The sequence below is a fragment of the Dendropsophus ebraccatus genome, chromosome 5 (genome assembly GCF_027789765.1).
Source record: "Dendropsophus ebraccatus isolate aDenEbr1 chromosome 5, aDenEbr1.pat, whole genome shotgun sequence".
NCBI lineage: Eukaryota > Metazoa > Chordata > Amphibia > Anura > Hylidae > Dendropsophus > Dendropsophus ebraccatus.
The window spans coordinates 139,940,151-140,200,677 of record NC_091458.1 but is presented as its reverse complement, the minus strand read 5'-3'; the positions used below and the strand labels follow the sequence as shown (position 1 = coordinate 140,200,677).

The following is a 260,527-nucleotide window of genomic DNA, read 5'->3' as shown; positions in this document are numbered from 1 at the left end:
CAGGTCCACGAATGGAGAAGAATCTACGAAGGGCGTTGATGAAGCAAGAGGCATCCATGCATTCAATTACTTCAAGGTGTACTGCTCGAATGCTGAGACAGGTAAACAGAACTGCCCATCGTTTGCTGTTTGCAGCTCCACCACGGGTTCTACGAGTAACTACTGACCATGGGCCAAAGACATCGACCCCGACATAAGTAAAAGGCGGATCAGTACTTAGACGGTCTGCTGGTAGGTTAGCCATTTGCTGCTGTTGCTGTCTTCCTCTTAACTTGTGACACTTAACACATTTGTGAAGTACAGAGGAAATGCATCTCTTCATGCCCACAATCCAGAAACCGGCTGACCTGATGGCACCTTCAGTAAACTGTCTGCCTTGGTGCTGTACTCGCTCATGATGGTGTCTAATCAGCAGCGTAGCAATATAATGTCCACCTGGTATGATGACAGGATTTTGTTCCTTGTTACACAGGTCAGATTTCTCTATCCGGCCGCCCACTCTCAGCAGCTGGTGGTGATCAAGCACTGGATTAAGTTTGTAGAGTGCACTACTCTTGGACAAACTGATGTTTTTTGAGATAATGTCTATCTCTTGACGATACACTTCTTGTTGAACACAACGGAAGACGACTTGTTCAGCATGTTCAAGGTCTGTAGCTGTAGGGTGTTCCATACACATATGCCACCCATGACACTTTGATGATGTGTCCTTAGCAAAGCAGCGAGAGATGTGAATCAATCTGGCAATAGCTCGCACAATGGATGACCAAGTTGAGAAATGCTCAAAGCGATGTGACTTCAGCTTGACCTTTGAAGTTACAGAGGTGTACAGCGTGGAGGCTGTGTGCCTGATTTCCTTATCAGCATCAGGATCAACTAGCTCAAAGACTTCATTGGACGGAGTCAGACAAGGTTTCTCACACAGAAACTTTGGAGGAGATAACCACATGTGATCTAAAAGATGTGCAATGGGTGCAGGTCTTGTTCCTCGATCAGCAGGATTAAGTTCTGTGGAGATATACTGCCACTGTTCAGGAGTAGAGAAACTTCTAATGCGTTCTACTCGGTTGCTGACATACATGTAAAACTGTTTGGTCTGGTTATGTATATAACCGAGCACGACTTTGCTATCAGTGTAAAATGTAAATGAATCGATTGCAATGTCTATTTCGTCTCTTATTACCTCAGCAATTTCAACTGCTAGCACGGCAGCACAAAGCTCAAGTCTTGGTATAGAGTGTGCAGGTTTTGGAGTTAGTTTTGCCTTACCTAAGACAAATCCGCAATGTGTCTCATTTCTGACTCCTGTAATCCTAAGATAGGCCACTGCAGCTATGGCTTCCACTGATGCATCAGAGAAGATGTGGACTTCCCTTCTGATGGCCGCTGAAAGGGAGCTGGGGGCATAACAACGTGGAACTTGGAGTTGCTCTAATACCTCCAGAGACCTTTTCCATTTTTCCCACCTTTGTTGTTTCTCAATAGGTAGCTGAGAGTCCCAGTCCGCATTTTCAGTGGTAAGCTGTCTTAGTAGTATCTTGCCTTGGATGGTGATGGGCGCAATGAACCCAAGAGGATCATAAATACTGTTCACAACAGATAAAACTCCTCGCTTGGTGAAAGGTTTGTCACAAGGAGACACTTGGAAAGTAAAAGTATCTTGTTCAATGTTCCACAGCAACCCTAGGCTGCGCACAGGAGGAGCGTCAGAACTGAGATCAAGGTTTCTCAAGTTGATGGCATGATCATCTGAGGGAAAGGCTTTCATTACCTCATGGCTATTGGAGATGATCTTGTGAAGTCTGAGATTCCCTGCAGACAGCATCTCTTGTGTTCTGGTAAGAAGATCAACTGCCTCTTCACTTGTTGGTAAAGATTTAAGTCCATCATCAACATAGAAATTCCTCTCAACAAACCGACGAGCATCAGAACCATACTCCTTCTCACCTTGTTGGGCTGTCCTTCTCAGTCCGTAGGTTGCTACAGCAGGAGATGGGCTGTTGCCGAAGACATGCACCTTCATTCGATAATCTATGACTTCCTTGTTGACGTTGTTGTCCTTGTGCCATAAAAACCGAAGATAGTTTCTGTTGTCTTCTTTAACAATGAAACAATGAAACATCTGTTGAATGTCGGCCATTACTGCAACAGGTTCTTGTCTGAAGCGCATTAGGACCCCTAAAAGACTGTTGTTGAGGTTAGGACCAGTGAGGAGCATATTGTTGAGAGAAACGCCTTCAAACTGTGCACTAGAATCAAACACCACTCTGATCTGGTCAGGTTTCCGAGGGTGATACACACCAAAGGATGGTAGGTACCAGCATTCTTCTCCTTCCTTTAGTGGCGGTGCAGGTTCTGCATGGTCTCTGTCAAACACCTTCTGCATGAAGTCTACAAAGTGTTTTTCCATCTCTGGCCTTCTCTTTAAGGTGCGCTTTAAAGAGGAAAATCTTGAAGCTGCTTGCTGCAGATTGTTTGGTAGCTTTGTTCTTGGAGTACGGAAGGGTAAAGGTGCTACCCAGCTGTTGGAATCATTTTGAGTGAATTCCTTATCCATTACTTTGAGAAATTCTTTATCTTCTCTAGCAGGTGCCAACTTGTTGTCATCACTTGTGATGTTGAACACTGTAGACCCAAGGTTATCATTCCATGGAAGGCAAATGTTCATGTCATCTTGCTGGTCATGCTGCCCCTTACAGTTACTCATCTTTTCTTTCACCAGGTAGTGATGTGGGCATGGCTGAAAATAAGTGCTGCGACCATTTGGCAATATATGAGTCTTAAATGAGGATATCTTGGTAGGCCATTTCATACGGTCAATGCAGACGTTGCCTATAATAACCCAGCCTAAGTCAAGGCGCTGGGCAAATGGTGCATCATGCGGTCCATTAATTTGCTGACGTATTTTGTGCACTCTGAGAATGTCCCTTCCCAGCAAAAGTAGGATCTCTGCATTATTATCCAGAGCTGGTATTTCACTGGCTATGGTCCTTAGATGAGGATGATGGAGAGCAGCTTCTGGTGTAGGGATCTCCTCCCTGTTAGATGGTATCTGGTTGCATTCAACAAGTGTAGGCAAAGGTACCTCTAGATTTCCATTTAGAGAAGCTACTACAAGTCCACTGGCTCTTCTCCCTGAAACCTCTGTAATGCCACTACAAGTGCCCAGGGTATATGGGTAAGCATCTCCCTTTAGGTTAAACAGATCAAAAAGTTCTGACCTTGCAAGTGATCGGTTGCTCTGGTCGTCCAAGATGGCGTACACCTTTACAGTCTTTTCTGGCTGACCCTTGGGGTACACGTTGACTAGGCATATCCTTGCGCAGGACTTGTCACAAAGGTCTTCTCCGCAGACTTCTGTACATGAAGAAGATACTGTGGTAGGCTTTGCTGCTTGATCTGTGTTCTCCCCGCCATGCTTTGCTAGAGGAGGGAAATCTGTAGGTGGTGTAGGGCTGGACTGAGATGGGTGAAGAGCTTGTACGTGGTTCTCACTGTCACATTCTATGCACTTTATGGCAGTTTTACAGTCCTTAGCAACATGTTCAGTGGAAGCACAACATCTGAAGCATACTCCAAACTTCTTTAGCAGTTCCTTGCGTTCTTGGAGTGGTTTCCTTCTGAAGCCAATACACTTCTTGAGAGGATGCGGCTTCTTATGAATAGGACATTGGCGATTGGGGTTCTCAATCTTTTCACCTTGGTTGTTGTTATAGCTGGGCTCCTCAGAAGCTGATGAGGTAGTGGGAAGAACATCAGTCTTTTTTACAGACACTGGACCTCTGTGTTTTCTGTACTCGGAGCGTGGGCTGTCATATTTAGAAGGAGGTGAACCAGGGCCACTGGACTCACCATAGGAAAAGCTTGGGTCATTCTTGGATTCTGCAATGTTGCTGATAAACTCACAGAAGTAGTCAAATGGAGGAAAGGAGACTTGATTCTCTCTTTTGTATCTTGAACCAACTGTAGTCCATTTTTCTTGAAAGCCATATGGCAGTTTGGCAACTATTTGGTTTACCCCACGAGCAGTATCCAGGTAGCTGAGACCAGGTAGGTGAGTGTCTGTCTTGGCTAGTTGAAGCTCTGAAAGTAGGTCACTAAGCTCTTGGAATTTCTGGTTGTCCTTACCAGATATCTTTGGGAAACCTTGCAACCGTTTGAAGAGAGCACTCTCAATTGCTTCAGGACTACCATAGGTACGCTCTAGTCTCTCCCAGGCAGCTGTGAGTCCTGCTGCTGGATTACCAATGTGGACAGATCTGAGTCTCTTAATACGTTCTGTGGACTGTGGGCCAAGCCACCGGATGAGTAAATCTAGCTCTTCAGCAGCGGTGATGCCAAGGTCACTAATTGCGGTTCTGAAGGCACATCTCCAGCCTCTGTAGTTCTCAGGCTGGTCATCAAACCTTGTAAGTCCGGTCTTAGTAAGTTCACGGCGTAACATGTATCTTGCAAACTCTGACATGTCTGTACGCTCTGAGCTTGGACAAGGAAGTGCTGGCTGAGTAGTGCTGGCCACATTGTTTCCAGAGTTCTGGCTAAGAAACACAGGCGTAAATGAGGCTGCATAGGCATTTAGCCCAGGAGGTGGCTTGCTATACATAGGCTTACCTGTGGCTTGGTAAGATGCTAGGCCATTGTTAGGGTTTGGCATCTTGGCTTGCACCTGTGTACTTCTGTGATGAGCTTGCAGAGGTGTAGGGCCATGGTTGATTATGCGGAGTGAAGTATCAGGATGATGAACAGGCAGAGTGTTGTACTGATCTTGATTTTGGGGTATTGCAGAAGGAATAATGTGTTGTTGCTGTGAAGAAATATCTGCACTGTCTTGGCTTAACACATAGTCTCTAGTACGTTTGAGAGGATCCTCTGCATCCATTCCGCTCAAGGCAACACTGTCTCTTTCACTCCCACTGGCTGCTCGTTCTAGGACCTTCAACCTTGCCATGGCTGTAGCGTGCTCACATTGTTTCTGCAGAGCTTCTATTTCTGCCTTTCTTCTTGCGGTATCTGTTTCTTTGGCTGCTTTCTTCTGCGCTGCATCTGCTTCCATTTGCGCTTTCTTCTGCGCTGCATCTGCTTCCATTTGCGCTTTCTTCTGTGCTGCATCTATCTCCATTTGCGCTTCCATTTCAGCTTTCTTCTGCACTGCAGCTGCTTCTAATTCTGCTCTCTTTTGCGCAAAAGTGGCCTGAATCTTAGTCGCTTCAGCTTCTGCACGCGCCTTTATAAGCTGCTCACTTAGTGTGGAATATTTTGAAGATCGTGACCTAGACGTGCGTTTTGAGCGTCTTGTAGACTCAGAAATACAAGATGTTGTTTCATGAGGTTGCATAATTCTTGCTTTTATTTTAGACTTAGTTTCATATATTAAGCCGTCTCGTTCAACATTAAGATGTTGGAAGTTTTGCAATTCTTCTAGACTGTCCTGAGTATTGATTCTTTTCAGAATGCAATGGTATTCTTCACATTTCAGTTTGTATTGCTCATGCATAGTGGACAGCTGCTCTAGGGCTCCCTCTAGTGGTAATACATATTCAGGCAAGCACATGGTGGAGACATGTGCCTGTAAAGTTTTCCACAGATTCATAATGTCTGATGCAAGTTCATGCTGCAGGCTTTCAAGGTTCTCTCTAACCTTCCATGTAGGCTTAACAGAGCGTTTGTCCTTATCACTGGACTGCAGACTGGGGTCCATGCTTCCCTGAACTGAGTGTCCCTCAGCCATGATGCACACAGGATGGGTTACACTGAAGGAAGATGGCTGCTGCTAGCAGGTTCTATGATGAGAGTCTGCACTATGGCTCCAGTTCACACACACTGATGATCCCTAGGACACTGCAGGTAGCTGCTATGGCTGTATCTGAAGCTGAGTCTCTGTCCCCACAGCTGTGACTGACAGTCTATGATCCTTTTCACTATTCTGACTCAACAACCTGGCTATGAGCAGGTGGGGTTATAGATAGTCTTATATCTGTGCTTCAACCAGTACTCACACCAAGTCACATATTGTCAGATAGCGTCAACTCCATTGTAGAGGCATGTAGGAAGATTCCAGCTTTATTTGGTGCAGAAACCCTGTAGAAATGCTGGTACAACGGGGTGAAAAGGATATAATATGCCAGGGGTAGCAGGAACATACAGGTACATGCACTGTCTTAACATGAAAATGGCTGCTAACATGAGGGAGAGGGGAGGAGCTACAACACTGCAGCTAGAGGACAGGAAGACAGGAGGGTCAAAAAGCAAAGCAGAATAACACATATACATGTCAATGAATAGAAACCAGTCTTGGGACATGACATATCTCCTTGGAGCACCGGAAGCTTAAGCCGGGCAGTGCATATGTTTGTACATGGCGGTGCCTCAAGCTCTCCATAGCCTTTAATGGATGCAGCACCGGATCATTGGACAGGCCATACCAAAGAACGCTGCAAGATATGTTCAAAGGTATGGTCTGTCCGGCGAACCAGCACCACTACTAGGATGCCAGATGCTTTAAACTGTCCCATTGAAATGTATGGGATCAGTTGAAAGATGCGGTTCCCTCCAGCACTTTTCTACTGCACTGGAGGAATATACCACCGGCTCAATGTAAACCCAGCCTTGGGTTCTCTTAAAAACAATAGTACATTTCAAAGTACATATAAATGAGCACATTATAAACTGAATATAACAATCGCATGGGATTACAATAGCATGGGGTTACAGCATGTAGTAAGCACAAAAAGACACAAGACAAGGTGCTATTTTGCCAATCTGTGTTGGAAAGAAAAATATATAAAGAGATAAAATAGTCATATATTTAAGTAAAAAAAAAATGATGGTATCAATAAAAACCATTACATGTTCCTGCAAAAAACGAGCCAACACCCAGCTCTATCACAAGAATAATAAAAACACTATGGAACTTGGAATTTTAATAGTTTCTATTGTACCAAAGTTGTAATACTTAAAAACACTACACAAATTTATATCACTATAATCATAGTGACCCAGAGAATATAATTATATTATTTTACCTTGTAAATGTAATATTTAAAAAAATACTTTTTTCATTATTCATCCAAAAAAAGGGTTAATAAAAATTCAGGTGAAGTTTAAACGAAATATACAAAAATCAGAACTAAAAAAAAAAAAAAAAGTAATAGCTTTCTTTAAAACACATAAGTCGTCTGGTGGGATTGCCCGCAAAACGCACAAAATATTAACAAATTAGAACAAAATTTTTTTTTTGCAGAAGCTATAAGTAACGGCTGGCTGGCAGTTATTGAAGGTCCAAGCAACATAGTCCACTACATACAGAATGGGGCTGTGTTCTTAGAAACATATCTATCCTATGTGATTTTCTATATATATACCAGGCAGGTTTACATTCAGTTATTGTAGATTTACCTACCACATCTGCTGGACGTTTATTCAAAGCATCCACTACTCACTCAGACAATTCAGAAGCATAAAAATCATGAGGTGATCACAAAATAACCAGACTAGTAAAGGCTGGGTTCACACGTGGCAGTGTTGTCCCATGCAGCCTATTACAACTAACTTTTCTTTCCCAATACATACTTAACTGGTTGAAAGCAGCTCACAGAATCACCCCCTAAGCTGCTTTCTACCTTAAGTTTGGGAACAAATGGAGTAAATGTTTTGAACGTAAACATTTATTCAGCATATCCCCCCATCCGACTGGTGGGGGAGGGGGGGGGTGGATTTTCTGTTAAACTCATAACACAGGTTATCATAAAAAAAAAAACAACCTAACAAAGACTTAAGCCCCTATTACACGGGGCGTCGGAGTGGAGCAAACGAGTGTGGTTAGCGCTTGCTTGCTTGCTCCTCACTCGCTGCCGGCGCTATTACATGTGTCGTCAAAGAGCAGCGGGCTGCAGGGAGCTGCAAGGGTGATCGCTAGATCGTCCAGACAGCCCATAGAGGGTAGCGGCGGTCTGCTGTCACCGCTTCTATTCCAAGGAGCGTCGGCAGCAGATTGCTGCTATCTTTTTCGTTTGTCTTACAACATGCTGAAAGACAATGACAGTAAACGATCAGCTGACATTGTTCATGACGGCTGATCGTTGTCTTTTACACCAGACGATTATCGTTTATTGATTATCGGCTGTAATGGCTGATAATCATTTTGTGTGATAGGGCCTTCAGTTACTAAAGATATACACAAAACATTATCTGGTCTTAAACCATACATTAATACACTGAATTTCAAAACCAAATTTAGATGTTCACCACAAGTATACATAAATTACAAAAAGATAGGGATGGCAAAAGCCAAAATATATACAGAACATAAAACAAAACAAAAAAAACAACAAATAACTGTAAACCCAAGATCAAGGAGAATCGTTCAATAAATAATTGGAAGGGTCCGAGAACTACAAATCCTAGTTTTTCAGGTAAGACAAAAGAATGAAGTAAAAGAGCATAAACAGTGCTCCATAGTGTTGATATAAACAATCACAGTGCTCCATAGCAACATATATAAACAAATAAAATAATCTCCAAAAAAGATCTGGGGGGAGATTTATCAAACTGGTGTAATGTAGAACTGGCTCAGTTGCCCCTAGCAACCAATAACATTCCACTCTTCATTCCTCACAGATTTTTTGAAAAATGAAAGGTGGAATCTGATTGGTTGCTAGGGGCAACTAAGACAATTCTACTTTACACCAGTTTGATAAATCTCCCCCCTGGTGTTTCTAAGACCTCTTCAGTCCACCGGGGAACAAGGAGGAAAGCCTTTTAGAGAATTTCTTTTAGCTTTTAGGTTTAGCAAGGACAAAATTAGGCAGAAAAGCGGAAAAGCAAGAGTAACACTTTAAAAAAAAAATCCTTCTACCCCATTTTACTATCACTTACCCAAAATTCTTAAAAAAAGACAAAAAAACTAAACAAAACATGGAAGACCTATATTTTCAGTCAACAGTCCTACCTGCGAAATCTCCCTACCTGGATCTTGTTTTACAAGAATATTTAGAAGATTTTTTTTTTTTTTTTAATAAATATAACGGTGTGATAAAACCATCAAATTTGCAGTACTGCCATGGGCACTTGGGTTATGCCAGCCTATACAAATCTCTTTATGGGTCTTTTTGAGGAAAAATTTATCAGAAGCCATCCACTATACCAGAAAAACATAAAACTATATAGAAGATACATTGACCATCTGTTTATCCTATAGGAAGGGCCTGGAGATAAAATTGAGCTATTAATGAAATATATCAATAATAACCAATAAGGTATAACACTTATTCCCCATTTCTCCAATGAACAGATTGAGTTTTTAGATCTATCGATTTATCCTGATTATTTTTTTTTTACCAGCAACATATTTTAAACCAATGGATTCTAATAGTTAATTTGCATTTAATAGCAGTCACGAGAAAAAAAAAATGGAAAACCAATGAATGATGATAGAGAAGTAAGGGAGATTCGCACTCACCTAGATACAGACAAGTTACCGTAAGGGATCGTTTTCTAATCTAAAGGATTTCTCAAAATCTTGATTGAGAAGCTGCCTCAGCCGCATCCCTGACTCAAGAGGACTGCTTCCCAGAAAAAAATGGTTAATTCAACTTATAACTTTACAGACCTCCAAAATTTACCCAATAGATCGTGTTCTTAAGTCTGCGAATAATCGTTTTTGCAATCTGGTTCATAGCGAGATGTTTTGGATCTGTAACATAATACAGAAGTCGATAATACATCCATATCCTCCCTCGGTTGACCTTGATAGGCGTGACCTCTCAGATTGTTGGGTCTTTGTATGTCAGGCAACTTGAAAGGTTAAAATGCTGCCATTTTCTGGATACATTACTGGACACATCGAGTAATTTTAGCTTTGGATGCTACGTCATCTCTCTTACAAATTTTATAGTGTCCCATCTATCTTTGCTAAGTGTACTACATTATGGTGCTTCTTATGGTAATTGTTTACTATGCCATATGATTGGGATTGGTAAGGGTCTAACCTCCAGTGCCACTGTTCCTTCAGCATTTCACCTGCAGAGCAATATGTAAATGGGGCTGAGCGGTAGCTGAATGTACAGCAGGCGGCCAGGACTATCGCTGTGCAGAGGAAAACTGTAAAGGAACAACAGCTCTTAAATAGTGTTCCTTCATTCTGAGGATAGGTGGGGGGTACGGCAATAAGACCCCCCGCTGATGATGTAATGATGGCCTATCCTAGTGATTAATACACTCCATAAAGTGCCTGGATAGAAAACCAGATAACATCCCTGGGTAAATATATGTATCCTCTTCTCTAAAAGGACAGCAATTGGAGTACTCCCCCCCCCCTTCTTTTGTTAATTAAAGGCATCATGAACGATCTACATCAAGTCTAAAATATATACATTGGGCTTTTTGGCCACAGCGTACAAAAAAAATAAAAAAGTAGTAGTGAATAAGAAAAAAAAAAAAAGGATCTTCTAATTTATACTGTAAGTAAACCACAGGTCACAAAATCATCTTTAGGCCAGGTTCACACTATGTAAAAAAAAGGGCTGTATTTCATAACAACTGCCGTTGTTGCACAAATAACGGCTGTTATTTGCACAATGGCCGCTGTTACGAAATACAAAATACAAATTCTTGAATGCTGATGAGCTGATGAAGGCCACAGGCCAAAATAAGTCCTTCTTTTGTACCTGTTTGATGTGATGTGAATAAAACAAGCATTCAAGAATTTGGTGAGTGCCGGGATACTTCTTCACAGTCTATTGGGAGCCATTCCTACCATGAGCACCTCCACCCTACAGAGTGCCGTCTCACTCCAACATTAAGGAATTACACAGGCCTCGAATCTAGTGCTCGTAGAAATCTGTGGCACCATATTGTAGCGCCATATTTTACAGAGAAAGCACATTTGTTTTTTTTTGTTTCAGAATTTTTTTTTCAATTTCTTTATTATATGCCAGTATGGAGGGGGTCTGCTGTGGACCACACAGGGACCCCATGGAACCTATGTGCATGAAAACATTTAAAGCCCAAGCATTAATATTTATAAGCTCCATAAAACAGTTAAGGTATACCTCCAGTGTTTTTTTTTTTAATGAGTGCAGCACGGTGTCTATTCTCTAATGTTACACTCAGCTCCATTCTCCCTGTGGCATATACTGTATCTTATAAGATCAGCTTCCCGCTGCGTCTTCATAGCTCCCCTCTCCAGAGTGAGACCAAGCTTGATGTAAGTCTGTGCCGCTGGGTATCACGCTGGAGTTATGGAGAGACAGTACGCCGCTCATAAGAAACTGTCATATGCATCAGGGAGAAAGGGCACTTGGGTAGAGGAATAGAAAAAAGAAAAAAAAAAAAAAAAAAAAAAGCAAAACTGTTGTACCTTGCCTAGTCTCATGCAGCTTCCTATTCGGAATCTTCTAGTCTGCCGGTCTTCATCCTGCTTGTGTAAGGGGTGTTAAGTAGCAGGACCTAGCGCCTCAATCACTGGATGCAGTGATGTCCTATGGAGGCCTAAATCCTGGCCCCAAAATGATCAGACTCATTAGAATTTTTATTATTAGTCATAATGTAATGCTAATCACCCTTTCCCTCCTTATATTTTTCAAAGAAAAAAAAATCTAAATTCCTTAAAAAAAAAACAACCCACAAAGAATACCATAATTGGTATCCCTGCATAAATATTCAGCATGGTGGGTGCCGAAACAAAAACTACGGTATATGCATTTGCTATCTATATAAGGCTAAGGAACATATTGGGCAAAGGCACCGGCCGTCTCACTATATAGACGGCCACTAATAAGGATTGTTGTATAAGGAAAATTCAAATAAAAATTTAAAAAAAAAAGAATGCTGTTAGCGGCCGTCTATATAGCGAGACTGTTGTAAAGAGTCGCACAGAAAATAATGTTTATTACTGTATAATCTGGTCTATGAATACCCACCTGCATGATGGTTGGTAATGATGATCTTTGTTGTTGCTATCTTAGTCTATGCATGGTTTGACTTTTTTGTGAATTGTTTTAAAAAAATTTTTTGGGGGAAAATTCTTATTAAAATATATTTAAAAAAATATTGTTGTTAGCGGCCGTCTATATAACAAATATAGCCTAAGGCTACATGTTCGGATGGTAGTTTTGGATCTGGGGCATGGCTATGGGCACTATACCGTATTTTACTTTCACTGTATTTTATTCTGTATTCTTAAATTTATAACTTGTTATGCTGCGATTCTGCTACCGATTCATGTAAGTAAAAGATATCAATATCAGACCAAATCCTCCTATAAACCTGTCATATGTTATCTATATAGTATAGCACCATCTACTGTGTACCATTCAAACGTCTTCCTCTATTAGGTCTTATTCACACGTTCTGTAATTGTGCCCACAATTGCGGATCTGCAATTATGTTCTTGCGTTATTACCCACTGATTTCTATAGGGCTATTCACACCATCAGTAGATTACGGGTCCGCATTCTGAACCGCAAAAAAAAAAAAGGACAGGTCCTAGTACGGATCTTTTTTTTTTTACGGATTCACCTATAGAATCCGCTATTTTTTTATGGAATGTAACCTTTTGGCATCCATATCGTCCGCAAAAAAATGCGGAATGCAATACATCCTTTTTTTTTTTTTTAAACCTTAACAACTTTATTTAAACTAGTGCAGTACAGATTTAAGGGATCCGCAAAAAAATACGGAATGCGGATGCACTACGGATTTGTATTTTTTGGCAGATTGTGAACAGAGAATGGAACGTGTGCCTTATTGTACAATGCATTAGTTGTTATTTAAATGATAAAAATCCAATAAAATGTTTAAAGAACAATAACTTCTAAAACAATGTGAAAATAAAACTTTTACAGCTAAGCTTGAAGCTTACCTCCTCCTAATATTGGCTAGTATTTTATCTAATTTCTATAAAGAATTCAGGGGATTTATAAAAGACACACTGATCGGCCACAACATATAATAACATGGCAGCCCTGGAATTTGAGGTGTAAGGGCAATATTACGGGGAGGCTTTGCATACTGATAGAATAACGTGGAATTATTTGTTTGTGATGACTGTCAGTCATTGTGAGACACGATCATCATAAAAACCATGCAAAAAAACGGTATAGCAACAAATAATAACCACAGTGGCAAAATGAAATTACTTCTGCACTTCCGTATTAGAAAATTTTCAACTTTCCAACAAACAACTTCATTTACAAGTATGTGTCTAATTAGTTGCAGAATTAGTGAAGCCGAGTTTCACCCTCAATCCCCTCCTCCCGTAGATGGGATAAAGCCTCGAGGGAGAGTGGTAGAACAAGCGGAATCGCATTTCCAATTATTTTGCTGAATTGCTAATTTAGTTATTGTGCCTGGTCTAATTGTGATGGGTATTGGGTGTGCAATTCAATTTGTTTTTAAATATTTGTTGGGAGATTGATCTGTTATGCAGCTGACCTATTTTGTGGCTCAAATTGAGAGAGTGCAGCAAAACATAAACAGCTACAAAGCTTCAAGGTTTTTTTTTTGCCATTTTTATTTTTTGATCTCCCGTCCCTTTTTTTGACTGTAATTTAACAAAAGGTTTAAATTAAAAGAAGCTACTTTGATCTTTTGCATTTGAATGCTTACAGCTTAATTCACCCTTCTTAAGCACTAGAATACGTAGATAACTAAAAATAAGTCTATAGAATGCCTGTCACTCCAATATATATGTATATATATATATTTTTTATTTTTATTTTTTTTATTAATTTATATTTAATTTTTATTATAATTTTAGTTGTTTTTTTTTTAACCGTCGTAGTGCTAGGAGAATCCACCAAGTCTCTCTTTCTGGCATACTCTTTAGTTTTTATAGACTCCAGCAGAATTCCAAATGAAATAAGTACTGATAATTAGGATTTTGGGTTTCCTAAGCATTACTTACAGCAAATAATAATGGATTAGTCTGTGGGACTTGAAAACCAGTGGAATTAGCTAAATTCATTATATTTCTGGGGAGGTAGAAACATCATGTAATTCTTGCTCAGAAGAGGACAAAAAACTGCTTAAGCTTACCATTCTCTTCAAATATGCTAATAGAAAATGGAACAAAGTCAATGTTAAAAAGCCGACCTTAGTAGGCAATGGCAATTTTAGCAGAACTCGGAAACCAGGCCCAATATGGATGCAGTTTAAAGGTAGGGGTATACTGTGACCGGTTGTGGTGCTACAAGGCAGATTTTAACTATTGTGTGACGTGAAGTACACAAGATTACGCTCAATAAAATCAATTAAACAGTAGCAGGGTAGTCCTGGCCTAAAATAGATATATTTAAATAAAAAAAAAGAAATATTCATAACATTTCCAAGAATATTTTTTTTTAATCATGCAGCAAAAATAAATGAGAGAAAAAAAAAGGCATGAACAGTTTGTGAATATAGCCATTCTATTTTCAATCCACTCCTGATTTTGTTTGCAAAATACTGAGCAAAAATATTGTGTGGGAACATAGTCTTAAAGGGGTATCTAGTGTTAGATTTTTTTTTTTTTTTTTAATATACATAACTGATTAATATTGTGGTTTATTTATCCTGACTCCTCCCTCTCTCCAAGGCAAATCGATTGCTGCATAGAGCTATGTTCTACTGCAGCCCTGGCCAGGAGTGCTGTGGAAAGGTTAGAAGGGGAATTATACTGAGCACCTGCTCAACGACAAAGTGGCCCACAACACACAAAAACAGATTTTGGGGGGGATTGCAGAACTGGGGCAGACAGGCAAGGAATGCTATATGCTCCTGCAGTATTTTTACCTGTTTAAGTGTCATCTGCAAAAATGCAAATTTTACTCTAAAGCCTGTTTACGATGTCACACAATTTTTTTTTTTTTAAATCTAAAAAATTATAAATTTTACATTTATGAACTCTAAACCCCATGTGCTGGACCAGGTCCCTGTGTGTTTCAGTAAATTCCCATCCTATTACCTTGTGGGAAGCCAGATTTTTTTGGCCTCTTTATAAAAAGTGAGCTTCCACCTCTAAAAGGATTTTCTTTAACGAAATTAAACAACACATTCCAAAGGAAATCTGTAAACTTAGTGTTATTTTAAAATTCCTTAAAATTTCTAAAATTCCTTTAAATCTACATAAGGCTATATTCACACGCTATATAAACAACGGCCGTTCTGCGTGAACTTCCATTGTTTATACAGCATGTGAACATTGCCTAAAAACCTATATACACTGTAAATTAATGTGATTCACACGATTAGCCGGAATTTATATAGGTCAAACACAAGGAATTATCTTTGAAGTTTTTTTATTTAAACTGAATAATGCAAACACAATAGGTAAACTGTCTTTTATTGTTTTTTGTTTTTCAGGTGTGTGCAAAAGGTTCAGTATAGTACTGCAGTATTGCCAGATATATAGTTACATAGTATACGGTTGAAAAATACACGTCTATCAAGTTCAACCAGGGAGGGGATGAATGAGGGAAGGGATAAATTCTACATTTTATATATGCATTTATGCTACCTACGTTATACGTTACAACATAATTTGTTCATCTCCAATTTTTTAAGCTTTTAAGTTTTCCAGATAATGGCTGCACTATAGCGATACATGATGCCAGGAGGTGCGTGAATCCGGTCCGTTGCACATCTACCGACTTGGACCATATTCACGGAGCATGCGAGTGCGGCCTTATTTACTGTTGTCTTTATACCTATACACATTAATGAACAATCACAGCACTCACCAACAGTAGATAGACAGTCAAAGCATCTTTGTTCAACAAACACCACGGTCAGGACTTACAGAGAAGAGCGACGGGCATTTCAGGTCAACTCTGCTTCTTCTGCCTAAAAAAAGTGGCAAAATGGCTGTGCCTCTGTATGGCGTGTCATGACCATGGCGTTCGCTGAATAAAAAAAGCTTTCAACGGTTCATCTGGGAATGTTTATACTGTGCATAAGTATATCCTGGAAGAATTTATACATAGTTTATTAAGCACCATTGACATCACTGGCTGCAACAACGGAATCGTAGTGCAAACTTTTAGCATATTGTTACTGTCATCTGTACTTTTCATCTAGTAAGAGAAAGGCATTAGAGGGGTGGGCCGTCATCTGGACGTATTTTTAAAATCTGTATTTGTATGATTACAGTATGGAAAAAAAATACACTTACAATGTTTACCTACTTTCGCCCCATTCTGAAACTCTGCACCCTAGATCCCTTGCCTGTCCATGTGGCGGTGTGTGGAGGGACATGTGACCTTTATGTTGATGTTGTATGGTCACATGTCCCTCCGCACACTGCCATGTTATGGACAGGATCACTGCAGGGATGGCACAAGTAGGCAAGCGGTTGACGGGGCAAAGCTTCAGAAGACAGAAGACTTCAGAAGACCTCGCTGAATACCGTAAATGTATGTCCCATGCTGTAATTATACGTATGTTTGTAAAAAGGCTTCCAGAAGGTGGCCAACCACTTTATACACTTGTATTAATCTTTATATGAGAATGGGGGGTGAGGGTACATACATAATCGAGGGACAGAAATAAATACACACTCAACATTTTATGGTATGTTCTAAATAAAATGCTCAAAATTGGAATTTTCCATCACAAGGTTCACACAGATTTTTTTTTTTTTATCGGGGAGTTCGAATATAAAGAAGCCCAATGGGCTGGGAGTGAATGGGAAAATCATTTTCTATTCACACCCAACAAAGTTTGAAATGTGTGTTATTTGGATAATTTTTGCATGTGATTTTGCACTTTTTCTGCAACATTATCCGAACCTGAACACTCGGTATTTGATTCCCCAAGGTTGCAGAAATTGGATGTCACTCTAGGGCTGCCAGGAAAACATGGACACAGCCATAAGCCATAGGCTATATCCATGTTTTCCAGAACTCTCTAGGGCAGTATCCAACTTCTATAACAACGGGGAATTAGGGAACATTGCCGAACCCAAACATTTTGATAGGTACGCTTAACACTGATTAGCAGCAGCACCAAGAGGGACACGGGATCAAAAATGTTGAAAATTTTTGTTTTGTTGAGATGAAATAAAAACTGCAAGGCATACAGAACAACTAAATATTTTTCACAGAAATCAATTTTCTCTCTAACTACTAAACATGTTAAATATATATTGACATATTTGCTAAAAAACATACTACTATTAATTGTCTACTAGTGCACCCTACCTAACATACCTAGAGCTGCTGTCACGTAACTGCGGAGTCTTCACCCTCTCAGTACAGGTTGTGATAACAACTATCAAGAAGAAAAGCTTCACACACAATAAAGCGGAGGTATTTACGGTTTTCCTCCCCATTTACAGTGATCGCCAGTGTCATCAATGCAATAATTGTTACATCAGGATATTACAAACTACCTGTGCTATCAGATAAATACAAAATTCTTAATCCTATGCCACTACATAGTTATACCATACAGTGAACTCTTCAAACAAGCCTAAAAGAAAAAAAATAACAACACAAACAGCTAAAACAGCTTAATCTATCGCACTACTCTGCCAGGAATTATAGGAACGGTCATTAGCAGAAAATTCTATATATGCCAAATAACTGTTATTATGAGCAGCTCCATGTTTAATGCTCGGGCCCGCTTCTCCCAAGTGTCAAATAATCAATATCACTCTAGAGACTCAAAATCTGCTTTGTTTCTAGCATTCATGACTTCGAGCACTTAAGGGGACATTTATCAAGGGCTTTGCGCCTATTTTAAGATGATTAATTGGATTTTTCACCCATTTTTGGTCTAAGTTCTAGTTATGAACCAGTATTCCATGGGCCAATGTTTTTCTTTTATTATTATTTGCCTGTTTTGAGTATTCACCCAAAAATTCACATAATCAAGGATTTGTGCCCAATTTATCATTTTTAAAAAGTTGCAAAAACTGGTGCAGGCCTACATCTGGTCAGTACCTGGTGAATATGTTTGTACAATTTTTTTTTTGCAAATATACTGGGAATATTCTATTCACAAATTTATGAAAGTTTGTTTTATTAGTCTTATTTGACTGGGTAAAAAACAGACAAATACTCAGTAGAAAAATTGCACATTTTAGATAAATGTCCCCCTTAGTATCGTTTCGACTTTAAGACCTCCTACTGTATTGTGTAGTCATCTTATTCTGCTGGCGGCCAATCACAGTTCTCTCCAGTGTCTGCTTACGTGTTGCTATAATCCAGTAATTATACAGTATATTACAATTAAAAAGATTCCTAAGTTGCAAATTGATCCCAAATGACTCTAAAACTTGGACACTCCAGTACATGTCACACTAGACTGAATATCAGTGCGAGTCACGTCATAACCCAGAGTAATGTGTGTGACAGGTAATATGACAGGCGAGGTCAACAAACCTCAGATCTGAGCAGCATATCCAGGACATTACAGGTCATTTACATGATGCATTTACTAGAAGTAACAACTTACGTAAAACTAAAAGACGTAAACATTAAAAAAATAGTGTCGGAATGTTTATTGTGCAGCTAATGTTCTTTGTATTGTCTGGATTAGGGATGGTCCAAACCTGCCGAGATTTGGGTTCGTACGAACCTGAACTCTCGCCAATTAATTCCCGCTGTCTTCCACCTCCGTGGAGAGGGAGGATACAGCCGGAGGACCGCCTGGAAAACTGGGATGCAGCCTATGGCTATGGCTGTATCCCAGTTTTCCAGGCGGTCCTCCGGCTGTATACCCGCTGCACGGAGGTGGAAGACAGCAGGATCTATTGCCGAGAGTTCAGGTTCGTATGAACCCGAACTTCTGCAGCTTCGGACCATCCCTAGTCTGGATGTACTGAAATATATGTGCCTTCCAGTAAGTGCTAATTCCACTGAAGATTCTAAAGAAATGCAGAGTTGTGGCCATGAACTGGAACTAAAGGGACTGTCTGACCACTTAGAATCATAGAAGAGCTATAACATTTAGTTAGTGAGTGTTCAGTTACCCTCTGCCCATGAGTTACCCTCTGCCTAACAGCCAGTTCTCTACATAATGATCCTCCAGTTACTGCAGAGAAGCCAATGGAAAAGAGCTTTTTGCCCTACTTGGCAGGGAAGGACCAGAAGCTTTGCAGAAACATGGCATTATATCTGAGAAGACTCCTTCTAAAGGGTAAGTAAAAAGTACTGTGTGTCAACTCCAAAGTATGAACACAGCTTAACAGATTAGCAGTAGTGTTGAGCGAACCTGTCAAAATGTTTGGGTTTGGCAACTTTATCTGAACCCGAATGCTCGGCATTTGATTCCCCATGGTTGCAGAAGTAGGGCGGCTAGGAAAACATGGATATAGCTGTAAGCCATAAGCTGTATCCATGTTTTCCAGAACTCTCTAGGGTGGCATCCAACTTCTGCAGCAACAGGGAGTCAGGTAACGTTGCTGAACCCAAACATTTTGACAGGTTCGGTTAACACTGATCGGCAGCAGCACCAAGGGGAACACGGGATCAAAAATGTGGAAAATGTTTCGTTTTAGAATGATTCATAGGATAACCCTTAAAAAAATAAACCCTGGCCTACAAACAAACACGTTTATACAGATCAACTGGCATGATAAGTAGAAAAAAGTATTGTGCACGATCAGAGGAATAAATGTGGAGAAGGAACAATGGAAAGCACATGGTTTAAAAAGATATAGAACTTCAACTACGACATCCCGGAAAACGACAGTAAAATTCAGTAACAAACAAAAACAATAAATAAACATCTAAAACATTAAAATATTAAAACAAAATGCACTAAAAAGTCATAAAATATAAAAATGACGGTAAGTAACTCGATTCTAAATTCCTTCGTGTGCGTCGTCTAACATTGTGTATGCGGCTCCAGTACTTTTGCAGCCATGATTGAAATCTAACAGAACCCTGTCTATAGTCACTATATCACCAACTATTGCCGCTAGGCTAAGTCCATGTCGAGGATTCAGCACAGCAACGATAACTAGAATGTATTTATTCCTTGTCATACTAGTCCTACTTTGTTCCATCTGTACCGCTGGCTTTTTATAGCAAAGAATTGTCATGCTCCACTTTATAACCAATTCATGATATATACTTTCAGAAATACAAATGTGCTGGATCCGAGGCTGCTTTCCTCTCCACACTATTAAATACAGTTTTATTTCATTGTTGCTGGGGCTACCAATACTTCTGAGTGGCAGCGAGACACAGAAACCACTGACAAGAGATGCAGTCACCTGAGCAAATGAAAATAAATTGTGTTTAATACTCCATGGAGAGATGAATTTGATACATTTTAAACATTTGAAGTGTCCTTTAATTTAGTGCTGACACGGCAGCGACAGGCACCGACACGTTTCCCACTATGCATCTGTATAATTTGATGTGGAGGAGTATTATTTTACAAAGGTCAATGAATATTACACAATTGTTATTTCTGGTAATGAGATGTTGGGACGTAAGATTCTGGGGAAGAGGAAGGATAGATCCTACTTTATGTTCACACGAAGTATAAAAAAAAAAAAAAGGAGAAAGGTGTCCGCATTTTCTTTTTAAAACGACGTCCGTTATGACCGCATTTTAATTTGACCTCAATGAACGATGGATGTCCAATGCACAGTGTGTATTAAATAATAGATGTCGCTGGACGGACATCAAAATAATTTGTGGATGTTCTTTGCAAACAACAGATGGTATTTTTTAGTTGTTCACACCAGGGGCGTAACTAGAAATGGCCGGGCCCCATAGCGAATTTTTGATTGTGCCCCCACCCAGAGCGACCAAAAACCCATGCAACTGCAAGTGCTTGTCAGGACTGCTTGCAGTTAGGGGGATATGTGCAGCACCCTGAAGGCCCGCTTAGCCGCTGGGTGTTGCAAATGATGATGGCTCCAAGGCCCAGTGTATTGCAGGTATTGCAGGTTAAGGGCCCCCTGATGGGGTGGGCCCCGTAGCAGTTGCTATGGCAGCTACCGTGGTAGTTACACCCTTGGTTCAAACACAGTTTCTTTTTCTCATTGTCCTTTTACAGTCTTTACAATAAAATTCAATGGACTTTTCTATTAAAGAGACAACCAAAGGCCAATCAGTCCACCTGAACTAGAATAACGTACCAACAGCCGTCATTGTACTGACGGGTGCCCAAAACATTAAATGACGGACTTCATTTTTAACTAAAAAATAATAAATAAATATTCGGAAAGGAAAAAAAACGTTACGCGGCTATATTCACCCATAGTATTTCTGCCAGTCTTTTTTTTTTTTTTTTACCAAAATCAGGAGTTAATTGAAAACATAGAAACTGTGCATATCTTTTTTTTTTTATTATATTTTATTATATTGCCCTGTCCATTCCTCTCCTGGTTTTGGTTGAAAAAAGACTGATGAAAATAATATGTGTGAACACAGCCTATAACTGGGATGGTTCTCAGGCTGCCAAAATTGGCTTCTCTTGGCCTTGTAGTCTTTTTCCGTTGTGGTGGGGCTGGGGGTGGGGCTATTATAATAACATACCAGTAGTTTTCTCTGAACCCTTCTGGTTAGGTACAACACTACATTTTTATTAGATGCTTTTTCTCGGCATACCTGACCTACAGCATTTAGGCCTCATTTTCTATTGCAAATGCTCCAGAATTCTGCCATAATTTGTGCTTAAATCCTGCTTTCCATGAATTGAGTTACAGTACATTTATCATGTAGCTTTTTGACAATTCTTCCCTAGGTCTGGCAAAATGGCATAATTTTGGCACTAGGGTTCTAATTTAAATTAAGCCAACTAATAGTCGGGGTAAATGTAGACTAGACAGTCTACAGAAAAGGCGATTTATCAAACACGGTCCAAGGTCTGTCCATCAAACTTTGCACTGTCTAAGGTGTGATTTACATGTTTTGTGCACGGTCCGTTTATACAGACGATGTGCAACAGAACAGAGTTAATGACATCATGTATCATTATAATGCCGGGAGCTCTGAATCTGTTAAATCTTTGCGGTAATGTACTGACATAGCTGCTTGGCTGTGTCAGTACAGTACTGTGAAGATTTAGCAGATTCAGAGCTCCCGGCATCATAATGATACATGACGCCGTGAAGTCTGTGATTCCGGTCTGCAGCACATGTTGTATTCATGGACCGTATACACAGAATGTAGCAATAAGCCCTATGAATTAGATAGTTTTGGTAAATTCCTCCTTAGTATCTTACTTTTAGAGATTTCTTGTACACCCTGGCCCAGATGTACTTTCTATGTGCAAACAAAGTAGACAGTCTTCAAGTTCACCAGATTTTATGTGGCGTGGGCTGTTTAAGAAATCTGTGCACGTGAAGGCTGTATATTCTAAGTTTAGACCAACATTACATGGATGACTTGTGCGAGACTTCTGAGGTGCACAACTGTGCAAATCAGACCACGCCCCTTTCATACTGATGTCACGCCCCCTCTTGGACTTTCCAGAAAGGTGTCTATAAATTGTCCAAAACCTACTGTATGATACAAATTTAAAGAAAAGTCTAGCGGGACACTTTTTGGGCAAATTTCTGCCGCAGACCAGTAAATCCGGGTCGTTGTTTTGAAGTAAAATGATTACAAGTTACAATTTTCTCACAATTGTCCCATTCTAGAAAATGGACACTCCAGTACCTGTCACAGGAAACTAAACATCCATGCCGAGAGTCACATCATAATCCAGTGGAACGTGTGACATGTGGTACGGGAGGTCTGAGCAGCATATCCGGGACAATGTGGTTGGTTTATATGATAAGGTAATAAGGTGGATGGATCTTGTTGGGTAACCACCATAGTGTAATAATCTGTAAAGATGGAAGTTAATAGACAGCCCCTTGAAACCCTTGGTAAATTCTCTCCTGTGATCTTTTTTCTATAACACTTAGTTACCGCTTCTATACATACATTTTTGTATTTGTCTTATAACGTTCTTTTCACTTGTATCCATGCAAAAAAATAAAAAAAGGTAAAGGCTGACATCCCTCTGTGTCCGTCAGACAGCTGTCACTATTAGATTGTGCATTCTTTGTAGTAAAGATACCTATGATATTGTAAGCATTCCTACATGGCCATAGCATACACTAATATACCTTAATAAGCATAAACTACGCTATATAATGCATAAACCATATACTAGTCCCACCCAAAGTCTGGTTTGTCAGAAGACCAGATACAGATTTGTAAGTAGTATTACATGTCTACACATCTAGTTATACCTCCATTATACTAAGCCTGGAACAGAACTACTGCATGGCAGCCCTGTATACAGGCTACAGCACATGTATCATGAAGGGGTCTGTTACCTAATGTGTATATTATAAAACTAACGGATATAAAAGACTTTTCAAGAAAAAAAAAAGTCAGTTTACAAGGTCCCCTCTATTGTCATTCATCGGGCTGTGTGTCTTTGTTCCTTAACATTATAGTATTATATGCTAAGAGTGAAGCCCGTTCAGCTGGAGCACTAGGTTGAGGTCGGAGAGTCCATGGTTGACAGAATTCGAACAATCTCAGCTCTCTGTGTTGGTGAAATGTGTTGCGTCATATGAACAATAGAATCCATAGCAACCTCTGGGTTTTCTTGCACCAAGCTGTAAGGAGAACCACAAGTATTATTAACAAATAATATAACAATTAATTCCTAAAAATTAGCAATTTATTATACAGCAAAAAAATAAACCCCTCCATTAAGCTATTTCCTCTCGGCCGAGAGGAAGCGTGCGGCCGAGAGTAGCGTGCGAGTTAAGCACGTGAAACAGGCTGTCGCCCGTTCACCTGTCTGCATCTATGTATCTGTGCTATATGTGAATAAAGCAAGCGAACTTGATTAAGAAGCTGTGGTGAGTGCCTTGACATTCGGGTCTCTTTGGACTATGCTATGTGAAGATTGTTGGGTCAATTGAGCACCACCAGCTGAATTGGGTCTGAGTACGCGGTCACACAGTGCGGTTGTCCCCTCCAACAGGTAGTGCCGTATGCCTATCTTACATTGATTTAAAAGTGTTTAAGCCTGATCCATGCATCCTCAGCCCTATTCACATCCATCAGTCTCCTAAGTACCCCTACCTGATTCTCACCCCTCAGCCTCATTTTCAACCACACCCCCTGACTAATTCATGCCCCCATTAGCTTCATACTTACACACCTTGCCTAATTCTTGCCCTCTCAGTCTTATATACATTTACCTGAGCCAGATTCAAGCCCCTCGGCCTTATATTCCCTCCCCCTGAGCCCAATCACACCTTTTTAAACCGCATATTCAAGAGTGATTCACTCCCCCTCAGCCCAATTTTCAACCCCCCTGGCCTAATAACTCCCCCTTAGCCTCTTATTCACCCCCCTGACCTAATATTAACCCCTCAAACCTGATTCACTCCCCCTCAGCCTCATATTCACTCCCCTAAAACCTGGTTCAATTCCTCTAAGCCTCATACTTACCCCCCCCCCCAAACCTGATTCACTCTGTCTAAACCTCATATTCACCCCCCTGGCCTAATATTAAGCCCCACAACCTAATTCATGCCCTCTTAGCCTGATATTTACATGCCCGTGAGCATCACACTCATTTACACCCCTTTTGAAATAATAATAATTTGAAATAGAGTTCAGGCTGACTATTTATGGAAAAGTGCAGTCAAACTATATCAGAAAGGGGGACAGGACTGCGTAACAACAAGATTTAAACATTGGAATAAGGATAAGCAGAGTTATAACATGATTTAAAATAATAATAATAATAATAATAAACAACAATAACAATACTGACCATAGGTTCCCTTTACTAAAAAGGGAAATAAAAAATCATTTAGCAACGGGCACTAAATATAAAAGTAAAAAGTCATAAAATGTAAAAAAAACAACAACGCGTTCTCGACTATTAGAATGTAATTTCCTCAATTTAAGGTCCCGGACTGTGAAGTGAGCACAGTGCTATATAATATGACGGCAGAGGATATGTGCACATTACACACTCCTCTGCATTGCCGCCATCTTCCTACACGGGGCACACAGTATATCACAAGGGTAAACCACAGGGATTGCTCAGCTATTCTAGCTGTGTATAAGCTTAACAATCCTATTATCACCTATTACCCATATTTAATTGGTATAATAATAAAAGTGCGTCCACCGCGTTACCTGCGGATCTGCTTCAGGATATAGTCTCTAGAAATGTACTTGATATTTTCATCCACAACAGATCGGGTTCCCTCATCCTCGGTCAATTGTTTCTCCAGCCATTCTACCACATCCTTATTGTTATCCCATAGGTAAGCCTGGAAATGCAAAAACATTTCGATTACATGGCGTCTGATTGCTTTAGTGGAATCTTATTGTGGCGTCTCCTTGTTCAGTCTGGTCAGCGCCATTTTTGGATGAATAGATTTTTTTGTTCTGTTTTTGGAAGTGTTGACTTTTATTTAACAAAATGGAACCCAATATGGCCCATGACATTTATCCTAGCACTTATCCCGTTTTGTGAAAAGGAAACAATATATACCGACACAACTTCTCTCCACAAGTCAATGGAAACAAATTGGTGACACTATTACACGCACTATTATTGCAGAGACCAATGATCAGACCGATCCCTGTCATATAAGAAATAAAAATACAACTGTTGCACTGCGGCTAGTGATCGGCTGAGCGGGCTGTCACCCTCAGACGAGTCTGCCTTGTAAGTGTTGGCAGGATCGTCTTGATCTGGGACCCAAAGATGCCATAGCAGAACACTGGGGGAGCGTGGAAAGGAAATAATAAGCCGTTTATTATTTTCTCACCATGGGCAGGAACATAATGCATTTGCAGCGGATTTCATGCTGCGAGTCCCCCAGGGATATGCGATACAATTATGCCCTATTGTTCTGCATTCTCCGTAACCAGTGTCGGACTGGGGTATCTGGGGCCCACCAGAGGAAATAATCTTGGGTGCCCACCAATGAAGAAACAGTGAAAAACAACATGTAAATCAGTGTTTGTGCAGGTTTTAAAGCCCGAGGCCCATTGGAGGATCGTCCGGTCCTCTGGTGGGCCAGTCTGACACTGTCCATAACTAATCATCTGCTGGGCCTTTGCGGCGAGTTCACACGTACTGGATCGCATCAAATTTCATGCTGCGTCTTCCACAGTGAAAGCCGATGCGATTCCTGATACTGTCATTTTCTATGGGTTTACATGAAAATTCCACTGCAAGTTTGTATAGTCCCTTCCAACTTACCCACGGCACTCTGGTGAATACTTTATCCGTCGGCTCTCCGGCCTGCTTCTGTGGCTCCCTGATGTTCTGCTCGGCCAATCAGTGCACTGTCCCACCGCAGCCACTGATTGGCTGAGCGGGATGTCAGGGAGCCATGTGCCACAGAAGCAAGCTAGAGCGTGGACTGGTAACGTATTACCTGGGCAGCTGTGGGTTAAGGAGGATGGGGCTTTACATGAAAATTCTGTTGCGAGTATGTAAACCTATGCAAAATAAAAGTAACGGAAATCGCAGCTGATTTCACTACAGAACTTGCAGCGTGAAATCCGATGCAATTCGATATGTATGAACCCACCCTTAAACAAGATAATATGTTACCAGCCCGCCCCGCTTGCTTTTGTGGCTCCTGGGTCCCACTCAGCCAATCAGTGTGTTGTGGCGAGACGCCAGTGACCTGGGAGCCTGAGAAGCAACTGGGAACCGGCACAGAAAGTATTAGCTTGTAAAAAGGCCCGGCAGATGATTAGTTAAGGAGGATGGGGCTACATTCTTACAGCATTTTCCATGCATAACTGTACCGCATATCGCAACAAGACTTGCAGCAACATGTGAATGCAGCCTTAGAGGGTTTTATTACACTTGGTGTAAACTATGTAACCAGTTAAAATAAAATGTCAAAACTATGGCATAAAAATACAGCATTATGGAGGGCATAGGTTAGGTTCTGTTCACACTAGCATCATGCCTTCTGTTTATAATGGAGCCATTACAGTTAAGCCAGATCCATTTTCATCCCCTAATGGAGGCCGCTGACTGTTATCTGTCCTGATCCCTGTAATTTAGGACGCCATGAACAGCACTGGAGATGCACCATTTATTTTTTGCAAAAACTACCACTTAAAACCCCCAAAGGAGGCTCCTAATGCAAATCCGAGAATACCAAAACCCCGACACGATCTCCACTTCTACATGTAATGCAGCAGGACGCAGTGTAGCAATGCCTGCAATATCTGGTTAAAACATTAAGATCATTTACATCTTCAGGCAAAAGCGTTTCTTGTAGTTATTCCTCAGTTTCCAACTTTCCATCTTGATGGATGGATGACCACATTATCATTTAAGAGTGTTTAAAACCTAATAGCTACTCTCACTCCTCATTTTCTTTACAAATCATTTAGAAATCAGTTTGTTTTGCCCACCACCACGCCAAGTTACCACCATTAGCGCTCATTCATATTTATGCTATTTGGTTTGGGTAATTAAACACAAAGCTCGGGCTCTAAAAGCAGAAGTCTCCGGTGTTTGTAAAAGCAAGCCTGGATGGCAGCGGCTAACAGTACAGTATCATCCAATAAAAAAAACATTTTTAGCAAATGTATGCCCTGCAGGAGATGACTGACAGGGAAAAGAAGATTTGTTTGTTGTTCCCTGTTATTAAATCATACAAGGGGCCTCGCTGTTACTGCGAGTGTCAACCAAATGAAATGGTGGAAATTGTTAACTAAACCGTGGCTTATTATAGAAAAAGAATCAATGACCAACATGCTCAAGCCTCACAAAAGCCTCTGTGATATACAGTTTCATGGCTGGCACTCCGACACAGATCTTGGGAAATATTAAAGAGTTCAACGACAGGCAGATGTCTCGCTACCTCTTGGTACCTTTAAGGGATCTCTTCACAAAGAAAATGCTACCTTAGCTATTGGCAACATGTTATAGACCAGGAAGAGCTGAGCGGATTGATATACATATATATAATTGAAATCTCTGATGTTTACATGCTAAAGAGTCCAGTCCATTGAGTGACCCCACCCACTGGACTCCTCAACACAGAATGGATTAGAGATTTCAAACAACATGTTACAAGTTATACTGAATCATTTCCCATAAAGATATATATCTATCTGCTCAGCTCTTCCTGCTCTATAATATGATGGTGTAGATTAGATAGCATTGTCTTGGTGACAGGTTCCCTTTAAAATAAGACTAGAATATCTGATATGCTATCATGCTACCCACTGATACTGTCCCTCCCTCAGCCACCAATCTATAAGTTGAATAGTAAGAAAAACTAAAGGCCCTATTACACAGGCCAATCTGGAGGAGCAAGCGAGTGTCTACCTGTCAGATCAGCGATCGCTTCCTCTTTGTTCCCCGCTCGCTGTCAGTGCTGCGGGAGGGGCCCATTGTAGTTAAAGGGGTTGTTTGGGATAAAATTATATTTTACTATGCTGATGGGGCTGCGGGTGAGATGTCAGGGGCATATACTTACCTGTCCTCCTCCACTGACAGGTCCCAAGCGGTCAACTTGTAAATGGAATCTCAATAAAGACTTTATACTGACTATACTAAGCTTCTATTCTTGACGGGAATGTGCGTTACCAGATGTTTGAAGTCTCTGCCAGCAGCGGAGAGTAGGCGGCTAAGGACCCAGCAGTGGTGGCGGAGTGGGATAGGCAGCCCTAGGGAGTACAGGAAAAAATGGAAAACATGGATACAGCCTAGGGCTGTGTTCACACTACGTATATTTCAGTCAGTATTGTGGTCCTCATATTGCAACCAAAACCAGAAGTGGATTAAAAACACAGAAAGGCTCTGTTCACACAATACTGAAATTGAGTGGATGGCCGCCATTTAATGGCAAATATTTGCTGTTATTTTAAAACAACGGCTGTTATATTGAAATAATGGCCGTTATTTACTGTTATATGGCAGCCATCCACTCAATTTCAACATTGTGTGAACAGATCCTTTCTGTGTTTTTAATCCACTCCTGGTTTTGGTTGCAATATGAGGACCACAATACTGACTGAAATATACGTAGTGTGAACGCAGCCTGAGACTGCATCCAAATTCTTCAGCCACTGATATTTAAATGGCGAGTTATCCGACTCCAGCATGCCCGAATCACGCTCATCTCTGTGGGGGATCTCTTTGGTACCCAGTGAGATGAAGCCAACATTAGGCATTGGGATTTACTGGAAGCATGGCTACCTTGCACAACTGGGTATTCTAAATAAGATTTTTAAAGGGATTATCAATGACCAGCTCTTCCTTTACTCGAGTCGGCACAGAGATTAACCGGCCATACATGTCCGCTAAAGCAACTGCTAAAGAAGAAATTAAGTGTTCTATGCCCAAATGTCTGTCCATGGAATACATGGATGAACTGAATTTGCCAGAATGGCACATTTCACATCAGCTTTCTATGCTGGTACGGAGAAGGGGACTAAAGCTGGGAAACCTTCCCTTACGCAGTATATATGCCCTCAGGGTAGCTTCACACGTACCGTATCGCAGTGGATGTTACTAAATGAATGAACACAGCATCAAATCCGCACTGTAAAATCTGCTGTGGATCCGCAACAGATTTGATGCTGTGTTCATTCATTTAGTAAAAATCCACTGCGATGCGGTACGTGTGAAGCTACCCTTAAGGAGCAGGAGGACAGACTGCTGTAATACAACCTGCTAAAATACATATATTTAGAATAAAGAGATTTTGCAAAAAAAAAAATTCATTAAAACAAATGCAAGTAAATGTTTTCTATGTTCTATGTTTCCCATAGCTACGATTTTAAGTTGTCAGTCAAAAACCACAAGGATTCCCAGTTAGGCCTTAAAGGGGTGTTCCGGTGAATTTTTCTTCTTTCCTTTCAAATCAACTGGTGACACATTAGTAAGTTATGTCTATTTTAAAATCTCCAGTCTTCCAGGATTTATCAGCTGCTGTATGTCTTGCGGGCAGTGTTGTATTCTTTTCAGTCTGACACAGTGCTCTCTGCTGCCACATCTGTCCATGTCAGGAACTGTCCGGGGCAGGACAAGACCTCCCCTGGCTGGTGACTGGCTGAGCGGCCTGTGATTGCAGAGATGGGGCCAGTAGCATAAGGGGGAGCAGGGAACTGGGGCAGCATGGGTAAGTATGATTTCATTATTTTTACACAGACATCTGCCGTGCACCACCACAAGTAGCGATGAACGGCCAGCGGTTGATAATTTAAACGACAATGATCAGCTGATGATAATTTCTTTGGTTGACTGCTGTCTCTATTACACAGAGCGATCGATTCAGCAGATTATTGTTCTATGTAATAGGACCCTTGCTGCATACCTGGATACGTAAGCATAGAAAAATTACAATGAGAAAATAGAAACAGGTTACAAAAACCATGTTTCAGTAACTCGCTCTGATCAGTAAAAAAAATAAATCTAGGCGATACATTCCCTTGAATACACAAGGCTGACAAAGGTTTTTCCACCATAAGCACACATGCTTGATGTTGTTTCCAGTGGGGAGAGAGCTGCTTCAAAGCCCAAACATCACTAGTATGAGGAACAGCCGACAGATGAAAATCTTTAAACTCCTTACATCATTTTAACTAAATTTGTATCTCCCATTCTTCTGTTTACTGTGTGTAGTATACTTAAAAGCATCTATAAACTATTAGGGGGCAATCCGGGCAAAAACAAACTGACAGAATTCTTTTAAAGTGTCCCTGTCATGTAAATTTTTTTTGCAGAAATCAATAGTACAAGTGATTTTAAGAAACTCTGTAATCAGTTTTATTAGACAAAAAAGTCTCTTCCTGTACTCAAAAAGCTGCTTTCAGCCTCCCCCCTCACTTCTTATCTGTGCATTATCAGGAAAAGTAGTCTACAATACAGAGGAACAAAGTGAAGATGGGTTTGCTGAGTCCATTATAACCTATAGAGGGGAGAAGGGCTAAGGGGATGAGTGAGCAGGGAGAGCAGAGAAGCAGCGGTACAGTTTAGGATTGTCTGAGCACATAAAACGCTGGATTCAGAGGTCAGAAAAGTCAGTGCTGCTCTGGGAGCTTGGTGAAAATAGATTGCAGGATGATGTGTTATGCAGGGCTGAGTTCCTCCTCTCCGTGCTCAGTTATCCCCCTCAACCCCTCCCCCCTCCATAGAGCATAATGGGTGCAGAAATCCTGCTTCTTCTGAAGTGAGGGGGAGGCTGCAAAACAGCTTTTTGACTACAGAAGGAAACTTATTTTGCTTAATAAAACCTATTACAAAGTTTTTTAAAATCACTTGTACTATTGATATTTACTGATTTCTGAAAAGTGCCATTTAAATGACAGCGATATAATATTATGTATAAAAGCAACAGCAACTTGTCAACAATTTCTAGATAATGGCAGGAAATGTACTTTTATATACACTGAAAAGAGGGGAAAAAAGAATGAAAACCACCAAAAGGGTCATGAAATTTTATGCAATTCACATCTGTTAACTAAAGATCCAATACTGATAAAATACTGACATAATTAGCAATACCAAACCTCAAAGAAATCTACAGAAACCAACCTAAACTCTTAAGTGCCAGCAACAAATTTCAATAGACATCTTCCGGCTCCTCGTATACAATGGAATTTTATCATTTCCATGAAACGACTTAAAGTTTTGAAGGTTCATTGGGAGATCGCTAGATTCATATTTTAAGGTGAAACATATGTAGAATAATTGTATGCACTATTTAAATTGCTCTGAAATTTAGAAAAAAAATTAAGTGCAAAGATCTTCTATGCAAAAAAAAGCATAAAACGTAAAAACACTGCTGAAAGCTCTTCTTTCCCTTACAAAGTATATTCATTTTATTAATACCAGAGGAATCGACTGTTTATAACAGCTTGCAAATCCACCTCAACTAAGAAAATGTTTGTGCCAAGATTTGAAAGTGATGCTTTCCCATTCATACAGTAAAATCCCATAGTGAGCTGCTATGATTAACTACATCATAAACCTATTGTAATGCAGAAAAGTGCAGCCTGGGGAGCTTTGCATACATTATCCTATGTGATATAAAACAGGACACAAGACTGCTGTAAGAGAAGAGAATGTGCTTTACTTAACACCCAATTTTAGTGTGAAATATTCTGTTTATGTGAATATATTTCAGTATGTAATCTGTAATATAAATTAGCTCGCTCAAGATATTGATATATTTCAACATGCAGGAGAGTTGTGAATATATATATATATATATATACACATATGTGTATAATATGATGGACTGACATACACTGAAGGGTAAATCTCAATACTTAAATTCTTGGTATCATGAATGATAAAGTCCGGTGATGAATGTGCCGATATGAAGATATAAACCCTACTGGTACATTTTCATAACACTCTCCAGTTCTTGAAGGTTAAAGGTCCTATAACACCAAACGATTATCGGCCGTAGTTGGCCGATTACTGGCTGTTCCGGATGATAATCGCTTTGTGTAATAGATCATGGTAAAAGACCATGATCATGGTCTTTTAACATGTTGAAACGCAAGGATCAGTACAGCTACGGTCACCCTGCGTAATAGGAGCATCGGCAGCAGGACCCCCCAGTATTAAGTATTCCTGTGCGGCATGCGAAAAGTAAATTTTAATGAAAGTAATGCTTTAAAAGGAGTTATCCAGTGCTACAAAAACATGGCCACTTTCTTTCAGAGACAACACGACTCTTCTCTCCAGTTCAGGTGCAGTTTGCAATTAAGTTCCATTCACTTCAATGGAACTGAGCAGAAAACCCCCGCCCAAGCTGGAGACAAGAGAGGGGCTGTCTCTGGAAGAAAGTGGCCATGTTTTTGTAGCGCTGGATAACCCCTTTAAAGTGAATGTACCATCCAGTAGCGGACTATTACCGCCGTTTCGGGCGGTAGCCCGTGGCCCTGATACTTTCAGTGGTGTATTGTCTTCTGGCTACATTTCTGCCATGATTTGCAAAAATTGCTGCTTTTTTACCGCAATTTTGCACAAATCAGGTAATCATGATATCTATCCTGTACTATGATAGTTACAGTGGGGTGGGGGGCCCAGGCTTTGTGAACAGCCTGGGGCCTATGGTAAAGCTAATCCGCCCCTGGTACCATCAGGTTCATCGCTTTAAGATTTTTATATCAATATACCGTCGCAGAGCTCCCAGTGCCGCGGTCTTTTCCTTGGCACCAACCTGGTCTAAAGCACTGAAGGCTGGCCCGCCCACCCCCAGTGTGACGAAACCCCCTCCTCTCTTTGACATGGCTCCATTGATTCTAACGGAAAGGAATTTAGTCACACTGGGGGTCGACGGGCCCCAACTCCAGTGCTTCAGGCGGGGCAGTTAAAAAATAAAAATAAATAAATAATAATAATAAAAAAAGACTGTGGCACGGGCATCTCTGCGCCGGTCTACTCATGGAAAAATCTTAACGCGATGAACATAATTGTACATTGGCTTTAAAAGTGAAGTGATATTTTGAACAATGACTGGCATCTAACACTGGGCGGTTTGTGCTCTATAAATGATAATAAAAATATAATAAATCATGCAAACTATATAATACTATACTATGCCTATAATATAATCATTTATCCATAACAAAGACACATCAAAAAAACACAAACTATAGGGGTAAATGTAAGCAATAGAAAGCATATCCCATAGGGCGCAGAACGATTGCATCTAACAACACCACTGGTAAAGGAGAATTTCGGGCACAGACACTTGGTGGGTGAAAAAAAACAACATATACTTATGTCCCCGGCTCCAGCACTGTGTCCGCTGTCCTCCACTCCTGTTCCCCAGACGCTTCTAGGTCTGAGTGGGGTCCTGGGATGTGACTTGTCAGGACTGATCAGCCAGTCAGTGACAGAGGTGGGACACCGCTATGGCCGCTGACTGGCTGAGCGGGCTTGGAGCCTCACATCCCAAGTCCTCTCTCTAGACCAAGAAGCGTTGGGTAAGCGGTGTGGAGGAAGGACACCGTGCTGGAGCCGGGGAGGCAAGTACATGTAGTTTTGAAAAAAAAAAAAAAATCTGTATTTAGAATTCTCCTTTAAATAAAATTCTGGTTAATGAAGACATGGGTCATGTGTTCTAACATTCAGCTACATTACAGCTTCACAGGTATTTCCATGTTGTACCCAAATGCAGTTTACGTAGGGAGAAAAAAAAACTATAAACCATTATCGCAAATGAAACCTCATTTTTCTGACCATTACTGACAATCGGGAATATAGTAATAAAAAATAAAAAAATAAATGCCGTATTAAGGAGAAAAAAAAGGAGCCCATCTTATCAGTCGAGGGACAGACAGATTAAAATATATCTTATGTAAAAGCAGTTAGACCGAAGAGATTGTAGGAGAAGAAAAAAAAACAAATAAGAAAGCTAAATATCTGGATAGAAATTACACTTGCTGTAAAATCCTGCACAAAGCAAGATTTAACCAGGAATCCCAAAGCTTTTAGTTTGGGTGAATATTTAATACTGTTATTAATCATTTTTAATCCGTTTGCTTTTAATTAAGAAACAGCATGATGCTTTCCTATCAACATATGCCAGGGAGCAGATTAATTGTAGCTTAAGATAACTTGCCGTGATTGGTGTAATGTATTAGCTAACAAGGCACAAGCTCCTAAACACAGGCGAGCGTTGCCTGTAAAAGCTCACGCACTCCCCCCTGGCAGCCGTGCCCCCTCCAGGCCAACCTTTTCAGCCACATCTATCTTAAATTGTTCAGAATGCCCAGCAAGTATTGCAGTATGAGGGTATGGCGGCAACAAAAACGTTACAGGACCCTGGACCCACGATTGTCAACTTGGTGGAATGTTCTAAAAGTAAATATCAACCAGGGCTAAACCTTAAATCCAATATTATTGAGAAAGTATTTAAGGAGAAGACGACAGCGCTGGACAAAAAAAATTATTTCAGGCTGGGGGAACATTAAAAAAAAAAAAAAAAAAAGAGGTCATATTCACCTGTCCCAGTGCCCGTGCAGTACCACATCCCGCTCCTGGACCGCAGCCGGCTGTTTTCTTAGTTCTCCTCCGGCTACGTCACGATCCGGCTGACAGACGCCCCGCTCACGCAGTGAGTAACTGGGGCGGGACACCTCTGCAGCCATTGATTGGCCTAGCCAGCTAAATCCCACCCGCTTGTGAAGTTTCAGCCAGGTTAAGACACCCGGCAGAAGAGGACACCCGGAAGGGTATGGGCGCACGGTCATGTGACACAAAGAGCCAGAGCAACAGCATCTATCCTTGACGAGAATGCAATTAGATAAATGCTCCATAACCAGCAAGGTATAAGCTATTAGCAAGTTGGTACTATGTGCCTCAAGGTGGACTCATGCCGCCTGTTCCTGTTGGCGCATTACTTCATGTGTTGGTCATGCTCTGTCCTGCAACCTTTCTGGGAGGGTGTTTATGACATTATTGTTTATAAGTTACAATATCAAGAGCCAAATACCCCAGTTTTTTTCTTACTTTACCTACCCAAAATTCCTGTAAAAAAAACAGTAAGTCTATATTGAATTTTTTGGTTAATGCTGCTATGGTCTGCATACCAGCACATTGGAAATCTACTAAGCCCTGCTAAAACAGCCACGACGGGGCTGTGTCATTACAGCGCTGCAAAGGTTCAAACACTTTCCCTGATCCCAGCATCAAATTGATACAGGATACCGGGTGGGGAAAGAGTCCGCTACAGGGCTACAGTACAGTTATAAGATATTCTTTATACCATACTGTTTGGTGTTTTCTTTAGGATTATTATATTATTAAAGTAAAAAAGAATTTAGAACAGCAGCATCTACACATACAAGAAACATTTGCTGTTCCAAAGTGCTTTTAGCTGTTTATGATAAAGCTGCTGTCCCAGTTACATTCTATTCAGTATGGTCACTGGTTGTCAGAGGAAGCCAATGCACATGCTCACCACTTCCTCCCCTAACAAGCAGAGATGCCCATGATCACAGAACAACGTCCTCATCTGCTGGCAGCAAAGGCATCTAGCCTCCTTCAAGCACAAGGTGGAAGTCGCTTGATAAGCTATAAGGCACTACAAGAATTAATTTATATAAAAAATAAAATCAACTTACCTGTTCTTTGGTATATAACATTATAAAAATTCTTTGAATCAATCCATACAGCAGAGTGGTAGCGGATAGACTGCGGATGCTCATTCATATTAGTAATAGGTGGGAGTCTCGGCACCCAGACCCACACTGACTAAACTACCGACATAATGCTATGACATATCAGAAGAAAACTACTGACATAATACTATTACCTATTAGATCAGAAGATCTTGTCCATTCTGCCTGTCAGGAGAAGGAGGAAAGGTTTTTATGGGGATTTGCTCTGCTGCTCTAGACAGTTCCTGACATGGACAGAGGTGGCAGCAATGAGCACTGTGTCAGACTAGAGACAATACACCACATCCTGCAGGACATACAGCAGCTAATAAGTACTGGAAGACTGAAGATTTTTTAATAAAATTAATTACAAATCTGTAAAAAAAAAAAAAAAAAATCTTCTCTGAAGAACCCCTTTAAGAATATTCTAACAAAAGCATTAGAGAAAACTTGTGTCTGCTGCAGACTGGGCCACTAGCCTTGTTTCCTGTAAAATTACTCATTCAATCATTTTCTTCTACCAGAAGTAGTACCGCTCCTATGAAATTCTGTGTGTCGGTGAACGAGATAACATACACACTTCAGCATTTCCTGTGAACTTTAAGGAAACCTGTCACATTGAAGAAGCAGTCTGGTCAGCATCATGTTATACAGCAAGAGGGGCTGAGCAAACCAATACATAGTGTTGTGGGAAAAGATTCAGTATAAAAGATTTTTTAATTAATTTAAAGGTCTGTTTATTCTGGGCTTAGGAGTCCAGTTAAAAGGAACCTGTCACCAAGACAATGCTATCTAATCTATCGCCATCATGTTATAGAGCAGGAGGATCTGAGAAGATTGATATATATCTTTGTGGGAAAAGATTCAGTATAACTTGTAACATGTTGATTGAAATCCCTGCTCATTCTGGGTTAAGGAGTCCAGTAGGCGGGGTCACTTAGAGGACTGGACTGGCATGGAAACATCTGAGATTGCAACCAATAAATTACAGGTTATGCAGAATCTTTTCCCATAGATACGTATATCAATCCAATCAGCTCCTTCTGCTCTATAACATGATGATAACAGCTTAGGTAGCATTTTCATGGTGACCGGTTCACTTTAAGTAGCCCTACCCAGTGACAGATACCTAGGTTCTGTATGTAGCAATATGCAGGGAAGGTTGTCATTAATTCAATGTGACAGCTCACTGGACTCCTAAGACCAGAAGAAGCACTAATATAAATTATTAAATGAATTTAATCTTCTTACACAAAACTACACATCAATCTGATGCCAACAGACTAGACAGTATTTTTAAGGTGATCTGTTCCCTTTAAATGGCAAAAGGTCTCCATGCTGTATGTAAGGTGCATGCTGTATTATCTATTGTCTTACCAATAATTTATATAAACCGTTTATAACACCTTGCTGCAGACACTATGTTACACAACACTGTGATCTAAAATGTCCTTACTACCCTGTTTGCCCGAAAATAAGGCATCCCCTTAAAAAAAAACCCTAGCAGAGGGTTTGCTGAATTGCTTAATATAAGGCCTCGCCTGAAACAAAGTTTTTGTTTGGAAGCATGCCCGCCGAACAGAACACCAGGGTACGCAGCTATGATTCTTTTTAGCCCACCGCCATTATCCCCTCTCTTCACTGTCCGTTGCAGAGCAGCTGCATGCAAGACATGAAGACAGTCACCTGCCGCCAACACCAATGTTCCCTTCAAATCTTTGGGAGCAAAAAATATTATAAGACACGGTATTATTTCAGGGAAACACAGTATGTTTTGTTGTTTAGCAATTATATTTTAATTCCTTATAAACATTATAGTATATACACACACACACACACACACACACACACATACACACACATTACCCACTTACCTTGACAGTTCCTTCAACTTCAACAAACCAGCGCCTTAGCATAGCCTGAATCTGCCCATCTGTTAACTCTGGATTTGCAGCGTGGATCCTTTTCTTTGCTGCATCTTCCAAAAGTAGTCTCCGTAACCTCCAGTAAAAAAACGACCTTGAGGTTTTCCATTCTAGAACGTCCTGCGTTAAACGAACCAATGAGAAATAATTCATAAGAAGGAAAAAAGAAAATACTAAGTGTTACAAGTGAAAACAATGAAGGGGAGGGGGGCAGTACTTACAGTTATAACTCCCTTTTCCTGCATTCTACCTGGTGTATCATGTAAATCGGCAAATTGCACGGCCACTTGGTGGTAAATGGGGATCAGAAATTCTTCTCTTTCCTTAAGTTTGTTTTCCAACTCTTTGCAGTCAGCAGGACTAAGCTCTGGAGTTCCTGAGGGAATACAATATATCCAGAAATAAATCAGAAAAACGGATCAAAACAGATTCCCATAAATGCATTGGTTTTTGCATTAGTTTTTGCATCTGTTTTAACATTGTTCACGGTTTTTCTTTTTTCACCGCCCTTATTATATAATTCAATGGACTTTTCAATTAAAGACACCCTAAAGGCCAATCAGTCCACCTAACCTAGAGTAATGTACCAACAGCCGTTATTGCTGACGGACGTCATTAAAAAATTTTTTTAAATGGACAAGAAAAAAAACCATTGTGGGAACATAGCCTAAACGTGATGTGAGAACTTTCTATACAAAGATGTGTGACATGTTCTTTATTAGAACTGTAAATTAACAACGGACTGCTCTTTATCGATAAGGTGTTCTCTATTATCCAATGTGGTATTGAAGAAATTACCATAGAATCCATCTAGAATGTAAGTTTCGCACTCTGGTTAAATACAACTTGCCCCACAAAAAAACAATTTGGATCCTGCATTATTTACTGGTTTTATACAATTTGATTCTTGCTGCGTTGTGTGGTCACGTGAGCGGAGACGCTCACTGGGGCAACGTGATTGGCTGCCCATGGTACAGGCTTCCTACCAGCATTAAATCAGTACCAGCCCTAATGATTAATGTTAGGGAAAGGATTAGGGTTACTAACTCTCAAACCAAACCCCAGTCTAGCTGTAACCCAGAGGGCTGGTGTTCCTTCTCAATTGGATTCTAACTTCTGTGATTTTAGTGTGTGTGTGTGTGTGTGTGTGTGTGTGTGTGTGGTGGGGTAACCCTAATACTAAGCTATAGGGTTGGCACTGAGGCAGACCATGATTTTATGCTGCTAGGAAGACCGCTCTGCAAGCGGCCAATCATATTGTACCATGGAGTGTCCATGCTCATACGACCACCAGATGTAAGTGCATGCCTTCCATTCTGCCTATACATTCTAGACTCTATAGCTTTGCCACCATTTTCACACAATTGTGTCAAAAATGCTGTGAATGTTTGCAAATTGCAGAAAATACATGAACAGTCCCCTTAGTGTGTGACAGAAGGAGAGCACCCCCTAGAGGATACCTTCTGGCCCTTCTGGAATTAAAGGGGTTATCCAGTGCTAGAAAAACATGGACACTTTCTTTAGAGACAGCAACACTGTAGTCTTCAGTTCAGGGGCGATTTGTAATTAAAGGGGTACTCCAGCGTGGGGGCACTTTTGCGCCGCTCCGGTGCCCGGTTCCCGCCTCCTTCACTGAGTGGCTGAGCGGACCTGAGACGTCACGTCTCGGGCCCGCGTCAGACACCCGGAAGCGGCCGGGATCCGGGCACCGGAGCGCCGCGATGCGGGACCCGCCACTGGAACCAGGGAGGTGAGTGGACGTCTTTTCCCTCAGCCACCTTGTCCCCGGTCCCAGCGCAAAAGTGCCCCCACGCTGGAGTACCCCTTTATGGTGCATTCACTTCAATGGAACTGAGCTGCAAAATTTGCACCTGAACTACAAAGTCTCTGATGGCATATGTAGAATGTTCCTGACTACTATAAGTAGTGACATGTGAATGATAGGAAAAAAACATCCTATCTAGATCCTATTAGAGTTTTGGGGAGTGCATGCATCCTTGTGATTAGAACGAAGACTGCTACCCATGTTCTCTCGATGCCATGGTCTGGGCTTTACTTCCAAGGTGAGTGTTTGTGAGTATACTTGGATGACCACATTTATTTGAAGGCAGGGAATAAAAAGAAAATTGCAGGTGCCAGAGTTCAGAGCTGTTAACTCCTATGGTCAGGTAAATGCCTGGAGGGTTGACCTCCATTAAGACATAAGGAGGTGCTCTACATAAAAAACATGCCCCCTTCCAAACGAGTTTTTATGCACCATGCACTTGCCACATGCTCTGAATTAGAAATCAGGGAGAGAAGCAGGTGCTGGAGCTGATGCAGCAGAATGAGACCAGTTACAGGAGCAGTAAACTTCTAGCAGGTTAATCATTTCTGAGCCACAGATCATATGAGCGCGCTGAAGTCTAAGATTAGCAAAGATGCCTAAGGTATAGCGGGTGATACAATGGCAATATTGTACCCCGTATAAAATGCCCTGCTAATATTTGTACCTGACTTGTATAGATTACTGGATTCTGATCCTACTATTTATTGAGAATATTTCATACTTTATTACACAAATATTAATAAAAACAGCAAATTTACGATCATTTGACTCAAACATGGCCAATTTTACCCAGAAACCGCACCTCTTCTATTTCAAATTGTAATACCACACATAACCTGAGGACAGGTGTGGCGCTGAGAAAGTAGCTGTGCTTTTTCTAATTCTTGAAAACCTCTTTATGGCTAGGTTCCAATTTCTGCTGGGACCCCATCAGAGAGTCTGGTTGGCGCCAAAGAATAGAGGCGGATGGTCCATTCAATAATGGACGTTAACCGATGCAGATGCATACCTGGCAGATCCCGCTGACTTCAATGGGGTCTGTCATGTTTCCATTTGCCGTCTGTTTATTTTGTAGCATTTCCTGTGATGTCACGTTCTCTGTCTATTTCCTGTTCCTTCCAGTGAACATGATGTCACAGGATAAGTCATGTGGGTGGGGCAAGCATCCCTCCAATGGGCTGGCCGGAAACCACATTGATTTTAGCCCTGCCCCTGATCAGAGCATAGTGGGGCCCAGTTAGGTCAGCATAATGTGGAGAAGACATGAAGCTGATAACTACTCTGTGGGAGGCACAGTGGCTCAGTTATTAGCACTTGCAACGCTGGAGACCTGGGATCAAATTCCACCAAGGCCAACATCTGCAGACTAGTTTATTTACTGAAGGGAGAAAATTGTTGAGTACCAAATGGGGCTGTGGATAATATGGTTTATTCGTCAACCTTACAGACTATGCTACTATGACTAGGGATGGACTGTTAAAGTCATAAGCTGAGATGACAAGACATCTCTGCAGAAGTCTGAACAAAAAGACTGATGGGACAGGGAAAGCAGTGCAGTGGGACCCACTGGGGATTTGTAAGGAAAGTCTTTTTTTGCCACTCTAACACAAACCTAGCTAAACTGAAAACTAAGTTTGGGTTCATGCTGAACTAAAGTTTAACAGATTGCACAAAAACAGCTAAACGGTTGCAGGTGTTTAGCTGTTTTACTGCGGTTTGTTAAGGCCGCTCATTATACTTACCTTTCCTCACTTCCCTGATGTCAGTCTTCTCTGGTGACAGCCAATCACTGGCCATGGTGCGGTCTCTTCTCACTCAGCCTGTGATTGGCTGAGTTGGTTGTCACTCTACAGATGGCTAAAGACACCGGAGAGCCACAAGAGGACACCAGAGGAGCGTGGACAGGTGAGAATATATTTTTGTGTTTGTTTTTTTTAGATGAGCAGTTGCCATTTTCCCGAACTTTGCAAAAAGTTCCAAACCAAATTTTTTTTTAAAAAAAGTTCTGAATTAATCTGGGTTAGGGAAGCTCGGCTTGCTCATCTCTACCGAAAACATTTCTGGAAAACCAATCAATCAAATTTTGGATTGTATCTGTATGTGACTATAAGAGAAACAGATCACTGTTTAAAGTTATAGTTAAAGCGCTAAATACAGTGAAATCCTAGGTGCACTGCTCCCTCGAAAACATCAATATGCAAAAAACAGGAGCCTCTGTCTCGGAAAACAAGACTAGCCAGATATCCCTCCGGGATGGGTCCAGTGAAGGGGTGGCTTCTGTAGGGAAACTACCAAAACCACTGTATTAAGTGGCCCTATAAGTCAATCTAATGACAAGGGAAAAACCTGACTAAATTATATATATTATATATACACACACACACACACACATGCACTTAAATACATACACACACAAGCATACAGAAAAATATAAAGGAACCAGTAATGTGTAAATGTGTCCCTTTATGATTGTTCAGTATGCCAAAGTCACTTATTATAAAATGTAAATCCCCAATGATTATTAGAAGAAATGTAGATTCTTCTTCTTTGGTACAAACCACCATATGTTACCTGTTCTACCATAATCACAGTATCCAGATAAATAAACCAAATACTTTCAGACAAGATAAGTAGATGAAAAATACTAAATCTCCCACTGACTTTCATAAAGATAATCTCCTAGGGTAATAGAACCTGAGGGGTTAAAGAAGGCAGTGAACCCCTGGTTAATGATAGAAATTCAGCAGGCAGCATATGATAAATGGAGCTCTCCCCATTTCTGCTGAAGTCAGCATGAACCGTGACCCCACGGCTTGTTTGTGGCAAATGGAGTGCGTGAAATATCAAGGGGCAGTGATCCAGAAGAAGACCAACTTTGACAAATTTTAAATTGGCCAGAAAGAAAAATCTGAAAAAAAAAAAAAAAATGCATTACCCTGTATTCTACAATCTTTCCTCCATTCAACTGTACTGAATAAGTAGCCGAACAATATGAGAAAACAAATGAGTTGGTAAGCAATTGTGGATGGAGAAGATGTTTATCTATGGCACAAGGCTCGTTTAATTCTCCCGTCAGTCATTCAGAAGCATACACCTTTAGGAAAATTGTTCAACATATTCTAATGTCTTTGAAGCTTATTCGATAATGAAGACGACATAGTCAAACCGTGAAGCTCACCTCACAAGCAACATAGAGGTGGGGGGAAATGGTGGATGCCACTAGGAAGCCAAAACCCAAGACAATTAAAAAAATAAAATAAAAAAAAAATATATATATATATGGGGCAGCCTTCCCCGCCGGTGGTGCTGGCCGGGTTTTGGTGGGGCTTTTTGGGTCTGGTCCTGTGACATTGGGGTTGCAGGGCCATTCCATGGCCTCCCTTCCCTGCACGTGCACGCTTTGCGGGGTTGGCGGTCGCTGACCGACACAGTGTGGAGTTAGCGTAGGGACCCGTGTGGACCAGAGGACCTGCACGGTGGTACAGGGGGCGATATGGCTTGATCAATTCATATACAGACACTCTGGTGTTGATTTTTAATATATGCCTAGCGGCATTAGTATCAGCCATAGATGGGATGTGCAGCCGTTCGATTCTCTCCAGTTCGTGTGTATATATATATATATGTATATATACAGTATATACACATATTATATATATATATATATATCTGTCAAGGCAATATTTCAGCACAAACTCTTAGTCATGTGATAGAGCAGAAGTAGCTGAGCGGATTGATATATATCTTTGTGGGAAAAGATTCAGTATAACTTGTAATCCATTGATTGATTCTCTGATGTTTTTATGCTAAAAAATCCAGTCCATTGAGTGACTCCGCCCACTGGACTCCTTAACACAGACTGATCTGAGATTTTAAACATGTTATAAGTTATACGGAATAGTTTCCCATAAACATATATATCAATCTGCTCAGTTCACTGTTTTTAAGTGAAAATATAAGCACCCACCTAATCTCTCTGCCAGGTGAATGTAAACTGGATCTACTCTCCTCATTGTCTTCACCAAATCCTTTCTCCTGAACTTTATCTCAACTGTACCTTCTGGTTCAAGAACACCCCCTCTGTATAAAAAAAGAAAAAAAAAACACTTTAATAAATACATTACGTTGTATACATACATAAATACAAATTTAAATATAAAATTTTTAAAAAAATCTGGTACAAATCTGTAGCATTGTTCTAATGTGTTACTATATTTGAGGTAGATAATCAGATGAGGATGATTATTATTATTATTATTAAAAATAATAAAAACGATAGTAGGAATAATAATATTCTATATTTATCTGTGAGAGAACAAGACTTTCCAGGTGCAGTTGCTGCTTAGAATGAATTATTATTCTCAACCCCCCCTAAGAGTGTAGCTTACAAGTGGACAATTCAAGTGGATAAATCAAGTTTTTATTAAAGTTTTTTTTTAAAGGTTTACAATAGAAAGGAAGACAAATGAACAGCCGCTATTAAGACACTATGAAAAAACAAGGCCCAAGGCCATAGCAATATCCAGAACCCAATTCAGCGTACTGAGGGCCAGTGTAGGGTCCAGTTCTGAATCTCTGAATCAGGCATCAGATACAAGTGGACAAGTAGATATCCTTGTTTATAAAGAACAAAGTTCCTTGCTGCCAAGAGGTAACGGAGCTGATAAAGGACTAAAATACCAGCGTGATGTGACCATCATTCAGAATTGCTTTATGACTACTGAACACACAAATATCTATTCTTGGAGAAGGAAAGCAGCTGGAGGTAGAAAGATGACAAACTAGTACGAGAAGATAAATTCCTAAACTAATCGCAGCAGTTTAGATGATGAAATGAAGGTGTTACCTGCTCTCTTTATCAGCATACATCTCCATGTGCCTGGGATTAATTGTGGGGTCAATGACTACCCAGGACCCTCCTCTCAGTTCGGCTTGAGGTGGTATGTACACCAGCACAGGCTGCTGGTATTCCCGTAAGCCATCCACAATGTATGCTCCAAACTTCAGCACCTGGTCGTACATATCTGTAGATATACAAAGTCATCAAGGTAAAACATATAAGTTCAGATTTTAGCCAGAATGATCCTTAAAGTGTTAGAGATTCATATATAATGTTCATTAAAACGGACAAGGATATCAAGAGAAAGAACCATTTGAAGGGACAAAGTGGTCCTTTACACACAGCTCCGGAGTTCTTGCTAATACATAGCACTATGGGATCATATATCCATTAATTCTCTCCTCTCTGTTCCCACCATTTTATTTATCCTTCATATACTACATACATACACTTCTATAATATTAAAGTATGAGCTAGTGTCCTACACATACAAGGGATCCTTTCAATATTTATTTTAGTGTAGCATAAGCTTAGAAGTAGGCTTAGATAAAGGATGTAAACGCTAGGGACCTATAGCTCATTAAAATTTTGAATGCAAAATGGAGGAACTTTCTAAACGGTCCAGATTAAATGTGTCCGACCTGGTGTAAAGTCTGTGCAACTGCTTTACACAGATAAATGTCCTGTTCCTTCTGACAACATACTGCTCCCAGCGTTCTGCCCTACCTTCTCTCAACATTCTGCCCTACCACTCCCTTCTCTCTGTGCTCTGTCCTACCACTCCCTTCTCTCTGTGTTCTACCCTACCACTCCCTTCTCTCCGCTTTCTGCCCTACCACTCCCTTCTCTCTGTGTTCTACCCTACCACTCCCTTCTCTCCGCTTTCTGCCCTACCACTCCCTTCTCTCTGTGTTCTACCCTACCACTCCCTTCTCTCAGCTTTCTGCCCTACCACTCCCTTCTCTCAGCTTTCTGCCCTACCACTCCCTTCTCTCAGCTTTCTGCCCTACCACTCCCTTCTCTCAGCTTTCTGCCCTACCACTCCCTTCTCTCAGCTTTCTGCCCTACCACTCCCTTCTCTCAGCTTTCTGCGCTACCACTCCCTTCTCAGCTTTCTGCCCTACCACTTCCTTTTTTTAAGCGTTCTGCCCTACCACTCCCTTTTTTCAGCGTTCTGCCCTACCACTCCCTTCTCTCTGTGTTCTGCCCTACCACTCCCTTCTCTCTGTGTTCTGCCCTACCACTCCCTTCTCTCAGCTTTCTGCCCCACCACTCCCTTCTCTCTGTGTTCTGACCTACCACTCCCTTTTTTCAGCGTTCTGCCCTACCACTCCCTTCTCTCAGCTTTCTGCCCTACCACTCCCTTTTTTCAGCGTTCTGCCCTACCACTCCCTTTTTTCAGCGTTCTGCCCTACCACTCCCTTCTCTCTGTGTTCTGCCCTACCACTCCCTTCTCTCTGTGTTCTGCCCTACCACTCCCTTCTCTCAGCTTTCTGCCCCACCACTCCCTTCTCTCTGTGTTCTGACCTACCACTCCCTTTTTTCAGCGTTCTGCCCTACCACTCCCTTTTTTCAGCGTTCTGCCCTACCACTCCCTTCTCTCTGTGTTCTGCCCTACCACTCCCTTCTCTCTGTGTTCTGCCCTACCACTCCCTTCTCTCAGCGTTCTGCCCTACCACTCCCTTCTCTCAGCTTTCTGCCCTACCACTCCCTTTTTTCAGCGTTCTGCCCTACCACTCCCTTCTCTCTGTGTTCTGCCCTACCACTCCCTTCTCTCAGCTTTCTAACCTACCACTCCCTTCTCTCCGCTTTCTGCCCTACCACTCCCTTCTCTCAGCTTTCTAACCTACCATTCCCTTCTCTCCGCTTTCTGCCCTACCACTCCCTTCTCTCAGCTTTCTAACCTACCACTCTCTTCTCTCTGTGTTCTGCCCTACCACTCCCTTCTCTCAGCTTTCTAACCTACCACTCCCTTCTCTCCGCTTTCTGCCCTACCACTCCCTTCTCTCAGTGTTCTGACCTACCACTCCCTTCTCTCTGTGTTCTGCCCTACCACTCCCTTCTCTCAGCTTTCTAACCTACCACTCCCTTCTCTCCGCTTTCTGCCCTACCACTCCCTTCTCTCAGTGTTCTGACCTACCACTCCCTTCTCTCAGCTTTCTGCCCTACCACTCCCTTCTCTCAGTGTTCTGCCCTACCACTCCCTTCTCTCAGCTTTCTGCCCTACCACTCCCTTCTCTCAGCTTTCTGCCCTACCACTCCCTTCTCTCAGCTTTCTGCCCTACCACTCCCTTCTCTCAGTGTTCTGACCTACCATTCTCTTCTCTCAGCGTTCTGCCCTACCACTCCCTTCTCTCCCATGCTGTAAACAAGAGCCCATCTCCTAGATTTATACAACCTGTTACATGTAACCATGCAGCTAGGGCTGTCGCACATCTATTACTCAGGGAGATGGGCCTCTGATGGCACATTATTTTTTCATATCTCAAAAGTGAGCGTTCACCCAATGAGCGAGCGGTTTGGGCCGAGAATCTGCGAGTGTAATATGGCCTTAAAGGGGAACTATAAGCAGGTTAGACTGCTGCATCATCGGCCTGCTCCTTCTAATGATAATCAATGGAGGGGGTCGGCCAAATGACACAGCAGTGCTACTAACAGTGCACCGAAGTGAAGATTACTCCAACTAACAGAGTGGGACCGTCGCCAAGGAGGAAGGTAAAACACATACCTCCCTCCTTAGCATCCTGGGCGCTATTTAAGAGGATACTTCAGCACAATATAAAAAGTTTTAAAGTGCTGGAGTACCCCTTCAGAGATTCAAGAATCTGGATTATCACTTGTTTGGCTAAATCGTGATCGTATGTGTATGGTTCAGGTTACAGAGGGGTAAGCCCATCTCTTATGGAATTCTTTAACTCTTATAACAAATTAGACCTAGTGCGTTTATATGGTCAGCTATAGCCCATCATATTACCTAACTGTGCTGGATCTCCTGACCTGTTTTGCTGATCAGGAAAAAAAAAAAATGATAAAGCTGCATGCTTCTGGTGAAACTCATCTATACCTTGGGCTGTCACTGTGCTAACTGACCATTATCCCTTGTCCACATCTCTGCTCAATAAGTGTTGGCAATATTGCCATACTCAGCAGATGTGAGAAAGGTAGAAACAGAACTCTAATAAAAATCCTGGCCTGATAAGCTGAACAAGCCTCCAAGAGGCAAGTAAACTCGCGGAAGACAATGAGCCCCCAACAAGACACCATTATAATGCTACCAAAACCTCCAAAACGGCTCCAATGGCCGTCAGGGTCAGCTACATGCTTTTTTTTAATACAAGGAAAGTCCACTATATCTTCTGTGACGGAATCTAACATTTATTACTAGTATATCCATGCAGGAAAATGTCCACTAACAACCCCAAAGATTATGGAGAAATCACATACAAGTTGTTGGAAAAATTATCAGGCACTGGCGAGGGGTTTTGTGAATGCATACAGGGCTGTCATTGGAAGCTGAACAAAGAATTCTGCATGGCCCTTTTAGGGAATGATCTACTGTTTTAACAATGTTTTCATATTAAATTCTTTTTAAAGAATTTTTGGACTTTTTTTATTTTCCATTTTTCTATCTATATTTTAAAATAGTTCTGAGAGTTTTCATTCTCACCACTGGGGCTAGATTTCCTATTGCGTCTGTGGTGATAAGAGGAGGCTGCTGTAAAGTGATCTGTACAGCATTGCAGCGTCATGTGACACCAGTAGATAGAGGAGACAATAGCAGCTCCTTGTGGAATGACCTCTTCACAGAAGTCACAGAGCGATGCTCAATAATGTTTCACAGTCATCTCAAGGACTCTGAATCTGCCTATTGTCATCTATGTCCATGAGACGTGCTGTAAAGCATGTCACTAAATGCTGTTAAAATCAGCTCAGGAAAGATGGCCGCCCCCCATAAAAGTGAATAAAAAGTGAAATAAAAAAAAATTGTCAGAAAATAGAAACAGATTAGAATAAAACAACAAGCTTTAGTATCTGATTCTAATCAGTAACAGAAAATCTAGGTGACCCATTGCCTTGGCAGTGCAAGGCAGTGTAATATGGCCTTAAGAGGAAGAGCAGGATTTACCAAGTGGCTCAATAAACATGAAAGGATTTTATTGCTTCGCCTTTAAATAAACTGCACACAAAAACATACAAAAAGCTACAGCATTATAAATGATATGTTTGCTGTTCTTTTTTTTTTTATTGTTACTACTTTCTTATTGTTTTTCCTTTCATTAAATATTAGGATTTTTGGCATACTATTAAAGATCTGCCCGTGAGCAGCAGTGATGGGGTTAACTTTACATAAATTTACATCCTTTCAGACAAATCATGCAGAGTCTGGGGCCCTACTGCTAATTTCTAGTAAATTTCACGCTTGATGTCTTACTGTTGTGGGTCATTGCCGCTTCATCTAAATAAACGGCTTCCAAATAGTTATTTCATAAAAATATTCACTTGATTTTTATAATTTAATTTTACATTCTATGGAATAGCCTTCTGGCCACACACAACTCATCGGAGAAACTCCGAGCACAATCATATGTTTTTTGTTCCTTGCCTGAATTAGACCTCCCAGGCCGAGTAGTAAAGAGGTTTTTTTTTCTCTCTTCACTAATGTCAATTTTCAGCATAGCCGGAGCTTTCTTTAATCTTTTCCTACTCATTACACACAATTTTGGAGTAATTTTACCCACAGTGCAATTGGCTTCTCGTGGTGTGTTTGTGCGCTCTGAGAGGCGGTGTAATTGTTTATTTTGCCTTCCTGCATACCCTTCTAGCACTGAAACCAGAAACGCTCAGGAACACCCCAAAGGGCTTCCAAGACTGACAAGCGACGCTTAAACATGCTTCTGTACACAGGATAATGGCAACAAAGCCGGGTCCCGAAAACTAATGGAAAATCTTTAACAATTTGTTTTCTCTTTTAAATCAGGGAAGAAAACAATATCTTTCCCCAGGATTCCTTGTTTTGCACACTACAAGAAAAAATGTTTGTCAGGAAGATCACAGAACAAGAAAAACATAAGCCGAAACAACACAATAGAAAAGGCTGTAGGCATCTGAATATTGTGAAAGATTGTTTGCAGGATAGACTTTAGTCCGTTCACATTCCTGTGCATTATCTCCCCCCGAATTAATCTGGTCAATAGTTTGTTCCGATCACCAAGAAATTTAATCGTCACATTAAAGGAGAAGATCAGGGAAATAAAAAAATATTTAGTATGGGCAGAGGGTGGGAGAAACATAATAAAGAACCTATACTAACTAGTTCCCGTGCCTTTGCAGTGCAGCATCCCTGACGGGTTTCTCCATCTCCCCTCCTACTACGTCACATATGGGCTGATGGATGCCCCACTCAGCCAGCCAGTGACTGGGGTGGGACATCTCCAATCCTTTTCCGCCAAGTCATGATGTGAAGACAAGGAGAGAAGGTGACATCCGACAGGGTGCGGGAGCCTGGTGATGTGGCACCATTGGGGAGCAGGGAGCGGTACGTATAAGTTTTTATTATCTTCAAGTAGTAAGAAAATAGAGATCAGAAGAAAAAAAAGATTAGAGAGGGCACTGACCATTAAAAACTCCATCTCTCCCTGCTACTACTTTACAAATCAGCTAATGGATGTCCTGCTTAGCCAGTGACTGGGGTGGGAAATCTCCCACCCTTTTCCGCCAAGTCATGATGTGAAGAAAAGGAGAGAAGGTGACATCCAACAGGGTCCGGGAGACTGGTGATGTGGCACCATTGAGGAGCAGGGAGTGGTACGTATACGTTTTTATTATCTTATTATTATAGTAAGAAAATAGAGATCAGAAGAAAAAAAGAGAATGTAGAGGGCACTGACCATTAAAAACTTTAATCTTTATTCAAAATCTTCTTAAAAGCACCTTAGCAGGACGAGCTTGAGGAGAGACGCCAGATCCTTCAAATTACAGTCATCAATACTTTTTTCTTGACTCCTGACTGCACTGAACAGTGATAGTGGCGTAAACCTGACAGAGAGTGAATGGAACAGCTGCCAAGTCTGTGTACTGCCACACCATTCACTCAGGTAACAGGAGACCTCCATACTCAGAATCAGTCCCAGCAGTGGGAAAAGTGGTAATGTTTCATTTTTTTTTTTTAAAGGTATGGCTTCTTTATGTAGTCTACATTTTTTTTTAATTTTCTTTAAAAGGGGTACCTGCCAGCACAGCCATAGTATTGCCAGAGTATGCCGTAGTTATTAAGAATAAGAATCGATTTAGCAGCTGATCCATTAGCAGCCGCGCCTTCAATTGAAGCGGCCTTCAATTGATGAAGAAAATTTCAAAAACATTTTTTAAAAGGAAATAGCTTCCTCCCCCCCCAGTTTGGATGTATAGTAAAATGAAAGGAGTAATGAGAAAGTACAATTGACCCTGCAAAAAACAAGCCCTATAAGGCTCTGTATATAGAAAAATAAAAGTTATGGGTTTTAGAAGCAGATGAAGAAAAAAATTAAGACTCTAAAATTTAAAGTAAACCCAGACAACAAAACACATAATGCACAGATTTCCACTTACAGAATGATGTATAGAATCAAGAGCTTTAATATTATTACCTTTCATTCCACCAGAAAAACCCCTCCAGTTAGCAAACACCAAAAGTGGCAGTCCTTCTCTGTTGAAATCCTTTATTGTTTGAGCAGTCTTAAATGCAGAATCGGGAAACCACACCTGCCCTGCTTGTTGTATTATCTGTATAAAATAGCAAGACGTTTGTTAGTCTGTTACTGTATTAACTCTACAAACTAACCACAACAGGGCACAATCTACAATTCTACCATCACCATCCCATAATATGCTACAATACTGGGTGACAAAACTACTACACTCCCTCTGAAGTCCTCCATGGCTGCCAATACAGATCTATTACTACAGCCTGCCATATGTAGACTATACTAGTAGACCACCAATATGCAATACAATGAACTGTATAATCAGTCACATAGTAATGGACTATGGTGGGATTAACCCCTTAAGGACGGAGCCAATTTTTGTTTTTGCATTTTCGTTTTTTCCTCCTTGTGTTTAAAAGACCATAGCACTTGCATTTTTCCACCTAGAAACCCACATGAGCCCTTATTTTTTTGCATCACTAATTGTACTTTGCAATGACAGGCTGAATTTTTGCATAAAGTACACTACGAAACCAGGAAAAAATTCAATGGGTGGTGAAATTAAACAAAAAAACGCATTTCTTTTATTTGGGGGCTATTTGTTTTCACACCATTCGCCCTGGGGTAAAACTGACTTGTTATATATGTTCCTCAAGTCGTTACAATTACAACGATATACAACATGTATAACTTTTATATTTTCTGATGGCTTGTAAAAAATTCAAACCATTGTTAAATATATGTTCCTTAAAATCGCTCAATTTCCATACTTATAGCGCTTTTATCCTTTGGTCTATGGGGCTGTGTGAGGTGTCACTTTTTGCGCCATGATGTGTTCTTTCTATCGGTACCTTGATTGCGCATATACAACTTTTTGATCACTTTTTATTACATTTTTTCTAGATTTGACGCGACCAAAAATGCACAATTTTGGATTTTTTTGCGCTTACGCCATTTACCGTGCGAGATCAGGAATGTGATTAATTAATAGTTTGGGCGATTACGCACGCGGCACAAAAACATGTTTATTTATTTATTTACTTTTATTTAAAACATGGGAAAAGGAGGGTGATTCAAACTTTTATTAGGGGAGGGGGCTTTTTACTAATAAGAACACTTTTTCTTTTTTTTACACTTATACTAGAAGCCCCCCCTGGGGGACTTCTAGTATAAGTATACTGATCACTCATTGAGATCTTTGCTGTATACTTATACAGCAAAGATCAAGGAGATCTGCACTCGTTTGCTTTTGGCTGCTGCAGCCGAAAACAAACGAGTGCCGAGCCGGGATCAGCTCCATCTTGGTGGAGACCCCGGCCGGCACCAGACACTGAGATCGCTCGAGGAGCGATCTCCGCCACTAGACACCAAGGAAGAGCTGCAGAAGGTAATCGGATGCAGCTGTCAACTTTGACAGCTGCATCTGATTACCTGATCAGCAGGCACGTCGATCGGAAAGGGCATGCAAATAGCCGCGGTCCTGGGCTACACGCGGCACCCGGAATCGCGGCGGTTCAGAGTGGGGTTGCCGCTCGGTCCCGCTCTGAACACCTCTTGCGGACACGTAATGCAATGTGACTGTGACTGTGGAGATTCTGCTTTAAAGGCCTGGAGACATATGATTTGGGTCTATACTTTATTAAAGGGGTTATCCATCACTACAAAACATGTCCACTTTTCCCTCTCTCTTGTCTCCAGTTCAGGTGTGGTTTGTTCTTAAGCTCCATTTACTGCAATGGAACAGAGTTTGAAACCTCACCCAATCTGGAGACAAGAGAGGGGAAAAAGTGGCCATGTTTTTGTAGCGCTGGATAACCCCTTTAACTGGGTTAGACTCTTTCATGCTCATCCAAGGATCTTTCAATTGGCTAGAGGGACAGGACAGGGGCGTGCACTGGCCCCTTACTTTTTGCCTTGGTTGTGGGACTGATGGCATTAAGCATACAGGAAAAAATAATGCAAATTGGAAGGATTTGGTTGTTGGTTTAGGTAGATGATATTTTCATATCTGTACAGAACCCACAAGTTGAAGAGTTCAGCGATCTTTTAGGACTTGGCATTAACCAGGCCAAATCATCACTTCTATTGTTAGATCAGAAAAGAATCTCTGGCAGAAAATGAGAAAGTCACCCCTGAGGAGGTCCTCTTTAGGACGGAACGCATGGGGCAGTCTTCTCCCCACTCAACCCGGAGGGCAGTAACTATGGTGTATTATTTAGTGAAGTCATTACAATATGGTTCTGACCTTCTAAATAAATAGAGAGGTTATATTCCTTGTGTTTGATTCTCAGTGTGCACTATAAACTTATAACTTGTAATTTAGAGCAGAGAGTCAACATGACAGCACTCTGAGATGTATCCATAACATATAGGGGACAAGTAAGAGATCAAGGGGGGGGTGTCTGACCTCCATACCCCCAGCGATTTCCATACCTGCCTCCTTTGTTTTGAATATAGTTGCGGCTCTTGTCATTCTCTATAAAGCCGCCAAAGACAGCAGAGTACAGCACTCTGCTCCTTCCGCCGGCTCCATGGAGAATGAATAGAGCTGCGGGTCACATACTGTACCTGCAGCTCTATTTAAAACAAAGGAGCAAGGGACCAATCTGGAGATTGGAGGGGGTGCGGAGGTCCTGTGGATAGGGGAAAAGTTTGTTTTACGTTGGAATACCCCTTTACAGTCTATAGAAAATTGTTAGTTTGTAAAAAATATTTTTTTTACAGTGTGTGCACAGATGGCATTTTCTCCATAGACTTTTAATAAGCACATTATTACATTTGAAATTCAGCTGCATTTTATACTTATTTACTGTCGTATTTTACAAGTCTACTGATTGAATCTCCACTGCACTGTAATGAAGCAGCTGCGCGGTGCTGTCACTACAGTGCTGCTGAGATTAAAACCGTTTCCCCAAGCTTCACCAAGCAAACACGGAACATGTGAATCCAGCCTTACTTGTCCCCTATCTCCAGATCGGCCCCCAGCTCAGAAGTATGGCATGTGACCCATGGCTCTATTCATTCTCAATGGAGCCACTGGAGAGAGCAGAGTGCAGCTTTCATCTCTTTCTGGTGGCTCCATAGAGAATGAATAAAGCTGCAGGTCACATGCCGATCCATGGCTGTATTTAAAACAAAGGAGCTGGGGGGCGACCTGCAGATCGCCAGTGGGTCAGAGAGGTTGGACATAATCTCATACACATTAATCATTGCCTAATGAAGAAATCATGGGCTTCAGGTGGCTTTTGTTCTCAACAAAATTGTAAACCAACCTTTGCTTCGGAGTCCAGATTAGCAGGATCAGCGGGTATGCTCAATTCCACGCTTCTTGTTTCTACTGCGACAACTCCTACAGGTATCCCTCCCAGTCTACATTGCAAAAATGAAACAGAAAATTGGACTGGGAAATGCCAAGAAAGATTTACCTTGTGGTTCCCTATCATAGAATGATGCAGTACAGTATCAGATAAAGAACTAGAAATTCTGTTTGACATGGGTGTAAACCTGGCCATTAAGGATCCTGTACTATTTAACCAACAATCAGACACATCATCAGGTTAGCAATTACCCAAGTGATAACATAAGCTGGTGTAATAGCTGTAAGGTGTCTGAGAACTCAAGAATCTGGAGAACGAGGTCTGAGGTCAGTTTTAAAGTCTGAAGTCTGGACAATGAGGTCTGAGGTCTTGAGAATCTGGAGAATGAGGTCTGAAGTCTGGAGATTGAGGTCTAAAGTCTGAAGAATGAGGTCTGCTGACAGCTGTAAGGTCTGATGTCTGCAGAATTTGAAGGTGAAGCCTACACCTTAAAGTCTTTGCCAAATTCCTTAAAACACTTTTGATGGTTACCGAGGGTGGGAGGGGGGTGTCTGACTGTTCAGACTAGTTGTTCTACCAATGGTTATTGCTAAAAAGTGATAGAAAGGTGTGGAGCTTAAGATGTTGGGTAAATTCAGTAGAGTGGAGTTGCAGTTGGAAGAAGTCAACATTGTGATCAGGGCAAGATGGAGAAGGAAAACAGACAGATTCAAAGAAGACATAAGACATAACCCTTGTGTCGCATATACTCCCCCAGCGTACATACGATCAAAGCCTGTAAAAAAATATATTTTTAACAAAAAATGTGGTTCTTTGCAAAAAATGTGATCTAGTAGAATGTACCCAAAGAGATGGACCCTATACTAACTAACTGCCTCTCTACAAGTCTACAAATTAGGATCAACTAAATCCTGTGAAAAACACTTACAGGAGCTGGGTGGAGTGCATGGCTAAAAGGAGGTAGCCATTCCTCCACGTGACACAAAAAGAAAACAAATAGCCAGCACTACCCTCCAGCACTTGTTCACACTATGCCGTTTGCACGCTGCTGTGGCTAACAAACAGACAAAATTAGTCAATTGTTGAAGCAAACTGCAAGTGTGAGGACTCCAACTTTCTTTGGGGTCACCTTAATGTGTTGCGTTGGTACATTCTATTTGATTAAACGGTATGCTAAGAACCTCATCTTTTATTAAAAAAAATAATAATCATTTAGTACAGGTTTTTATTGTGTGTATGCTGGGGGGAGAATATACGGTGAGTCCTGACACTTGTAGTTTGCTGCAGACCTTTCTATTTTTGTATGTGATTGTCCGGATCGTATTGTTTGTATGATCATCCGGATGTGTTCAGACCCCCACTGATCGGAATAACAAGCAGGAAAGGAAGCGCTGCAGTGGGTCTACTCCCACTCTATGTTAGCAAAAAAAAATAAATCTGGCTAAGTCTATGGAGCGCTGCAGAGTGTTCCTCTTCCTGCTCGTTCTCTCGATTGGTACAGGTCTGAACACTCATACCTGGACTGATCAAAACTTCTGACATGGAAAATGTTTTTACAAAGGACAGGTACACTTTAAGACTTTTTTTAAAATCATACATAAAAAATTCTTCCCGTGAAAACATTTATTCTTTTTCTTATTTGTAGGGGTGTTATGCTGCAAAATGAAATATATTCCTTATATACTCTGGCAATGCTGCTTCTACTGGGGTAAAGGTGGGGGCTGCTGCTTCTACTACTGGGGTAAGGGCGGAAACTGCTGCTTCTACTACTGGGGTAAGGGAGGGGGCTGCTGCTTCTACAAATGGGGTAAGGGTGGGGGCTGCTGCTTCTACTACTGGGGTAAGGGTGGGGGCTGCTGCTTCTACTACTGGGGTAAGGGTGGGGGCTGCTGTTTCTACTACTGGGGTAAGGGTGGGGGCTGCCGCTTCTACTACTGGGGTAAGGGTGGGGGCTGCTGTTTCTACTACTGGGGTAAGGGTGGGGGCTGCCGCTTCTACTACTGGGGTAAGGGTGGGGGCTGCCGCTTCTACTACTGGGGTAAGGGTGGGGGCTGCCGCTTCTACTACTGGGGTAAGGGTGGGGGCTGCCGCTTCTACTACTGGGGTAAGGGTGGGGGCTGCCGCTTCTACTACTGGGGTAAGGGTGGGGACTGCCGCTTCTACTACTGGGGTAAGGGTGGGGGGCTGCCGATTCTACTACTGGGGTAAGGGTGGGGGCTGCCGCTTCTACTACTGGGGTAAGGGTGGGGGCTGCCACTTCTACTACTGGGGTAAGGGTGGGGGCTGCCGCTTCTACTACTGGGGTAAGGGTGGGGGCTGCCGCTTCTACTACTGGGGTAAGGGTGGGGGCTGCCGCTTCTACTACTGGGGTAAGGGTGGGGGCTGCCGCTTCTACTACTGGGGTAAGGGTGGGGGCTGCCGCTTCTACTACTGGGGTAAGGGTGGGGACTGCCGCTTCTACTACTGGGGTAAGGGTGGGGGGCTGCCGATTCTACTACTGGGGTAAGGGTGGGGGCTGCCGCTTCTACTACTGGGGTAAGGGTGGGGGCTGCCACTTCTACTACTGGGGTAAGGGTGGGGGCCACCGCTTCTACTACTGGGGTAAGGGTGGGGGCTGCCGCTTCTACTACTGGGGTAAGGGTGGGGGCTGCCGCTTCTACTACTGGGGAGCTTTGTTCTTGCTGCCTATAATACTACAGAAGACACTGTCTATGTATAACAGAATACTACTACAGAAGACACTATGTATAATAGAATACAACTACAGAAAAGAATGGGGAACATACTGCTGCTACCGCTACTAGGAGAATGGGCAGAGTACACTGGAAATAGAAGAGGGAAAACTCTGCAGCTTTAATAAATGGGGGGGGGGGGGGGGGGGGGGGGGAGAGGCACAGCTGTAGGGGTCACAGGTGATGCTTTAAAAAAAGGTGGCTGTCTGACTTATTCGCCAATACATAAAGGTTTTCTTAAAATCCCCATTTAGATCCAATATGAGCTGGGGAGGAAAAGTGTGTAATAAATGTGCAACAATTAGGTTGTGTGACTTCTCAGTATCCTCACACCATGTCCTTTCGAACTACAAGCTTCTAGATAGAGATGAGCGAACCGGGTTCGGGTTCGAGTCAATCTGAACCCGAACGTTCGGCATTTGATTAGCGGTGGCTGCAGAACTTTGATAAAGCTGTAAGGTTGTCTGGAAAGCATGGATACAGCCAATGACTATATCCATGTTTTCCACATTACCTTAGGGCTTTATCCAAGTTCAGCAGCCACCGCTAATCAAATGCCGAACGTTCGGGTTCGGATGGACTCGAGCATGCTCAAGGTTCGCTCATCTCTACTCCTAGACCTTATATTTGTATATACCTGAGATGAGAGATCGCTGTACTAGACCAATAGGTTAGAAATTTTAGAGGAAAGAGATAAGATAGCGTTGCCTACACATACACAGGAATACGGCAAGTGGCAGCACCATCGCAATGATACTCTTTTTTTTTTTTTTTTTGCTCCCTATTTGTATTCCTTTTCACTTTACACAAAGCCATTTTCTTCTTATAGTTATTTCTATGCCTGCCTCTCAGATGGAGCAACCGGCCTATTTTGATTGCTCCGCTGAGAAGGGAATGCGAGACAGGGAATGATAGAGAAATAAAAAGTGCCTTCATATTTCCTTGTGCACAGACCATACATTTAGGAGAGAAGACGATGCTCACATAGTGATGTATGCAGAGAGTGTAAAACACCAGTGACTCATGAGAAGCAGAGGCTGCGAAGTGAAATAATTCCCTCATGTACTCTCTCTGAGTAATAGTCTATTTATTCTGCCTCTAGACTTGGGTTACATTTTTATTAAACTTTTTTTTTTTCCTATTTAAATGTTCGTAATGAATTTAATGGAAATGAAAGGTTTGAATGATGTGATTTAACACATCTATACCTGGACCTTCATATCTACCTTTTAGGGTGCTCTCTCTTACACACACTTTTTGTCTGGCATTTAAAAAAAACTAACAAAAAACGTCAATGCGGCACATGGCATTTTTTTCATGCATTTTCGTCTTTTCTGGCAATCTGTCTGGCATTTTTGACTTTATGTGTGAATGGTCTTGTTTGTGGTGTAGGTGTTTTTGTGTGCTGAACTTTTTTTAATTTCTCTGCCATCACATGACCTACCTGCTGGACAACAAAAGGTGACAAAAAAGGTCAGAAAAAAAATGCCATACGCACAGCAATAGCGTTTTTGAGACAACCAGAACAATCCCATTAAAGTGTATGGGAGAAAAAAACACCACAGTTCGCAGAAAAAAAATGCCACACTCTTAGCATGCTTTGTTTTGGAAAGACTGAAAAGCTCCAAAAGAACCCCCCCCCCCCCCCCAAAAAAAAAAAAAAAAAAAATACCAAAAATCCTGTGTGCAGGGCTGATCATAAACTTCAGCTAACACCTGCCTGCTGGTGTTTTTGTAAAAGCCATTTTTATTGGCGGTTTTCTGAGATTTTTTTAGGCAGTGTGAAGCCAGCTGTAGAAAGTCAGGAGGAGAAATGTGTTTTGTTCCTCAGTCTCCCCTGCACCTCTTCTGTAACGTTCATTTGAAGCAGATCTGAGTAAATCTTGCAGGTAATTTAGGGAATAATGTTCAAAGAAAGCAAAAAAGGTTTTCATTATTTTATGATATGGTTTTGGGAAAACTATACAATTAATATCATATCATATCAGTCTTCTAAGGATTGGGCCGTCAATCTGACAGCTTACTCTGTTGGTAGCATTGTGTGAAAACAGGTCAATTCAGTGGCGTAGCTCCCAGGGTCGCAGCGGTCGCCACTGCGACCCGGCCCGCTACGAGGGGGGGCCCGCGAGGGCCCCCCCTTGCCACTGCACTGCTCACCCCTTAAATTACTCTTGTGACCGCAAACATTGATTTGCTTGCGGTCACAAGAGCGTGCTCGTCCGGGCCCCCAGCTGATGCGCGGCTGCCGGGGGTGTCCCGTCCTATCCCCGGCAGCGCGGCGCATCAGTGAGTGGGAAGAGAAGGGGGGCATCTATAATGGGGGGAAGAGAAGGGGGGGGCATCTATAATGGGGGAAAGAGAACAGGGGGGCATCTATAATGGGGGGAGAGGGGGGCATCTATAATGGGGGAGAGGGGGACATCTATAAGGGGGGAAAGAGAACAGGGGGGCATCTATAATGGGGGGAGAGGGGGGGCATCTATAATGGGGGAGAGGGGGGCATCTATAAGGGGGGAAAGAGAACAGGGGGGCATCTATAATGGGGGAGAGGGGGGGGCATCTATAATGGGGGAGAGGGGGGCATCTATAATGGGGGGAGAGGGGGGCATCTATAAGGGGGGGAGAAGAGGGGCCATCTTCAAGGGGGGGCCATCTATAATGGGGGAGAGGGGGGGCATCTATAAGGGGGGGAGAAGAGGGCCCATCTTCAAGGGGGGGAGAGGTGGCCATCTATAAGGGGAGGGGGTATCTATAAGGGGGGAGAAGAGGGGGCCATCTTCAAGGGGGGGGGGAGTGGGGGCCATCTATAAGGGGAGGGGGGCATCTATAATGGGGGGGAGAGGGGGCATCTATAATGGGAGGGGGGGCATCTATAAGGGGAGGGGGTCATCTATAAGGGGAGGGGGAGAGGGGGCCATCTATAAGGGAAGGGGGGTGCAACATGCAGTGGGGGCCATCTATATATACTATACCTACTAAATGAGGGTGTAAAGGGGACAGTACAGATGTGCAGTGTGTATAGAGATGAGGATGGTGTCAGTGTGAGGAGACTAATATGTCTGTCTGGCAGATTCTGTGGATTTGTGGCTCAGAGAAATTCTCATAACGGCCCAGGGCAGATGGAGAAGAAGATGAAAAGGAAAGAACTCCGATCAGAGAAGACGTCCCCTGTGAGTCACCTGATATATCTGCGCTGTAATGTATATGGTGTATACAACCTGTGTGGAGCTGCTTCCACCTCTATATGAGTGTATGAGGTGATAGTGATCTGTGTACAGTGGATCTTATTCAGTAGCAGCAGTGGTGGTATTAGTCAGTATGTGGTGGTAATATTTGTTACTTGTTATCTGGTACTGTGTTTTATTGGTCTCAGTATACTGGTTTTGGTCAGTAACAATATGGTGGTGACGGTTGTGGTGTGGCGTTAATATTTGCCCCTTGTATTATTGGCAATATTGGTCTCAGTATACAGTAACAGTATGGCGGTAATATATATGGTGATAATATTTTCACTTCCTATATGCTGGTGTTATTGGTAATATCTGTCTTAGAGTGTGTATATATATATATATATATATATATATATATATATATATATATATATATATATTTACATACACACACATACACCTACCAGTAGCATCACTTGGTCATGAAAGGAGGGGGGGGGCCCAAGTTGACCTCTTGCACCAGGGCCCAGGAGACGTTAGCTACGCCCCTGGGTCAATTAATTCATTTTTAGCACAGGACATCAGGTGGTGATGGTGGTGGTGGTGTGTGTGGGGTCTATGTAGCTGCCAAGTCTGCTCCACTTGGTGCAGCTCCTCCCCAGGTACTGGAAAGAGTTGGATCCAGTCCTGGGAAACTTCTCCCAGTTTCCCCGGAGTGAATCTCTTTCCAGCACCCAGGAAGGAGTGGCACCAAGTGGAGCAGACCCAAAGGCCGATAAGCAAAATCCATATAGGAACGAAGTCATCTGCTTCATTCCCACTGTAAATTCACTCATCTCTACTAAAGACAGAACTACAGTAGATTTGCTTCAATTCGCTCATCTTTACTGTTTAGTCTTGTGCTGATCGGAAAAAAAAAAAAAAAGACTAAGCACAGGAAGTTCCGGCCAGTACAGAGAGTCACGGCACAATACGTCCATCAGTCACATGACTGCATTCTCTGTGAGTGCAGATGACTGTGCGTTTAGTCTCTTCTTCTGATCAAAACATATGACATTTCAAAAGTTTCCGAATGTTCAGGGTTCCTTTAAGAATTAAAAATGAATTGTTTTAGCAAATCAGTCTGTGAGAGTAAAGTGCGCTGAAACCAAGTGCTTTACTTGTACACCTGCTAAATGTGGCAATTGAGGGAAAACTCTGAGCAGCTGTACACAATAATGTACGGGTAGCCTTCCATCTAGTATATAACAAACACTCCTGCCCTGATTAACAATACTACATATCACCAAAGCGTATGGGGCGTCTAATGAGACTGGGAGCTAATAGTACATATCAGTATCAGAGGATTATTATTTATGAAATGGGGACAAATGGCTGAAAACAACTTCTGCTCTCTATTATACATCATATAAATTTTATCAGTCTCCGCACATGGAGATGCTACATCTTGTTTTATGGCACATCCTCGGACTGGAGGCTGGAGTATAATAAAAGACAATTTACAGCCAAGAACACATAGATTACAAACATACAGTCCACACAAAAAGATGAGTTTTGGAGGCACTTACAGGAAGCATTCCCCGAAGACTACAGTTATGTCTATTACATCCCTTTCTTGTCAAAATGTCACTGCTTTAGAAACAGACCAATTCTAGATGTTATACATTAGTAATACCTTGGTGCCAGGTGGTTCAAAGTGAAAGAAAAGTTAAACAAAACTTAAGCACGCAAAGTTTCCGCAAACACCATAGAAGAAACTAGGATTCATAAACACAATGGGGCCGATTTACTAACTTGTTCCGGGAAGCAGATTGATGGGTTTTTGTTCATTTTCCTTGTCGGTTTAGTGTTCTAACACGTTTAAAGGTGAGCGACACAATGTTTCGAAACCCCTCCCCCCCCCAAAAAAAAAAATTTAGTTGTCGTCCAAATACCCAGGTGGTTGTGTCACGGGCGTGTCTTTTAAAACCTGTCACAACCGGCAGATTTTTGGGGTTTTCTGTTCTAAAAACCAGCCACTTCTAGTGTGGGCTGGGTGGTTGGGTTTTAGTTTTATCCTCTGAAAAACCTTCCAGATTTACATAGGGTGTGCAGCACATTAATGAATGGCTTCAAATTGACGCATTGTTAGTAAATGAGGACCGATGGGGGAATAAGAGCAAAACTGTTTGGCTTTCTATTGGCAACAAAGTTTGTGTTTATTCCGCCAATCTGTGTTTTTTTGCATATTACAGAACAGCTGATCATAAGACTATAATTTATAAACACTTTATATTCTGCATGACTGGATTCGGTCCCTCTAGTTAGTGCTCTCTAAATACTGATGGTACGAGGGTGTCCCAGATGCGGAAGTAGGACATGTAGCAATTGTGAAAACCTAATCTAGAGGTCAGAGAAAAAAGTGCGACATAGACAAACCCAGTGAGCCATATACAATCCCACATTCAGTCCCTCATACATAAGAAAGAGGACCATGTGGATGACTATGAATCCTTTCCCTATCTTTCAGAGCTCCTCATATTTAAGTGTGTGTCATCTCATCTATATATTTTTTTTTTTTACCGATTGGAGGTAGATACTGAAGAATGTTCTTTTATGCTAAACCGTTTCTATTTTGTGAATGTAATTTTTTTATTTCATGTTTTGTTCATTGATATGGGGGCTGCCATATTGCCTGGGTTGTTTTTTTTTTAGTGAGGGCTTTCAGCCTTGTTCTGTTCCTGCCACTTCTCCCAGTTTCCTAGGATTGGATCCAGCTTTTCCCTGGCGATTGGGGTGGAGAAACAGGGAGCGGAGCAGCGGTGAAAGCCGGCGGCCTTGAAGAGTTGAGCACTGATCAAACAAAGTGCTTTTCTTCATTTAGATGAGCGATTTGCTGATATCTAATCACAACCTTTACCTTGCAGATCTTGCTGCCGAAGCTTCGAGGATCTCAATTTCTCACCAAGTACTGATGTGTGATGGATACAAACAATCTCTCATGTACATCTTATTAGACCACCTGCTAGAATCAAGACTAACATACCTAGAACCTACAGCATTACTCCATTTTAGTAACCACAGTTAAGATATGGGACAAACGGTAACTCTGACATGATCTACCAGGTCCATAAGAGTCAAAAGGGGTCACTCAAGAGTCACATTATATTAGGACCATTTCGGTGGCACGTAGAAGGAAGTTAAATGTGGTGAGCTGGCTTGTTGGGTATATAATGTGTACGATAGGCTGATCTAAACACAAATCCTTTGTTTTTTTTCATGGATAAAAAATCTACTCAAGAGTTAGAAAATGGGATGATTATTGGCTTTCCACCATGGGTGGCACCACTGCAAATAAGTCAAGTGAAAACTGTGGAGCACCACTCGCTACTGAGAGATTATCACAGGCTACGAGGGCAGAGCAACACACTGCAATGGAGCAGCTCACTGTCAAAATGAATCAGGGGGCAATTGGACACCCCTGAGGAAAATTCAACTGATTTGGAAATTATACCATCCTTTCCGATCACGTACACCCACATATGTTGATCATCTTCCCAGCAGCAGATGGGATCTTCCAGCAAGACAATAAAACAGGTGCAACGCTGGTTTGAAAACCATGACTAAGACTTAAAAGTACCAAGCATCTGTAAGACCACAACATTTGAGGTCTTTATTCTAGGGGTTCTCCTCCATGCAGCTGTGGAGCAATGCTGACTGCAGTGCATCCCAGATACCTGAGCCAACCTACCAGGGCTGCTGAGTCACTCCCAGCCCATCTAGCTGCTGTACATGGCGGTTACTCTGGATATTAGCTGGTGGTCCTTATAATGTGTCTTCTCAATGTTCTTGCAGCTTATTCTGAGGTCAATTATTTTACCTCTGATGAAATAAAATCCATGCAGTAAATGAATCCTATATTCCTCTAGGATACGTACAATTATCAGGTGTAAGAATGACATCTGCAGGTTATGAGGATGAAGTACAGTGAAAATTACAGCAGCCATGGATAATGAATCAGAATGTGCCGCAAGCCGACAAGGCTCGTGAAAACCACAGGTCAAAGCTTGGCAAGGATTATTTGGTTTCGTCCACGGATTCTCAACATTTTTACCAGAAGGGAGTCTGGAAACTGTTCTCCCATCATATGGTGCTCAAGGATCAATCACTGCTATCAAAATAGAAACACATACGCTGAACCCCACTGTACAGAGAACAAATGCAGTTCTCATAGTCCCTGGTGTACTGCTGTAGGAAACATTGATCAAAATGTAATACACACATTACATAAAAGACACAAATATTCAAAGTAGCTCTCGCTCTCCGGTGCCTCCTACTGGGACGTGGCTTCCCTTCAAGTATTATTTAGCGCATGGGGCGCAGAGGAAGAAAGCAATTTGAATAAGTAGTAAATTATTTCAGGATCAGATTATTTGCCATCCTGGTCTGTGTGCTGACCATCGATCCTGTTTGCATCCATCAAGTTGTTGATTTTTAGGTAATTTTTTTTTTTTTTTTAGAAGTGTTTCCATAATTTTTCTACTACAGGTGTCAAGCTAACTGGCCTGTAGTTACTAGGCTCTTCTCCACTATCCCTCCTGTGGATCGGTATAAGGGCTAGGTGTAACATCAGAAATCTAGTTCAATAAATCCAACTAGTAACTAACAACATAGCAAATACAAAATCAAAATTTTTCGGTACGGTTTTTATCTAGACCCAATAGATATTTCTATGATGTGAATACCGGCTATTTTATGCACCGGCTGCAATCTAGTCGGGGCCCCAGTGCGTTTAATTTTAACGTACAGAAAAACAAGGTCAACCACATTATTGTGTACATTATATTCTAAAGGAAAAAAAAAAAAAGTCAATAGAAGACAGATTCCGCAGTACGGCATATAACCATTTTTAACACCCTTTTTTATAGTTTTTACTTTTAATGTACACATTGAACAGACAGCAAAAATGAAGTGCGAACTTAGCCTTACACAATCTAGGAGCTGGAGTAGATCTCAGCTGTAATTTACTGGCAGCAGAAAAGTAATAATTAAAAAAAAATTTTAGGCTGGGTTCACACTACGTATATTTCAGTCAGTATTGTGGTCCTCATATTGCAACCAAAACCAGGAGTGGATTAAAAACACAGAAAGGCTCTGTCCACACAATGTTGAAATTGAGTGGATGGCCACCATATAACAGTAAATAACGGCCATTATTTCAATAACAGCCGTTGTTTTAAAATAACAGCAAATATTTGCCATTAAATGGCGGCCATCCACTCAATTTCAACATTTTGTGAACAGAGCCTTTCTGCGTTTTTAATCCACTCCTGGTTTTGGGTTTTGGTTGCAATACTGACTGAAATATACTGACTGAAATATACATATACTGACTGAAATATACGTAGTGTGAACGCAGCCCATAAGTGTAAAGATTAGATTTTTTTTTTTTTTTTTTTTAAATTGCCAATAACTGGCCTTAATAAATTACCCACTTACACATACACACCACTGCCATTATTCAATGTTTCTAATTTATTTTATCAGTGTTTTTCTTTTTCTTTTTTCCTGTAAAGTAGGCTTGTGGAATAAAGTCACCTGAGAAAGCTGAGAAACACAAGATACAGTTTCCTTTCTCACTCAGTAGTTCATTTATTTTAACAGCATGCCCTACCATTTACAATTCACTGCAGTGCATCTCTACACGAGCAGCCAAACAACTACGGCTAGAAAATTGCAGTTGTCAGATGACTTTATGCTAAGAGTTAGTCTGGACCTTGCTGTAGGTGTAACGTGCAGAATAGACTATAGCACAGAAAAGCTACAGATTTATCTTTTCAAACCTCAGCAAATACTTCTCTGGTTACCAAATGGCAGTTATGTCATGGTGCAGTTATAATTTTCAATTGCACCATATTTTACCATATAAGGTTATGGTAAAGTATTGAGTATATATATATATATATATATATATATATATGTATATATATATATATATATATATATATATATATATACACACTCACCAGCCACTTTATTAGGTACACCTGTCCAACTGCACGTTACCACTTAATTTCTAATCAGCCAATCACATGGCGGCAACTCAGTGCATTTAGGCATGTAGACATGGTCAAGACAATCTCCTGCAGTTCAAACCGAGCATCAGTATGGGGAAGAAAGGTGATTTGAGTGCCTTTGAACGTGGCAAGGTTGTTGGTGCCGGAAGGGCTGGTCTGAGTATTTCAGAAACTGCTGATCTACTGGGATTTTCACGCACAACCATCTCTAGGGTTTACAGAGAATGGTCCGAAAAAGAAAAAACATCCAGTGAGCGGCAGTTCTGTGGGCGGAAATGCCTTGTTGATGCCAAAGGTCAAAGGAGAATGGGCAGACTGGTTCGAGCTGATAGAAAGGCAACAGTGACTTAAATAGCCAACCGTTACAACCAAGGTAGGCAGAAGAGCATCTCTGAACGCACAGTACGTCGAACTTTGAGGCAGATGGGCTACAGCAGCAGAAGACCCCACCGGGTGCCACTCCTTTCAGCTAAGAACAGGAAACTGAGGCTACAATTTGCACAGGCTCATCGAAATTGGACAGTAGAAGATTGGAAAAACGTTGCCTGGCCTGATGAGTCTCGATTTCTGCTGCGACATTCGGATGGTAGGGTCAGAATTTGGCGTCAAAAACATGAAAGCATGGATCCATCCTGCCTTGTATCAACGGTTCAGGCTGGTGGTGGTGGTGTCATGGTGTGGGGAATATTTTCTTGGCACTCTTTGGGCCCCTTGGTACCAATTGAGCATCGTTGCAACGCCACAGCCTACCTGAGTATTGTTGCTGACCATGTCCATCCCTTTATGACCACAATGTACCCAACATCTGATGGCTACTTTCAGCACGATAATGCGCCATGTCATAAAGCTAGAATCATCTCAGACTGGTTTCTTGAAGATGACAATGAGTTCACTGTACTCAAATGGCCTCCACAGTCACCAGATCTCAATCCAATAGAGCATCTTTGGGATGTGGTGGAACGGGAGATTCGCATCATGGATGTGCAGCCGACAAATCTGCGGCAACTGTGTGATGCCATCATGTCAATATGGACCAAAATCTCTGAGGAATGCTTCCAGCACCTTGTTGTATCTATGCCACGAAGAATTGAGGCAGTTCTGAAGGCAAAAGGGTTCAACCCGTTACTAACATGGTGTACCTAATAAAGTGGCCGGTTAGTGTGTGTATATATATATATATATATATATATATATATATATATATATATATTGTGGACATGTCACGGGAAAAGTGCTCGAGGGGATGTACATCTCACCCAGGTTGATACATAGTGTGAGATGGTGAGTCCAGGAGGCATCTGTGCTCAGCAGTGTTATGCTGCTGAGCTATTATTTATTATTGCCGGGCCTGGACTTACATGGAATGGCAGGTAGGTTTTGGTAGTGGGACTTGCCATTCCCTCCCCCTCGATCCAGTGTGGGTTTTGGGATCAGGTGAGCTCTGATCCCAATCAGCCTGAGAAGGCAAAAGGTGTGCTCAGTGTACAGGTCTCTCTCTCTCAGCCAGGAGTGAACAGCCTGCATGCTGTTTGGTGAGAGCTGGGAAGACAGCCGCTGCTGGGGCCTGTTCACACCCCGCAATACTGCCGACTGAAGTGTCAGAGAGGTAACCTGCTTTTGTTAGTTAGCGCCCAGACGGGCAAGACCTTTTGTTTTGTTCTTAAAGCACAGTGTTGCTATATTTCTGTTACGGACTGTTTATGCTGAAAATAAACGCCAAGCTGTTATTTTACAAGTCCAAGTCTGCTGTGAACTGTGTCCAAACACACCATCCCCCGGGAAGATCCCTACAATTGGTGCTGCGGAGCGGGCAAAGCGGTTGCTAGGGGCAACGGTGTGCATCAACTTGGCTACAGCTGCGTATGTCCTGGGTGAAGGCTGCTGCTTCACTCCAAAAACAGTCAAGCAACATGGAGGAAATGATGAAGCAGCTAATGCAAGTGAGTCTGCAACAGCAACAGGCGTTGGTCGCACAACAACAGGCTCAGGCAGCCGCTAAGCAGGATCAGGAGGCTGCTAACCTGCGCCATGAACAGGCATTGGCTGCACACCAGCAGGCTAATCGGCAGCAACAACAGGCTCTGGCAGATGCTAATCTGCGCCACGAACAAGCGATGGCTCAACAACAGAGACTTATTGAGCACCTGATAGCAAAGCAAGAGGCGTCTGCAGGTGCTAATCCCCAGCTGGTGGCAGCAGCCGCGCCAGAGACTTTGTCTGTGAGAAGAGCTGTGCAGCGTGCGCTGCAAAAGATGACTGCTGATGACGATGTTGAGGCCTATTTAACTGTCTTTGAGCGTGTGGCTGAGCGAGAAAAGTTACCCTCCCCTGAGTGGGCAGAGGTCATTGCTCCCTATTTAACAGGCGAACCTCAAAAGGCCTACTATGACCTCAGTGAGCAAGAGGTCAAGGACTATCCTCGGCTAAGAGCAGAGATACTCGCCCGACTAGGAGTTACTGCTGCTGTCCGTGCCCGGAGAGTCCGCAACTGGAGCTACAGTCTGGACAAGTCAGCGAGGTCCCAGATGTACGACCTGATTCATTTGGCAAGAAAGTGGTTGGAGCCAGACACCTCTACTCCTGCACAGATCCTAGAGAGGGTCGTGATGGATCGCTACCTCCGCGCACTTCCTGCTGATCTGCAACGCTTGGTGGGACAAGGCGACCCTAAGAGTGCCGACGAACTTGTCAGCCTTGTGGAGAGGTTCCAGGCGACCGAGGACTACCTCCGTGATGTTCCTGCAGCACCGTCACCTCCCCGGAGTGCCAGACCTGTGCCGTCAGCTGGTAAGAGACTTCCATCTATTGGGGGAGTGTGGAGGGGTGCTGATAGAGGGAAGAGCGCTCAGGAGGCGTCTCAGGGGCAAAAGACTGGTGGTGGTCCCCGGTGGCTAAGTGGCCCTAAAAAGGACTCCCTGCCAAGGAGACCAGGCCCTATCCAGTGCTGGAGATGCCATGAGACAGGACATATGTCTGCCCATTGCCCTCTTACCACTGAGCCCATGGAGTGTGACGCTAGCCGGCGTCAGTCGCTATTTGCGGAGCCGTCTTTTGTTGCAGTCACTGGACTAGAGACTGAACCACAAGTCTGCAACATTACTGTAAATGACTTTCCTGTTAAGGCGTTGCTGGACTCAGGAAGCCTTGTCACCCTGGTGCATGCCAGCCTGGTGACTGGGGACTTTGTGCCAGCAAGACATATGAGTGTGGTATGCATACATGGTGATACAAAGGTTTACCCTATAGTACGGGCTAATGTCGGGACTGAACTAGGCGCTGTACAATATGAAGTGGGTGTGGTTAAAAATCTTATGCATAATGTGATATTGGGGCGTGATTTTCCTTTATTCTGGGCTCTATGGGGAAAACAACAATCCCCTGAAAGGAGTGAGGAGACCCCTAAGTCTATTGCATTACCCACGGTAAATGATAAAAATGTACAGGATGAAAATGATGCTTTTCCTTTGCAGGTCCTGGCTGGTGAGGAAGAGGCTCCTCCCACTGCGCAAAATGTTCCAGACTTAGAGGTGTCTAGGGATAATTTTGGTACTGCACAATTACAGGACCCCACTCTCAAAAATGCGAGAGAGCAGGTCACTGTTATGAATGGGGTACCTCAGGAACCAGAAGCTGAGAAAAGATTTCCACATTTTTCTATGACTAATGATCTCTTCTATAGAGTCACTAAGATTAATGAGGAGGTGGTGGAACAGCTTCTGGTGCCTAAGTCGTACCGGCGTCAGGTACTCGACATGGCCCATAATCATGTCCTTGGGGGCCACTTGGGGACAGATAAAACACAGGAGAGAGTCCTCCAGAGGTTTTATTGGCCTGCAATTTATGCTGACATAAAAAAATACTGTGAGTCGTGCCCCACATGTCAGCTTAGCGCTCCAGTGTCGCATTTTCGCAGTCCTTTGGTCCCACTCCCCATCATAGAGGTACCTTTTGACCGGATCGCAATGGACTTGGTGGGTCCCATTGTAAAGTCGGCTAGGGGACACCAGTACATTCTAGTGGTGTTGGACTACGCGACCCGCTATCCTGAGGCTGTACCCCTAAGAAACACTACCTCTAAAACAATTGCACGGGAATTGTTTTATATGTTTTCCAGGGTGGGGATCCCCAAGGAAATCTTGACTGACCAAGGTACCCCATTTGTGTCAAAGGTAATGAAAGAGCTATGCAAACTGTTTAAAATCTCACACCTACGTACCTCTGTATATCACCCACAGACAGACGGGTTAGTGGAGAGGTTTAATAAAACCCTGAAACATATGTTAAAAAAAGTGGTGGAAAAGGATGGTCGTGATTGGGATCACTTACTACCTTACCTGATGTTTTCTATTAGGGAAGTACCCCAAGCGTCCACAGGGTTCTCTCCCTTCGAATTAGTCTATGGTCGTCACCCTAGGGGTTTGTTGGATATAGCGAAAGAGACATGGGAAAGTGAGTCCACCCCATACAAGAGTGTTATAGAGCATGTAGCACAAATGCAGGACCGTATAGCCACTGTAATGCCCCTAGTAAGGGAACACCTCCAGAGGGCGCAAGAGGGCCAAAGCAGAATTTACAATCGTTCTGCAAGAATCAGGACCTTTAGCCCAGGTGACCGGGTACTCATACTTGTTCCCACGGTAGAAAGCAAATTCTTAGCCAAGTGGCAGGGTCCCTATGAAATTGTAGAGAAGATCAGTGAGGTCAACTACAAGGTACACCAACCAGGTAGAAGGAAGCCTTTCCAAGTTTATCACATAAACTTGATCAAGCCCTGGAAAGACAGGGAATCCTTGGTGGCGACAAAGCCTGTTGGTCATCTGTCACCACCAATCCCTCCGGTCAGGATTGGTGACACCCTATCAGTATCCCAGAAGCAGGAAGCTAAGGAGTTCCTGCAGAGAAATAAAGACAAGTTTTCTGACCTACCAGGGCGTACGCATCTCATTAGTCATCATATTGAAACTGAGCCTAGAAGCAGAGTAAACCTGAAGCCCTATAGGATACCAGAAGCACGGAGGGAGGCGGTATCATCCGAGGTAAAACGTATGCTTGACCTAGGAGTCATTGAGGTGTCCCAGAGCGAGTGGTCCAGCCCGATTGTGTTAATCCCAAAGCCCAATGGAACTTGGAGGTTCTGTAATGATTTTAGAAAGTTAAATGAGATCTCCAAGTTCGATGCCTACCCCATGCCCAGGGTAGATGAGTTGATAGAAAGGATGGGTAATGCCAGGTACATAACTACCCTCGATCTCACTAAGGGCTACTGGCAGATCCCACTCACTCCTAAGGCTAGAGAGAAGACTGCATTCTCCACCCCTGATGGGCTCTTCCAATACGTAGTGATGCCATTCGGGTTACATGGAGCCCCTGCCACTTTTCAGAGGTTGATGGACTTGATTCTGCGACCACATCGTGATTACTCCGCTGCCTACCTCGATGATGTGGTCATTTTTAGTCCGGATTGGGAAAGTCACCTCTGTAAGGTCCAGGCGGTGTTAGATGCCATAAGTGATGCGGGGTTAACCATCAATGCAGAGAAGTGTGCACTAGCCTTAGAGGAGGCCAAATACTTGGGCTACATTATTGGGAGGGGGTTAGTGAAACCACAACTAAATAAAATTGAGGCAATACAGAATTGGCCTCAACCCCTCACAAAGAAACAGGTCAGAGCTTTCCTGGGTATTACCGGCTATTACCGGAGGTTTGTGCCGAATTTTGCTTCAGTTGCAGCCCCACTAACTGACCTGACAAAGGGTGCGAAGTCCGCAATGGTGACATGGACTCCAGAGGCTGAGAAAGCTTTTAAAAGCCTTAAGTCTGCCTTGTGCCAACAGCCTGTGCTAGTTACCCCTGACTTTAGGCGAGAGTTTCTAGTACAGACAGATGCCTCTAACACAGGGTTAGGTGCCGTCCTCTCACAGGTCGTGAATGGCGAGGAGCACCCGGTGATGTACTTAAGCAGGAAACTATCCCCGGCCGAGAAAAACTACGCCATAGTTGAGCGAGAATGTCTGGCAGTGAAGTGGGCCCTAGAATCCCTGAAGTACTACTTACTAGGCAGGAGGTTTAAGTTAGTGACAGACCATGCCCCCCTAACATGGATGAAATTAAACAAGGAGAAAAATGCAAGGGTGACTAGGTGGTTTCTTTCCCTCCAAAACTTTAATTTCATGGTGGAACACCGGCCAGGGAAATTACAGGCAAATGCTGACGCCCTATCTAGGGTACACTGTCTGTGGGGACAAAATGCTCAGCCCTCCGGTCTGAAGAAGAGGGGGGGGATATGTGGACATGTCACGGGAAAAGTGCTCGAGGGGATGTACATCTCACCCAGGTTGATACATAGTGTGAGATGGTGAGTCCAGGAGGCATCTGTGCTCAGCAGTGTTATGCTGCTGAGCTATTATTTATTATTGCCGGGCCTGGACTTACATGGAATGGCAGGTAGGTTTTGGTAGTGGGACTTGCCATTCCCTCCCCCTCGATCCAGTGTGGGTTTTGGGATCAGGTGAGCTCTGATCCCAATCAGCCTGAGAAGGCAAAAGGTGTGCTCAGTGTACAGGTCTCTCTCTCTCAGCCAGGAGTGAACAGCCTGCATGCTGTTTGGTGAGAGCTGGGAAGACAGCCGCTGCTGGGGCCTGTTCACACCCCGCAATACTGCCGACTGAAGTGTCAGAGAGGTAACCTGCTTTTGTTAGTTAGCGCCCAGACGGGCAAGACCTTTTGTTTTGTTCTTAAAGCACAGTGTTGCTATATTTCTGTTACGGACTGTTTATGCTGAAAATAAACGCCAAGCTGTTATTTTACAAGTCCAAGTCTGCTGTGAACTGTGTCCAAACACACCATCCCCCGGGAAGATCCCTACAATATATATATTTATTTATTTGAGCAAATGTGGCCATGCAAGGACACAAGCGAGGGCAGATCACCGGGATTGCCACTTGTTTGCAGTGTCTTTGGAAGACAAGAGCATTAGAGCAGCTGGCCTCATGAACGATCACTGTATCATTTGTGCGGCCATTGAAATATTCTGCTATTAGCCGCACATCTCCTGTTTACACAGAGAGATATGCAGCAGTGATAAATTCTGCCGCAGCGCAAAAAAGGCAATCTGCCACTTTTACATGAGCAGATTACTGGCCAAAGGAGAGCTTCTAGCAATGCTCCTTGCCAATAATCGGGTGGTGTAAAAGGGGATTTACTCTGCAGTAAGAGCAGTGACATATTAACAATCTGCAGATCAGTAGGATTACAGCAAAACCAAAGAATTGATGAGAAATAAATGATAAAGAAAAAAATTTCTGCTCTTGGCGGGTGAAAATGAAAAAGTTAAGAAATAAAAAAAGAATGACTTCAGGTAGTAAAATAGTTAAAGGGAAACTCTGGAGACAATGGATTTCAAATACAGTGCTTTAATAAAAGTTATATTACTTTGTGATATAATTTTTTTTTTTTAAATATATAGTATTTGCTGTACATATTTACTACTGTTAACTGGCAGCTGGTGATATGGCCCTCTCTACTGCCACCGGGGGTGGGGGGGGGCTGCCTGACACGATTGCTGGTTGCGTGCTTCTGGCTTACCCCTTACCACATAGAACAGCGCCGGCGCTGTTTTTTTTTTTTTTTTTTACCTCGGCCTGGTTCCCGCCTATAAACAGAGCACTGGCCTGGTCTGAAGTACTGTATGCTGTCCATTATAATTTTCATTTTGTTGCTCAAATGGCCCACCCAGTAGCCCATAGTGATGCTCATGCTTCTGCACTCTGAGCTGGTGGGCGGAGCCTTTTTACCAGTTGGTTCATTCAGCTGCAGCAGTAAGGGGTGTGTATATAGGGGCGTGTCCTGCTGCTGGCCAATCAGCAATCATCACGGTTCAGCTAAAACCACAAAGGGGAGGGAATTTCCTAACCTCCTGCAGGATAATTTTCTGGGCCAGTTTGTGGAGGAGCCAACTAGAAGTGATGCCTTGTTGGATCTGGTTATTTCTAACAACGCTGAGCTGGTTGGGGATGTCACTGTCCATGAACACCTGGGTAATAGTGACCACAATATAGTGACTTTTAGCTTAAAGTGTAGAAAAGAAAAACATGTTGGGAGGGCCAATTTTCCTGGGTTAAGGGCAGAACTTCAGGGCATAGACTGGGAGCGTCTGCTGTCACATACGGATACAGCTAATAAATGGGAAATCTTCAAATCCACATTAAATAACTGTACTGCCAAATATATTCCTATGGGTAACAAATATAAACGGTTAAAATCCAATCCCACATGGCTTACAACCGAGGTTCGAGGAGCTATAAATGAGAAAAAAGGGGCATTCAAAAAATATAAATCAGAGGGGTCAGCTGTAGCATTTCAACATTACAAAGAAGTCAACAAAACCTGTAAAAATGTAATAAAAGCAGCAAAAATTCACAATGAAAGGCAGGTAGCTATAGATAGCAAAAGAAACCCCCAAAAATTCTTCAAATATATTAATGCAAAAAAACCAAGGTCAGAGCATGTAGGACCCCTAAATAATGGTGAAGGGAAATTAATAACTGGGGATCAGGAGAAAGCTGAGTTACTTAATGGGTTCTTCAGCTCTGTATATACAAAAGAAGAGGATGGAGCTGTGATGGGTGGGGCCAGTACTGAGGTGGGTGTCGCCAGTGCTGCTAACACATGTAATGTACTGAACTGGTTTACTATAGATATGGTCCAAGATAAATTAAACAAACTCAATGTAACCAAAGCTCCAGGGCCTGATGGATTACACCCCAGAGTTTTTAGGGAACTCAGTTCTGTAATTTCTCTACCCTTGTATGAAATATTCCGTGATTCTTTGCTTACTGGTATTGTGCCGAGGGACTGGTGTGAGGCAAATGTAATGCCGATCTTCAAAAAGGGCTCTCGAACTTCCCCAGGTAACTATAGACCTGTAAGCTTAACGTCCATTGTGGGGAAACTATTTGAGGGGCTTATAAGGGACTACATCCAGGAATATGTAGTGGCTAATAGTATTATAAGTGATAACCAGCATGGTTTTACTAAGGACAGAAGCTGTCAAACCAACCTAATATGTTTCTATGAAGAGGTAAGTAGAAGCCTGGATGGCGGCGCGGCTGTGAATATCGTGTACCTGGATTTTGCAAAAGCGTTTGACACAGTTCCTCATGGACGTCTGATGGGTAAGTTAAAGTCTATCGGTTTGGAAAGTTTAATGTGTAACTGGATTGAAAACTGGCTTAATAATCGTACCCAGAGAGTGGTGGTCAATGATTCCTACTGCGAATGGTCCCCGGTAATAAGTGGTGTACCCCAAGGGTCAGTACTGGGCCCTCTTCTGTTTAACTTGTTTATTAATGATATTGAGAATGGAATTAACAGCAATGTTTCTATCTTTGCAGATGACACCAAGCTTTGTAGTACAGTACAGTCTATGGAGGATGTGCAGATGTTACAGGATGACTTAGACACACTGAGTGTTTGGGCGTCCACTTGGCAAATGAGGTTCAATGTGGATAAATGTAAAGTTATGCACCTGGGTACTAATAACCCGCATGCATCATATGTCCTGGGGGGAGTTACTCTGGGAGAGTCGCTGATGGTGAAGGATCTGGGTGTACTTGTAGATAATAGACTACAGAACAGCACACAATGTCAGTCAGCTGCTTCTAAGGGCAGCAGGATATTGTCATGCATTAAAACAGGCCTGGACTCTCGGGACAGGGATATAATATTACCGCTTTATAAAGCTTTGGTGCGGCCCCATCTGGAGTATGCCGTCCAGTTTTGGAACCCGATTCATAAAAAGGATGTTCTAGAGCTGGAGAGGGTACAAAGACGGGCAACTAAACTAATAAGGGGAATGGAGCATCTTAGTTATGAGGAGAGATTAAGAGAGTTGAATTTGTTTAGTCTGGAGAAGAGACGTTTAAGGGGAGATATGATTAACTTATTTAAATATATAAATGGCCCCTACAAGAAATATAGGGAAAAGATGTTCCAGGTAAAACCCCCTCAAAGGACAAGGGGGCACTGCCTCCGCCTGGTGAAAAAAAGGTTCAACCTCCGGAGGCGACAAGCCTTCTTTACCATGAGAACTGTGAATCTGTGGAACAGTCTACCACAGGATCTGGTCACCGCAAAAAACAGTAGAGGGCTTCAAAACCGGCCTAGACAAGTTCTTAGAGCAAAATAATATAAATGCATATGTATAGAGCCTATCACCCCTCCCCCTTCCTTGTATCCATCCCCTCCTTGGTTGAACTTGATGGACATGTGTCTTTTTTCAACCGTATTAACTATGTAATCACTGGGCCAGGCTATGCAGAGCAGAGGGACACCTGACATCACATCCTGCATCTGGTCCTTTTTTTTGCTAATACTAAAGACCAAATAGCCTTAGCGGTGGAGCCACGACTGCAGTTATCTAGTAAGTGAGATGAATATACATCATTGCATTTCATATAAAAACAGGCTAAAAAATGTATGAAGTCAATTGCAAAGATGTAGTATATCCCCTCCCCTGCTGATTTACCAACAGTGCCCATTTACGTCCCATCTCTTCAAAGTGTTTTGTAGGTCAACCTCACAAACAATGAGTTGACTAGTAGGCACGAGTCTGTTACATTAGACTTTGCTGTACTATCCAAAATAACTCAACGCTCTTTATTTTTTTTTTGTTTCCAGGTAAACTCTGGAATGAAGTGGTTTTATGGTAACAATGTAGAGCACTGCTCCTTACCTGGCTCTTCCAACTACTACGGTTTGTGCCCATGGCTGCATTATTTCCATGAAAGATCCATGGTCAAAGAATCCGCTTAACCATTGTCCCTTCTGACCTACAGAAATCAGAAATAAATGTTCATTTGTTTTTGTTTCATTGTTTTACTTTTTTCACCTTCTTTATATAATACAATTTATCAGTGATGTTTTTACATCTTAAAGAAATATTTCTGAAAAGATAATTTACGGTTAAGAACACAGACTGGGTGTTAAAGGGAACCTGTCAACCGGGATTTCGACGCAGAGCCGCACGGCTGCTGACGCCGATATCTCCGTCCCGGGACCGGGTCCAGGAGCAGGACAGCGCCGTGGCCAGTTATTGGCTGACTGGGCTGTCACCCTGAGACGAGTCCATCTTGGAAAGGGAGGTAGGATCGTCTCAGCCAGGGCCCGAAGATGCCATAGAAGAGCACTGTGGGAGTGCAGTAAAAATAGGCTGTTTGTTATGTACATGAATAGCAACAAATCAAATATCCTATTTTTGAGTAGAACCTTCCTTTAACATAGCCCTTTTGATGTAACAGTCTGCCGAGCTTAAGTGTACGGAGACCTCCTGACTCTCTACTCCAATGGCATATGTGTACGTGGAGGGGAAGGGCGGATCTGGACAGTAAAGGGCCTTCTACATGGGCCAATTATCGGCAGGATGTGTTGCTAGAAACACTCCTGTGGGCGAAAATCAGCCCGAGTAAAAGTGATAGCGATCGGCTGAGGACCAGGCAAATCCTCAGCACTGAGCTTGCTGACTGGTCCTTGTTTGCGGACCCCTGTGGCTGACAAATCTTTAGGTTAAAAAGGACCTTTAGAGGGATCAGACATGTTGGACCTAGGTCCTTTGTTCTCAAGGGAGATAAGCCAATGCCAACAGGGTTTTTTTGCACACTGAGCCAATCTAATGTGTATAGCCATCTAAAGGGGTATAAAAGGTAGAAAACAAAGAAACAGGATTGATTCATTTGAGCTCTGGGCCTTGGTTCTTGTTAAAATCTCTAATACTGTAATAAATTGAGCCTGCAGATTTGATGGCCCAGAGTTGCTTTGCATTGAATCTCCAGCTTTAAATCTGCGCCATCAAATCTGCTGCAGATTTGATGGCGCAAATTTGAATCTGCAGCAGATCTGCAGCAGATTTGATGGCATAGAGTTACTTTGCATTGAATCTGCGCCATCAAATCTGCTGCAGATCCTGTACGTGTGCACCCTAGGGGTGCCTTCACACACATGCACGCCGGATCCGCAGCAGAACCGCAGCAGATTTAATGGTGCAGATTTGATGCTGTGTTCAGTTATTTAGATCAAATCAGCTGCGGATCAGCTGCGGATCCAAAGCAGAAAATCCGCTGCGATACGGGGTGTGTGAAGCTACCCTTAGTCAGTACAGGTGTGAACACTCAGACGCAGACCGATCTAAACCTTTAACATCTTTATGACGTCAAACGTTGTTGTTGTGTTTGTTTGTTTTTTTAAAGAAAGGTACATGTTAAAGGGGGTTATCCAACGAAAATCTTTTTCTTTTAAATAAACTGGTTTCAGAAAGTTATACAGATTTTTTTAATTTACTGCTTTCCTGCTCTGGACAGTTCCTCTCTGTGTCAGACTGAAAAGAAAACAACATTTCCTGCAGGACATACAGCAGCTGATAAGTATGGAAGAAGTAAATTACATATCCGTAGAACTTTCTGAAACCAGTTGATTTGAAAGAAAAAGATTTTCACAGGATAACCCCTTTAAGTTGTAGGTAGGGGCAGAATACAAAAAATGATGGTTAGTTCTGTAAATACATAAAAAACTTTCAGATGCTTTACACTAAAAAACATTCCAGTAAAGAAAGTTCTAGAAGATTTGTTTCAAGGGGCATATGATGTATATGATAATAGTAAATGATGTACAACCAAGTATTACACAACATTAACCATCCATATTAATCTAATAAACATGGAAAATCTTATTACTTCTCCCCCCCCCAATTATGACAAGAATTGAGATAAACTCCACACTATCCCCATTGTGTTCCGTGAACGCCTGAATCAGCATGTCCACCGTATACAGAAAGTGCAACCTAGTGATTAATGTTTGATAGTTCCCATCTTATTCCAGGCATCGGACACTTTAAACAAGCAAAAGCCCTGCAAACAGTCAGAGCACAAAACAGATTCGTTTGAACCCCAACCTCTGAAATCATAAGCCCAAAACCAATTAAAACAATGTCTCCAAGTGCTGTAACCTTTCCTGACTTAAAGTGGCAGGCAAGAGTGTTTTATCATGGAGAAAAAAGCCTTGTAATTACTATGTTCTACATTGCAGGCTTCTTGGCCCCGATGTACGGTGTGAGCATCCGTTCAGACCTATCTTCCAATCATGAGCCCGAGCCGCTGGTTTAGATTCTGGCCTAGCGTCTCGCGTCACTTTGAAGAATCTCATAGCCATATCTTCTCTAATAAATGGCTTTAACTTTTCACCTACCAGATATCTACTTTAACTTATCACCTGGAATCATCTGCTTTTCTTAACGCCTCCACTAAATTAAAATCTGAAAGCCACCTGATTTGGAGCCCGGCTGGAGCTCGCGTCTCCGACAGGAGGATGAATAGTCGCAGAGGGAATGTAAAAATATTATCCAAATGGAGCAAACCTGAGCTAGCCACAGACCGACTGAATGCGTCTTCCATCTCATTCACCTTTTCTTGGCCGAGTTTAAGGACATTTGCACATCTCAGAACTGGGGGAGGGGGGGGGGGTTATTAACTTTACCCAAACGGCAATGAGAAGGCCGGGAAAGTCATTTCCCTCTTTAAATAGATGCGGTTCTGCGGAGCTTCCAGGTTTCTCAGATGCAGTCAGAGCTCCATAACCAGAATAAACAGCCCATAAAGGTACAAATGAAACTCGACATAAAGCCGGACAATTAAAGCCGCCGTAGATCATTAAATGTGTTTACGCACAAGGAACAGGCTACAAACTCTACAGAACAGGGAAACTACATTGACTTAACCAATAGAGGAAAAATCGGGACAATGCATCAACCTGTGGTAAATGACTATAAGTATTAGAAGCCACTACATACACCTACAGACAGAACTGTGGAGTATATATAAAAATAAATATATATATATATATATATATATATATATATATATGTGTGTGTGTATGTGTGTGTATCTATCACACACACACCACTGCTTATATTTAGCTCTGTATGCTGGATCTTAGTTCCCCCATTTCTCTATTTTTAATCTACACGGAGATGTGTTACTCAGCCTCACGTAGAAAAGATGCCGCCTTAATATTCTAAACAATCCCCCTTCCCAATACCACCCTATGTCTAATATACATATATATACATTGAAAGGAATGGAACTTAAAAGGGGCAGGGCTTGCTCAGATGGGGCTACCTAAGTCACGGAGTTTGAGAGCGGCGGGGCTCCTCTAAACAAGTGCCGCCCTTTAAGCTCCGCCACTTTAGAACTCCACAACTACTGTATGGGGATTTACTCATGCTCCAAACAGCTTCCCCGCCTCAAGCCCACCCATCCCACACTCCGCACTGTGACATCACGTCTCAAAGACTTCTGGTGGGGGCACACAGAGAAAAGTGGGTAAGGATACCAAACGTCAAATGCATGTACATTACAAAATTGTATAAATTTAGGTCATGGTCTCAATACTTATTTATAGTGTTTGGCCGTAGTAGCCCTTTAATTTAAAGGGGTACTCCAGCTAAAATCTTTTTTTAAATCAACAGGTTTTAGAAAGTTATATAGATTTATATTTTATTTAAAAATCTCAAATTTTCCCATACTTATCATCCACTATATGTCCTGCAGGAAATGTTGTTTTCTTTTCAGTTTGACAAAGTGCTCTCTGCTGACATCTCTATCCGAGACAGGAACTGTCCAGAGCAGCAGCAAATTCCCATAGAAAACCTCTTCTGCTCTGGACAGTTCCTGACATAGACAGAGATGGCAGCAGAGAGCACTGTGTCAGACTGGAAATACACCACTTCCTGTAGGACATACAGCAGCTGATAAGTATGGAAAGACGTCAGATTTTTAAATAGAAGTAAATTACAAATCTATATAACTTTCTCAAACCAGTTGATTTGAAAGAAAGATTTTCGCCGGAGTACCCCTTTAACAATCACCTTCCCATTTTTTGCAGATCTGCATAAGATACACATGCACTACGGAGGAATTTTTTGCGGATCGTGGAGGATGATTACAGACGAAGCATATGGTGCTGAAAAACCTCTGAACGTGTGCATGCAGCGTTAGGCTAGGTTCACACTACGTATATTTCAGTCAGTAGTGTGGTCCTCATATTGCAACCAAAACCAGGAGTGGATTAAAAACACAGAAAGGCTCTGTCCACACAATGGTGAAATTGAGTGGATGGCCGCCATATAACAGTAAATAACGGCCATTATCTCAAAATAACAGCCGTTGTTTTAAAATAACAGCAAATATTTGCCATTAAATGGCGGCCATCCACTCAATTTCACCATTGTGTGAACAGAGCCTTTCTGTGTTTTTAATCCACTCCTGGTTTTGGTTGCAATATGAGGACCACAATACTGACTGAAATATACGTAGTGTGAACCCAGCATTAGTTTGCACATAAGACAGTTTTAGTAAATCTGGGTCATTGTGTAAAAAAGAAAAAAAAAAATTATGAATTTCGTCAATGGAAATGCATTTTTTTTTTTTTAAATAATGTGTGCACTGACAACCACGTTTCCATGTTCTTTAATAGAACACATTACTAGATTTTTTTTTAAATGCTTCTATTTTACAGTGTGTGGGTACAGAGTCGCTTTAAGGCCAGGTTCACAATCTGACCCCCCCAAATCACTTGTACTTTCAGATAGCTGCTTTTATTCCACAATCTGTCCTGCGGTCCGTTCGGCAGGTGATGCAGTTAATGTAATAAAAAACAACTTTTAAACTGGCAGCCCTGTGTCCTTTGGCTGTGGCTTAGTTTGTGTATGCATTATGCTGGGTTTACACGTAGCGATAATTCGCCGATCAAAATGAACGATTTCTCGCTCGTCGTTTGATCGTTCACTGCGTTTACATGTACGATTATCGTTCAAATTCAATCGTTATCGTGCAAATTTGAACGATAATCGTTTCGTGTAAACGCAGCATTAGGCTGGCACAACCTCTCCGTCCCTCCTCCCCATTTTTCCTATTCCTCTGCAGTAAAAACTACACAGGTGCCTTAACTATCTAGCCCATGTGCTGTGCTGACACAGGTGATGAATAGGAGGCAATCTGCCTGGGGCATTCCTTATGATGAGGAGGGCGGGGAGGAGGGACAGAGAGGTGGTGCCAGCCTAATGCATACACAAACTAAGCCACGGCCAAAGGGCACGGGGCTGCCAGTTTAAAAGTTGTTTTATTATTACATTAACTGCATCACCTGCCAAACGGACCCCAGGACAGATCTTGGATTAAAAGCAGCTATCCAAAGGTACAAGTGGTTTGGGGGGGGTACAGATTGTGGGTACAGAGTCGCTTTAATGCCATACTTAGACATCAAACATGCATACATCCAGGCACAAATAGCCGAGAGAGTACAGAGTTTTCAACTACTTTAAAAAAAATGTAATAAATTCATGTAAATTATTGTAGTGTATTTCACGGTGTATTTGACAGTGTAATATCAGGAACTACTGCTCACGGATTTCAGTGTAGAGATGCCGGGGCCTATGTGGTCTGTGTGGTCAGGCTCCACTCTGATGAATGGCAGTCCCAAATGAGCTTACTAGGTCCATTGCCCATTGTCCACTTCAACTGTGCTTCCAGCTATGGAGACCCTTATCAAAGTACATAAAAACATGACAAAGTGGCTATCGGTATATGTACATACATGGGTGAGGTCGTCCCGCCAGCATCCATCTAGGATCATAAGGGGCTTTGGTGGGAACAAACTCAATCTGTCTTTCTATTGGATCCTTTGGAGTGATTATAGGCACAGGACTGGAGTTGCACTGTTTAAAAAGAAAAAAAAAGCAGCAATTCAGCAATGTTCAGTTTAATACATCATGACTCTTATAGGATGAAGATAGACACTGTACATAACAGCCATAAATAGTTACAAAATATCATTCATAAAAGTGGTATCTACCTGTAAAAGAAATTTACCTTGGGCATATAGGAAAGCCACTGCAGAATGGTGTACACTCCTTCAAAATCATCATATACCGTGGTGTGAGTGACGCCATTGTTGTGCATGATGTGGATGCCACCAAGCTGGTTGTTAGATGTGTAGACCTCCCGTCCTAGTACCTGCAAGAAAAGAGAAGGGAAATATTAAAAGGGGAAGTTCAGCGTCGGACATTTTTTTCAAAAGAGGCGGGAGGAGGTTGCTGAAGATACAGTAGCAACATGCTGCACCTACCTCCCTGGCTCCAGTGCTGGGGTCTGCTGTCTCCCTCTCTGGTTCCCAGTCCCCTGGGTGCTTTGTGGTCTGGGCCGGGTTGTGACGTGTGAGCCCCACTCAGGCAGTCAATGGCAGAGGCGGAACCCCGTTATACCCACTGACACGTCACAATCTGCGATCCTGCTCACACCAGGAAGCGGCCGGGGGAGTGAAAACCGCAGCTGGGGTCAGTGGACCACTGCGCTGGAGTCGGTGAGGTAGGTGCATGTTATGTTCAGCCACCTCCTTCCCGGCTTCTTTTGGAAAAAAAAATGTCTGACTCCGGACTTCTCCTTTAACATAGAATTCAGGGTTTATCACAAAGCAGCCTCACTGGCGACACTTGCACATTGTGGTGGTCACATTGGAAATCTTCCCATGATGTTCAAAATAACAGTCGCGATTTTGTGAAGAATGCATTAAGACTATGTTCACACTAGATCTTTTTTTTATAGACAGCTGTCATTTTGGTGCCAAAATGTGACTGCTTTATGCAAATTATTGCAGTAATTTGCATAAACTGGATGCATTAAGACGCCAAGCTGTCCAAAAGACATGGTTGCGAAAGAGCCAAAAAGACATATCTTTATGAGTTCCAAGCAGCAAATTGTTAGGTTTTTGTTCATTTTCCCAGTTGGTTTAGTGTTCCGACATATTTACTAAAGGTATGCGACACAATTATTCCAAAAAACAGACAAACCCATCATTTAAGGACTATGAAGAAAAAGCATACGCACAAAAAAGTAGCACATCAAGAAAAAAAATCTTTATTTAAATAGCCTTACAGTACACAAAATATATACAAAACAGGAGTAAACCTAGGGAGACAAGCCCTAAATGCCACTCAACATTAAAAACACTAAAATGTCATCCTTGGTCTGGCTGGCGTCCCAGCCCGGACTCAACAACCTACCTAACCCTGCAGACAGGACATGAGTAAAAGGCAAGAAAAAAATCCCCTAAACTATTACAAAAATAATTGGTAATACAGTGACTAATAATAAAACAATATCACCATGTGCGGTCCAGTAGATGAAAGGATTGGGCAGCTATAACATCCCACGCGTTCCGCCGTACCCGGTTTTCTCATCCCTGAGGAAGCCAGGTACGGCGGAATGCGTGGGGGGCCTTTGCTGTGTGTGTTGTGAGGGATGGGGTTCATGGTGGTAGTGTCTGTCAGGAGCTATAGGGGTCAAGGAAGCGGGGGTTGTGTGTGTGTGGGGATGGGGGTCAGGTGGGGACTGAAGGTGTGTGCTGGTGAAGGGATGGGGACTGGGTGTGAATATTTTTTGTTATTTTAACTATTAATTTCACAAAATTAGGTTTTTTTGTCGAAGTAACACACACCCAGAGTTATGCTCGTTTTTTTGCTGAATTGTGACACACCAAGCTCAAAAAGGTTGCCCATCACTGCGCTAGTACATGGTAGCTGTTATCTATTTGTTCTACAACCAATCAACCGCTGTGTTATAAACATGTTATAAACCAACACTTGGATAAAGGAGAATGAAAACATTGGATGGCGTAGACGCAATATACGGAACAAGACCATAAACAGTTAGGCTGTAGCTGAACACCGCAGTCATCCCCGGCCGGCAGCCAAAGGGTTCTTCATCTGTGTGCAAACAACACCACTCTTTTCTCATTCTCCTGCTGTCTCTTCCCATTTGCCCTCTTGCTGACTGATACACTGATCTCTCGGTCACTCTGCTTTCTGCTTCACTGAGTCCATATTACTAATAACACCTCCGACACGGCCAGTTTACCTCATGAAAGCAGGAGCACATCATTACAAAATAAACTCATAACTTTGACACTCTAGCAAATACATGTCGTTTGTTATTTTTATGACTCTAGGATTTTTTTCAGCAGCTAGAGAGGGCATTACCTACCACTTCTGACCTTCCCGCTACTCCCATTTATTTTCCATACACAAAGAAAAAGAAACAAAACAACAGGATCGCATTCTGAAATGATGGACAGAAGATTGCAGCTCTGAAGGCTGTTCTACGTCCTGGGAAAACTTAGAAAGGACATTAAATACTTTTTACTACTGTGAGGATTTTAGAGTCTACGCAAAAGTTATCAGCACAAACTTACACTGGAACGATAAAACAATAAATATGTAAATGAGGTCACGACCCGCCAGACCTGGAGACATCTGGATACAACATATCATTTTACATGTGTCTATGTATGTATGGCTCTGGGTCTAGGATGGAATAGCATTTGGTTACCGGTTCACACCTGACTTTTCCTCATTTGCTAACGGATCCCTCCATATTCATTGAACGGATGAGAAGACTGACCATAAAATTATCCGTTTTTTTTTTTTTTTTTCCTTCTTCCTGGTTTCTCACTCCTACACATACTCAGTGCAAAAAAAAAAAAAAATGATGAAAACTGATGACTGATGTGAATGGAAATACCTTGTTTAGATCCGTCCTCATTGACTACAAAAAAAAATTACCTCATTTTCCATTCGTGTTCAAAAAAAATTGTGCATGAATAAATCATATGTCAGTCCAAAAAAGCAGAACACTGTCAGAGTTGTTCTCCCTTTTCATCAAATCTGTCAAACAATAAAAACCCATTGACATTAATGGTGAGTAGGATGGGTCCGCTATGTTCTGTTTCTCTGCTATCAAAACAGAAAAGAGAAACTGAATTGTGGTGGAGGGTAAAACACTGGTGTGAATGGAGCCTACATCATTCACTATTCTCTCTGGGTGCTTATTTTTTAATAATGGGTGAGAGAATTTGCAGTTGGTCGACCAATTACCGATCTGCAATGAATCAGACTACCCTACAACCCCAATGGCAACCAGCACCTGGATTTTGTAGTTATATAGTCAAAAAATGGACGTTCTTCACCAACTGTAGCACTGTTATTTGTAAAAGCACTAGTTGATTCCGTAGCACTTTACATAGCTTGTCAATTACGGTCCCTTATAAGGGTTTGTTTTACTATGTAATGTAATCTACTTCCTTCCACCCTATGTTGGGGATATGTATTAGCTTCTAGCTCTTACTATATGTATTTTAGTGGAATTTTTTCACTTGAAATATATCTAAATAAAAGACAACACAAAAAAGAGTTAACAGACACAAGACAAAAAAAAAACAAAAAACAACCTTTTCTTCCCAGCACCCCTGACCTCTGTTATCACTGCCTGCTGTGCAGAGGTCAGGGGTTATCAGTGCACCAGCAGTAGAGTTCCTTGTCTTCTGAACACTGGGTCACTTACACACTGGAGTACATAAGGGGTTCGGCAGTAGGTAGTCTGCTCCTGCACCTATGTATTTATCGATAAGGGCTTCTAATGGGCCCTTATAGTTAAATACAGTGGACTGACAGAGCAAGCAGCCATTGGCTCTCTGCTCTGCCCGTCAATTTTGTGGCTGCAGGCAGGATTCTGCCTCTGGCCACATCACAGAAAAAAAAAAAAATTATATATAATATATATATATATATATATATATATATATATATATATATATATATATATATATACACACACACACACTACCGTTCAAAAGTTTGGGGTCACATTGAAATGTCCTTATTTTTTAAGGAAAAGCACTGTACTTTTCAATGAAGATAACTTTAAACTAGTTTGAACTTTAAAGAAATACACTCTATACATTGCTATTGTGGTAAATGACTATTCTAGCTGCAAATGTCTGGTTTTTGGTGCAATATCTACATAGGTGTATAGAGGCCCATTTCCAGCAACTATCACTCCAGTGTTCTAATTTGCTCATTGGCTCAGAAGGCTAATTGATGATTAGAAAACCCTTGTGCAATCATGTTCACACATCTGAAAACAGTCTAGCTCGTTACAGAAGCTACAAAACTGACCTTCCTTTGAGCAGATTGTGAATTAAACGCTCAAAATGGCCAGAAAAAGAGAACTTTCATCTGAAATTCGACAGTCTATTCTTGTTCTTAGAAATGAAGACTATTCCATGCGAGAAATTGCTAAGAAATTGAAGATTTCCTACAACGGTGTGTACTACTCCCTTCAGAGGACAGCACAAACAGGCTCTAACCAGAGTAAAAAAAAGAAGTGGGTGGCCGCGTTGCACAACTAAGCAAAACACCAGTGTCAACATCTACAGTGAAGAGGCGGCTGCAGGATTTTGGGCTTCAGGGCAGAGTGGCAAAGAAAAAGCCATATCTGAGACTGGCCAATAAAAAAGAAAAAGATTAAGATGGGCAAAAGAACACAGACATTGGACAGAGGAAGACTGGAAAAAAGTGTTGTGGACGGATGAATCCAAGTTTGACGTGTTTGGATCACAAAGAAGAACGTTTGTGAGACGCAGAACAAATGAAAAGATGCTGGAAGAATGCCTGACGCCATCTGTTAAGCATGGTGGAGGTAATGTGATGGTCTGGGGTTGCTTTGGTGTTGGTAAGGTGGGAGATTTGTACAGGGTAAAAGGGATTCTGAATAAGGAAGGCTATCACTCAATTTTGCAACGCCATGCCATACCCAGTGGACAGCACTTGATTGGAGCCAATTTCATCCTACAACAGGACAATGACCCTAAACACACCTCCAAATTGTGCAAGAACTATTTACAGCAGAAGCAGCAGCTGGTATTCTATCGGTAATGGAGTGGCCATCGCAGTCACCAGATCTGAACCCCATTGAGCTGTTGTGGGAGCAGCTTGACCGTATGGTACGCCAGAAGTGCCCATCCAACCAATCCAACTTGTGGGAGCTGCTTCTAGAAGCGTGGGGTGCAATTTCTCCAGCTTACCTCAACAGATTAATAGCTAGAATGCCAAAGGTGTGCAATGCTGGAATTGCTGCAAAAGGAGGATTCTTTGATGAAAGGAACGTTTGATGTAAAAACAATGTTATTTCAAATACAAATCATTATTTCTAACCTTGTCAATGTCTTGTCTCTATTTTCTATTCATTTCACGACGTATAGTGGTGAATAAGTGTGACTTTTCATGGAAAACACAAAATTGTTTGGGTGACCTCAAACTTTTGAACGGTAGTGTATATATTGTGTTGTGCATAGGGGAGGGGGGCCCTTACAGTTTTTTGTATAGGGCCCCATGAATTCTAGCTACGCCCCTGTACTGTGCATCGTTCCTGTGCGCTTAGGATGAAGGTAAGAGACATACCTTCATCCTCTGCGTCTCCTGTGCAATAGAGGGCTGTCTGCAGGTTGGATTTGTCTAATATATTATACAGTATTTGTGGATACAGAATTTGCTTTAAAATAATGGAGAAATAGGGGTTTGCTGTATAATATTCATATCGCAACCAGCTGTAAGTTTAGACACGAATACAGTGTGTCAGCATTTTAGTAAAAAAATGAGATTGGTGGCGTAAAAAAGTGAACGTTTTGGAATGCAAATTTGCATAATGGTGGCTAAAAATATATATTGGTTTTGGTTGTGTTGCAAAACATTTGTAACGTATGCTTTACTTTTTCATTATTGCCACGAGGATTAGATTTATGGAGGGATGGGTGTGTAGATGTAGCCCAGTCTACGGGCAGCATGTCATAGAGCAGGAGCTTAGAATAAGCAGAGGTTTATATGAATAATTGACAAATTAGGCTAACGTTATCTGCTGAGCCCCTCCTGCTCTATAACATGTCTGATCTCCACTGATCTCTGCTAACGTACAACAATCAATACTAATCAAGCAACAGCAGAGGTGGGAGAATCCCTATAACCCTGGGAAATGATCAGTGATCTTTTATGGATTGACAGCTCTGGCCCCCAAAAATGAAAGCAGGTAAAAAATAGCCATAAAAAAAAACAAAAAAAAAACACAACAACAACATTCACTCACAAACCTTTCACATATTTTGTAAGTTTGACCGTAATTATGGATCCGCAATATTGGACAAATTTAAGGCCCATTGCTTCCTACTGGGCTGTTCACACTGTCTGTAGTATTACGGATCAGTAGACATGACTGACAAGCTCTAGTACGGACCATAATTGCGGCATGGATTTTCCCATAGACGTCTATGGGAGAGTCTGAGTCTGAGGCAGAAACTTCAGTACTGCCCAACAATTCGTAAAAAGTACGGATGAGGAATCATTTTAAATCATTCCCACTTATTTAACTATCACCTTCCCATTTTTTGTCGATCTGCAAGAAGTACGGATTACAGATGAAATAGGGACAATTTTTTTGCGGATTGCAGACATCATATAAAGTCCTGAAATACTAATGAACGTGTGAACATAGCCTAAGGTGCAATATACCAAATATATCGTGTCAATCTCACAACTGTAACAACCTATATACTTTATGATGATCTTTGTTCAGCATATGAAACAGCAAAGTGTCTTACTATCTATTAATCTATCTGTACATATATATATATATATACACATACATATATATATATACACATACACATATATATATATATATATATATATATATATATATATATATATATACACACATACATATTGTAGGGATCTTCCCGGGGGATGGTGTGTTTGGACACAGTTCACGGCAGACTTGGACTTGTAAAATAACAGCTTGGCGTTTATTTGCAGCATAAACAGTCCATAACAGAAATATAGCAACACTGTGCTTTAGGAACAAAACAAAAAGGTCTTGCCCGTCTGGGCGCTAACTAACACAGCAGGTTACCTCTCTGACACTTCAGTCGGCAGTATTGCGGGGTGTGAACAGGCCCCAGCAGCGATAGAACTCCTTGCTCCCAGGAAACACAGCATGCAGGCTGTTCACCCTGGCTGAGAGCAAGGACCTGTACACTGAGCACACCTTTTGCCTTCTCAGGCTGATTGGGATCAGAGCTCACCTGATCCCAAAACCCACACTGGATCGAGGGGGAGGGAATGGCAAGTCCCACTACCAAAACCTACCTGCCATTCCATGTAAGTCCAGGCCCGGCAATAATAAATAATAGCTCAGCAGCATAACACTGCTGAGCACAGATGCCTCCTGGACTCACCATCTCACACTATGTATCAACCTGGGTGAGATGTACATCCCCTCGAGCACTTTACCAGTGACATGTCCACATATCCCCCCCCTCTTCTTCAGACCGGAGGGCTGAGCATTTTGTCCCCACAGACAGTGTACCCTAGATAGGGCGTCAGCATTTGCCTGTAATTTCCCTGGCCGGTGTTCCACCATGAAATTAAAGTTTTGGAGGGAAAGAAACCACCTAGTCACCCTTGCATTTTTCTCCTTGTTTAATTTCATCCATGTTAGGGGGGCATGGTCTGTCACTAACTTAAACCTCCTGCCTAGTAAGTAGTACTTCAGGGATTCTAGGGCCCACTTCACTGCCAGACATTCTCGCTCAACTATGGCGTAGTTTTTCTCGGCCGGGGATAGCTTCCTGCTTAAGTACATCACCGGGTGCTCCTCGCCATTCACGACCTGTGAGAGGACGGCACCTAACCCTGTGTTAGAGGCATCTGTCTGTACTAGAAACTCTCGCCTAAAGTCAGGGGTAACTAGCACAGGCTGTTGGCACAGGGCAGACTTAAGGCTTTGAAAAGCTTTCTCAGCCTCTGGAGTCCATGTCACCATTGCGGACTTCGCACCCTTTGTCAGGTCAGTTAGTGGGGCTGCAACTGAAGCAAAATTCGGCACAAACCTTCGGTAATAGCCCGTAATACCCAGGAAAGCTCTGACCTGTTTCTTTGTGAGGGGTTGAGGCCAATTCTGTATTGCCTCAATTTTATTTAGTTGTGGTTTCACTAACCCCCTTCCAATAATGTAGCCCAAGTATTTGGCCTCCTCTAAGGCTAGTGCACACTTCTCTGCATTGATGGTTAACCCCGCATCACTTATGGCATCTAACACCGCCTGGACCTTACAGAGGTGACTTTCCCAATCCGGGCTAAAAATGACCACATCATCGAGGTAGGCAGCGGAGTAATCACGATGTGGTCGCAGAATCAAGTCCATCAACCTCTGAAAAGTGGCAGGGGCTCCATGTAACCCGAATGGCATCACTACGTATTGGAAGAGCCCATCAGGGGTGGAGAATGCAGTCTTCTCTCTAGCCTTAGGAGTGAGTGGGATCTGCCAGTAGCCCTTAGTGAGATCGAGGGTAGTTATGTACCTGGCATTACCCATCCTTTCTATCAACTCATCTACCCTGGGCATGGGGTAGGCATCGAACTTGGAGATCTCATTTACCTTTCTAAAGTCATTACAGAACCTCCAAGTTCCATTGGGCTTTGGGATTAACACAATCGGGCTGGACCACTCGCTCTGGGACACCTCAATGACTCCTAGGTCAAGCATACGTTTTACCTCGGATGATACCGCCTCCCTCCGTGCTTCTGGTATCCTATAGGGCTTCAGGTTTACTCTGCTTCTAGGCTCAGTTTCAATATGATGACTAATGAGATGCGTACGCCCTGGTAGGTCAGAAAACTTGTCTTTATTTCTCTGCAGGAACTCCTTAGCTTCCTGCTTCTGGGATACTGATAGGGTGTCACCAATCCTGACCGGAGGGATTGGTGGTGACAGATGACCAACAGGCTTTGTCGCCACCAAGGATTCCCTGTCTTTCCAGGGCTTGATCAAGTTTATGTGATAAACTTGGAAAGGCTTCCTTCTACCTGGTTGGTGTACCTTGTAGTTGACCTCACTGATCTTCTCTACAATTTCATAGGGACCCTGCCACTTTGCTAAGAATTTGCTTTCTACCGTGGGAACAAGTATGAGTACCCCGGTCACCTGGGCCAAATGTCCTGATTCTTGCAGAACGATTGTAAATTCTGCTTTGGCCCTCTTGCGCCCTCTGGAGGTGTTCCCTTACTAGGGGCATTACAGTGGCTATACGGTCCTGCATTTGTGCTACATGCTCTATAACACTCTTGTATGGGGTGGACTCACTTTCCCATGTCTCTTTCGCTATATCCAACAAACCCCTAGGGTGACGACCATAGACTAATTCGAAGGGAGAGAACCCTGTGGACGCTTGGGGTACTTCCCTAATAGAAAACATCAGGTAAGGTAGTAAGTGATCCCAATCACGACCATCCTTTTCCACCACTTTTTTTAACATATGTTTCAGGGTTTTATTAAACCTCTCCACTAACCCGTCCGTCTGTGGGTGATATACAGAGGTACGTAGGTGTGAGATTTTAAACAGTTTGCATAGCTCTTTCATTACCTTTGACACAAATGGGGTACCTTGGTCGGTCAAGATTTCCTTGGGGATCCCCACCCTGGAAAACATATAAAACAATTCCCGTGCAATGGTTTTAGAGGCAGTGTTTCTTAGGGGTACAGCCTCAGGATAGCGGGTCGCGTAGTCCAACACCACTAGAATGTACTGGTGTCCCCTAGCCGACTTTACAATGGGACCCACCAAGTCCATTGCGATCCGGTCAAAAGGTACCTCTATGATGGGGAGTGGGACCAAAGGACTGCGAAAATGTGACACTGGAGCGCTAAGCTGACATGTGGGGCACGACTCACAGTATTTTTTTATGTCAGCATAAATCGCAGGCCAATAAAACCTCTGGAGGACTCTCTCCTGTGTTTTATCTGTCCCCAAGTGGCCCCCAAGGACATGATTATGGGCCATGTCGAGTACCTGACGCCGGTACGACTTAGGCACCAGAAGCTGTTCCACAACCTCATCATTAATCCTAGTGACTCTATATAAGAGATCATTAGTCATAGAAAAATGTGGAAATTTTTTCTCAGCTTCTGGCTCCTGAGGTACCCCATTCATAACAGTGACCTGCTCTCTAGCATTTTTGAGAGTGGGGTCCTGTAATTGTGCAGTACCAAAATTATCCCTAGACACCTCTAAGTCTGGAACATTCTGCGCAGTGGGAGGAGCCTCTTCCTCACCAGCCAGGACCTGCAAAGGAAAAGCATCATTTTCATCCTGTACATTTTTATCATTTACCGTGGGTAATGCAATAGACTTAGGGGTCTCCTCACTCCTTTCAGGGGATTGTTGTTTTCCCCATAGAGCCCAGAACAAAGGAAAATCACGCCCCAATATCACATTATGCATAAGGTTTTTAACCACACCCACTTCATATTGTACCGTGCCTAGTTCAGTCCCGACATTAGCCAGTACTATAGGGTAAACCTTTGTATCACCATGTATGCATACCACACTCATATGTCTTTTTGGCACAAAGTCCCCAGTCACCAGGCTGGCATGCACCAGGGTGACAAGGCTTCCTGAGTCCAGCAACGCCTTAACAGGGAAGTCATTTACAGTAATGTTGCAGACTTGTGGTTCAGTCTCTAGTCCAGTGACTGCAACAAAAGACGGCTCCGCAAATAGCGACTGACGCCGGCTAGCGTCACACTCCATGGGCTCAGTGGTAAGAGGGCAATGGGCAGACATATGTCCCGTCTCATGGCATCTCCAGCACTGGATAGGGCCTGGTCTCCTTGGCAGGGAGTCCTTTTTAGGGCCACTTAGCCACCGGGGACCACCACCAGTCTTTTGCCCCTGAGACACCTCCTGAGCGCTCTTCCCTCTATCAGCACCCCTCCACACTCCCCCAATAGATGGAAGTCTCTTACCAGCTGAAGGCACAGGTCTGGCACTCCGGGGAGGTGACGGTGCTGCAGGAACATCACGGAGGTAGTCCTCGGTCGCCTGGAACCTCTCCACAAGGCTGACAAGTTCGTCGGCACTCTTAGGGTCGCCTTGTCCCACCAAGCGTTGCAGATCAGCAGGAAGTGCGCGGAGGTAGCGATCCATCACGACCCTCTCTAGGATCTGTGCAGGAGTAGAGGTGTCTGGCTCCAACCACTTTCTTGCCAAATGAATCAGGTCGTACATCTGGGACCTCGCTGACTTGTCCAGACTGTAGCTCCAGTTGCGGACTCTCCGGGCACGGACAGCAGCAGTAACTCCTAGTCGGGCGAGTATCTCTGCTCTTAGCCGAGGATAGTCCTTGACCTCTTGCTCACTGAGGTCATAGTAGGCCTTTTGAGGTTCGCCTGTTAAATAGGGAGCAATGACCTCTGCCCACTCAGGGGAGGGTAACTTTTCTCGCTCAGCCACACGCTCAAAGACAGTTAAGTAGGCCTCAACATCGTCATCAGCAGTCATCTTTTGCAGCGCACGCTGCACAGCTCTTCTCACAGACAAAGTCTCTGGCGCGGCTGCTGCCACCAGCTGGGGATTAGCACCTGCAGACGCCTCTTGCTTCGCTATCAGGTGCTCAATAAGTCTCTGTTGTTGAGCCATCGCTTGTTCGTGGCGCAGATTAGCCTGCTCATGGCGCAGATTGGCGTCTGTCAGAGCCTGTTGTTGCTGCCGATTAGCCTGCTGGTGTGCAGCCAATGCCTGTTCATGGCGCAGGTTAGCAGCCTCCTGATCCTGCTTAGCGGCTGCCTGAGCCTGTTGTTGTGCGACCAACGCCTGTTGCTGTTGCAGACTCACTTGCATTAGCTGCTTCATCATTTCCTCCATGTTGCTTGACTGTTTTTGGAGTGAAGCAGCAGCCTTCACCCAGGACATACGCAGCTGTAGCCAAGTTGATGCACACCGTTGCCCCTAGCAACCGCTTTGCCCGCTCCGCAGCACCAATTGTAGGGATCTTCCCGGGGGATGGTGTGTTTGGACACAGTTCACGGCAGACTTGGACTTGTAAAATAACAGCTTGGCGTTTATTTGCAGCATAAACAGTCCATAACAGAAATATAGCAACACTGTGCTTTAGGAACAAAACAAAAAGGTCTTGCCCGTCTGGGCGCTAACTAACACAGCAGGTTACCTCTCTGACACTTCAGTCGGCAGTATTGCGGGGTGTGAACAGGCCCCAGCAGCGATAGAACTCCTTGCTCCCAGGAAACACAGCATGCAGGCTGTTCACCCTGGCTGAGAGCAAGGACCTGTACACTGAGCACACCTTTTGCCTTCTCAGGCTGATTGGGATCAGAGCTCACCTGATCCCAAAACCCACACTGGATCGAGGGGGAGGGAATGGCAAGTCCCACTACCAAAACCTACCTGCCATTCCATGTAAGTCCAGGCCCGGCAATAATAAATAATAGCTCAGCAGCATAACACTGCTGAGCACAGATGCCTCCTGGACTCACCATCTCACACTATGTATCAACCTGGGTGAGATGTACATCCCCTCGAGCACTTTACCAGTGACATGTCCACAATATATATTATATATATATACACACACACACACATACATACACATATATATATATACATATACACACATACACATATACATATATATACATATACACACATACACATATACACATACAAAACAATAGCCTCATAACCTGTAAACATATACACTCATAGGCCTAAAAGTCTAAAGAACACTGAACTCCTTACAAGTGAAATGCTGCATAAGAATGCAGAACTGCTTTCATACAAGCGTGCCGCTTATCTTATACCAGGCCTGACAGTTCAAACTTAACACGGCTGACAGACAATGAGCGGAGTTTAATATACTGTCAGTATTTTTTTTTTTTCACTCCGAATCTTTCTTCGGAGATCTAGATAAATCCCTGCTTTCTTTCCTCAGTGCTCCGCGCACATCCAGCTGGAGTGGCAGCACATTGTGAGAAATTCTGCAAATGAAATCCCTTACGAAACACTGAAAGAACGCGGTGCTGAACTGTCAGGAAATTCGTCGGAGTAGATATAATGGCGTTACCATACATTTACATCACATTGATTCATGTCAGCTCTCTCTATAGAAAGCATGTACATCAAGAGTAGATAGAACTAGGGCCATTGTTATTGATGGTATCGGAGTAAAATAAAGCCCATCCCTGGATTTTTCCCAATGGCAAATAAGAAACATAGGACCACATTAACAGACGCTGAGGTGAAGTACGGCTGCTATTTTTTAGATACATGGGAGGTTCATTAATATCGGTGCATCATGTACGTGGTGATATGAGTATTGCTCCCCCGTGTAGCATGCACCAAATCCATCAGCAGAGCATAGGTCTCATGTAGGAAAAAATGAGATTTTTCTCCTAAATGGGTTGTAGTTGGCACACGGAGCAGGGGGCTTCACAAATATGGCACAAGTTAATAAATAAATATATATATATATATATATATATACACACACACACACACACACACACACACATACACACACTGCTCAAAAAAACTTAAGGGAACACTTAAACAACACAATATAATGCTGTGTTTACAGGGAAAGATTATCGTTTGAATTTTCGCGATAACGATCGCATTAGAGCGATAATCGTTATGTGTAAACACAGCAAACAATCAAGCGACGAGTGAGGAATTGTTCATTTTGATCTTTCAGCATCTCCAAGTAATTCAAACTTCTGTGAAATCAAACTGTCCAATTAGAAAGCAACACTGATTGACAGCCAATTTCACACAATATTGTGCAAATGGAATAGACAGCAGGTGCCAATTAGCAAGAAACACTCAATTAAGGAGATGGGGACCACAGACCACTTCTCAGTACCTATGCTTTGGCTGATGTTTTGGTCCCTTTGAACATTGGTGATGCTTTCACGCTTGTGGTAGCCTGAGACAGACTCTACAACCCACACAAGTGGCTCAGGTAGTGCAGCTCATCCAGGATGGTACATCAATGCAAGCTGTGGCAAGAAGGTTTGCTGTGTCCATCAGCGTAGTGTCTAAAGGCTGGAGGCGCTACCTGGAGACAGACCAGTACACCAGGAGACATGGAGGAGGCCGTAGATGGGCAACAACCCAGCAGCAGGACCGCTACCTCCGCCTTTGTGCAAGGAGGAACAGGAGGAGCACTGCCAGAGCCCTGCAAAATGACCCCCAGCAGGTCACAAATGTGCATGTGACTGCACAAACAGTTAGAAACTGACTCCGTGAGGATGGTATGAGGGCCGATGTCCAAAGATGGGGGTTGTGCTCACAGTCCAACACCGTGCAGGAGAACACCAGGATTGGCAAATTCGCCACTGGCGCCCTGTGCTCTTCACAGATGAAAGCAGGTTCACACATGTGACAGGCGAAGCAGAGTCTGAACACGCCGTGGAGAGCGATCTGCTGCTTCCAACATCCTTCAGCATGAACAGTTTGGCAGTGGGTCAGTAATGGTGTGGTGTGGCATTTCTTTGGAGGGCCGCAAAGCCCTTCATGTACTTGCCAGAGGTAACCTGACTGTCATTAGGTACAGAGATGAGATCCTCAGACCCCTTGTGAGACCATATGATGGTGCAGCTGGCCCTGGGTCCCTCCTAATGCAGGACAATGCTAGACCTCATGTGGCTGGAGTAAGTCAGCAGTTCCTGCAAGATGAAGGCATTGAAGCTATGGACTGGCCCGCCCGTTCCTCAGACCTGAACCTGATTGAGCACATCTGGGACATCATGTCTCGTTCCATCCTTCAACGTCATGTTGGACTACAGACTGTCCAGGAGTTGGTGGATGCTTTAGTCCAGGTCTTGGAGGAGATCCCTCAGGACACCATCTGCCATGCAGGCACGTGGAGGCCACACACAATTTTCAGCATCATTTTGACTTGTTTTAAGGACATTACATCAAAGTTGGATCATCCTGGAGTGTTTTTTTCACTTCAATTTTGTGTGTGACTTAAAATCCAGGCCTTCATTGGTTAATAAATGGGATCTGATAATTTATGTGATTTTGTCATCAGCACATTCAACTTTGTACAGAACAAAGTATTCAATTAGAATATTTCATTCAGACCTAGGATGTGTTATTTAAGTGTTCCCTTTAGTTTTGAGCAGTGTATATTCATGCCAAAGTATTGTACTGTTTTAGGTATGTGTGGAAAAGATGCTGCAACGTAGGATGTATTCTAAAAAGAGGGAATTTTTACTTTGCAGAAGGGCAATGACCCCAAACATACAGCCAATGTTATTAATAAACCTACTTGTCACCTATCCACCGGATAGGGGACAAGTATGAGATTGCTGGGATCTGACCTCTATCCCCCCCCCCCCCCAAAAGAATCTCTAGATAAGCAACCTGGCTTTTTTTTTCTTTTTTTAATAGAGCAGTGAGTACAGCACTCGGCATCTCCATAGAGAATGAATAGAGCTATGGGTGACACGCCAAGACAAGGCTCCGTTCATAATAAAGGAGTCGGGGAGGCCGATCTAGAGATCCCTGGAGATCACAGATGTAGAACCCACCGCAATTTCATACTTGACACCTATCCTGTGGGTAGGGAACAAGTATGTTTAAATTGTAAAACCCCTTTAAGAATAAAGTAAAAGAAGGAGTCCTGGAAGTAATGATATGGTTCCCACAGAGCCCCAATCAAACCATCATTGAGTCTGCCAAGGATTACACAAAGATAGAGAAGGATCAAAGATCTTTGGAACAACCTCCCTGCTTAGTTCCTTAAAGGGGTTATCCAGCGCTACAAAAACATGGCCACTTTTCCCCCTACTGTTGTCTCGAGTTCAGGTGCAGTTTGCAATTAAGCTCCAATTACTTCAATGGAACGGAGTTTAAAAACCCACCCAAACTGGAGACACCAGTAGGGGGAAAGTGGCCATGTTTTTGTAGCGCTGGATAACCCCTTTAAAGTATACATATAGTTTCAACAAAGGTCTGGCATGTTACAGCCACATGTCAGGCGTATATATATGAGGGGGTCCTAGTGCGAAGATCCCTGTCGATTTCAATAACAAAGGAGAAGCACCTTGCAGCACATGCTCTTCCGCCTCATTTCCGCTCTCACTGATAAAGTAGCAGTTGATGGAATTATAATGGAGTCTATGGAACTTTTGGCAATTGCGTCTACCAAAAGTTCCACAGGACGCCATTATTATTCTGTGTTTTTCTTCTATCTAAAAGGGATTAAAAAATCGGCAGGGGTCTAAGCACCAAGACGCCCACAGGTGCAAACTTTTGACATGTCGCTACGACATGTCAGACATTTGTTGAAATGGTATACTTTAAAAACTTGTTTGCCTAGAAGAATTTATCTGTTTTGAAAGCAAAAGGTGGACACTTTTTTAGGTATGTGTGGAATGTAGGATGTATTTTATGAGGGAATTTTACTAGAATTTATTTATTTTTTTTAAAGAAAAAGGTGGACACTAGAGTGGAGCAAACTTCGAGCATGCTCAAATTCGTCCAAACCAGAGCGTGCAGCAATTGATTAGGGGTGGCTGCTAAAGTTGGATAAAGAACTAAGGCTGCCTGGAAAACATGGATACAGCATATGGCCTATTGCTGTATCCATTTTTTCCAGGAAGCCTTAGTGCTTTATCCAACTTCAGCAGCCACCGCTAATCAATTGCCACACACTCAGTTTCGGACGAATTTCAGCATGCTTGAAGTCTGTTGGACTCTAGTGCTCACATCAAATATTGATGAAATTTACACTGATAATTCTTACTTCTCCACACCTGCCTATAACATTTGCACACGACTGTAAATACATTGTAATCCCTGCCTGTAAGCTCTGCTGTATATGTAGTGACCCACCAGGCACTACAAAGTTTTATCTGCAATATGACATGTGCTTTGTATAAAGTAACTGTATAATGCTTTATCATTGGTGTCCAGCAGGTGGCAGTGCATTGCCAACATGTTGACAGTGAGCATTGGGACCCAGCGGCCTTCCACCTCAAGTGTGTTGCCTAGGCAACAGTAGGAGGTCTTACAGGTCCTGAGAGGAGTTGAGTAGATGTAGTCGGTGAGGAGGAGCAGACACGTGTTCTCCATCATAGTCAGATATAAGCAGTCGTGTGCTGACTAAAACCTTCAAGTAAGTGAAGTAACCTGCTGAGTGCAGAGCAGGCAAAGCAAGGAAAGAGAGAGGAGAGATTCTAACCAGCCAGATAAAGGCTCTAACCACTAAGGCAGAGGAAACTCAATGCTCACTTCATGCAGCCTGACTGGAGAGTGACTGAACACCATTCCAATGTGCTGTATTACTGTGTAAACCAGAAAGTAAAGTCCCTCAGTTATATCACCCAGTCTATTCATTGTCTCCAAACACTGGAAACCAACCACCTCATTGCTGTGACGACCGCCCGGGGCCTTAGGAGAGCCAGGACCGCTAAGGTAGGAGTAAAGCACCGTGACACTATTGCCCCTGACAACACCACCGGCACCCTATCTGGTCCTAATAGAGCCTCCAGTCCACCGTGCGGACGTTGCAAAATGAGGTGGTAGAAAATGGTCCAAGATATGAAAACCACCAACATTGTCCAGGATAGCCACAGTCCCTGGGCTGCTCCCCTAGTCCTAGTAAGAAAGAAGGACGGAACAGTCCGCTTCTGTGTGGACTATCGCAAGGTCAACAACATAACGCATAAGGACGCCTATCCATTGCCTCGGATAGAGGAGTCACTTGCAGCTTTAGGCTCTGCAGCCTTCTTCTCAACTCTGGATCTGACCAGTGGCTACTGGCAAGTTCCCATGGCACCAGAGGACAAAGAGAAAACCGCCTTTACTACCCCGATGGGCCTTTGAATTCAACTACATGCCATTCGGGCTCTGCAATGCTCCCGGAACTTTTCAGAGATTGATGGAGAGATGTCTAGGACATTGGAACTTTGAGACAGTCCTATTGTACTTGGATGACGTAATAGTGTACTCCAAAACCTATGAAGAACACCTACAGCATCTGGCGGAAGTGCTTAAAAATCTTGCGCGGCATGGGTTGAAAGTTAAGCCTTCAAAGTGTTACTTGTTGAAACCACAAGTGAAATACCTTGGTCATGTTGTGAGTGCCGCTGGCGTGCAACCTGACCCAGACAAGATAGCTCCTGTGAAGAATTGGCCTGCACCTAGAACAGTCAAGGAAGTTAAGAGTTTCCTTGGGTTTGCTAGCTATTACAGAAGATTCATTCCAAAATTTGCCCAGATAGCTAGTCCTCTCCAAGAGCTCCTCAAAGGGAATCCTAAAGATCGTCAGAATTCACGGATCCCTGTGGAATGGACTAGTGAGAGAGAAGCTGCATTCCACCAATTAAAAGGCAAGCTTACTGAACCATCGATACTGGGATATCCGGACTATAGCCTGCCCTTCTGTCTATACACTGATGCCAGTAAGAAAGGCCTTGGAGCAGTGCTCTCCCAGACACAGAATGGAACCGAAAGAGTAATCGCTTACGCAAGTCGATCATTGAGAGAACCTGAGCAAAATGATCAAAACTACAGCTCCTTTAAGTTAGAGCTTCTTGCTTTGGTATGGGCAGTGACTGAAAAATTCAAAGACTATCTAGCAGCTTCTACATTCACTGCCTACACGGACAATAACCCATTGGCGCACTTGAACTCAGCTCGCTTGGGAGCCCTAGAACAAAAGGTGGGCTTCTCGACTAGCTAGTTTCAACTTTACCATCAAATACCGGTCTGGTAAGGCCAATGACAATGCCGATGCTTTGTCCAGATTACCCGCAGAGAAGGAACTTAAATCCATTGATGAGCAGTGGGAAGATGTGGAAATGCCCGCTTTCTACGCTCGATTTGCACGGCAAGAGGCTCAGCAGATAAAGCATAACACTCTCAGTAGTCCCCAGCAGAGTGATCTTGTTCCTCCAGTTGAAAAAGAATGCTGGCTAAAGCTTCAGGCGGAAAGCAGAGTAATCGGTGAACTATTGGATTACTTCTCCAGTGGGCGAGTTCCAGAGAAAATCCGAAAACACAGAGCCGACACAGAACTGACACGGCTTTGGCGACTGAGAAAATACCTCTTCCTGTTGAGAGGTTTGCTTTATCGCAGAATTCTAGACCCAGTCACTTATGAACGAGTCTTCCAAGTGGTGATACCCAGAAGAGATGCCAAAATCGTCCTGGGCATGTATCATGACCAATCTGCCCACTTTGGAGTTCAAAAGACAGAAACTACCATCCGAAAAAGATTCTTTTGGGTCAATATGAGAGCTGACATTGAGGATTGGTGTCGTAAGTGCCCCACTTGTGTAGTGAACAAGAGTGAAAGACAGGATCAGCGTGCACCACTTCATCCAATTGTGAGTAAAAGTCCCCTTGAAATTCTAGCCATTGACCATGTGAAAATTGGACCAAGCCGATCTGGACACACCCATGTCTTAACCATGGTTGATCATTACACCAAATTTGTTGTAGCTGTTCCTGTAAAAGATCTCACTACCAAAACTACAGCTGCCACCTTGTGGAAAAGCTTCATCCTACCCTATGGCAGCCCTGACAAGATTCTCACTGACAAAGGATCTGCTTTTGAATCTGAGCTGTTCCAAGAGTTGTGTGCTCTGTACAGTTGCAAAAAACTGAGGACAACAGCATACCACCCTCAAGGAAACGGATTATGTGAGAAAGTGAACCAAATCCTGATTAACAGAGTCAAAACCCTCTCCACAGAGAAGAAGGCAGATTGGCCAAAGTTTCTTCCAGAACTAGTGTTCCTTTACAACAATATTTCCCATTGTTCCACAGGATATACTCCTTACTATCTAATGTTTGGAAGACATGGAAAACTACCTGTAGACGTTGCTCAGGACATCTCCATGCCAGATTCAGAATCTCTTCTTCCTCAATCAGATTGGGTTAAAGAACATCAGAGACGTCTAGAAGATGCCAAAGAAATTGTTGACTCTAGAATTGAGAAAGCTCAACAAAAACAGAAGCAGGATTATGATCTACATGCCAGTGCTGAACCCTTTCAAACAGGAGATTCCGTATGGTTGAAAAACAATCATGCTACTAGTAAGCTAGATAGCCATTGGGAGCGTGAACCGTACATTGTGCAAAATATTCTTTCTCCAGAAGTGTACGAAATTTATTGTGAAAATCACGGTACTCAGCGAGTACATCGCAACAGGCTAAAGAAATGTTTGAGGGAACCTGATTCTCAACCGCATTCAAGTAAAGAGCCTGAACCTTTTGCACAAGCATCAACACCTCAGCAAAGTACCACTACTGAAGTACTCCCTGGATTAGATCCGTTCCAGTGGTTCCTCCAACCTCATATCAACATACTGGTTCCAGGGCCTGCAAACCCTACTTCAGTGGAGACCCAACAAAGTCCTCTGCCCATGCCTCCTTTACCAACTGAAAATATTGACACTGCAGAGAACTTTTCTACTTCGCATCATGGCTTGGAAGAAGAAGGTACAGAACCAGAAGGAAGTACCCAAAACACTTTGCGAAGATCCCAAAGGGAGAATCAAGGAACGCTTCCCGCTCGTCTGAGAGATTATGAACTGTTACCACCTCCAAGGAAGTTATCCTGTGCAACAAAGACTTTCTTGATTTAAGCTAATAACAAGTAAAAGACTCCACATCTGCTCAGGATATCACCCCAGTTGCGCCATGTTTGCGCCAAAGTCCCTTGCTTTTCCCCTTCTCATGTTCAGATGAACTGTTCATTATCCCTGAAAGGAACTTACTCTATGGATCGCAGACATCGCCTTGTGGATTACAATTATTTCTATTCGTGTTTTTCCTATGGAATAACTTATTTTTGAGAACTATGCTATTCCCAGGATGTTCTTGTTGATGCAACGTTCAAGTTGACCGCCCAGAGAAGAGACTCAGACCTATACTTGAGCTCTCTGTGTCCATTTTTGCACTGAAAAGTGATACGTTGAAACATTATTTTTATAATTTTTCGTTGGACTTCTCATGGTAACATGGACTCTTCACTAATGTTTTGCATTGCCTTTACTTAGTTTAGTCAGGATTTGCAGGTACCGAGCAGTCCTTACCCATTGGTCCAGACGATCCATTGCCTAGTGTCTGAAAGACGATCCAGCTGCTCCAAGTAAAGAACAAGTATAACTGTGTTTATTAAGTGTAACTGGTTTTTACTTCCTGTGTAGTTAGTTAGAGATGTCTCATTTATATTTTTGTAAACATGTATTGATCAGCATGTTGTGACACAGGTAAGGCCTACACTTAGTTTGGTAGTTTGACACTAGTAGGTATCTTGGCGATAAAGCGTTCTGAGCAATTAAAGGCCTTGATACTCTTGAAGGGAAAACAGGATTAAGCCACCCTTCTAACGGTAGATTAGCCAACTTGTTAGGTGGTTGGGATAATTACCCCCACACTTTCTGTGTTTCCTGGCCAGAAACATCGGAAGGTTCAAGACAAGTCTTAGCCTTTAGCACACTAGTATTAGAGAGAAGAGTAAAACACATTAGCCATAGCATAGTCAGGGAACTGGGTATGAGTCTGTGGTAACTTTAGGTAACATTGGAGCTACATGCAGCATACAGAATAGCCTAGTCAATCTAGGTCCAGCAGGCATGACAATAGGAACATAGACACTGTAGTATACGTTACATTAGGACCAAGGCATTCCTTACAGGTGCACTCCACCAAAAGCCTGGGTGAACATGGTACAATGCCCCAACATACAAGTAGTTTCGTTAGCACAAGCCGGGGGCGGCTTGGGTCTTCTTTAAGGGGGTATGTAGTGACCCACCAGGCACTACAAAGTTTTATCTGCAATATGACATGTGCTTTGTATAAAGTAACTGTATAATGCTTTATCATTGGTGTCCAGCAGGTGGCAGTGCATTGCCAACATGTTGACAGTGAGCATTGGGACCCAGCGGCCTTCCACCTCAAGTGTGTTGCCTAGGCAACAGTAGGAGGTCTTACAGGTCCTGAGAGGAGTTGAGTAGATGTAGTCGGTGAGGAGGAGCAGACACGTGTTCTCCATCATAGTCAGATATAAGCAGTCGTGTGCTGACTAAAACCTTCAAGTAAGTGAAGTAACCTGCTGAGTGCAGAGCAGGCAAAGCAAGGAAAGAGAGAGGAGAGATTCTAACCAGCCAGATAAAGGCTATAACCACTAAGACAGAGGGAACCCAATGCTCACTTCATGCAGCCTGACTGGAGAGTGACTGAACACCATTCCAATGTGCTGTATTACTGTGTAAACCAGAAAGTAAAGTCCCTCAGTTATATCACCCAGTCTATTCATTGTCTCCAAACACTGGAAACCAACCACCTCATTGCTGTGACGACCGCCCGGGGCCTTAGGAGAGCCAGGACCGCTAAGGTAGGAGTAAAGCACCGTGACACTATTGCCCCTAACAACACCACCGGCACCCTATCTGGTCCTAATAGAGCCTCCAGTCCACCGTGCGGACGTTGCATATACAGCCATCAGCTAGGTGAGGCCCAGGTGTAAATGGTTTTATACAGTTGTTGTAGAACTCAAAGCTGTAGAAATCTCTATGAAGAGCTCTTCTCGGGAAGGCTACAAAACTCTAACACGAGTTGGATCAAAAATAGTCTTGAATGAGTTTTGGAAGAAATTTTGGACACTTTCTGCAGAGTCAGACAAGAGGGTAAACATCTAAGTGCTAAAAGCCGGAGAAGCAGCTGAGTTCCAAGCCCTCCTCTCACCATAAGTCCCTCTGCAATCTTGTGGCCTGCCTAAAAGGAGAATTGTCCTCCTTGTAGTGTTTAATTTCATACCTCTACAGATTCTTGGGGAAACTTGGTCTTTGGCATTCAGTGTAACATTTTGAACCAAGAATCTGCACATTCCACCATAACGTTCAGTGTCCAACCAATTATTAAAGGACATTAAGATACGAGTACTAAGATGGTTACTGGTGATCCCTATATACAGACTACTTTACTATTCCCATACTATTTACTTTATCCAGGCTTGTATCTTAAGGGTAGCTTCACACAAACCAGTTTTCAGCGGATTTCAAGCTGCGAGTTCCGCAGCGATTCCTGTTCCTGTCATTTTCTATAGCGTTACAAACTCGCAGTGGACTTTTCATTCCGTTGCGAGTATGTAAAGCCCCTTCCCAATGACTGTTTTTAAATTACGGCAATTGACATTAAATGACGGCCATCCTCTAAAATTTCAACAAAAATTCTTGGCCTCCTACTGTGATTAAGATTCAATGAGGAGTTGTGGCTCAGTGTTTGTGCTGCACTCTGGCACTCCTCACCACTCTTGCCTCCTCCCTCTTATTCATGAATAATCAATACTGCATGATGGAGAGTGGGTGAGTCACTGAGGGAAGGACTACAAGTCCCAGCACAACACAGCTGTAGTCCTTCCATAGTACATATAACATTCACTATCAGATGTCTGCAGCAGGTGCCCCCACCTCCATGGCTGACATTAGCCTACAGTGTTATGAGAGCAGATGACTGTATCTAATCCCACTGTGTGTGATACCATCTGCTGGGGCTCTGTATCTAATTATAGTGCTTGAAAAGCACTATATTGTAATCCGTATTCTTCTTCCGTTTCTTCTTCCAGCCATTTTTCTGCGCGTAATACAGCCCGAACCGCTTTGCGCACAGACTCCGTTCAAACTGCGTTTCGAAGCCCTCGGCGGTGTGAGGTGTGCTTTCTATTGTTCGTTTCGATCGGATTTGTCGTTTTTAAGAAATTTACGTTTAAAGACCCCAAATTTCCCATAGAAAATAATGGCCAATTGCAAATAATGGCCAAACTATAACCGCTAACAGCCAATCACAGCACATATGCAAATAGCTAAAATATAGCAGCCAATAGGAACTCTAAGGTCTTGTCAGGCAATGTATCGCAACATCCACAATCACATGTCCACTATTGGCCAATAGAAGATATTATATATGGAAGGTCAGTAATGATTTTGTCTCACTTACATGAGTAAGATTGTCATGGAAACCAAGCAATGATCTTTACCATTATAAGTACCCATATCGCTCTTAAAGGGACCCAGGTCGTTCTTAAGGGGACCCAAGTCGCTCTTAAAGGGACGAGACCCAAGTCGCTCTTAAAGGGTCCCATGTAGCCCTTAAATGGATCCAAGTCGCTCTTAAAGGGACGGGACCCAAGTTGCTCTTAAACGGACGGGACCCAAGTCGTTCTTAAAGGGATCCAAGTCGCTGTTAAAGGGACGGGACCCAAGTCGCTCTTAAAGGGTCCCATGTGGCTCTTAAAGGGATCCAAGTCGCTCTTAAACGGACGGGACGCATGTTGCTCTTAAAGTGACCCAAGTCACTCCAATAGGTATGGGACCCATGTCGCTCTTAAAGAGACCCATGTCGCTAGAGCGACCCGGGTCCCTTTAAGAGCGACCTGGGTCCCTTTACGAGCGACTTGGGTCCCTTTAAGAGCAAAATATGTCCCTTCAAGAGTGAAATATGTCCCTTTAAGAGCAGCCTGGGTCCCTTTAAGAGCCAAATGGGTCCCTTTAAGAGTGACCTGGGTCCCTTTAAGAACGGAATGGGGTCCCTTTAAGAGTGAAATTGGTCCCTTTAAGAGCGACCTGGGTCCCTTTAAGAGTAAAATATGTCCCTTTAAGAGTGACCTGGTTCCCTTTAAGAGTGGCCTGGCTCCCTTTAAGAGCGAAATGGGTCCCTTTAAGAGCGACCTGGGTCCCTTTAAGAGCAAACTCTTAAAGCGACCCAGGTCACTTCTAAAGGGACCCATATCGCTCTTAAAGGGACGGGAGCCAAGTTGCTCTTAAAGGGATGCGACCCAAGTCGCTCTTAAAGAGACGGCACCCCGGATTAAAGTTTCTCTTAAAAGGAAGTCACTGGTAAAGGGGCGCTCTGGAAGTCACTGGTAAAGGGGCGCTCTTTTCAAGCACTATGTATTTCCCTGAAAATGACAGGGGACAGGACTGTGGAGGTAATCTCTTCATAGCTGTAACCCCTCTCTCCCCGGTCAGAGAGTGCTGCTATATTGTGTCCACATGTGCAGAGGTCAGGGGTTATCAGTGCACCAGCAGTAGAGTTCCTTGTCTTCTGAACACTGGGTCACTTACACACTGGAGTACATAAGGGGTTCGGCAGTAGGTAGTCTGCTCCTGCACCTATGTATTTATCGATAAGGGCTTCTAATGGGCCCTTATAGTTAAATACAGTGGACTGACATAGCAAGCAGCCATTGGCTCTCTGCTCTGCCTGTCAATTTTGTGGCTGCAGGCAGGATTCTGCCTCTGGCCGCATCACAGAAAAAAAAAATAAAAATAAATAAAAAATAATATATATATATATATATATATATATATATATATATATATACACACACACATATACATATACATACATACATACACTACCGTTCAAAAGTTTGGGGTCACACTGAAATGTCCTTATTTTTGAAGGAAAAACACTGTACTTTTCAATGAAGATAACTTTAAACTAGTCCTAACTTTAAACAAATACACTCTATACATTGCTAACGTGGTAAATGACTCTTCTAGCTGCAAATGTCTGGTTTTTGGTGCAATATCTACATAGGTGTATAGAGGCCCATTTCCAGCAACTATCACTCCAGTGTTCTAATGGTACAATGTGTTTGCTCATTGGCTCAGAAGGCTAATTGATGATTAGAAAACCCTTGTGCAATCATGTTCACACATCTGAAAACAGTCTAGCTCGTTACAGAAGCTACAAAACTGACCTTCCTTTGAGCAGATTGTGTTTCTGGAACATCACATTTGTGGGGTCAATTAAACGCTCAAAATGGCCAAAAAAGGAGAACTTTCATCTGAAACTCTACAGTCTATTCTTGTTCTTAGAAATGAAGGCTATTCCATGCGAGAAATTGCTAAGAAATTGAAGATTTCCTACAACGGTGTGTACTACTCCCTTCAGAGGACAGCACATACAGGCTCTAACCAGAGTAGAAAAAGAAGTGGGAGGCCGCGTTGCACAACTAAGCAAGAAGATAAGCACATTAGAGTCTGTAGTTTGAGAAACAGACGCCTCACAGGTCTCCAACTGGCATCTTCATTAAATAGTACCCGCAAAGCACCAGTGTCAACATCTACAGTGAAGAGGCGGCTGCGGGATTTGGGGCTTCAGGGCAGAGTGGCAAAGAAAAAGCCATATCTGAGACTGGCCAATAAAAGAAAAAGATTAAGATGGGCAAAAGAACACAGACATTGGACAGAGGAAGACTGGAAAAAAGTGTTGTGGACGGATGAATCCAAGTTTGAGGTGTTTGGATCACAAAGAAGAACGTTTGTGAGATGCAGAACAAATGAAAAGATGCTGGAAGAATGCCTGACGCCATCTGTTAAGCATGGTGGAGGTAATGTGATGGTCTGGGGTTGCTTTGGTGCTGGTAAGGTGGGAGATTTGTACAGGGTAAAAGGGATTCTGAATAAGGAAGGCTATCACTCTGCACCGCCATGCCATACCCAGTGGACAGCGCTTGATTGGAGCCAATTTCATCCTACGACAGGACAATGACCCTAAACACACCTCCAAATTGTGCAAGAACTATTTACAGCAGAAGCAGCAGCTGGTATTCTATCGGTTATGGAGTGGCCAGCGCAGTCACCAGATCTGAACCCCATTGAGCTGTTGTGGGAGCAGCTTGACCGCCAGAAGTGCCCATCCAACCAATCCAACTTGTGGGAGCTGCTTCTAGAAGCGTGGGGTGCAATTTCTCCAGCTTACCTCAATAGATTAATAGCTAGAATGCCAAAGGTCTGCAATGCTGGAATTGCTGCAAAAGGAGGATTCTTTGACGAAAGAAAAGTGTGATGTAAAAACAATGTTATTTCAAATACAAATCATTATTTCTAACCTTGTCAATGTCTTGACTCTATTTTCTATTCATTTCACAACGTATCGTGGTGAAGAAGTGTGACACAAAATTGTTTGGGTGATCCCAAACTTTTGAACGGTAGTGTATATAATATATATATATACACAGTATATACACACACACACACACACACACGTAGAGAGAGAAAATGTTTTCTCTACACATACATTTTTTCTCTATATATGTGCTCTTGAATTATTATGGTATTAGACACTTGATAAAGAGACCGCACCGGTCTCGAAATGCGTTGTGTCTCTGGCATAATTCTTTTTACAAATTTTATGACTATCTTACAAGACGGCGCCTTCCCTTATATTTTCCCCAAAGTGGGAACATAGCCTTAAGCTGTTTACGGACCATGGGGGAGATTTATTAGGCAGTCTTTCAATAGGACTGTTCTTTGTTGCCCATAGTAACCAAGAAAATGTCAGGAAAATTCTACTAGGCCAGCTCAATTTTATCTGGGGTTAGTCAGAATCACTTTCAATGTAGTTCACACAATGTTTTTTTTTTTCAGCCATATTTTTGGATGACTGTCCTTTTGAGGTGAAAATACAGCCATATGTTGATATTTTTGGCCATAAATAATGATTATGATCTTTATTCATGGCTGTAATTATCAAAATATGGCCATATTTTTGTCCTAAAAGACAGTGGTCCATAAAAACATTGGGACAGATTTATCAAACAAGGTGTTAAATAAAACTGGTTCAGTTGCCCCTAGCAACCAATCAGATTCCACTTTTCATTCCTCACAGACTCTTTGGAAAATGAAAGGTGGAATCTGATTGGTTGCTAGGGGCAACTGAGCCAGTTTCACTTCACACAATGGGGGAGATTTATCAAACATGGTGTAAACAATTTACATTTTTGCGTTTTCAGTTTTTCCTCCTTGTGCTTAAAAGGCCATAGCACTTGCATTTTTTCACCTAGAAACCCACCTGAGCGCTTATTTTTTGCGCCACTAATTGTACTTTGCAATGACAGGCTGAATTTATGCATAAAGTCCACTGCAAAGCCAGAAAAAAAAAAATGTGGTGAAATTGAAAAAAAAACAAAAAAAAAAAAACAACTTTTTTTTTAATTTGGGGTGGGTGTGTGTGTAAAACTGTCTTGTTATATATGTTCCTTAAGTCGGTACTATTACAATGATAGGTAACTTGTATAACTTTTATTTTATTTTATTTATTTTTTTAAAAAATATGTTCCTTAAAAATCGCTCTATTCCCAGGCTTATAGCGCTTTAATCCTTTGGTCTATGGGGCTGTGTGAGGTGTCATTTTTGTGCCATGATCTTTACTTTCTATCGGTACCTTGATTGCGCATATGCAACTTTTTAAACGCTTTTATTACAATTTTTCTGGATTTGATGCGGCCAAAAATGCGCAATTTTGCGCTTACGCCATTAACCGTGCAAGATCAGGATTGAAATTAAATAGTTTGGGTGATTACGCACGCGGCGATACAAAACATGTTTATTTATTAATTTAAAAAATGGGAAAAGGGGGGTGATTCAAAATTTTATTAAGGGAGGGGATTATTTATTAATAATAAAACATTATTATTATTACATGGGGGACTTCTAGTATTACTACACTGATTTCTCATTGAGATCTTTGCAGTATAGTTATACTGCATAGATCAATGATAGCCGAAAGGAATAGAGTGCTGAGCCAGGATCAGCGCCATTACGGAGCAAACCCTTGCCCGGGTGCAGATGCAGGGATCGCTACTCCGCAACCACGTGGCGGGGGGCGATCCCCCCACTAGACAACAGGGAACGGTAAACCCCGCATTTTAAATGCAGCTGTCAACTTTGACAGCTGCATTTAAAAAGCTAATAGCCGCGGTCCCGGGCTGCATAAAGCACCCGGGATCGTGGCGGTTCAGAGCGGGTACTTCCTTAACGACCCCATGCACTGACTACCATGTAACCTTGTTATGGATGTCATATTTTGTGTAGCTATTACAATATGGCGCTGACCTAAACACAGAGATGTTTAAATTCCTTAAAGCTTGCGTAAGTTAACACTAGTGCTACGCAAGTTACTGTTCTTGTACTTCAGCCAACGAAGTATTGACACGAGTCTTAGTAGAACACAAGCCACCCAGGATATATAAACTGGCAGCCATCTTTGATCCACCTTTGTGTCATGGTTTTGGATTCTCACTGTGCACTATAAATTTTGTAATTTGTAATTCGGAACAGACAGTCGATATCAGTCGCAATGAAAAGCATCCACACCGTACAAACACATACAAGGGGGGAGACTGCAGCTCCAAGATAAGGAAGTAAGAAAACTCTATCTTACCTACCAACCCTCCTATGACACCTGACCACATAAGATAAGCCCTTGTCCCAAAAACCTGGTCAAAACCTAATGCTGACTGTCTGTGTTGCAATGACTACTACCTGTAAAAGGCCAAGTTCAAAGTGATAATTTGAATTCCAGACACTGAGCAATAAGGTTGAGTTTGAAGTGAGTTCCCGATCTCATCGTAGGCATAATGGCTACGTGATTGTAAACGTGACTGGCTAATTCTGAACGCAACCACATCCCCAATTATAAGAGGGTGTTCATTGCATCTATAAAGCGCCCGTCATTTAACGGCTGTTATTTTGAAACAACAGCCGTTATTATAAAATAACATCTGTTATTTGCTGTCCGATGAAAACAGACGTCATTCTCACGGTGTGTGAACATAACCTGAGGCTTGGTTTCCACATTTGCATTTTTTTTTTCTTCTTCTTTGTTTACATATTGAGAAAACAAAAACAAAACGCTCTGATCGGCATTATCAGGCTTGTTGGATTAAATATAAAAAGACTTTGGTAATTCATGTTTTACCGGCTGCCGCTCATCAAGATCCACCTAAAAAACGCAGGCGTTTGTTTTCCAGTGCTTTTTTCCTGCATTTCACAACATCAAAACACTAACGCCCAAAAACAAACACAATTACTGCGGACGTCGCTCGCATACATTTACACCTTACAAAGTACAGCCTTGCATATATTTTAGCGATTGTTTACACTACTACTGCGGTCAGAGTTCAGCTCATTGTAAAGCTTCCCCGTAGGTGAATGCAGAAGAGGTGCACTTCAAGGTTTAAAAGAAAAAAAAAAAAATATCTGCATCAGCAAAAGTTTTCATTAGACAAACCATCTCTGTGTCCTTCTCTTTTGCAGCCCGAGGCCCCCATGCTATTTCTATGCAAATAACAACCTTGTGGTTTATATCTTATTATTTCCACTGGAGCTGCAGTGACATGACCTGAGATGTGTGTGAGGTGTACCAAGAGAAGGGAAGTGAGCAGAGAGAAAGAGGAATAGAGCCAGTGCTCAGCCAGGCGGAAAAAAAATATTGTCAGGAATGAAAGAAAAAAATGCGCAGGGATAATATGTTTATTTCAGCCCCTTCATTCCCTCTCCACCTCCTCCTCCCTTTCCATGCTAGACAGCACCTTTTAAAATTCATTGGACGTCAGGCGATCATGCACAATCCATATGCTTTCACTTTATGATTTGCATTTTATGCCTCCTGGCTCTTTATGTGCTGATACAGTTGATGCGGCTACAAGTCAGGCATTATCATTATTTCAATTTCCAAGGAGATCAGCAGGTTCATCAACACACACACAAAAAAAAAATTAAAATGAGGTGCAAAAAGAAGGAACGGTGTACCGGAGCCCACATTTTATTGGGGTACATATAATAATACATTGAGTTCTAGCTCCTATCTACCAGCCTGTAAAAAATATAGAATTGCATCCACAGTGGGACAATGAAATGAGGCATTCATCTTTCAGGTCTACTCCAGTGTGTAAGATTGCGCCTGAATCGGAGAAATCACAGCACTATACCGATGATGCAGACAGGAGAAGAATGGGCAAAAAAAAAAAAGATTTTCTGATTAAAGAAAAATAAAATCTGCAGACGTGCATTAGCCTGCAAATGACCTAATGCTTCCTTAATGCACTTGCATGCAGACATTGTTTTTGCAGGTATTAAAGTGTACCTGTCACTTTTTTTTTTGCTTAAAGAAAGCAACAGGGGTTGTGATCACAAGCAGTTTTGCTATATACTCCCTTTATTTTTTTTATGTTTTCTATGTTTAAGGGTACAAACCCATACATACGCAGCAGATACGCAACAAATACACAGCAGATTTGATGGTGCAGATTTGATGCTGTGTTCAGTTATTTAGATCTAATCTGCTGCGTATTTGCTGCGTACCGCAGCAGTAAATATGCTGCGTATACGGTGTGCGGGTTTATACCCTAAATCAATGTTATACAAGCGGCCAAACTGTGCAGATATTTGGTTTTTTTTATTGTTAAAAAAATAAATAAATAAATAAATAGAGATCAAACATAGGAAGTCCCAGTCCTTTGCGGCTCACACAAGGAAAGACACCTGTTCATCATGCAGGTTGTATATCACCTGAGGGCAATTAACTTAGGCTACTCATATTACCTTTTACTAATTATATTATCAGCTCTGCAGCTTACCAGGAGACAGTGACATTATACTGACTGAATTGTTACATAACACAGAGCATTGTGTGGTTACAGAGGTTTTGGTGCTGCGTGACAGGAGAGCTGACCATACAATGTGAGCACCCCTAGGATTCTCTGCTACTAAATGTGGACACTCAGCAGCTGTACACATGCGCAGTTAAGCGGGACACCTAGTGGTCATATGTATAACATGGATTTAATTAAACATAGAAAACTTTAAAATAAAGTATACTGCAAAACGGCTGTGTGATCACAACCTGCTGTCTTCTCTACAAAATTCTTTTCAAGACAGTGTCTCTTTAAACTGGGCAGCAGTGTGTTCAGCCTCCACGCCATTCAAATGAAGGACACCCCTTTACGGATGGGTGATAAGTGTTGATTGTGGGACAACCAGTGTGTGAACATAACCTTGAACATTATTTCACCAAAGAAAGCTGTATGTATAACATTGATTTAAACATAGAAAACATAAAAAATAGAGAGTAAATTGCAAAACTGCTTCTTATCACAACCCCTGTTGATTTCTTATTTTTTTTTTTTTAAGTGCAACAGCATCTCTCTAACTCCTTCATGATGGACAATGTAAATGTCTGTCATTTACCGATGGATTGCATACATTTACACCATTGACTGCCGAGCTCTATGAAGCAAGCTCAGAAGCTGAACTCACTGCATAGAGGGTGAGGGCTGGCTGCTGTTAGCAGCTGAATCCTCACTGTCAATGTTGGACTGCAGCTATTAACCCCCTTTAAGCGCAGCCTTTAAGTATAAGTGACAGAAGTTGCTCATTTCACTTACTGATCAGGAGCTGATTGTATTGCCTGACTGCCAGAGGTATACGGTTTACCTCTTAGCAGTCTCATCTTCAGTCTTCTGGTAGACTCTGCCACAGACAGGCTCTACTAGAAGATAGCAGATAACACTGATCAATGCTATGCAATGGCATAGCATTAATCAGTGTATGCAATCTAATGATTGCAGGTAATAGTCCCCTCTACGAGGGCTTGAAAAGTGTAAAAAAATTAAAAAATAAAATAAATATGACACAGCCCTTCCCTCATAAAAGTTTAAATCACCCCCCTTTCCCATAAAACACAGAAAAATAATCATATACCAAAGTTTGCGTAATTGTCTGATCTATTAAGCTATAATATTGGTTTTCCCCACAAAGTGAATAGCATATAAGAAAAGGGGGGGGGGGGGATGCAATATTGATGTTTTCTTTTTTAATACATTACATGTCAGCAGAAATAGAGATATAGAAATATTAAAAACCTGATCATGGTGCAAAAAATAACTCCCCAAACAGCGCGGTAGGTTGAAAAATAAAACCATTCTAGGATTCACAATAGGACAATTTAAATCATAAATGTTTGCAAATAAAAAAGTAAAAAATTTGTAAAACGTTAAAAAAGCATATCATTGTATTCGGATAAAGATATCTAGATATCAAATTCTATCGTAAAGTACATTACGTAGAAACGGAAACACATCAAAAAAAGTTACAAAATTGCATTTCCCCCCAATAGTAGCAGTTTTCCAAGAGTAGCAGTCCTAGCAAGTAGCTCTGCCAGGCGGCTGCTTAAAATGCAAACATCAGGTACGGAGGGGGGCAGGACTATTAAGCACCCGGCGGCAGCTTCAGCAAGTAGCTCTACTGGCCGGCTGTTTACCCAAGCACGGGGTAGGGAGGGAGGCAGGACTATAAGGCAGCCCGGCATCAGCTTCAGCTAGTGGCTGCACCGGGCAGCTCCAATAATGGGTGACATTTTTGGCACCCAACATAAAATAGTATGCTGGTAAGTATTGGTAAGCACTCAACCTGCAATAGCCCTTGAGAGGCCATTGCAACCTGAATCAATCCTATGTTGAGGGATCACTATACTAATTCATGAGATTACAGGCATCATTTACAGCCCAGCGAGAGGATCAGGATGGAAGATTCGGTTAACAAGAGACATAATATCTGATGAACCAAAGGCTGCGGGAAGACAAGTTGTGACTTTTTGAACAACATACAATTATAAAGAATACTGAAATGATACAAGAAAGGTTGGACAAGCTTTGCTATTACTGTACATTATATTATATATGGCAAAGATACGTGGAATCACACTGCTTACCTTGTTTAATGCTCCGGCTCCAGTTAAAATAATATGCGAGTTTTCAACCTGTATTATTCTTTGACCCAATCTGACCAGATAGGCTCCAATGCCGATTGCTCTGCAGGTCACCTAGAAAAAAAAGTTATATAATATAAAAATAGCCATAAGAATTCTCCCTCTAGACTGGGTGAGGATTGTGTGTCGGGATGGCAGGACATGGATCTTGGCTAATGAAACAGAACTTTGCTAGCTTCTAAATACGACCATTATCTCACCAGTTTAATCTGGTTTGTAGTAAATCTATCTGGATTGTTGGTACCATTCCACCTAAGGCTGGGTTCACACTACGTATATTTCAGCCAGTATATTTCAGTCAGTATTGCAACCAAAACCAGGAGGGGATTAAAAACACAGAAAGGATCTGTTCACACAATGTTGAAATTGAGTGGATGGCCGCCATTTAATGGCAAATATTTGCTGTTATTTTAAAACAACGGCTGTTATATTAAAATAATGGCCGTTATTTACTGTTATATGGCGGCCATCCACTCAGTTTCACCATTGTGTGAACAGATCCTTTCTGTGTTTTTAATCCACTCCTGGTTTTGGTTGCAATATGAGGACCACCAGGAAATATACGTAGTGTGAACCCAGCCTTAACCTAGAACGCCATGTCTACGTCTCAACTGCTGACAGTTTCATGCCTTCCGTAGATACAGTCCGCGCATGCGCTACTGTTCTAACACTACCTCAGCGCAGAATCTTAACAGTTTCAGAGCTCATGGCATCATAATGAATGATGATCCCGGGAGTGCCGGGGTCTGGACCGTAGTGGATAGCCCATGCACCAACTCAATCTATGGAACGCGCGAATGCGGCCAAACTGCTGAGCAGGGAAGTAAGTTCCGCTGTGGTTATTTACAATGGACTTGGTGAGGCTATCACACATTTATCACTTGTTTCCATAAACAAAGAATCTCAATGTATTTCAAGTCAATATATGTCCTAAGGTTTGCTTGAGCTGCAGGAACATTATGAGAACAGTAAAGCTTGGTTGTTGAGGAGCATGGTTGTTCCGACGGGTTTACCTCTATTTGGTTCCCACAGCAACAGTTTCTGCGACTTTAATTTCTGCAACTTCTGATCTAAAACTCTGCTTTAGGTACCCTCCCATTCCCACTTTTATTTTTTGCTCTTGCTTCCTTTTCCCCCTACATCTCTTTTTTTTTTTTTTTTAATTCTTTTAAAGTTAATTATTGACATATAGCACCTCTAATACTTAAAGGGGACCAGTTTTGCTACCTAAATGGACCACCCATGAGGAAGACATTCCGCCTTAACCTGTACCATCACGTGGACTACTAGATTGTTGGATATGACATTCCCCCAGGCGGGCGCTACACCTTGGACTCTGCTGGTCCCTGGACTTTTTCTCCCTACATTGTCATTTGGTGGTCCCTACTCTTGTTCTTGATTTGTTACCTTTTTACCTTTCTACTGTTTGTATAAAAAATCTCTATGTGAAAAAATCTCTTCAATAAAACTTTTGAAACATTAAAGGGAACCAGTCACCAGGACAATGCTACCTAAGCTATCGGCATCATGTTATACAGCTGAGCATATTGATATATATGTATGTTTGTATAGACCTGCTGTTAGTATCTCTTTAAATAAGAAATGTAAATTTCTCTGTTAATCCTATTATTACCTGAAATACTTTCACTGTTCCACATGTCATTGTAATATATTATAATAAAGACAGAGATTATACAGAAGGTTTGCTTAAAAACAATTATTGCGCTCTTGGTTTATTTTCATCAGATCCCTATAGATCACACCTTTCCTAATAACAGATCCCTATAGAGGACATCTCTCCTAATAACAGATCCCTATAGAGGACATCTCTCCTAATAACAGATCCCTATAGAGGACACCTTCCCTAATAACAGATCCCTATAGAGGACATCTCTCCTAATAACAGATCCCTATAGAGGACATCTCTCCTAATAACAGATCCCTATAGAGGACACCTCTCCTAATAACAGATCCCTATAGAGGACACCTCTCCTAATAACAGATCCCTATAGAGGACACCTCTCCCAATAACAGATCCCTATAGAGGACACCTCTCCCAATAACAGACCCCTCTATAGGCTATGTTCACACAATGGGGGAGATTTATCAAAATGGTGTAAAGTAGAATTGTCTTAATTGCCCCTAGCAAGAGTCTGTGAGGAATAAAAGGTGGAATCTGATTGGTTGCTAGGGGCAACTAAGACAATTCTACTTTACACCTGCTTGATTAATCTCCCCCAATGTCTTTTTTAGATGAAAAAAAAAATTAGCAGTTCTTTTATAACGACAGCCACAAAAAAAGTCCATAAATATTATTTACCGCCATCATTATAAAATAACGGCCATTATTTTTAATAAAAAGATGATGTATGAACATATCCTTGGACTGCTTGCACACCTAGAGAGTCTCCAGCTCCTTATATGTAAAATAGTTTGTAAGTTATGGCTTTTAAAATTAGATAAAATATTGCTTTTTCAGTAAGAGATCAGGCCACGTCCTGAAGAAGTTTAGCACTTTAAAAAAAAATTGGTGAAAGTTAAGTGGACACAAGCATGATGGGATACAGTTTTACTTTTGGCCATTAGATGTCACCGTCTCATTAGTTTTATCCACTGACAAGACATTTGTACTTGTGCTATAAGATACCAGATGTAACAAACTGGCAGAAATGGTAAAAAATGCACAACTGTATCGCAATGTCACATAAAATATGTTACCGCTAATCGGTTTAATCACTATTCTTATGCGGCGGGGGTACTCTGTGGGTACTTTGGAGTGTAACAAGCTAAAAAAAACAAAAAAAAAAATTAATGTACCAGTACAAGCAATAAACAAATATTTTATACAACCTAGTTGGAGCCGCAGCACAGATTCTGTTGCTGCCATCTATTTAGCAAAAAAAGTTCCTGAGATCTGGTCTGTTTTCTATATATGCTAATGAAGTAGTTTGGAGCACTGGAGGAGGGACCAGCAACCCCCTGCATCAATATCTCACATTGGAGTCACATTGTAAGCTCTCTCTGTACCTCCTTAGGGATGCTTGAGGTGCATCATGGGTCCTTGAAGGAGAAGTCCGGGCTGTGGTGCTGGGGCAGGGGAGGATGAAAGAAGTAACTTGCTCTCACCTCCCCCAGTCCAGCGTTAAAGCCGATATCCTGCAGCTCTGATATCCTGGAGCTGTGGGATACTGGCATCAGAGCTGAAGGTCCCCCTCCCCCGCACTCTCCCAAAAATCACTCCATCCCAGAGTTCTTCTTTAGGGTATGCTCACATGGAGTAAAATAGGTGGAATTTCGCAGCAGTGTCCCACAGTGTCTCTATGGGAGGGCTTGCGCCTCCGTTCCAGCCGCTCTCCACACAAGGAATTGAATTCGACAATTTGTTGAGCGGAGAGCAAATGAAGCGGAGGCATGCAAGCCCTCCCATAGAGACACTGTGGGACAGATACTGCGGCAGAGTGCTCTGCAGGATTCCGCCAATTATACTCAGTGTGAACATACCCTTAAGGGGCGCTGAAGCTTTTAAACCAGTCTGTGCAGTGACACGGGATAGCACAGTGTCCCATAATTGGCTGAGCGGTATGTCACTTCAGAGATGGCTTCAGAAGCTTCAGCGGCAGCTAGCAGGAAACAGGCAGAAGGACACTGGGGAGCCGGGAGAGGCAAGTAATAACATTAACTTTTTCTATATATTTTCATCAGCTGACGACCGACGACAAATTAAACTGAATAAACCCAGAACAAACAAACAATGAATTGCTGCTTCTGATTACCAGATTAATGGTTATGACTTCTTCATAAGCCAATGAGGTTTCTCCAGCAATCATACCAGACCCGCGGAGGTTCTCCACACCAAGACCTTCTTCTTTACCAATTATGTCTGTAATCTTGTACCTAATGGGAAAGTTAACACAAGTGATAAGTTTTGTGCATCAGTCGTCTCCTATACATTTACAGGAATGTGTTGTTTTCTGATTTAAACAATGGGCGTTATTATACGAATATCTGACATTATTTGTTGTTAAATGATGGCCATCCAATAAAAACGGTCATCATTGTCGTGTGAACATAGCCTTGATGTGATTTTTTCATATATATATATATAACCATACTGAAAACACAACTAATGAATTATTGATATATATGCATCCCCTAAACAAATAAGCAAAGTAATAATTACCGTGATTCTCCTTCATCTTCCACGTGCTCACAGTGAACAGAGTTAAGGGCACTGACTTTCTTGTAGTCTTGAGGGGTTAAGTATAAATATTTATATCCCTGAAAGAAAAAAAGTCAATTTTAGCTAAATATACAAAATATGGTTTAAAGCAATGTTGTATTCCCCCCCCCCCAAGCAGCTGGTGCCCTCTCTGTGACAGCTGGATCAGAGGGAGCGGAGCCTAGGCCCAATTCAATGATGGGAGGGGAGGGGGTGTGGCCTAGAAGATCATGACACTGAGGGACAGGGGCTACAGTGTGGGTGGAGACACGGGGCACAGGGACCATTAAGCCCCACCCCTATGGCACTGTCCAACAATAACATGCATTTTTGATAAGGGAGACCACCAGGAAATCCTTTATATAAATAGAATAAAGGCTTAAGAATGGTTCTGCGAACTCCTTATAAGTAAAGGGGGGTTCTGACAATATCACTTTAAGTGGGTGAAGCACACAGAAGTGCATTCCACTCCCCAGCTAGATGCATGATCAGACTCTCTACATAGGCTAAAAATCCTCCAACTATGCAGAATATGCAGCATGCATGTCCTAAGTAAATTCCCCATTGTGTTTACTTCTGATAGCGTAGATATGCAGAACGGCTAGAAAGCCAGCACAGGCTGCCCACAGTGGCTGTGCTGTTAAATATCCGATAAAAATACTGAGCCTCCACCTAATGTCTATTTTAATATATATTAGCATTAGAAAAGACATTGCAACAAGGAAGCGGCCTGTGTAAGGAGCGTGGTGGCCGCTAAACAGTGAAGAAGAGGAAGCAGTAAGTAATTTATCCCTGTTCTTTTTGCTTCACTGTATTGCGGCTGCAGAGCTACTGACACAGGCTGCAAAATAAGTCGGCACTATATAAAGGAGGTATGTGCCAGCTCCATGCACAGCATACCTCCAGTTGTTGCAGAACTACAATTACCATCATGCCTGGACAGCCAAAGCTTCGCTTTGGGAATGGTCTAAAACAGTGATGGTCTAAAACTGTTCACTGTTTTAGAAAACCCATCACTGTTTTAGACCATTCAACATGACTTAGAGGCACTCCTGTGTCCACAATCACAAAAGGTATAAGGCGATGTGGATGAACAGGGCCAGAAGCATATAAAAAGGTCAGATTATTTTCCTACTGTAGATTAAAAGTCCCACAAACTCACCTTATAAGGGTCAGCAGTATCCTGCCACGCAACATGGAACATGTGTCGTATCTCTTCAGCCAAACCAATTCTTGCGCCACTGTTTGCGGCCACATATACACGTGGAATCCCCTGTGACCTGGAGAGCTCGGAGGCTCTCAAATACAACACATCCTCTTGTGGTCCAAACGAGCCGATCCTGTACGTGATGTCGTTCCCGATCACAATGATATCTCTACCGTCTGGATACTCGGGAGTTTTCAGGGTCATTTTCCATGCTACCATTCCAATCTGTAGAAAAAATAAAAATTATTGCACACTATATAGTGAAGTATAGGGAAATAATATCTTTCCTCCATGTTCTCTGGTAAGGATTAAAGGGGTTGTTCACAAAAAAAAAAAAAATGTTTCTTTCACATCAACTGGTGCCAGAGATTAGTAATTTACTTCTATTAAAAAATATCAAGTCTTCCAGTACTTACCAGCTGCTGTGTGTCCTGCAGGAAATGGTGTATTTTTTCCAGTCTGACACAGTGCTCTCTGCTGCTGAGCTCAGTGTCAGGAACTGATTCACTGGGCTCTGCTTCTGAACCCACTGAATCCCCATGACTTACCGGTTCAAGTCACTGCTCACCATAAAGTAATGGTGAGCCAAGGGGTTAAACACAGTAGAAAAAATGCATATGAAGAGCTGCAATGTAAACCCCCTATTATAGCATTATATATCCTTTTTGCCTCTCTCACTTGTGCCCTGAACAGACGCCTTTGGATTTTTCTCTTCTTTCATTAGTTATTACTATTATGCATAATTATTACTATTATGCATAATCTCAGTTTTGTTTTTTTAAATTTCAGAAAATATTGCGGCTATTGTTATGGTAGCTAGGTTACCTTTGCTTTTATAGTTGTAATCAAAAATAATAAAAACTTATAATTAAAAAATAAAGAGAAAAAAATTAATTAACTACCTCATTCCCTCCTGGGAGCCTATTCATGTGTACTAACTGGCCCTGGTCGTCCAGCACAAGCTCAGTATAAATCAGGACGTCGGAAGGCAGCGGACTCTGGGGAATAAAGGCACTTGCATCCATTGACTCCCACAGCTTGATTAATGCCTACACGGGAAAAAAAATGAATATTAAAAGTATCTTCATCATTAAGTAACATTAGAAGTTGTAAAAGGGACACCATATGAATATAGAGCCCTATATGTGTATATGTATATTATAGCAGCCATAAAGTTCCAAAAACATGTACCTACTGTGTATCCCTGTAGTGGGTTCTATCATAGGATACATGATTATTGCAAATGTAAGTGGTAAAGCGTCAGGATCCAACATACCAACACACAACACAACGTTAAGGCTACCTATGGTCAGAATTAATTAAAAGAGAAGTCCTGTGAAATTCAAAACAGGCAGGCGGGTGGGAGGGCGACGGCTATCAGTGGGACCTGGTAGCGGTGCTACGGGGCACCAGGACTGGTAAGTATACTTTATTTTGTTTCCGCACCCCCCTGCCTTTCTTATTTTTTCATTTATTATATCGGACTTCTCCTTTAACTGGAAAGGGAGGTTATCCAGGTTTAGAAAAACATGGCCGCATCGCTCTTGTATGGGGGTTTTACAGTTCGGTTCCAGTGAAGTGAATGAAGCAGAATTGAGGATAGGAGTAAAGCTGTTTTTACAATGAAGGAGCTGTTGTTTTTCTAATCCTGGACAACCCCTTTAAACTAAAACCAAAGTAAAATCTTCACTTAAGAAATCGCCTAAAATTAATCCTTTGTAGCAGCAGGGAGTCAAAAACCTGCACAGATTGCTTACAAGCTAATGAGCCACCCCATACGTAATTGGTAAGCCTAAGACACTACACAGCTCTGCTAGATGGGCGAGAACACTGCACATCCCATGCAATTACAGTTGTCTAAGGCTGGAGAGGACTGTGCCCAGACCTCAGGGAGAAGCTCTCAGGCCATGATCGAATATGGTGTATCTACTGCGGATTAGCAGAATAAAGCACCGCACACATACAATGTGGATGAAAATGCTATCCGCATGCAGCCGTGACATTTCTGGCAGAAAAAAAAAAAAAAAAGTTATAAAGTTAATCTGCCAACAATTCTGCAGGAGCAAAACTGTAACAGCCCTAACCAGCCACTGGGAAGGGGAGAGCAAAATGCTGTTGTATTGAACTACTTACCCCCCACCCCTGGAGTTCTCTGTAATGGGAGGGTCCCCGGCTCTGCCGATTACCAATTATTGACAGCTCTGAAAACTGCTAGAACTGTCAATGTAATAAAACACAAACCCTCTAGGGACTTGTGCCCATGCTGTACTGAAAGGAGACTGTGTCAGGAGGTTTATACTGTCCTGAAGAATGATGTATGATTTGAATTCTGATATATCATTTTGAACAACAACGAGCATGGCAAACTAATCCTTGCCATTATGTGCGTGTACTCAGTAGTCCTGGATATTCAGGAGCACCAGCACACTCCGCCCACAAGCGGCTGATTGGCAGCTATCTATACTGCATATAGGCAGACAGCTGTCCATCAGCAGCTGGAGGGTGGAGGGAGTGGTGTAGCACAAAGCCCATTCTCCTGCATTTCAGAAAAATGGCTGAACAGAATGATGTACATAATACACTGATCACAGCCTGCCTGAGCCATCACCCACTCAGCCAGTCAGTTACAGGGGTAGTGTCCCACCCCAGTCACTGATTGGCTAGCTGGGCAATCACTCAGCCGGGGTCGGAATGTTGCCGCTAGAAGAGGTGCAAGTCACCGGCTGATGTGCGTGACCAGCGCATCGCAGGCACGAGGACGGGCAATTTCAGTTCTTTATTATTTTTCTGCCCCCACCAGCCTGCTGGCTGTCCTTCCATGGGACTTCTCCTTTAATCTTTTGTTTCTCTCTTTATATGTAGTATTGTGTTGGTGGGTATTATGCAAGGGAATTATGTGGGTGGCTGCTAAAGAGGCGGCTGGAAGGAGCAAATCTTTCCATGATTGGGAATCGAATACTAATTATGATTACGATGATCTCTAAAACTCCTTACCTGACGAAACATTTCAGGAATATCATAGATATAGGTGGTTCCTAAGGACTGTGCTTGAAAGCGCTTAGATTGTAAGAGATCTTTAGTTACATAGGGTGTGTTAATGAGCATCCCGTGCAGCGGCCCTTGCTTATCTCCATAGGCCTGGAACATGATCTATTGATAAAACAATAGCAAGATATCAAAACAGCAAATAGTTTTTCTAACAGGTTTTAAGAGTTTTTCACATTCTCCTGGAGTTGTATTTTGGGGCACATATAATGTAACTATCTTCAGTCTATTTTGACCATTATCACTAGTCAAGTTAAGCCCATATTACATTGGGCAATTAGCAGGGACAAGCCCCTTGCTGCCGACACTATTACACATGCAGACAGGGAGAGGGATGGTAATGCAGGGAGCTGCAGGATCGTTAAATCATCCAGACATTCCATAGAAGATAGTGGTGGTCTGCTGCTGCTGATGCTCCTATTACCCAGAGCAATGGCCAGCAAATTGTTGCTATCTCAATCGTTGGTCTTTCAACATGTTGAAAGACATTGAAACAACAACGATCAGCCAACATCGTGCATGCCAGCTGATGGTTGCCTTTTACTACAAGAAGCAACTAATGGCATAATGGCTGATAATCGGCCAAATACGGCCGATAATCGCTTCGTGTAATAGGGCCATTAGATTTTACACTGTGCATAATAGGGCAGTATAAGTAACATCAGTAAGGCAGCTCCCTCCTTTATACACACCCATATATCCTTTCTTCGACAGAAGTGAGTGTTGTGGGGATGCAGTATCTTCATACAGAATACAGGGACCACCAACCAGCACCGTCTGCCTCCGTCACTTACCTGTCCAGTTCTGGAGTCAGTTACTTCTTTGTACAAGCTGATGTCTAGGTAGTAGCCAGATTCATTTGTCAAAAATAAGCGAATTGGAATTTGCTTTCCAGTTGGTGTTAATCGAATGTTTATTTTTAATTCAGCTTGTAGGACGCGCAATTTCCACAGTCGGCTTCCATAGCGCATGACCATACTCCGAACGGATTCCTCAATCTAGAGGAACAAGACGATACAACAAGATTATCCTGTCTAAAATCAGACAACGAAATACAGGTCGCCTCTCTGAATGATTAAACAAGTTATGTCAGAAAAATACTTGAGTTGAAAAACCCTGTAAAGAATATGAACACCTGAAAAAAATACAGTAAACCGGCACTGATGACATGGTTAGATGCTGTCAAGGAGACACATGGTACCCATCATATATCCATTTGTACTTCCGGAAAATCTCCTCCCAGTCCCCTGAACTGCATCTCCTCCCAGTCCCCTGAACTGCATCTCCTCCCGGTCCCCTGAACTGCATCTCCTAGTGGTCCCCAGACCTCCATCTCCTAGTGGTCCCAAGACCTCCATCTCCTAGTGGTCCCCAGACCCTCCATCTCCTAGTGGTCCCCAGACCCTCCATCTCCTAGTGGTCCCCAGACCCTCCATCTCATAGTGGTCCCCAGACCCTCCATCTCATAGTGGTCCCCAGACCTCCATCTCATAGTGGTCCCCAGACCCTCCATCTCATAGTGGTCCCCAGACCCTCCATCTCCTAGTGGTCCCCAGACCCTCCATCTCCTAGTGGTCCCCAGACCCTCCATCTCCTAGTGGTCCCCAGACCCTCCATCTCCTAGTGGTCCCCAGACCCTCCATCTCCTAGTGGTCCCCAGACCCTCCATCTCCTAGTGGTCCCCAGACCTCCATCTCCTACCAGTCCTGTGTATCCATATATAATAACCAGGGCATGGGTCGGCTTCCTGGACCCTCAAAACAAATCCAGTGAACACACAAAAAGACAAGCACTGTATATTCAGACAGGGCTGGGTAATTTTTCTAGTATATACCTTTGAAGGGTCCATGATCACAGTAGGTACAAAGTTTAGGAAGATGTGATTGCAATCCGTGCGCACATTGGTGTTATTAAACGCTACTTCCAGTTCATCCATAGCTTCAAGAAGAAGCCGCTCCCCTTCATTTTGAAGGTACTCAAACGAAGCTTCCTATTAGTAAAACAGAAGATGGTAGATTTTTCATTAAAGCAGTAGATGGCCTTGCATAAATAAAAAGATTTTTTAACACAGCCACATGGAGCATACAGGGATTGTTTGTGCGGCCTGGCCATGCGATTAACCTTGCCTTCTGAGGCACTGCAAATGAAAGCAGATCTCGCTGATCAGCGCTCACTTGTGTCCTTGCACAGCTGCAGATCTTTTGTACGGCAGCAAAATTTATTATATGTAAACAGGAGAATTGCGGCTGATAGCATAGTTTATGCAACCATTTAAATATATTGCTGTCATCATTCGATTGGCCTGGCCGTTTGATCGAAAGGTGTAAAGGCACCCTTAGTTTTAGACCTTGTGGTGAAAATGTAAGCTGCAAGATTTCAGAATTATTTTATAATATAGACAGTAATATGGAAAATTGGAGGAAAAAAAAACAACAGAAATTCTTTAAAAAAATGTTTCACATAAAGGCTATGTTCACACAACGTATGGACAATGGCTGTTGTATTGAGTGTCAAACAACAGCCGATGTTGCATCAAAATCAATGCACAACGGCCAGAAATAAATCGACATGGACAACGGCTGTAGCAAACGACCGAGGTTAAATACATTGTGTGAAACCATGGCCGTTGTTTGCATTAACTCCAATGCAAATGGTCGTTGTTTTTATAAAATGTACACGTTGCGTGAACAAAGCCAAAAACTGGATTTTAGAAATAGATCTGAGCGGTTGATAATAGACATTAGCCATTTGTAGCTATTTGTAGGTTTTAACTACAAATAAATTATTTTATTATTTATTTATTGTTATTTATATTTTATACTTCTTTTCAGCTTCAGCTTAATGTGTAAATTAACATTAACAAAAATTCTCTGTTAAAATGTGGAGAGAAAGTAACGGCAGATAGTTAGCATTACTTATTTTCTTCTGATGCTCCGTTGTTGTCCAAATGTGGGCTGCTTTCCAACCTTCTATCATGTAACCTCACAACTTAGCTCCAACACATCAATGATCTTTCAAGTATCTCCTGTGCTCTCAGTGCGACCTAGCAGAGTTATGTGAGCGACATAGCACAGTTGAATGAGCGGCATAGCAGAGTTGAGCAAGCGGTATAGAAGAGCTGAATGAGCGACACAGCACAGTTGAGTGAGCGACATAGAGTTGAGTTAGCGGCATAGCAGAGTTGAATGAGCGATATAGCAGAGTTGAATGAGCGATACAGCAGAGTTGAATGAGCGATATAGCAGAGTTAAATGAGAGATATAGCAGAGTTGAGTGAACGACATAGCAGAGTTGAGTGAGCAGCATAGTAGAGCTGAATGAACAGCATAGTAGAGCTGAATGAGTGATATGCTCATCAGGTCAGTTCGGGGGGGGGGGGCGTATGGATGTCGGGTGCTGCGGGCGATGACCGCTGGTCAGTTCTGATTTGGAGGGGGGGAGTGTCAGGTGCCGTGGAGTGGGGGGGGGGTGTTCGGGTGTCGGTCATCAGTTCAGGTGCGGGGGGGGGGGGGGGGGGGGGTTTGGGTGCCGCTCAGCAGTCCAGGTGCAGGGGGGGGGGGGTGTCGGGGTTGCCGCGGGAGGCCACCGCTCATCAATTCACGTGCGGGGGGGGGGGGGGGCGGTGCCACGGGCGGCCACCGCTTATCAGTTCAGAGCTGGGGTGGTACTTTCAGAGAGGGAGAAAGTGATCAGCAGCTGCTGTCACTGTCTCAGTGCCCTCCCTCTTTTCAATGTGCTGGGTTAGAAGCGATAACCCAGCACATTCAAGAGACTGAGGACACGTGATGCCGGGTCAGGGCCAGAAGCAGGGAGCGTGTCGGAGTGGACTGAGAGCTGATGATTCTATGCAATCGGTGGGGGTGGGGGCACCTAGATAACAGCAAAACTGTGCAGAATCCATAATAACTTTATATTGGAAAGATAGAAAGCTACGGGTGGACAACGTATTAATGCAAAAATAATTTTGGAAGGAATACCCCTTTAATCCATTAAAAGGGAACAACATTATCTGCAACTAAAACTAAAGAAACGCTTCAGCCCATGACCTTCAGTACTTTACAGTCATAAATTATACCCACCTTAGTAACCAGATCAGAATGTCTAATGATGGCACGGACAAAGAACCTATAATCTGTCACTTCGGTTCCTTCTTCTACCTTGGCAGCCCCCAAATACAGATGCATTTTATGGTTGGCACATGGAATTGCTGTTAAGTCAAAGTTTCTCATTCGGTTCAGTTCTAATTGGAAGGCGAGGGCAGGTTCCAAATGTCTGTAGATTCGATCTTCCTCAAACTTCAAAAAAAAAAAAAAAAAAATTGAACTATTCCAAGTAAATAAAAAAAAATACTTAAAAACTTATGCAGAATTTGTGCTCTCATTTTCTACTTTAGCAACTATACGCTATAACTTAAACTCATACAGTAACAGGTATAAGGCAGCACTGGAGTTAGCTCTCCAGCCAGCGTGATCAAATTTATTTTATTTATTCCATCTGTAATAAAGTAGCACAGTAACATTTTTGGTTAACCCTCCTTTATTTGGCAAGGATGGTTTTCTTCTATTTAATTGTTTTACAGTTAAAATTGTTCAATGAAACATTTTAGATTTTAGAAGCCATACCTTGTTTCTTGCCCGGAAAGTAAAGAACTTGGGGAATTCCCTCTAAAAGTAATAAAAAAAAATTAAAATTAAAAAGGTTAAAGTGACACTGTCACCCCTTTTGTGCATTCTGACATCTCTACACAGGTGTAAAGGGTAAATTAAGTGTTTTTCATACCTTATTTCATATCATACGTCATGCTGTTTGTTCAAGTAAAAAATGTTCTTTTATCAACTGCAGATTGCATTAAGTGGGTGTGGCCTCGCGGCATTAGCGGCACTTAGCCCCGCCCACAATGGTACCGTTGGCCCCGGCCGTTGGCTGTCCGAAAGGTCTAGACCCCAGCCCCTTTACGCCAGCCAACCAATGGGCATCAAGGGGGCGGGGCCAAGTGGTGCTAATGCCGTGAGGCCACGCCCACTTAATTCAATCTGCAGTTGATAAAAGGACACTTTTTACTTGAACAAGCACCATGACGTATGATATGAAATAAGATATAAAAAACGCTAAATTTACCCTTTACACCTGTGTAGAGATGTCAGAATGCACAAAGGGGGTGACAGTGTCACTTTAAAGGGAACCTGTCACCCCCCGTACCGGGGTGACAGGCTCCCGACCCCCCGTTAGAGACCCCTATACTTACCTCATCCCGCCGGGTCCCGCTTCTGGATTCGGTCGGGTCCCGGAGATCTCAGCCGCTGCAGCCCGGCGCGCGCGCTGAGAGATGAGTCCAACACCCATAGAGAATGACAGGAGAGTCCAGCGCTCCGTCATTCTCTATGAGCGTTGGACTCATCTGTCAGCGCGCGCGCCGGGCTGCAGCGGCTGAGATCTCCGGGACCCGACCGAATCCAGAAGCGGGACCCGGCGGGATGAGGTAAGTATAGGGGTCTCTAACGGGGGGTCGGGAGCCTGTCACCCCGGCACGGGGGGTGACAGGTTCCCTTTAAGATTGACTAATTATGCAATTTTAATATAAAATGTTTACACTTAATAAAAGTAAACAATAGGAATTCTATCAGCTTATAAAATATAAGCAAGGTTACTATAACGGACAAACATTGTACAGTGGTCACTCGACATATGATGCCCTCAACATACAATAGATTCAACTAACAATGGCTTCTCAGAGGCCATCGGTAGTTGAATACAGCATGTGCTCACATCAATACATTAATATACCAGGACATCACTGGTCCCTGCCTGTGTCTGACATCACCACGCAGCAGGGAGTCCAGGTAGAGACTATAATGATAGCAGCTCCGCATCAGCAATGTAGGCTCTAGAGTTTAGGGACATTCAATGACATCATCGAAGGTCCTTAAACTCCAGGAAGTCCAGGACCATGTGCTACCAGATCCTTAAAGTGATACTGTCACTCCCTCCTTACTGTTCCTTCATTTTATTGGCAGACTGTGTCACCTAGGTGGGGCTTTAAGGTGGTTGGGCCTCATCTGCCTGCTGGGAAGAGTGTCCATCTGCTGTGAAGCCCTGCCTAGTTGACACTTTCCACCGATGAAATGAACTCACTTTAGAGCAAAAAGAGGACAAAAGACAAGTTTTATACAGGTATATACCAGCCAGATTTACATTGCGCAACAAATCCACACCTGCTTAGCAGCAGGTGTAGATTTGTGTCATGCTTTATGCCTGCCAGCGGGCCGTCATTTTGACGGTGTGTGAACATAGCCTTAAAGTAAATCTGACAGAACAGCCAGGATATAAAAGTTCTTTATAAATGACACCTTTAACTTGAATTCCCTTATAGGTGGTTATTCAGCATCTATATCTACATCTAATATGTACCACTTCTTACCCCCACACTTCTAGAGTTTCTTGTAACTTTTTAAGGGACTTATATTTTTCTCGTGTGTTAATTACAGTCAATATAATTATTTCCCAGCATGTTTAGGTGGAAAAGCTTTGCTCCAGCTAACTTCCATTTTCTCATCTCATTAGGTTTTTAACATGATTATTAGTATAATAATCAGCTATGATGATTTGTGTTGCATGTTTTCACATTCTCTAATATGCAGGATGTCTTGATTGGCTAATTTAGGCAAATTATTTTGATTGTCTTGACGATGGTTGGCTTATTTGATCGCAGCAGGGGTATAATTTGCATTCATGGGAAGCAAAGTTGTTGTTTTTTTCATGTTGAAAAGCAATGAGATGTTTTTGATTGTGATATCTGCCCTTACTAGCAGTGTAATTTCTAGAAAATAACTTCATTAAAGTGATAACATGTGATGCCGCAGTAATGACTCATTGTAGCCTGGAGGAGAAGGATATCCATCCAGTAGATTGAAAAGCTTTGCTTATCAGGTTTTAATCATTAAGGTCATACAGTATCTCTAGTCAGATTTGTTTTATCAGTTCATTCTAAATGAAACAGAATCATTTGATGATAATTATCAAGGGTTCTAGCTTCTTAAACCAATATATATATATATATATATATATATATATATATATATATATATATACACACACACACACACACATATATATATATATACACATACACACACACACATTATATATATATATTACACACACACACAAATATTCTAAATAAATAGGTGACCCAACTTATGTTTATGCAAAAAGGTCCTTAGTTACGAGTCTCAAAAGACGGGACTGGCCCTCCAGGGAAGGACCCAGAAAAGGGATGGTTCCCGCACGGGACCACCAAAATCACCATATTAAAGGGAACCAATCACGCCGAAAATCCATCTTAAGATAAGGAAACGTGCTGGCACATCACGCAGCACGTTTCCTAAACATCCCCCTGTAACCTCCGTGCCCCCCTCCATCAGTCAGTAATCTTACGTTGAAGAAGTCCCGCGCTGTATGTAAATTTCTGGCAAGTAGTCACGGTGGGCGGATTTAGTCAAGGTGAGCAGGATCAGTCACAGGTCCTGGGCGTCTGTAATGGCTGTAATCACGCCCAGAGGGGCGTGCTTGAGGTCTGCCTTCCATCCACGTAACCTGGGGGCTTGCGTTTCACGTCGGCGGCGCGCTGACATCATCCGCACGCAGCGCCGTCATCTTCCGGAGTCCGCGCATGTGCAGTATGTCGGCGGCGTCTCTCGTCGTGCTGCGCATGCGCGGACTACAAAAGACGTCTGCGCTGCGTGCAGATGATGTGAGCGCGCCGCCGACGTTAAACGCAAGCCGCTGGGTCACGTGGATGGAAGGCAGACCTCAAGCACGCCCCTCTGGGCGTGATTACAGCCATTACAGACGCCCAGGACCTGTGACTGATCCTGCCCACTTTGACTAAATCCGCCCACCGTGACTACTTGCCAGAAATTTACATACAGCGCGGGACTTCTTCAAAGTAAGATTACTGACTGATGGAGGGGGGCACGAAGGTTACAGGGGGATGTTTAGGAAACGTGCTGGGTGATGTGCCAGCACGTTTCCTTATCTTAAGATGGATTTTCTGCATGATTGGTTCCCTTTAAGTGGCCCCTTCTGCCAATATCCAACTCAATTACGAGTCTGATGATATGACCAGGGTAATAACATAGCGAGGTATCCATCCACAGACAGCTGTTTCAGGGGTTGCCCCTCATCAGTGTGGAGCAGGATTCTGGCTAGGTAAGAGCAAATTATAAAGCTACCTTCATATGAACTAGATATTTTGCATATACTGCAAGTTGTTTAATGTACCATACAATAATATTATTTAAAGCACCCTTGATTCCAGAGCTCTGTACAAATGACAAGGGTTAACATACAGAAAAAGATAAAATCAAGGGGAAAAAAACCCTACATAAATAAAGTGATACTGCCCCCCCCAATCTCTTACTTGTCCCCTATACTGTGGATAGGGGACAAGTAAGTCTTAATCAGAAAACCCAATTAGATGGAGATCACCACTGTTGGATGGACACACACTTTGGTCAGGATAGGCAACAAAAAAACCAAAAAACAGTTTAACATTTGGTGTAAAGAGAACTGGAAACCAGAAGACAATGAAAAGCCATATGTAGCACTTATTTACTTTATTTAGGCATACTTACATGAAACCTTTGGTCAACCTCACAGTTAATCTGCTTTCTAAAATCCTGAAGGGAAAAAAAAAAATAGGAGAAAAAATTACAACTAAAATGCAGACATAGCAGCAAAAAATGTGTAAAGGCCTTATAAAATAGAATTTCATAATAATAATAATAATAATAATAATAGTAAAATAATAACAATAAAAGTAATAATACAAATAATAATACAAGTAATAATAACCACCTGTCAGGTGTTCTACAGAATGTGTCTATAACCTTTATCTTTTGTCCTCCTTTATGAATATATTTGGATATTGCTTATTTAGCTATCCCATAATGTAATTCTATAGTGGTTCGTGGTGTGTAGCATTTGTGCTGACTGTAGAGGAAGCATTTCATTTTTACTTTTTCAAATTAACAAATTGAGATATAATGCGTGGCCTCCTCCCACACCCAAATTATCATGGTTTACACCTGCAAAGAGGTGTAAACCATGCAGAAATCTACACCTGCTCAAGAGCAAGTCCAGGGCAGGTACAGGTCCTGCCGGCTTTAATAGGCGCATGCTTCTTGATCAAATTTGGCCAGGTAAAGGGGGGTGGGGCTTTATTCAAGAGTGACATAAATGTCTCCCATAAGGTTGCCAAAGTACTAATCCTGCTAGCTTGGTGCCCTACCAACCCTCCTTCTATAGCCATGTGGTTGGAAATAGTTCACCAATTATGTCAACTACAAGAACTAGCAAGATGGGAAGTAAGAAACCATGGCAGACTTGGGTCTAATAAACATAAAGACAGACATACAGATATGTCTTTTCTGTGCTCACATTTCCTGGATTCTCTTGTTCTCTTTTCTTCATGACACAGACAGCAAGACTTGTGGTCCTCCAGCCAGGAAGATAGGTTCCCCTATCATTACACCTTTTTATTTTATCTTTGGATCTCATGGGTATAGTTCTTGATGTGCACTGGCTGGCCTGCATGCTGACCTTTGCGTTTTCTTAGCTCAGGCCAGGCCCACCTCCAGTGCTTCACCCGCGGCCTGGTACCCATGAATAGAATGCGCCGTACACGGTTAACAAAAAAAGGACAGAGGCAGTGGCTTCCCCACGCCGTCGCCATTCTATATATGGTTAATACAGCGAATTTAGCTGATGGTACATTCGCTTTAAGAAAAAACAATGCATGTGCCAGTGTGCACAAACGTGGAGGGTACAGTACTTGTAATACATGCAGAAAGAGAACAAATAAATATTACCTTTTGTGCTACCAAAAATGTCAGTCGACGAATTCCATGATCCATCAGCACAGCTTTCTATTTAAACAAAAAGACAAACACATCAACCTCAAGGTACTGCAGTGAATCTGCACAATCCAGGAGTGACAAAGAGTAGATCTAGTATAGGAAGCACTATGGTTACTAGAGAAGAGCCAAGCCTTCTCGGGATGTGACTGCACCATGCTTTATTGCGGCTTATGAATAAAATAAAACCATAAATATAAAGGGAACCTGTCCAGTCCCTAGAGCCCTACATGCTGCCCCCAATACCTGACCTGATATAGAGGAAAGCATTCTGACTCTCAGATTGGCAAATCAGCTTTGTATGAAGCAAAACTGATCAGAGTTTGAATCCTGCAGGTTGGCGGCTCTGTAAAGAGGTGAATACAGTCCGAGGACCGCCTGGAAAACATGGATGCAGCCATAGTTTGGATTGCTGCTTTCCATTGTCTCTATTGTGATGTATGTATATACTGTATATATGATGCGTGCATGTACATATTGTAGTCAGCACCAACGTGATCTTTTTATGAGTAACATTTCCCTTTGTCAGATGTTTCCACTGCAACCTCGGTTTATAGTGTAAGGGCCCTATTTCACCGGACAATTATTGTTCGCATAATCGTTAACGATTAACGATCTCAAACGACCGCTATTGCGAAAGACCTGAAAATGTTCACTCATTTCCATGGAACGATAATCGTTACTTATGATCGTATTTGCGATTGTTTTTTCTTCGCTATTGCGTTCGTATCTGCTGTGAACAACGTCTTATTCAATGCAAACGATTTGCCAAAGTTTTGCAAACGAGCAACGATAAAAATAGGTCTAGGTCTTATAAAGCGATCAAAGATTTCTCGTTCGGTCGTTAATCGTTAACTGCATTTCAACTGAACGATTATCGTTTAGATTCGAATGATTTAACGATAATCTGAACGATAATCATCCGGTGGAATAGGGCCCTAAGGCACAGTTGAAACTACAATGGGGACAGTAAGTTAGTAATGCTTTCTGCATCCCTCATTTACTGTCACTAGATTCCCTTTGGTTCACAGTACAGCAAGCCAATGCCGCTTCATACAGCGTTACAACCATGAATGTCCCCTCGACACAACCAGAACGTTTTGTTGCAAACTGCACCAAATTTTGGCACATCCTGCTACAAAACCTTCTGTTTCTCCCTGGGAAACCCTGTGGCAGTAAGCGCAGACAATGCTGGAGATGTATGTGTGTTTTTTGTTTTTTTTTCTTTTTACAGAAAGACGACCTGGATAACTTCAAGAAAACAGGAAAAGTTTCATTTCAATAAAGTTTTTTCTTAAACTTGTGTGTGTTTTTTTTTCTTTCCTTACATATAACTTAGTAGTGGAAACAGTCTGGTAGACGACATCCATTACCAAGCTGAGACATAGCATTAGCTTATAAAATGTTTAACAATAATGGCCGCATTATACAGATTGTGCTGATGTGTCACGATACACAAAATGTGTCAGCACAAACTGTTTAACGCTTGCTATATCTGTGTGCAGAGTATGTGTTGAGTGTTTATGATGTATGCATATATGTATGTACAGTATGTGTGATGTGTATATGATAAATACAACATATAGTGTACATGTGTGTGTAATAGAGCAGAGCAGGCAAGGGGGTCTCACAGTTTTAAACACCTCCTTAAGCCTCTGTCAACTGTATGGGCATCCTCAGAATTTTGTGGTGATACTCCTCTAGAGTACTTTCCACATCCTGCGCACCAGTACAGACGTGGATTCTTTACTGTAAGAGCAGTGAGACTATGGAACTCTTTATATTCTTTACTGTAAGAACATTGAGACAATGGGAATCTGCCACATGATGCTGTCATGGCTGATTCATTATATAAGTACAAGGGAAACCTGGATGCTTCTCTATAAATATAATATTACAAATTATAGGCACTAAAATACATGTGATAGGACGCTGATTCAGGTATTATTCTAATCGCCATATTGGAGTTGGGAATTCATTTTCTTCCTATGTTGATGATATTGGCATCTGCCTCATAAGGGTTGTTGCCTTCCTGTAAATCAGCACAGTAGGGTTTCTGTAGAGCGTGATGGACTCTTTTTTTCAACCTTACTATGTTAAAAAGACTCAGGCCTATTTGCAAAGATAAATATTGCACAAGTGGCTTTTTTTTTTTTTTTAAGGGGGGTGGAAACTATGTCAGGGTCTGACTGAATGGCTGTTGTGCAATATCTTTTGTGCAAAAAAAATAATGTGCACATGATAAATCTGGCTAAAAAAAGTAGCTGATATAAAACCACACCCCCTTTGAGGGACGTTTTTATTTAAAAACACGCAGGAGGGGGGTAAACTACTAAAAAGAAGCGCAAACTGCTTGTTGATAAATGCTGTAATATTATATATATATTATATATATAGTGCGCAAAAACACCTTTATACGCCCCATAATGCACCCCACGTAGGGGCCGACCAACACTTTAGATCTTCATATTTAACAAAAGGTTGAAATGACTATCTCTAGGATCTGTCTAGAAATATCCTCACGAGAGCAGTAGTATCTACAAGTAATCATCAGCGTCTCTCCACTTATTGTATTTTGTAGCTCAGAAAATCACAAGAGCTAACAGCTCAATCCACTTAGCATTCGGGAATGGAGGACTGCAATTAAGAAAAAAAAATAAAAAAAAATCATACAGCAAGCATTTGCAATAATATTACTGTCCGGGAGAGAAAATAACTCTAATACTTGGAGTTTTAACATCAAAATTGTTATTGCTTTTAAAATTCCACAAGTGGCATATAATGACAGCATAGCAACAGGATTCTGATTACATTGTGATAATGTGGCTTTCTCAGTCAGTCTACAGTTATAAGCAGGCGATTAGGCAGCAGCACCTGGAGAAACTCCATTAACGCTGACTGCTTCCATCTCCTCTGCAAGTCATTTACAAGTATATGATCCTAATTTCTATAAACATGCTGGGGCTGAGATATTATTTGGACAATTGGGATTATTCTAGTAGATGTTTAAATGTTTTTTTCCCTCCTACTGCCTGAGGCTCGATGTCGATGAAAATCAAAACTAGCTTTTTCCGCTTCTATTTGTTTTTTTAAAAAAGAAAATACAGATTTTTTTTCTTCTTCTTCTCCCGGCGGGGGTAGGGAAGGAGTTTGTTCAAGGATTTTAAAATTCAAGGGTAAAAAAAAAAAAGTGATCTAGTCTTTTCTATATGGAATGCCTACCAATCATATCCTAAAGGACAACGACACAATACAACTATTTTACACTCCTCTTGTATTACGACGACTGGTAATTTTTTGTTTTTAAAATTTTATTATGTCGAATGTTTTATTTTAGGAGAGCAGGTAAAAAATTTTAGCATAGTTTTCAGCATAGGCCTTTGTACATATCCCACTGGTGAAAGTTCTGTCTGTAATACTAAGAGGGTACTGTTGTCACTGGAAAAGCCAGACCCATTTTATGGCAATATAACTTCGGCTAGGAAAACTGGACTAGCATGCCGCAGTTAATTCATACTTAAAGTGATAGTGTCCCCCCCCTTGCATATAAGGAGTTCTCAGCGCCATTTGTGCATTATGACTTCTCTACACAGGTGTAAAGGGTAAATTTAGCCGTTTTCATACCTTATTTTATATCATGGTGCTTGTTTCAGTAAAAAGTGATCTTTTATCATCTGCGGATTGTGCCACCTGGGTGGAGCTTCTCAACTGGAGTGCTGCTTAGCTGTGCGCACAACGGCATCGTAGACACCGCCCCTCTGTGATGTCATAGCAGTCTAGGCTCCGCCCCCACCGAGCTGGTCTAAAGGTCTAGGCTCCACCACCACCAGCCCATACCGATAGCCGCTGAGGGGGGCAGGGGTCTATGCACTGATAACGTCACAGAGGGGCTTACAGTGATGTGGGTGGGGCTGCAGTGGTGAAGCCCCGCCCAAGTAGCACAATCCACAGATGATAAAAAATGGTCACTTTTTACTGGAACAAGCACCATGATGTATGATATAAAATAGGTATGAAAACTGCACAATCTACCCTTTACACCTGTGTAGAGATGTCATATTGCAAAAAGGAGATTACAGTGTCACTTTAAGCTGATATTAAGCTGTATAAAGGCTTTCTTTTTGGTCTTTCCGCTAGAAATGCATGTTATTGTTGGTGGACAGTGCCGCCTGGACAGGGCTTCCTGACCATCGTGCCCCATCTCCCTGCCTACAAAGGCACCATAAGCCCCACCCCCTCTTTAATGTCATCATATTGGGCCGACCTCCGTGACATTGTAACTGGCCAGATCAGAAGGAGGAGTTCAGTAAGTTTACTGCATGTAGGCTAAATACCACACACACTGTTCCTCACATCCTGCCCAACTCGTCCAGCAAGGCCATCCTCTTAATGTGGAAAAGAACGACATGTGTAGAGTTGAGCTTACTGAAATCCTCCTATAGCTCCTTCTGGTCTGGCCAGTTCAAATGACGTCACAGAGGGGTGAGCCTTAGGGTGTCCCATTCTAATGTCACGGAGGGGGTGGGGCCAATGGCATCACGGATGGGAGGGACCTACGGTGCTGATATGGGGCACAATGGCCATGAAGCCCTAGCCCTAAATGCTACCTAAGCTATCAGAATCATGTAATAGAGCAGAAGGAGCTCAGCAGATTGATATACATCTTTATGGGAAAAGATTCAGTATAACTTTAACATAACAGAATAAAGAGTCCAGGGTGACTCTGCCCACTGGACTCCTTAATACAATGATCAAGGATTTCAATGCACCTGTTACAAGTTATACCAGCTCTTTTTCCACAAAGATATATATCAATCTGCTCAGCTCTTACTGCTCTATAACAGGATGGGGATAGATTACATAGCATTGTCTTGGTGACAGGTTCCCTTTAAATTCAGAATTCAAATCTGTAAATTGCTTACTTTGTTTTGCGTAAAGTCTCGGAACATGGCAGCTAAGCTATCATCATCAATGTCACAGTCGGTTTTGATGGCAATGTTTAGGATGTGGATAGGTTCATCTCGGATGCTCTGTAAGAGATGTTTGAAAATCATATAAAAGTTTTACTTACAAAAGAGAATAGAAAAATAAACAATAATACATATAAACAAGGTAAATCACAATGGTTAAAAGGGGTTGTGCGCTGTAAATGGTCATTTACCGATTCTGTCGGGGCTGCAGGGGAGAGAACAATGGTGTGTACTTACCTATCCCGCCCCAGCTACACAAATAGAATACCAATAAAAACTAGAGATCATGATGCCCCAAAAAGCTCAGTAGGTTGAAAGATAAGAGTTTTCTAAGGCTTGGTTCACACTAGGTTTTTGCAATTAGTTTTTTGCAAAAAAAAGAAAAAAAAAGGATGCAATTGTGTGTATCCGTTTTGATCAGTTTTTCCATTGACTTCCATTATTTAAAAAAAAAAAAAAAAAAAAAACAGATCAAAATGGATCCTTTCTTTTAACGTAAACAAAAACGTAGTTGACCTCATTTTTGTGTCCGTTAAAAAAACAAAACAAAAAAAAACGGACCTGTTTTGATTCGTTTTATTTTTTATGATGTAAGTCAATGAAAAAACGGATCAAAATGGATGCATACAATAGCATCTTTTTTTTTTTCCATCAGTTTTTCCATCCGTTTTTTGCAAAAAAAAAAGGGATTGCAAAACTTAGTATGAACCCAGCCTTAGAGTCACAATAGGGCAATTTTTATCATAATTTTTTGCAAAATAAAGTTTTTTCTGTTAATTGTAAAAACTTAGCTAAAAAGCTTTGAAAACATGCACATATTCAGACTGACCTATAGAATAAAGGTATCTACATTGTGTAGACATGGAAACCCCTCAAAAGTTATTACATTTTTTTTTTTTTTTTTTTTTTGCAACTCTACCCCATAAATTATATTTTTGTGGTTCTGTCATACATTCTACGGCGGATTGAAGGGCGCCATCAGAAAGAACACTTGTTCCTGAAAAAAAACAGGCCCTTACATGGCCCTCTAGATGGAGAAGTGTTATAGCTCTTAGAAGGCGAGGAGGAAAAATAAAAATGCAAAAACGTAAATTGGCAACCATTTTTTTTCTGCTTATTAAAGGATTAATGATCATGACCGTTAATAACGGCTGCAACCACTGTTATTTGCCCTTATCTTTACATTGTGGGAACCTAGGCCTTATACTGCAGTGTATTATGCCTGTCTTTGTTCAATTACGCTGACATCTACCTAATCTGCTGGGGCAGATTTAACCAATATACATAAATAGCTAAAATCTGCAGTAACGAATCGGCACCATCAGGTCCGCAGTGCGAGATTCTGTACATGTGCTAGTACCCGGACAGGCATAGATTGGCTTCCGCAGCCAGATGACCATTCTGAGGCCTCTAGTGGCAATGGCTGCCATCAGCTCCCCGGGAGTACCAAGGGTGCATAGAGGGAGCCCCCCCCTCTCTCAGTCACTGTTAGATGCTGCGGTAGCACTGACCAAAGCATTTAAGGGGTTAACTGTCACAATCAAAGCACAGCTCAGCCCCTTTGCCATCTCATGTATGTAAATGTATGTCCATTATGAGGGAATGCCTCACTAAAATGGTTGCACAGTACCTCCCATTTGCAGGAAGGGGTTAGATAAATTCCGTTCCTTTAATCTGCGTTTTATCTAAGAACTCCGCGCTACTTCTCAGCACAGTTGTTTTTTTTTTTGTACTTTTTTCAACTTCAAGGCATCTCTGAACCATTCCCCAAACATAACTGCATATGTCACACTGAGGCTGTATTAATGCTTTGCAGAGCAGAACCGCTTAGTATATCATAATACGGTGTCCCACAAATCCGTGTCTCTTAATACATGTCAGAATCTTGCGAGCTTCACACTAAAGAACAGCATGCAGTGTCAGTCAGCTTACGGGGGGTTTCCACAACTGTTCTATAAACTAGCACTGCTGTGACTTTTGCATTTTTTTTGTTCTAGATACACTTTAACTCTTTATTTCCAGCACTGTCTTTTAAGGTGGGTCACATGTCTGTGATTTCTTTACTTCCTGTAATGTTATGTTCCCAGTATCTTCCAGCACAAGTCATCAGATGGGAGGAGTCATCAGATGGGAGGAGTCATCAGATGGGAGGAGTCATCAGATGGGAGGAGTCATCAGATGGGAGGAGTCATCAGATGGGAGGAGTCAGGCATCCCATTCATGGGTTGGCTGGAATTTAACATGGATTTTAGCCACGTCCCAGGAAGCAGAGCTTAGATCAGAGCCCAGTAAGAGCAGCATGATGTGGAGGAGACCAGGGAATGATAGTTAAAATTATGGTGGGCACAAAAGCCTTGCAGCGCTACAGTTCTGGGATCAAATCCCACCAAAAGCAGCATTTGCAGTGAGTCTGTACCCTTTGTACTATGTGGGTTTCCTCCCACTCTTCAAAACAAGAAAGGTCAGTTATAATCGTTTAGCCAGGGCTGCACAAACATCGTTAGGAATGTCTGTGCAGCCTTTGCCCAGTTTACATCACCCGCCCACGCTCCTGGTCTTCTCCTGCACTCCTATGAAACAGAGTGCAGGAGAAGACAAAAAGTGTGGACAGGTGATGTAAACTGTTGAATCGTTAGCCGTGCATCGATATTACATGTAGCAATGCATGCTCAGCAGACAATGATTTTAGGTCAGAGCCTAAAGAAATGATCAACCGATGATTGTTTTCTCTATTAAACAGAGCAATAATCGACCAAATCAGGGTCCCTTAGTCAAGGAGCAATGTAAATTATGACAATCTCTGTACAGCACTGCAGAAGTTGAGAATAATGTATATAGGTTACTAACGAGTTTAGCTTTAGACCACACAAGGGATCAGAGTCCCACTATTATCCTCTCCAGGATGCTAAAGCCGTGTGCGGTCCTGGTGTGGGAAGTGGCTGGTCCCAAGAACCAGACAGTGTTGGTGCAATGCACCAGTGAACGGGCTGAATAAGCAAAGTCAGCAGGATGGGTTATTAACAAGAGAATCAGCGTGGTACCAGGGATGGGACAGGGGTATAGTTAGGGTCCTATTTCACGGGCCCGATCAACGATGTAAACGAGCGCCGATCTGCTAGATCACCGCTCGTTTACTGGGCCTATTCCACGGCCCGATGATCGTTCAGCGAGGACTGCAGGGACATCGTTACCGATGTCCTTGCAGCCCTTGCAGCATACATTACCTGTCAGGTCTTCTGCTCCGCTCAGGCTTCCTCCCCGGGTCCCGCGCGCTCTAGCTTCAGAATGGCCTGTCAGCTGACAGGCCACTCAGCCAATCACAGGCCGCGGGGGTCCCGGCCTGTGATTGGCTGAGCGCTCCGTCAGCTGACAGGCCATTCTGAAGCTAGAGCTCGCGGGACCTGGGGAGGAAGACGGAGCGGAGCAGGAGACCTGATAGGTAATGTATGCTGCTGCTGCTTCTCAAATCGTCGGTCACCCCCCGTGCACCGCTATTCAACAGTAGCAATGCACAGTGGGGGAATGATGATTTTAGGTCTGGCCCTAAATGAACGATCAGCCGATGACACGATCATCAGCTGATCGTTCTCTTTATTTCACCGAGCGATAATCGGCCGAATCGGGCCGATTATCGTTACTGTGGAATAGGGCCCTTAGTCTGACGCACCATTAGGGTAGGCAACTCAAAAGGAAAGCTCGTATTAAGATATATGCTTCAGATATACTGAATGTGCCAGTTCTATAGTTTTCAGGGGAGACAGATTGGCTTTAAAAAGTACTCTTGTTTAGTCTGAAATACATTATGGGTGACCTGTCTGTGGTCTGTAATAAATTATACAGGTCTTTCTGAAGTCTAAGCTAAATTTTGGGGGGAACCTATTGTATAGTGGAGGTCTGTCTGAGATCTGTATAACATTATAGGGGTCTGATCTCAGACAGACCTCCACAATGTAATACAGACCCCATACAGACCCTAATAATGCAAAACAGACAACAGATTTGGTTGACCCATGGCCGATCACCTTCCTCTTGCTCCATCTCCACGGATCAGGATGACGTACACAGTAGATCTGGGAATTGGGCCCGCTCTTTTCATCAAGCGGCGTATCCGATTACACAATAGGATGCTAGACGGCTCCATCAAACATAAGCAGCCTATGGGATGCTTACTGCTCACTTGTCCATTAGGCTGCTGACATCTAATGTGGGTGCCAGGGGTCCTTCATTGCACTTGCAAGGTGGCATCCTGGGCACTGGACCACCAGCCCTTAATACAGCTCTGCTAATTCTTTTATTTTTGATATCTTTGTCTCATAGAAAATGGATTGTTTTCTGAGAATCCTATGTACTATTACACTAAATTTCCACATACGTACCTTATTGTCATCTTCATCATACAGAGACGGATGACCTGCCTCGGGGAACATCGGACTTTGGGGAGGGGAGTCCGAGAAGCAACTCATGACATCATCAAACATTCTGTAAAGAACAGGATGGTAAAATAAGTTAAGTGAACATCATAATAAATCAGTTGTGATTTCTGTGGATTTGGTAAATTTGCCTTATGTTCCCACAATCCCTCGCTGTACTTTGTGAAGCCTGCTCAACTTCATGCGAAATGTTAGAAGGAAGTTCCAATGTGAAAGCCATGGAGGCCGACATGCAGGAAGCTTGCATTAATCTAATCAGCCTTTATTAGGCAAATAAGAGAAAAGCTTATGACGTGAGCAATGAGAGCGGTGTAATCGCCTCTCTTCCCAGGGGTCGTGCATCTGCACACATGGAAAGACAGATGCCACACTCATTGATTCAAGAGAAGAAAGTCCCTGCTGGGCCGTAGTCGACAGTTCTGCCTAATTCTTCCTGACATTTCATTCCTTACTGTGCAAGCAGATTCCTATATTCCCCGCTCCCGAACCAGACACCAGCTCCCACCACCAAACTGCGTGTGGGGAGTCATGCAGAAAGAGATGAGGAAAAGAAACATTAGCGCAATCCATTCAGCTTTATAATATTCCATAGGGTTTGGAAGCATAAACTACAGCCTGTATTACGGGATTTCTTCTGAAATTATCCAGTATGAAACTACTTTACCATCCAATGACTTCTGGTTATAGAGAGAAGATAAATTCACAACTAAAGTCTTTAGTTTGCTCAATATTACCCTTCATACTTAAAGGTAATCATGTGCTTAGAAAGTACCTGTAGCCAACTCCCCCCCCCCACCCCACAAAAAAAAAAAAAGTTCAATTAAAAAGGTTGAGTTCTCCCCAATTTATTTTCTTTTAAAGTGTCACTGTTGTTAAAATTTTTTTTTTTTTTTTTTCAGAAATCAATAGTACAGGCGATTTAAAGAAACTTTGTAATTGGGTTTATTAGTCGAAGTATGCATTTTTACCATGAAAAAGCAGTTTGAAGCTCTCCTCCCTGTCTTCATGGTTCCCTTATGGAGAGGGGAGGGGTGCAGGGAGATGAGGCACCAAAACAGGACAACAAAGAGTTAATTTACAGCTACATCACTGGCTATCTCCTCTGAAGTCAGCACTGACCTCTCTGACCTCTGGATAGTACTTTCACAGGTCCCGCTGTGTAATCCTTTGTTCTCTGCTGTCAACTAATCTCCCTCCTTCCTCCTCCCCCTCCCCTCCCCATAGAACAGACAGGGCTTGACTGATGTAAAAGAATTGCGATTTCCTGATAACGAGCAGGGGATGAGAGAGAGAGGAGGGGGGCGGGGGACCTGGGGAAAGTCTTTTTGAATGCAGATAATGGCAGATTTGCCTAATAAACCCAATTACAAAACTTTTTTAAAACGACAGTGACACATTAAATTAACCGGTGAAAGATTTGTAATTTACTTTTATTACAAAATCTCTAGTCTTCCAGTACTTATCAGCTACTGTATATCCTGCAGGATGTGGTGTATTATTTTCAGCCTGGAGAGCAGGAGAGGTTTTCTATGGGGATTTGTTACTGCTCTGGACAGTTCCTGACATGAACAGATGTGGCAGCAGAGAGCACTGTGTCAGACTGGATAGAATACACTACTTCTTGGTGGACATACAGCAGCTTATAAGTACTGGAAGACTGGAGATTTTTTTCCCCCTGATTCAAAAAATTCTAAATTTTATTGAAGAGATATATAAAAGGTACATAGAAACAATTTCTAAAAGGAAAAAAAAAACTATGAACAATAGTGATCTGTGGATCTAACATAACTGAAGGAAAACACAACTACAGAGTACAGCTTGCTTGGTCAATAGAAGGCAGAAAAAAAGAAGAAAAAAAAAAGGACATCAACATGGTGATTAACTAATATAGCGGCAACTTAAAAACACCTGAGATGAATACTAAATTTTTTTAACAGAAGTAAATTACAAATCTCTGGCACTTTCTGGCACCAGTTGATCTGAAGAAAACATTTTTTGGTAAACAACCCCTTTAAAATGAATCTGCAATTCGCATTTTGAACTGCAGACACTGGTAGATGCTTACAAGACAAGACAACAAATAGACAACAAAGTAAAGTGGACACTCTTAAGAAATCCAGCGTATCGGAGGCTGCATAGAATTTTACCTTAATCAAAGCAAAAATATTATTGCACTTTGTGCATGGGAGGACAGGCCTCCTACAATGGCGCACCCCTTTCCACCCACATAGCAAACGGCCCGCAAAACTTAAAGATGTGGCAAAATTTTTGAGTGGGGGGGGGAGAGGGGTCCTTATAATAATGCATTTTAGTTTATAATAAACTCGCTTGCAGACATACAGGTAAAAATTAAAAAAAAATATATATTACTATTTCTAATACAGTGAAGCCGTCAGTTGTTAAAGTGACACTGGCACCCCCTATTTGCTTTTTGACTGCTCTCCACAGGTGTAAAGGCTAAATGTTACAGCTTTCATTACTTATTTTATATCACACCTTATGGTGCTTGTTCTAGTAAAAAGTTGTTTTTATCACCTGTGGATTGGTATATGTGGGCGGGGCCTCGCGGCCTTTGTGCCACATCCGCCCATAGCACCACTTAGCCCCGCCCCATCTGTGACACAATCGCCGCATAGGCCCCGCCCCCTCAGCAGCCATTGGAAGGGCCAGCCTAAAGCTCTAGGCCCCACCCCCTAGATTGTCCAACACCAATGGCTGCAGAGGGGGTGGGGCCTATGCGGCAATGACGTCACAAATGGGTGGGGGGCTAAGTGGCGCTAGGGGCGGAGCGATGTGGCACAAAGGCCGCGAGGCCCCGCCCACATATACCAATCCACAGGTGATAAAAACAACTTTTTACCAGAACAAGCACCATAAGGTCTGATATAAAATAAGTAATGAAAGCTGTAACATTTATCCTTTACACCTGTGGAGAGCAGTCGAAACGCAAATAGGGGGTGACAGTGTCACTTTAAAGGTGTAAGGCCAGCTTTAGGGCCTATTCCCACCTTCCATGAAGCACAGAACCTACAGACAGGCCTCCCTGCCCGGTATCATGTATCAATATGATGTAGAGAGCAGGGATAGTTTTTGAGGTCGCAGACAGTCGAAGATCGTTCCATGTAATGGGGCCCTTACTCAGGCCCATTTGTTCTACTCCAGTGGGAGGCAGAACTCTATTAAAGACCTTAGAGCTCCCCAGGTGAGGGGCAGCATTCGGCCTGTGGGGCCGGGACAAGTGTCATACAATTTTCCTATGCAGCACGTATATGAATAGATATGTCCCATAAGTAATCTATTACAGCCTGTGTCTGTATCTGTCGGTCACTAAATAATTTTACAGAAACACAAAGTGCAAAGAAAACCACACATTATTTTTATACAAATATTCCACAGAAACATAACGTACCTGACAAAATCATCAAAAGTCCGAAACGCAACCATGCCTCCCATTCTCTGACATGGAGGAGTAAATGAGGTATCAAGTAGGACATCACTGACGCTAGCCACATGCACCATCCCATAATGGTTTAGATTGGATGAGAATGACATTCTGCAGAACACAATAAGCAAAAAAAAGTCAGCATAAAAAACAAATGTATTCCACCGAATGCCTTCCCTTCTTAAATACACCATCATTCTGTAACCAGCACTGATCCGGGGGGATAGATCAGAGTGGCTTGTGTGACTCAGGACCTGTGGCTGATGGAATTTTCGGATCCCTGTACTGTTACCCCTCTGACTACATCACTGGTTTGCCCCTAATGCGGTTTTCTGACTTCTATCTATTAATATCAACGAAGCCAATGTTTTCTAGTCCCAACATCTAAAGCTACGTTTAGAACTCTGCTGCTTAGCTTAAAGGGGCAATTTCGAGAATAGAAACCCAAGCCTCCAGCCAGAGCAAAGCAGCGGCCACTCTGACAGAAGACTTGGGTTACTGTTATCGAGATCACGAGGCTCCCAGTAACTGCTGTAAGTCCCAGTGATCAACCAGTTATAAGATAGGGGATAACTGGTGGGACAAAGCCTTAAAATTAATAAGTGACCTTACGACTAAACGTGTTACAGGTATCGTACCCTATAAACCTACTTACCCCAGCAACCTTGCAAAATGTGCTTATTAAACTAAGATTATTTTACAGTAATAAATAAGCAATTACTAATAACATGTTAAATATCAACCATTGCTATCTTACACTGACAAAATAAAAGGCATACCTGTTCAAAGTAGGGATGTTCCCTCTGTAATCAAACAATAAAAAAAAATATATATATGTTAGTAATAGAAGACAACACATAATAAGAAACTGAAGTATAGCTACTTAGGTGTAAGTAATAATTAAAGGAGAATTATTGTATTACCCCCCAAAAGTTATACAAATCACCAATATACACTTATTACGGGAAATGCACATAAAGAGCTTTTTCCCCTGCACTTACTACTGCATCAAGGCTTCACTTCCTGGATAACATGGTGATGTCACTTCCTGGATAAAATGGTGATGTCACGACCTGACTCCCAGAGCTGTGCAGCTGTGGCTGCTGGAGAGGATAATGGCAGAGGGATGCTCAGTGTCCCTCCAGTGCCCTGTGTCCCTCAGTGTCTCCCTGCCATCATCCTCTCCAGCAGCCACAGCCTGCACAGCTCTGGGAGTTGGGTCGTGACATCACCATGTTATCCAGGAAGTGAAGCCCTGATGCAGTAGTAAGTGCAGGGAAAAAAAGCACTTAACATGCATTTCCTGTAATAAGTGTATATTGGTGATTTGTATAACTTTTGGGGGGCAATACAATACTTTAAATAACATTTTTCACCAGACTTTTCCTTTAATTTATCTGAACTGCACCGAACACTTTAAGGCAGAGCTCACACTCACACAAATATCCAGAGATCTTAACACACAGATAAATGGAAAGATCTGCAACAAATCTGCTCTGGGTGAACATACTTTAAAAGCAGGGGAAAGAATAAGAAACCTCATCTGATATACAATATGCAGTTCGGATCATCAGACCCACGGTCAGGCCGTAACACTCAGGTAAAGCTGTGCCAATATCGTGATGCCAGTTTAAAACTAGCAAAAATGAGACCAATACCATTCATCGTCTGTAGAAACATGGAACCAGACATCAAGCCCCAAGGTAGAATGCCAAGATCACTTAAAAGACAACCCTGGCGGTGTTTGAAAAAAAAAAAAAAAAGAGTTCATACTCACCATCCTGATTCTAATTGTCAATCTCCATTTGACGTGGCCCCCCCATCAGCTTCGGTCAGCATTGTCAGTTGTCCCTCACTTTCTGGTGTAAGGAATGGGAAAGAAAAAAAGTCTACTGGTGCACGTATCGGCAGCCTCTTCATTGGCTAGATCACATCACATGGCTTCCCACTTAAGTAGACAATTGGCGCAGAGCAAACTTTAAGCCATGTGATGAGCTCCAGACAATGAAGAGGCCTTCTATTCAGTCCCATACAAAGAGAAGGAGGATCAGGGCAGCCCCCCCACTTGACATTGACACAAAATGGTGCCAGGGGAAGAGGACATGTTCGACAGCTATTAGGTAAGTATGCTTTCTTTCACTTGCAGCGGAGGGGGGGAGCGGAATGGGGCAGGAAAGCTAATTAACACACATTACCGAGTTATACGATTTTGTAATGTGTGTTCATTAAGTAGGGAAAAAGAAAAAACACACCGGAGTTGTCCTTTAAGATCAATAACATGGGCAGAAATTGTGAGAAGTAAGCACAATAAAAACATCTTTATCTTTTCCAAATAAAATTAGTAAAAATCTAAAACGCCCCGATCTCTTTGATCTGTAACTGGAGCCATTTGGATTTTCCGTTGATTCAACAGTAAATACCTGAAATAAATGGTATCTCCGTTATATTAAGAATAATCCATATCATTTATTAAGCAGCGAGGAAGAAGGAACAACAGATATGCAAAATCTAAACGACGGGACCGTGATTACACTTCACTCGCCATTATGGTAAATCTATTTTTTTTGCACAAAAAGCAGCAACTAATGGGGTGTAGAGAAGATCCGGGGGAGAGGTGCACAGTAACACACACACTTGCTGGGAAGTTAATGATGTAGACTCAGTTTATGTATAAGTAAAGGTCTAGAACATTGGAGGAAAAAAAAACGAAAAAAACAAACAAACTATAATACATACATAAAAATTGCAAAGAAGCCAATGGTGACCTAACAGATATAAGAGAGAACACACCAACCGCTTAATAGTCCGCACTGGTGATTATTAGGCTGCTATGTGTCATTGATAGAGACACAATATTGTGGACCGCGGTGTGTCAGAACCAGGAAGGCCATGCAATGTTAGGGCTGGAGGCTGATGAAGAAGAGATCCAGCGCTGAATTAAAGGGATTATCTTGCATAAGAAAAAACACAGCCACTCTCTCCCAGAGACAGCAATTAAGCTCCATTCACTTTAAAGGAACTGAACTGCAAAACCCACACCCCTGCTGGAGACATAAGTAGCGCTGCCTCTGGGGACAGTAGCTCCTTGTGTACTCACTGTATACACTGACAGCAGCTCCCTGTACTCACTGTATATACTGACACCAGCTCCCTGTGTACTCACTGTATATACTGACAGCAGCTCCCTGTGTACTCACTGTATATACTGACAGCAGCTCCCTGTGTACTCACTGTATATACTGACAGCAGCTCCCTGTGTACTCACTGTATATACTGACAGCAGCTCCCTGTACTCACTGTATATACTGACAGCAGCTCCCTGTACTCACTGTATATACTGACAGCAGCTCCCTGTGTACTCACTGTATATACTGACAGCAGCTCCCTGTGTACTCACTGTATATACTGACAGCAGCTCCCTGTGTACTCACTGTATATACTGACGGCAGCTCCCTGTGTACTCATTGTATATACTGACGGCAGCTCCCTGTGTACTCACTGAACTTACTGACAGCAGCTCCCTGTATACTCACTGCACTTACTGACAGCCGACCTATCAAGACTGGCCCCGGCTTCTTTGTTATGAATAGAGCAATGGGTACGGCATGTGACCCGTGACTCTATTCATTCCTATGGAGCCATCAGAAAGAGCCTAATGCTGTACTCATCTCTTTCTGGTGCCTCCATAGATAACGAATGAAGCCACCAAAGAAAGCAGAGTACAGCACTTGGACCTTTCTGCCAGCTCCATAGGAATGAATAAAGCCACGGGTCACATGCCATACCTGGGGCTCTTTTCAAAAACAAAGGAGCCACAGACCGATACGGAGATCGCCAAGGGGTATGGGGGTTGGACCCCCTGCAATCTCTTACTTTTCCCCAATCCTGTGGACTGGCCATGACATTGGACTGTCCATGACGTTGTACCTGTGGCAGGGAGAAACTAGGATGACACCGGGGAGTGAGGACAGGTACCGTATACAGTTTATTATTTACTATATATAGCAAGGGCAGCACGGACAATCGCTAACAATATATAAGTATGTACATACACAGCCCTCGTTGCACCATAATTGAACCATATAATAGGCTTAGTAAACGAACATTGATCTAGCAGATCGTCGCTTGTCTACTAAAGCCAACCACAGAGCGAACAATAAACCAGGGATTTAAAGGGATTTGTTACAAAATAAACCCAGGGCAGCCAGGTTAGCTTCAAAGTAAATACATACCCAGTGATGTGATTACATTTTATACTTATAAGTGCTAGTATAATATAAAAACACCACCTGAACGGTAATCTCCACCCGAGATGCAGGTCTCACCCCTAAGGTTGGGTTCCCTCATAGCAGATAGTATGATTATTTGCTTACTACACAGTATAAAATGTAACAAGCGATGTATGCTTACATTTATGGCGTTCTGTATTTTACATGAAAGACAATAAAAAGTCCATTTACAGTTTACCTATCCGTCCCATCACTAAATAATAGAAATACACCGGGTGATTAATAAAACTGAAGAACACAAACTACAACTGGAAGAAGCGCGAACAAGCCACAGATCTACAGAAGTGAGTGAATAACTGGGGAAAAGGAGCATTCTGATAAAAGTAAAAAAAAAAACACTATTTTCCAGTACATTGACTGACCTTTGTGCTTACAAAGACACACATTTCAGCAATCATCAGCAATATGTGAAAAATAAATCCAGACTATGCCGAGAAGGGACAGCTGAACAATGGATGCCGAGCATTTACACGTCCTCTTATTCATGCCAGTTGAAAACACAGCAGGGAGCAAATTTATGGGTCCCAGAGCCTCGTCCTATAAGGAAGGTGTATGTGTGTGAACTGTGCTCGCTCTCTTCCAGAAGCTTAGAAGAACATGCTTAATGGAATACAGATTAAAGTATTTCTACAGACTGGTGAGGGTCCACACGCTATAAATAAATAAAAAAAATTATATACATATATATATATATATATATATATATATATATATATATATATATATATATATATATACACACATACACACACTTAACTGTTTGACACCAATTTATTAAATGGGAAATATCAGCTGTCCCTACTGCAAAGGAGGTGCTAAGGATGAATGTCTCGTACCTCCATCCTCAGCGCCCTTCTCATGCTTTCACGCCACAGTCTAGTTAAACTGTTAGGAGCACTGCCCCACCCCCTTGGCACCAATCAGACCCCAGACCATGGGATAGTGCTCCCAACGGTCTTAACTGCACAGGAACGGCGCCGAGGATGAAGGCATGAGACAAAATGCATGTTGTTGTTGTTGGACAGTGCCTTATGGTCAGGGCTTCATGCACCATATCCCAGTCTAGATCGGCATTGCCCCCTCCGTGACTTCATCGGTGCTTAGGCCCCGCCCCCTCAGCAGAGTCATTGGAATGGGCCGACCTAGAGGCCTAGGCCCCGCTCCAGAGATCACAGTGGGAGCAAGCCTATGCCTTTAGGTTAGCCCATTCCAATGATGGTGTTGAGGGGATTGGGCATAAGCACCAATGACATCATGGAGGAAACGGGGCCTATGCTGCCAATAGGGCACGACGGCCGTGAACCCCCGCCCATACTACACTGTCCACCAACAAATAACATGAATTTTGGAGGGGAGAGGCCACCAAGAAAACCAAGACAGTACGAGGACTGCCTGGAAAACATAGATATAGCCATAGGCTTTGTACACGGGCTGTCTCCACCTTCTCGACGCAGCGGAAAGACAGTGGGATTCGAAAGTCAACAGTTCTGCTTCATACAAAGCTAAACCTGACGCTTCACTCATCTCTAATAAGGATACATAAAGCCTGACGTTCTGATAGTTCAAAAAGTTCTAAAAAAAAAAGTCAATGAAAACATTGATTCACAAATTGCAAAAACTAAGCCCTCAGATCCCTCCATCAATAATAGAATAAAACAGGATTTGTGAAATATGACAATACACTTTTTTCTTTTCTAACATACAGCTCTTCGTAAAAAGTTGGTTTACCAAATGGTGCAAACAGAGTAGATAAATCGTAAAAAAATACACTTTTTTTTTTTTTTTTTTTTTTTTTAAACAAGCAGGACAATTTGAATTTTGATGAATGAAAGTTCTTCAAATTGTTAATAAAATGTTAATATTTTCTCAATAAGGTTGAATGTATCGACCAAAGTATACCGCGATCATCAAGTACAACAACATGTCGTAAAAAAACAGAATCTCACAACCACTTGGATAAGTTCAAGGAGCTCAAAGTTTTTACTAAATAAAGTGAGACAGGTTAGATTTGCAAAGACTGCTTGTCACAATACACACAACTCAGCCATTACATTAAACTTAGCAGTCTACAGAATTCAGCTCCCTGTAGCAGAAATAAAGGGACAGAGCGCACAGCAGCCCCTTCGTTCTAGCTATTGGTGGAGTCCTTAGCAGCCGGACCATAGCCGATATACATTGTATATGACATGTAAGAAGGTTTTTTAAAAATAGTAGTTCCACTTTAACCCTTTCACGACCTGGGTCATTGATGCCTTAATGCCCAGGTCGTTTTAGAATATCAGATCATGGGATAATAATGATCACGTATACATATAACATGTGGGTGTCGGCTCATGAGTTTTTAACCTGGAGGCCTATAGATGCTGCGGTCGTGCTGACCGAATTATCTATAGGGTTAACTCTCAGCACAGGAGCCCGGCTTCAGTGCTGAGAGTTGCGTCGAGTTGCGTGCCAAGATAGCCGGGACCCGCCGCGGATGACACAGGCGCAGCATCAGGCATAGGCTGCAGCGACGTTAGTTTACTGTGGAGCGGCGGTAGGGTGTTAAGGTCTGAAGTCGACTCTGTTATGATGATGTTGCTGGTTCACCAGTTGTTCTTCCTTTGGCTGCTTTTAGTAGATTGTAACCACTTTATACTAGAGACACCGCCACACCGGGACACCGTAATCTAGCCAACACAGATTAGTCAGAGTCTTTCGGATTGTTATGTTTGCCCATTTTCCTTCATCTAGCACAGGGTTTCTCAACCTGCGGTACGCGTACCCCAGGGGGTACGCGACGCAGGTTGAGGGGGTACGCCGGAAGAGTGAACAAAAAAAAAAGCTAACAGCACCTCTGCTTTGCTTAATCAACAGCTGAGGGCCGCTGAGGACGTCTTGTTTCAGAGCGGGGAGGGAGGTGCGGGCCATCCATCACCTGCTCCCTCTTCCTTGATGCGGTCTCCTCTGTCATACTCCTGCACTGCCTGCGCGGATGTAACTAGCAGCCCTGTTGTCTTTTAAGACGCACACGTAGGTTGAGGCTGCGGGGACATCCGGGGCAGGCAGTTCCTCTGTACCAGGCAGCCTGCACCAGGACCTGACAGAAGAAACCGAGGAGAACACTTCATGGATGGGGGAGATGCTGGGAGAACGCTACAAGAGGAGCTGCAGACAAGTGAGTGGTTTGTTGTTGTTGTTGTTGTTGTTTTATTTTTTTTTTAGTGAGGGCCCGGAGGGGATATAAACTCAGACTCCAGTCAGTGGGCCCCAACCTATCCTGTGGCTGCAGGGGAGAGCACAGAGCCGCAGGAACTTCCTGATGTTCATTCTTGGCTGGTGTGGTAATCCTCTCCCCTGCACACACAGGCAGCAGCACCCGGTGATATCGTCTCCTCCCCCGACCCGGACACAGAGGAGGAAAACTTCCTGTACCTCCTGCTCCCTTATCTTATCAGGGCTGAGCTACAGTAAGCTTGGAGGAGTGTCACAGCAGGGCCACGAAGGATGTATATGTGTGTGTGTGTGTGTGTGTGTGTGAAGGGGGGGGGGGGGGGGGGGGGGAGGGGGTCACAGTAATGCAGTATATATATATATATATATATATATATATATATATATATATATATGTATATATATATATATATATATATATATATATATATATATATGTATATATATATATATATGTATATATATATATATATATATATATATATATATATATATATATATATATATGCTTAGGGGGTCACAGCAGTGCATTGTATGTGTTTATATGTATGTGTGTATGTATATATATATATATAATATGTGTGTGTGTAGGGGGGTCACGGCAGTGCAGTGTATGTGTTGAGATATAGGTGTGTGTGTGTGTGTGGGGGGGGGTTACAGCAGTGCAGTGTTAGAGCTGGTGATTATATATATATATGTGTGTGTGGGGGGGGGGAGCTAGGGGGTCCAGCTCCTTTCTCAGAATTCACTAGTTTCTTCTGATCAGTAACTTGTATTAATTTATTGCTGACAGCAGTTTAACCCTTACACTGCCTTCCTGCAGCTCATGAACCTGTCTGTTTGCTGCAATAAAGAAGTCTCTGATAAGAAGAAACTGAAGGAGCCAGAGAAGTGACAGCTAGTCCCAGTATAGGGCCCATATTCCTATAGTAAGGACCCTATTAGACAGAGCAATAATCTGCTGGTAATCAGGACGATTCGCTGATCATCGCTCTGTGTAATACAGACAATGATCAGCTGATAACAATGATCATCAGCTGATTGTTGTCGTTAATTCCAGCCTATAAATCATTGGCCGCTAGGCTGCACACGTGCAGTAATAGTGATGAGCGCCCAACGGCTGAGGACTGTGTCGAAAAAAACTATAAACGTTATACATGCCTGTCCTTGCTCCCAGGGTTCTCCTCACTTCTGTCCGGTCCCCACAGCTGCCACTGGAACTTCAGAGCCAGTCAGTGGACGAGATTGGGACCACCATGGCCAGTGATTAACTAAGCGGCCTGTCACTTCAGAGACCAGATCTGAAGTTCCAATGGCAGCTGCGGGGACCGGACAGAAGTGAGAAGAACACAAGGAGCATGGACAAGTGAGTGTACATAACATTTATTGCATGGATATCACTAACTCTAGATAGAGATTTATATATATATATTAGGGCTGGGCGGTATACCGCAAAAATACCGATACCGTCACTGGCGTCGGTTAACCGACTTCAACTTAGCCAGGACGGTAATTGCGGTATTTTTGTATATTTATGTCCCCGCGCCCGTCCTGTCAGAGCCCCACGCGCGCGCGCGCACACACACACACACAAGCGGCCCGGCACGAGCGCTGCACGTCATGTGCAGGGACGCCGGTATCGCCCGCACCGCCCCCGTCTGGTCCAAGCGACCTTCCCCCCCGCCCCCCCGTGCGCGCACCGTCCATGCGCCCACCACCTGTCCGGTCCGGCGTCCCTGCTCACTGTGGGGAGTACAGGACAGCCGCCCTCACGTGCTGCTGCTCCTCCAGCGCTGACACGGCCGCATCCCTGCACACACAGGACAACGTGTGTAGCGCTCGCCGGCCGGGTGGGGGGGTGGCACTCGGAGGGGACTGTGCTGGTCCCCCCTCCCGGACCAGTCCTGTCCGAGTGCCCCCCCCCCCCCCCCACCCGGCCGGCGAGCGCTGCACACGTTGTCCTGTGTGTGCAGGGATGCGGCCGTGTCAGAGCTGGAGGTAGAGGAGCAGCTGACCTGTCCTCTCATCCCCTCAGTAACAGTACAGGAGTGGTAACATAGGAGGAATAATGGGCTGCAGCAGGCAGGATAACTTGTAGCTGTGTGTGGTATCCTGCCAGCTGCAGCACATCCATTCCTCCTATGTTACAGTCCTGTACTGTTACTGAGAAGACTACAGTCATACACCCATGTACGCCCCCCCCCCCCCCCTGTATAGTCATACACCCCTATCCCCCCCTGTATAGTCATACACCCCTATCCCCCCCCTGTATAGTCATACACAGCTGTCCGCCCCCCCCCCGTACAGTCATACACAGCTGTCCGCCCCCCCCGTACAGTCATACACAGCTGTCCGCCCCCCCCCGTACAGTCATACACAGCTGTCCGCCCCCCCGTACAGTCATACACCGCTGTCCGCCCCCCCCGTACAGTCATACACAGCTGTCCGCCCCCCCGTACAGTCATACACCGCTGTCCGCCCCCCCCCCCCCCCCCCGTACAGTCATACACAGCTGTCCGCCCCCCCCGTACAGTCATACACAGCTGTCCGCCCCCCCCGTACAGTCATACACAGTTTTCGGCCCCCCCCACCAGTAAAGTCATACACAGCTGTCCGCCCCCCCCCCCCCCCCCGTACAGTCATACACAGCTGTCCGCCCCCCCCCCCCACCAGTAAAGTCATACACAGCTGTCTGCCCCCCCCCACCAGTACAGTCATACACAGCTGTCCGCCCCCCCTACCAGTAGTCATACACCGCTGTCCGCCCCCCCCACCAGTAAAGTCATACACAGCTGTCCGCCCCCCCCCCCCCCCCCGTACAGTCATACACCGCTGTCCGCCCCCCCACCAGTAAAGTCATACACCGCTGTCCGCCCCCCCCCACCAGTATAGTCATACACCGCTGTCCTCCTCCCCATAGTCATACACCCCTGTCCCCCCCCGTATAGTCATACACCCCTATCCCTATGTGCCCCCCGTATAGTCATACACCACCTGTCCCCCCCTGTATAGTCATACACCCCTATCCCCCTGTATAGTCATACACCCCTATCCCCCTGTATAGTCATACACCCCTATCCCCCTGTATAGTCATACACCCCTATCCCCCCTGTATAGTCATACACCCCTATCCCCCCCTGTATAGTCATACACCCCTATCCCCCCCTGTATAGTCATACACCCCTATCCCCCTGTATAGTCATACACCCCTATCCCCCCCTGTATAGTCATACACCCCTATCCCCCCCTGTATAGTCATACACCCCTATCCCCCCCTGTATAGTCATACACCCCTATCCCCCTGTATAGTCATACACCCCTATCCCCCCCTGTATAGTCATACACCCCTATCCCCCCCTGTATAGTCATACACCCCTATCCCCCCCTGTATAGTCATACACCCCTATCCCCCCCTGTATAGTCATACACCCCTGTCCGCCGTCCCTGTATAGTCATACACCCCTATCCCCCCCTGTATAGTCATACACCCCTATCCCCCCCTGTATAGTCATACACCCCTATCCCCCCCTGTATAGTCATACACCCCTATCCCCCCGTATAGTCATACACCCCTGTCCACCCTCCCCTGTATAGTCATACACCCCTATCCCCCCGTATAGTCATACACCCCTGTCCACCCTCCCCCGTATAGTCATACACCCCTGTCCACCCTCCCCTGTATAGTCATACACCCCTATCCCCCCGTATAGTCATACACCCCTGTCCACCCTCCCCTGTATAGTCATACACCCCTATCTGCCCCGCCCCCTGTATAGTCATACACCCCTATCCCTATGTGCCCCGTGTAGTCATACACTCCTATCTGCCCCTCCCCCTATGTGCCCCCTGTATAGTCATACACCCCTATCCCTATGTGCCCCCTGTATAGTCATACACCCCGATCCACCCCCATATAGTCATACACTTCTATCCCTATGTACTCCCATGTATAGTTCTGTACCCCATCCCTATGTACCTCCTGTATAGTAATACACCCCGATCCACCCCCATATAGTCATACACTTCTATCCCTATGTACCTCCTGTATAGTAATGCACCCCAATCCATCCCCCCCATATAGTCATATACACGTATCCACCCCCCATATAGTTATACACATGTATTCCTATATGACCCCCTGTGTATACACATCCTGTAAAGGCTGTATACCTGTATATACACATCCAGGTCTCTGCTGAGACCCCTAATAATGACAAATAGTAATAATGATAATAGACTAACCATGGGTTGCCGTTCAGTTCTTTTTTACTTTTTCTAATCAAAATATCGCCAGTTTGGCATGGCAAGTGGGTGTGGTTTGCTAAAAGGGGCGTGTCATAATTATCGTTGAATTATCGTTACCGCGGCTACATGTGCGATAAACCGCGATATTGATTTAGGCCAATATCGCCCAGCCCTAATATATATATATACATATATATATATATATACACACATACACACACACACACACAGCCCTTGCTGCACAATGTAATAGGCTTAGTAAGCAAGTGTCAATCAGCGCTCGCTTACTTTAGTGACCGGCCATGTAATAAGTCATGTCATAGAGACGTGTCAAAAGTTTTGATTGGTCCGGGTCTGAGTGTTCTGACCTGTACTGATTGTGAGAACAAGTGAGGAGAAGTACATACTTAGCGCGGTCCTCTCCCGGCTTTGAGTCATATCAGGAGTCGGGCTCTGACTGATTGCCTATGCAAGCGAAATGGACTGCGCCGACTGTGGTCCTCTCCTGGCTCGTTCTCCAGATCGGTACAGGTGTGAACACTCGACTAGTGTACCTGTACAGCAGTCCTAAATAAAGCCCCGTCCTGTGCTCACTGTTGGATATAGTAAGAGTTGCATACCTCTTAGCAAATCTGGTGCGACCTACACCTTTTCCCTGGTTTATGCCCCCCCCCCCACCATGTGTGTCCCCGTGTATTCTGATCTTCCGCAATGCATTTAGTGTACCATGCACTTAGGATCCTCCAACTACAACAGCTGCAAACACTACAACTCCCAGCATTTACTGACAGCCTGCTTCTCTCAGGGAATGCTGGGAGTTGTAGTACAAATGAACAGACAACTTAAGGGGTTGTCCCCTCAGAAACCAGAACTCCCAGGATACCCTGAGAGCTCCATAAGTTCCACACTGGGAGCCGCTCAGATTGCAGTACAGCGCAGACATTGGGGCCCAACAGATGACTGTGCTGTAGGGCCCTCCTGAGAATCCAGGACACATGTCCCAAATACCCAGGCGAACATATTCATCTGTGTGTGTTTGCCTTTAAAGCAGAAGGGTGGTAGTACAATTAGATTATGGGGTGCCCAAGCACATTTTTTGCACAGGGACCTTCTGCAGTCTATGTCTATAGAAAAACTTTATGGGACACAGAGGGGGCATATAAACACTATATGGGGGGAGGGGGCGCAGAAGCGGTCTATATAAAATGTGGGGCACAGAGGGGCTATATGCACACTATGTGGTGCACAGAGGGTGTACATAGACTATATGAAGTCACATAAAGGCTATGTATATCATATAGAGGCACAGAGAGGGCCTATTATATGGGCACAGAGTGGGCACTATTACTGTGTGGAGCAATACACAGGGACTTTGTATATAGGCGAGGTTGGTGCTGAAGCCAGGAGCCTAAAATCTTTGTCTGGCAGATTCTGTGGGGACCAGTTGTGGCCAGGAGAAGTCTTCATGATGGCTGGGCCAGATGGGGAAGGAAAGAAAAGTGACCGACTGATCAGAGAAGACGTCACATGTGAGTCCCTGGATGTAACTGCAGTGTAATCACTTATATGGGAGAGTAGAGTGGGGGGACAATTAGGTTATGTGGATTCCATTTAATCAGGGGTCTGCAGAATTGTTTGTGCAGCCCTTGCTGTGATCAGTCGGGATCAGCAGCCGATGATTTTCATGTTTAAGGACAGCGTTGAGCAGATGAGCTCCTCCTCCTCGGCTGATCGCTGTCTCTGTTACATGGGGAGATATCTGCTTGATTTGGCTGATAATCTCTCCATGTAATAAGACTCTATCTCCCAGTGATCAGTGTATTCCTAGATTTCCAGGAGGGATAAAAGGGGAACAGCACAATGACACAAGAGATGACAGATCTGTCTTCTACCTGTGACTGTGTCTGACCCCTGTTGTATTCTCTTCTATAGTCTGCAGAGTGTAATACTCTGCAGCATCTGTGTACACCTGGTATCTGATATCACTGCTGTATTCTCTTCTATAGTCTGCAGGGTGTAATACCCTGCAGAATCTGTGTACACCTGGTATCTGGTGGCTATATGGTCAATGTATAGCAATGTATGGCGGTATTATTGAGTATATTGGTAGTGCACACTTAGTTTTCTCTGTGATAATTTGGGGCTTTACATGTGTAAGAAAATGTTGACATAGTAGAGCTAAAAATTCTGCTTCACGCAGTTAATGCAATTGGTGGTGGTGGGAGGGATATATGTGGGCTGGTGGGGTTTGTGTGCCAGGGCTGCTTTTCAGCCTGCATGGGGACATACCTGTCTGCAAGAGGCATATTTAGCTGCAGGGGGCTACCTGGCTAAGGGCACATCCTGTTACAGAGGGGCAAACCTGACTAATAGAATATCCATCTGCAGGGGCCATACCTAGCTAGGGACATATCCGCCTCATGGGACATATCTGGCTGCAGTCGGCACACTTGATTGTATGTGTCATACCTGGTTGAAGGGGACATAGCTGGCTACAAGAGCCATACCTAGCTACTGTGGGCATGCTTGGCTACAGGCCTTTCTTTCTAAAGGGGCATACCTGGCTACAGGAAGCATTGCATCTAGCTACAGGGTGGGCATTATTACTGGCCACAGGGGTTGTTTTTATTGGGAAGGGGGCATTAATACTATGGATGGAGGACTTATTATTGGGGAAGGGACTTTATTACTGACTACTGGGGGCAATATTAGACATTACTGGTGCTCAAGACGTTATACATAGCCTATAGCTGCAGCATGATCTTGGCCTTAAGGCAACGTTTCTAATCGATCGCATCCTTGGGGGTACTCGGCTAGATCATCTCATCAAATGGGGGTACTTGGCTTGAAAAGGTTGAGAAACACTGATCTAGCACATCAACTTCAAGACTTGGTCACTTGGTAAATCTATTCGTATCCCATTGTAATAAGACAATGGCCTGATTTATCAACGATTTATCAATTGGTCTTGTATATATATATATATATATATATATATATATATATAAACACACACAAATGTATATTTGTATGTTGCTTTACAGCTCCATATAATAGACCTCTTACCTTAAACACCATTATAAATTCACAGCAGGGATCAGGGGGCTTCTTATCATATACCGTTACATACTATGGTTTCCATCAAGTTCAACAAGGGGGAAGAAAGCTCATTGGAGGGAATAAAAATTGGAGGGAATACAGGGTTGTAGAGAGCAATTGGCCCAGAAAAGGGTAAAAATCCTTGACAGCAATCAGTAACTTTACTCAATATTTAATAGATTGTTACGATGATCATTTACTCCATCTGATCTCAGCAAATGAGGGAACAATGTGGAATTACACTGAACGATTAGTGAACAATTGTTGAATTACAGTGAAGGATTAAAGATGACTTTGTGTCAGCACCAAACAATGAACAATTTCTCGTTGGTCATTTGATCACTGCCCGCATTAAACACAAAACGATCATTTCCATTTAAAAGATATAACGATAATTCGCACGATAATTGTTCTTAAACTCTAATTATTGATTTAATAACGGCCAATGTTATTGCCATCCACAAGAAAGGTAGTAGAGAAGAGCCCAGTAACTACAGGCCAGTTAGCTTAACATCTGTAGTAATAAAAATAATGGAAACACTTAAAATAAAATTTTATTATAAAATAATAAAAAATAATTGAGAATGGATTGATTAAAAAAAAAAAATCAACAATTTGGTGCATTCAAACCAGCATGTCTTTACTGCAGGCCGATCATGTCTGACTTATCTCATGGATTTCTGCGATTATGTCACAAAAAGTGCTGGATGAAGGTGGGGGCCAAGGACATTGCCTATCTGGACTGCAGCAAAGCCTTTGATACAGTTTCTCATAAGGAGCTGTTAGAGGAATTACTGAGGATTAATCTCTGAATAGTGCTGTTTTGTACTGTACAGTATATAGTGCTGTTCTGTACTGTAATGTATATAGTGCTGCTCTGTAATGTCCTGTACAGTATATAGTGCTGCTCTGTAATGTACTGTATAGTGCTGCTCTGTAATGTCCTGTACAGTATATAGTGCTGGTCTGTAATGTGCTGTACAGTATATAGTGCTGCTCTGTAATATCCTGTACAGTATATAGTGCTGCTCTGTAATGTCCTGTACAGTATATAGTGCTGCTCTGTAATGTACTGTATAGTGCTGCTCTGTAATGTCCTGTACAGTATATAGTCTTGCTCTGTAATGTACTGTACAGTATATAGTGCTGCTCTGTAATGTCCTGTACAGTATATAGTGCTGTTCTGTAATGTACAGTATAGGGCTGTTCTGTTCAGTACTGTAGAGATTAAACTAGGCACTTTTTTAATGTAATATATGGGTACTGTGGGTAAATTTTTGGTGGGTGCTGCAACCAATAAAAACAAATTTTCATTATTTTCTATGGAACTTATTAAGTTCGAGAACCGAGGTAGCATTGTGTGCGTTATAAAATCAGTAGCGTAATTTGGTGGGGGCAGAGGGGGCGGACGCTCCCGGAAACCACACAGACAGGGGGCCCACTGAAGATTTGGCAAGTTAATGCTGTCCGCAAAAGCTATTACTTTTGCAGACAGACTTAACAAATGTCTATTGGCTGTAGGTGGCCCCTGGCCGGCAACCACTGCTTCTGGGGGGCCCACACGGCTACCGAATGTTGTGTCTGACCATTTAGCTGTACAGTATGCGAGGAGAACATACAGTGAAATTGCAGCACGGTGATTGACAAGGCGAGGAGAGCTTTGGCTCTACACCCTGCCAATCACTGTTGTGGCCACAAAAGACCATTTCCTCCCTTAGAGCTGTGGAACATGAGTAATTTCACTCGTGCACCCACAGAGCAGGGAGAGAGTTAACATGAGAAGACTACACTACTGCAACCGCACAGCAGGTAAGTATACTACCTTTTTTTTTGGGGGGGGGGGGGGGGGGGGGTGTTGCTTGCACAGAGAGGTCTAAATACTAGATTTATACTAGATTCTATATGAGGGAACAGAGGGCCCTAACTACTACTACATGGAAACAGAGGGAACTGATTACTGTATTGGGCCACAGAAGGCCAAACTACTATATGGATGCACAGAGAATCTGAATTTCAACATAAAGGTACAGAGGGGCCTGACTACTATATTGGGGTGCTCAGGGAGGGTCTATCTTCCATATGGAGGAACAAGGGGAGATAATCTACTATGTTAGGGTACAGATTGCGGCCTTTTTACTATATGAGAGCATAGAGGGACCCTGCAAACTTAATGAGGGTTAAAATTGGGTCTAAATACTACAAGGAGACATAAATCGGCTGCTCTTATATACCCTGTACACCATGATTATCAAGGCTGATTTCTCCTACATTTTTAATGTATTGTCATTAATTGTTTCTATGGATTAATAAAGTAATTATTCCATTTAGTTATGTTGCAGTAGTCTGGCTTTTTTGTATATAGGTTATTTAGTATAGTTGCCTTTAACTGCATGGGACTATTTATTTTTACTATCCAGTATTTGTACTATACATTTACTCTTTTGGTAGTGCAGGTATCCCCTTCAGGTGTTGCCGCTGAATAACCCCTTTAATTTTTACATGGGTATATATGTGAAATGTGGAAAGTTTTTTCCACTGTTCTCAGTCCCTGATCACTATGAATAATGTAGTAGAAAATACCCTTTATTATTCGGAAAGCATTTCCCTATGGGTAACATAATCGGTTGGGGGCCCACTGAGACTCCCTCACGACCCTGCATATAATGTATGCTGGGCTGTATACATATATGCTGGGCTCTCTCTCTCTCTCTATATATATATATTATATATATATACAGTAGGAAGAGGAGATTGTGATCCCGCTGTATAGAGCTCTAGTTACATCACATCTGGAACATTACAAAAAAATATATAAAGAAAAAAAAAAACACTGAACACAAGAACACATGGAAAGGTTAGTTAGGAGAAACATCAGAAGCAACATGAGAAAATATTACTTTACTGAAAAAGTAGTAGTTGCTTGGAACAAAGTTCCAGAAGATGTGGTTGGTAAATCTACAATAGCCGAATGGAAACCTGCCTGGTATATACATATATCTATGCTAGGATAATAAGAAAGAAAATAATATAAAGGCAGACTAGATGGACCAGGGGGCCGGGAGTGGGGAAACTGTTTAAAACTTTGTGCCACTGTAGGGAGGCGGCTGCTTCATTACCACAGAGATTCAAGCATTTTCCCAGCTCTTGCAGTACAGGACGTGGGAATAAGTCATAAGTGTGTTAGATATGGTGCAGACGTTACAGCCGCATTTCGGCTCATAGTAGTTGGAGTCCTGTTTTAGAGTTTGAATAGGGACCCAGGAACGTTAAGCACAGGATTCCTCCTTTTGGGCTAGCATTATGAAGAGGTGAACAGGTAAGGGTTGGCTAAGGGTCTGCTCAAAGGAATAGGCCAGGAATTTGTGCTTAATTTTACGTGTATTCAAAACGAAATTTTGCCCGGAAAATATGTACAGAGCAATGTCCCATTGCATTCAATGGGATTTACACTCTGTTGTTCATACGGCAAAATTTACATGCGGAGTGTTCCACCGCGGATCCGCTTTCCGCCCAAAGAATTGACATGTCAATTCTTTGGGCGGATTCTGCTAGAAAAATCCCATAGAAATTACTGAGGCTTTAAATTTACACTTTCTGCTCAATTTATGAGCCTATTCCGACAGAGCTAAAGAGGAAGTTTCAATTCCTCAGTGTGAACATATCCTAAGGAAATATTCCCAATATGGAGCATGTGCTGAAATGTAAAGAAGAGGCCGTGCGACGGACTCCGCTTGAAGTTCCGCCTGTTCCATCCTGTTCAATCCGCCATTCGGACAAAAAAAATTACATGTCATTGCTTGAAGTGTCAGGATACGTAAATTTTTTGTATGGCAGATTGAACAGGATGGAACAGGCGGGACTTCAAGCGTCGCACGGCCTCTGCTTTCAATTTCGGTGTGTTCCGTAGTGGGAACATTTCCCTAAGGGTCAGAATCCTGACCAGTTTTCATCTTCTTGATATTGATGTAAGAAATATACTCCTTACAGTTCTTAGTATTTTATTATTTGAATACCGGTTAGGGTTGAGGCAGAACAAAAAAAAAAAAAAAAAAAACACACAAAAAAAAACAACTTATATTATGCATACTCCTCTGTATGATATGCTGCCGGATACCTTGCCGTTCTCTACATTCCAACAAATATCCATTCGTTAAAAAGGTGGAAACCGAATTATTATTTATTGATTTCATTATCGTCCTCCAAATATCTCATTGAATTGATATGACTAGTCTGTCTGGGCTACAGCAACCTATGGAAAATTAATATGCCTTTTCTCGCAAAACACTGCCCTACGGAAAGAAAAAAGAAGAAGGAAAGAAGAAGAAGAAGGAAAAAAAAAATGCTGGGAAGAGAAAAAATAAAAAAAGTAGAAGATCATTATGAAGAAATTTCATTAAAATAGGATTGCATTATTTTAAAGTGTGCCGAGAGTAGAGAGAGCAGATGGACCCAGCTGTGTGTCCTATTCCGACTCTGATTACTTTCCTTGTGTCTGCAGCTCATTTATTCATCGCAGGCTTACCCCATCCTAAAAAACGCTGCACTAAAATTAATGGACTGCTGCTCAGCTAAGAAAACTCCGCTGGTAGAATAAGCCTGGCGACAAACACGTAAAGAGCGTTCTTAGGAAAGAGAACATTTCAGATGGGGGGGGGGGGGAACTGGAGAATTTTTTTTATTTTTTTTTATTGAAGATGAGAAAGATAATAAAGATCTGAAGAAAAAGTTCTTAGCATATAAAGAATAAATATAAGAAAAGTAATGCTTCCTATGACAATGATTAGTCATTAATATACAGAATATATAATAATAGACCATTTATACCATTACCCACAAAACCACATATTTATACTCTAGCTAATGTGTGTCAACTATTGTTCTTAAAAAAATGGGGGTGAACAATCCCTTTTTATTCTTTCAAATCAACTGGAACCAGAAAGTGTCAAGACATTTGTAAATTACTTCTATAAAAAAACACACAAACAAAAACAAAAAAAACCACCTGAATTCTTCCAGTACTTATCAGCTACTGTATGTCCTGCAGGGAGAGGTGTATTCTCTCCAGTCTGACACAGTACTCTTTGCTGCCACCTCTGTCCATGTCAGGAACTGTGCAGAGCAGCAGCAAATCCCCATAGGAAACTTCTTCTGCTCGCCATACTAGAAAAAAAAAAAACACCACTTCCTGCAGGACATACAGCAGCTGTAAAAGCTAAGCCAACATATAGAAGAATATAAAATGAAAACGGACATTGCAAAAAAAAAAAAAAACAACAAAAAAACATATTATCTATCTATCTATATATATATATATATATATATATATATATATATATATATATATATATATATATTACACAGAGAAAATGGGGACAGCGTCATTTATTTGGTGAACCTTTCCCACTGCCCCAGCAGCTTAAAGTGCACCACCGCTTCTTCTCAAAGAAAAATTATGTCTAAGGGGCGTAAAACACGGGAGGATTATTGTGCAAATTATCGTTATATCTGCACACTATTTGTTATACCCACTCCCCAGATGTCAATCAAATCAAAGTGATTTGCTTCCTTATAGTCTATGTTGTGCATCAGTCAGACCTTGTGGCCAACCAGTGAATGAAGAGCGTTGCTGCATGCTTCACCTGGCTGTATCTCAAGATTGCAGAGCTGTGGGATTTTTAAGGTCTGACATGTCCGATGACAAGTCTTTATTTATTCCATTCATTGTGACTTCATGCCTTGAGTTTTTCACCCTTTGAGGACCAGGCCCAAAATGACCCAGTAGACCGCGCCAATTTTCATTTTTGTGTTCTCGTTTTCCCTCCTCCCCTTCTAAGAGCTCTAGCACTTTCAGTTTTCTATCTACAGGGCCATGTAAGGGCTTATTTTTTACAGGAGTAGTTGTACTTTGTATTATTTATTAAAATATAAATTGGTGAAATTGAAAAAAAAAGAATGCAATATGGTAACTTTTGGGGGGTTCCTGTGTCTACGTAATGCACTATATGGTAAAAGCGACATAATACCATTATTCTATAGGTCAGTCCAAACACAACCATATGCAGGTTACACAGATTTCTATTTTTGAGGAAATTTGTTTTTTTGCAATTAATTATTAATAAAACTGCCCTATTGTGACTCTAATAATGGTTTTAGTTTTTTTTGCTCCATGTCCTCTAGGTTTTATTAATGCCATATTTGTGTAGATCGGACGTTTTGTTCACACAGTGGTACCTTGGTTTAGGAGTAACTTGGTTTAAGAGCGTTTTGGTTTAAGAGCTCACAGTTTTTCAAAATTGTGACTTGGTTTAAGAGCATTGCTTTGGTTTTAAGAGCTCCCTGCACTGGGTGGGAGCACGAGTGGAGGAGGGATATGGTCTGCATAGCGGGGTCTACAGCACTGTACTCTGACCCAGGAAGTCTCCCTCACCTTCCAAACCATAGCAGATCCACTTCAGGCTGGGGCTTACATCAGGGGACAGGACTGTGGGGGTAATCTTTCCATAGCTGTAACCCCTCTCTCCCCGGACAGAGAGTGCTGCATGTATGTACCCACATATGTCCTGCTCATTCCTTCATGCACCCTGCAGTCTCTGTCAGTCCTTGTGTTTCCCATCCTCTCCATTACTGTACAGTAACTTATAATATCACATATTCTGCTGTTTCTGAATGTTTGTTTCATTAGTTTTACATGTTGTTCAGAATATAAAATCATTATTTTTGGGATGGGGAACCAATTGTCTGTATTTCTATGATTTCTTATGGGAAAATTTGCTTTGGTTTAAGAGTGGATTTGGATTACAAGCACGGTCCCGTAACAAATTATGCTCGTAATCCAAGGCACCTTTGTATATATAAAATGTAACAAAAAAAAAATCTGTAATCCTGGCGCTTTTTCCACCGTTTCACCGCTTTACACCGTTCACCGTACAGGATGACGATTGTTATATTTTAATAGATCGGACAATTACGCATGCTATTATTTATATATTTGATTCTTTTGATATGTTTTATTTATATTATGGGATAGGGGGATGATTTTAACTTTTATTGGGGGAGGGGCTTTGGGGTATTGTAAAAAAAGAAAACACTTTTTTTATTTTCTTTACACACTTTAAGTCCCCTGGGGGGGGACAGGCAATGATTAGATTGCATTCACTGATTACTGCTATGCCATTGGCATAATATTCATCAGTGTAATAGGCGCTCTGCTGATTAAGCCTGCCTGTGGCAGACTCAATGAGCAGATCGCCAGTTGGACCGCACAGAGGAAGGTAAGAGACCTCCAGCCGTCCGACACAGCGATTGGGCCCCCAACAGTCACACTGCGGGGGTCCAGATCGGTAAGTGACAGAAGCCAGATCGCTGCAGCCTGCCATTAACGGTGAGGGCCTAGCTACTGATTGCAGCCGGCCCCCACCTGCTATGAAGCGCATACCTGTACGCCCAGGGTCATCTGGGGACAGGCTTCCAAAGGTCCTAGGTCATCTAGGGGTTAAAAAAATAAAAAATAAAAAATAAAAAATAAAAATTATATGAAGAGATTTTATAAAAACACCCTATGGCTATATGGGGCACTGCCAGGGATGGCATCATATTCCCAGCTTAGATCATAGGTAAGGAACCTTGGCTCTCCAGCTGTTGCAAAAACACATCTCCCATCATGCCTGGACAGCCAAATCTAAAGCTGATGGACGTTGTAGTATTGCAACAGCTAGAGAGCCAAGGTTCCTTACCACTGGCTTAGACTTCTCTATCATATTATTACTTTGCCATATAGCATGCGGACGTCATTAGTTTGTTAGATTCACATACGAATCAAATCTGAACAAAGGTGGAATATACATATCTATGATACTGTATACTCCTACAAAACCACACGCCTGCCCAGGCTACTACTAGATATCCCACCAAAACAGAGGGCTATAACACTCATATAATTCAAAAATCCAATGTTTTATTAAATAATCCAACAATATATAGCAATTAAAATTATGCACAGAACAAAGTAAAAAATTCTTCACTTAGGATATCACAGCCACATGATGTGTTTACAGGAAGGTATATATTAATCAGGCAGGCATGAAAACCCCAGTGGGTATAACCTATAAAAGACCATGGTATCTATTGCACTGCCCCTGGTTTAAAATAACAACACTTCCTCCTCTATATCCTACAATCCAAAGTACAAGTGTCAAAAATAGAAAAACATAAGCAAGGATTGCAGAGTAATGGCTGGCGGTATTACCTGTGACACTATGTGTAGAAATCACCTCCAACGCACGTTTCGCGTCCTGGCTTGATCACGGAGGCCATCAAAACTGGGGTTTTCATGCCTGCCTGATTAATATATACCTTCCTGTAAACACATCATGTGGCTGTGATATCCTAAGTGAAGAATTTTTTACTTTGTTCTGTGCATAATTTTAATTGCTATATATTGTTGGATTATTTAATAAAACATTGGATTTTTGAATTATATGAGTGTTATAGCCCTCTGTTTTGGTGGGATATCTATGATACTGGATCGTAGTAAAAAAAAAAAAAAAAAAAAAAAAAAACTAAAACACTTTGGCAATGGTGGAATATAGACATTTTGCCTCATCCTGTGGCTACTATAAACAAAGGATTAAAGGGGTTATCCAGCAAAAATGTTTCTCTTTCAAATCACCTGGTTCCAGAAAGTTATATAGATTTGTAATTTACTTCTATTTAAAACTCTCAAGTCTTCCCATACTTATCAGCTGCTGTATGCCCTGCAGAAAATGTTCTCTTTTCAGTCTGACACAGCGCTCTCTGCTGCCACCTCTGTCCATGTCAGGAACTGTCCAGAGCAGGAGGTTTTCTATGGGGATTTGATTCTGCTCAGGACAGTTCCTGACATGGACAGAGGTGGCAGCAGAGAGCGCTGTGTCAGACTGAAAAGAAAACACCACTTCCTGTAGGACACACAGCAGCTGATAAGTGCTGGAAGACTGGAGATTTTTAAATAGAAGTAAATTACAAATCTATATAACTTTCTGAAACCAGTTGATTTAAAATTATATATATTTAAATATATATATATATCCGTATATATATATTTTTTCCGTTGGATACACTTCTTAACCAGTCAGCAATGTAAACCATAAGAACCAACTGATGAACACATGGCATATCATTCCATTTCCCAATACAGATCACTAATCATTTCCTTCTTAACGTTTCTATTTTTAATGATAGACAGTTGATCTATCACCAAGCAAAAATAAAAAAAAATAAAAAAGCTTCAATGACCTCCAACTCCGCACCTTTCCTAACACCAAGACACCTTTAATACCTAAAATTTATGCATAGACTGCTTTTAAAGTCAGGATCTTGTATAAGCATTTTATGGCTGGTTGGGCGGCTAAATAGATGATACTGACCCAAATAATAAATTAGCACAGTTATGACAATGAAAAAAAGATAAAAAGGTTATCCTGATCAGCCAGAACTGTTCATATCCAATACTGCTCGGCCACAAGAAGTGCAGCCACCAATTTCTGAATGTAACCGATACACTCCTGACTTTCAGCATTTCTCGCAGCTAAACACTGCCATCTAGTGGCGTTCATTAAAAATGCAGGCTTGATGGATAAGAAATCAATTCACATCCACAGGGATTTTCTCCACTACAGACCATATTTATATGGGATTTAAGCATATTAGCCAATAGAATATTTTTTTTAGTTATCATTAGTCGTTCCTCTTTTAATGGGATGACTGGCCATATATCTCTAGATGCCACCTGTGCTGCAGTTCCCTGTCCAAGTGTCAGTATGCAGTCATATAGAAGATTGCTCCTGTGTGTATATTAGTTAGCAGAGATCATACTGTGCAATCAGAAACCCAATACACTCTTAGCATCTATAGGCAGGAGGGCTCCTGAGACCATATTCTCTGCAGCAGGTTATAGTAGCAGCAAAGCAGATGTGATATGTATGATCCCAATTACATACAGCAGAAATTTTCTTCACTGAAATGGTAAAAATCTGCACCTGGTCAATTTCAGTTGTGTCTTTTCCCACTTTAAATCAATGTAGGGGGGTTGGGGTTTAAAACCACAACAATCCACATCCACATACAGGTTTTTGTAATCCTGTCTGGTGTGTATTTACCCAAGTAAGTATCATAATCCAGAGCTGCATTTAAAATTCTGCAGACTTCAGGGGTAAAATTTACCAGCCGTCAATGCTGGCTATGAAATGATTGGAGAATGGCGTTATACCTATCTACAAGAAGGGGAGTAGAGAAGAGCCTAGTAACTACAGGCCAGTTAGCTTAACATCTGTAGTGGTAAACATGATGGAAACACTTCTTTAAGAAAAGAAAATTGATGGATCCAAACCAGCATGGCTTTACTAAGGGCAGATCATGTCACACTAATCTCATTGATTTCTAACTATGTCACAAAAGTGCTAGATGAAGGTGCCGGGGATATCGCCTATCTGGACTTCACCAAACCCTTTAATACAGTTACACATAAAGAGCTGATAAAGAAATTGCGATTGGGATAGTTGCAATAATTGGGATAGTTCTGTGGATTTGTGATTGGTGAAGGATAGATATCAGAGGGTTGTTGTTAATGGTGCATATTCCATGCAGAGACTGGTTACATGTGGTAGCCACAAGGGTCTGGGTCCTTTTCTTTTTAATATGACATATTAAGTGACATAGGAGAAGGTTTGTCAGGTAGGGATAGTGACAAAGGAGAAGGTTTGGCTGGTAAGGACAGTTATATAGGAGAAGGTTTGGCAGGTAAGGTTTGTCTGTTGTTGATGACACAATAGGCAATAGAGTTGATTTTCCTGGAGGTGTCAGGCTAGGTTCACATACACGCTGTTGTATGCCATACATTTTTATTCGGTTTCCATTGACTTACATCATTAAAAAAACGGATGTTATTTTTTTGTTTAGATTCTGTAACGTACACAAAAACGTGGCTGACCTTGTTTTTCAGTGTACATTTTCCAAAAAGGATATAACGGTTACAGATTGCAAAACCATGATGTGAACTTAGCCTAATATGGAAAATGATTTTGCTTCACTAGATATGTGCTACAAACAATGGAAACTGCAATATACCGTATTTTCCGGCGTATAAGACTACTTTTTAACACCGAAAATTCTTGTCAGAATTTGGGGGTCGTCTTATACGCCAGGTTTGGTTGCCCCATAGGTGGGGGGGGCTCAAAAATGGCCGCATCCCCACTGTATGAGGAGACTATTTAAAAAAAAAAAAAACAGTTCACTCACCTGGGCCCATTCCCGGCCTCCTCGCGTATTCTTCGCCGCTCCCGTTCCTCGGCGCAGGCAGTGTGACGTACACTGACTGCTCCGGGGATGCCTGAAGCTTCGGGGGTGACAGAGGCTTCGGAAGGCTCCAGAAGTACCCGAAGCCTCTGTCATTCTTCTGAAGCTCTCCCGAGCAGCCGAGCGTCTCCAATTAGACGCTCGGCTCCTCGTGAGGGCTTCGGGCATCCCCGGCGCAGTCAGTGTACGTCACACTGCCTGCTCCGGGGAACGGGAGCTGAGAAGAAGACGCGCGGAGGTCGGGAACGGGCCCGGGTGAGTAAACTGTTTGTTATTTTATTCATTTAGCTGCAGTTAACCCTTGCCTGACTGTAGCAGCGCTGCGGTCAGGCAGAGGTTAACATTTTCCGGGGTATAAGGCAAATCCCTGACAATCTGATTGAAAGGACTTATACGCCGGAAAATACGGTATATATATATATATATATATATATATATATATATATATATATATAAATAATGGTATGCTGGGAGATGCTGGGCTGTACATATAATGGTATGCGGGGCGGTACAGTTCCATTTTATCAGTATCTTTCTGTAGATGAGTATACCATTAAATAGAACGGGTCCAAAGACGGTTACAAACATGGTGGAGGGTGTGAGGCATAAACGATATCAGGAAGAGCAGATGTGGTTGGTAAATCTACAATAAGTGAATGTAAACCTGCCTCGTATATACATATCTCTATCCTAAGATAATAAGAAAGGAAATACTAATAGGGCGGACTAGATGGAGCAGGGACGGCTGTTTCTCAACATAAATTCAACACAATTCTTTTTATGTGAAAAAGAGCTAAAGTCTTTATACGTGCCCGATGCATGGATGATTGTCAGCAGCAACAGCAGCGTCCTGGAACTGAGTCTGTGCTCCCATGTACACTAATATTACCCACACTGGGTTGTCATAGAGACAGACAGAGTGCTGCTTTAGCTAATGCAGAAGCTGGACGAGCTGGAATTATAATTATACGGATCTGAACCTTTCCTGGATGGGGGTAGATAGAGATTATATTATTTATTTTTAGTTATTTGTAGATATTTTTTTATAAAATAAAAGCAAACATTTTTTCAATCCATCCCCACCACAAACTATGGGAGTCGATGTCATTACAGCTGGAAACCACATTGCATGTTTTACTGCAGATTTACCACTTTTTTGCAGTTTTGCTAAGCAGCCAAGGACTGTGCCATTCGCCATGTGTGACGGCACTCTGAAAAGAGGCGCCAGTTTTAGCAAGTGACGTCTGAAATCCATATTGATACTTTAGAGACAATAAACACCTGCTGCCCATGACCACTCATGTTCAGCTTTCCCCTATTTCCACAGAAGGTAACCCTTTAATGTCCTGCTGCCTTCAGCTGCTGAAATCTCCGGCAGTAAAGAGACCGTTTGCATACAAAAGTGGACAATAAAGTAAGATCAGACCAGGTATAAATGACACATAATGCACAGATTTTCAGAGTTCTGGAGAAGGTAAAGCACTGACCTGTTTGGATGAGATGTTGGTAACATAAACTGAAACTCAACGACACAAGTGTTGTCCTTCAGCTGCCGATGCTGCACGCTATTCAGTTCATAGGCGATGTATGCCCGCCGCACGTACACCTGAACAAACGAGAAAAGAGTGTGTACGATGCACAGGTAACATAGGTTTCAACAATCTATAACCCTTACCATATTGATCCAGAGTAAGGGTAGGTTCACACTACGGAACCCGAGCTGAGAATTTCCGATGGATTCCGTAGCTTGTACCCGTTTACAGAGGCGCGCCTTTTTGCTGGCTCCATAGACACCATTCTATGGGCGGCCCGAGTCCGCTATCCGCCAAAAGAATTGACATGTCAATTCTTTTGGCGGAATGCAGAATCCGCCCGTGCATATAATGGTGTCTATGGCATAGGCGGAGAGGCACGCGGCCGTGAACAAGTACAAGCTACGGAATCCATCGGAAATTCTCCACTCGGGTTCTGTAGTGTGAACCTACCCTTAGGCAAAAAACACCCTTATGGGGCAGCCTCCTCACCTCCCTCCCAATTTTTTATTTTTTTTATTTTAAAGTGACACCCTTTTTTTCTGCTTTCTGACTTCTCTACACAGGTGTAAAAAGGTAAATTTTGCAGTTTTCATACCTTATTTTATATCATATGTCAGGAGGAGCAGAAAGCTGAGAACAAAGGGATTACAGGCACAGAGATGGGTGAACTCTGTATTCAGAGGTCAGAGAGGTCAGTGTTGACTGTCAGAGGAGATAGAGGGTGATGTATTTGTAGATTAACTCTTTGTTGTCCTGTTTTGGTGTTTTATTTAGCTCTCTCCATAGGAGAACAATGAAGACAGGGGGGAGAGCTTCAAACTGCTTTTCCATGATAAAAATTCATTTTTCGGCTAATAAACCCAATTACAAAGTTTCTTAAAATTGCCTAGACTATTGATTTCTCGAAACAAAAATTTCACGTCACTTTAATTTACTCTAGTTTGGCTGGGTGTTAAGCTCACTCCCAATATCTTCTCTCTATACAAACCAAACTACCCACTGCTGTCTAAAGGAGGGGGGGGGGGGGGTATTCCTAACCTCACTTTGGCCCCTGGGCTCCATAATGGAGGCACCAAGGGGGTACAGAAAACCTCCAGTCTCCAAATGGAATTAGTCCTAAAGGACTTTCTGAGCTAATTTTATACCACCTAGCTGCCTTGGCTGCAATACTCCAAGACTTTCCAATCAATAGATGTGTCCCCTGCAGGGTAACCTTTTACCAGCAGCTGCCTCCCTTGACTGGGCTGCACAATACACAGAGAAATCTTTTTCCATAGAGGGGGATAATAATCCGTATGAAGTTCAGGCTCATGTCGGATAAGGGGAAGATGGGGGAAACTTTGGCTTCAATTAGTGAATTAAAGGAGTTGGCCACTCTCAACATGCAGAGGATTAAACAGGGCAACATACTGCCATACCATTATGATTATGTTTGCACCTCGATATAACGTCATAGATGGGATGGCATCAGGATGAAGGGGGTGGATCGTGATGAAGAAGGCAGATTGTCGGTAATGTACTCCTCAGGGTACACCTGAATCATAACGGTACGGTAATACATTGCCCTGAATAATCATTATTTCTTCAATTTTGGCAAATTTATGAGAAAAGATTAATTAGATGTATTCTATAGACTGGCAACTCCATAAAAAGCAAAACAGGCCATATTATTATCTCTATGCTTGCCTTACTCCCCTGCTTACAAGGTTCCTTCTTTAACCCTTTTACATCAACCACATGGCTATATATAGAGATGAGCGAACCTTGAGAATGCCCGAGCGTTCGGCATTTGATTAGCTGGGGCTGCTGAACTTGGATAAAGCTCTAAGGTTGTCTTGAAAACATGGATACAGCCAATGACTATATCCTTGTTTTCCACATAGCCTTAGGGCTTTATCCAACTTCAGCAGCCACCGCAAATCAAATGCTGAACGCTCAGGTTTGGATGAACTCGAGCATGCTCGAGGTTCGCTCAGCTCTAGCTATATACTATAGCTAACATGAAGGGCAGGGGCGTAGCTAATGTCTCTTGGGCCCTGGTGCAAGAGGTCAACTTGGGCCCCCCCTTTCTCGATGCTATTGGTATATATATATATATCTCTCAAGACTGATATTACCAATAATACCAGTATACAGGAAATATTATCACCATACATATTACCGCCATACTGTTACTAAACAAATCCTGTTTACTGAGACCAATATTGCCAATATTACCAGTACACAAGGGGAAATATTACCGCCACACCACAACCATCACCACCATATTGTTACCGACCAAATCCAGTATACTAAATCCAACAAAACACAGTACCAGATAACAAGTAACAAATAATACCACCTCATAGTGACTAACACCACCGCTGCTACTTAATATAATCTTCTGTACATAGACCAATATCACTTCATACACTCATATAGAGGTGGACGCACTGTACACAGGCTCTATACACCATATATATTACAGTGCAGTTATATCAGGTGACTCACAGGGGACGTCTTCTCTGATCTGAGTTCTTCCCTTTTCATCTTCTCCATCTGTCCTGGGCCATTATGAGAACTTCTCCGAGCCACGAATCCACAGAATCTGCCAGACAGACATATTAGGCTCCTCACACTGACACCATCCTCATCTCTATACACACTGCACATCTGTATTGGCCCCTTTACATCCTCATTTAGTAGGTAGCCCTGACACTATGTGACCCCCTTTACAGTACATGCCCCTCTCTGTGCATGCCCTATTGTATACACCCCCCCATGTAGTCCCACCTTATAGATGGCCCCCCCTGTGTTGTCCCTCTTATAGATGCCCCCATGTTATCCCCCATATAGATGGCCCCCCCATTTTATCCCCCTTACAGATGCCCCCCATGTTGTCCCCTCCTCCTGCCCCTTCATCACCATACTACTACCCCTTTCATCCTCCTGCCCTCCATCATACTACTACCCCTTCATCCTCCTGCCCTTTCATAATCATACTACAAACACCTCCATCATAATACTACCACCCCCTTCATCCTCCTGCCCTTTTATCATCATACCACTACACCCTTCATCGTCCTCTTGTTTCTTCATCATCATACCACTACACCCCCCATCCTCTTGTTCCATCATCATACCCCTACACCCCTATCCTCTTGTTCCATCATCATACCACTACACCCCTCACCATCCTCTTGTTCCATCATCATCATACCACTACACCCCCCATCCTCTTGTTCCATCATCATACCACTACACCCCCATCATCCTCTTGTTCCATCATCATACCACTACACCCCCCATCATCCTCTTGTTCCATCATCATACCACTACATCCCCATCATCCTCTTGTTCCATCATCATACCACTACACCCCTCACCATCCTCTTGTTCCATCATCATCATACCACTACACCCCCCATCCTCTTGTTCCATCATCATCATACCACTACACCCCTCATCATCCCCTTGTTCCTTCATCATACCACTACACCCCCATCATCCTATTGTTCCATCATCATACCACTACACCCCTCATCATCCTCTTGTTCCATCATCATACCACTACATCCCCATCATCCTCTTGTTCCTTCATCATACCACTACACCCCTCATCATCCTCTTGTTCCATCATCATACCACTACACCCTTCATAATCCTCTTGTTCCATCATTATACCACTACACCCCCCATCATCCTCTTGTTCCATCATACCACTACACCCCCATCATCCTCTTCTTCAATCATCATACCACTACACCCCCATTATCCTCTTGTTCCATCATCATACCACTACATCCCCATCATCCTCTTCCATCATCATCATACCACTACACCCCTCATCATCCTCTTGTTCCATCATCATACCACTACATCCCCATCATCCTCTTCCATCATCATACCACTACATCCCCATCATCCTCTTGTTCCATCATCATCATACCACTACACCCCCCATCATCCTCTTGTTCCATCATCATCATACCACTACACCCCCCATCATGCCCTTCACAACAAAAACATCTATACTTACCTGAATGATTTCTCTAGTCTTCTAGCCACGCGCTGGCAGGCTTCTCGCGTCGGGGGGCGAGGCTCCGCGCAGAGAGGCGGAGCTTCGCGGGCCTGTTTTTTCCCTAGGTGATGCCCCCAGCCCCGCAAGTCAGCCGGTGCCGTCCTAGCCTGCCTCTTGTGATCGCAGGCAAAACATTGCTTGCGGTCACAAGAGGGAGTGGGAGGCGGACAGTGCAGTGGCAAGGGGGGGGCCTCGCGGGCCCCCCCCTTGGTAGTGGCCCGGTCGCGGCGGCGACCGCTGCGACTGTGGTAGCTATGCCACTGGTGAAGAGGTAAGTGGAGCGGGCTCAGGAGCTCCACAGCCAGTGGGGGTGTAACATGATTGCTGCATTGAATGGGCTGAAAAACAGGTGCCACACCTATCAGGTTCCCCATCACTCCCTGCGGGGTGCAGACATGTCACTTAGCGAGCTGAAGGGCTGTACAGTGGTGCCTTGGTTTATGAGCATAATTCGTTCCGGGACCGTGCTTGTAATCCAAATCCACTCTTAAACGAAAGCAAATTTTCCCATAAGGAATACGTGAAATGCAGACAATTGGTTCCACACCCCAAAAATAATGATTTTTTTATTCTGAATAACATGTAAAAGAAAGGAAACAAACATTCAGAAACAGCTGACTGTGCCCCTCCCCACTCGGGCTCCCACCCAGTCCAGGGAGCTCTTAAACCAAAGCAATGCTCTTATACCAAGTAACAATTTAAAAAAAACTGGGAGTTCTTCTTGCAAAATGCTCTCAATCCAAGTTACTCTTAAACCAAGGTGCCACAGTATTTATCTTCAAACGATGCCAATGGGTCTCCGCTAATAAGAGTCAGACCCAGCCGGACTCTAAGGAGAGCACCGACTTCACTGATCTATGCAATGTTTAAATAAATATAAAATTAAAATAAACCAAACTAAAAAAATAAACATATTTGGTAATTGTCCGAATAAAATTTAACATTATTAATCACTGTGTAAACGGGGAGGGAAAAAAATGCCAAAATTCCGGATTTTTGGTCACATTATAAATTAGAAAACAAGAGAGATTAAAAAGTCTCATAGAAACCAAAATGGTACTGTTAAAAGCTATGGATCATGGCGCAAAAAAAAAAGCCCAATACAGCCCTATAGACCCGGGGGAGGGGGATTATAGGGGTAGAATAGAGGAATTGTAGGCATATTAAAAATTAAAAAAAAAATTAAAAGTACTGAAATAAAATGAAAGCTATATAAATGGCTATATTAACGCTGTAATTTCACTGACCCACAGAATACAAAAAAATGGTACTTTAAGTGGCATAATGTACATACAAAGTCCCCCAGAGTCTACTATATTCCTTTTTTTTTTTTTTTTAATTATTATTTTACCCCACAATTTTTTTTATCAGTTTCGCTGAATATTTTATAGTAAAATTAAAGGAGTAATGAGAAAGTACAACTAGCACCGGCAAAAGACAATGCCTTATGCGGCTCAGTTTATACAAGAATCAAAGCGTTAAAAGGGCGATGAGGAACAAAATTAAAAATTAAAAATTGAAAATAAATCGGGACACAAAGAGGTTAAGATTGTGCCTGAAAACTTGTATGTTATAGGTTCATTGTACCTTAGCAGGAATCCTACGTAGGAGAGGATAGAAAACAACAACTAGTTACCTCTAAGGCAGCCATTCTCACCACCTGGTTGCTGTGGTAAAAGAAGTTTGGCAGGACATCAAAGATGGAGGTTTCTGACAGAATGAGTTTCTTAAAAAAATAAAATAAAAATGAAAAAAATAAACAAATAAACACACATTAGTGCTTCCATTCATACACAACAGTGAAAACATAACATGCAGATATATTATATATCTATCTAATTACAACACAAAATATAACACAAATTTTATATCATCCTGTGATTGTTATGTAGTGTAGGTATTTTAGAAAAGGACGCTCCATGCTATATAAACCTTTCCACTTCCTACATGCATATTAAAGGGGTACTCCGGGCAAGGGAATGGAATGGGTTGTTGTTTTGAAAAAATAAATCCCACTTGCCTCCCTGACTCCAGAGCTGACGCCACTATCCTGCCGCTCCGTGCAGCTGTTTGTCTACATTGCAGGTCTACTCAGCCAATCAGCATCAGAGGAGACCACTGCAGCCACCGATTGGCTGGGCAGGCCTGCAACATCACGGCCAAAGGTCCCAGAAGCGGCTCAATAGCGGGACAGACTGGCAGGATATTGGCAGCGGCCAATGTGCTTAATGTAAAAAAAAAAAGTCTCTTGCCTGGAGTACCCCTGTAATGTTCTCCTTAGAAAACAAGTATTGAAGGCATCAAAGTAACCCAACAAAAGATTTCTGAGCATTATGCAGTATTCAATTACAAGTGAAATAAAATGATACAGCCCCACCTTACTTTTACATATAAAACCTCACATCCTACATGTGGTCGCTCAATGGCAGAGATTTATCAATCTGCCAGATACCAAAACTGTTACAATATGAAGCAGAGCTTTGGTTTTAATTTCTATTATTGTCTCTTTATTTTAAAATTAAAAAAAATAATAATTTATCATAAAACCACCATATTCTAGGGTTCCCCTTTAAATATGTCTCTCCTACATTACAACTAACGATCATAGGCCAAGTATGGCCAATAATAGTTTCCTGTAATAGACCCCTAAGGCCTTGCACACCTTCCTGTCAGAATTTACCTGAAGATTTTCAATGCAGAACTGATGCCCATACATATCAATGGCGGACAAGAAAATGGATTCCACTTGGTTGTGACGAAGTTCATATGAAGGTAAATGGGAAGCAATAAGGACCTGTAAAGGAAGAAACATATTCAGTGATTAAAAAGTAGACCCTGCCCCCACAATTCTAGTCCGATCAGAATCCGATGCCTACCTGACGGGCCCGCAAGGCCACTTTAGCGTTAGTGGTTTTGCTCAGTTGGGTGAGTTCTGTCAAGATATTCAGCAACTCATCTGTTAGTGTGGGATCCCGGCCGCACAGCTGATCCTAAACACAAAGGGACATTAAAAAAAAAAAATTTTTTCTTCATTTGGGATGGAACTTCATAGCTATTTAATTCAGGTGGATTATATCAATGACTTAATAATAGGTGGATTGTAGACTGTGCACTACAAAGCAAATTAGTAACCAAGACAATGGGCGGAAAGGAGGAGGAGACAAGTTCGGTAATTGAATGTATTTGCAAAAATATTTAACTTGAGTCCTACAAGTCTAACTATATTAGCTGAGATAGGAATACCCCTTTGAAGGGAACCGATCATGTTGAACATGCTATCTGAGCTGCAGGGGGCAGGTTATATGGCATAAGTAGCTGAGTAGACATAAATTTGTGGGAAAAGACTCCATATAACTAGTAATTTATTGAAATCTCTGCCTTTTCTGGCTTAGGAGTCCAGTGGGTGGTCCTACAGTGTAGTCCCTCCCCCAGTGCACCAAAACGGTACATTAGCACAAGGATGAAACTGCTAATAGTACAAAAACATATTTGAAGGGGGGGCAGGAGGCTGTCTATACTTATACATGTATATACATAAATGCACGGGCACTGCAGTATTGTCATGTGTAAAACTAGTTGAAACTAGTCTGGTCATGGGGTGGAGAGGGGTAGTTCTGCCCCAGTCACTGATTGGCTGAGCAGGCAATCCATCAGCCGGGCTCTGGATCAGCAGCTGGAGGAGGCGAGTACATGACAAGACATCCAGCAACTGTCAGAGAGACTTGTGAACAGCAATAAGGGGGCACAGAGACAGGTAAGTATACTTTCTTTATTATGTCCCACACCCCACGGTCTGCCTGTGATTTGTTTTTGTTTCACAGGGCTTCTCCTCTAATGCACCCCATGTCCACTGTATGTTATTTCCTTTTCTTTTCTCTCTCATTAAGTTGTCCTAGGAAATCGCATCTACATCTGTATCAGTAAAGCTCCATTGAAGGCTTGAGGCTCCAAGTATCCCATGTGTGTCCAAGCGCGCTGTACAGGATGGTGCAAAAGGCTGGATGAAATGGAACGCCCCCCTTGGGGGTAATGTAGAAGGTTGACCGCAACCCCCACCCCCACTAACGTACCACTGAGGCTGGGTTTACACTGCATTTTTTTTCAAACCATTTTTTGATCAGTTTTATGCAAACAAGGGATGAAAAAACAGATGCATTTATGTGCATCCGTTTTTCAATTGACTTCCATTGTTACAAAAATGGCTCAAAATCTACCACGTTTTTGTGTACGTTAAAAAAAAAAAAAAAAGGATGCATTTTGATCCGTTTTTTAATGGAAGCCAATGGTCAAACGGATCAAAACAAATGGACAAAAATGCACCTGGTTGCAAAAACACAGCCTATCATTCATAAACTAAGCAACTGCAAAAAGAAAGCTTTACAAAATTCAGAGTCTAATTTCAAGCCGATACATCCGGAATAATACAATTTTCAGTTAGCACCAGAAGTGTACGGGACTGGAAAAGATTAAATTACAATACATGCTAGACCTTTCCATAGGAGTAAACAGCATACATTAAAAATTATAGACGACACACACAAAATACAGGCGCATTAATTGAATTTTTCTTGTCCTCACTCTCACAGTCTGCAGGCAGAAGCCTGCGAGCGGTTCCCTTACAAGGCCTGACGTTTCCCCGTCATCCCTGTGTAATTACACACTTGAATGGCTGGACACTGAAGAAAATTGAAGGCCTGAGCTAGGAACAGCTGCCATTTTCTCTCTCCATCACGCAGCTATGATTGCTTGAGAAATGAACAGGCCCGGCTCAAAGCTACTCCAGAATTCTCAGAGGAAATACGGTTCTGTGTTCCAATAATGAGATTCTTAAGGCAAGCGTTACTTAGAATCACACTAGCTAACAGCGCATACTCGCAAATTAAAACGTACGAGATCCAAGGTTCAGATCATAGCCCTTATCATAAGAGCGTTACTATTATTATTATAGTCTCAGACATTGGATATGAATACGTGTAAAATTTAAAATTTTTCATAAATTTTTTTTTTTTCAAAAATGTCAAAAATTCTGTTTTCAAAGTTTACACAAATATATATACTGTATAAAGGGAATGTATCAATTTCTTTGTGTAAAATTGTTGCAAATATTTGAGCACCTGTTTATCTACTCAAGAATTTGAGACTTCCTTTAATTTGTACAAAATTTTAGCGCAATTTGCAAAAAAATTGACAGTACGGCGCAAAAATGCTGAAAAGCATTAATAAATTCCCCCTACTATATATTTATGTAAACTGTAAACTAAAAAATTCTAAATCAAAAAATTTCAAAAATTCTAAAATTTAAATTTTACACGGACACAAGTATTTAGATCCTGCATTTCCACATATGCGATCAGAACGCAGCACTACTGCAATGAAACTGCAACGTGTGTAAACACGGCCTAACAAAGGAGGGATTGCAGCTAATTATAAAATAGTTATTATGCCTTTCCTCCCTAGCTATGATTTCTGACAGATGTTGGGAGAGCGGCAGGGCTGGAACACAAGTTTTTTGGCTGTTTTATCAATTACAAATCAAATAATTAATCGATTTCTCTTTGGGCATGTAAAAGAATAAAATGCCCCAAAGAGGTGAGATTTATACATATATTTTTCTACTAATTTAACTAGACTATTAATGTTATTAATGTTTTTATTCTCTGATAGAATTTTTTTTTTGCTTCTTGTTTTGTCCTTGGTTAAAAGGGGAACTCCAGCAATCCCATGAAAAAAAGAAAAAAAAAAGCATACAGGTGCACTCATTGATCCCTCGCCAATTGTTTGTAAAAGATTGAATCTGGGGCTTCAAGCAGGGTGGAGAAACTTGAAGAGTTTCAAAGGATAAGTTTTACGTCATAGCACCTGGCCAGGAAGCTACATCTCCCAGCATGCATTGTACTTCAGAACCAACCCCCGTCTTGTACAGGAGAGAGCTGAAACAACAGTGTCTACATTTCCCTATATTAGGAGAGTCTGTAGTTTCCCCCGCCCTCGGCCAGGTGATCATTGTGTCATGTCAGTGGTGGTTACAGCTTGCCTGGCAACACAAGAGACAGATCATGTGACCTCTGTCTCAGAAGGGAGGGGGAGGGCAGAGGAGTGGAGACAGAGGGGAGTAGGCAGTGAGGATTTTCTGCAGCTTAAGGCTGGGTTCACACACAGTATATTTCAGGCAATATTTGGTCCTCATAGCAACCAAAACCAGGAGTGGGTTAAAAACACAGAAAGGCTCTGTTCACACAATGTTGAAATTGAGTGGATGGCCATCATATAACGGTAAATAACTGCCATTATTTCAATAAAACAGCCGTTGTTTTAAGATAACCGCAAATAGTTGCCATTATATGACGGCCATCCACTCAATTACAACATTATGTGAACAGAGCCTTTCTGTGCTTTCAATCCACTCCTGGTTTTGGTTGCTATGAGGACCTGACATGAGGACCAAATACTGCCTGAAATATACTGTGTGTGAACCCAGCCTTAGGGTGTGAGTCAGGATGTGATACAGACAAAATGTTCCAATTCCTTTAATAGAAACCTATTACACACAAACTTAGATTATGGGTGGGAATTAAAAAAGGTTAAAACTTTCCTTGCCCCCTGCCTGCCCATTAGGCGAGGGGGGTTGAGGTTACGGCTGGGGGTGTACATTAATAAATCTCCCCCAAAATGCCCATATCCCCCAATGCAAATAATAAATGTAGAAAAAAAACCACACACAGTTATTAGGTATCGCCACATGCAAAGTGAAGCAATGACCACATGATTTAACCCACATGGGGACCACAGAAAATTTAAAGTTAGAAAATTTTGCAATTTTTTGAGTAAGACACCATTTCTCACAAAAGAAATGTAAGAATACCTGCCAAAATTTACCACTAAAAGTACAATGACTCATGAAAAAACAAAATCTCAGAATTGCCTGAATAAGGTATAGCATCACAGAGCTGTAACCGCATAGTGAGACAGGTAAGACAGGTCCCTAAGGCCCAAACGAGCCTGGTCCTGAAGGTGTTAAAGGGGTTATCCAGTGAAAATCTTTTGCTTTCAAATCAACTGATGTCAGAAAGTTACATAGAGTTGTAATTTACTTCAATTAAAAAATCTCAAGTCTTCCCATACTTATTAGCTGCTGTATGTCATGCAGGAAATTTTGTTTTATTTTCAGTCTGACACAGTGCTCTCTGCTGACATCTCTGGCTGATACAGGAACTCTGAATCCCCATAGAAAACCTCTCCTGCTCTGGACAGTTCCTGTCTCGGTCAGAGATGTCAGCAGAGAGCAGTGTGTCATACTGAAAATTAAACATTTCCTTCAGAACATACAGCAGCTAATAAATGAGATTTTTTAATAGAAGTAAATTACAAATCTATATAACTTTCTTACACCAGTTGATTTCAAAGAAAAAGATTTTCGCTGGACAACCCCTTTAAAAGGGAAGACAACAGCAGGAAATTATCCAGATCCCGAACTTTATTAATGGGGGACTTACAATCAGCATAGTAATCAGAAGATTCTTCTTGGTGACTTGGGCGTGGGAGAAAATGTAGTTCAGCACCATTGTGAGGTCACTCTTATTCTCTTCCCGGAGACTGAAGACGCACTTATCGTAATGACCTGAAGGACCAAAAGCAGAGGGAAAAGATCAAATCCCTCCACAACTAATATGTGACAGATACAAGGAGAATGCTGGGAACGTAATGAGGAACGAATCATACAAATGATGGCCTGGGTATCCATGTATAACCTGTTTTTTATGTACTCCATAGCCATGTACTCCATCTATGCTCAGGGGATGTAAAGCGCGTAGCTCTGTGTGAGCTGTGTCTCTTAAAAATTATCATGATTTACCTGTCCCCCCGGCACCCGAGGCAGAGGCCGCCCGACCCCTGGTAGAGCCCCCGATACTCATCCCCTCCTGATGGATGTCAGACTCACCTCCTCTCATTTACATATCGAGCACGCAGACCAGCGGGTGGCGGCTTCCACTCGACAGGAACAACAGGAGGGGGTAAGTATAGGGGCTCTACTGGGGAGGGGGGGCGTACGGGCTCTGCCCCAGGTGCCGGGTTCTCGTCAAACATAAGGTTACATATTCATTAGTTGTAATCATCACTGTATGTCAGCTATTTGTTCCCCCGATGAAGCCTAGTGTTGTTAATGTTGAAGGGAGAAATATGTTGGGAAACTGCACTGACTGGAGGGCTATTACTGCAGCTTAAATAGTGTTTTTAAGTTATTGTTAACTGGGGATCTTCAGTCTTAGCTTGAGGTCAGGGTTTGTTATTAAAGGGAACCAATCAGCCCGTTTGGGCTGATATGGTTCCCTTGAGCATTGTATAAAGCACCTGGAGCGGCCCCGGCACGTACCGGTCGCGGCCACAGCAGGTGTTTTATAACTGAGAAAATGACTTTTATTCCCCGGCTCGTGACTAGATACGAGCGGGGAAGTAGTCATGGTGGGCGGCTCCCCGCTCGTATCTAGTCACTGCGCTTTGCCTGTCAGCGCGCTCAGAGGGGATGATTGACAGGCAGAGAGGTCCGTTACTGGCCTCTGCCTGTCAATCATCCCGCCGAACGCGCTGACAGGCAGAGCGCAGTGACTAGATACGAGCGGGGAGCCGCCCCCCATGACTACTTCCCCGCTCGTATCTAGTCACGAGCCGGGGAATAAAAGTCATTTTCTCCGTTATAAAACACCTGCTGTGGCCGCGACCGGTGCGTGTCGGGGCCGCTCCAGGTGCTTTATACTATGCTCAAGGGAACCATATCAGCCCAAGCGGGCTGATCGGTTCCCTTTAAATGCCATATCTTTGACCCATGTTGTACAATTTGCTTTGGCCACTGTGAAACACTGCAAAGCCGTCTACAGCAGAGAGAAGCAGAATGAAGGCAGGTTTGCATTGCTTATTTTAGCCTATGGAGAGTGGGAGGGGAAGAGGAGGAAGAGGAGACAAACAGACTGTGCAATGTGCAGACTTTATGGCTAGAGAAAACGCTGGATGCACAGGTCAGACTGCTCAGTGCTGGTCTGGGAACTTCTGCAGGTTTGCTAAAGTTAGGTATGATTGCAGGAGTTTTAGTGTCTATATAGTGTATAGGAGGCAGCACACAGGCTAGTCTAAATCCACACTACAGCTGAGCATAGGGAAAGCAGACACAGGGATGGAGCCTGCAGGGGGCAGCAAAGAGGCTAGTCTACATCCATAGGGAAAGTAGATGCAGGGATGGAGCCCGCAGGGGGCAGCACAGAGGCTAGTCTACATCCATAGGGAAAGCAGATGCAGGGATGGAGCCCGCAGGGGGCAGCACAGAGGCTAGTCTACATCTATAGCGAAAGTAGATGCAGGGATGGAGCCTGCAGTGGGCAGCACAGAGGCACAGAGCAGAGTTGTATTATATACATCATCCGATCACATATCACTGGTTTGCGTGTATTGTGTGATGCCTGGCTTCAGATTTCATGCTTTCAGCTTATTTACTTATACTGTTAGGGCCAGTTCACACTGAGTAAACTCGGCATTATTCCGTGGCGGAATCCCGCTGTGCTCAGTGTGCTGCTGTAAGTAAATGAGAGGGCATAGCTCCCAACTGTCCCGGATTCCGCTGGACAGTCCCATTTTCGGGGTGCTGTCCCGCAGTCGCGGAACGGCACCCAGTGTCCCGCATTATATGTGGCCCCACCGAAAAAAACAATAAACCAGTAAATCACCTGTCCGCCGGTCCCAGCAGCTCCTCTCCCGGCAGAGCGCGCACTCCCGTCATCCTCCGGGGCGGGCAGCGGGGTATACAGACACTGACTGTGCCGGAAGTGACCTGCAGCCTCTATCATGAATTACTTCTGGCACAGTCAGTGTCTAAATACCCCGCTGCCCGCCCCGAAGGATGACGGGAGTGCGTGCTCTGCCGGGAGAGGAGCTGCTGGGACCGGCGGACAGGTGAGTTGCTGGTTTATTGTTTTTCTGGTCGGGCCACACAAATGGGAGGATATGCTACTATGTGGGGTGCTATATGGGGGATTGGCTACTATATGGGGGGATTGGCTACTATGTGGGGCACTATATGGGGGCATTGGCTACTATGTGGGGCATATATAGGGGCATTGGCTACTATGTAGGCACTATATGGGGGATTGGCTGTAGGAGGCTATGGAGGGGAGTGGCTATGGAGGGTCACTATGGGGGCGTGGCTATGGAGGGCCGCTATGGGGGCGTGGCTATGGGGACCACGGCGCAAATGTCCCTCTTTGCAAAAGTTGGGAGGTATAGAGAGGGTGTCACTTGTCACTTCTTTGAGCGGAGAGCAGCGGCAGCGGACGAGCGCGCGCCCTCTCATTCACTTACAGCAGCACACTGAGCACGGCGGGATTCCGCGGCGGAGAGGTCCGCCGCAGAATTACGCTGTGTTTACTCAGTGTGAACTGGCCCTCAAAAGGCATGGTCACATGCTTCTCCATGTCGGCCATCTTATGGACAGACTCAGCACACAGCAGGACACAGGGAGCCGCTGTCAGTATATACAGTGAGTACAGGGAGCTGCTGTCAGTATATACAGTGAGTACAAGGAGCTGCTGTCAATATATACAGTGAGTACAGGGAGCTGCTGTCAGTATATACAGTGAGTACACAGGGAGCTGCTGTCAGTATATACAGTGAGTACACAGGGAGCTGCTGTCAGTATATACAGTGAGTACACAGGGAGCTGCTGTCAGTATATACAGTGAGTACACAGAGAGCTGCTGTCAGTAAGTGCAGTGAGTACACAGGGAGCTGCTGTCAGTATATACAGTGAGTACAGGGAGCTGCTGTCAGTATATACAGTGAGTACACAGGGAGCTGCTGTCACTATATACAGTGAGTACAGGGAGCTGCTGTCACTATATACAGTGAGTACAGGGAGCTGCTGTCACTATATACAGTGAGTACACAGGCAGCTGCTGTCAGTATATACAGTGAGTACAGGGAGCTGCTGTCAGTATATACAGTGAGCACACAGGGAGCTGCTGGCAGTATATACAGTGAGTACACAGGCAGCTGCTGTCAGTATATACAGTGAGTACAGGGAGCTGCTGTCAGTATATACAGTGAGCACACAGGGAGCTGCTGGCAGTATATACAGTGAGCACACAGGGAGCTGCTTTCAATATATACAGTGAGTATACGGGGAGCTGCTGGCAGTAAGTGTAGTGAGCACAGTTACTAATACTGTACACTAAACAATTTTACTATAAAGTGGCCAAACCTTTAATTCTGCTACATGAAATCCAGAGCAGATTAGGTATGTGCGAACTCACTCACAGGTTATACATATGTGTAGAGGAAAAAAATATTCTGATTTTCCATAGTGTAATCCCCCTGAGGAAGTTACCAAGAGTGATGAAACGTGTGGGGTTTGGGGACTCTGTGGTATTCACCTTACATGGGGGAGGGGGTACACCTTTCCTCACTGCATTATATTTATATATATATATAAATATAGTTATATATGTATATAATAATATATATATAACTACATTTCAGATTATTATTTAGGGATCAGAGTTGGAGTCCGGGGGTTTCCTTTATGGTTCCTTGTGGTTTCTCCTCATTTGGTTTTATTTGTGGTTTTAACAGTTTTTAGGGTGCCTTCACACGTACCGTATCGCTGCGTTTTTAACGGTGTGTTTTTGCTGCATTTTTTACATGCGCATTTTGATTTTCACATGAAAATCATGTGAAAATCAAAACGCGCATGTAAAAAACACAGCAAAAACGCACCGTTAAAAACGCAGCGATACGGTACGTGTGAAGGCACCCTTAATGTGTTTTATCCTAAAGATGCATATTAAACCTATCATTTATATATTCTTGAGAAGTGCAGCCTCTTTATAGGTACACGTCTTTGTCGTTTTCCGTTACATGTGTGCCTTAGTGTACCATCTTATGGGGATCATTCTGCACCCAGTGACAAAGATTCTCTCTATTTATTGTTTGTGGTGTCCACTCGCTGCTTAGGTCATAGTGCATTTCAATCTGCATATGAAAAAGGCAATGGGTACCTAAATGAGTGTATATCTAATCTAAGCGTAGGTTTTATAAGGGTACTTGTCCCTACCGCATTTCACCAGCAGGTGGCAGCCAAACACCATTTTTAGTAGCTTACTATCTAGCTATCTGTCTCCAAAACTCCTAAGATGCCATTAGATGAAAATGAAAATGAATGAGGCTGATTTGTTTTTGGATTCATAATGAAACAGCAACGTAAAAGCAAAGAACATACCGTGCTGGAACTGTGTTTCAACTTTCAGATACTGACGGAGCAAATCCATGACTACAGCTTTCATGTGACCTCGTATGCCGCTTCGGTACCTGACAAAATTATATAGATGTTTAATAAAACACACAGAAATGCTCAGTCATTAGAGACAAGGAAATAGGCCTAGTCACAAAACTCTGCAAGGACACCAGGTCATTCTGTCCAAATATCCATTTACAAAGGATCAGTGTAATTCGTTGCTTACCAGACGAGATTTTATATAGAGAAGTACTATTGTCTAAATCATTTAAAGAGTAGAAGCCAATAAAAATATCATCTTTAGAGAAGTAGTCAGACAAGTCAAAAGTTATTGACTGCAGCGGATCTCACTGCTGCAATTGGAAGATATAGCTGGGAAGAGAGTGCGGCAGCTGCGTGATCCACTCCCTGGACGTATCTCCGTAATGGCCAATTCTGACAATGTTAGTCTATGAGGCTACATTGCTGGAATTAGTAGCCGGCCGGGGAATGGATGGAGCTGGTTCTGTGTTCCCTCCAAGACTATACCTCCTGATCAGAGAGGGTGTCAGCAGTGAGACCCACTGTGATCAATAACTTGTGACATGTCTAATGACATGGCAAATCTAAATGATATGTAGACTTTAATTTGGCCTGAATGGTCTGTATGAAAAGTAGAGAATCCTTTACCATTACTATATCATGTGCTGCTCTGTTCTACTCAAAAGAACCAGATGGAACCATGTGTACCATTCTCTGGGAAGAAAAAAAAAAAGTTTATATGTTGGTGGGAACAGCATGAAAATAAAGAAACAGCCTTCCCCTAAAGCTCCCCCTATGTAGTCTTCTCGTCCTTTCAAGCTGCAAATAGACAAACCCGAACATTGACAGGTTTGCTTAACACTAGATATGAAGACAAAACCTTCCCTGGTTCATTCCAAGGCTATTTGCTTAGTTTTCTCTTTGCATGGGTGTGAGCGCTCTAAAAAGTGTGAGCAAAGGTGGAAATACCTGTTCAGTTTGGAAGAAATTTAGATTTTCATGTTTGAAAAAAAAAAAAAAGGGGGGAGGAGGGGGGGGACGAGCCAAAACACCATAAAATGATGTTGAAATCGACAATAATGTGATTTATGTGTCGGTGAAAAACAACCATCCAAACTCTGTGAAGCAAATCCCTGGTTATGGTAGAGCGCTCCTCGCCCTCGCTCGCTCACTTAACATCTCACCTTTGCACCAGTTGCACAATGCTTTGTGTGTTCATGAAGAAAACCTCACGTTCAGATTTACGGTTCAGTGTCGCTGCGTGACTGTCCAATATGTTTGCAATCTGTGCAAAAGGAAAGAAAAATGTTTTTTTTTTTTTTTTTTTTTTTTAAAACCTAAAGGAAACGCAGAATAATTCACAAAAATGATAAAACTGGATGCAATATTGTTGAATCGAGAAATCGTTTTTTTTTTTAAGTTACCGCTACACTTACCCCTGCCACACTGCAACTTTTAACATAGGTGGGACCAGACCCTCCAATGTATGAATATATACTGTATACATGGCTACTCAATTTCCATGGGCCTGGTGCTCTCATACTGTGCTAGACAGGTTATAGGTGGCCCTTCTCCTGTACATACTTTCCGTAGAGCTTTATGCTCATAGTGTGGCGTGCCATAGAAACAGTAGTGTGCCGCCAGTAAGTTGGTGCATGCTATGAAGGAAATTTTACACATTTTTTCTACATTGTAGGATGGGCAGTGATTGACAGCCAAGGAGGCTACTAATGGTCTCTCTTCACCTGTCAATCACCCCGCAGAGCACGATGACTAGTCACAGCCCGGTCTTAGCCCCGATGTCTAGTTAGTTTGCGGTGGATTTAAAAAAAAAAACAAAAAAAAAAAACAAAAAAACACTGCTTTTCCTGCATGTAAAGGTACCACGCTGTCAGGAGAAGCTATGGCTGAGATTATCCGACCTACTGAACTGAATAAATTCTTTATTTAGACAAACCAAAACCACATTTTCGCAGTTACAGGCAGGAACCGGGGCACACCGGTTACACTGTATCATCAGGAACTGTACGTGTTCATCAGCAGGTGCCGTAAGGGAGGAGGCACGGCCCGTCCTTAGGTGCAGATACACTAGATAGAATGAAACCTTTAGGAAGAAGAAAGAAAAAGAGAGACTTCTCGGGCAGAGAGAGGGGGCAAAGGGGGAGAAGAAGAGGAGAAAGGTAGGAAGGGAAAGAGAAGAGCAAGAGGAAAAGGGGAAAGGCATGGAGGGGGGGCAGGAAACCTCAGGAGGGGGTGGGGGTGGGGGTGGGGGGTGCAGAAACTACAGCTACCGCCAATGACTGTTTATGTCCGCCTCATGGCTCGCATTCAGGAAGGTGAGATGGACTCCGCATCTTGTACGAGAAAGATGGCATATTCTGTCGTGCCTTGAAATTCCAACCAACTGAACCATGTCTTAGTGAAACGAGAATTAGCATTGTGTAAGGAGGAAGTGAGGTCCTCCATTCTCATGAGTTCATTGACCTTGCTTACCCAGAGCGAGATTGGCGGGGGTACAGTGCGTTTCCAGTACAGAGGGACACAGGATCTAGCCGCTATGACCAGAAAGCGGAGCAATGAGCGTTTGTATTTTTTCATGGACATCTCGCTGTGATGCAGGAGGAACAGCGCAGGGGTAAAGTCTATGGAGAGCCCCGTCACCAGGCGGGAGACCTCCTGTACCTTGTCCCAAAAGGGCTTCAGTAGGGGGCACGACCAGAAAATGTGCAGGAAGGTACCCCGAGCACCACCACAGCGCCAACACATCGGGTCAGTCTCAGGCCAGATAGCATGTGACATCACTGGTACCTGGTATCAGCAGGACATGATTTTATATTCCGCTTCCTGTAATGTACTTCTATTAAAATGCTATACACAATGCTCTCTGCTGCCATCTCAGTCAATGTCAGGAACTGTCCAGAGCAGGAGAGGTTTTCTGGTTCAATGTTTTTATTAGGTTTTTTAAGAACATATTACAAAAGAGAAAATCTATAAGCACTGACTTTAGTGCCAACAGTATAGTTAACATGTTTGTACAACAAGCTAGGTATTGGCTGCTGCTCTGGACAGTTCCTGACATGGACAGAGGTGGCAGCAGAGAGCACTGTGTCAGACTGGAAAGAACATACCAATTCCTGCAGGACATACAGCAGCTGATACAGGTGCTGGATGACCAAAGATTTTTTTATTAGAAGTTACAAATCTCCCGCCAGCAAAATCGACTGCGTACTGATGGGGTGAGGAAACATGACAACAGATAAGCTTTATAACACGCTGCCTGCAGACTGGGCAGCATTTTCAATGTGACTGGTTCCCATTCTATTCCTTTCCTATTGGCAGAATACCAGATGATGCGGAGAGTTTCCAGAGCTGAAGCTTTACCTGCTGGCTTGGAAACTGGCACAACACGGAGGTGATGTTACTGGCGTATTGCGCCATTTCTTTTTTTATAGCTTTTTCCACGTTGGGTGGGATCCGCCCTGATACACTGGTCATGATGTCCTGAAGCTCCAACAGAGGTAGCGAGGGATCCCGAAGAGTCTTCATTAGTCTTTCCACCCAGTCTTTAACCTTAAAAAAAAAAAAAAAAAAAAAAGTTTAGTTCTGTTACTTCTGGACACAAAATTTTATGGTTGATTTTTCACCATCAGAATGTCGGTGTGCTGGGAAATTGCTGTCTGACAGCTTTCTCCCTCTATTGGGTCCAGGCAGACAGCTGTCACTCAGCAGCCAATGGGCGATGCCGTGTTTAACCTCTTGGGCATAAGGAAACCGGTTACATTACACAATGCAAGTGAGGGTGGGTTCACACTGTGTGTTTGCAGTCTGCATTTAACAGATATAGTCTTAACTAGTTACTTTTAGGGTGGGTTCACACATAACGGATCCACAGCAGATTCCACGCTGCAAGTTTGCAGAGATTGCAGAGTTTGAGATTGTCATCCCACTGAGAGTATGTAAAAGGGGGCCCCCCTTAACCCCGCGGCTCGGTGCATACATTACTGGTCTGTGATTTGGTTTGCTTCTCCAGCTCCTGGGTCACTGCCATCCTGTTCAGCCAATCAGTGGCTGCGGCAGGGCAGCGCACCGATTGGCTGAGTAGGACATCTAGATGCTAGGAACCCCCGAAAAAGCTGGAGCGTGGACCTGGTAATATATGCACCAGGCCGTGGGGGTTAAGGGGGGCTGCCTTTTACACACGCCAGTTTGTAATCTCATTGAAAGTGAGAGTGAAGGGATTCGCAGCAGATTTCGACACAAACTCGCAGTGTGAGATCTGCTGCAGATGCGTTATGTGTGAACCCACCCTAAGGGCCCCATTACACGGAGCGATTAACGAGTAACGATCGCAAACGAGAGTGTTTATCGCTAACCTGAAATCTTTCACCATATTACACAGAACGATGGTTGTTAGATACGATTGTTATTGCGATCGTTTATTCCTTCTGATCTCAGGAGAACAACGGGCAATGTGCTATTACACTGAACGATTAGTGAACAAATGCGGAACTTGAGCGAAGGATTAGCGAACGATTAACAATAATTTTAGGTTTAGATCTAAATCAACGATCAACGACATACGAACGATTTTTCAATCGTTGCCTGCAATTACGATAATCGTCCCGTGTAATAGGGCCCTTAGGCGGTGTGTGCACAACGTACTGATAACTCAAACAACAACTGGAAATGACGGTCACACACGGCTGTTGCCTGAGCTTATCTGTACGTAGTGGGAGCATAGCCTAAGGGCCCTCTTACACAGATATTTATCCGACAGATTATTAAAGCTCAAGCCTGGAACAGACTATACACAGAACAGGTCATAAAGGAAAGACTGAGATTTCTCCTATTTCTTAAAACCATTTTTGGCTTTGGCTTCAAAAATCTGTCAGAGAAATCTGTTTCGATACCTTTTTTTATCATCTAAAGTCAATGGAAAAACAGATCCAAAGGGATGTCACACAACTGCATCCACTGGGTACGTTAAACAGACTGCAAAAATGCAGTGTGAACCCAGCCTAATAGTCTGCCGTAAGATTTTTCATTTTTTTTTATAAAAGGTAAAAAGGAGAGTATATTCTGAATCTGTCTGGATCCAATATATAGGCGAGAAGTGTGCACAGCCGGATACCTTGTAAGTCTGGAGACTCTTTACAGTTTACATTTATTTGTATCTTTAGTCAGGTTTTCTGATCAGACGCAATAAATCTGTATATCAATGCATGAGATGTGTCAGGTAGCATCATGTATACTATGTGACAGCCACACTGACACAATACCAGGGTATGCTTTCCTGGGTAGGGAATATTGTTACACCACATTAGTATTGCATGTCTGTTGCTTTATTCCACCCGGGGAAACAAAGCCTGGCTGTGAATAGATCCCCCCCTGCTCTCTTAGGGTCCTATTCCACCGGATGAGCAACAACGTAAATGAGCGCCGATCTGCTAGATCGGTGCTCGTTTACTGGGCCCATTTCACGGCCTCGATGATCGTGAAACAAGGGCTGCAGGGACATCGTTACCAATGTCCTTGCAGCCCTTGCTTCATACATTACCTGTCCGGGCTGCAGGTCTTCTTCTCCCGATCCCGCGAGCCGCAGCAGCTTCGAAGCGGGGCTGCCTAAACTGACAGACCGCTCAGCCAATCACTGGCCGCGGCGGTCCCGGCTAGTGATTGGCTTAGGGGTCTGTCAGTTCAGATAGCCCCGCTCCAAAGCCGATGCTGGGGCGCGGGATCGGGAGAAGAAGACCTGCAGCCCGGACAGGTAATGTATGGTTCTGCTGAAATCTTTGGTCGCCGCGTCATGCTATTCAACTGTAGCGATGTGCTGGTGGCAAACAACGATTTTAGGTCTGAACCTAAATAAACGATCAGCCGATGACACGATCATCAGCTGATCATTCTCTCTATTCCACCGAGCGAAAATTGTCTGAATCGGGCCGATTATCGCTCCTGTGGAATAGGCCCCTTAGTTAAACTTGATGGACATGTCATGTGACCAGGTACAGGATAGTTACCTTGCCGCTGAAGTAAGGCTCTGGTAGGCAGTATCCATTCATGACATTTACCAAGTTATCTAGCACATAGTGAAAGACTCGATGTAGCTTCTCTCCTTGCATAGCTGTGCTGTGTATTACTGGCAGAGTCCCTGTGTGGAGATCAGCCTGAAACACAGAAGAAAAAAAAGATAACACTTGCACACACACAGATAGATAGATAGATACATACACACTCAATACACGGGGGGGGGGGGGGGGGGGGGGCGGGTATGGCATTACACACAGGTATCTCACAGATTTTTGAAGCCAAAGCCAGGAATGGATTTGAGAAGAGGAGAAATCTCAGTCCTTTATGACCAAAAAAAATCTGTCAGATACATCTGCAAATGACTTATAGTTTTATCTGCAAACGACAAACGAATGAACATCTGCAAATTAACAGATTTGTGAAAAGTCGGTTAACCACAAACGATTTTTCGACATTTTAAAAGACAACGATTAATGATTTTTTTGCTTGTGGTTTGATCGTTGGGCGCTGTTACACAGGAAGATAATCTGTAATTTTCGATCGTTATAGTGAATTTTTAAACGATACAGATAGGTGTAATAGGGGTCTAAGGGCCCTATTACACAGAACAATTATGGTGAAGAAAATCGTTACATAATTTGAATTTAAAGGAAAAGTCCGGCAGATTATAAAATCCGGCAGCCGGCAGGGGGGAAATCGATTACTAACGAGTACTAACTTACCTGTCCCCACCAGAAGGACGTCCCGACGTAGGCTATGTTCCCCCCTAGTACTAACTTACCTCTCCCCGCAGGACCCCCACCAGAAGGACGTCCCGACGTAGGCTATGTTCCCACCTAGTACTAACTTACCTCTCCCCGCAAGACCCCCACCAGAAAGACGTCCCGACGTAGGCTATGTTCCCCCCTAGTACTAACTTACCTCTCCCCCAGAGGACCCCCACCAGAATGGCGTCCCGATGTAGGCTATGTTCCACCGTAGTACTAAAATACAGCTGTATTAAAATAATAATGCGCTTCATTGAAGTCAATTGGAGATCAGACGGCAGTGCACACACCGTATAGAATAATAATGAAAATGCTTATTACTTATGTCCTGCTTTTCAAAATACAGCCCTTTTCTTTTTTCCCCCATCTGTTCACATATTATATGTTCGCAGAAAATTGTGGTCATATTTAGCTTTTTATTTTATCGTGTGTGAGGATACCCCAAATATATTTAGGTTACTGAGATGTATGTAAAACATAGTGCAATAAAGGCTTTGCTTCTACAATGTCCTACCTGCTGAACTCTGCTGGGATCATCGAGCTGAAGTTTGGCAATTACACAACCAGGCTCGAGAACAGCCCCAGGACGCTTCACATAATGGATACATCCTGACTCCACGGCTGTCAAAGTCATCACCATCTTCATGACCTGTTATATAAGAAAATACCCTAGTTACTTCTTACCATAAAAGACACACTATATTGCTGGAAAATGGGGTATAAAATTCTAGTTCTGTGTCACTGATCTGTCACTTGCTGCAATTTTATAGGAGTATGTGCTGTAATGAGGCTCCTTCTGCCTATGTAAAGCCAAAAGGTATTATGGGAAATGCAGACTGCATATCAGAGGGGAAATCGGAATCAAAATGGAAGGCAACCCATGCATGCCACGTCAACTGAAATAGATATACACATGAGCTTCTACTTTAATAAATAGGTACTCCAGAGGAAAAAAAAAAATCTTTCAAATCAAATAGCCTCAGAAAGATTTGCAGATTTGTATTTTACTTCTATTTAAAAATCTTCAGTCTTCCAGTACTTATCAGCTGCTGTATGTCCTGCAGGAATTGGTGTCTGACACAGCGCTCTCTGCTGCCACCTCTGTCCAGGAACTGTCAAGAGCAAGAGAAGTTTTCTATGGAGATTTCCTACTGCTTTGGACAGTTGTGGCAACAGAGAGCACTGTGTCAGACTGTAGAGATTACACCACTTCCTGCTGGACATACAGCAGCTGATAAGTACTGGAAGACTTGGGATTTTAAACTAGAAATAAATTACAAATCTGTAATGTGGTATTCAGTGAAAGCAATTAGGTCCACTTATCTCCCCGATTCCAGCCCTAAGTCCCGCATCGCGCTGCTTCAGTCCCCGGCAGATTCCTGCTCTGAGAATAGTTATGCGGGCTGGTAACGTCACATCTCAAGCCACACCACAGACCAGGAATGGGCTGAAGACAATAGCAGCATGATGCAGGACCCAACACTGGAACATGAGGTAAAAAGGACCTTATTGCTTTCAACCAACCCTCCCCAGCCATAGTGAAAAAAGCACTCCCAGGGTACCCCTTTAAAGGGGTAGTCCGGCAGGGGGGCATTTTTTTTGCTGACACCGGGGAATAGGTGGCTGAGGGAAACGACGTCCACTCACCTCCCCGATTCCAGCGGCGGGTTCCGCACTGGGGCTCCGGTCCCCGGTTCCCGGCCGCTTCCTGGTGTCTGACGTGGGCCCGAGACGTGACATCACAGGTCTGCTCAGCCAGTCAGTGACGGAGGTGGGATCAGTTTAGTCTCGGGCCCCGCGTCAGACACCAGGAAGCAGCCGGGAACCGGGCACCGGAGCGCCGCGATGCGGGACCCGCTGCTGGAACCGGGGAGGTGAGTGGACGTAGTTTCCCTCAGCCACCTCCTCTCCGGTGTCAGGAAAAAAAATTCCCCCCCGCCGAGTACCCCTTTAACCATTCCTTAAAAAAATTAAATCATGATTCAACAATACCTCAATTTCAGCATAGCACTGCCCTGCAAAGACATGGCCTCCATCCTCCACCACATACTGGATAAGCTTGCCGGCAGATGGGGAGCGCAGAATAGAGGGATCATTTTCCTTTTCGAAAACACAGGTTTTATTTCCAATGGTGATCCGGTACCTGGAGAAAAACACATTGATCAGAATGACAGGTAAGCAGAGCTCAATCATGGTCGAACAGAAAGTAATGCGTCAGGTTAACTTGGAACAGGTTGTAGAATGGGCAAAAATACGGAATTTCTTTTCTTCATTTACAACATGGCACATATTCCAGCTATAGGGCCTAAAGGCGAGGAGAGAAGCTTCGGCCATCAACAGTAGGTCCAGAAAATGACAACAAGCCTAAAGCTGGGCTGAATTTAACATACGACATATGCCATTGTTGTTTTCCAGTTACTCACAAATCAAAAAGGTTTGCTATTAGGAACATAGCAGATTACATCCAGGCTTAAAGGGGGTTTACCATTAAAACATAACTTTTCATATGTTGCTGCCCATGGTGAGACTAAAAGTTCCTTCCATACTTGTTATTATCTATTTAAAGGGAACCAATCACACTAAAATTGGCCATAAAGGTAAGGAAACGTGCTGGTACATCAGCCAGCACGCTTCCTAACCATCCCCCTGTCCCCCCCTGTCCCATGAACATTCAGCCCGCAAAGTTAGTTTAATCGTGTCCCGCGCTCTATGCAAATTACCATACAAGTAGACACGGTGGGCGGGACGGCTGTTCGAGTAGTCACGGTGGGCGGGGTCTTCGTCAAGTAGTCACTGGGTCCTGGGCCGGCTCCTGCGCTGTAATCACGCCCATCCGGGCGTGTTGTAAAGCGGCGCTTGGTGACGTCACTCGGGGGGGGGGGGCGCATTGCACGTTGGCCACGCCGACGGCCTTACTAAGCTGCGCATGCGCAGTACAGCAGCGTCTTCTCAGGCTGCACTGCGCATGCGCAGCTTAGTAAAGACGTCGACGTGCAATCCCGCCCCCCCCCCCCCGGAGGGGCGTGATTACAGCGACAGGAGCCGGCCCAGGACCCAGTGACTACTTGACGAAGACCCCGCCCACCGTGACTACTCGAACAGCCGTCCCGCCCACCGTGACTACTTGTATGGTAATTTGCATAGAGCGCGGGACACGATTAAACTAACTTTGCGGGCTGAATGTTCATGGGACGGGGGGGACAGGGGGATGGTTAGGAAGCGTGCTGGCTGATGTACCAGCACGTTTCCTTACCTTTATGCCCAATTTTAGTGTGATTGGTTCCCTTTAATCTTCTTCCCCCAGTTCTAAGCTGCTGCTTTCTGCTCAAGACACAAAAATCGGTGTGTGAGCTTTTTTTTCTCCTCCCCCTTCCTTCTGAGACAGCTGATGTAAACAAGTCCCTGGTAGGCATTCACTGCAACATTGTTGCTTCTTTGTAATGCTGAGAGGGTTATTCTGAGGTCAAATTGCTGATGAACTCATTGTAAATAACCCTCCCAGCATTACATAGGTGCTACAAAGTTGCCAGTCAGGGACTTACATCAGCAGTCTCAGAAGGGAGGGGGGAGAGAGAGAAAAGCTCACACACAGATGTTTGTTTCTTCAGCACAAAGCAGCAGCTTAGAACTGAGGGAAGGAGACAGAATAGATAACAAGTATGGAAGGAATTCTTAGTCTCACCATGGGTAGCAACATATGAATAGCTATGTTTAAGCGGAATACCCCTTTAAGGTTACATTCACACACCATCAAAATGACGGTCGTTTGATTTATCTGTAGTTAAATGGCGGTCGTCCAATAAAAACAGCCGTCCTTTTGATGATGTATAATCATAGCCTACTTTTTTACGCAGAGACAAGTAGTGAAACAAAAAAAATGTGAAACTTTTGCGTACCGGTCAATTTCCTCTTTAATATAAGTTGTATAGCTGCTACCATCATAGGATAACAGCAGGCCGCCATCGCTCAGTCTGTGCACATCCACTTCCACATAGGAGCTGTTCATTATCACAACATAAGAGTTTGGAGACTGACGTGTTACCTGGAACACAAGCGAATACAAGTACAAAGCTTCATTGTACTAATAAGGAAGGAAGGAAAACTTGTCTCAGGGTTGACCCTTTTAGCATTGTGTCCGACCATTTTAAACCTCTGCATCGCGCCTTCCGTTAAAAAAAAACAGGACTCTCAGATCTGCAAGATCTAGCAAATTTATAGGAACTTCTAGATGTAACCATCTCTAGAGTAACAAAGCATACAGCCGACCGTTTTCACGTCCAGGGCTCGTGAGACTGTATTCTCAGGTGCAGCCATTATTATTATTTATAAATTTACAAAGAATTTAGAGCAAAGGAAAAACAAAATTCTGATTAGCATCTTTTCCGGACATGAATTAAAAAATAAATAAATAAAAAAAATACTGCTGCACATTAAAAAAAAAAATCACATGTTCAAATATGTTACATAAAAGAACCTGAACCAGACACAGGCAGGAAATGAAAAAAAAATGCATTAAACCACTTTTGAATGGCTTTCACTTTAGATCTTCTCTTAATTACCTGAGGCAGAGAAGCTCGCTGATCTGCTAGGACGGTGGTAAGTAATACGCCCCCTGCTGTGAGAGTCCCGATCAGTCAGTGACCGGTACCTCTCCCTTAAATGCTGCAATTGCTATAGATTGTGGGGTTTAAGGGGTTAATAACAGGCAGCTTTGTGATTATCCCAAACTCCTGGGACACTAATGTATGAGGGGGCTGATCACACTGAAGCAGCCCCCCCCACCACACACACACACACACACACACACACACACACACACACACACATTAAAACCCCTTCATGTCAGGGACATTTATACGCATTTCTACTGTACAGGGCAGCAGCAGGAACGTATATCGCCCTATGGCTGACATGAAAGGGTTAAAATCTGGTAACATTTTTCAGCAATTTATGATTTTTTTTCTTCTGAAAACTCTATATACCTGTAGATTTTTTTGCACCTGCAGAAAATACACGTAGATTACCTTAAGCACGTATTTCTCCCCCTCATAGATTAGTTCCACATCCACGGTGTTTAGCAGGGTATGAGCAGGTAAGACCTGACCCCTGAGATGGAAGAAGACAATTCCTATTAATAATGGCTAGAACTCAGAATCATCTGAAATCTGTACATTAAATCCTCTTACCATGTGTTCTGTAATCTGAGTTTTACACAATGAGCCACATAACAGATGGTGTGTATGGGCAATGTGCAGAAATAATCAGAATGATTACCAGTGCACAGTGTCATGGAGGTGGGGCTTACTGGCCATTCTGCCTTCTGTCCAGCCATGACTCATCGCATCAGCATCCTCAAGAGGTGTGACTTTCCGCAATGAGCCCCGCCTCCATTACACCATTAACCCATGATAAAAAAGGTTTCTACCTTAAAGTGACTCTGTACCCACAATCTGTCCCCCCCAAACCACTTGTACCTTCGGATAGCTGCTTTTAATCAAAGATCTGTCCTGGGGTCCGTTCAGCAGGGGATGCAGTTAATGTCCCAAAAACAACTTTTAATCCTACAACGATGTGTCTAATGGCCGGGGCTTACATTTGTATATGCATTAGGCTGGCACACCCTCTCCGTCCTTCCTCACCACCCTCTTCATTATTAGAAATGATCCAGGAACATTTACTGCTGTTTGAGCTTTCCACAGGTGTATTAACGATCCAGCCCATGTTCATTATACACACAGGTGGGGAATAGGAAGCAATCTGCCTGGATCATTCCTAATGAGGAGGGTGGGGAGGAAGGACAGAGAGGTTGTGCCAGCCTAATGCATATACAAATGTAAGCCCCGGCCGTTAGACACAGCGCTGCCGGACTAAAAGTTGTTTTTATGACAATAACTGCATCCCCTGCCGAACGGACCCCAGGATAGATCTTGGAGTAAAAGCCGCTCTCTGAAGGTACAAGTGGTTTGAGGGGGACAGATTGTGGGTACAGAGTCGCTTTAATAAGGGTTGCAAGAATAAAATGGCATCACATCACACTTTTTTCCCTTTAAGGCCACTTTAAACAATTGTATTCACTTTAGAAACTAAGATAGCGAACATATTTTCCAACATTCAACAAAATATAGTCAATGTCTATAGACCGTACCGTTCCAAAGAGTGCAGGAAGTTAGAGACGCTATTTCTAAGGCTTACATCAGCCACGTGCAGCGCTCCGCACACGACTCCAAGCATAGTGTCAGGACGCTCAGCCTAAGAAACCAATACAGAATAAGATGAGCGCTGCTTAATGCTGATGTCTACCAACAAATGAGGACAAACTTCAGGCAGCATGAAAAACTGACAGGCTCCCCCTGTACAATCATGTAGGTTAGAAGATCTGAGTCACCAGGCTGGTCCCTGGTGATTCCTTCTGGCCCCTACGGCATTAAAGGGGTACTCTTATGAAAAAAAAATATTTAAAAATCAACAGGTGTAAGTAAGTTATGCTTTGAATTACTTATCTGCTCCTGTATTTCCTGCAGGAAGTGGTGTATTCCTTCCAGACACAGCGCTCTCTGCTGCCACCTCTGTCCATGTCAGGAACTGTCCAGAGCAGGAGAGGTTTTCTATGGGGATTTGCTACTGCTCTGGACAGTTCCTGACATGGACAGAGGTGGCAGCAGAGAGCACTGTATCAGACTGGAAAAAATACATCACTTCCTGCAGGACATACAGCAGCTAAGTACTGGAACACTGGAGATTTTTAAATATAAGTAAATTACAAATTTATATAACTTTCTGACACCAGTTGATCTGAAAGAAAACATTTCCTCTTTAATTGATAGACCTATCCCTATGTGGGTTAAAAGAAAGAAATCTATCTATTGATTCCAGTGACTTGGAGCCAGTTTCCAGCCGCTGTGAAGGTGGGTTCACACACTGTATACTTCAGGCAGTATTTGGTCCTCAAGTCAGGTCCTCATAGCAACCAAAACCAGGAGTGGATTGAAAACACAGAAAGGCTCTGTTCACACAATGTTGAAATTGAGTGGATGGCCGTCATATAACGGTAAATAACTGCCATTATTTCAATATAACAGCCGTTGTTTTAAAATAACAGCAAAAATTTGCCATTAAATGATGGCCATCCACTCAATTACAACATTATGTGAACATAGCCTTTCTGTGTTTTCAATCCACTCCTGGTTTTGGTTGCTATACAGCCTCACAAATACAGCCTCAAATATACATAGTGTGAACCCAGCCTCATACTGTAACTGTAATTCCTCTGAAAGTGAACCATACACCATTGTACAGAGGAAGTCTTTCATGCTTTCCGTGGTTCAGGCAGCATGACAGGGATGACAGCTTTCCGTCTTATTACCTGCACTTTTTCGGAGATAAGTCTGTCCAGCCATCCGGTGTCAATTCTGTTCTGCTGAAAACTTTCAGTTTCAAGAAGTTTTATCAAATATTCCACGGTTGTTCGAAAATCTCCACGGATGGACAATTCTTTCAGAGCAACCACCATATTACTAAGAAGGAAAGAGGGTTGTTGAATACAACTATTACTGGTATAGACAAACTCCCTCTCACATTTGCTTAAAGGAAACCAATAGATCCACTTTGGACCTCCCCACCCAGATGACTAGCTGCCGCCCCCTCTCCCAGCCTCATGCGCCTGATCAAAACTACCACCGCAAATGCAACTGGTAGCCTATAGATTAGGGGTGTCAAACTCAAATACACAGTGGGCCAAAATTAAAAAATTGGACCAAGTCGCGGGCCAACCATGATAAATATTGAATGCCGCGGTGCTAGCACTGTTAGAGCAGCGTGCGTTGTTCCTGGCACTGTCAGTGGTGTGCGTCTCCCAGCCCCGTGCACTATGATAAATTGCTATGAAATGATTAAACCCCAACCCATATAATAGCCAATCCCCAAAAAATTGCCCCACATATTAGCCAGCCCTCCCAATAGTGGCCAAATAGTAGCCAGCTCTCAAAGTTTCCCATATAGTAGCCAGCCCTCCCTTATAGTCTTTATATAGTAGATAGCCCTCCCCCACAGTCTCATATAGTAGCCAGCCCTCCCCAATAGTCTCTTTTATAGTAGCCAGCCCACCCTCATGGTCTTATATAGTAGCCAGCCTTCCCCCATAGTCTCATATAGTAGCCAGCCCTCCCCATAGTCTGTTATATAGTAGCAAGCCCTCCCCACTAGTCTCATATAGTAGCCAGCCCTCCGCATAGTCTCTTAAGGTGGGTTCACACTACGGAATTCTTGCGGATAAACTCTGCGGAATTCCGTCGGCTGTCCGCTCGCCTTTCCGCCAGTTCCATAGACACCATTCTATGGGCCGGCTGATTCCGCCGAAAGAAGTGACATGTCAATTCTTTCGGCGGAATGCGGAATCAGCCGGCCCATAGAATGGTGCCTATGGAACCGGCGGAAAGGTGTGCAGACAGCCAACGGAATTCCGCAAAGTTTATCCGCGAGAATTCCGTAGAGTGAACCCACCCTTATATAGTAGCCAGCCCTCCCCCCATAGCCTCTTATATAGTAGCCAGTCTTCCCCAGTAGTCTCATATAGTAGCCAGCTCTCCCCAATAGTCTCATGTAGTAGCCATCCTTCCCCATAGTCTCTTATATAGTAGCCAGCTATCCCCATAGTCTCTTATATAGTAGCCAGCGCTCCCCATAGTCTCTTATATAGTAGCTAGCGCTCCCCAATAGTCTCTTATATAGTAGCCATGGCGGGCCAAAAATAATGGCACCACGGGCCAGATTTGGCGCGCGGGTCAGGGTTTGACATCATACTGATTGGTTCCCTAAAAAAAAAAAACAAACAAAAAAAAAAAACACACACACACACACCACTTACGAAATCGCTTCTTCTCGGTTTTCTCCCCATGAGAAGCAGTGGCCAAACTGAGAATCGGCAAATTCATGGAGACCCCCTGCAGCCGCAACACTGAAGTAGCCCCAGACATTCTTGTTGCTGCGGAAGTTAAGTTCTTGAACAGTTCCAGAGCTCGGTTTAAAACCCTGAAACAAAACAAAGGAGAGGGGGTCACTGTGTCCCCATCTAAAAAAAACACACACAAATCTTAAAAAACTGCAACAATGGTACATCAGTATATTAAAGGGGTTATCCAGCGCTACAAAAACATGGCCACTTTTCCCCCTCTCTTGTCTCCACATTGGATGGGGTTTGGAACTCAGTTCCAATGAAGTAAATGGAGCTTAATTGCAAACCACACCTGAACTGGAGACAAGAGAGGGGAAAAGTGGCCATGTTTTTGTAGCGCTGGGTAACCCCTTTAATACAATCTCATGAGACAATTTTTTTTTTAGTGTTTGGTTGGTCTGTATTTTAGGGAATTTCGACCAAACACACTATTAGGCTAAATGCCCACAAAGAAGCTGGAAAAACTTGCAAAATCATATGGTGGGTCCCTTCTGAGCCCACCCTTCACCATACATACATACATACATAGTGGATGTTGGAAAGGGGTTATGAGGGTTAGGGTCCTATTACTTGGAGCGATTTTTATCGATTAATGACTAACGATAAACGATCACAAACGAGAGTCTTTATGGCTAACCTGAAATCGTTCACCATATTACACAGAACGATGGTCGTTAGATACGATTGTTATTGCAATCGTTTATTCCTTATGATCTCAGGAAAACAATGGGCAATGTGCTATTACACTGAACGATTAGTGAACAAATGCGGAACTTGAGCGAACGAATGTGGAATAAGGGTGTGTTTACACAGAAAGATTTATCTGACAGATTTTGGAAGCCAAAGCCAGAAATGGATTTGAAAAGAGAATAGATCCCCAGTCTTTCCTTTCTGACCTGATCCCTGTTTATAGTCTGTTCCTGGTTTTGGCTTCAAAGATCTGTCAGATAAATCTCTCTGTGTAAATGCACCATTACAGCGAACAATTAGCGAACAATTAACGATAATTTTAGGTTCCGATCTAAATCAACGATCAATGACACACGAATGATTTTTAGATCGTTGCCTGCAATTACACAGAACGATTATCGTTTAAATTAGAATGATATAACGATTTTTCGCACGATAATCGTCCCGTGTAATAGGGCCCTTAGGCTGGGTTCACACAAAAGGGATGGTAAAAACGGATGCATGTATGTGCATCTGTTTTCATCTGTTTTTCCATTTAAATCCATTATAAAAAAAAAACAAAAACAAAAAAAAAAAAAACACGGATCTGGGGGTTTTTAAAAGTCACAAAAATGAGGTTGACTACGTTTTTGTGTACGTTAAAAAAAAAACGGATCCGTTTTGATCCTTTCGTTTTATAATGGAATTCAAATGGAATGGAAAAACGGATGCACACACATGCATCCATTTTTTACCCGTTTTTTGCAAAAACATAGTGTGAACCCAGCCTTACATGTGTGCAGTTGGACTACTGCTGCTGGATAATTACACCTACAAATAATTTCCAACAGCCTAAATTACAATAGTTAATATCAACTAGAAAATTCTTTAATAAATACTATCACATAATTAACACCAGACTTGGGGATGCGGGAGGCCGCGGTACTACAGGGGTCACATCTATGGAAATAAAGTGCATGTGCATCAATTCAAGTAAACATTTCATCCTTACAGCATACTTGCATGTAATAAAGTGCTTGGTGCCCCAAACATCATGCTAATCATACGCTGAGCCGGTTATAAAATATAGTAGCGCACAGATGCACAAACACAGGTAATAACAATGTACAACCTGTTATCCCAGAAAAATTGCCCTCACCTCACACTCCAACATGTCTCCCTGAGGAAGCAGGGGTGAAGCGGCGTTGGAGTGTGAGGTGGTTATTATCTATTCAGTCTCCTTCCCCCAGTAAAGAGCTGCTGCTTTCTGCTGAAAATAAAAAAAATCTGTGTATGTGCTTTTCTGTCCAACTCCCCCTCCTCTCCCCTCCCTTCCTAGACAGCTCATGTAAACAAGTCCATATCTGTAACTTTGTAATGCCAGGAGGGCTAATCACAGGGAGTTCATTAGCAACTTGACTCAGAATAACCCTGCCAGCACTACAAAGAAGCTACATTGTTGCAGATACAGCCTGCCAGGGACTTGTTTCCATGAGCCACCTGGGAGGGGGGAGACAGAACGAAAAGCTCACACATAGATTTTTGTTTCTTCAGCAGAAAGCATCAGCTCAGAACTGGGGGAAGGAAACTAAATAGATAATAACAAGCATGGAATGAATTGTTAGTCTCACCATGGGCAGGAACATATGAAAAAAATATGTTTGAATGGAACATCCCATTAGGCAGTGATGAATGGCATAGTACACAGCTGGTTACTGTACAGGATCCTGGACTTCTATCATAATGACAGGAGTCCCTGTTTTTAAACTGTGTCCTACAAGTGTAAATATGTTGGCGGGATAAAAACAAAAAAAATACCATTTTGCTTTAAAACAAGCTTTCTTTTCCCAAGGCTGTAACCTCTGAGTCAGTGACTTGTCACCCTGATTCTTTCCATTTCTTATACAGAAATAGTTGTGTAATGAAAAATGTCTGTAAAAGGCTGGTGAGAAGTCTTCTCCATGCTGTGTGTACGATAGGAACCATGTCCTGAATAACCCTGTAATAGTAAGAGAGCACTCCTTTCCGATACCTCATCTGGGTTCTCACTTGTGATCCGGGCAGCGATGACATGTCCTCTAGGGCACGGAGCATTCATTGAGATATCGAAGTCAATGAGTGTGTCTCCCCAAGCTGTAACTCCATAGAGCATCCGAATATCCTTTATTCTATGGAGAGGGATTCCCATGGCAATCTGTTATAAATACAAGAAAAGGGCCAATAAGGACGATAAATCTCTACTGGAGGCCATAACAGCTACACAGGGCACATTCACTCTGGATTTACCAGTCATGCAGATTGGTTACATGTCAATGTATTAAAAAATCCACAATCCTGGGGAATGTTCACACAAGGCATATACAGTGCAGATATTGTGCAGTTAGGGCTGGGTGATATTGGCCTAAATTAATATCGAGGTTTATCATATATGTAGCCGCGGTAACCATAATTGTACGATAATTATCACACACCCCTTTTGTAAGCCACACCCCCTTTGCAAACCACACCCACTTGACCGTGCCAAACTGGGGATAAAAAAGTAACTCACTGAGCAGCAACACACGGCCGGGCCATTTAGTCTATTATTTATTATTATTTCTCATTATTAGGGTGAATCAGAGACATGGAAGTGTATGTGTACGGATGTGTATGTACAGCCACTACAGGACATATATACACAAGTATACCGCTATATACACACTACAGGACGTGTATACAGCTATATACACACACACACACACACACACACACTACAGGACGTGTATACACAGCCACTACACGACATATATATACAGGTATACAGCTATATACAGCCACTACAGGACATGTATACGCAGGTATATAGCTATATACACACTACAGGACGTGTATACACAGCTACTACAGGACATGTATAGAAAGGTATACAGCAATAACAGGACATATATACAGGTATACAGCTATGTACACAATACAGGACGTGTATACACGGGGCACATAGGGAAAGGGGTGTATGACTATATAGGGGGGGCACATAGGGATAGAGGTGTATGACTATACAGGATGGCACATAGGAATAGGGGTATATTACTATATAGGGGGTCACATAGGAATAAGGGTGTGGGACTATATGGGGGGGCACACAGGGATAGGGGGATGGGACTATACAGGACGTACATAAGGATAGGAGTGTATTACTATACAGGGAGCACCGCCCACTGCAACTCTCAGCAATGCTCACGGTGAATGCTGGGAGTCATAGTAATCAGCTGGCATAAGAGTCCAGCCAGATAGATAATTTAAGTACAAATTTGAAACTTGGGGCCTATTGCAATTCTCAGCAGAACTCCCACTGAATGCTGGGAGTTGTAGTTCAACTCTTGCATGATAGATATTTCACATTTAAGATGTGCAACCTGTGGCCAATTACAACTGTCAGCAGCAGGAATCTCAATGAATGCTGGGGGTTGTAGCTCACCCAAGCCCAATGCAAATCTCAGCAGCAGGTCTACCAGTGAATGCTGGGGGTTGTAGTTCACCCAGCCCAATGCAAATCTCAGGAGCAGCAGCACGTCTCCCAGTGAATGCTGGGGGTTGTAGTTCACCCAGCCCAATGCAAATCTCATGTCTCGGGGAAGACATGCCAGGCGGAGCCATACTGAGGGCGCTCTGTCATGAGGTGCTGCTGGGAGGCTGGCATCCCTGCACATGCAGCTTATAGCTCAGAGGGACTAAGAGAAATACCGCAGATACCGTCCTGGCAAAGTTGAGGTCGGTTAACCGACGCCAGAGAAGGTATCAGTATTTTTTCGGTAAATCGCCCAGCCCTACTTTGTCAAGTATTTTTTTAAAAATGCACAATACAAAGTATCATTTTGGTATTGGGAATTGTAATACTAAAGAAGGTATCAGTATGGAAATCAAAGTTCTGGTATCATGACATCCCCAACCCTGCACCTACAGCTGGATAGCCACAGGTTGGGAAAAATTAGTGCATTATGAGGGAATTGTGAACAGTCTTAAAGCAACTCTGTACCCACAAAGTTTTAAACTTGCAGCCCCGTGCCAAACGGGAGTATCTGTGCCCTAACTTTGCACCAGCCCTCTGTCCCTCCTCCCCACCATCTTTATCATTAGGAATGCCAATGGAACATTTTCTCCTGTCTGAACATTGCACTGGTGCCTTATTGATCCAGCCCATGTTCAGTATTCACACAGCTGACGAATAGGAGACAATCTGCCTGGAGCATTCCTAATGATGAGGAGGGTGGGGAGGAGGCACAGAGAGGTTGTGCCAGCCTAATGCTTACACAATCTAAGCCCCGGCCTTGGGCACGGGGCTACCAGTTTAAAAATTGTTTTTTAGGACAATGACTGCATCACCTGCCAAATGGCCAACAATAGGACTGGTTATTATAATGAGGTTTAACAAAGTGACAATAGGAATATACTGCTACATACTTATTCCCTATGTGTATCATGGGTACGATGTCATAATGACTCTGTGACATACCAGCTGTAGAATCTAGACCCGTGGATGTTGACTGCTTGACAGTCATTGCTGGATCACCCTCTAGTAGGAAAGGACCAGTGCGACTGACTTGCATTTTTGCAGTATTTTATTTGCGCTTTATATTTGTTTAATTGTCTGCCAGACATGGCAGAATCATACCACAGTAGAGTGGCCAGAATGAAGAAGCAGCTGCCATTAATCGCCACACATGGCCCACAGAAGACCGGTGAGCTCCTGCTTGACATGCACCTAACTCTGCAAAACCTGGCAAGGTACATGAATGCAGAAGAGGACTCTTTGCTGGTCCATGAGACGATGGACGCCCTCGTACTCTGCAGCGTCCAGTTGTTGAGAAGAGCAGTGTACCAGTAGTCCTGGGCTGTAGCAGGCTGGTATTATTAGGCTGAGCTTCTCACACTGATACTAATAGGCTGCTGCTGTTTGGTTTTTAAACCTAGCTGGTTATGGAAATAAGGGGAACACTATGCGTTTTTTTTTCCATAAATAAGTCATTAATTTAGGGGGAAAAAAAACGTAAAGGGTTCCCCCATTTCCATAACCAGCCAGGTTTAAAAATCATTGTGACAGGTGTTCTGCACCTTGGCAGATGCTGCTTACAGTATGGCACACAAGGGGTTGCATGGCATCCACACTTAACCCTTTTTGTGTGCCAGACTGAACAATGGGACCTCCAGGGGGTTAAGAGAGTATGCATGCCTTCCTCACTTAACCCCATTGGGGCCACATTGATGTCACCATGTACCAATCCCAGCAAGGAAGGGGTATTCACCCCAATGTCTTCCTTCTTTAGCAGAGCCTGGCACCCTGAGATCAAAGTATCCAGGCTCTCTCTCTTCTAATATGGAGTCTGTGAATCAACGGCTGCAGCCGGGACACTGCTGATGCGTCAGCTCAGCCAATCAAGGTCTGAAGCAGTGTCCCTGCCCAGCACCAAATTACAAGACGACGATGGTGAGAAGACTGGAGGGAAAGTTTTACTCAGAAGACACTTTCACGCAGAAAGGCAAAAACGCCAGAAAAAAACTTGCGTCGCATTGGCTTTTTTGTGAATTTTTTTGGGCAATAAAAATGCACAAAAAAATCTGTGTGTGAGGGCACCCTCACTGCAGTAAAATCAATGAGCTCTCACCTCCCCCTGCAGGCTGTGTGGACTGGACTCACAGTGCCGCAGCTCCCAGACTCAGCACAGTAACACACTATCCCCACCACACAGGTGACAGGCAGGAGGATATAGAGGGAAATGTCCATTCTGTGACATTTGCCCTGGCTGCTATGTATACATGGTATACGGCTCTGCTCTGCATTCGGTGCAGAGGGGGAGGGGCTGCAGGCTGCTTCTCCAGGCTGGGCACAGGGAAAATGGAGACAAGTATAAAAGTAAGTGTCAAAATATCTGTGTTCGATGTACAGTATATGTCCTTTTGGTATGTGCTGCATTTGGTGTCAGTGGCCTCTGCATAAGGTTGCTCAGTATGTTCTGGGAGCATTGCTGCCAGGGATTTAACCCTCAGTGAACTGTAGGAGGAACCACTGCTCCCAGAACAACCCGATACAGAGGCCACTGATACTATTCCAAACCTGTGCTGGGTAGCACATTGTGCTGTGGCTTCATCTCATCTCAGTATATCAAGTCTAAGCCGGTGATTCCCAACCAGGGTGCTGCGAGCCTTCGGTTATGAAATTAATTAAAAAGAGGAAAAAAAACAAAACAACTTTCTGTTCTCCTGGCCCGGGGAATGGGCGTGCGTCCGCATGACGGCAGAAAATACTACTCATGACGCTTGCGGCTTGCTGCCGTGGAGGAGCCAGCATACCAGGCAACCCATTAGGATGCCTGCAAATGCGTCATGGGCGGTAGGGCTGGGCGATATTGGCCTAAATCAATATCAATCGCACATGTAGCTGCGGTAACGATAATTATGACACTGTCCATTGTAAGCCACACCCACTTGCCAGAGCCAAACTGGAGATATTTTGTTTCAAAAAAGTAAAAAAAAAAAAAAAAAAAATAACTAGAGATGAGCAAACCAGGTTCCGGTTCGAGTCGATCTGAACCCGATCGTTTGGCATTTGATTAGCAGGGGCTGCTGAACTTGGATAAAGCTCTAAGGTTGTCTGGAAAACATAGATACAGCCAATGACTATATCCATGATTTCCACATAGCCTTAGGGCTTTATCCAACTTCAGCAGCCACCGCTAATCAAATGCCGGATCGACTCGAGCATGCTCCAGGTTCGCTCATCTCTAATAATAACTCACTGAGCAGCAAGGCAATGCTGTGAATTTAGGTTTTTGTCATTACTATTATTTGTTATTATTAGGGGGTCTCAGCAGGGTTATACAGATACGTACACGGGGGAGGGGAGATATTATATATACACACACATACATATATATATATATATATATATACACACACACACGAAGAGGGGGACAGGTCTCATACATATACATACACACAGGAAGCGGGGGACAGGTCCCTATATATACACTATGTACACACAGGAAGAGGGGGACAGTGTCCTTTGGGGAGCAAGTGTCCTTTATGCCCAAAGTACTCCATAAATGTATTTAATCAATACATTTGGAGGGCACGGAGCAGGGAGAGAGAGGTGCCTGTGCAACTACCTCCCCCCTCCCTCCCTGCTCAGTGCTGGACACATATACACTGTACTACTCCTCCCATCATCTGCTCATAGTATGAGCAGATGATGGGGAAGTAGTACCAGGGCCATCCCCCATCACCCCCCATCCCCCCCCCGCCGCCACATATGCACTGTAGTACTCCTCCCATCATTTGCTCATAGCTATCCCCATCACCAACCCGCCTGCTGCCGCCAACCTTTATGACAGTGAACGAACTTTATGAAAGTGTCTGAGTTTGGCAACTTCTCTGAACTCCCACGCTGGGCATTTAACTCCCAGTGTCTGGAGAAGGTGGAGGCAACCCAAGGACTACCTGGAGAACATGGATACAGTCTATGTTTATACCCAATATTTTTGTAACTTCTGGCTCAGTGGACCTTTTTGCATATTGATGTTTCTCAGGGGGCAATGCACCTAGGATTTCACTGCATTGAGCACTTTAACCTGTAGCGTTATCTTTGGCTGGTCTCCCTGAGATCAATCATCTGTTTGCCGTATTGGTCTACTAGGAATTGCTCCCACCTAGCCAGAATCCTGCTCCACACTGATGAATGACAACACTCCGAAACAGCTGTCTGTGGATGAATACCTGGCTTTGGTATTTAGCTGGTCATATCATCAGACTCGTAATTGGGTTGGAAATTGACTGAAGGGACCACTTATAATGGTGGTCTTCATACAGAAGCCATCCCTTTGCCAGTACCTGTAGTTGGGCAGCTGGAAGATTCACATCTGCCACCATCTCTGTGCAGGGGTGCTCCACCTGCAGACGTGGGTTCAGTTCCAGGAAGTAAAAGCTGCCGTCCTGACTGTAAAGATACTCAACGGTACCTGCGCTTACATATCCAACCATTTTTGCAAGCTTCACAGCACACTATAAAGAAAAGAAAAAGAAAAAAAATACACGCATCAATAAAATGTTAGACCAAAAATTACTGACAAGTCCAAGTACAGGCCGGGACTGCGGCAAGGATTCACCCCTAGAAGTATATTGTCCATAATTTGCGGACGTTATTGGCGTAATGTCTGTAACTTCCCACAATTTTTTTTTTCCGGCGAATGGACTGATGAGCTATCCACAGGATCCATAGGGAAGCTCGCCAGTCACTGATCCCATTCATTTGAACAGCAGAACCGTAGATAGCACATCAGTCTATTCTGGGAAATCTGTCTCTAGTAAGAGACAGCAAAAGAGAACACAGGACGTGGGGCTTCAAATGTTCTCTATATAGGAGGATGGGAAAGAGTTAGCGAGAGGGACCCTGGGCTTTGTGGATACAAAAAACGTCTTTCTCCATCCTTCAGAGTATCTGCACTGTCCAAGAAAGGTAAATCAAGGCTTTCTTCTAATGTCAGTGCTTAGTGTAAGCCCTTCTTTGTTAGGCTGCTACTATGCTGTACAGAAAAGGTAGATGAAGGCTTCTTTCAGTAGGCTAGTGATTAGTTTAGCCCTTCCTTCCTGTGATGTTGCCATTTTCTTCCTTTCTGCCGACCAAGCACATCACTAATCCCCGACTGTATAATAACACCAAACACCCACTATTAAAAGGCATACTCATCTGACCTATAACGGAATTGTCAGACTGGGGGAAAAAAATAAAAAATAAGTGTATGTATTCAGGGCATTTAAATTGACTCTGTAAGCAACTTTATGCTGTGTTATCTAAGGGTAGCAAAAACTAGTGACAGAAGCGGAGCGGAATGATGCATCACTGAACGGATTGATATATCCAATCCGCAGCTGCCCAGAGATATCCTCCTGAATAACATGGACAATAAGTAATCCTCTCCATTATGTGCATGTACTCAAAAGTCCTGGATATTCATGAGCACTAGCTCGATCTGCCCACCAGCTGCTGACTGGCAGTTATCTATCCATGCTGTGTATAGGTAATTAACAGTCAATCAGCAGCTGGAGGGCGGGGATAGGGGTGCGCCAAGAATCTTATTCTCCTGCATATTAGGGGGAACGGAAATTATGTAAGTAATACACCAATCTGTTCAGTATTTCTGTCACTAGTTTATGCTGCTCTCATAACCAAGCATAAACTTAGTGACAGATTCTCTTTAAGGTTTTTAATCATAATGTAATCTCAGTTTTTTGGGGGTGAAATATAGATATTAGCACCCTTTTAATACAACAAGGCCAAGGACTGGTTGTACTCTCCTAAGATCAAGAAGTCAATTAAACCATTTGCCTTACCTGCTCCATCTGTTCAAACACTGCACTGGTAGCAATGGAAGCAGGCGCCTCCTCGATAATCTTCTGGTGACGTCGCTGCACAGAACAATCACGGCCAAAAAGAGAAATGGCGTTTCCATACTGATCTGCCAGAATCTGTACCTCCAGGTGACGGGATTGCTTGGCCAGTCTCATTACAAATATTGGAGAGCCTGGAACTTCTGTCTGAACCTGGAAAACAGAATCCCAACACAGTGAAAACCAGAGCCTGTATATGTAATATCCATATAATCCATATATTCAAGGGGTTGTCCAGTGAAAAAAAATTCTTTTAAATCAACTGGTGTCAGAAAGTTATATAGATTTGTAATTTACTTCTATTTAAACTTCTCAAGTCTTCCCATACTTATAAGCTACTATATGTCCCGTAGGAAGTGTTGTTTATTTACATTCAGAAACAGTGCTCTCGGCTGACATCTCTGGCCGAGTCAGGAACTGTCCTGAGCAGGAGAGGTTTTCTATGGAGATTTGCTACTTCTCTGGACAGTTCCTGACTCGGCCAGAGATGTCAGCAGAGAGCAGTTTCTGAATGTAAATAAACACTATCTGCAGGGCATACAGCAGCTGATAAGTATGGAAAGACTTGAGATTTTTAAATAGAAGTAAATTACAAATCTATATAACCGTCTGACACCATTTTTTTTTCAAAGAAAATATATTTTGTTGGACAATCCCTTTAACTTACAAAACAGTCACAAGGAATATTTACAAGACGGCAGAGCAATACATCATCTTTGTTAAGTTAAGCTTTAAACCTTACCTGTCGAAAAAGGTTGGGAAAATCTTCTGCGTTGTTCACTTTCCGAATCCCTTTTCCGCCTCCTCCCTCAGAAGCCTTGATCATTACAGGATATCCCACCATTTCTGCCGCCTACAACAAACACATAAGCAATAAATGGAAGACACTCATGACCGTATATATTCTAATTAGAAGGTTTAGATACTTAAAAGGAATGTGAAAACGACTTATTGTTTAAATGATGTTTTTATGTTAAACATATTTTTAAAAAAAATTTTTGTGACTTTTTCTAATTTTCCATTTTTTTAACCTATATTATACAATAATCCTGATATCTTGCAGTTTTCATTCTCACTACTGGGGCAAAAACTAAGCTGAAGCTTCCTTTTGTCTCTGTGGTGATAAAAGGAGGATGCCGTAAAGTGATCTGTTAAGCACTGCAGCGACATGTGACACCAGTAGATGGAAGAAACAATAGCAGCTACCTGTGGAATGACCTTTTCACAGATCACAGAGCGCGCTCAGTAATGTTTCACATTCATCTCAAGAGGACAATGTCTGCCTATGTTGTCTATGTCCATGAGCCTTGCTGTTTAGAACAGCCCAGGCAATATGGAGGCCCTCATAACAATTTACAAAACATTAAATAATTTTTTTTTTTTACAGAAAATAGAAACAGATTAGAATAAAAGAAAATTCAGTTGAGAGATTCCCTTTAAGCGTTTTGAGTAGATAACCACAATGAAACTAATACACGCTTTCAAAATGTCAAAGAAATTTAGGGAATAAGAGTAAAATAAAATCCACTGCATGTTTAGTACATTATGAGGCTATGTTCTCACTATGTACAGAAAGCACAAACAATGGCCGTTGTTGTAAAACTAAGGCCAGAATACATATTCATGATCATTAATTCCTGCTGTAGTTTTAAAACGCCCGTTCACAAAAAAATGGCCGTTGTTAGTATGTAGGGGAAACATAGCCTGATGATATATAAGAGAAACAGATCGCTGATCTCAGGGAGACCAGACAAAGATGACACCGCCGGCTGCAAGTGAAAGCGCTCAATGCAGTGAAATCCTAGGTGCATTGCTCCCTGGGAAACATGAATATGTATGAATATTCTTTTACATATTGATGGTATATAAAGCATTGTAAGCAGAACTTTATTATAAGCTTATCAGCATTATAAACTATCTTACCTTGAGCCCATCATCCACATCTATGACATAGCCCTTCTCATAAACCTCCTGTGGCACACTTAAAGTGCGCTTCTTCAGATCGCTTTCCTGCCAGTCTACTTTCAAACCTAGAAGAGAAATATGTTGAATGGGATATATGAAAACCCTGTATACAATGGGAATTTAAAGCGACTCTGTACCCACAATCTCACCCCCCCCCCCCCCAAACACTTGAACCTTCGGATAGCTGCTTTTAATCCAATATCTGTCCTGGGGTCCGTTTGGCAGGTAATGCAGTTACTGTCCTAAAAAAAGATTTTTAAACTTGAAGCCCCGTGCCAAACGGGAATATCTGTGCCCTAACTTTGCACCACCCCTTTGTCCCTCCTCCCCACCCTCTTCATCATTAGGAATGCTCCAGGCAGATTATCTCCTATTCCCCACCTGTGTCAGCACGGCACATGGGTCGGATCGTTAAGTCACCTGTGCAATGTTCAACATGGAGAAAATGTTTCAGTGGCATTACTAATGATAAAGAGGGTGGGGAGGAGGGACGGAGGGGTGCAAAGTTAGGGCACAGATACTTTAAAACTTGAAGCCTGTGCCAAACGGGAGTATTTTTTTAGGACAATAACTGCATCACCTGCCGAATGGACCCCAGGACAGATCTTGGATTAAAAGCAGCTATCTGAAGGTACAAGTGTTTGGGGAGGGGTCGGATTGTAGGTGCAGAGTCACTTTAAGTTGCCATATTAAAAAGAGACTACATCTTTTTTATCCTTATAGGGATAAAAAAAATAAAAACAACTATCCGGACAAGAAGACAACCCCTTACTAAAAAGTTTATACTAGTAGAACTTGAACACATAGCTAAATACCTCAAACAGTGGAATAAAATCACTGGCCAAGATTTAGTTACACTGTCACCCCATTTTTGCATTCCGATTTCTCTACACAGGTGTAAAGGGTCAATTTAGCAGTTTCATGCCTTATTTTATATAATTCGTCATGGTGCTTGTTCAAGTAAAAATGATCTTTTATTATCTGCGGATTGTGCCATCTGAAGACCTGCCCAGGTACCACAATCCGCAGATAATAAAAGATCACTTTTACTGGAACAAGCACCATGACATGTGATATAAAATAAGGCATGAATACTGCTAAATTTACCCTTTACACCTGAGTAGAAAAGTCATATTGCAAAAAGAGGGGGGGGGGCAGTGTCACTGTCATTTGCCCTCAACAACCAATCACTGCCCAGTTTTAATATCTAACAAGATGTGTGTATGTATATATTTATACATACATATATATACACACACACAAACACACACAGAGTAACCAGAGAATGCAGGGAACTGGACACTGCTTTTATTTTACACCATGATGGAGGAAACAATTAGGTGCTATTACACAGGACGGTTATTGTGTGAATTATCGTTATATCGTTCTAATTTAAATGATAATTGTTTTGTGTACACACAGACAACCATCAATCCACCAATGAGAAATCGTTCATTGGTGCGGACACCAAAATCACCATTAATTGTTCGCTGTAATTCCACATCGTTCCTTCAGTTGCTGGGATCACATGGAGTAAACGATTGTAGCAACGACTGTAACTAACAACTATCACTCTGTGTATTGTGGTGAACAATTTCAGGTTACAATCTTGTTTGCGATCGTTTATTGTTAATTGTTAAAAATCACTAAGGGTGCCTTTACACAGAGATTTATGTGACAGATTTTGGAAGCCAAAGCCAGGAATGGATTTGAGATGAGGAGAAATCTCAGTCTTTCCTTTATGACCTGTTCCCTGTTTATAGTCTGTTCCTGGCTTTGGCTTCAAAGATCTGTCAGATAAATCTCTCTGTGTAAACGCACCATAGGTCTAATATAACCCTTAGGCCATGCTCAAACTGGCATTAGGGGCTTCTTTCTGTCACACTTTGTAGACCTAGAGCTTTATAACAAATATATATATATATATATGTATATGATTGATCTGTAGATTGCTTCTCTCACCGCTGCCGCTCCACGGTAGTGTTGGAATTCCGGCTGTTTGGGCAACAATTGAGGATGCAATTTTATCGCCTAATGCCCACATAGCTTGACTTGGCGGACCTGTAATGAGATTGACATAATGAAGAATCACCAAATCATCTATTTCTCCATTATGTAGAACTTTTTTGGTCTTACTCAATGTCGTTTCAATCAGTGTAAGGCTATGTTCACATAACGTAAAAAACACGGCCATATTTCATACGGATGTAGTTGCGCAAACAACGGCCATTAGTATGTAATACGGCCGTGTTTTTTACGTAGTGTGAACCCAGCCTAAGGCTATGTTCACACTTTGTAAAAGATCTTTATGGCCGTAGTGTTCTGATGCGGGCCCATCATTGCGCGCCGCATCAGAACGGCCCATAGGACACAATGAAACAAGCGTCCGGAGCCGCTCGCTTCATTGTGTGAACTGACAGGGATTCCTACGGCCGCAATTCACTGAATTGCGGCCTGCAGAAAACTGACATGTCAGTTCTTTGCGGCCCAGCATGTATACACTCCGGCACTGTATAAACTCCGGCCGGGATCCCATAGAGGAATAGGCAATGTTCCACGCTGCATAAAGTACGGCCGTTGTTGCCAATGGCCAAAGTCGAAAAAAAAGTTTAATATATATAAAAAATCCATTTATATTTTATTATTCATATTTATGTCACTTTCAATAAAATTAAAGGGGTACTTCAGCAAAAATAAATACATTTTATATTTTAAAAGTGCCTACTTCTATGAAAAAATATTGCCTTCCAGTACTTATCAGCTGCTGTATGTCCTGCAAGAAGTGGTGAATTCTTTTCAATCTGACACAGTGCTCTCTGCTGCCATCTCTGTCCATGTTAGGAACTGTCCAGACCAGCAGCCAATCCCCATAGAAAACCTCTCCTGCTGTGGGCAGTTCCTGACATTAACAGAGGTGGCAGCAGAGAGCACTGTGTCACACTGGAAAGAATACAACACTAGAAAGCTTGAAATTTTTTAATAGAAGTAAATTACAAATCTCTCAAACTTTCTGGCACCAATTGATTTGAAAGATTTTTTTTTTGTTGAACTACCCCTTTAATTAATTCCTAAAATACCTGACTCTTTAATTACTGAATTAACTAAAGCTGGCCATCTATACATGGCCACAACTCCGCCATGCATGCTCAGGTCAGCCAATAACATGCTGTCAGGTGGCCCATACCTCCAAGGTAGCAAAAGGATCAGACATTTGGGATCTAACATGCCTGATCTCCCACTTTCCGGATTTAGTCACAGGCAGACATCATACACATTTGATAGACTGCTTAGTCCACCATAAAAACTGGCATCTGCCAATACGTACAGCTATATTTAGGGCTGCTTACCTTCTCTTGTACAACTACATCAATATATCTACTGTGTCCTTACCCATAAAAGCAATGCCATTTTTGTGGAGAAGTTCCGGTAGTTTGGGATTCTCTGAGGCATGACCCCATCCGGCCCATACCGCCTATAGAAAGAAGTGATATACATTGGGGTGGTTATAAAGAAAGGACTCCAGCATAACACGGTGATCAAGAAACCTTACACTTCACTCCATTTACTATATATTGTAGGAAATATATAAGTGTGTATGCCCCTTCCTTATAGTGAAATGATAGAATCAGGGATTTGATCAAATCACTAAGGGATTTGATTAAATCCCAAGAAATGATGAAATGACCGCGCTGTTCCATCAATTTCCTAGGTAATTGATCAAATCACTGATCCCTTTCAGCAAAACGATGGAATGAACTCTATCATTTCCCCCTGAGACATAGAATTCCCCTACCGTATCGACTCTCTGCTCCCCCCGGTCTGCCGCTCTGCTCCCAGTTCTGTTCATTTCCCCTGCTACGCGCCTCCTGCTCCCCCAGCCTGTCCGCTCAACTCCCCATATGCCCCCGCACGCCTGTCTGAAGGTGTGCCGCTCCGCTCCCAGTCCGCCTCCGGTCCCGTACGCCCTGCCCTGCGTGCCACCATCATTTTCCAGTATTTGATCAAGTCCCTGGATTCTAATCGTTTAACTGCAACATATACATTAGGATTAAAAAAAAATGCGGTCAAATGTTAACAACTAAAGCCAGACTATAATAAAAAAAAGAGAAGCCATATCGCTACACGTAATAGCAATGCACGGCTGACTACAGTGTAAAGAAAACAACAAATATGTATACTTACCTGTCCAGGCTTCACGGTTCCCTTTTGCCTGTTCCCCACTCATCGCAGCAGTCTGATGTGACAGGACGCTAAGCCAATCACTGGCCGGCTTCAGAAGCTTTAGCAACGGCTGTGGTGAGCAGGGAAAAGGCAGGAGGGCACCGGGAAGCATGAAGAGGTGAGTATAACTTTGTTATTTTCTATATTTATTTGCAGATCAGCAGATCTATTCTAGCAGAGGTGAGTATAACTTTGTTATTTTCTATATTTATTTGCAGCCAATGCTGCACAATCGTTGGGCCGGGTAACAGGCTCTAGCAGATCAGCACTCGCTTACAGCAAATGTTTGGCCATCTAATACGGCCCTTACACTGTGAACTTGAATTTGCAAATTGAAAACAAAACTATTCTAAAGTTAGCATTTTCATAATCTAAAAGCATTGCAAAATATTACATGTATAATTCAGTCTATACGCTAACCAGAGCCAAACACACACCCAAAGAGTGTCCAGGAGAAATGTTTTTATGTTCAAAACACTCGGGGTCAGGATAAAAAAAAAATAAAAAAAATAAATAATCACGTACTCAATAAGCACTTGTGCTGCTCCCTGCTGTCTGAGCTTCCAATTCCAATAGCAACATAGGCTTTAGATTTAGCAGCAAGGCTAGGTTCACACTGCGTTTTTGCAAAAAACGGATGCATTTGTGTGCATCTGTTTTGATCAGTTTTTCCATTGACTTTCATTGTAAAAAAACGGATCAAAAAGGATCCGTTTTTTTTTTTTACGGACACAAAAACGTAGCTGACACTACTTTTGTGTCCGTTAAAAAAAAAAATGATCTGTTTTTTTTTTTTTACAGTGAAAGTCAAATGGAAAAACGGATGAAAAAAAAACGGATTGCAAAAACGCAGTGTGACCCTAGTCTAAATCGGCATCAATGTTATACAACTCTAATATTGGTTATAAAACACTATATAATAAACACTGCTATAATAATAATAATACTATATAATAAACACGGCTATAAACATACAATAAACACCGCTATAATACATTATATAATAAACACTGGTATAATATACTATAAACACTGCTACATGTCACACTTCAGGTATGGATATGGAGATCTTACAATCCTTGGGATTAGAGACACCATTATCTTGGTTGATACGTCATCAACTCAACTCATTTGCCGACTCGGTGGAAGTTAGAGAGAATATTAGAGCCCCCCCCCACACACACACACAATATTGGAGAAGATCTTCCTGTCTCAGTCTCCACCGTCCCACGTATTGTCTATGATATATCCTGTAATATTAGAGGCAGAGACATTGGGCCTTCCAGGGTATACAAGGATATGGGATGAGGAGATAAATGATAGTATTACAGAAAAAGAATGGTATGGGGCTTTTAATATGATACATAAAATGCCTATCGCACGTATGGCTCAGGAGAGAAACTTTAAAGTTCTGGCTCGATGGTACAGGTGCCCAACAGTAGTTCATTTAATGTTTTCAACAGTATCAGATAGATGTTGGCGATGCAGAATTGGGGAGGGCAATATGTTACATACATGCTACATACAGACTTTCTGGGAAAAGTTGTATGAGAGCTATGGAAGGATTTCAGAGGTGGATGTACTGGGAGAAGCTAAAATGGCTGTGTTATCTATTATCCCGGAGCGTGTACCATTAAATAGGAGGCAGTTATTGGGGCACCTCTTAGTGGCAGCTAAAACTGTGATTGCCCGTAATTGGAAAAAAAAAGGAAACCCCTCTATTTAATGATTGGGTTAGAGAAGTAGATAATATTTAAAGAATGGAAGAATTGATAGCAGAACATATTAATAATCAGGAGAACAATCAGAACATTTAGGGACCAAAGATCAGTTTCAGGGAGATAAGGTGATGAGGTTGGTAATATATTTATGTTGTGTATATGTTATTTTGTTATGTTATGTTGGTGTTTTTGTATTCTTAAATATGTGAAAAAAGTAAATAAAAGAGATATTAAACAAAAAATAAATACTCAATATAATCAGATAAATACTGATATAATACAAATCTATAATAAACACCAAATAAAGCGTAACTGTCATTTCAGGGTTATTTTTTTTTTTTTTAAAACATTAAATATCACTAGTACAAGCGATTTTAAGAAACTCTGTAATAGGTTTTATAAACCAAAAGAGTTTCCTTCTGTACTGAAAAAGCAATCTCCCAGCCTCCCCCCTGACTGCAGAAGCAGCAGGATTTTTGTCTCCATTATGTGGCTATGGAGAGGGGAGGGGCTGTTAGGAGTGACTGAGCACGGGGCAGTCCTGCACAGCACAACACCCTGCAATCTTCTCTCAGTAAGTTCATAGATAAGCACTGACCTTTCTGACCCCAGAATCCTGTGTTTTAGGTGCCCAGACAGTCTACAAACAGCTGACCTTCATGTCACCTCTTCCTGCTCCCTCATCTCCCTCAGCCCCTCCCCCCTCCATAAGGATAGAATGGGAGAGCAGAGCCCGTCTTCACTGGCTTCTCTGTAATGAAGACGTGTTTGCCTGATAATGCACAGATAAAAAGTCAGGGGGGGGGGGGGGCTGGGAGATTGCTTCTTGAGTACAGAAGGAGGCTTTTTTGGCTAATGAAACATATTACAGAGTTTCTTAAAATCGCTTATACTACTAATTTCTGCAATAAAAAAAAATATATATATATATGACAGTTACGCTTTAACTCTAGAGTTAAAGGGGTAGTGCGGCGTTAGAAAATTATTCACTAAATAACACACATTACAAAGTTATACAACTTTGTAATGTATGTTATGTTAGTGAATGGCCCTCTTCCCCGTGTCCATCTTGGAGACAATGACGTTGTCTTCGGGAGGCCAGCCTGACTGCACCAGCCCTCCTTCATGCCGGCCCCCCTCTGTCGCATCATCAGCTGCTCAGCCGCGATTGGCTGAGCTTAGTTATGCTCAGCCAATCGCGTCTGAGCTGCTGATGACGCGGCAGAGGGGGCTGGCATGAGGGACGGCTGCAGCGGTTCGGCCGGCCTCCCGAAGATTACATCATTGTGACAAGATGGCGGCCGGGGTCGACAGTAATGCAGTGAGTATAATGCACCACACTTCCGGGGTGGGGGCGGAACACGGGGAAGGGGGCAATTTACGTACATAACACACATTACAAAGTTGTATAACTTTGTAATGTGTGTTATTTAGTGAATAAATGTTTAGCGCCGCACTACCCCTTTAAATCCCTGGTTTATTGTTCGCTCTGTGGTGGGTCTCTTAGGCTTTAGTAAACAATTGATGTTCGACATGAATCAGGTGAGTATAATGCACCACACTTCTGGGTCTAGCGTGGGGGTGTGTGTGTGTGGGGGGGGGGGGTAACACGGGGAAGGAGGCCATTCACATGCATAACAAACATTACAAAGTTGTATAACTTTGTAATGTGTGTTATTTTGTGAATAATTGCTTACCGCCGCACTACCCCTTTAAGAGACATACAAAGATAATGGTGCTAAATAAATGCAAACACGCAAATTTTACCTGGACTGGAATCCTTTTCGCAATATCAAGAATAAGCTCTACGTTGGCATAATTGTTATTATTCGCCCCTCCAGGAACGGGTACATAGTGATCGGCCATTTTAATATATTCTGAAATAAAACAAAACACAAATCTATATTTGTCAATAAGGAGTACTTATATATATATATATATATATATATATATATTTATATATATGTATAGCATATTACTATTAACCCTGTGTCCCTACTTTAATCTGTAGGGTGGAAGGTAAAGGCTTTATTACACATGGACCTTCTAGCTTGCTCGTCGGCATATTGCTGGCTCTATTACACAGGAGGACATCTGCCTCATGTGGCAAATAATCGCTCCATGTAATATCACACCCCACACAGACCTGATACTGACACATCAATCTGCCACTCCTCTACTAACTAAACTGAAATGAACACCTGCTGCCCAGAAGTGAAACATGATCCTTCATGAGACGGGTAGGAATGGGGGAATAGCCAAGGTGCAACGTGGTACCAGTGGTTTAGGGGCGGCTACATGCCGGTAAATAGTCGTTTTAAAGTGTCTGATTATGTGGGTCTCCGCACTGAGACCCCAGCCAATCAGCAGAACAAGCTTGAATAAGCACATGCTAAAGCACTTCACTCCCCAGCTCACCGTGATCTCTGTTCAACCTCTCTGGATGTTACCTTTGTAAATCTATGGAGCCATCCAGGGAAGCTGGAAGGGGATTGCTGGTAGGCACACTTCTCCCTGCTCCTTCAGTTAATTGACAGGGGTCTAAGAAGAGAGGGACCCCGGACTAATCATCTCTCTGTAATAGGTCAAAAGTTTTTTTTTGTTTTGTTTTTTATAAGTTACACTTTAAAGAATACCTATCATTTAAACATACTCCAGATGTCAGATGTTTGTATCGGTGGAGTCCGGGTGCTTACACCCCCGCTGATCAATAGAATGAAGGGGCAGATGCACTTAGCAGCACTCTGCCTCTCATCTCCGCTCTAAACTGCTAATGCAAGTGGTCTATGGTTGTAATGGAAGCCTATGGAACTTCTAGTAGACGGAATTGCTAGAAGTTCCATAGGCTTCTATTATAGTTCCATCAAGTGCTAAACTGCTAGAACTGCTGTAAGTAGCAGTTGATGGAACTTCCAGCCATTTCATCTACCAGAAAGTCTACAGACTTCCATGATAACCATAGACCGTATTAGCAGTTTAGAGGGGAAATTAAGAGGCAGAGCACATCTGGTCTTTCATTCTAGCGATCGGCGGGGGTCTCAGCACCCAGCCCCCTGCAATAGATATATCTGACATGTCAGAAGTTTGTTTAAATGATAAGTACATTTTAAGTTCCACTCATCAATTCATTTAGCTCAGTTTAAAGCAAATACACCCCTTCTCCAATGGAAATACATTTTTTAGATCACTGGGTCGGTGCCGGTACGTATATTGCGGTGGTGTGGTTAATTTTTCTCACAGCCGCCCAATTCCCATCAACTGCACCAGGTTTCTCCATCTGCAATGGGGCCCGCTCAGTGCACTGGAGGCGACACAGCACCCCTAGTTCACTGATACTAAAAAATAGACCACAATTTCAGATACCTTTCATGTGTCATGTTTTGCCAACCTGGATGTTAGAACATGGCCAACAAACGTGGCTTTCCTTCCCACAACACCAACATTCTTCCGTGGGCGCAACAGTGTAGTCAAAAAGAAAAGCTGGCGCCCTATACCATCTGAAGTAGAGGATTCTTGTATACGAGTATAAGTGGAGAAACAGTGTGAATGTAACCATAAAAGATCAGACGGAAATTCCGAGCGGAACCCCTGCCGCGGACTCCACTCGGGATCTCACCTGCCTCATTGTCTCAATGTAATGTCAGCTATCAGAAATTGTGATCCATTTTTTAAACTGCCGCCCAATTCCCGCCATCTGCTCCGTTTTCTTAATCTGCCATTAGGCCCGTTTGGTGCACTGGGCCCGATATCGGTGAATATAAGCGCAGGCAGTGGGGCTTAGTGTATGAAGTAGAGCTAGTTAGGTATAATAAATGGGGATTTAAAGGAGATCAAGAAAAACACAACATAACAATAAAAGAGTAGTATATACCTGCATTTGCTTTCAGGTCCTCGGGGGTTACCATGACAACAAATCGAATTGCTCTCTCGTTTCGGAACATTTCATAGGACCATCGCCTAATTGATCTCATGCACTTGACAGCTGCTATACCGTTATTAGCAATAAGCACCTGTTGTACAATACAGAAAGTATTCATACAAGTCACTCTAATAATGTATTTATCTAGAGTTATAAAGGAACAAAGTAAAAAAGTTTTCAAAAACTTGAGTATCTCGTGAAGGCCATGTTCACACTATGTAAAAAAATAACAACAGCTGTTATTGGGCAAATAATGGCTGTTGTTTATGAAACAACGGCCGTTGTTATGAAATACAGCCGTATTTTAAATAGTGTGAACATAGTGGGTATGTACCTTTTCAATAACTTTATTTCCTCCAAAACGAGTGACGAATTCTGCAGGTGAAGCCACAGTGAAATCTCTTTGCAGGTCTATCTTTTTGCGTTCACGCCCCTGCTTGACCAGATGCAGCCCAGACATACTAGGCCTGTGAAACAAACATTGACAAATGTAGCATTAAAGTGGAATGCTGGTAAACATAGTAAATGTGGTACGCTTACCTCTCCGCACTCCCCCGGTGACTTGATGCGGCGCCCCCGCTGAATGGAGCTCTGTTATTTCTGAGACAGATCCATCTTGGGAGTGACAGCCCGCTCAGCCAATTACCAGCCACAGTGCTAAACAGTCTGGAGCAGTAATTGGCTGAGCAGGCTGTCACTCCCCAGATGAGTCCATCCCGAACGTAGCAGAGCTGCAGTCAGCATGAGACATTGGCAACAACAACATTTTTATTATGTTTTCCAAAAGTGCATAATAATATTATATATATATATATATATATATATATATATATATATATATATATATATATATATATATATATATGCACTTCTATATGCATGTATAAAAAATGCTGGATAATCCCTTTAATAACAAAATATTAAAGAAAGTCAAAGTTTATAACAAATATATATACACCTAATTAAAATTTAAAATGTTTCCATAAACAATATCTAAAATTAATTAAGTAATTTTGTAAATTTATTCAATGCACTTATGTTCTTCTGATCCTAGGGCCACCTCCACATGTGCAGATTTTGCATCCATAATACAGAGATAATGTTAATCTAAGGGGCTATTCACATGAGCCTACAAAATATGCCAGTGGTTTAAAAATACAATGTGTTATTTTTAGTCATTGTGTCGGTGGCAAACACCCATTGAAGTCTATGGAGAGGGATAATACAATGTATATAAGTATCAGGGGACGTGGCTAACCATAGCACTGAACAGACAATTCTTCCCAAAATCCAGTGCCGCCCCCGTTCCCCACAACCGTGGCTGGAACCTCTATGCTGGTCTCCGAAATGACAGGGTGCTCAGCCAATCAGTGGCCATGGCTCTGTCCCGTCTCGGCCAGTGATTGGCCGAGTGGCTTGTCACTTCAGAGACATCTTAGAAGTGCAGCGGTGGCTGCGGGGAGAAGCCTAAAGGATGGAAGGAAGCCAGGGAGCATGGAGTATTGCTTTATTATTTTCTACCAGTTTGTTGCTTGCTTACATAGAATATCGGGCCATGTAATACGGCTCTTAGTTATGCAGATCCTTGTCATGTTGCTGCACTATTACTGTTTTGCTCCTAAAAATCAGATTTTTTATTATTTTATTTCAAAAATCCGCCTTTTAACACTGCTTTAATCCTTCTGGGCATGTCTCGAAATCTGCTCTCAGGTCTCTTCTACATGTTCCCAATGTTCGGTGCATACTGGTTGACTTACTTGGGTATGAATACTGCTTTTTCGACAGGTTGAAAGACTGAGATCAGCTGCCATTGGCCAACTGCTGTGTCTATTACATGGGTGGATGATATCCACACGGATTCTGTAATGTGAACCCACCCCCAGGGAGCTCAGAGTGAAAACTATCATACTTGGTTTCATTTGGTAACATATTTCATGAAGGCTTTGTGCCCAAAAGATAGCGAAAATCACTTTTCAGTTGGCCAAGACAGACATCTATCTGAGCGTACTTTAGTCATGTTTGTCTTAACCGACATAAAAACTTTAGAAAGTGGCATAAGGCTTTTCTGTGGGCACAGACTAGATATGAGCAAACCAATGTTTTCTAGCCAGTCCTCTGGTTGCATCTTCTCCAGATAGTGGGATTGAAATGCCAATCACTCCGGATCATGTGCAAACTTGAACTTTCGGCAGGTTCACTCATCTCTAGCACTGATACTTCATTATCAAGATCAGCTAGGGTCTCCGTGAGGGACCACCTTAATCTTTTTTTGAAACTGAACACTTTTGTGGCCTATACTATGAGGCTGCCTGTAGCGGAAACAAATCAACAAAAAGTAAACATACAGACTTCCGGTTCTGGCACCACCATGTGAGGACATGCAGAGATGGAACTCTGTGGCCTCATCAACATAACATAGCACTGCACCAACCCACAGCGCCCACTGGAGGCTCCCCTCTCCGCCCAGAAGACTTCACAGACCTTCCCTGCAGCTCCCCAAGCACCTGACGGCAGAGGTTCAGGATGACTCCTGGCGCCATTTTGAATTAGTGCCCTGATCTCCCGCCTCATGCGGTGACAAACTCTGACCAACAGAAGGTACAGTGGGGCAGGTAATTTCCTCTTCCTCATTGGGAACCCATCCCCCTGGCAGTAGCTGCGATACCCATCCCAACCTACCTACAAAGACCTGTGTGCAGAATGGGGCCAACTGATGGGGCTGATCTCACTGCCATGCCCTGCATCCTACAAAACACTGGATTTTGCTTGGGGCCTTATATCTTATAGAGCCTGGTGAGAAGGCCGTGTGGGGAGCAGGAGAGTAGTGCTAGCTTGTCACATATTTCTGCCTTGCTAGTATCCCGGGACTTACTCACTAAGTACCCCTGGTATTAAGTGTAACATGGACAGCTAAGTTACCTACGTTTCTCTATACACCTTATACCACTTTGCAGGGAGGCTCCTAGTGGTGGTTAATAACTGCTACAAGAACCACAACTCTGTCTCAGGGTTAACACCACATGCATATGGATCGGTATATCTTGAGAATGGGGAGAATATGTATGGCGGAGAAAGCCTATCGGTAGGACCAGATATCCGCACCCCGGACACATCTAATACTTCACAGAAAGAGAGCAACAATTGACCTTGTCAAGTGACTGTAAAGTACTTGGACTACACAGATAAAGCAACGATACTGAGAGCTTTCAAACAACAAACACAAGCGGTGTCATATAAAAGGCCAGAAATGTTATCCAGATGGAATAATTATTACGTTTCAGGACCCACAGACAGCAGCCTCTACTCTCGGTTTTGTAACTTCTCCATCTTCAACACTTCCATCGCCGACGTGGGATCAACTTCCAGGAAATTATACGACTGGGTAAACTCAAGGAAGCCCACCTCCTAAAGAGCAGTGTCGCCAGAGCAGATAATACCTTTACTTTATAAGAATTTACTTTATAAACTTGACGCTCCGTATGCAAACTGCCCCAAAGTAGTCATCTGGGCGGTGAGCCGCCGGCAAGTAGTCACTGTTCCCGTGGCGTTCCAGCGTGGTAATCACGCCGATGGCCGTGATTAGACTGCATAATTGCTGTGACCTCATTTAGGGATGCACAGTCCCTCATGTCGGCCTGCCTACGTACTTACTGCACCAAACATGCGCAGTACAGCGGGTCCAATCAGTCTGTACTGCCCAGGTGCAGAATAGCCTCAAACTCATTGGCCAAAATCTGGCAATGGTTACAAACACACAGGCCAGATCTGCTGCGGATTTCTCGCTGCGGATCCATTGCATGTTAGTTTCTATGAGAGGACATTCTCAGGGGCTCCCAGTCACATACACTTCCACGCATAGCAATAGCTAAACTGTAACTACACAAATCTAAGGGAGGTATTAATTTATCATTTAGAAGATATAATATTGCTAGCCTATTACGACACTGTATAGACTGGTTACAAGGGTCAAGCTACTATGCTAACTAAAGTTTGTAATGTGGCCTGGCGTCTCCATGGTCCTTGCCAGCTCTCTTACACATCAGAGTCTCTGCACTCCTGAAAAATATTAAACTTAGTCTGTTGATAACATATAAGGTGGAGGTCTAGAGGGTGGTTAGAAAAATTTACAAAATCCTGAAATTCATCTCTAGGTATTTTTCTCCAAGGTAGAAATAATCCAATGTTTGTTTGGTGGAGAGAAGCATGACTTCTTCCCCAAGAACACAGATTGCTCCCGTTCTCAGAGTTCTGTTCTGAATATTCTATACGTACTCATTTTTAGCATACTGCCAAATACTCAACTTCCTGTCCTCCTGTTTGAAAGACCTTTCACCACTAACACAATCCACTTAAATGGAGTCAATGATTAACAACCCTCCAGCGAACCCCACCCTGTCTTACCTATATGCCATGTTGGGAGACAGAAGGGCTGACCCTTTGTGCATGAATATGTTCAATAAATGGGCTACTATATTTGACAACACGGATCTAAGCAAACAAAAATAAAAAATTTGGAGGGGTGGGCCACGCTTTCCTGCCAGTAGAATGTATATTGCAAAACAATTCTACAGTCAATGGCGGAAGTACTACTTCAGATGGTGGGCTGGAGTGCCAAAGAACAAAGGATGAAAGTGCCCCTAAAGTCAAGAGATTTTGTAGAACCAAATCTCACTGACCAGGAGGAGACCACCACCTTAATGCCCCCCATTACAACCACGTCTTGGTATTGAGGTAAAATAGTAGAAAAAGCAACCGGCACAATGGATAACATGGAACACTGTAAAATGGAGGCAAGTTTATTGCTTAGTTGGCATAGTGGATATTTAAGTAAAGGTGATATTGGGGTGCTCCTCAACTCAGGAGCCAACGACTAATGACAAATTTCAGATAAGAGGAAAACAGAGGGGGGCACTTACCAAGACGTTTACTTCATCTTTATTCTTCTTGTATCAAACAAAGGTAAAACCGTTCATTGCAAGCTGTATTGGACGGCTTTCCACACCAAGACCACCATGCTGATTGTGACAGCTGTTTTGTGGAAGGCGCTTCTATAGATAACCTGTAGAAGTACCTTGCACGAAACAGCTGTCACAATCAGCAAAGAGGTGTTGGCGTGGAAAGTCGTCCAATACAGCTTGCAATGGACGGTTTTACCATTGTTTGATACAAGAAGAATAAAAGATGAAGTCAACATCTTGGTGAGTGCCCTCCTCTATTTTTCCTTTATCTGAAATTTGCCACTTGCGCAAAACAGCTGTCACAATCAGCATGGAAGTGTTGGCATGGAAAGCAAAGTAAGTTTTGTGAAAATTTAATAAAAAGATTTGAAAAAAGAAACATACCGCATTTGTAATGCAAGGTTGTCCTGACAGCTTGATAATCCCATATCAGAAAGGGTGTCTGACGATATGGAGGCTGGAGAAGAAGATCGTTCTTTGTCTTCTAGAAGATCAACTTTAACCAAGGAGCTAATTTCATCCTCAGAGTTGTCCTCGGAAACGGACCCAATGATGAAGTGGGAATGATGATTCAGATTCAATGTTTTTAAGTTAGGCGTTGCTTCTTCCATTGTTTCTGCGGGACGGCATAATAAAGATATAGAAAACATGAGAGGCTGTAAAACTGTACAATGTAAAAGACAAACCAGGTTTAGCCTTTAAAACAGCTTGCATCTACAATTAGTATATGCCATTAGTTTCTTGTTTCTGCATTTTATTTCTTACAGCAGACTAGTTGGATCTGCTGACAGATTATAAAAAATTCCGTACAAAACAAAGAGACAAAGATCACAGATGAAGGAAAACGAGGCTCATACAAAGTCAACTTGAGAAATCCCAGGGGCATGAAAGATATGTGAAAATGTATACATGCGTCTCCCTAGATGATTTAGAGACACGGTGTAGGCAGGGTCGGAAAGAGAATAAGGCTACACAGATGAGAAAGAGTACATTGTGCGACAGCAAAAACTAGGCCCTACAATGTACTACTACGAGAAAACAAAACAATGGACGTCATTTGTGGAATACTGGCCGTTGTTTTAAAAATAACAACCGTTATTCAAGCACATAAGAGACGTCCAAATGATGTCAGTTAAATTGCAAAAAAAAAAAAAGACGTGGTATTGGCCCAACAGGCCACTCGAAATTTCCACCTGTTTTACTCAGTGTGAATGAGCCCATAGGGTTGTTTTTCTCACCATGACCTATATTTATTATTGGCCCCATATTGGTGTATACAGGAATTTTTGATCACTTTTTATAATTTTTTTTCTGATACATAGTGATAAAAATGCTATTTTTTTCTCTTTTCCTTTACACTGTTCACTGTGCGGGAACAATGTCATAATATTTTATTTGTCTAGTCAATTGTAAAATGGTGAAGGGGATTTCAACTATTGGTGGAGGGGCTTTGTAATACTTTTAAAAACACTTTTTAAAGAGAATGTACCCCTAGGTACATCACTTTGTGTCTTTTACATGGACAGACCGTTGCCAGCGCTGGGATTCTGGTGCTGCGGTCTATTACCAAGCATAAGCCGGGCACGAAGTAGTGGGGCGGGCCTGCTGGCCCCCAGTGTGACAAAAGCAATCAATGGACACCCATTGAATCAATGGACACCCCTGCCTCATACGGCCGGACTCCTTATTTAAATTTAAAAAAAGTTACTGGTGGACTCTATATTTAAAGGGGTTACCTAGAGCTACAAAAACATGGCCACTTTTCCCCCTCTCTTATCTCCAGATTGGGTGGGGTGTAAAACTCAGTTCCATTGAAGCAAATGGAGCTTACTTGCAAACCACACCTGAACTGGAGATAAGAGAGGGGGAAAAGTGGCCATGTTTCTGTAGTGCTGGATAAACACTTTCATTTTTTTTTACTCTTTACAAGTAGTGGAAGCCATTTGACTGCAACTAGAGATGAGCAAATTTACATTACAAACTAAGTGAATCTTTTTGTTTTCTCGGCAGTCGCCTTATACTCCAGCTGCCTTTGACCTCCGTGCGACTCCCTGCCACTCCACCCTGGTTGACCCGGTGGGAAAGGCTTGAAACTTCTCCTAGTTTCCCAGGACTGAATCCAGCTTTTACAGGAACCCGGGGTGAAGCAGCACGGAGATCAAAGGCAGCTGGCGTATAAGGCGACTGCCGAGCAAATCTCTAGTTGCAACCATTACTACACTGTACAATGGCTACTACTAACCCCCATATTATTACCTTAGTACCCACTGCCACAGGGCTACTAGAAGGAGCCGAGTACCATCAGTCCTGAATCATCAAATATTGGTGCTCCTGGTCTGAAATGGCCATAGCAGCCAATCACAGCTCAGCTTTCATTTTAACAGACCTGAAAGCTGTGAGCTGTGATTGGTTGCTGTGGGCAGTTTACCAAATCTTGGCCTGTCATTTGCTATGGGTCAGAGCCAGCATGGTCTAGTGATGACGAATGTGCACGTTATGGTAACAAAAAAAATAAAAAACCCAACAAGCCACATAATAAGAAAACCTGGAACTCTGTAAGGAGAAGGTATGAATGGGTATTCCACTCCGACAAAGTTAAATCAAACCTAATCACAGGTTAAGTAGCTAAACACGGGGGGGGGGGGGGGGGGGGATGAGTTAGGGCCCTATTACACAAAGTGATAATCTGCTGAATCTGGCCGATTCGTCAGATCATTGTTCCGTGTCATAAAAACGACGATCAGCCGATAGCGACAATTATCGGCTGATCGTGTGTTTAGGTCCCGACCTAAAAATCAATGGCCACCAGGTGCCCATCACTACATGTAATAGTTATGTGCGACCGGCAGCTGAGAAATGTGTGAAAAATAAAATAAACTATACATACCTCCTCCCTGCACTCCCTGATGTCCTGTAGCTTCAGCCCACTCCCTGCAGTGTCTAAAGTGACAGGCCGCTCAGCCAATCAATGGCCGCGGCACTGTCCCAGTGACTAACTGAGCAGTCAGTCACTTCAGGCACTGCGGGTAAGAGGCCGAGCTACAGGACATCAGGGAGTGCAGGGAGGTATGTAAAGTTTATTATTTTACAAGGTCTGCATGGACATCGCTAACTATGTCCGTGCAGCCATTGCTGCACGATTATTGGGCTGTATATGGGCTCAGTAAGCGAGCACCGATCTAGCAGATAAGCAGATTACACCAAGTTATCAGGTTGTGTAGGACGGCCCTAAGATCAGGTGATCCAGATTCTATCAGCACAGACACTTTGGCAACCACGGAGAGTAATGCTACGTTTACACGGAACAATTATCGGGCGAATTTTCGCAATAACGATCGAATTCGAACGATAATCGTACGTGTAAACGCGGCGAACGATCGATAAATCGTTCATTTTGATCTTTTACCATGTTCTTAAATCGTCGTTCGCAAAAAATTCGCCGATCGTTCCGTGTAAACAGTCGTTCACTGATTTTACCTATGTGCGAGAAAGGCTTAAGCGATCGCAAAACGAATTTTCTGTACAATATATCGTTCCATCTAAACACTGATCGTTATAAAAAAAAAAAACGTTACTTCGAAATCGTTAATTGTACGATCGGGCCAATAATCGCCTTGTGTAAATTTAGCATAATGGTGCTTTTACACAGACAGATTTATCTGACAGATTTTTGAAGCCCAAACCAGGAACAGACTATAAACAGGGATCAGGTCATAAAGGAAAGACTGGGATCTATCCTCCAAAATCTGTCAGATAAATCTGTCTGTGTAAACGCACCCTAAGGGTGCCTTTACACAGAGATTTAAACACTGTTTAAACACAGAACAGGTCATAAAGGAAAGACAGATTTCTTTTCAAATCCATTCCTGACTTTGGCTTCAAAAATCTGTCAGATAAATCTGTCTGTGTAAAGGCACCCTATGTGAAGGACTCCGGCTGTAGAAGTGACCCGATTTTGGAAGCTTCACCTCTCAAGGCATTTATAGAGGAGTTTTGTGAACATTTTCAGCTTCTCAGAAATGCATGTTCTACAGCCATGCCACCAGAGACACACACTTCATACACTGTGGGTTCTGCGGGGTACAGCAGCGCCCTATATGTGGATATAATCTGCTATTTGGTCACACGGCAGGTCAGTGGCCTTTGGAGCACAGATTCTGCCAGGATGGTATTTGGACACTATGCCCCTGATGTACCAGTTCAGTAGAAAGCCCAGAGAACTGACCCCATTTTACAAACATCACCCTTTAGGGGGGGCTTAGCTGAAAGGACTACAAACAACAACAACATAACATTTGTAATTTACTTCTATTTAAAAAATCTCATCTTCCAGTACTTATCAGCTGCTGTGTGTCCTGCAGGAAGAGGTGTATTCTCTACAGTATGACACGGTGCTCTCTGCTGCCACCTCTGTCCATGTCAGGAACTTTCCAGAGCAGGAGAGGTTTTCTATAGGGATTTGTTGCTGCTCTGGACAGTTCCTGACATGGACAGAGGTGGCAGCAGAGAGCACTGTGTCAGACTTGAGAGAATACACCACTTCCTGCAGGACATACAGCAGCTGATAAGTACTGGAAGACTGGAGATTTTTTTTTTTTTAAATACAAGTACATTACAAGTCTATATAACTTTCTGACACCAGTTCCAAATATTAATGTCACATCAGACATTTAGACCAGTGAGGTCCTGGTGGCGAGATCCATCGATCAATAAAACAAGTGGGCAGAAGCGCTGCTGTGCTATGATTCTGCTCTATGAGGTCACCATAAGGCCTCATCCACACATCAGGTTTTTCTGTCCGTAAATCAGGATCCTGATTTACGGACAGTGAAAGGGCTCGTAGGTTTCTATGTAGGACTTGTGCTGCATGCAGTCTGTTTTTGCAGAAGGGAAGCTCCGATAGAAGTCAATGGGTCCCGGATGCCCCATTTATGTGCCCCTAGTTTATTACTGAAGCATTTCCTGACAAGTCCCCGGGCAGCCTCCACACTGCGGCCATTTATTACCCTCTGCAAAAACTGATGTGTGGATGAGGCCTCCCATGTCAGAAGTGTTAGAAAGTGATATTTACCCATTAAAGGGGCACTCCCTCACCTAACCTTTTACTACGTGATAGAGAATGTATTAGTAACAAATTTCACAAACGCTTTGCATTACCAAAATTGCTTAGTTTTGTTTTTTGGCTCCTTTCTCTCCCTGTATAGTTGCCTATATTGCCGACCACCAGTCTCCGTCTGTCAGCGGTGGTCGGGCTGGTTGGGACCTCAGGAGCGGTTCCGGTGTCTCCCTCTCTCTGGGGTTGTGGACCTGGAGTTGTGTGTAATTTTACAGAGAGACGAAGCAATGCAGAACGGATTCAGCTCAGCAGCGCCCCCCCAAGATGAGGGAGGAGGACACAGTGGTGCCGAGCTGAATGTTCATTGGCCGGGAATACCCGTTTGAGCTGCCATACTGTCCCATCTATGACTACTTTCAGGTTTTTTGGGACGTGTTTGTGTTTTCATCCTCACCATCCATCTTGGGTTACACGTGACCTTTTGGGCTTTTAATCTCGTCTTTCAACAGTGGTAAAAAGAACCCAAACAGTTCGGCCGTAGTCATCCTTGACGGAGTAGTCATCCCTCACATGTCATCTCTGCTTGGTGACAGTATATAAAGAGAGTATATCTGTACATTTCTTATGCACCTGAGGAAGAAGCCGGTTCGGCTTTGAAACACGCAGGGATTAATGGGTTTTAAAATAAAATTTTATTAGTTTGATGCTGCACTGCGCCTGATACACCTGGGCTTCCAGGAGTGGAGGACTATGTCTGTACACATATCAGGGACCCCCCCATCAGGTCTCTTTACAGGTAGGGGGACCCCCCCCCCATCAGTCCTCTGTACAGGTAGGGGACCCCCCCATCAGTCCTCTGTATAGGTAGCGGACCCCCCCCCCCATCAGTCCTTTGTACAGGTAGCGGACCCCCCCCATTAGTCCTCTGTGCAGGTAGGGGACCCCCCCCCCCCATCAGTCCTCTGTACAGGTAGGGCCCCCCATCAGGTCTCTGTACAGGTAGGGGACCCCCCCCCCCCATCAGTCCTCTGTACAGGTAGGGGACCCCCCCCCATCAGTCCTCTGTACAGGTAGGGGACCCCACCCCCCATCAGTCCTCTGTACAGGTAGGGGGAACCACCCCATCAGTCCTCTGTACAGGTAGGGGACCCCCCTCCATCAGTCCTCTGTACAGATAGGGGACCCCCCCCCATCAGTCCTCTGTACAGGTAGGGGATCCCCCTCCATCAGTCCTCTGTACAGGTAGGGGGAACCACCCATCAGTCCTCTGTACAGGTAGGGGGACCCCCCCATCAGTCCTCTGTACAGGTAGGGGGAACCACCCCATCAGTCCTCTGTACAGGTAGGGGACCCCATCAGTCCTCTGTACAGGTAGGGGACCCCCCCCATCAGTCCTCTGTACAGGTAGGGGATCCCCCTCCATCAGTCCTCTGTACAGGTAGGGGGACCCCCCCATCAGTCCTCTGTACAGGTAGGGGGACCCCCCCATCAGTCCTCTGTACAGGTAGGGGGAACCACCCCATCAGTCCTCTGTACAGGTAGGGGACCCCATCAGTCCTCTGTACAGGTAGGGGACCCCCCCCCATCAGTCCTCTGTACAGGTAGGGGGACCCCCCCATCAGTCCTCTGTACAGGTAGGGCCCCCCCCCCCATCAGGTCTCTGTACAGGTAGGGGGACCCCCCCATCAGTCCTCTGTACAGGTAGGGCCCCCCATCAGTCCTCTGTACAGGTAGGGCCCCCCCCCATCAGGTCTCTGTACAGGTAGAACCTCCCCCCCATCAGTCCTCTGTACAGGTAGAACCTCCCCCCCATCAGTCCTCTGTACAGGTAGAGGACCCCCCCATCAGGTCTCTGTACAGATAGGCCCCCCCCCCCCATCAGTGGCTTCTCCTTAGGGATGCGGTTCAGGCTCCGGTACCGCACTGTCACCGCACCTGACGTACAGGATGAGCAGGAAGCAGAGGTGTGACATGTGCTCGTGTCTCCATAGATTCGTGTACACAGCTCCCAGCCCGTAGTGACGTCACTGCAGACCTGTCTACCGGCCGCAGCCCCGTACACAAAGTTGCTGTCATTTCCCGGTCGCTGCATTGATGGCATCTCCTCCCCTCCCCGGGGCAGCAGCCATTTACCGCACAGCCGCATCCGCTCACCTGTGGAGTTCCGCACTCGTCTTCTATAGCGACACCGCGACCAATGAATGAGCCGAGGCCGGGATGCTAAATGCGGCGTGTGAGGCCGGTTATCCCGCCTAGGCCCCGCCCCTCCGCCTGCCAGTGGTGTGATCGGGGTTACCTCAGTGCGTTCACCTCGCGGCCCCGCCCCGCGAACCGGCCGAAACTCCACCAATGGGAAGCGAGAGGGGCGGCGCCCTGGCGCGTGGTCCGAGTATTGGGGGCGTGGCTGTGTGTGGCTTTCACCGCTCAGCTGTGTGCTGGTGCCTGTAGTCAGTGGGCGGGACCCGCGAGTGTGAGGGGGCGGGACCCGCGAGTGTGAGGGGGCGGGACCCGCGCCGTGTTACCCTCCTGTCCGCCGGGGCCGCGCAGGGGGCAGGATCTGACTGTACGTATGTGGTAACAGTGTCCGCTCCATTATATCACTATCAGTATTGCTGGATACGTTTAATATTAGTGTTTATGACTGGTCCGGCTTCTGTTTGTGTGTTTGTGTGTAAATGTTTTTCCAGGAACCCCAAACGGGTGAAATTGGGAAAATAAAACACCATTTTACATTATGTATTTATTTATTTATTTGGGGGGGGGGGTTCTGTGTTTACGCTAAAACCGCCATGATATATTTATTCTATAGGTCGGTCTGAATACAGTGATATGCAGTTTGTAGAGCTTTTCTAATGTTCTACTGTTTTGTTTTGTTTTTAACAGTAAAACTTTTTTTTGCAAATAGCTGTGATTACGATGACCCTTTTGTGACTCCTATAGCGCTTTTATTTTTTCACGTACGCGGCTGTATGGGGCGTCATTTTGTGCTCCATGATCTCTAGTTTTTATTAGTACCATATTTGTGTAGATCGGACGTATTGATCACTTTTTCTTTTTTTTTTTTTTTATATAAAAAGTTAAAAAAAAAAAATCAATTGTTTTTACCGCTTTCGTTTACGCCGATCACCGTGCGGGAATAATATTGTTTTATTATAATCGATCGGAAAGGTATGCACGCATATAATATGTTTATTTTTATAGATTTTATTTTTCAAATGGGAAAGGGGGAGATTTAAACTTTTATTGGGGGAGGGGCTATGGCGTTTTTTAAAACTTAAAAAACTTTTTATGTCCCCTTAGGGGACTATAACATTTTTATATTAGATCAGTAACACTGACCCTTGCTATGCCATAGCATAGCATTGATCAGTGTTATTTGTGATCAATGCATAGAGCCTGCCTGTAAGAGACTCCCGGCAGTCAGTTATAACGATCAGTATCCCCACATTACACTGCGGTGGTCCCGATCGGACAGTGACAGGAGTGAAGCTCCTGTCTCTGTCTTTTAAATGTCGCAATCATGGCACCGCAGGGGTTAATGGTGAGCCGCAGCCGTTCCCTTCGTGCAGTGAAGTGAGCGCAGCTCCTGAGCTCACTTCATAGCACCGCCGAACCCACTGGCGTACCAGTATGTCATGGGTCCTTAAAGTGACTCTGTACCCACAATCTGACCCCCCCAAAACCGCTTGTACCTTCGGATAGCTGCTTATAATCCAAGATCTGTCCTGCGGTCTGTTCGGCAGGTGATGCAGTTATTTTCCTAGAAAAATACTTTTAAACTTGAAGCCCCGTGCCCTACGGGAGTATCTGTGCCCTAACTTTGCACCACCCCTCCGTCCCTCCTCCCCACCCTCTTCATCATTAGGAATGCTCCAGGCAGATTGTCTCCTATTCCTCAGCTGTGTGAATACTGAACATGGGCTGGATTTTTAAAGGACAACTCCCACAAAAAAAAATTCATTGGCTTATGTAACACACATATAAGCCCCCCCCCCCCCCGGAAGTTAAAGAAATGATACATTACCTATTACGATCGTCACCATCCTCTTCTCCCGGGCACCATCTTGTGACGATGGCGGAGAGAAAAGGCTGCTGGTGCACATGCGCACCAGCAGCCTTTTCATTGGCTGGAGCGCATCACATGGCTTCCAGCTTGATCAGTCTTCTTGACCTAAAACCGTGTGAGCTATATGGAACATGAATTACAGCCGACAGATTCCCTTTAAGTTGTGATGGTACAGAATTACGGACGCAATTGCGGATGGTTTTGCAGAGTGCATAGGTGGAGGCCCCCATACACTTCTATGGGAGTGTCCATATTACAACTGTGTGACTGTATTATAACTTTTTGTTTTTAATGTAGATGCTGAGAACTTATGCAGACGCGTGACTAAGGACTTACAGACAAGCTTTAGTACGGACCGTAATTTTTACTGATGAAACGTCCAAAAAGTCTGCAAATCTGTAAAGAAAATAGGGATGAGTAATAATTTTATACCATTCCCACTTATTTAAAGGGAACCAGTCAGGAGGATTGTGCTGATATTGTTCCCAGCAGCAGAGTATAGATCTGCTGTGCAGCTTGTGGAGCATATACAGTCATATGAAAAGTTTGGGCACCCCTATTAATCTTAATCATTTTTACTAATTTGGGTTTTTGCAACAGCTATTTCAGTTTGATATATCTAATAACTGATGGACACAGTAATATTTCAGGATTGTAATGAGGCTCAAAATTTGACAGGTGCAAAAGTATGGGCACCCTTATCCTTTTCTTGATTTGAATACTCCAAACTACTTTTTACTGAAGCACTAAATTGGTTTGGTAACCTCATTGAGCTTTGAACTTCAGAGCCAGGTGTATCCAATCATGAGAAAAGGTATTTAAAGTGAGTCTGTACCCCGCCAAACCACTTGTACCTTCAGATAGCTGTTTTTAATCCAAGATCTGTCCTGGGGTCCATGCGGCAGGGGATGCAGTTATTGTTCTAAAAAACAACTTTTAAACTTGCAGCCCTGTGCCCTACGGGAGTGGCCTAGATTGTGTATGCATTAGGCCGGGTTCACACTGAGCAAAACTAGCGGAATGCCATTAGCCTCCCTGTCCTAATGTGAGTCTATGGGCGGCGCGTGCTTCTGCTCTGTCCGCGCTGAAGAATGAACATGTTCATTCTTCAGCGCGAAGAGACGCTGTGAGAACACCAGCGCGCGCCTCCCATAGACTCACATTATGAGAGGGAGGCTAACGGAATTCCGTGGCGGACAATTTCGCCACGGAATTCCGCTAGTTTTGCTCAGTGTTAACCCGGCCTTAGGCTGGCATAACCTCTCTGTCCCTCCTCCCCACCCTATTCATCATTAGGAATGCTCCAGGCAGATTTCATACTGTTCGTTAGCTGTGTCAGCACGGCACATGGGCTGGATCGTTAAGACACCTGTGCAAATGTTCAGCATGGAGGAAATGTTCCAGTGGCATTCCTAATGACGAAGAGGGTGGGGAGGAGGGAAGGAGGGGTGGTGCAAAGTTAGGGCAAAGATATTCTAAGCCACGCCCATAGGGCACGGGGCTGTAAGTTTAAAAGTTGTTTTTTAGAACAATAACTGCATCACCTGCCAAATGGACCGCAGGACAAATCTTGGATTAAAAGCAGATATCCAAAGGTACAAGCGGTTTGGGGGGGATAGATTGTGGGTACAGAGTCACTTTAAGGTGGCCACTTGCAAGTTGTTCTCCTATTTGAATCTCCTCTGAAGAGCGGCGTCATGGACTCCTCAAAACAACTCTCATCAAATGATCTGAAAACAAAGATTGTTCAACATAGTTGTTCAGGGGAAGGATACAAACAGTTGTCTCAGAGCTTTAACCTGTCAGTTTCCGCTGTGAGGAACATAGTAAGGGAATGGAAGATTACAGGGACAGCTCTTGTTTAGCCCAGAAGTAGAGATGAGCGAACTTCGAATGCTTGAATCTATCCGAACCCGAGCATTCGGCATAGCGGGGGCTGCTGAACTTGGATAAAGCCCTAAGGCTACGTGGAAAACATATCCATGTATTAATGTTTTCCAGACAGCTTAAAGGGGTTATCCGGCGAAAAAAATTATTCACAGAATAACACACATTACAAAGTTATACAACTTTGTAATGTATGTTATGTCTGTGAATGGCCCCCTTCCCCGTGTCCCACCACCCCCACCCGTGTACCCGGAAGTGTGGTGCGCTATACATTACCTGTCACGTGCCGACCACGGTCTCCGATCCTCAGCAGTGACGTCTTCTTCGGGAGGCCACGGATCTTCCCGAGTGCTGGCCGCCCTCTGCAGCGTCATCCGAAGCTCAGCCGCGATTGGCTGAGCATAACTGTGCTCAGCCAATCGCGGCTGAGCAGCTGATGACGTGGCCGCGTCATCAGCCGCTCAGCCGCGATTGGCTGAGCACAGTTATGCTCAGCCAATCGCGGCTGAGCTTCGGATGACGCTGCAGAGGGCGGCCAGCTCTCGGGAAGATCCGCCGGACTCACGAAGAAGACGTCACTGCTGACGATCGGAGACCGTGGACGACACGACATGCGGTGAGTATAATGCACCACACTTCCGGGTCTAGCGTGGGTGGGGGGAAACACGGGGAAGGGGGCCATTCACAGACATAACATACATTACAAAGTTGTATAACTTTGTAATGTGTGTTATTCTGTGAATAATTTTTTATCGCCGGACAACCCCTTTAAGAGCTTTATCCAAGTTCAGCAGCCCCCGCTATGCCGAATGCTCGGGTTCGGATAGACTAGAGGTTCGCTCATCTCTACCCAGAAGTGACAGGCCAAGAAAAATATCAGAAAGGCAGAGAAGAAGAATGGTGAGAACAGTCAAGGACAATCCAAAGACCACCTCCAAAGAGCTGCAGCATCATCTTGCTGCAGATGGTGTCACTGTGCATTGGTCAACAATGCAGCGCGCTTTGCACCAGGGCTGTGGAGTCGGTAAGCTGCAACTCCGACTCCGACTCCTGAATTTTATCAGGACCTACTCCGACTCCTACTCCTGATTTTTATCAGGTCCGACTCCGACTCCTGCTCCTTCATAAATGGCCGGTCATATACCAGGGGAGTTATTTATCACACTGGCTCAGCAGCTTCTCCCTAATGTCCTACATGATCCTGGGGTGACTTCTGCAGTGTGTGCAGTGGATGCAGCCAGTCTCCAGCCTCCATGTCCTGAACTACTCAGAACTAGACTAGATGGAGCGGGTGATCTTGTTAAAGTTGAGGGTCATTAAACGGAGGATCTACTAAATATTAATGTCACTTTTCTGTTGAGGTGCCCATACCTGTACCAGTGTCCGGGGTAGCTGTTCTGTGCTGTGTCAGTGGTGGCTGTTCTGTGCTGTCAGTGGTGGCTGTTCTGTGCTGTCAGTGGTGGCTGTTCTGTGCTGTCAGTGGTGGCTGTTCTGTGCTGTGTCAGTGTCAGGGGTGGCATTTCTGTGCCAGTGTCAGTGGTGGCAATTCTGTGTTGTGTCAGTGACAGAGGTGGCAATCCTGTGCTGTACCAGTATCGGGGTAGAAGTCCTTTGCTGTGTCAGTGTCAGGGGTAGCTGTCCTGTGCTATGTCAGGGGTAGCAGTCCTGTGCTGTGCCAGTGTCAGTGGTTTAAGGGGGCCCGAGCATACATCACCTGCTCGGGCCGTGGCTGTGGGAGCATCACACAGGCACGGCCCGAGCAGGTCATGTATGCTCGGGGCCGGGGCTGCGATCGGGCGTGCGGGGGGGGGGGGGCGGAGCGGCGATCGGGCGGCAAGCTGCGGCCGGCGGCGGCACAGGGGTTAAAGGGGCCGGGAAAAGGGGCCGGCGATCGGGCTGTAAGCTGCGGGCGGCCGGTGGCGGCACAGGGGTTAAAGGGGCCGGGAACCATGCAGGCAGCGGATCCGCTGCGTGTATGGGACCCATTGAGCTTCACAGTACAGGATCCGCAGCTGGTTTTGCTGCAAACTCGCAGCATGAAAATCCGCTGCGGATCTGGTGGGTGTGAACACACCCTTAATGATCTGATGATTTAAATAAAAAAGAATCTGTCACTAGGTTAATGGTGGCCTTATGTGGGCAGCATAAACTAGTGACAGAAATGCTGAACAGGACAATGTATTACATCATTCCCCTCCCCTGATATGCAGAAGAATGGGCTGACTGCCAACTGCCAGCTGCCTGCCCTCATTTAAAGAGTCGCTGTCGTTAAATTTTTTTTTGCAGAAATCAATAGTCCAGGCGACTTTAACCCCTTAAGGACAGAGCCTAAAATGGCCTTAAGGACTGAGGCAAATTTTATGAATTTGACCTGTGTCACTTTATTCATTAATAACTTCGGGATGCTTTTACCTATCCGGCTGATTCTGAGATTGTTTTCTCGTGATATATTGTACTTCACGTTTCTGGTAAAATGGAGTCAATACTTATAACAAATCTTTATGAAAAAATCCAAAATAACGTGAAAAATTGTGAAAAATAGCATTTTTCCAACTTTGAAACTTTTCTGCTTATACAGAAAATGGTTATGCCACATAAATTATATATTAAACAGCATTAGCAACATGTCTACTTTATGTTGGCGGCATTTATTAAACTATATTTCATTTTATTTAGACAATAGAAAGCTTAAAACATTAGCAGTACATTTCCAAATTTTCAGTAAAATTTCAAAATCAGATATTTTTAGGGACCTGTTCAGGTTTATTAAAGTGTATTTGAGGGGCCTGTATGTTAGAAAGCCCCACAAAGCACATCCAGAAAGTTTTTTAACCCTTTAGGGGAGTCACAGAAATAAAAGCTAAGTATGTAAGAAATTTGAAAATTTTAATTTTCTGTGCAGAGATTTTATTGTAATCCAATATCTTTCATAGTTATAAACCTATTACCAGAGAAATGCACCCCAATATTAATTGCCCCGTTTCTGCAGTTTATAGAAATACCCCATATGTGGCCCTATTGCGCTATTTGACGCAACCACAAGCCTCAGATATAAGGGAGCGCCTAGTGAATTTCAATGGCTCCGTTATATTTGGTCATTTCTGACTGTACCACTTCAGGTTGGCAGAGGCTCTGGGGTGCCAAAACGTAAAAAATACCCCTAAAGGGACACCATTTAGAAAACTACACCCCTCAAGGAATGTAACAAGGGGTGCGGTGAGCATCTGGACCCCACAGGTGCTTCACAGATTTTCAGAACAATATGGCGTGAAAAAAGTAAAATTTATTTTTTACACTAAAACGTTGTTCTAGCCTTCAATTTTTCATTTTCACAAAGGGATAAAAGGAATAACAACCCAAAAAACAGGTAGCGCAGTTTCTCCCGAGTACAGAAATACCCCACATGTGGACATAAAGTGCCAAGCAGGCGCAGCATGAGCGTCCAAAGGGAAAGAGCGCCAATTGGCTTTTGAAAGCTGGATTTCACTGGAATGGATTTCAAAGGCCATGTCGCATTTACAGAGCCCTAGTGCTGCCAAAACACTGGAAACCCCCCACAAGTGACCCCATTCTGGAAACTACACCCCTCAAGGAATCTAATAAGGCATGCAGTGAGCATATGGACCCCACTGGTGACGGGCACAAATGTGGAACAATGTGACGTGAAAGTGAAAATTTTCATTTTTTCACTTTCACGTCGCAAATGTGCCCATCATCAAGGGGTCCATATCCTCATTGCACCCCTTGTTAGATTCCTTGAGGGATGTAGTTTCCAGAATGGGGTCACTTGTGGGGGGTTTCCAGTGTTTTGGCAGCACGAGGGCTTTGTAAATGCGACATGACATTCATCATCCATTCTGGCCAAATCCAGCCTTCAAAATCCAAATGGCGCTCCTTCCCTTCGGAGGCTTGCCCTGCGCCCACATGGTGCTTTATGTCCACATGTGGGGTATTTACGGACTCAGGGGGAATTGCTCTACACATTTTGTGTGTTTTTTTCTCTTTTAACCCCTTGTGAAAATAAAAAATTTAAGGCTAGACCAATATTACAGTGTAAAAAATGTAATATTTCATTTTCACGCCATATTGTTCCACATTTGTGCCCGTCACCAGTGGGGTCCATATGCTCACTACACCCCTTGTTACATTCCCTGAGGGGTGTAGTTTCCATAATGGGGTCACTTGTGGGGGGTTTCAACTGTCTTGGCAACACAGGGGCCTTTTACATGCAACAAGGCCCTCGAAATCCATTCCAGCCTCCAAAAGCCAAATGGCGCTCCTTTCCTTTGGAGGCTTACCCTGCACCCGCATGGCGCTTTATGTCCACATGTGGGGTAGTTCTGAACTCAGGGGAAATTGCTCTACACATTTTGTGTTTTTTTTATCTTTTAACCCCTTGTGAAAATGAAAAATCAAGACAAGATCAATCATTCAGGGTACAAACCCACTTGACGTATTTGCTGCGTGAATCAGTCTTAAAAATAAGCAGGCAAAACGCAGGTTGGCTTTATACGATTGTTCTGCATTAAAATACGCAATTGCGTATTTTTGAAGCGTGAAGCTTGTTAGCAAAGCAACAGTTGTTAAAATACGCAATTGCGTATTTTTGAAGCGTGAAGCTACATGCGTTTTTCGCACAGGTTGTTAACAACTGATGCTTTGCTAACAACAAGCTTCACGCTTCAAAAATATGCAATTGCGTATTTTAACGCAGAACAATTGTATAAAGCCAACCTGCGGTTTGCCTGCTTATTTTTAAGACTGATTAACGCAGCAAATACGTCAAGTGGGTTTGTACCCTCAGTGTAAAAATGAAAAAGAAATTTACATTAAATGTTGGTCTAGCCTTGATTTTTTCCATTTCCACAAGGGGTTAAAAAAGAAAATGAACGCAAAACGTGTTGGGTAATTTCCCCTGAGTAGGAAAATACCCCACATGTGGACATAATGGGCCATATGGGCACAGGGCAAGCCACCAAAGGGACAGAGCGCCATTTAGAGGCTGGAATGGAGGATGGAGGCCATGTCGCAATTACACAGCCCCTGTGCTGCCAAGACAGTAGAAACCCCCCACAAGTGACCCCATTCTGGAAATTACACCCCATAAGGAATCTAACAGTGCAGTGAGCATATGGACCCCACTGGCGACAGGCACTTATGTAGAACATGTGCTGTAAAAATTTACCATTTTTTTCATTTTCACGGCACAAATGTGGCTGTCACCAGGGGGCCATATCTCCGCTGCCCCCCTTGTTAGATTCCTTATGGGGTGTAGTTTCCAGAATGGGGTCACTTGTGGGGGGTTTCTACTGTCCTGGTCGCACAGAGGCTTTGTAATTGCATCATGGCAAGTCTCTAATGGGAATGGCGGCCATACCTATTTAGCTGGGGAAAAGGGACAATTCTAATTTATTTGGGGGTATTAGGGCAATTATTAGTTAGGAAGGCAAAAAAGGAGGAAGGCCTAGGAGGAAGGCAAAAAAAAACCTTGTGAGGCAGACGACAGTAGCCTCATCACAGGGGAAAAATTCCTTCCCGACTCCATAATGGCGATCAGAATAATCCCTGGATCAACGTGACCCCTGAAATAGGAATAAGGGACAGAATTTAGAAAATGTAGAACCGCAATGACGTGTGGTGCGCCTTGAAGCGATCCTGTATGCAGAGGCCAGGGGGATTAGGGCAGGTGTCATACTGGAAAATGGGGTCCTTCCTGATCCCCCTGTTACACCACAGTCTGCACTTCTTCTGGGGTCTCCTGTTTTCCAGTGTGGGGGACGTCACCTGGAAAATGTTGTCCTGGTGCGATACGGGGTCCTTCATATCCAGAAGCGCTGGGTCCGCTCCATGGCTGCTAAATATTAGGGCTTTATTACGGCTTCTGATATTTTCGGATCGTGCCGCAAGCTACAGTAGCTCGGGCAGCGAGGGAGCGGAAGAGGGGGAGCTGGTATAAAAGTTATCCCCGTACAGGTGGTAACCTTTATCCAGCAGTGGGAATATCAGTTCCCGAACGATCTTCCCACTAACTCCGAGGATGGGGGGGGGGGGGCATCTGGGGGCTGGATTCGGGTGTCCCTTCCTTCATACACTCTAAGGGTACGTGCACACTGCGGAATGGCGAAGGATAACCCTTTGTGCATTCCGCAGCTGGCACCCGCCGGCGGACTGATGCGGGCGCGCGTCTCCGTCCATGTCATAGACTCCATTCTATGCACGGGTGGATTCCGCTCTCCGTCCAATGTGTTCATTCTTTGGACGGACGACGGAATCTGCGCGTGCATAGAATGGAGTCTATGACACGGGCGGAGACGAGCGCCTGCATCAGTCCGCCGGCGGGTGCCAGCTGCGGAATGCACAAAGGGTTATCCTTCGCCATTCCGCAGTGTGCACCTACCCTAATTTAGTTCACACTACGTATATTTGAGGCTGTATGTTTGAGGCTGTATAGCAACCAAAACAAGGAGTGGATTGAAAACACAGAAAGGATCTGTTCACATAATGTTGTAATTGAGTGGATGGCCGTCATTTAATGGCAAATATTTGCTGTTATTTTAAAACAACGGCTGTTATATTGAAATAATGGAAGTTATTTACCGTTATATGGCGGCCATCCACTCAATTTCAACATTGTGTGAACAGATCCTTTCTGTGTTTTCAATCCACTCCTGGTTTTGGTTGCTATGAGGACCTGACATGAGGACCAAATACTGCCTGAAATATACGTAGTGTGAACCCAGCTTTGCAAATCTGTAAGTGTACCCTGAGGTACTCTCAAAAAGTTTGTAGAATTTCACGCCATACCGTGATCTCTTATTGGGACGGTACTGGCGGAAGAGACGTGTCTGGGGGGCAGCGTACGCTACGCTACCCCCAGACACGTCACTGGATGATGAGGACGATGAGGGTGAATGGAGGAAAAAAGGATCCCCCCCATTCATCCTCACTGGCTGTTTCGGTGTCGGAGGCAAAAATAACGTATGCCTCTGACGCCGAAAACACCCCGGGGGCCATCTTTATATGGGGATTAGTATATGGGGTATGTAGATGTGTAGTGGTGTAGTGTAAAACTTTATTTCGTGTAGTGTAATAGTGTTTTTTACATGTCTTTTTAACATTAAGTATAAAAAAAAAAAAACTACGCCAAGAAAGGAGTTGCTGAAAAATGCCGCACTTATGTGCGGTACTTATCAGCAAAACGTAGCTGTAGGATATAGAAAAAACAACCTACGCCAAAAAGGAGGAGTTGCTGATCAGCGGCGCACTTACATGCGATGCTGATCAGCACTCAGCGGCGATAGGGTGCGGAAACTAAAAAAAAAAAAAAAAAAAAAAAGGAAAAAAATTTGAAGAAAAAAACAAAAACAAAACACCTTTCTTCAACCCTATAGCAACTGATAAGTGTATAATATACACTTATCAGCCGCTAGGGGGCAGTAGGTCCCGAATACCGGAAATTGCCGATGGGAGCCGAGAGGAGCCGAAGCCGGGAGCGGCGGAAATACCCGAAGACGCGACGAAGAAGAGGACACGATTGGGACCCGGAACAAGCAGCACCGACCGCCATTTTTTCCAGGTCATCGGGTCACCGATGACCCGGAAAGCTTCAGATCGCCGCTATTGACTGATCTGAATTGATCAGCCAATAGCGGCAATCGTCAGCACGGGGGGATTTAACCACCCCCCGTGCCTACAAGCTAGAATGGCCTGCTATACATTATAGCAGGCCATCTTCCCCGATCGCAGCGATCGGGGAAACCGCGGGCGTAAATGTACGCCCGTTTGCGTTAAGGCACGGGTTTTGGGGGCGTACACTTACGCCCGCGGTCGTTAAGGGGTTAAGAAACTTGGTAATTGGGTTTATTAGGCAAATATGCCATTATCTGCATTAAAAAAGCATTTTCCCAGGTCCCCCCCCCCCCCGCCCTCCTTTCTGTCATCCACTGCTCAGAATCAGGAAATCTCAATCAGACGGATCCTGTCTGTGCTATGGGGAGGGGAGGGGGAGGAGAGACAGAGGAGAAATTCAGAGAGCGAAGAACAAAAGATTACACCCTGGGGGAGCTTTTCAGAGTGCTATTCAGAGGTCAGTGGTGACATCAGAGGAGAAAGCCGGTGATGTAGCTTTAAATTAACTCTTTGTTGTCCTGCTTTGGTGTGTCATTTCCCTTTCTCCATAGGAGAACAATGAAGACAGGGGGAGAGCTTCAAACTGCTTTTTCATGATAAAAATTAATTTTTCAGCTAATAAACCCAATTACAGAGTTTTTTTAAAATCACCTGGACTATTAATTTCTGCAAACATTTTTTTAATGACAGTGACACTTTAAGGCACAGTATACATACACAGTATAGATAGACAACTGCCAATGAGTGGCTGGTGAGTGAAGGGAGCTGGTGCTCATGAATAGCCAGGACTACTGAGCATGCACACATAATGGAGAGGACTACTTATTGTCCATGTTATTCAGGAAGATATCTCTGGATTAGCTGCACAGAACACTGTAAGTGATACATCATTTTGATCAGCTTCTCTGTCACTAGTTTATAGTACCCTAAGATAGGACAGAATAAACCTACTGACAGAGTCGCTTAAAAGGTGTTTAACCTTTTGTTAGGTGATAGGGAATACAGAAGAAAGGAACTTTGCAAATGCTTTGCATAGATTGTTTCCTAGCAGTAGGTTTGTACAGCGCTCTCATGTAACCAGCCTGTACGACCTCCAGGTGTGTAATATGACCTGGGAAGATGGACAATGGAAGGACTGCATGCTGAGATCTGGAAATTGTTGTTTGAAATCCATTTAATTCAACAGCTTTATCAACAGTTTACCTCATATTAGGCATTCAAGAATATATATCAGCCTATATAACCTTAAAGCGACTCTGTACCCACAATCTGACACCCCAAACCACTTTTAAATCCAGGATCTGTCCTGGGGTCCATTCGACTGGTGAAGCAGTTATTGTCCTAAAAAACAACTTTTTAACTTGCAGCTCCGTGCCCAACGGGAGTATCTGTTCCCTAACTTTGCACCAGCCCTCCGTCCCTCCTCCCCAGCCTCTTTATCATTAGGAATGCCACTGGAAGATTTTCTCCTGTCTGAACATTGCACAGCTGCTTAACGATCCAGCCCATGTTCAGTATTCACACAGGTGATGAATAGGAGACAATCTGCCTGGAGCATTCGTTATGATGAGGAGGGTGGTGAGGTGGGACAGAGAGGTTGTGCCAGCCTAATGCATACACAATCTAAGCGCCGGCCGTTGGGCACGGGGATGCCAGTTTAAAAGTTGTTTTTTAGGACAATAACTGGGTTGGGTTCACACACAGTATTTTTGCTCAGTATTTTGGTCCTCATATTGCAACCAAAACCAGGAGTGGATTGAAAACACAGAAAGGCTCTGTTCACACACGCCTTTCTGTGTTTTGAACCCACTCCTGGTTTTGGTTGCAATATGAGGACCAAAATACTGAGCAAAAATACTGTGTGTGAACATAGCCTGACCCAGTAAAGCAGGGTTAGGGAACCTTTGCTCTCCAGCTGTGGGAAAACTACAACTCCCATCATGCCTAAAGCTTTGACTGTCAGGGCATGATGGGAGTTGTAGTTTTACACCAGCTGGACAGCCAAGGTTTCTACCCCTGCAGTAAAGGTATTCAACACTATGAACCGTTTGTTTCATAGACTTATCTGCTGCTTCAGTATAACTATGTGACTATTATATTACTTCCTATGGATCTGTATTACAAATACATGTAAAATCAGCAGTACATATGGGCTCCTGGCATTTTATGGCCACTATCGTATGGGCCACAGTGTTTTAGTTTGATGGTCGTCCACCCAAGGGGATTTCTGCACCCCTGAAAGGCAGCGCAGATTTTTTTCATTATTTATGAACAGTCAGCGAGTGTCCGGCCCAAAATCAGAAGACACAGGACAGAGGTCAAAGCCAGCAGTATGGCCCCAAGCCAGGGTCACGTTACCACACCATCACTGACACTTCTGTCTAGACGTTCTTTTGTAAGCAGCGGTACTATTGCCAAATAAAAGGAGAACATTTAACAGGAAAGTGTACAGTACAGTCATTGCTGATCAGGTATATGGGTAAAATATTATTATTATTATTATTATTAAAAAATAAATCATTTTACACATGTCATATTGTGCAGATAGGTTACTGAAATATCGATTTTCTTGAATTAGATTATTACCGGCAAACTGTTGGTTACGGGTTAAACCATTAAAGTCCAGGCGATTTTAAAAAACTTTGTAATTGGGTTTATTAGCCGAAAAATGCATTTTTATCATGAAAAAAAACAGTTTGAAGCTGTCCCCCCTGTCTTCATGGTTTGCTTATGGAGAGGGGAGGGGTGAAGAGAGATGAGGCACCAAAACAGGACAACAAAGAGTTAATTTACATCTCGGCTATCTCCTCTGAAGTCAGCTCTGACCTCTGAATACTGGCTTAACTCCCTCCTCCCCTTCCCCTCTCTATAGAACAGACAGGGTTGTGTGTGATGCAACAAGTCACATTTTCCATTTTCCTGATTTTTTGCAGTGGATGACAGAAAGGAGAGGAGGGGGGACCTGTGAAAAGGCTTTTTGAATGCAGATAATGGTATATTTGCCTACAAAACCCAATTACAAAGTTTCTTAAAATCTCCTGAACTATTAATTTCTGAAAAAAATATAAAATAAAATACACGACAGTGACTCTTTAATAGCGTTTTGTATGTATACAGCTCCCTTCATGGCCATTCTAAACCAACATCTCTAGAATAGTGTGTTAAAAAAATGTATCCCCTCCATTTCAGTTTAATTTCCCGTAATCAGCTATAACATTACGTTCCTCTAAGGCTGGTTTACAATACGTTTTTCCGTTTAACGGAAAAAACTGATGCAATTGTGTGTCATTTGTTTGGATCAGTTTTTCTATTGATTTCCATTATAAAAAAAAAAAAACACGGATCGAAACGCATTCGGTTTTTTTTTTAACCTACACAAAAATAGTGTTGACTCCGCTTTTCTGTTCTTTAAAAGTAACCAATTCAGGCTGTGTTCACACTACGTATATTTCAGTCAGTATTGCAACCAAAACCAGGATTGGATTAAAAACACAGAAAGGCTCTGTTCACACAATGTTGTAATTGAGTGGATGGCGGCCATATAACAGTAAATAACGGCCATTATTTCAATATAACAGCCGTTGTTCTAAAATAACAGCAAATATTTGCCATTAAATGGCGGCCATCCACTCAATTTCAACATTGTGTGAACAGATCCTTTCTGTGTTTTTAATCCACTCCTGGTTTTGGTTGCAATACTGACTGAAATATACATATACTGACTGAAATATACGTAGTATGAACGCAGCCTAAGGGTATAAAACCACACACCGTATATTCAGCGTATTTACTACTGCGATACACAGCAAATACGCACCAAATACGCACCAAATACGATCTAAATAGCTGAACACAGCATAAAATCTTCACCATCACATCTGCTGCGCATTTGCTGCGTATACGGTGTGTGGGTTTATACCCTAAAAAGGGATACGTTGAACAGATAGAAAAAATGTAGTGTGAACCCAGCCTTACATGCTGCCGCATGCATTTGTGAGGTACCTGTGGTCCACTCTCTGCCACTGTCAGTGGTTTAGCAACATCCAGTGATGTACAGCTCCCACCGGACACAGCCACGCAGCATAGGCACTATAGACATCACTCTCATGTCCTTCACAGCCCTGGCAGGATCATTAATTATTAATTTATCCCAGAATACCCCTTTAATTGTGATTGCTCAATGACTAGATCATATGCTGCATTTACACGAAGCGATAATTTTGCCTGTTTTGATATCGCTTAAGCCTATCTGGCACATAAGTTAAATCGGTGAACGACTGTTTACACAGAACGATCTGTGAATTTTTTGCGAACGACCAACGACGATTTGAGAACATGTTCAAAGATCAAAATGAACGATTTCTCGCTCGTCGCTTGATTGTTTGCTGCGTTTACACGTACGATTATCGTTCGAATTCGATCGTTATCGTGCAAATTTGCACGATAATCGATCTGTGTAAACGCAGCAATAGCTTCTCCAATATAGCAGGTCTTGTGTGGCGATCCCAGTAAGCAGTGGCTACTACCTACCAAAAGTGATCCAAAAAAGGACAACTTGTGATCTGACATCAGGGTTACTATGGCTGAACGCCCCAAGTATGCCAAAGTATCCCTCTCCGTGAACAAATAGGATTACTATAGGTCTGACTATAATACACTGTACCCTCTGAATATAATACTGCCAGACACAGGATCCACTGGATATAATACTGCCAGACGCAGGATCCTCTGAATATAGTGCTGCCACACACTGCATCCTCTGAATATAATACCACCCAACCCTGTGCCCTAGGAATAGAATACTGTCACACACTGCACCCTCTAAATACTGACACATACTGTATCCTTTGAATATAATACTGCCCTGCACAGGATCCTCTGAATACTACCAGACACTGTGCCCTCTGAATATACTACTGCCACACACACACTGTGCGATCTGAATATAATACTGCCACATACTGTATCCTCTGAATGTAATACTGACACACACTACGTGCTCTGAATATAATATTGCCAGATACTGCACCCCCTGAAAATAATACTAACTGCCATATACCACATCCTCTGAATAAAATACTGACAGAAACTGCATCCTCTGAATTAAATACAGACACTGCATCCTCTGAATAAAATACTGGGCACATACTGCATCCTCTGAATATAATAACACTAGACCCTGCACCTCCTGAATATAATACTGCCACACACACTGCACCCTCTGAATAAAATACTGCCACACACACTGCACCCTCTGAACAAAATACCACCACACACACTTCACCCTCTGAATAAAATACCACCACACACTGAATATAATACTGCCACGCACACTGCACCCTCTGAATAAAATACCGCCACACACTTCACCCTCTGAATATAATACTGCCACGCACACTGCACCCTCTGAATAAAACACCGCCACACACTTCACCCTCTGAATAAAATACCACCACACACTGCACCCTCTGAATATAATACCACCACACACACTTCACCCTCTGAATAAAATACCACCACACACACACTTCACCCTCTGAATAAAATACCACCACACACTGAATATAATACTGCCACGCACACTGCACCCTCTGAATAAAATACCGCCAGACACACACACTTCACCCTCTAAATAAAATACCACCACACACTGAATATAATACTGCCACGCACACTGTACCCTCTGAATATAATACCGACACACACACTTCACCCTCTAAATAAAATACCACCACACACTGAATATAATACTGCCACGCACACTGTACCCTCTGAATATAATACCGACACACACACTTCACCCTCTAAATAAAATACCACCACACACTGAATATAATACTGCCACACACACCTCACCCTCTGAATATAATACCGCCACACACACACTTCACCCTCTGAATAAAATACCACCACACACACTTGACACTGAATATAATACTGCCACGCACACTGCACCCTCTGAATATAATACCACCACGCACACTGCACCCTCTGAATATAATACTGCCACACACAGGATCTTCTGAATATACTCCTGCTACATATTGTGCCTTCTGTAATTCATTATACCTCCTGTAGCCAGAAATGAATGAAATTATATGTTATACCCCCTCAACGTGTTTTGTCCAGGAAAATTTCTTAACTAGCCACGCTGCCAGGGCTGCAGGGGACACTTAAGATATCCTGCCTTGCCGCAGCTGCCGTTTCCCGGGCCGTCTGCTCTCCGCCACTGTCAGCATTTTAGCAACATCTGCTGATGTGTGGTTCTCACAAGAGATGGAAAGTCTGCATAGACTCTAATGTATATGCTGACCTAAGGGAATGGCATGTCAGCCGCGCAGAGTGGGCAGCCCGGGACCAGTAGAGGCAAAGGAGTGGGTCAAGTAAAGGCCCTATTACATGGGACGATTATCGTGCAAAAAATCGTTATACCGTTTGAAATTAAACGATAATCGTTCTGTGTAATTGCAGGCAACTATCAAAAAAATTGTTTGTGTGTCGTTGATCGTTGGTTAAGATCTGAACCTAAAATTATCGTTTATTGTTCGCTGTAATTCCACATTCATTCCACATTTGTTCACTAATAGTTCAGTGTAATGCTGCGTTTACACGGAGCGATAATTCGCCCGATCGTACGATAATCGATTTCGAAGTAACAATATTTTTTTAAAACGATCAGCGTTTAGACGGAACGATATATCGTACGGAAAAATCGTTTTGCGATTGCTTAAGCCTATCTCACACATTGGTTAAATCGGTGAACGACTGTTTACACGGAACCATCTGCGATTTTTTTGCGAACGACGATTTAGGAACATGTTGTAAGATCAAAATGAACGATTTCTCTTTCGTCGTTTGATCGTTCGCTGCATTTACACGTATGATTATCGTTCGAATTTGAACGTTATCGTACAAATTCGAACGATAATCGTTCTGTGTAAACGCAGCATAATTGCACATTGTTCATTGTTTTGCTGGAATCA

The 260,527-nt window shown here is 43.1% G+C and overlaps 1 protein-coding gene across 1 annotated transcript; it reads right to left on the bottom strand.

Moving 5' to 3' along the window:
• Nucleotides 1–22,057: 22,057 nt before the first annotated feature.
• ACACA (acetyl-CoA carboxylase alpha) lies at nt 22,058–242,289 on the bottom strand. Its single transcript, XM_069971462.1, has 55 exons — nt 242,117–242,289; nt 235,291–235,522; nt 230,283–230,415; nt 229,901–230,039; nt 227,797–227,906; nt 223,478–223,559; nt 222,050–222,148; nt 220,046–220,152; nt 218,865–218,975; nt 218,066–218,275; nt 216,566–216,736; nt 210,735–210,896; nt 207,947–208,110; nt 206,447–206,597; nt 205,229–205,332; nt 204,108–204,189; nt 202,980–203,125; nt 201,076–201,226; nt 199,598–199,732; nt 198,307–198,453; nt 195,668–195,856; nt 193,471–193,571; nt 192,251–192,339; nt 187,485–187,609; nt 182,868–182,981; nt 182,672–182,785; nt 181,628–181,717; nt 175,884–176,002; nt 148,999–149,022; nt 148,187–148,330; nt 144,724–144,826; nt 140,300–140,407; nt 135,333–135,389; nt 134,097–134,141; nt 130,086–130,127; nt 129,543–129,758; nt 127,298–127,453; nt 126,258–126,461; nt 125,413–125,568; nt 123,321–123,467; nt 122,374–122,643; nt 121,173–121,270; nt 120,766–120,886; nt 116,936–117,046; nt 83,545–83,688; nt 83,270–83,390; nt 77,361–77,457; nt 54,626–54,722; nt 51,297–51,432; nt 44,677–44,854; nt 43,798–43,910; nt 38,224–38,378; nt 37,952–38,122; nt 25,101–25,237; nt 22,058–23,554 (listed from the first exon to the last, which is right to left on the bottom strand). Exons 2-55 carry the CDS (start codon nt 235,515–235,517, stop codon nt 23,428–23,430), a joined length of 7,050 nt encoding a protein of 2,349 aa, XP_069827563.1. The 5' UTR covers nt 235,518–235,522; nt 242,117–242,289; the 3' UTR covers nt 22,058–23,427.
• Nucleotides 242,290–260,527: the final 18,238 nt, after the last annotated feature.

Excerpts from the sequence above, each read along its gene's own strand:
- ACACA (XM_069971462.1), bottom strand. The coding sequence starts at position 235,517 with ATGGAAGAAGCAACGCCTAACTTAAAAACATTGAATCTGAATCATCAT. Across the intron at positions 203,126-204,107 it reads GGGAGAAATACGTGCTTAAG|GTAACACGTCAGTCTCCAAA; the intron begins GTAATCTACGTG and ends CTTGTGTTCCAG. Across the intron at positions 201,227-202,979 it reads ATTAAAGAGGAAATTGACCG|GTACCGGATCACCATTGGAA; the intron begins GTACGCAAAAGT and ends GTTTTTCTCCAG.